The sequence below is a fragment of the Misgurnus anguillicaudatus genome, chromosome 1 (assembly GCF_027580225.2).
Source record: "Misgurnus anguillicaudatus chromosome 1, ASM2758022v2, whole genome shotgun sequence".
Lineage (NCBI taxonomy): Eukaryota > Metazoa > Chordata > Actinopteri > Cypriniformes > Cobitidae > Misgurnus > Misgurnus anguillicaudatus.
In genome coordinates, this window is record NC_073337.2 from 10,709,577 (window position 1) to 10,927,500 (window position 217,924).

The window sequence follows — 217,924 nt, forward strand, 5'->3', positions numbered from 1 at the left end:
AGTGTGAAGGTGCCGGTCCCAATATTTTGATCTTTGAGGTAAAGCATTTGGATTTATTTTGGTTTATTTTAGGATTTTTCTTGTTTGCAGTTTTTTCGTGCAAGATCTGACAACACTAGTCAGCAAACCCTTGTGCCTCTGTCATTTTCTGCACCCCGCATACAGAAGACTTTTTCCCCTTCTAAGAATTTATTTTTCAGAAGCAGAGACCTGTCATGTCTATGATGCACGTTTAAATACTTTATTAACTACTAGATGTTCAGTTCAGTAATGTACAAACTATGCAGAGTTTCTGTAAATGCGGTTGTCAGTAGGGCTGGGCGATTTTATCGATGCAGCGATATAAATCGGTATGTATTTTTGAGAATGTATAGATTTTTAAGCTGCGATTCTCAATACACAAGTCCCATTCAAATCCCCCGTGTTTAACCCCGTTCGCGTTTTAGGAAGAGTGAATTGGTCAGCCAGCAAGCCGTTAGCAGAGCTGCCAGTCTTTATGCATTTTGCGTAGCAGATACACATCTAGACATCTAACTACACTGCTACGATCTGTAACTTCGAAATACGCGAAAAGCCATTGATGGCTTTGAGTTTAACTGTTTGTGCATTTGCGCACTAGGCAACTCGTCTATCGGTGTAACTGCATTGGGCAGCAACCTGTTTGTAAAAGAAGACTTCAACCAATAATAGCGCTAGTTTTAACTCTTCAAAGCAGAGAGCTGTCAAAACGAATAACGAGAATGCTGTGACTTGTTTTACAAGGGAGGACATCTAAACACCGTTTTAAAGGTAAATGGGAAGGGTAAGCCTGCCAACCAGGGGCATCTAGACCCCTTTTACTGTTGCACGTGCCCCAGTGTAGATTTACCAAGTGTCCTATGTTGTAGTAAAAATAACAGTAGAGACAGGAGAAGATTGAAAGTGTTTTCACCAAATTTATAGCAAAGAGGCACTTGGACTTTATTCCTCTCTCTCTGAGAACACAAGCACGTTCCTCTCTGTGAGCAGTGAGGTGGGCGCTGAGGAACGGCTTAAGTTTCTCAAACCTTGCAGAAGAAGATGCCTCACGGAGCAAAGAAAAATATCCACACCCACATATTAAAAAAAAAGGGAATACATAACACATTCATACTCAATCTGGAGAGCCTCTGAAGCCCACCTCTCCATAATGGTGGCAGAGGCAGACAGATCAGTGAATGCTGGCCTGGAGACTCATACAAATACTGCAAACAACCCTCATCATACAGAACAGAGGAGAGGCAACAGCTCTGGTTAGGGTGGACCACTTTAACAGCTTTATTCTCCCAAACACAGTTCAGAGAGGCGACTGCGTCCAGCCAAGTTATAGAAACCGCACGGCCAGTCGCCGTGATTAAATCTCTCCTGCAGGCGGGACGGGATGCCTGCTTACACAAACAGACAGGAGAGTGTGAAAAAGTTTGAATTCGATTAACATTAACGAGCCTGTCTGTGGTACCGAGGGCCACACCAGCGATCGGCGCACTGCGCTCTCGGTCTGTGTGTCAATGTGCAGCCGCAGTTTAGAGAGACTGTGGTCAGGCTGCGGCGTGCCGGGGGAATTCCAGGGCCCAGTGTTGTCACTGCCGCTCTCCCTTCATCTCCGGCTTCGCTGTAAACATGGCAGCGCGTCTAAGCCGTGGGTTGAGTTTTGTCTGTAAGCGCCGCATGAGTCTGATGTGGGTTATTAGTAAGTCATCCTGCTGTGCCACCCTGAAGCTCCTCTAAAAATAAGCTCAGTTTTAACTCATCTCTTAAACTCGTCTCTGCATCTTAGTCACCACACGAGGTTACACGGCACACATTCTGACTCTCGTGTGACTCATGTGTGTTCCTGTTTTCTGTTGTAGGTTCCCGTGTGTAAATGTGCTTTCACTGACTCTTTGTGTGGTCTGGGGTGATCACTTTCCAAACTTCACAACACTACTATATTATATCTTGACGGGAAGAACTTGCATATATGCAGGATATGTAATATTAGATTAAGGGAACGTTCCAGGTTAAATATTACAATTACAAAATACAGCTTATAACTGGCAATTATTAATGAGGACAAATAACTTAAAAATACATGTTGTAAGTCAAAACTAATACTTCGTACATTATAACAACTTTTGGTTTATTTTCTTATTCTGTAATGAGTTTTGGCATTAGTGCTGCGGCTACATTTTAGCGTTTAATGAACAAAGTGCACAGCTTGATTAGATGGATGGCAGTGTACCTGGATGACATTGTTGTAGTGATATAATACATGGGAGTAACACCTAACTGTATGTCCACACTGTCAAAAAATGCTCTGGCTGCCATACCAACGACGCTATAGATAAAGATGAGTGGACGCTTTGACGATTGAATGCATTCTCTGGAATCTTCTCATATGGCAAGCCGCAGAGGACTTCTATTGGTTTCTGCCTTCCGATTGGTTGCCACTGAAGCACATCATAGCTCATTTTACCATACAGTTGAGCTGATCTCTCCTCGACGTTCACATCTTCCAAGACGCACCACGCCACTGCTCGCCGATGGCTCTCGCCGGAGAGAGCATCAAAAAACGCTCTGGCTGTTCCCTGCCAATGATGCTATAGAAAAAGTGTAGTTGACGCTCTGATGCTCGAATGCATTCTCTGGAATCCCTTGAAGCGGAGGTTTCTGCCTTCCGATTGGTTGCCGCCAAACGCTTTCGCCTTCCAATTGGTTGCCGCTGAACCGCGTTGTAGCTCATTACCATGAATGAATTATTTTTTTAAACAACTGAAAAAATTACAAATGTTAGTGCTGGTCAAAACTGCTCAAGGATGCAAAATCAGCCAAGACCCCAGAGGGTTAAAGAGAGGAGGTGTTACGGTAAGTTTTCTCTTGTTCTGTTGTTTATTCTGTTTCTAGAGGTTAATGGCCAAGGATCCACCTGTTATTAAGGACAATGTATTTAAGAGCCTTTGTGAGGGGTTCCTGCATCTGAGCTTGGCTGGACAGCTATCCACCTTTTCAATTTAAGTTTAATTCTGTTAATTATGTGTTTGTTTGTTTATTTATTGTTGTCTATTTTGGCTTCTTTCTGAACCCCTTAGTTAATAAATATTTTATATAATTTGATATTTTGGATTCAGTATCCTTGATATTTTGTTGCTTCCCAGAGTGTAATGCAAGGTGTCAAGCGCGAGTGATTTCAATGTTAAGTCAATGAAAAGACGCGTTGACGAGGTCTCGTGGCGCGAATGAGGCGTTTAGCACGGCGCGGTAGACATGATTCCGCCTCGTTCGCATGAATTGAGCGTTGCCGCGGCAAACAAGCGAGTTGAAAAATTTGAACTTTGCCGGATAAAAACGCGCTGCGTTAACCAATCAGGAGCTTGCTCTAGTAGTGACGTGATTACAGGAAGCAAGCAGATTCTCAGAAGCCCCTCCAATGACACAAATTTCCACGTGAATGTCTCGATGACTAGAATTTCACGTGCAAATGAAGTGAGTGAACTCAAAATGTTCAAGCCGCAAACTAAAGGCAGCAGTAAGGCAACCCACGGTAACACTGGTAATTCAACTCAAGGCTCGGAAAATCACTAACTTAACTTATATGGAGGAAAAAGGATTTAAATGCTTATGCATTCTCTCACACATTTGGTTGGGTTATTGTGGTTTATGTAATTCAGGCATTCGTGTTTGAACCCGCGCTCGCGTTAAACTTCACTTTCTATTTGCGATCGAAATTTCCTCCAAAATCGTCCTGTCAGTAATTTCTATCCACACGTAAAAATACAATCTCCTGCAGCAGGCTTTAAAGTGATATAGATTGCATGTAGAGTGAAGAGAATTGCAAAAAAGTATATGCCACTCCATGCAGAACTCTCTCTTAACTCTTTCGCCGCCATTGACGAGATATCTCGTCAATTAAGAGAAAACGCTTCCCCGCCAATGACGAGATTTTCCGTCTTTCCGCAATACCGCTATTATCCAACAGGTGGTGCACTTCCGCAACTTATACAACCCTGAAGTAGCGCCTCACGTGAAAGAGAAAGAACTCCGCAAAAATGGAATTATCTCAGCTTTTTGCTCAAAATTGGGTGTTTTTGAAGAAACCTACCCATATTTGAGAGGTGATTACAAGAGAACTAATGAAGGTAAGATGAAACTTTTTTTTTTTTTTTGAAAGCGGAGGGCCTGTTCTTTTATCTGATATATTGTTTGTTTATATATTTAAAGAAGAACATTTTCTGGAAGGCATTAAACTTTTGTGAAAATCATGAAAAATGCTGGCACTGGCTGGCAACTTTTCTTTTAAAATGCTGGCGGGGAAAGAGTTAAAGGAACACGCCCATGTATACTTGGAACTATATTCTCAGAAGGCGAAGCACTGCTACTTGGGCGGAGTGATTTCCCCCAGCACCCGAGAAGCCCCTGGTGAGGAGCAGAGAGTTCGGTCAGAGTTGTGCAAATCACTCCGCCCATGTAGCAGTGCTTCATCTTCTGAGAATATAGTTCCCAGTATGTATACTGTTAAAAGATCGCTGTGTCTTATATCACCTTGTTATTTGTACACGGTGTGACTATACAAATCACAACACATAAATAGGAAAATGTTTGTGTTTTTTGTCACTTATTGAGAGCCATTCACTTCCAGACTTTGTGCTAAGCTAAGCTAGCGGGAGCTGCATCAGACAGAGTTACAGCACGCACAGAGATGAGAAAGGTATGTATGGACTTATCTAACTCTGGGGGATATGGTAAATAAGCTAAATTCCCAAAATCTGGGCGTGTTCCTTTAAAGCGACAGTAGCCCCTAGTTTTCTGATCGAAAAAATTATCTGTAACTGGAAAAACATTGTATGATCCAAACTGTGAGTTTTGTGACCCATTGAACCACAAATGGTGAGTATATCCAGTGTGGAGATGAGCAGGAACAGTTGGCTTGCATAGAAATAAAAAAACAACACCATCAAAAAACAACAACAAGAATAGCAGAGGACACATTGTAGTCAGTGGCCATATAGGCTTTGTATTGGCAAAATTTGGCTCGTGGTGAAAACTAATTGAGGAACCCTGTGCTATGCCCTCAACGTCGAGGGGCATTTTCTTATCTGTGCCTTCAGTTAATATTTTAGAATCTTTATAGAAGTTTATAAAAATTTAAGTTCAGTTAGAAGCAAATATTTGAATTGATGATGTGTTATTTGTGTTTTGATAGATGTTATGCCTGAATATTCTACAATAAAAGTAATGTCTTTTTTATTCGGGCTAGTTGCATTTATTTCGGGCTACCAAAAACTGAAGCGTGCCTGCATGAAGGGCTACCAGGGATTTTGAAATTTACAAGCCCTGGTTGAACTCATTAACTCTGGTGTTGCTAGCATCACACCTTAACCAGTTGAGCTACAAGAACACTATAGTTGTGTGCTAGCTCTGTGCTTTGTAGTTGATCTTAAGTGTAAAGGACTATAGACAGCAGATCCACAGAACTGTTGAGACGGCCACAAGTTTGACTGTTTTTGGCATGGTTCCTTCAATTCTGATTTTGAGGGAGGTCTCTCTCTCTCTCTCGCTTTCTCTCACTCTCACACAGACGCCCTGTCTTGTTCAAGCAAGTTCAATGCCTGCCAATTATTCTTATTTGCTTTAATTCTAAACGCATAGTAATTGCCAATTACTACTGGGTGCCAACCAAAAGACCCCAGGTGGGTGACCATCACAGAGGATTTTCTCAAGACCCTCGACTCGGTTTTTATTTCTGGCAAAGTTACCAGCAGAACAAATGAACAAGTGTCTCAATGTCTGCGCTCTCTCTCCTCCTGCTTGTTGTGTCATATATCTTACTGGTGATTAATTGGGGCAATAGTTAAGGGAGGCAGACAAAAGCGGTGCCAAATCCTGGCCATTGGGGAACAAGAGCAAGGCGCCTTCATAGATTATAAGTAGGAATGCTTTATAACAGACCTGCCACACACAGACACAGTCATTCACAGTCACTGTGAGCTACCGAGTCTCCCAAAACTGGAAGAAAAATGAAGGACGAGGACATATTTCATATTATAACTGTACTTTTGAACAGAATTTATATTTATGAATTTGAAGTTAAGTTAACAGTATACTGATTCCCTTGGCAGTGAAAAGCTAATGATGTATAATAACAGTGAAGTTCAGTTCCCAGAAGCGTTTTACATAAATTTGGTTAAAATAATTAACTTGTACTATAAGAAGGGGCCTTAAGTAGTCACAATGTCTGAAAGCGTCACCATTATAATTTTAGAGGGCCGATGACGGCACACAACAGAATTCGTCAAGGTTCATAACCTAAACGTGGAATTTGCGAACTTCCTTCGTCTATTTAAGTAGACTGTCTCTAAAAACAGCAGTGAGCTAACTAGTCCTTAACAAATATAGGTCTGACTTTAAGAGAGCCCCGAGTCAAAGTGATTCCCTTCATGCTATATTTATAAAGTCATACAGGCTGGCCAAGCCATAAGTCTTATTTCCTGACAGTGAGGCGTGTTATGACCTCTGTCATTTTGGTCTGCGGTACCGAGTTTGTGGCCAGCGTTCCCCACTTCAGCCCCATCATTCATCATTTACAACAGGGTGACACGCTGAAGGACACTTCACCCGGCTCTCTGTGTGCGACAGGGCATTCGAGACAGATACTCACTAAATGTTATCTTGATAATATCCCAAATGTTTATCCTAGTGTCGATTTCCAAACTGTGCTTCCTTTTTTCCAAAATACTTCAATATGAACTCCAAAGATTTCTCATCCAAGAGCAAATGATCTGGGCAATGCGATGCACATTTATTTAACAGCTGTATGCTCTTACTGTGTACTCTTACATCTAACTCATTTGTGTCCAAGGAATTTTAGCAGCAACTTCTGGAACAATGCTGACATTTAAATATAACCGAGAAATCCATCAGGTCTCTTGAGCTATGAAAGAGCAGCCACTGAGCATTAGCCTTTTCCACTTATCATTACACTTTTCCTAGAAGAGCTATTTGGCGTACAGATTTTTATTAGTAAAACCCAAATTTCTTTTGTCACCTCTTACCATAAGTAAACTTTTTTTGGAAGACAACTCGAGCAGAAAAAAGAGAGAGAGTCACTTTGTAGCTCTTTGCTTAAATTGAAACTATGGAAATAAATGTGATTATCGTTTAAAAACAATTACTCAGACCACATTTTGTTTTGTAGAGAAATTATTTATTTCATCACTGCAGCTTCTTGATGTGATTCGGATCTCTGCCTCTACTATCAGAAAGCGTTTTTAAGCGAATCTGAGAATAATTCTGCATCCTCGACTCCTGATACCTTCATTAATCAAACTGCTTTTTCCCCTTCAGTTACACATTGAAATATCTTGGCAGTTCCACTCTGATCTCAGCCACTTTTCTCAAGTATTTGGCATGATGCTTTTCTTTCCTTAGCGTGATTACATTTGAACACACGCGTCTGTAGAAGAGCACTGCAGCCGAGTCTATACAAACACAATAAGACCGAACACATGATTATTCCAGTCAATTCTTGTAATGACATGGATTGGCTTTCCGAATAAAAAATATGAAACATGGAACTTTACTTTCATAAAGAAACTAAGAAATTTCAATTGGACCTGACAGTTCTTAAAACCAATATAAAATTATAAGCCTTTGCAAAAAAAAAAAAAACTTTTATTGCCATCTCTGTTTAGAATATAATCATCATTTTATATTTAACCCCTTAAATATAATCTAGCTACATTTTAACAAAAACGATTAGTAAAGTAAAATAAAATATAAATCTTTTGTTTAAATGTAGCTTAAATAAATGAATTGCAACCACTTACCTTAAAAAAATTGATTAAATTCAATGAATAATTTTTTTCAGTGTGGCTTAAAATAACTTGTTTTAAAACTGCGGTGCTCACAACCACGCGCACAGGAGTGTAACGTGGGCGCGTAACCTCGGTAGAAACGATCCAACGAAGTCCAAAATCTCTACCGGTTGACAACGGTTAATCATGTCTACCGGTTTATCGCCCACCCCTAAATAGGATATAGCATTATTAATAAATAATTTCTGTGGTTCTGTTATTTCTATTTTCATGTAAAGTTGCTTTGAAACAATGTAACATAACAAAAAAGCGACATATAAATATATTTTTTTAATTGACAGAAGTCACTTTCATTGGGAGAGAAAAAAATATCAGTGATACACCGAAATGAAAATTCTGGGGAATGATACAGAAAATTCTGGATGACTTTTATAATGACTATTAAGACTTTTTAGTCTAATTTAATTTAATGAACCTGAGTTGAACTACAAACCAATAAAAATGTAAACTTTTTTTGAAAGTAACACCAAAATTGGATGAAAATAAAACAAAACTAAATATTTTTCATTTAGTTCTACCCAACAGCTTTTTATCTAAATAATTTAAAGTATTAGAAAACTATTATATGAAAAACAGTAGTAAAGTAATGCAGCAACTCATCGGCCTTGTTAATACTAAGTTTAGTTATGATACACAATCATTTTAATGAAAACAACAGGCAAAACACAGCATGACAGTGAGCCTCGTTCTGCTCTTGTCAACGGGCTTGAAAAGAGCTTTAGTGATGTCATCACCGGCCGCATAACAGTCCAGCACGAGTTACTGAAACTGACAGTTACTGACAGACCCGATCAACATTAACAACACTTGTTGATAGCCTGTTGCGTTTCAGAAGACTTGAACTTGGCCAAAAAAAGTGTGAATCAATCCATGTGATTTCTGATGCTAGAAACACATTAAAGACTGATCACAGGTAGTGGAGCATCACACAACTTGTGTGTCATTTTAAGCATTTCAACACAGCTGGCACAATTGCGCTTTGCTGTGAAGTACTGTGAGGCTGTTAACACTTGGTATTAATATGTGTTTTCGTCTATTGGATCGCACGCTCGCAAAATGAAACTAATAAAAGATGCAGAGATCAGCCGCTGTGGTTTTATTAATGAAAGCCTAAAGATAGCGCTGTACACTGTGTGTTTGCACTAGAAGTCAGAAAAGATGTAAAACATTGTGCTCTATACATCATCTTAGATAAATGGAGGGAGAGTAGGCGGTCTCTTGTGGTTGTTCGAACACTTTCGACCACATGCGCATTTACATCACATAAACAATCAGGTCGAAAGCGTTTTCGACTACTTCTGAATTTGGTCGAAAGTTTTACTCAAAACGTTTTAAACCTCGTTTACACCTGTCTTTAGCGTCGTCCACTTGTGATCCGATCAACAAAAAGCATCTTAATACCAGGTGTAAACACCCCCTGTGATAACAGCTGCAGCAAGACTGAAATCTAAACAGCGGAGCAACATTTATTTTCGGTCGTTTTTTTCTTTCTGCCAAAAACCGTTAAAAGTCTTTTTCTGCCGAAAATTTTAGACTGCCAAAATTTCCCTCTAAGAGTTAGATTTACTAAATGGGGCAAATTAGCGTGAGGGCGCAATTCCAAAAAAGTGTTGATGGGAGTGGTAATATCTGTGGGTTACTTACTAAGAAACAAATTTAATAACACAGGCGCAAAAGCTGATTTCCATAATGACCAACAAAATCTACCAAGAGCAGCGCAAATTAGTTTAGGGTCGCAAATAAGCAGAGCTGATCTTGAGTTCAGCACCACGGACATCGCAGCAGAAAATTCGGAGTGTGTATTCCCATCTAATGAAGCCATAGTACACTGAAAAGAACTGGAGGAAATAAAGATTTATAAGAAGTTTTAAAACATCTGGTATTGTGTGACGAATTCTAGTGACTACTATTGCCTCTGGCATTCCAAATCAACTGTTACATGTTAAAACAATCCTCTGCATTGTATCACGCGTTCTCTGCTCTCTGTGATGCCTATTTTTTAGCAATAATTGCAGCCATTTCAAGCACAAAGTAATTTAAGACATGCTTTTTTAGCGTTAAATAATGGCGCATATTGGTGATTCTCACAAAATTAGACTTATGAGGTGTCATGAAACATTTTGATTAAAAAGTACAAGCAAAGTATCAAAGAGTATCAAAATAAGAAGCATACAGTTACAAACATCTCTTTATGTACTATTTTGCACATGATTTCAAATGACATCATAAAAACCAATTTTGTTGTTTTGTCCACATTTAAGGGGAACATTTTCATTACCGCAACATGTCCATGACTGGATTTTGGTTCTTTGACATGGAAATATTGTCATTTAAAAAATCAAAAAAATAAAAAGGTTCAGTGCATGTTATTTACAGTAAAGAAACATGTGATATTTGGTGATCATTGGTAAATGTAGAGACAAAAATAAGGAATATAAATGTGTCCAAGAAATTTTTCTCATCCTCCGCAACAATTTCAATCATTGTTTAAGCCCTCAAGGAACTAACATTTTCAAAAAAACATTTTTTGGAAGGGACATAATTGACTGTGACACTCAAGATGGCTACCAGGTAACCAGTTCTTATTTTTTCTCTCCAAATAAAAGTTAAAATTTTGTTTGTCATAGTACCAAGACAACTTTTTAGTTCTTATTACCGAAACATGAGTTTGTAAATGTAATATCATGTTGCGGTAAAGATAATTTTTGATAATGATAATCTAAAAAATGTAAATAATTCTATAGGACATATTTTTTAAATCCTCTAAAAGTAATGGTTATAGTAAGTTCAGACTTTAATCTTATATGTGCAAAAAAATTAGCTTCAAGGGCTTTTTAAAATAATCTTATGGACACCTCATAAATCTGGATTTTGTGAGAATCACCCAAATACCAGTCATAACACATGCGCGAACATTAGTAAATCATGTTGCATTAGTCATCTAAATAATCTTCTCCCAAAAATTTTGCATCTGAAAGGGAAACTTCTAGAAATGCATATGAAATAAGGTCAGTCGTAAAAATAACTAGACCACACCTTTCAATGCTAATCATCCAATGCGTGTCTTTAGTAAATCCTGACAGTTGTTATGTAACGCCAAAATGATGGTTTGCGCTGGCACAAGCTGTTAGTAAATCTGGCCTTTAAAGTCAAAGACAAGGTGTAAAAAATGAAAATGAAAGAAAAAGCATGTCATATAACTAAACTAAAAAACAATATTTCTGTTTACTGGTTTCTATATAATCTTAAGTCAATCCTGAGACTGAATATACACAACTTATATTTGACTAGCTTTATGTGTCCATCCACCCACTAACAGGTCATAATTCATTTTCACATTCACTAAGGTAGTTACACACAGCAGCTTAACACAACATAAATCTTTTCAGTAAGTGCACACTTGATAATTTTATAATTTCAAGCATGTGCGCGGGTGGACTGAACATTGACATGGAAGAGGAAACCACAAGAGTGGTGACCACAAACGATTCATTATTGTTGAAATATTTAAACAAATTTTCATCCCTAATAATGCATTTGTATTAAGCTTTTGCAGTCTCAGAATCAGGATTCTGTAGCAGATTCAAGTTAAGCTTTCTGTTGTGTAGTATCAGCACGGTCATTCTTCTTCTTTAACAATTGACATGTGAAACCTCTGTGCCGAAGTCGGTGATTATAGCTTTACAAAGCCTAAAATCCCACACTCCTATAGCCAATGTTGTGGTTTACCATGTACAACATCTCTGTTAAAGTAAATTAAAGGAACATCTCACCCAAAATGACGGTCATCATTATGCACTAACAATCTAGTGCTCCTTCAGAATCTCATTCAAACTGGTGCTCAGTTTGAGGTGCACTAATTATACAGTAAATGCTTGCTTTTGTGTGTCTGTGTTTTAAACTGTACCCATAAAGCACTCGAGTTTACCACTACCATTACCAAAGTCATGTGAACACTAATCAAACTTATGCCTCACATTTTGACAACGACAGCCAAAAATGATACTCATAAAGCAAGAAACATGACCAAGAATTCATAGCAGCGACTAAAGACAGATTTAAACAACATGAAAGAAGCACTGAAGCCACAGCGTTTAATTAACGAATATCCCCGGGCTGCACCGTCTGTGTCCGTCTGCGCAGACACACACTCTGACAGCTTGGCACACACCGAAAGCACAAAATATTTACAAGGGGAAATAGCTGCGACATGCAGAGTCGAGCTGCTGTGCTGTGTGGTCCTCATCCATTATGAGGCTCCGCCAACACAACTGATCCACAGTCAGTGGGAGAGCGTTTCCCAGCGGCGCTGGAGCCAATCACAGCCCCTCGTTCTGATCAAAGAGGGCTGTCATACATCTCCAGCTTGGATCACAACCATGTACGAGACTCATCTTACTGTATATGAGGCCGAGCCACAGGTGTGAAGTCATGCACTTTAGCTCATAAACAGCAGAGGAAAGAAACCGGGGAAAAAAAACGAAAGAAAATATACCACTTATTACCAAGGTCTCCAAACTAAGTCGAAAAACAAATATTTAAAACTTATTTCAATGATCTCTCAACTGCGTGAATTCTGTTTTGTTTTTTCACCACTGCATGTTTATTTTATTTTGTGGTGAAGTCAATGTGTACGCTGGATTTAAGTGTAAAATGACACAAAATTGAATTAAAGGAATCATTAGATGATTAACATAACATTAACAACTTTAACTTTTAGGATTTTCATCACATCTGGAGCGAGATGAAAAAATCTGGTAGCAATTTATTGAAATAAAAAATGAAACGTTGTAGGATACGCTGCAGTGACAGATGAGTTTCTTCTCTGCAGGTGTTTGTTATTTTTGTCCTATTTCTCAGATCGTTCCCTCATTTCACCCGATCGTCTCAGTTTCCATGATGACAAATACGTCCTACCGGAAAAACACGCATCTGGAAAACTACGACCCCTTCGACCCTTGAAGTTTTTATCTGCATGCCGAATTATTAGTTTTGATTGAGCATGACTTAAAACAACCCGCTACTCAAAGGCTTCATGCACCATGACTGAACAAAACTTTCCAAAGGAATTATGCAAGTCAGCCAAGGCAATGACAGGCGTCTCAAAGTGCTGCCCTCTCATGGACGCCGTCTGCAAACGCACGCTTCGTATTTTCTGCATTAGCACATACACGGCGTCATTAAACACAGACTGTCTTCGTTACAGACTCCCTTCTGCTTACTCCTAAACACTTCAGTGACCCGCTTCTCATTTTCGTATTCCTTCATATTTTCCTTTTGCCCGAACCAAAGAGCCGCCCAGAACTTCTTCAAATGCTACATGGGAAAGGAATGTATCGACCCATTTTCTGTGCAGTCTTTCGCTGCAGCGTTTTTCACCATTCTCATCCTCCGTGATGTGATCCATCTTTCCATGACATGTTTCAAACAGAGCAGGAATGCATATATATGGTGAAAACTTCTTACAGGTCCTCTAGATGGTCTGAAACTAAGTCACTGATTGCACATGCCCTGTACCGTAGGTTATGAATGACTCGAAACAGTCTGATGTTTATTTAGCCCCTGCTTTCTGCAGGATCTGTTAAGCTGCAGGTTCTTCATGGTAAATGTCTTGAAGCGGTCAAATGTAAGAGCTGTAGTGTAGTGTATGTGTGACACCGGCTCTCCCTGCTGCAGTGTGATTAGAGAAGGAAACTCGCGGCAGGTAAGAGCTCTGAGTGATTATGTTGCTCTAACTTGTACAAATATTTAGGGCCTGATTATTTTGGGTCTGCCATATTTTTTTCACCCGGCCAGTCGTAAGACTGCATAAACACAGGAGACCTGACATCTGAACAAGCTGTCTGTCTGACCATGACAGGACACCCAGAACTCAGACGACACTTTTAGAGCGTTAGACCTGACCACACACACACATTCACTTACTCACTTACCTGCACTTTCTTTTGTGCAGGTCTGGCATTTTGGCAAAGCAACTACTGTATGAAAAATTATTTTAAAAAATCTTTCACATTATAAAGAAAATATATTTCAAATGTTGTCTTTAGTTTCTGAGTGTCATTTGGAGCAGCTAATTTAAAAAACAAAACAAATGGCCACTGCAATATATAAGTTTTTCACTAGTAGTGGAGAGCGGGGTAAGTTACATATTTCACACTGTCTAACATTTACTGAGCAGCATACATCACAATGGTATAAATCTCATACCAAATGAAAACAGGAAGTCTTGGTCACATGGGTGATTTTTGGAAAATTAGACTTATGAGGTGTCATGAAACATTTTGATAAAAAAGTAAATGCAAAGTAAGAGTATCAAAATAAGAAACACACAGTTACAAACATCTCTACACGTACTATTTTGCACATGATTTCAAATGGCATCATACAAACCAATTTTGTTGTTTTTTCCACATTTAAGGTGAAATTTTTCATTACCGCAACGTGTCCATGACTGGATTTGGGTTCTTTTACATGGAAATATTTATAATTAAAAAATAAAAAGCTTGAGTGCATGTTATACTATAAACATTTACAGTAAAGAAACACGTGGTATTTGGTGATCATTGGTAAATGTAGAGACAATAATAAGGAATATAAATGTGTCCAAGAAAATTTTTCTCATCCTCCGCAACAATTTTCAATCATTGTTTAAGCCCTCAATGAACTAAAAAAAAATTTTTATTGTTGGAAGGGACATAATTGACTGTGACACTCAAGATGGCTACCAGGTAAGCAGCTCTTATTTTTTCTCTCAAGTAAAAGTTGAACTTTTGTTTGTCATATACCTAGTTTTAGACACGCACTCGCGAACTTCCCTTAACACTTCCCCTCGGGGGAATCCCTGTCGCCATTTTAAAGTGCATTCCACTTCGTCAAGTGGACGAGGGAAGTTTGTATGGACAGACCCTCGCCTCCTCGATTTTGACGGAGAGAGCGAGTCTGCTTCATATGTACACTTCATGCAGCTATATATCCCACAATGCAACACGATTGTGGCGTCCCTTCAGTAACTCACGCTTTGCACAGTTAAAATGAAGGGGGGGGCGGTCTCCACTTTCCATGTGATCAAGGGCTTAGGGTGATCCATTTGAACCTACTTCAAGTGTTCCAGCAGTAGTGGGCACTCGTACAATGTAAGCAATGACGTACATCCGAGTGAACGAGACTGAGGGAAGATAGTTTGTTTGTAAATGCATATATTTAAAGCAACACTATGTAGATTTTTACCTTTAAATAATGTCCCTAAAAATTATTTCAGTGATAGAACAACTTTTAACTGGACAAATTGTACTGTTGCTGCAACCTGAGCAACCTCCTAGCTGCTACAAGCACACTCTGAAAGTGGCGGTGGAGGGTAGGAAACACAGCCCCGCCCCTCCCCCTGCCTGCAGAAGAGTGTCTGATACCAGGCACTGTTGCACTTTTCAACCACATTGGGGAGCTGTAAGTCATTTTTACATGGAAACTACATAGTGTTGCTTTAATGTAAGATCATGTTGCGGTAATGATCATTTTTGATAATGATAATCTAAAAAATGTAAATAATTCTTTAGGAAATATATTTTAAGTCCTCTAAAAATAATGGTTATAGTAAGTTCAGACCTTAATCTTATATGTGCAAAAAAAACAATTGGCTTCAAGGGCTTTTTAAAAAAATCTGATGCTGGACACCTTCTAAGTCTGGATTTCGTAAGAATCATATGTTGTATTCATTACATTTTCATATCTTATCTCATTACGAAGCTGTAGACTGTTGAATAGAGAATGTTCACTTGTGACAAACAATTTGCCCCCTAAGTTCTCACACTAAATAATCTAAAAGAAGAACACAACTTAATTGTGATCATTGATTTAAATTTTTTAAAATAAACTAGTACTAGAAATATTAACTCTAGGGCTTTTCACACTGCGCTTTATCCTGGGTTATCTTTGTTCTAAACCCTACTTTTAACCCTAGGTTAAGGATCGTTTCACACTTATAATTTAGAAGCGGGGTTATCCCTGAAATTAACCCAGGGTTGTGAAACCCTGCTAGCCCTGTTTTGTGGGGTTAACCCCGCATTGCAGTGCCAAACACATGCAGTGTGAAACGAAGCATGGTTAGAATGTTATGACCCCATAAACACAGCTGAAGCAGCTTATCAAGGTGTTCAGGATTGTTTGATAATTACAAAAGCTGGGTTGGAGAAACCTGACCTAGGGTTTAGGAATGCACAGTGTGAAACGTCAGATTATGAATACCCAGGGTTATCTCTACGAGTACGAACAGTGTGAAACAAATAGCCCATGATTCCGTTAACCCAGGGTTTAGAATAACTAGGGGTTAACTATTTCCAGTGTGAAAAGTGTGTCACGACTTGCCCCAAACTGACATGTGTGCTTATGTTGGCTAAATCTAAGGATTAGCTCAACATAGCACATCAGCTAAAGTATCAAAAGACACATTATTGTCTCCTCTATTTTGTGCAAAATAATAATTTGTAACATTTATACCTAACAAAGTTGTATTGCATTAAATGTAAAGTGCAAATTTGTTACTTTTTATGCAAACAAAAAAAGAAAATTGTGCTAACATCAGATTAGAGCGATCTTGATCACATGTGAACACGAAGTTGACTATAGAAGAAGTCGTCAAACAAAGTGGCTATTTGATTTTTAATGCCTCTAGTGTTGGGAGTGATAACCAGTGTGACAACTTACACATGTGACAACTTAATATCCTTAATTTGTGAATGTCCTGTAAATGACCAGTGCGAATAAGTGCTGCCCTGAGGGTCTGATAAAGAAATCATTTGTATTAAAAATAATTTGTACTGCATGTGTGTCCGTGCTTGAGTGTGGTTTGGAAGACACAAAAAGCTGAACATCTCGCGTCTCTGTACATTTTAGTGGCCAAAACTTTGCTGATCCCCTCTTTCCTAGACCATGACCATAAACATCTCCCTTTTTGCACAAACAGAAAAAGAAGACGCAAAAGCGAAACTTTTTAAAATGTGTCCTGCTCTTGAAATGGCCACTGTGGTAGATAATAAAGAGACAATCCGCCCTCTTTGGACATTAATACTCTGGACTAAACGCCTGCTCTTTGATAATGTGAAAATTTGATAATGTATGATTCCTGGTTTTGTTGTTCTGTTGCTGCTCTTTGCATGTTCAAATTAAAATAAGTGTTTGTGTTGTTTTTACCGGGTCACAGACAATCGTCAATTGTATTTTTACTCAATGACAATTTAATATTAAAATCTTATCAGTTAACGGTTAATGTTCAGTCAATAAGAAGCGGTTGTCTTCTTATATTAAATGAATACAGCATGAATGATAGAACAATAACACAAAATAATAATAATAATAATACATCTCAAGGAATTCAAACTAAATTCTCTCACTTATTCGCCTCTGAATGGAAGTCATTACTCAGTACATAAGTAAAGAAACACAGCGTGTGCACACAAGTCTATAATAAAGATGATTATAGACAAACATATACACAGTTGGAAATACTGAGCATGTCAGGAAATAGAAGTTGGCTTTATTTTGACCCAGCACTCTGTGTGGGTTTGTATGAAACAGTCCGATGTGTGACCCAATACCGTGTTTTGCAATACCGGCGCAAGGGTGATGTCATGGTCTGTGCCCGGGGCTGTCAACTCGCCCGCTAGGTTACTCAGCAGTGAGACACTTCCTGTAATCGGTGCACCAGGATCATGTTGGAATAAAAGGATGCTGATCAATTGAGCAATGGTCGTTTTTCCAACCTGACTGGCCCACACACCCAATGTGAATCACAAATGACCCCCACTACCTGGTTCTCGCCAGCTCTCTGCTCTCACCACATGGCCCGACACAATGACGTCTCTGTTGGAAAAGGTAATTATTTGGAAAATGACTGGCAACACACCTTAGTTTCTCCTGACAGCTCCATTAAATCGTGCACGGCTACGCTGGTCGAAGGCTAGCGATCATCTAAGAGATTTGTGTACCTTCGGTGCCTGGAGAAGTTCTCTTACGTTAAAGACTAACGGGCGGACAGGCACCGTTATCTTCACCCAATCGCGTGGCATCGCCTGCAAAGACTCACTAACCGGAAGCAAAGCGAGTTAGTGGGTGGCTTCAGCCCTCAACCCTGTTGCTAATTCATTACATAACTGCAAAATGAAGAGAAAGGCTGAAGGAAATTAAGATTTATTTCAGTGGTGAAACTGACTGTGTGTTTTGGACCGCACTGCTATTTTCTAAACACGCCGGGTGTGTGTTGGTCAGAGGGGAGGTGAACAGCAGGCCTTTGTGGCCCGGCCCGGAGCTAAGTGTGTTTGGGCTTGTGGTTTTTGGGAGCCCTGTGGCTGAGATTGGACATTCTACTTTTAGTGGAAACTGTTTAACAATGAACCCATAAATAGTACATATTCACATTAAAAAATGTGCATGCTGTAGCTCAACTTCGATTTCGTATTGATTTCAATTAATTACACAACTGCCCTGTATATAAGTAGAAAAACAAATGATTTTTTTTAAATACTTTGCAGTGTTTCCTCTGAGTTTAGTGTAAGTTTACTGTGCGGTTGTATAAAGGCGGGCGTACACGGTGCGATTTTTGCTGTCGTAGGAGCTCGCATGCGATTTTTTTTTCTCGGGACCAAATCGTTCATGCTCGTATGGTCGCGGCTCGCACCGTGTGAGAGGAATTACGAGCCGAGCCGAGCATGTTACGAGCACCTTACGACCTCCCGATAATTTTTAAACATGTCAAAAAAGTTCGGGAGCTGTCGGTATAAATTCGTAGTGTTGGTGCGGGTGAACGAGACGATCTGGCAAAGCACTTGAAGTTGACCAATCAGAATGTACAAAACACAGAAGAAGAAAGACAAATTGTGGCACTGCTACCTCAAATCTGGACGACAACTCTATATGGCGCAACCCAGTGGCTATATGTTTCGCGCACACACACACTCCGGTGACCGGACATCATGACAAATATGACAGGTCCTTTCAATGACCTCTTGATCAGCTTCTTTGCCTGAAAAACCTGTCATACGTGTTTTTGTGATGTCCGGTCACAGCTTTGTATGTGTGCGGAAACAGGAGAGAGTGTGAAGCTATAAAACGAGGGCTACTTTTTGATATTAAAACTTTTTTGTTTTACTTTGTAATACTGTTGATTTTTCTTTACTTGTAAATATGTTTTATCATTATTTACAATCTAAACATAAAATAAGCCAACTAAAATATGTAATAAATAAATATAAAAATTATTAGACTCCGTGCAGAGACCACTGGTTTAAATAGTACAGGATGGACAAAGAATGTCGCAATTTTGTGTAATCCAAGCTGTGCCAAGTCGCTGTAGTACAATTTCATAAATGAATGGATATTAAAAGGGCTGTCGCGACAGAGAATAAAAAGCAACGGAATGTCCATGTTTAATAGGCTATAAGATATGCATTTATTGTTTTACACTTTTTACTCGTATAATAAATGCAAAATAAATTGTCAATGAAGAGACTATATTAAACATGATTATCATACGCGGAGACGACGTTTTCCAGATTATTAGCTTCTGCTTTAACAAGTGAGCTTAAACGTTTTTGTTCGGTGTTTTTTACTCATATATATATATATATATATATTTTTTTTTTTACATATTTTCGAACAAAGGAACACATGATATAGCCCAATGTACGTTGTTATGGTAGCCTAAGCTTGTTCTGAAATGATGAGAATATTTAAATGACTAAAAATGTAGGCTATCTCTGAAACTTTATTTAAATAATGATTCATTTGTTTTCATACTATATTTGTATTGCTATGTATTAATTTACATAGGCCTACTGAGAAAATGCCATATATTAATATGCAATGCCTTCTGTATGGCATTTATTTTGTACATTTACAGGAGCACAAATGCTGCGTGCTCACTTTTACTTCAAGACCCCGCATTGACCGAGGGTCCGCGTACATTTGCACTAGACAATGAAAACAAGCCTAGACAATGTGCTTAATATTAAATTAAATGATTTTCGTTTTACAAATTAATATTTGGCTGTAGATGTATTGTCTAAATAATTTAATCATAAAGGGAAAGACGTGTTACGTTATCTTACCTTGCGTTTTACCTCATTGCTCCTCATTCTGCATTTACAAATAAATAAATATGCCCACTGAATTTGTTTTTAAACGTCATATTTATAAAAAAGCAACAATATATGTAACATTAATAATACCAATATAGATATTTACTTGGCACTACAATCATGATATATTAAGAAGATAAAACCGCATATGCGCTAGCAAGAAAAACCACTGCCAGAGAAATTCCTTCACCGCCACAGCACAAACCTATATTGCAATTTCGGAATGCATAAACAGAAATACAAAAAACAGAAATTCCAGGCTGTTTTCTGCACGAAAGCCAATATCTTTGCCGTATTCTTCTTGTTTTATTTTTTGTACATTCTGCCACTCACAGGTGCGAAAATGCTTACGTCAGAATTCCTCAAGTCCTACAGTAAAATCTTGTCGTGTGTGACTGCGTACGAATTATTTTCGCATAAACTCACTCGTGTCGTGTGCGAGAGCTCACGACGTTCCGACCGTCAGAATTCGCAACGTGTACGCCCAGCTTAACATACATAAAAAGCCTGAAAAAAACACGCATTTGACCACTATACCATTAACACCTGTCTGGCTGCCTTCTTCCTTCCAGCAGACGTTAACATTTGCACCACCTTGTAATGACGTCGCACTGTTTTCAGAATTGATTTTTTTTTGTTTTTAGGGGACATCTCTGACATTTTAGTTTTGATGGTTGTTTATCACCTCAAGCTTAACCTTAACATGCTGAATGCCTCTTTCTAATCTCTTTCTTTCTGAAGGTCACAGTCATGTCCTGTGAGAGGAGTTTATTTTAAACCAGATCGCTCCTCAATTATTGTGTATTATTAAAGAAAAACACTTGTTTTAATAATCCTATATTGAAATGCGGTAACCTCTGCATGCTCTTCTTGTTTGACTGACATTACTAAGCACTCCTGTTTCTACCCTTCCTTCCATCCGGCCCCATTCCGGTACACAACAGTTTTTACAATTCAGTTAATATGAGGGCAGCAAGATATATTGAATTCACAGAAATATCGTAAATGTTTGTATTGTAATTGTATGCAATAACTGAATGAATTTAACTTTGATTAAACATAGCATTTTGAAGTATTAAAGGTTGATGCAGATAGCTAGAGACTGGTGAGAGTAGGGATGTCAAAATATGCAATTTCCCATATTCGATGATCATTTAAATTAACGATCAATCTATCGAATAATCGTTAACAGTAATAGTGCAATAAGCCATTACAGCAGTGACATATAGCCAATGACATAAAAGTGTGCGTAAAAATGCCAGCTTCCTCACGTGAATTAAAAGTTTTTATTTTGTCTAAATAACATGCTAGTGGGATTGTAAAATGAGTCAATGTAGTTGGTGTTTTGATAAAAATCATCAATTGAATCTCATAATGAAATATAATGACTAATAGACACAGTAAACTCCACCTCATAACGGGCACATCCGTCGGATGAAAGTCCGTGCGTCCATGACAAAATAATATTTTTCTAGTTGTTCACCTAGCTTTCTGAGTCGTTGATACATCGCTTGTTGTAATTATATCCAAGAAGCACACAAAGGGCACTTTTCCCGTCGCCACCTCAGATTAGACCTGCGGCGTACTTTCAGCAAAGATGCTTTTATTATGAAGATTTCAACCTTCCATTAGAAAATCCGTTTAGCGTGTAGCGCCTCAGCCAGTAATGATGATGATCAATGATATATGTTGTGGGCGTTCAGAGTGTAACCACAGTCAGTTACAGTTTACATTTAACAGTTTATTGCCAGAATGTAAGTTTTACATTTTAATCTGTTTATTAAAAACGGCTTCTGGTCTCCTTCCCTATGTAAAGCAGCGTTAGCAGCGTTGCTATGCTAATCTTGCAGGCTTCCCTGAAGAGGGTCTTTGCTTTCAGTATCCTAACTGTGTTTAGATTTTCGGCATCGGAACCTCTCAGATCCACTGCGGATGCCATTTCGTTGCGTTAGCAGCCAGCCTCGTCTCGAATGAGGTTATAAAGCCCAAGTGAGCGTTTGGCATCAAGCATCGTTGTGATCATGGCTAGTTTAACTTCTTCACGCTTGTTTAATTTTTTCAACAGCTGTGTATGTGCTTTGCGCAAGCGCCGGACACACGTGCTTGCTTTGTCGTCAATCGTTAATTTTTATCGATTTAATTCTTATCGACAATTAATCGAAGATCGATTAATTGTTAACATCCCTAGGTGAGAGTGATGCTTTCTTTTCCAATGTTTGTAATATAAATCTGAGTTTTTAAATAATACAATAACTAACACATATAGCATTATTTAGAAAGTTATATTCCACTTTCTTCCATATTGTACAGTCCTAATGAATATTAATAAAAAAAAATGCATAATGTAAGTGTAATAGCAGCTTCTTATAAAGAGCTGCAGTCTTAAAGTCAACTTCATTTTTAGTTAAATCGGTAACACTTTCCAATAAGGTTCATTAGTTAACATTAGTTAATGTATTAACTAACATGAACAAACCATGAGCAATACATTTGTTACAGTGTTTATTAATCTTTGTTAATGTTAGTTAATAGAAATAAAGCTTTTAATTGTTTGTTCATGTTAGTAAGCAGTGCATTAACTAATGTTAACAAGATTTTTAATCAAGTATTAAATAATAATTGTTGAAATTAACATTAACAAAGATTTTATAAATGCTGTATAAGTGCAGTTCATAATTAGTCCATGTTACCTAATGTAGTAACTAATGAACCTTATTGTTGTAACGTCCATACAGCCACGCCGCCAGAGGGAGCCCTCGCCGGAGTACTGACGTGGCGCCGCTCTCTGCTTCTCTGACTGTTTCCTGTTTGTCCCTATTTAAGTTTCAAGCTAGCCTAAGGCTAGCGCGAAGTATTGCCAGTTTACCTGCGTACCGAGCGTTATTCTGATTGTGATTTCTGACTGCCTATCGTTGTGACCATTTGTCTGCCTATCTGTTTATCTGCCTTTTGGATTTGCCCCTTTGCCTAGTTTGCCTGGATCGGACTGTCTATCTGTGTTTTGATCTGCCTGCCTGTATACCTGACTACTCTTCTGCCTCACGTTTTGATTTGTTTGCTTGATTGGTTTGTTTTAAATAAACACCGCAAAATGGATCCCAGTATTCCTGAGCATTCCTTACAGAATACTTCGCCTACCATCGATCCAGCGGAAGTAACCAATCTAATGGCTGCTTACAAACAACAAAGCACGCTCCTGCAGGGCTACCAGGAACAGCTTACACGGCTTCAAGCCGTCAACGAACACCTCACAGGCTATATCCAAGCATTGCCATCCACCTCTGTGAAACGAATGAGCGTTTCTGAACCTGATAAGTTTGATGGTACAGCGGAACACGTGAGAGGCTTCCTTCGTCAGCTGGATATTTATTTTCAAGATCATGTGAGTGATAAATTATCTGATAATGCGATGTGTTCTAAAGTTTTCTCTTTGTTGACTGGCAAAGCGGTCGAGTGGGCCTCCGCTGTTTGGGACACCGATCCTCGGATCCGCACATCTTACTCCTATTTTGTACAGCAAATTAAAGAAGTGTTTGAATACCCAGCGGGGGGAAGAAGTGCTTCATCGCAGATCATTAATATGTCCCAGAACCATCGTCCTGTCGCAGAGTATGCCATTGAATTTCGCACGCTTGCAGCACAAAGCGGTTGGAATGATAAATCGCTAAAGGATATTTTTCAGAACAGTCTGGACATTGATCTTCAAGCAGAACTGGCATGTAAAGGTGAGAACCTCTCATTCTCTGAATTTGTGACTTTGTCTGTACACATTGATAACCTGATGAGAAATGTGCCTGCTAGAACGAAACTGAAAACTTCCACTAGGCCTGTATATGCCACCAGTAAAGTGTTCCATACCGCTGTAAATAATGACGACATTGTAGAACCAATGCAGATGGGGTTCGCTCCTTTGACCATGGCAGAACGACAACGACGTCGTGAGCACAATTTATGTTTCTATTGTGGGAAACCTGGACATCGCATCGATAACTGCCCATCCAAGAAACCACGCAACACCAACACGGTAAACCAGTTCTTTAACCTCCCTTCTTGTTATGATATGTGTTCTCAACCAGTAACAATCATCCACGATAATATAACCATGTCATTCACAGCATTAATTGACTCAGGCTCTGCACTAAACTTCATTAATGAAGATGTTGTCAATAAATTTCTCATTCCTGTCATCCCATGCCAACCTCCATTAAGCATTTCTGCCGTCAACAATGTACCCATCGACAAAGGTATTACTCACCAGACTGTTCCCCTCACTCTTCAAGTTGGCCTTCTTCATCTTGAAACGATTACATTGTATGTGATCTCTTCACCCCGCTATGACATCATATTGGGACACCCCTGGCTAGTCGCACACGATCCAAAGATAAACTGGAGAACAGGAGAGATTCTACAATGGTCATCTCGTTGTATGAAAACCTGCATTAACCATATGAAGCACAAACCCTGTCTGTCTACCAATGTTGAAAGCCCTACTAGTAAGAATGTTATGATTCCTGATGTCTACTCTGAATATGCAGAAGTGTTTAGCAAAGTCAAGGCAACCGAATTACCACCACATAGACCTTGGGATTGTGCTATTGAACTTCTACCTAATGCTATGCCTCCCAAATGTAAAGTTTATCCCCTGTCTCAACCTGAAACCCGAGCCATGGAGGATTACATCACTGAAGCACTACAAAATGGCTTTATTCGGATCTCCACATCTCCTGCTGCAGCTGGCTTCTTTTTCGTAGAGAAGAAGGATGGTGGCCTAAGACCTTGCATCGACTATAGAGGTTTGAACAATATCACTGTTAAATTTCCCTACCCTTTACCTCTTGTACCTTCTGCCCTAGAACAACTGAGGGAAGCAAAAATCTATACCAAGCTGGACTTACGTAGTGCCTACAATCTGGTTCGTATCCGTGAAGGTGATGAATGGAAGACTGCATTCCACACCACTAGAGGGCACTATGAATACCTCGTGATGCCGTATGGTCTATCTAACTCTCCCGCCGTCTTCCAGTCATTCATCAATGAAGTGTTCCGGGACCTCCTGAACCAGTATGTTATTGCTTACATTGACGATATCTTGATTTATTCCAATAATATGGAGGACCATGTCTGCCATGTTAAAGAAGTCCTGTCTCGTCTCCTCCAGAACAAGTTATACGTCAAAGCAGAAAAATGTGAGTTTCATGTCATGAAAACTAACTTCCTGGGCTATAATATTAGTTCCCAGGGTGTTGAGATGGACACCACCAAAGTCAAGGCAGTCAACGAATGGCCTCCACCCCGCACTGTTAAGGATTTGCAGCGTTTCCTAGGATTTGCAAACTTCTACCGACGATTCATCTGCAACTACAGTACTGTAGCAGCTCCCCTGACATCTCTACTGAAAGGTAAACCCAAAAAACTCCTGTGGAACTCACAAGCTGAGCAAGCTTTTCAGAGACTTAAAACCTGTTTCACCACCGCCCCGATCCTGAAACATCCTGACCCTGAAAAACAGTTCATCGTAGAGGTCGACGCATCAGATACTGGAGTAGGAGCTGTTCTGTCACAACGTCACGGTCCAGAAAATAAGGTATACCCATGTGCTTACTATTCCAGAAAACTCACCCAGGCAGAGAGAAACTACGATATAGGCAACAAGGAACTTCTTTCGATAAAGGCAGCCCTGGAGGAATGGAGGCATTGGCTTGAGGGTGCGAAGCATCATATTGTCATTCTGACAGATCATAAAAACCTCGAGTACGTGAAGGGAGCTCAGAGATTGAATGCACGTCAGGCAAGATGGTCACTTTTCTTCACCCGTTTCAATTTTTCAATCACCTACAGACCCGGACACAAGAATGGTAAAGCTGATGCTCTGTCCAGATACCACGAACCCACTCCTGTTGACCGTTCACCTGTCCCTATCATACCACCTTCTCTTATCATTGCTCCTATAGCGTGGGATATCATGCAGGAAATCACCCACGAACAATTGAATGACCCTGTTCCGCCTGAATGCCCACCTGAGAGAACTTACGTTCCCCAAACACTGCGGCCCCGAATTATGCAATGGGTACACACCTCACTCAGCTCAGGACACCCAGGTATTACCCGCACCACAGCTTTAGTTCAGACATCCTTCTGGTGGCCCACCCTGAAACATGATGTAGCCCAATTTGTGAAATCCTGTAGAGTGTGTGCTCAATCCAAAACTCCCAAAGATTTACCCTCCGGTCTTCTGAAACCATTACCCATACCTCAACGCCCCTGGTCCCATCTCAGCATTGACTTCATCACTGATCTACCACGTTCTAATAATTATACAGCCATCTTAGTCATTATTGATAGATTTTCTAAATCCTGCCGCCTTATACCCCTCAAAGGCTTACCCACTGCCATGGAAACCGCCGAAGCTATGTTTCACCATGTGTTCAGGAACTATGGAATACCCGAAGACATCGTCTCTGACCGTGGGACCCAGTTCACCTCACAGGTTTGGAAAGCATTTTGTAATAATCTGGACATAAATGTAAGCTTAACATCTGGTTATCATCCCCAGTCTAATGGCCAAGTTGAAAGGTTAAATCAAGAGATTGGACGCTACCTGAGGTCCTATTGTACCCGAGAACAACACCGCTGGTCAGAATTCCTTCCCTGGGCCGAGTATGCACAGAATTCATTGAGACACTCCTCCACCAATCTCACCCCCTTCCAGTGCGTACTCGGCTATCAACCCCCCATGTTCCCTTGGTCAGGAGAGCCTTCGGATGTTCCAGCCGTTGACGACTGGATGAGGAGGAGTGGAGAAGTTTGGGAAAGCGCTCATGTTAGACTCCAGAGGGCGATCCGCAACCAAGAATTCCATGCCAACCGTCACAGACGTCCTCATCCCCCGTACCAGCCTGGTCAGAGGGTCTGGCTCTCCACCCGGGATTTGAAACTCCAGCTCCCGTCTAAGAAACTAAGTCCGAGGTACGTAGGACCTTTCCGAATAATAAGACAAATCAATGATGTTACATATCAGTTAGAGCTGCCTGTTAATTATCGTATTTCTCCCTCTTTTCATGTTTCCCTGCTGAAACCTTACCATGCTGAGTACGACCCCAACGCCGAACCTCCTGAGCCACCTCCCCCTCTCGACGTTGCCGGGGAACCGGCATACGCCGTGAGGGAGTTGTTAGACTCGAGGCGGCGCGGGGGTCGTCTCCAGTATCTGGTCGATTGGGAGGGCTATGGCCCTGAGGAAAGGTCCTGGGTAGCCTCGGACGACATTCTGGATCCCAACCTCATCGAGGAGTTCCACCGAGCCAGACCTGACCGTCCTGCACCACGCCCTAGAGGAAGGCCCCGTAGAGCGCCAGGAGGCGCTCCTAGAGGGGGGGATTCTGTAACGTCCATACAGCCACGCCGCCAGAGGGAGCCCTCGCCGGAGTACTGACGTGGCGCTGCTCTCTGCTTCTCTGACTGTTTCCTGTTTGTCCCTATTTAAGTTTCAAGCTAGCCTAAGTCTAGAGCGAAGTATTGCCAGTTTACCTGCGTACCGAGCGTTATTCTGATTGTGATTTCTGACTGCCTATCGTTGTGACCATTTGTCTGCCTATCTGTTTATCTGCCTTTTGGATTTGCCCCTTTGCCTAGTTTGCCTGGATCGGACTGTCTATCTGTGTTTTGATCTGCCTGCCTGTATACCTGACTACTCTTCTGCCTCACGTTTTGATTTGTTTGCTTGATTGGTTTGTTTTAAATAAACACCGCAAAATGGATCCCAGTATTCCTGAGCATTCCTTACAATTGTAAAGTGTTACCATTAAATCAATTCAAGTTATTGTAACCAGTCACAATAAAGAAGTGCACTAAACTCAGTCAAAAATCTGTGTGAGATTTAATATTCTTTCTCAACAGAAGGCAATGAAATCAACATCTGAAGATGCCAGGAAATTATTAACACAACACAATAAAACCAGCCACATACAAACCACCCACCAACTCGAATGAACCATTAATGTCATTTCATTAAAACTCTTCAAAGGTTGTCTTTGTTTAACTACACACTTTATATAAATATAAGCGTAACTGTAACTTTCCAGAACACTTCTGAAAAATATATTTCTAATCAAGAAAAAATCCTAAAGTCCTAAATCATTCTGACTTCCACCCATGCTGCAAATCTCCCTCAATATCCAAAGATTTGTTTTATCTATGTTCCAACGTGACTCTCCACACAAAAACAAGACACCAATAGGGCTGCCATCATCCTGTCACAAGAAACAAGTAAAAAGACAAATACAAGGTTGACAGGATCATGACAGATACGTCCGTTTCTTATCATGTATTGCAAACAATGACAAGCGTTGCCTTATCAGAGTATAAAGTATACTTTTTTCCATGTCTGCACATGAACAGAAAAGATGAAGAAAAGAAGCGCACTTTATGAGGGCAACACGATGCTCTTGACATCTATTGACCAGCGTGTATAGCTCGTATTTATCCTCTGACATGAAGGTTCATGAAGCGTGCACACAGGAGCATTGCAATGGCAGTCAAAACACTTGTGATTACTGAACTAAGTTTTCTTTCTTGTTTAAGTGAACATAAACAGCTGAATGTTTATCAGTATATTAAAACAGGAGCCTGATGCTTTCTGTGTCAGAAATGTTCATTACACACCAACACTCTTAAATCATAGATTGTTGACAGAAAATTTCATAACTAATATATTTACATTTAATACAGTTGTCTGAAAAGTACAACAAAATGAGTATAGACGGTTTCATCGGACGCACGTGATACAGGTCTGGATCCGAACTTTACTTCCGGTTTCGTTTTTAATGGTCTGACTAGTTGCTAAACTGATCTCTTGAACAAATGCCTCGTCGAAAATAACAAATGTTTTGGTTTCCTAGGTCAGTGGTTTTCAAACTGGGGGCCACGAGATGGTGCCAGGGGGGCCCCAGTTTTATGACATTTTATAAAATACATTCATTTATCATGAATTCTGTGTAATTAAACCTAAAAAATAATAAGCCAACTAACCAACAGCCCTACTAGGTATAATTTTATATGTTTTGTTTAATTAAAATATTACATTTAAAACTGCTTTTGTCATAAATTTTCTTTCGGGGGGCCGCAAAAAAATGCACTGTACACAAGGGGGGCCTGCTCGCTGAAAAAGTTTGGGAACCACTGTCCTAGGTAATCTATGTGTTGTTGTTTTTGCTTGTTATATAAATAAACTACGTTTAAAGAACTTTGTTGTTATTTATCCTTAGCGGAGTTTACCGGAAGTTCATGCGGACCGCGACAGCCGCTTGTTTATGTTGGTACTGCTGAAACGGTATAGTATAAATAAAAAAACAACATTTGAAAAACAACTTTCATTAAATTGTTGTTAATGTTTTCAGTTGATAAGATATACTTTATAAAATATTGAAATTTAATTTAACCATTAAAACCAGAATTCAGAAAAGTAAAAAGCGGAAAACTGAATTGGAGAATAAATCAAACGGAACTTGGGAAAAAATTAAACAGATTTTTAAAGGACGCTACATATGTGATGCTCTGACAGTCCGTGTACACGACAAAATTTTACTGTATTTTACCCTCTGATATACTCGCACTTGCATATAATTTCACTCAATGATAAACAGACTGAAATGGGTGTGTTTGGCTGACTGAAGAACAGAGGACATAACTTTAAAATGATCGTAATTCTGTTAATTCTGTCAGCTTCTCACATTTTCCTTTGATTTATTTTTTCTGGCATTCAGCCCAGGTTTTGTTCTTTGCTGAGAACAGTAGGAAAAATTATTTTTTAAACCATAAATCCTTCAGACTTTCAGTGCGTCACACCCTGCATGTGACGTTTCTGTACTGGCATGTTATTCAGCAGATTCCTTCAGTTGTCCACAACAGTGACTATAACATTGCTACTGAAGTATGTCGTAAGAATGAAACTCATTTCTACACAACTCAGTGTTTATAATATATAGACCAGGGGGTTACACTTTATTTTATGGCTTCACTGTTACAGTGTAATTATATATTTAAGTACTAAGTAATAATCATCAACAACATACTTACTATAGGGTTTGGTTTAGGATTAGTTGCATGTAATTATGCATAATCACATGTTATTACTATAATAATTACATGTAACATGTGTAACAAAGACACCGTAAAATAAAGTGTTACCGACCAGGGGTCTCCAACCTTTTTGTGAGCAAGGGCTACCACAATGGATTAAACATTTTGGAAGGCTACTTGTTTTATGTTATTTTTTATAAAAAATATTGTTTTACTTGTTGATTTTATTGTATTTTACTTGTTGATGTTTTATCATTGTTAAAAATGTTAACATGCATAAAAGAAGCTAAACTAATATAAAAAAAATTAATTATCAAATATTGGAGACTACTTATATGGATGGACTGTTCACAGTGTCTACAAAACAGGTCACTATAAACGTTTCCTGACAACGGACCAATGGGCTGTTAGTATGAGGCAAACTTCAGTACAATGAAAATAATTTAACACAGTAAATTGCTTATTAATACTGTACAGTATGCATTGGTATAAAAAATTTACTTTCAGTGTTTTATATAACGATCCCACAATTCTCAATTTAATATTGAACCATTTGGTGCGACCCCCCGCGTTTCCATGCACGCATGTTAATTGCGGGTTTTTTGTTCATGCTTCCAAATCTTTTTTGTCCCTCATCCGTAAACGTAATTTGTATGCCACCGCGCAGCTTGTCCATGCAGACACCATACGTCATTGGCGCGTTCACGTGCGCTCACCTCCCGTCTGTAAACAAAGGGAGAATGGCAAACTTTTCTGCTGAATTGACAACCTCACAAGAGCCACAAAATGAAAGACATGTTTTATAACAACAACAGCAAAAACTGCCTAGATCAAATAGCAAAAACCCAAATGAACATTGGTAACTGCTTTACCACGAGATGCAAACAGCTGCAGGAGGCAAAGGGTCTGAAAGGGTCGTTGCACTGTTTATTTTGGTAAGGTAGGTACACAATATGTTTGTATTGAGATGGATTCAGATATTCTACTTTGATGAAACATTCAAACAAGACGGTTTGAATAAGCCGTCCAGAAATCAGAAAAATTATGAGAAGACTTTGTCGATATCATTTATATACATAGCAAAATTCATAGCCAAAGAAAAAATGTATTTCAGACAGACAAGTAAGAGTCTAAATTTGCTTTCATAACGTGTCTAAACATCAGAAAAGGCACAGACATCAAATCAAGAAGCGTCACAATGAGCTTTGCTTCAGATGCAAACAGCTGTGTTGATTCACACACCATCACCGCAGTCCTATATTTCATCTTTATAATGAACCAGGAGAACAAATCAAGCATGTTAATGGAACTACGCTAACTGCCGGAAGAGGCAATAACAGTCTGGTCGTGGGCCAAATGGTTTTTCATTGGACTATTTTTTTTCTTGCAGTTTTTTTCTGGGTGTCATTCTCTACACGGATGCCAGTGAACTCTGCAAAACCACAGGTGATTACTTCAGCAGAGACTGATGGAGGATTAATGGCCCGTACATCTAATGTTATGAGTTATACGGCTGTCTGAAGTGACCACACGTTCACACTAGATTATACTGATTGTGAGATGAAATATCCGACTGTGTTGAAAGAGTGTGGATAGATCAAGACAGCTGCACCGTAATGCTGCACTTTGATTTGCGTAATAACACATAAAACTGCAACAGTCCAATCCTATTTAGTTTTGTAATTCAAACTATTTTATAGCAATTTGGGAAACAAGGTTTTCAAAGGCCCTGCGGTGGCTACAATAAGGAAAACGGTTAATTCAATTTACACTAGTCGTGAAAGGGGCCCAGATTGTAAAGAAAACCCAAGACATCTGCAGAAGAACAGGGGGCGCTTACAGGTTCAAGCGAGTCGGCTTTGAAGACGGCAAATGTTCCAGCTTTACAAGATACTTTCCATCCAATTTAGGGGCCCTTCAAGAATTCACACTCTCATATTTGGCCTCCTGGGAGAATAGAGGCAAACAAACGAATGAGGAAAGTCCTGCCTGTGTATTTCTTTAAATAGAAAACTCAACCTGAATGGCTTGCCTGTTAAAGTTATCAAGAGCTTTTCTGGAACACACATGCGAATGAATGGGGAAATGGGGGCAGTGACCTCCCTCTCAGCTGGGGTAAAATTTAAAAATAGCACTGGATGGGGGGGTTCAGGAAGCACCCCAGCGCTGTGTGACCGGGAAACTATAAATCCACACAAAAGATACAGCACACATCTCACTGCCCAACATCCCCAAAATATTTGATTTTACATAGATTACAGGTTTTGGATAAATCAGTACTGTAATTATAAGATTCTAACTCACCACTTAGTCATAATTATATACTTGTAAAAGTATCTATTGTACCAAACTACCTTTCAATGAGGACAGAAACTTAACACTAGATACTCTCCAGCGCACCACATTATACAGGGTGTTGAACTTTCCATTATTATTCTGCATCTTTTTGATTTATTGCTCTCAGCTCCATGACCCCCGATGTCTGCCAGCAGAGCTGCCGCTAATAATTTATGAAATCACTGAAAGGAACAGATCGCGACTGCACAAACTATGGCAAATACTTTAACGTGCTATTCACCTGAGGAGCCCGAGGCCTCTTCACCTCTCAACAACTCATCGACTTTCTTTTCAAACCTGCACATTACTTTTATCTCCTCTAGATGCTGAAACGGAGCTGAGTTCTTTAAAAGATACTGACAGACGGGTTTCACTCGCTTGCTAAGAATCAATGAGAAACAGATGGTCAAAGTCATAAAACTAGTATTCAAGGATCTTTCTCTTTTAAAAAATGCTGAATAGTAGCGATATCATAAATATTAAGAGAATACAGATGACAAGAAAACTGATTTGCAGGCCTGCATTTCCCCTCAGATTGCTAATAATAACTACACACATGGCCCCAGCAATCCACTTACAGCCCACTTTAAAATCTGCAAACTTTAATTTTGAATGAAATGTGAAATTGATCTACTGTTGAGAAGCTCACTGTGCTTGAATGGTGCTCTAGACGAACAGAAAAGACTTTCTGTCATTATCATCATCAGTGTATTTTAATATTATGTAAATCTATTGTTATAAAAATTACTCAATATAACTACACACTAGCATACAAACAGTTATTAGTGTATGTGATGATGTTAATGAAGTAACTACTTACTCAATAGTGTATGTATAGTTTTTTGTAATGATGCCATAGATTTAACAGTAGCGTAAGGAAATGTTGACTCACAGCCGGTTCATGCACCAGAAGAAAACTAATTACCTAACCGGTCAAAAGTTCAGACTCACTTACTCATTCTTTATTATTATATTCCACATCAAAACTTTGGAATATCGTAAATCAAACTTTGGAATTATGTAACAAAATCCAAAATAAATTAAAACTATATTATATTTAATCATCATCAGTGTAGTTAGCCTTTGTCTAGAAATGTACTCTTGGCATTATATCGAGCAGCTTCTTGAGTTCCTCTATTCTCTTATTGGCTGCTTTTTTTTATTATTCAAAGACATCCATTTAAAAAAATGTTTTGATAAAATATTAATGAAAAATAATAATTACGGTTTATATTTTTTGTCTGCAAAACTAATCTAAAAAAATTAGAGATAGTTCACATAAAAAATTAAAATTTTGTCAATTTTCTCATCCTCATGTTGTTATAAACCTTTACGAATTTCTTTTTTCTGATAAACACAAAAGAAGATATTTTGATAAATGATGGTAAGCACACAGCTGATTGTAACCATTGACTTTTATAGTAGGAAAAACACATACAATGGAATTCAATGGGTACTGCCAAATGTGTGCTTACTATCATTTATTAAAATATCTTCATCATCATTTATCACAAAACTTTCTTAAGAGGTTGAAAAAGAAAAATATTCTACTCAAGTAAAAGTACTGTTACTTTAATAATAATATTTTACCTAAGTACAAGTGACTAAAAATCTACTTCTAAGTAAAAAGAAAGTAATTTTAACTTTACTCAGAGTAAATTAACAGTTTCTTTTTTACAGCGGGGGTGATTCTAGTGTAGTTCAAAAAGGACAAGGGCATATAAATCTCAAACTAGTTGTTTTTTTAATTGAAGGAACACCTTTACAATTATAAAGTGCAATGACAAAAAGTAAAAAAAAAAACTTAAAAACATTGATGGGATTGTTTGATTTTACAGGTGAGTTATGCATTTGTTTTATGCAAAAAATAGGAGAGAAATCACAAATGCAGTTTCAGAATTCAGATGTTGTGTGCACACATAGAACAACCCCAGCGTTTTCTGCAGTGATGTATCAAAGCACAAATGCAACATCTGCAGATCTACTCTAAAATATAACACTTTTCATTCATTTTATATGACACTTAAATCACAGATAAAGTTGTGCATTTACAAAGAAAAGTCTTTTACAGGATTTACAAGAAAAGGTAAAAAATTAGCCATAGAGATTCCCTATGCTTAGGTCAGCAGCTTATCTTGCCCATATCTTAGGTTAGCAGCTAGTAAATACACTCAAAAAAAAAATATTCAAGCCCTTCTTAGAATTGACACATTAAAATTGTGTTCAATTAATTTAAAATACCTAATTAAGAGCAATAAGTATATATATTTAATTAGTCTAACACAAAATGAATATGTACTATAATTTATTAATTTCTTTTTAATTGCGTTAACACAATTAGTTTGAGTTTGGGTTCTGGAAAAATAATTTCCCAGCATGCTTTGCATGCAACTGCTTTTGGAGAGTCATTTTTTAATTAAGTGTTATTTTATGCATTTTTAGGTAAAGAGAAAGACTTAATAGTGTTTAATGTCCATTTATCTTATTGATTTAGAAGCGTTTGTGTTATATTTTTTAAAATTGTTTGGTTACCATCGTGCAGAAGAGTAGCGCTTGTGGTTAGGTTGTGGATGTGACATTTCCCTCAATGAGCACTAACTGTGTTAATGCCTGTTTGGAGATCAGTCTCTTCTCACATGCTCATCCAAAGTATCATATGTTATTAATATTTGCATGCTAACATGTGCTTATGCTAATAAGTATGATATAAAAACGTTTTATATAAAATAACAGAATTGAGTTATTCAGACTACACTACATTGAGTTATTCAAACTACGCTAAATCGAGTTATTCAGACAACACTAAATTGAGTTGAGGCAACTAATTGAGTATTGCCAATTACTTTAAATTGAGTTGGACTAACTCAAAATATTTTTATTGTGTAAAGCAGTTTTTTATGAGTTATGGGTACACATTCATATTGGATGGAAATCCTGGCCAAAATTTTATTGAGTTAATCCAATGAATCTTTTTTTTTTGTTGAGTGAATACAATCACTATAGTTAAGATTCAAGATTACTTTATTGGTACTGAAGGAAATTTGTCCTGGTCAAAAGGCTATATATATACAGGGGTTAAATTGGGATTTGTTATGTGGGGGGCTCTGCGGGGAGGGTACTTTAAGGAGTAACATGTTGAATACTGATGACAGCAAAGCCACTGGTGTGTTTCAATGACATTCTGGACCTCTGATAGGATTTGATAAGTTTCAACTTTAAATCTGTGCCAGAGATTGACCACAAATATTTTTATAAAGAGTGTCTGAATTTTAAATTATGCAAATCTATGAGTTTGACACCCTATATCCATTTGTTGCACATGTTAATGTCATTATGCACAATTGATCAAACTTTAAATGAAGTAAAAGGAATCAACCTCCTTGAATAATTCTAGGCATAAGATAGGCTACCCAAAAAGATTAAATTAACAAGAAAAGGTACAACACACAGTACTGTATCATCAACATGTCTAATAAATTAGCAATAGAGATTCCCTATGCTGGTCAGCAGCTAAAACAATCATAAGGTTTGATTTGTGTAATCAAAATACATAAATGTATTAAACTATACAATGAGTTATATGAAGTGTTATCCAGTTAACATACTGTAATTAGATGAGTGACATACATATTTTAGTCCTTAACACGTTTCTAGTCTTCTATTAAGTTTCCTCGACGTGGGCACCATTATTACCTCTCTCTCTCTCTCTCTCTCTCTCTCTCTCTCTCTCTCTCTCTCTCTCTCTCTCTCTCTCTCGTCTCTACAATGTCAAATGATCTTGTGTGAAAGCGCGTTCTTGAAGTTCCTGAGTTTTTTCGCTCGAGTTGCATAACTTGCGCGAAGACGCGTTTAAAAGGAAAAGCGCGTGTTTCCGTGGCAATTGCGCTGCCTAATTCACGTCATTTGCATCGCCCCGTGCTCTTTAGTTGTGTTCGACTTCATAGACCTCGAAAGATAATGTGCATGGTGTCAAAAACTGAAAAAAGACGCGTCGTGCAAATGAGCGGTAAAAACCCTGGTCAGCAATTCCGTCATATGATTGAATGAAAACACTAACTTTGCATCAATGCACATGCACAATTTAAACCCTGAGTATCATTAACTTACCTAAACATACTTGCGCTGGTTTGATGTCGAGTTTTTATGAGATGCAAGGTCAGTCACCTTGGGCAAACACAACTAACACTGCATGATAAAGCAATTGCCTTTCTCGCACTTGTGGTCAAAGTGGTTGCTTAAATATGGCCAGTGGTTTCTGTCATAAGAATAAAATTTAGGGTCCGCAATCTCCGCATCAGTGGCGTCTGTCTTGTCTGTGAGTTTAGCGCATTTCCCCCATCAATCAATCATCTGTGGCGCGCCTTTTTCACCTTGCATTGTTTTTTCTTTATTATTTTACTCAGTAACGGATATGATTTAAGTTATGAAGTACATTACTTTAAACAAAACATACTTAAGAAAAATGACAGATTTTTAAAACTACTTCAAAAAGTAGAAGTACACAAAAAAATTACTCAATTACAGTAGATGTAATTTGTTACTTTTCACCTCTGACTTTCATAATATTTGTTTTTCCTACTATAGAAGTCAATGGTAACAATCGAATGTGTGTTTACCATCATTTATTAAAATATTATCTTATGTGTTTTATCAAAAAAAGAAATTTATACAGGTTTAGAACAACATGAGGATAAGAAAATTATGACAGAATTTTGCATTTTTGGTTGAACAATCCCTTTAAGTAAACGCCTTCGGATCGAAACATTTAAATTGACCTAAATTCTTTTCCTTAAAGATCTACCCTCTTCATGGTCTGTAATCGGAGTGTGCATAATTTCATCTGAATGAACTGTATGGTGAGATTATCTTTTGAGATTATCTGTGTCTGTCATCATTCGGCATGTCTTCCACATGCTCAGTCTGAGGGAAGGCAACATACTGCCAACATCCAGAAAACTCTTAAACAGCTGCAACAGTTCTTGAGGTGCTAAAATTGGTAATAGGACAGCGGTCATCACCATAAACTGAATGCAATTTTTTTATTGTATTTGCCTTTATCTTGATCTTTCCAAAAACCTGTTGCTCCCAGACAGTCTTTGTTTGTCAAGTCCTCTAAATCAGTGGTTCCCAACCTTTTCAGCCCTAAGTACCCCCACAGCCCTATCAGTAAGGCTCAAGTACCCCTTCATCGAAACTAAACCAAAGTTGTGTTTTAAAGACAAATAATTAGTAATTTTAATTAATTAATTCATTTTAAATACTAAAGTAAAAAGCACTGACTGATGAAGCATGTTTATTTCAACAAACCACTACCATTGCAATCAGTGTTTGCATTTTATCAGCTCATTTGCATTTTAAAAGACACACCCAAAAACAGCACATTTTTGCTCAGGCCTACAAAATGGCAATTTTGACATGCTATAATTAATTATCTGTAGGGTGTTTTGAGATAAAACTTCACATATGGACTCTGGGAACGCCAGAGATTTATTTTACAAATTAAAAAAATTCATCATATGACCCCTTTAAGGGCCAGATTTACTAACAGCTTACGCAAACCATCATTTTGACGTTAAATAACGACTGAACTTACTAAAGACACGCAACAGATATTTAGCACTGAAAAGGTGTTATTTTTGCGACCTTATTGCATATGCATTTGTGGAAGTTTTCCTACGTTAACATTAATGCGAGGAGAGTATTACATTTTGCCAGAGGAACATAAAATAAATATATAGTTTGCCAAGCCATGCTATGTTTAATTTGCTGGAGAAAAGAGGAGGAGAAGTCACGAGGAGAAGTAAAATCAGGTATTTCAAAACTTATTTTACCCTTCATCTTTCATCCTCCGGTTCATAGTATACTTTTACTTAGCTGGAATTTCACACTCCGCAGTCCGCATTTTCATTGCGATGTCCTGCCGAGGTCTCTTATTTGCGACCCTGTCCCTGTACTAATTTGCGCTGCTCTTAGTAGATTGCAGTGGTCATTAGAGAAATGTGCTTATGTCATTATTGTGCCTGTGTATTTTATTTGCGCCTTTGTAGTAAATCACACGCAAATTTTCAACTCCGGCGATTATTTGGAATTGAGCTCTCACGTCCTTTTTAGTAAATGCCCTAAATTTACTAAAATCTCAATTTAAGTTACTGATAATTAAAGTGTGCAAATAAGTTAAATTATTCTGTTCAAATGTAAATAGAAACAAAATGTGTTAAGGCATTCTCTATAAATACAAAAAACAATGCAAAAGTTTTTTTTGCATAATTTGAAAATGCAACGGCAGCGGAAATGAATATTATAACATTATTTAAACATTAATTATAGTTAATAAACTTTGTGTCTTTAGAAACTATTCAGGTTCATTAAAAATAGTCAGATCGTTCTTGAGTTGGACATCGTTATTGCGTTTTGGATCATGCAGCGCATTTACTCTTGACGGCTAATTATATTAATGATAAGATTAAAATTACAAAGTTGTTCTTTTTACAATGCTTTCCTCACAAAAATCAATCTTAGGTCAATGACTGGACAAACGAAAGACATTTTTATTAAAAGTAAATGAGATCAAAGCAAAATGTAAATCTTTTCGCGTACCCCCTGGAAACTCTTCACGTACCCCCTGGGGTACGCGTACCCCCGGTTGGGAATCACTGCTCTAAATGGCATGCGTGCCCATTCCTTTGGAATTTTCCTGCTGTTTCTACATCCAGGTGGGCCATGCAAAGGCATGAGGTTTATAAGTTCAGGCCATTGTTTGGAATTTTACTTCCTGGTATGTCTTTTAGCAAATAAACAGACGTTGGCCACAGAGCAGCACATGATGGTTAAGTGAGCAGCAGAAAGTTAAAAATGGAAAATGAGCGGTGATGGAGGAAATATTTAGCAGGTTTTTCCCCTGTTGCTCATCTTATGGTATGTTAGCGTGTAAATTGTTAGGTGTTACTCTGTTTACGTCTTTAAATGTAACAGTGCAGCATTCCGCTACTCAAGTGTTTACAACATCATCTCCCTTGTTTATTGTCCAAGATCTTCATGTTCCACATATTGCAGTGGTTTGTCCCTTTAGCTTTGAAGCACTTTCTGTCTTGTAAACAGAGACATGGTAATTGCCTGTGGTGGGACGGTGGGATAGTCATGTAATCCTCAACCTCTCAAGGTGCATGTCGCTGTTGACTTTGATTCACATTGTAATGGCCTGGCACAGTCCACATGAAATGTAGACAGGTAGCTAAGAGCTACCTTAAAAGACTGTAAATAGCCGTTTACTATAACATGACATCAGGCTAAACAAACTAGCACTGGTAAACGTAAATAGCTGCATAACACTACATTAACATTAGCGCTACTACAGAAAAAGTGCAACCATGTTTTTGGATGAATGCAATCTGTATTATCATACATTTCATATGAGCGTGGTCAATGTATCAATACTTATTTACAGACACCATTACTCCATCGCATTTTGTTTTAAAGAAGCACAAAGGACTGCCTGGCCAGGGGTGTGATATACACTCACCCAAAGGATTATTAGGACCACCATACTAATACTGTGACCCCCTTTCACTTTCAGAACTGCCTTAATTCTACGTAGCATTGATTCAACAAAGTGCTGAAAGCATTCTTTAGAAATGTTGGCCCATATTGATAGGATAGCATCTTGCAGTTGATGGAGATTTGTGGGATGCACATCCAGGGCACGAAGCTCCCGTTCCACCACATCCCAAAGATGCTCTATTGGGTTGAGATCTGGTGATTGTGGGGTCCATTTTAGTACAGGAAACTCATTGTCATGTTCAAAAAACCAATTTGAAATTATTTGAGCTTTGTGACATGGTGCATTATCCTGCTGGAAGTAGCCATCAGGGGATGAGTACATGGTGGTCATAAAGGAATGGACATGCTCAGAAACAATGCTCAGGTAGGCCGTGGCATTTAAACGATGCCCAATTGGCACTAAGGGGTCTAAAGTGTGCCAAGAAAACATCCCCCACACCATTACACCACCACCACCAGCCTGGACAGTGGTAACAAGCCATGATGGATTCATGTTCTCATTCTGTTTACGCCAAATTCTGACTCTATCTGAATGTCTCAACAGACTCATCAAACCAGGCAACATTTTTACAGTCTTCAACTGTCCAATTTTGGTGAGCTCATGCAAATTGTAGCCTCTTTTTTTCATTTAGATGAGTGGTAGCCGGTGGGGTCTTCTGCTGTTGTGCGTGTTGTGGCTTCACAAATGCTTTGCTGCATACCTCGGTTGTAACGAGTGGTTAATTCAGTCAAAGTTGCTCTTCTATCAGCTTGAATCAGTCGGCTCATTCTCCTCTGACCTCTAGTATCAATAAGGCATTTTCGGCCACAGGACTGCCGCATACTGGATGATTTTCCCATTTCACACCATTCTTTGTAAACCATAGAAATGGTTGTGTGTGAAAATCACAGCAACGGAGCAGATTGTGAAATACTCAGACCAGCCCATCTTCCACCAACAACCATGCCACGCTCAAAATTGCTTAAATCACCTTTCTTTCCAACATTCAGTTTGGAGATTGTTTTGACCAGGACCACACCCCTAAATGCATTGAAGCAACTGCCATGTGATTGGTTGATTAGATAATTGCATTGATGAGAAATTGAACAGGTGTTCCTAATAATCCTTTAGGTGAGTGTGTATATATATATATATATACATACATACATACATACATACATACATACATACATACATACATACAGTACTGTGCAAAAGTCTTAGGCCACCACCACCAGACTTGTTGTTAGAAGTCCATCCATATTTAATTTTGAATCTATTTTATTAAGATACAGAAATTACAAGAAATATGTAAAAATAAATTCAGGACTAAATGTCTTCTCTGCTGAAAATAAAACTGCATCAAACCAGTATGGGCCATCATGGGAATTATGCTGGTCTATGCTGGCTTGATTCTGGTTTAGCTGGTGGTCACCAGCATACCAGCACCAAAACACAACATATGCTGGTCTTGCTGGTATGCAGTTTGTTTCCAGCAGGGTTGTTTAGGCATCGTCTGTGTTTAATGTGACCTCTCTTGGCACTAAACACATCTTGAGAGTTTTTGAGCGGAATGAAGTAAAAAGACTAATTTCTTTAAAATTAGAAATCAATGCTCCTGACATACTGTCTATATAATAAAGGCAAAAATGGCCCATGAAACAGTAACTATACTGTTGTATCCCTTCTCATGTCTGCAAACCCTCTATGCAGTTTTTAATTTTGCAGTTTCTTCATCAATTGCATGAGTCAAGAGCAGACTTCTGTGTTACTTACTTTTGTGTTACTGTTTATGAAGTTTGTCTTTTACACAAAACTGTAAGAAAGCCAGTTAAGACATTTACATGCAGCAGAAAATCAGGGTAACGGACAACAATCTACCTGTGGCGATCACATTTTGCTTTGACCATTTATGGCCTTTGCCTAAAAAAAGAAAACTATTTATAGCATTTACATGACATCACATTATTATGCATAATCAGAGTAAAACTGTGCATGTAAAATCACTCGGTGGTCAAGGACAATTATATTGTAATCATTTCCTTAGCAACAAGACAAGTCTCTTTAGACTAGAAACTACCAGAATACATACAGTACAGTGTGACATATAGAAACATGATGTCATCAACATAAGTGCTACACAAACGCAAACACTTAAAAAGTTTGTAATTTAAATGCCATCCTTATATTTACACATGAACACCCGCTGACATAATGCTTTGCTATAACACACTGTTGAAATCTAAGAAAACCGCTTCCTTAGTTTTTATAATCTATGCAATTATGCCTGCATGCGCTACAGAATTCACGTCCCTGCAAACAAACCCGTTTTTGTCTGTGCTTAACTCGAACCACACGCTCGGCCTCTGTCCATTATCAGCGAGCACATCTCTGCCGCCACGGGCCAGGAACTGCAATGAGGTCATGAGCGCTGTGATGTGGCCCGGCTTTCAATCAGGTCCTCGCCTGAGCCAAGCATTCTCACGGGCGCTGTTGATTCTGCTCTGGGTGTGTCTGAGCCGCTTTGAAGCATTATGTAAAAACTGTACAAACAGAAATGTGCTTGAGGAAGATGGCATCTGTGTTTATGCTTCCAGCGCCTCCGTGAGGCCCTTCAATCCCTCAATCCAGCTCAGCCCATGTCCGTCTGTGTGAAGGGTAAGTCAGGCCTTTGATATGATCCATGTTACAATACTCACCCTGAGCTTATCTGTAATTCTTACCAGGCCTGCCTGACTGTGTTCAGAACCAGCTGATATGTAATGTCAATAAAGGGATAACACCCAGAATATAAACATCCCCGCCCACCCCTTATGACCCCTGAGCTCTAAAGGTAAGGCTGTGGTGTTTGGCATAAGCGAAGGAAATCGAATCCTTCCATTTATTAGTTTCCAAAGGCCCTGTTGTTGTAAGGATTAAGGATGAAAAAAGGGAACCGAATTAATGCCACAGCAAGACATACAAGCACCAAGCGTTATTTCCCTGCATAAAAGGCTCTCCACATATTCTGCTGTTGGCGTTTTCCTCAGCCCACCCTTTCCTCTTTACTTCCATTTAAACAACAGTGTTGGGTTACACCAGTGAATCTCACACTGGGGGACGCAAGATGATGGTGCCAGGGGAACCCCAGGATTTTTAATTTTATAAAATATATTAATTTATCATAAATTCTTTGTAAAAAATATAGCTACCAACCAACATTATACATTGCATCATTAAATATGTTTTGTTTTGTTTATTTTGAGATTGAGAAAGTTTAAGAACTACTTTAAAGAGCCCCTATGGTGTGATTCATGATTTTACATTTCATTTGGTGTGTAAGTGTGTATTAGTACATGTTAACAATATGCAAAAGGTACAAACCCAAAGTAAACGATGACGCAATTTATCGTCTCCCATGTAAATCTCTTTTTTTTGGATTACAACAAACACACGGATTGTAGGCAACAGTTTACTTTCTGGGATTGGTGACGTAGACAAGAATACATTATCATAATTACTCCTGCTTCGGACTCAGTCTGTAAGTTAACTCCTGTTAGCATTGCATTGTGCCTGAATCTTTCAAACATGGTAAGGTAAGTCACATTTCCGGCTAACGTCAGAAGTGTTCAGGCCAATCACAACATACAGATTAGCTGGCCAATCAGAGACACAGCACTTTTCAAATCGATGAGTTTTGTACAAAATCAGTGTGTTTCAGGAAGACAGGGATACCTGGAGCTACAAATATATACGGTATGTGGAAAATAATGTGGTTTTTGAACTATAAACCAGTGTTGTTTTCATCAACAATGACGATAATGAAATGATTTCATTAACGCACCTGTTTTATGATTATAATGCGACAATGACTAGCTAAAAATGGCTCTAAGGCAGTGGTCTCAAACTCCCGGCCCGCGGGCCATTTGCGGCCCGCTCTCCCCCTCTCTGTGGCCCGCGTCACCCTTCAACAATATAACGTAATCTGGCCCGCAGAAAGATTTTTATTTAAATTCGTTTTTTTTTTAAACGTTTAAGGGTCCGGTCACATGTCACGTCTAACAACGCGAGTTAAAACGAGTCGAGGCGTTTCTTAAAGTATGTTTACTTTTCAAAGTGCTTGCTTGGGAGCGGAGGTTGCGCAGCGTGGGGTCGCGTCACCCGTTGCTACGCAGCCACGAGCGCGCGCTCCGTGATGGCGAGGGTAACGGAATGCGTGATCGGATTTTAATTCCTCTCGCGTCAATCATATCATTGTCACAATGCGATCAGTTCATCTGATCGCGACTTTGTAGTGTTTGTCCAGAGAAGATTTGTTACTTCCGGGTGGATACTCTGTTACTCAGAGAAGAGCTGCTGTGGGGTTATTACCGTTGTTCACATCAAGTCACAGCTTCTAATGGAGACACCGCAGTGGGAGATGTAGTGCAACAGTTTAATATTAAACTACGGATGAGAAAATGACCTATCAAAGTGACCAGGTTAGGAAAAGAGGAAAGATGAGGAGAAATTACAGAGATACAAGTATGTACACTTCTTATAAAATATATATGAAGTATAATACATTATTATCTTGCTTGCTTATACATAGAGCAGTATTATTTATTTTTACTGTCTAACTAGCTTATGTAACATTGACTACCCATCCAAATGTTTTAGGATCACTTTCACTTATTAATATTTTTCTAAATATAATAGCAAATTCATTAAAACGGTGGAATAACAAAAAGGAACATAATAAAGTCAATACTATGACTGAAAACAGTCAAAAATAAATAAAAACAGAAACACTTACTGTTGGTACATTTTTTATAATAGTTTATAAATGTATAGGAATTAAATTTGTTAGTTTTAATAGGCCTAATAAGGTTAAAAAAATATTTACTTACTTTTATAAAATAAATGTATATTAAAAAATAAAAAACACTGTTTATATATTTTCAAGTATTATTATACATTAAAAAACATTTTAAAGAAATATTGTACTTTTTTGAACGTTAAAATAGCTCTGCGGCCCTCTGATGAAATGTCAGTCTCAGAAATGGCCCCAAGCCAGTTTGAGTTTGAGACCCCTGCTCTAAGGTGACTAAAACATCACAAGATGCTTTCGAGTTTTCGTGGACGAGACGAGACGGAGCGAAAATGATTATAAGTCTGACGTTCACAATGCATGTCATTTCTGCCTATTTTGCGTGAAATCTGTCTGTTTTTAGCTAAAAAGTATCAGCAATGCTGCCACTTCCCATTCTTGTTTTGGGTAAGGCCACCACCCGGCTGCCACCATGCGCACCAGATTTCACACAACAACAACACACTTGTGACTGTAGCGAGTATAAAGGACCGTGGCCGTGATGCCAATAAACGGAAACTACGAGATGATTTATGGACATACTTTCAGTATAATCCATCAGAAAGAAAAACGGAATGCATATTGGGAGACGACGAAAAATGTGGCCACAAACTAGGTGGGAAAAATGCCATCAACCTCAAGCGGCACCTGAAGGCTCATCAAGCTAATATTTTTTTAAAGGTAACTAACAAGTCACACTGTTAACATATCATATACATTCAATTTTACTACACAATCGGCTTGTGACACATTTCATGGTAAGCTTAAGGTTTTACATGTATCTACTTTAACCTAAATTCATTTGATTTTACTAGTGATGCACTGATGTATCGGCCGCCAATATTTATCGGCCGATTTTTGAAGCATTTGAAACCATCGGCATATCGGCAATAGCACGAGAAAGGCCGATACCGATTGTTTATTAATTAACTGCATAAAGAAATTCATTATATGTAAAAAAATTAGTTAATGTTGTTAATAAAAGAAATGCTGAATAGCAAAAACCACCTTTGAAGGTTGTCATGCTGTCGTCTTATATTTTTTTAGCTTCATTTGTGCCTCTCTTATAATGTTGGTCAGTTGAATGTTAATTAGATCCAATCCATGTTCAGTAAGAATAATTCGATGCAGAAATAAACTAGCTAATAGACTAACTGTATAGTAATTGTATACAAGTGTTTAATATCGGTATCGGCATCGGTCAGAAGTTGTCTGTTTAAATTGGTATCGGCCCAAAAAATCCTATCGGTGCATCCCTAGATTTTAATAAAATTGACTTTGAAAGGGGCCATGTCACAATACTTTTTTAAGATGTCAAATAAATCTTTGGTGTCCCCAGAGCACATATGTGATGTTTAAGCTTAAAATACCATATAAATAATTTATCATAGCATGTTAAAATTGTCACTTTGTAGGTGTGTGCAAAAAGTACCGTTTTTGGTGTGTCCTTTAAAATGCAAATGAGCGAATGAAGTGCAAACACTGATCACAATGATGGTGGTTTGTTGAAATTGAAACTTAATTGTGCTGTGAATTATTTTCTCTGTCACTCCCTCTCTGCACTAAATGGCAGTGCTGTGGTTGAATAGTGCAGATTAAGGGGCGGTATTATTATAATAAAAGCTCCTTATGACATCATAAGGATAGCCAAATTTCAATTACCTATTTTTTCACATGCTTTCAGAGAATGGTTTACCAAAACTAAGTTACTGGGTTGATCTTTTTCACATTTTCTAGGTTGATAGAAGCACTGGGGACCCAATCATAGCACTTAAACATGGAAAAAGTCAGATTTTCATGCCATGGCCCATTTAAACTTGACTAAAACCTTTTTGTGTTTTCGTCGACTAAAACTTGACTAAAATCATCAAGTTTTTATGTGACTAAAATGTGACTAAAACTAAAAAGCATTTTCGTCCAAAAGACTAAGACTAAAACTAAAGGGGCTGCCAAAAACAACACTGCTATAAACCACGCAAAAACATTGTATTATACCAAATACACAAAATAACATTGTTTTTTGCAATGAAAAAGGTGCACTTTAACTGCACGGTCTACTACAAATGTAAAAAAAAAAAAAAGTTTAATGTAGTAAAGCTTTTGAGCAAAAATGAGCCACCTGACATGGTATTCTGTCTGCATTTGTGTTCAAAATACATGTGATTGTCAACTACCAAACCTGCTCTACATTGATCAATTTATCAGCTGATTTTGTGAGACAAAATTGATGGCTGTCTGTGGAATTTATTTTACTATATATATTGTATGTAATATATTGTAAAAATAAAACAACATGCCAAAACTGAGAATTTTATGATTGACTGGTGTCAAATTCTGTGATGTTTTGCAGGTGCAGATTCCATTCGAGTTTGCAGAAGCAACATGATATGCCACACCTTCACTTCCAAAGTTATCCCTCTATATTTACATTTTCTTCCCAAGTTATCCCTCTGGTTTTACCTTTACTTTTTTATGTGTCTTCTTAGCCTGTGGGCTTTGGCAGGTCTCACTCCCTTCACTTCCTCCTGTCTGAATGAGCAACCGTCTGTCCTCCATCAGCTTCCCCTCCCTCTGTAGCAGCCCTCCATCCTTCATTCCGGTGTAAAGATGAAAGGCTCCAGCATTTTTCCCTTAAGTCTGCACGCTGCTTGTGTGGTCCATCCAGAGGGAACGACGTAATGCTGTCACCTCCAGCTCTGGATGCGTGTGTGTGTTTGTATGTGTAGACTCATTCTCACTGATGGCTGATGGTCATTTTCCACCTGAGAACTTCAGTGATGTTTATTGTTCTGTTGAATTGGTAGCATATTTCAGAAGAGATTGCGTTGAGTGAAGATTTCTCTCACTGTCTTTAATTTTTCACCATTCCTCTTATGGTACGCAATGTATAAATCATACAAACTCCTCAAAAAAAGACAGACAAGAATTAACAGAGACTTCATAGCTGCCCATACTTTACACAATTTCTCAATGGTTATGTTTAAACTTATGGATGCACCGAATGTTCAGCAACCAAAATATTTTGTCAGAAAATAGTAGGGCTGCAACTAACATATATTTTCATAATCGATTATTCGAGGCGATTATATTTTCGGTTAATCAAGTAATCTGATAAAATAAGATGATGAAATAAGATCGTGCAACTGACAACGAATGTCATAATCGGTTTTTATTGATTAGTTGTTGCAGCTCTAGAACGTAGCAAAACACATTTTGGATGTTCGGCCGAATAAATTTAACCGAACAATGAGGTCTTTAATGTAGGGATGCACCGGTTGACCGGCCAGAGATCGGAACCGGACGTTTTTTGTATTTTTTCGGCCGATTTTTCCGGAAGTGCACCCGCATGCAAAGACTACATTTGTATCATTCGCAAATATGTCTTTTCAGGGTCCGAAATTAACACCCGCCAAGCGCCAAATGCGGGTAGATTTTCCGTTTGGCGACTAAATTCAAAAGGCTACCCGCCACACTGGCGGGTGATTTTCATACCAAAATATTATGCAATATAATGTGTTTGCCAGTAACTGATCTGGGAACGAGGTGAGCTAGCCACAGAACGTCTCTACGCTCCAAGTCTCGCACTAGAGACGGTCTGTTTCTAGCTAGTACTGCAGGTAACTTGCGGTCTGCAGCTATCTGCTGCATATTAGCTATCAAAATGCATCCCCGCCCTGCCCGTTGGGCTATCTTGACTTATAAGGAGGAAAACATATATTTAAATGCTTATGCATTCTTTCACAGATTTGGATTGGTAATAATGGTGTATGAAATTCAGGCATTGTGAATTTAAATTACGTTTGAGCGCGCGCTCGAGTTTTACTTTCACTTTCGCGATCGCGCGAAAAGACGCAGTACAGGAAGCAATCCGTCATGATTTGTCATGAATTTGTTTGGCAAATCCTCAAACTTCGTCCTGTCAGTCATTACTATCCTCACGTAAAAAAATTAAATCTCTCGCAGCAAGCTTTAAAGTGATATAGATTGTACGGGCAGTGAAGAGAGTGACTCTGTGCAGAATCTCTCTTAAAGCGACAGTAGCCCCTGTTTTTCTGATCGAAAAAATGATCCAATCTGTAACTGGATGATCCAAGCTGTGAGTTTTGTGACCCACTAAACCACTTTTAAATGGTGAGTATATCTGGTGTGGGGATGAGCAGGAAAAGTTGGTTTACATAGAAATCCAGTCTTTTTGTTTGTTTAAAAAACAACAGCATCAAAACAACAACAAATTTGTGTTTTGATAGATGTTTTGTCTTAATATTCTACATTAAAAGTACTGTATTTTTTTATTCGGGCTACTTGCATTCATTTTGGGCTACCAAAAACTGAAGAGTGCCTGCCCAAGGGCTACCAGGGATTTTGAAATTTTGCGAGCCCTGCCATGAATGCAGCAAATTAAATTAATGTACATGTGACAAAAAAGGCTGTTTATTATTCTGGCCGGTAAAAAATGTGTTTGGCTGGTGGATTTTTTCATCTACCAGTCCCCGTGGCAGGTGAGCCAAAAAGTTAATTTCGGACCCTGTGTCTTTTGTCTAAAAGCATGTCTCTCTCTCTCAGCATATCCACTGCTCAACATAAAGGGCTGCATAAGCGTCATTGAAAGTTTCTTAAAGGGACACAAGGCAAGTCTGAGTATAATTTCTCTACTAGCTCCCCCTAGTGTCTGGGAGTAAATGCTTTCTATATCTGAGACTATACGAGACTGAAGGACACCGGGTCGGATACAGCGAACTTGCAAGTGGGGTATTCTTCCTACAGACGGTAGGGGCGGGCGAGAGAGTCTTCATTCGTCATGTAATGAGTCATTTAACCATATACCGACTTACGAAGATGATTTATTAACATAAAAATGCTGCCTTGTGTCTCTTTAAGGCAGAGTAATGAAAAGGTTATTTGCATTTTGCGCAGGAATAGAAGATCGGATTAATATCTTAATATCTGGTCGAATGTAACTCGAACAGTTTTAACAAGTCAGATAGCTATCTGATCAGGGAAGTGACCAGGTGTAAAAGGCCCTATAATGACTGCTGGAATGTTAAAAATGTTTATTGTTAAGTAATGTGAAATAAATAAAGTAAAATGGACATTCTGAAAATGTAACTTGGGCAATGGTGAGAAAATTGGCAAAATAATGAAAAACAAAACATGTTTGGTATTTGGCTGTGTGTGTTTTATTTTATTCGGCTGCGGACAAGAATTTAAACTATTTAAACTTTTACAAAGAGGCTTTCAACCAACAATAAAATAAGGAGAAAATGAAGAGTACCTTTAGGCTTATTATTTTGTTTGCCAATATTTTTATATCTGTATTATCTCAGTAGCTTAAAGGCTGTTTTGTTTAAAAAAAAAAAGCTTACATGGTATTTATGTTTGTAATATATATGTGTGTTAATTTTTGGTATTTGTTGCACTAAATTAATTTACAAAAGAATTGTGTTTAAACAGAATAAATATTACTGCACTATAACACTATTATGTAACATTAAATAAGAAGAAATTTGTTATATATTAAAGTAATGAGAATTTAAGAAGATCAGTGATTGGTCAAAAACGTCTTCTATTTGATAAAAAATGCCCATGTTTTTATATTATTGCTTTTCTGTATAAATATGACCCAGGAATTTGTTTCAATCAATCAGTATGACTTAATACGAACAATAAATCTTATTAAAAACCGCTCACTTTCATTGCTTTCCTGTGCACTCGTTTTCTGATCTGGGAACAGTTGACTAAACCGCTTGTGTCACGTGACAACAGAACCACGTCAGATTTACCGCCAAACGTGAACTCAAGTTTTAAAATAAAATGTAAATTACAACGTCAATATGGGCAAAAACAATTGTACGAACACTTTATCTTGGTCTCTTAAGTTGTTACATTACTGACTAAATCAAAACATCGGAGTAAAAATATCAGGTAATTAGGCAAAGGTTTTTATTCGTGTCACAATTCCACTAAAATGGCTTAAACAAGCAATGCATTGACGTTTCATTTGATCGATTACTGGTATGACTACCTATGAATCAATTTGATGATATTTTGTGGTGTGTTCTCCACATTACATACCTTTTAAAAGCGAACTGGTAAGAGGCAGAAATCATGCCGCACGGTGGTACTGATCCCTCAAACGATAACCGGACATGCGCATGCGCGTACCTCACTCGCGTGTCAATATGGGACACACCAATGAAAACGCACATATTTAAACCCTCTTAGTTTTAAAATTCGTATGTGCACCTATAAAGTATTGATAAATATAACATGAAAAACATTGAATGTATTACATATTAATAATATTTAATAATATATATTAAATTATATAATGAAATTAATTTTAAATCATGTTTAGATTTGTATTTAATTAAGAGCAAGTTCTGTGTAGCAGATGTTTTTATTTACAGTATTTTGTTCTACACCAATGGTTTAATAAACAAAACATATAATTATTCACATGTGCAATTTGGATTTATAATAAATTAAACAAACAGCACCTTCATAGAAATAAAACATTGTATCTGTAACATAATCGATAAAGTACCAATGACAGTTTCCAGTCAGACAGCTCTAAATTCTCTCTCTCAGGTTTCTCTGTTAGGTCAGATGACATAGTTCATTATTCTTCCACAAATCTGTGCATTTCCTTTCCTTCTGTTTAATTTTTTTTTAATTTAGAGAAAGGGGGAGAAAGAAAGGCCTTGCTAGCAGTAATGATGTGTAGCCTTGACTGTAAAGGAAAACTTTTGGAAAAAAGACGTCATGCACCGGAGGAGAGTCTGAGATGAATGCTCACTTTGAGCTGTGTTTTTTTCTCCTCTTTGATGGAGTCAGTGATTCAGGAGAGGAGAAGATGAGCTTCATTAGTACGGTGTATGAGCTGGGTGGAGTGATGTTTCTTTTACGTGATGATGATGTCACTGTTATACGATTGCTGGCACGGTGACTCCACTTCCAATGGCACTCAGCATAGCAGCATAGCATGTCAGCCTTTTCTAACTTAAGAAAAAGTAAATATGTAAATCTATGTTTTCATTTATGAAATGATCCGTTGGTTAATGAGACAGTAGTAGATTGTGGCTTAAGGGTGGTATGTGGGTGTTCGTGAACCTACACTGGCTGCTGGCCGATGCCTCAGGCTGGGTGCGCTTCTCTGAGGAGGCAAAATTTGGGTGAGAATGATTGACAGTATGAAAACAAACCAAAATCTTACAAAGTATGAAAGTATGTGTAAAGCAGCATATAAATCAATCATTTTACCAAAGTGTGGGGGATAAAGTTTCTGATTATTACATTAAAATGCACATATGCACGCTAAGCAAATACAAAATGAAATCTATTATTAATATGTATTATAGTGATATTTTCAGTCATGAACGACGGTGTTGAAATAATCCTTCTTTTGACACGCTCGTAAGTCCCTCATTTGTGTGGGCTGCAAAAAGCAAATTCTTAATGGATGAGCTTACTGAACAAATAAACCTCTGAATGTCTGAATGAAGATCTGCCGAGCGCCCTGTTGGCTTGAATTTGTGTCTTCTAATACATCCAGCGACACGAGACATCCAGTCTGCATGACACTTCATTTCTGGAGATCATAACCCTACAGATCTCTACAGAAACATACAGTCATGCAAACCACCACCCCATAAAGTTTAAGGACACCTTATAAAGTCCTGATCTTTGTGGTATCATCAACACTGCACCGTATGAACAACATTATAATCTTATATATCATAGGAGCAACCCAGGGGAACAATGAGCTCATTGATAGAAACCTCAACACAACAGGGTCCCATTAAAGCGAGAGTGTTAAATTGCTGGTTATCAAATGACTGGCAATTAGTCAGAATTACTGGTTTAATTGGTTACCAGTCCTTCACCAAATTGCTCCCAGGTATCTTATATTCCATTCTTTAATGGTGTATATAAAAGAGTCTCTCTCTCCCTCTCATGTTTTTAGAATATGGAGGTGCTGAGTGCGCACCCATCCCAGTAACTATGAATCTTAAAGTGTATTTAAGTCCTTTAATCACAGGTCTTTAAAAAAAAATCACCTTTCATTTTATGGATAAACATTCTGTGTAAAATGCCATTATGTGGTTTACACAAAAGACTGTATGGAATATTATTGATAGATTAAAACTAATTAATATGTGGAAAACAAAAATGTGCCAAAATGTTTCTGGTTGGTTTACATTATAGAGAACACAAGGATGGCAGGTCAAATGTAAAATACATCTCATTTATTTCTGACTTTTTGTTTTAGCCAGTAGAAAAGTTTAAATTACTGGTAACTTTCAAATTTAGCAGAAGTGGCGGCAGGTGGCTTATCTTCCAAGGGGCGGGAATTCAAAATATGTGTCCGGTGCGTCATGTGAACCTATGTGCATGATGTCAAAATACATGCCTGCTGCACACATGCTGAAAGGCTTTATGATAAAAGAGACGCTCAATCTCACATAATAAAGAAATCCAGATAATTTACTCACCCCCATGTCATCCAAAATGTTGATGTCTTACTTTGTTCAGTCGAGAAGAAATTGTGTTTTTTGAAGAAAACATTCCAGGATTTTTTTTATTTTAATGGACTATAATGGACCTCAACAGTTCACGGTTCAATGCAGTTTAAAATTGCAGTTTCAACGCAGCTTCTAAATGATCCCAAACGAGGCATAAGGACCTTATCTAGCAAAACGATTGTCATTTTCAAAAAAAATAAAAAATGTGCACTTTTAAACCACAACTTCTTGTCTTACACCAGCCGCGTGACACGCCAGCGCGACCCCACGCACCGCATAGACACGTCGAAAAATCACGCATAACGTATGCAAAACTACCGCCCCAGTGTTTACAAGTGTGGAGAAAGAGGACTGTTCCGACATTGTTGTATGTGGAATGATACCAATTAATATACTTGTGTCAGTTTATTGTTTAAAAAAGTTTCACATATGTGACACGTGACCTTTCAATGTGCCTATGCAAATGCGCATAGTCGCGCTGGCGTATCACACGGCTGGTGCAAGACGAGAAGTTGTAGTTTAAAAGTGCATATTTTTATTTTTCTTGTCAAAAATGACGATCTTTTCGCTAGATAAGACTGTTACACTGCAAAAAATTATTTTCAGGAAAAAAAATTGTAAGTTCTTAGTATTTTTGTTTTCAGTAAAAATATCTAAAAATTCTTAAATTAAGATGCTTTTTCTAGATGAGCAAAACGACCCAATAAAATAAGTCTAGTTTATAGAGCAAAAATATCAAATTTAAGTGATTTTGTGCATAAAACAGGAAAAAAAAATCTGCCAATGGGGTAAGCAAATTTTTCTTGAATTTTTCTTGAATTTAGTGTTTAAGAAAAATGTTCAAGATTTTTTGCTTGCTCCATTAGCAGATTTTTTTTTTTTGCTAGTGTATAACTCGTTTGGGATCGTTTAGAGTCCTTTAAAGCTGCGTTGAAACAGTGAACTGTTGGGGTCCAATAAAGTCTATTAAAATAAAAAAAATCCTGAAATGTTTTCCTTAAAAAACATTATTTCTTCTGCACTAAACAAATAAAGACATAAACAACTTGATATGGATGATATGGGGGTGAGTAAATCATCGGGATTTTATCTTTATGAAGTGGAGTAAACTTTTAAGCGAGTATCTGGCAAAAGCGAGAGTCTCTTTAATCATAACCCCCCCCGAAGCATCCGCAGCAGGCAGGCACCTTGACACGACACATGATGAACATAAAATGAAGCGCCGAACACATATTTTGACAGGACGAACCACACACATGACCAGCTAAATACATGTTTTGATGAGCCTTGCCTTGAGGTCTTAAAAAAAGAAGTCACTGGTCGCCAATGTTTAACAAGGTCGGCAAATACCAAAACTTGAGTGTGAGTGTGACATGAGTGTGAGAGAAGATCACAAACATTTAGATTTTTAGCAGAACCCATCAATTTATTTTCTTCTTATTTTCTGCGCCTTTGGTCACAGTTTTTACATGCCAATCCTATGAAAAACTTTCATGAAATAATACAGATATCAGGAAGTTGACCATATGTGCCATTATTCCCGGACGCGTCCTGGCAAGGATTTCGGGTTCGTCTTCCGGAAGTCGTATTTGTCGACCGCATACATCATAGAGGATTATTATTATTTTTACAGAAAAGCAACCGTTACATATTAAGGTAAGAATGAAACTATGATTGTATGTCTTATGTTTTTAACTGAATGGCGTATGTGGTAAACAAATACGACTTCCGGGAAACGCACCAAAATCCTGGACAGGACGCGTCCGGGAAGAATGGTACCTATGGTCACCCTAGATATCAGTTGCAGTGACGCACTGTCATCAAAGTTCTGTCAAAGTTCGGTTCTGTCCATCACAACATCCAAAGCAACATGACACACAGATCTGACATGTGAGTGATTTGCCATTTGAATCTCGCAGTTTGATGTTTCGCCCTTTGAGAAACGATCAAAATGTTCAAACTACTCAAAGTCCCAAAACCAAAAAATGACAGAATTTGACAGAACACTTAAAATACTTCATTCTTAAAACATCATTTCGATTTCATAAATCAGTCATCTGAATTTTAAATATGTGTTTCGTTTCTAATGGTTCATTATTGATATCATGTTTTCCAGCTGCGCTCAAAATGTCCTTAAAAGAATTCAGATGAGTTGTTACCTTCTTTCATTTTCCTCTCAACACTGAGAGTTCGGTTCATCTGTGGCCGCCGCCTGTCATTGATTTGGAGCTGATCAACATGAACAAAGCATCTGTCCAGAAACTCGGATCAGTTCAGATGAATCCCAGATGTGGCCGTTTGGGTAGTTCAATTACCTACAGTTAATAATCTGGCACCAACTTCAGGTTCCTCTTAGATTTCACCTTTCTCAGCAAAGTGCCAATCCCTCAGGTACAGCTCAGCCCGCTCTCAGGGCCTAAAAACAAACAGCTTTTAACTCAGAAACGCAGTCATCTTATAAACGCTTCCTCACCTAAAGTTTCTTCTTTTACGTCTTCACCGGTCTCAGCGGGACCTCTGCGGTCTCCGAAACAAAAAAGCACACAGACATCTCGTTTCAGAGAGCCCGACTTCCTGAGCCTACAGGAAACTCTCGCTGGCTCGGTACCGCTCTGAAACAAGGACCCTCCACTGCGCTGCCTCACAAACAATCCAGCGCTCATTCTATACGTCTGAGGTTTCAGTCTGGACAGAGACACCTGAGGGGTAACACCAGCAGACAGGTCAGGTTTACATGAATTAAACATAACTCATTACATGACATCATCATCATTATACTGTGAAAGCAACTCCTTGTCACAACTTCACACATTGTTCATAGTTTTGAATTTTGTAAAACACAACGCTGGTAGACATAAAGTTTGATAGACAAGTTTTTCACACATTTGTAACTCTAAACACATTTATTTGCTTCTCATAAAGGAGAACTGTGACGCAGCTCTGTTGCACTCCTCTCTGCTCAAATTCATTTTTCAGAGGGAAACCATGTTTCCCCCTTAAGTAAATTATACATGTACTGTGTGCTTACGGTGGTTAACCAAAGACTTCAAATTGTTTTCTCAAATCACAGAGTGTCCAAGTGAAATGAATGAGCCGCTCCACACATACATCTGGCTGCTCTTTTCAATTACTACACGGTTTGATTCCACCTCGCGTTACATGCAGAAAAAAAACGCCGTGGCTGCATTTTATTCAATAACGTGTTCATCTGCTTATTAAGGTTTAAATTGACTGTAATAGCTCATAGTTAGCGGTCAGCGTGTTTGAAAGGATGACTCGATGAATCCTGACAGCCCGTATGAGTGTTCAAATAAAGCAGATAATCAGCAGCATTAAATGTCAACGTAAAGGGCGCTGTTCCTTTGTATCACATCAGTGTGTTTGAAAAGAGCAGATCCAGTCAACAGACTCACACCTACTGTGTTTATTATTCATCTCATTAATGAAGTGAAGACATCGGAGCGGCTCGAGAAATGCAACGTGTGTTTAAATCATTTCAAAGTCATGAAAACTCTATAGGGTCCTGGGTCTATAGTGAACTTCATCAGCAGCACATCTCTGGATGATTTGAATTATTTTTCTCAAAACAATTCGGGTTTGGGACTTGTTTAACCCTTGTGCATTGTTCCAATTCACTACCCTTTCGTATGGCCGCTAAATTAAACGGCTGTAAAAATGCATCAGATTAATATATTTTTTCACATTCCTTTGCACAAATCTGTTAATCATCCTCAGCACTGATCAAAACTACCAAATGTTTACAAAAATTTCATGATTTTAACTCTTTGGTTGCCAAGTTCATAAGTGATGTCACTGATATGAGGGGAAAAAACACACAAAATGACTGATTTTCAATATAAAAAGTGATTGTGGACTGGATTTTTTTCACCTTTTTCACAGTTTTGGGCATGCCAAAGATTAGTAAAAACATTGGCTTTGATGCATTTTTTGTTTTTGTGCAGCATCAGATTTTATTTATGGTTTGTGGCCATTTGTGACCAGTCACGGAAAATACAGACGTCTTATACAGACGTTATACTGAAAGTGCAGTTTCTAAGCTTTCCAACGACGTGTAACACATGGCAATCTGATAAGATTTGTAGAAGTTGTGGTCATTTGAATGTAACACATTCAAGAAACAGAAAGCCGAGAAAATAAAGAAAGAAAAGTTAACACTTTTCCCTGCCGGGAGAGACAATAGGGCTCATTTACATCTCATTTAGCTAAGCCATACCCCCTGTAAAGCCGTTTTGATATACAGATGTTCTAGCATGATATGAAGTATTTTGTGACAGAAGTCCGGGTGACAACATGCAAAAATAAACATGACTTTTTACCTTTGTGTTGATTACAAGTCGAATCCAGTCTGTTTCAGATGTGTGAATCATCCAATGACCATTTTTGTCCACAAATGCGTACAATCCGTGAAATATAGATATATAGTCTATTGTTTTCGCATGAACATCTGGTAATTATGGAGAGATTTTCAGGTCAGATTGTAAACTAAAAGTCTATAACTAAAAGTCTTAAACGAAAACTAAAAGTCTAAATTTGAAACTAAAAGTCGAAGTGAAAATTTAGACTTTTAGTTTCCGTTTAAGACTTTAAGTTTTAGACTTTTAGTTTACCATCTGACCCGAAAATCCCTCCATAGGTAATACGCTCTGGCAAAAGTTTGTATTTAAAAGTAGGAAGGTAGTATAATAGATAATCCAAACAGCGCCATCGAAAACGTGACGTCCTTTAGGGATGTAACCAATCGCTCGCCCGTTCCTCCATCAGCCAATGACTTCATGGAAAAAATTGATAGACAAAACATGTAGCCATTTATATAACGAATTCAATGATCTCTGTGTGACTTTTTTGAGTATGTTTGACTTCATGCTGCGCTGCAAGAACTGAGAGAAAGATGACGTCAAAGTACAGCGAGAGCTGTATTTCGATGTTATCCAACTGCGGCGCCGCATAAAGACGAGCAAGGCTGACATACGACGCGGCTAACTGTTATCTATTGCGCCCCAGCTTTTTTTTTTGTGCGCCCGAGCTTCGTTTACTGTCTGGGGAGACGCACGCTGTAAGTTTGAAAAAAAAAACTCGCAAACATATCTGAGGGACAGGTCAGCCGCGTCACTACAGTCACGTGACTTTACGCGGTTCACAACAGAACCGAAAGAGAAAACAATGCTAAATAAAGTCGTAATTCTTGCTATTTTTGGACCGAAATGTATTTGTGATGCTTCAACACATTCACTGATGTCACATGGACTACTTTGATGATGTTTTTATTACCTTTCTGGACATGGAAACCGTACATAGATTTTCAATGGATGGACAGAAAGCTCTCAGACTAAATCTAATGTTAAAACATCTTAAACTGTGTTCCGAAGATGAACGGAGGTCTTCCGAGTTTAGAACCACAAAAAGGTAAGTCATTAATGACATTATTTTCATTTTTGGGTGAACTATCCTTATTTAGTAGTCACGCTGTTCCCTTTGGGGGCGGGGGCAAAAACAAAAGCCGGTTATCCAGTATTTAAATACACACAGACAATGACGCCCCCTGCTGCACGCTAGAATCTCCAGAAAAACAAGCCGATTTCAACCGCAAAATGTGCTTCTTCGTGATCTTAACTAACAGATTCAGAAAAAAACGAAAATCACAAATTTCGAAAAAAAAAAATTCTCATATCTCGAAAGTTGTGCTGCCGACTTGTGTCACTGGTTTCCATGACGGGTCACATTTTTGCCCCATTGACTTCCATTATAACAACATTTTTTGATTGCAAAGCCATGACACCATAACATCATGCATTCTTGATTGTTGGTGTTTGTTTTTTGCAAAGATGTAAAATTTGTCATTTTAACTGTTGATCACCATGTGGCACCATTAACCCTTTAGTAGGCCTGTGCAAAAAACAGAGCTTAATTTCTGGTTTGTACATCGAAGAGTTCAAATCATGAAATTTTTGCAAACATTTTTGTAAACATTTGGTAGTTTTGATCAGCACCGAGGTTGGTTTTATGCAAAAAAAATGTGGATACATTTTTACAGCAGTTTAATAAACAACACGAAAGGATAGTAAATTTGCCCATGGTATATTGTTGAGGTTTTAAAAAATTTCAAAGCATTTTCTTAAAATATGTGTAAATATAAGATAAGTCACCAAAAATTATTCCATTTGCTGAAACACAGAAAAAGTTGTAGCCAAATTAAGACCAAAAAAACAAAAGGCCCCAACAACACATAAGGGTTAAATCAACAACCATGATACTCGTTGAGCAGATTTCTGTGGCGCTGTTGTCAGATCAGGTTCATAAACACTTTGTTTCTCAATGTTTCATTAGCACACAAGCTGTGTGTGACCTTTCAGCGTCTCTTATTTAATAAAGTCATCAAAGCTACTCACTTTATTTAGAAATAAACAGCAAAAGTTCACATGCTCTCTCTATCTCTCTCTCTTAAAGGAAATTTAGACATGGAGTGTGTGATAATATCATATAGTCATTTTGTCTATAAACATTTAAATATGGTTATTGAATTAAATTCAAACAGTAAATAGCACCACACATGCTTCATTTGTCTATAATGGATACCAAACATTTTACCTAACAGATTCACACCGCTAATGTGATTTTACTGAAACCATCCGTGGGGTCCTAGTTGAACTGTTTTTGCATGAAATTTCTTGTTATCGGCACGTGAAGCATTGAGACATGCAGAGATTTTGAGAGCAGTTAGTAAAAGCTAGCTTGACCCCTTCCATTAAAAACAGAAGTCGTCAAGTTAACTTTCATTCACGTGTAATTGAGTTTTAAAATGACGCAGACAGGAACAATCAAATGCACGCCAGACGTGGAGCTGAAACAAAGACACTACTGAGTTTATTCTGACGGGGGGTTACAGTATTTCCCATCTCGGCCCTAATGTGGACCCCGAGTCCTGTCAGACTCACTGGCCATGTCATCCAACGCTAGAACCCAAATAATTCTGTAATGGTCTCAGAAAGAGTCGCTCACAGTGCTCTGTTATGACAGAGGTATGTTTCAAATTAACCAGCAGCAGCCACAGATTAAACTTATCGCTGTGTTTTCTTTCCTCTTGACCTGCAGGAACGCCGAGGTTTGCTTGCGGGTCTTGTAGCTTGTAAGTCCTCTTACACAGTGTTTGTTAACTGCAAAAGCAGATTGTGTTCCATGTTAATGTTAAACAGAAATATTTCAGGGTTCAAGAACAGTACCAACACTGATGCGAGTCAACCATGTATTTGACATATTGCTGTATTGTACTGTATTTTGTGAAACTTGCTTTGAGTAGCTGTGAGATGTAAATCAAAGTAAAGTTTTACAGTAGTTTTACACTGATATTCTGTATTTTCATTTGAACAACAATGCAAAACAGGCATCAGATCTTGGTGTGTTTAAGGTGTGTGAGCATCTGCAAGATTACATCTTACTATTAATAAATGGGTGGGAATCTTTAATTACATTTAGTTAATTACATTCAACATTTAAGATAAACAAGCTCTGAATGAAACATGAAAAGCCATATAATCCACAACAGAGTAGGCTATATTATTTTTTTCAGTTTGATTAAAATCTTTTAAGAAATAATTTTTTTTAATTTTGTTTAGATCCTAAAAAAATCTTTAAAACAATGCAAAATAATGTTAGGCCACAAGTTATGTAAAAACTCAAATATGCTGCCACAAATATGATTTTAAATGTGATGCAGCATGTCGTAGTTTGTACATCTTTGTCTAAACCAGTGGTCTCCAACATGGTGCACAGAGTCTGTGAGTTGTCCGCCAAAGCACATTCTATAAATAGCCTCAATTTTAATATTTATTTATTACATATTTTTATATTAGCTTGGCTTCTTTTATGTATATTAACATTTTAAACAATGATAAAGCATATTAACAAGTAAAATAAAATAAAATCAACAAGTAAAACCAAAAAGTTTTGAGTAAACTATATTAAAAATGTAGCCCTCCAGATTGTTTTATCCATAGCGGTAGCCCTTGCTTACAAAAGGGTTGGAGACCCCTGGTCCAAACCAAGCAAATTCCCCAGCATACGTACGTTTATCTGTCAATGGATATTTCTGTTTGTCCCGCGCCTGCACGATTCAGAAGCAATTCTGAATTTTTGAGAATCGATTAGATGTTCTCCCACCCATAATAAATATTCAGGCCTAAAACAAAAAAATATTTGTATGCCTTTTTACATGTTTGTCTTTGGTTCGTAATGTTGTTGTTTGACCAAAAACATGAAAAATCTAAATCACTTTAAACAGAGATATTCTCACTTTTTAAGAACTACAACTAACAGCTCATTGGGACTACAACAAGCTTCTATATATTGTGACATCACAGTTTCTCATTTAAATAATTCCCAATTAGGGGTGGGCGATAAACCGGTAGACATAATTAACCGGTAGAAATTTGTCAACCGGTAGAGATTTTGGACTATCGTTTCTATCAAGGTTACGTTTGTACACGTATTTAAGCACTGCAGTTTTAAAACTATTTATTTTAAGCCATTGAAACACAGACAACAGATCTGTATGTGTGCGTTCTTTCTGTGTGTCAGGAGCGGACAAGTCGCGCAACCGCTGCTCTTTCTGTCTGTGAGGAAAGCGCAAGTCGCGTGACCGCTGCTCATTAAGCTCGTGAGCATTTTCCCGCTTTACTTGCCTTAAATACACATATGCGTCAAAATTTCTGTCTTTGCAAGCATCCTCATACACTGTAAAAAAATTCTGTAGAAATTATAGCATTACTGGCAGCTAGCTGCCAGTTATTTACTGTAGATTTTACATTTATGTTATTTACTGGCAACATTTTATTCAAAGTTAAAAGAACATGAAACATTTTCAGTCTTTATCTTCTACAGTATGTTACTGGCAACCAGCTGCATAATTACAGCAACGCCTACGTTTACTTCAAGGTTTTGCATATAAATTCTTATCTAATCATGAGAAACTGTCCGTTTCTCAATGTCAAGGAAGGATCCTCAGAAGCCAGATTTTCGAGGATGCTACGTCCAGTCCCTCCAGAAAAACGTGATTGTGCGATAGCATGATTTATTGCATAATCAGCCAAAGTCCGCATATTTATGCGGGGCCGCATTTTTTCCAAATACGACGCACTTTCGCCGCATTAAATACAGATTTCCGCGCACAAAATATGTGGGGCTTGCATGATTTTATAATCCCCGCATTTTCGTAGCAAAAAGTCACATATATATTAGCAGAAAGTTGAAAAATGTTGCATGTACTTCACACAAGCGAAGCCGTGTCCTCTGTTGCCATGGGAACGTTATGAAGCGCAGCATACCTTTCATTGACGCAATGACTTGCACTTGCTAGCCTGTTCCATTCACGTGTTCTCCGAATGCTTAAGAGGAGCCTCGCCTAGCCACTGAAGGAAGTGACTTGTAAGGACTAGTCCTGCCAAGGAAGTATACTTGACATTGGGAAACGGCCACTGTATATCATTTGAAAGCTCCAAGAGTGTAGATTTAACTCAATAGGGTGGAGTGACGCTTAAGGGGCTGAATTAAAATGCATTTTCTTGATGAGAAAAAAACATTTTAGACAAAAAATATGAAATCTAAGTAAATTTGTTCTTAAAACAAGCAAATAAATCTGCCAATGGGGTAAATCATTCTTGAAATAGGATAACTTTTTTCCTTAAACACTTAATTCAAGAAAAATTTTCTTTCCCCACTGGCAGATATTTTTGCTAGTTTTAAGCACAAATTCATTTAAATTAATATTTTTGTCTAAAAACTAGACTTATTTTCTTGCTCCTCAAGAAAATACGTCTTGATTTAAGATTTTTTGTTGTACTGAAACCAAGCGCTAAATACTAAGTAAGAAAGTCAATTTTGCAGTGTAGGAAGAAAGCTGCTGCAATAATGTAAAATATGTGAAAAATGAAAAAATTAACACACAAGCATGAAAAACAAAAATTTGTAAAAGTACATATGACCCTTTGACTAAACAGATAATGCAATAGATGCTTATAGATGTATTCTTGCTTCTTTTAGTTGACAGTATGGCATCAAATTCTACAATAAAAAGATCTACTCTCTTTTTATTGTCTTTTTTGCCATTTACAAAGTATGTCTGCTTTTCTTCCTGCACCTCTGAGACTTTTAATGTAAATGTCATCATTCTGGATGTTATGAAATGATGGCAAGTTGACAAATGCACAAACTGACCTACTTTAAAACTAACAGCTGCTAAAAGTGAATTGTGACATATTGTAGATTTTCTTCTGTTATTGAGTTACAGCGCATCAGGATCAGTCTTCTGCACGCTTCATTTCTAACGGATGTGTTTATTTGGGCAGTTCGGGGTTTGAGAGGCGGGGCAAACTGACCCAGGTCAGATGATTGACATTAAATAATAACACTGCTGCTGAATGGAGAGCCAGTTAGAAAAGCCAAGGAGTTTTTAGTGTGATGTTGAAAAATGCTCCTGGGTGAAAAATCACTTTTTTCCTATTGTGGTTACACAGGCAAGAAGTGTAAAGGAAAATACTTTTTTTGACATGCGTCTTTTCCAACAGCTTTCACCACGTAGACCATCTACATGCATGTAGAGTTATTTGATCAAATGTAATACAAGTCACTTTTGACTGAACCAATGGAGATTTCAGACTGTACTCATTCTGACAGACAGACAGCACTGAATAAAAATATTTAAAAAGCTATATGTGAAGGTTTATAACACTTATACCATCAGTCATGAGTAACCTAGTACCCCTGAGAACCAAACGTATCTAAACACCAACTGAGAGAAAGTGTGAGGAGAGAAACAGTGACATGCTGAAATGACCAGCATCAAAGACTGAGCTGGAAAACTCATTATGAGAGAGAGAGAGAGAGAGAGAGAGAGAGAGAGAGAGAGAGAGAGAGAGAGAGAGAGAGACGTGCACTGGCCCGAGTCACATCACTGTCACTGATTCAGTACATTATGAGCTTTTACAGACCTATGATCTTCAGCTCTGTTACTGCATTCACCCGTCACCTGATCCTGAGGTCACAACATGACAAAGTTACTGAAGACATTTACAGACACACAAAGGCCTGATGAAGATCTTTATGTCTTCACTCATTCATTATTACATACACATAAATGCTCAATATTTAACATTGCTTGAGTTAAAGGGGACATTTCACAAGACTTTTGAAGATGTAAAATAAATCTTTGGTGTTCGCAGAGTACGTATGGGTGATTTTAACGAAATCCAGACTTAGAAGGTGTCCAGATTTTTTAAAAAGCAATTGCAAACAATTTTTTGGGGGGGCACATGTAAGATTAAGGTCTGAACTTACTATAACCACTATTTTTAGAGGATTTAAAAAATATTTAGATTATCATTATTAAAAATTATCATTACCGCAACATGATATTACATTAAATATATGCATTTACAAGCTCATGTTTCGGTAATGAGAACTAAAAAAGTTGTGCAAGTACTATAACAAACAAAATTTCAACTTTTATCTGAAGAGAAAAAAAAGAACTGTTTACCTGGTAGCCATCTTGAGTGTCACAGTCAATTTTGTCACTTCCAACAATTTTTTTTTTTGAAAATGTTAGTTCATTGAGGGCTTAAACAATGATTGAAAATTGTTGCGGAGGATGAGAAAATTGGTCTTGGACACATTTATATTCCTTATTATTGTCTCTACATTTACCAATGATCACCAAATACCACATGTTTCTTTACTGTAAATGTTTATAGTATTACAAGCTTTTTATTTTTTAGATTTTTTAATTATAAATATTTCTATGTCAAAGAACCAAAATCCAGTCATGGACACATTCCGGTAATGAATTTTCCCCTTAAATGTGGAAAACACAACAAAATTGGTTTGTATGATGCCATTTGAAATCATGTGCAAAATAGTACATCAAGAGATGTTTAACTGTATGCTTCTTATTTTGATACTCTCTTTGCATTTACTTTTTTTATCAAAATGTTTCATGACACCTCATAAGTCTAATTTCGTGAGAATCACCCGTATGTGAAGTTTTATCTCAAAATACCCAACACATAATTTACATTATAGGATGTTAAAATCAGCACTTTGGGAGTGTGAGCAAAAATGTGCCATTTTTGGGTGTGTCCTTTAAAATGCAAATTAGCGATATCTGCACTAAATGGCAGTGCTGTGGGTGTATAGTGCAGATTAAGGGGCAGTATATCTCTTTCTGACATCACAAGGGGAGCCAAATGGTTTACTATTACAAAACCCAATTACAGCACTTAAACATTAAAAAAGTCAGATTTTCATGATATGTCCCCTTTAAAGGGACACCATGTAATTTTTCAACCTTCATAATGCATTTTCAAGACCCTTGTGATAGTACATCGACTTTAAATAGGTTGAATGACATGTCTACCATAGCCTGACGGGGTCTGTATCACTTTTACTCGTATTTTAAAACTTAGGGTTTCTGGTAGTAACCAGAGCACAAAAAAACTACAAAATTCGACTGCTTTACGGCATACGTCACTTCCTCCACACAATTTGTTTTTAACGTGAATTTTGCTGGAGGCTACTTAATGAGTGTAGAGAGCAACTTCTATTATGTGACTCTGTGGCACCGTGTTAGAGTCAAGGACCTATGACATGGGCGACCCGGGTTCGATTCCCCTTTAAGGCAATTTTTTTATATAAACTCACAATCTTGATTCATACATAAATGCGATCTTCTTTATAAATGACGGCGATTATCTTGCATATAGTTCTTCAGATGCTGTGTTCACGTATTTACCTTTCTTTTACTGTGTCTATGGAATTTACATTACAATCCAGGATGCTATAGCAGTCAAACTTGCTCAAAATCACACAGTGTAAAACCAAACCCTATTCATTCACCAATCAGATCCGAGCGTTTCTCTCTTCTCTCTTCCTCATTTGCTGCGTTCCACTGTCACTCGCGTGACGTATTACAAAGCGGCGTGAAAAATACATGTCCAGCCAACCCGGTCTCACCCCATGGCGTCAATGTTTGACGGCACTTGACCATGCGTCGGTGTGTTGGCGCGGAGGGTGTACCTTTCGCGTCATTTTTTGACGAACTGGGGACTTCAATACTATTAAGTCCGTTGCATTCTCTTTCCTATTTTCTTACCATTTTCTACCATTTTCGCGTCGGTTTAGGGTTAGATTTACATAATGACATCCCTACCCAAACCTTTCCCTAACCCCAATGCCAGGCGACAACTGTTTAATTTCGCGTACCTAATAGTATTGAAGTCCCCAGCTCGTCAAAAAATGACGCGAAAGGCACACCCCCCGCGCCAACACACCGACGCACGGCCAAGTGCCGTCAAACACCGACGCCATGGGTGTGAGACCGTGTTAGTCCAGCACCCCCTAGTGGCCAAAAAGTTCCATGGTGTGCCTTTAAATGCAAATAGCTAATGTAATACTGATTGCCATAATGGTGGTTTGTTGAAATTGAAACTCTTTTTCCCGTATTTTTAGTCTTTCTATAAAAAAATCCCACTGGCCGTATTTGATGTTTGCTACATTAACCTCCAGTAAAGCAGGCTGCAGTATATATGTAACATATCACTCAAACGACATGACAGAAAAGCTTCCCGAAGAGGGGTGGAGGATGACAACGAGCTGCGTGTAAAGCTACAGCCAGCACACGCATTAGCGCGCACGTCCACCTGCATACACAATTTGCACATTTGGATGTGCGGGCTGATGCTTGTGGCGGGGTGTGCATTATTTGTATAACTTTGCGTGTAGGGAAACATTGCTGTTTGTGCTTTACTACTTAACTCAGAAGGTGTTAAGGAATGCAACATCTGCGATCTATGTGTATAACAAGGCACTTGCAGATGCAAGAGAACCATACAAACAAAGATACAAGGTGTACACTGCAAAAAATTACTTTCTTAGTTAGTATTTTTGCCTTGATTTCGGTATAAATATCTAAAAATGTTTAAATCGAGATGCATTTTCTTGATGAGCAAAATGACCTAAGAAAATAAGTCTAGTTTTTAGACAAAAAATATACAATTTAAGTGAATTTGTCTTTCAAGAGAAAAAAATCTGCCAATGCCGTAATAATTTTTTTTCTTGAATTAAGTGTTTAAAGGTGCATTGTGTAATTTTTAGAAGGATCTCTTGACAGAAATGCAAAATAAAATATATAAAACTATATTATCAGTGGTGTATAAAGACCTTTCATAATGAACAGTTATGTGTTTATTACCTTAGAATGAGACGTTTTATCTACATACACGGGGGTCCCCTTACATGGAAGCCGCCATTTTGTGCACCAATGTTCATACAGGAGCCCTTAATTGACAAACTTTTTTTACTAAGTTGTCTCCAAAGATGACATGTTTGTCCGGTGGCGGCTACCGTAGCTTTACTATATGTTTCAAAAGCGATAGATGAGCAGTGGACTTAGCTGTTGGTTGCAGTTCGCAACCTCACCACTAGATGCCACTACAATTTACACACTGCACCTTTAAGAAAAAAGTACACTTATTATAAGATGTTTTTCTTACCCCATTAGCAGATTTTTTTTGCCAGTTTAAAGCACAAATTCACTTAAATTTGATATTTTTTGTTAGGGTTTGGGGAATTTCCCTTATTTTCAAATCCCAATGTTGATTCTTAGTATTTTTTGTCTTGTTTTCAGTAAAAATATCTAGCAATTCTTAAATCAAGATGCTTTTTCTTGATGAGCAAAACGACCCAAGAAAAAAAGTCTAGTTTTTAGACCAAAAATATTAAATTTAAGTGTTTTGTGCATAAAACAAGCAAAAAAAATCTGGAAATGGGGCAAGCGAAAAAGTCTTGAACATTTTTCTTAAACACTAAATTCAAGAAAAATTTAAGAAAAATTTGCCTGCCCCATTGGCGGATTTTTTTGCTTGTTTTGTGCACAAAATCACTTAAATTTGATGTTTTTGGTCTAAAAACTAGACTTATTTTCTTGGGTCGTTTTGCTCAGCAAGAAAAAGAATTTTTAGATATTTTTACTGAAAACAAGACAAAAATACTTAGATAATTTTTTCTTAAAAATCATTTTTTGCAGTGTATGTTTCAATTATTTCTCTCCTTCTCTCTCTCTCTCTCTCTCTCTCTCTCTCTCTCTCTTTCTCTCTCTCTCTCTCTCTCTCTCTCTCTCTCTCACTCTCTGCACTAAATGGCAGTGCCATGGTTGGATAGGGCAGATTAAGGGGCAGTATTATTAAAATAAGATCCCCTTCTGACATCACAAGGGGAGCTAATTTTCAATTACCTATTTTTTACATCCTTGCAGAGAAAACTAAGTTACTGTATTGTCCTTTTAACGTATAGGGTGATAGAAGTGCCGAGACCCAATTATGGAAAAAAATTACATTTTCATTATATGTCCCCTTTAAATGAAAAACTGTCCTATAATGTCCTTGTTTAGGATGAACTTTGTGTTACATTGTTTCATCCAATCCGATCCATATGTGCAGAGACATGGAGTCTAAATTGTAATGAAATAAACTAAATAGTTGGAGAGCCACCATGTGGTTCCTTTTGTTTCAGCCTGATATTTGTTATTAAAGCTGAATTTGATGTGTGTGTGTGTGTGTGTGTGTGTGTGTGTGTGTGTGTGTGTGTGTTCAGGGTAACAAATAAAACCAGGCTGCCATAACACTCAAATCCAGCCCTTGACTTCAGATGAGTCTGACACTTCTGGACTAAACCGCAGCGCTCGGTCTGATCTCCATCTGTGGAAGATTCCTGGCATCTGCCAGATAGTCTTCTCAAACCGGTTTGGGATAGTTTGGTCTGGTGAAGCGTCAAGCATGGTCCATAAAACTGCTGTCTGACCCCTCACCCCCTGACACAACACTATTATTACTCATAGTCTCTCTCTCTTCCTCTCTCTCTTCTCTCTCTGTATGTCCATCTGTTTCTTTCTTTCTTTCTTTGGCTGAAGCAATAGCTCAGTATATTTACATTCAGCCCATCTAGTGGGTTTCTCACACACACACACCCTGAAACATCCACTGAAACACACAAAATGAAACTGATACGCACAGATTTTTGCCATCTGCCCCAGACAGGAGAGACTCATGATCAACAGCAAAACATTCTTCTAAGCACCTGTGATACACCAGCTGCAAGAAAACACAAACCTCTCTCTCTCTCATGTGTATGGTCATATGATGGACTGCTGAAGGACACATGGGGTTATTTGTTCTTTATGTTTCTTTAGCATTTAAACAAATGGGTTTGACGTCTAGCAGCTAAAGATGGTGTTATGGATCTACTGGCCCTCGGTATGTGTTTGCGCGGACCCTCGCTTCATGTTCATGGGGGAAATACCCATTTGAAGCTCATTAATCAAAGGTTGGGTTATTTTTAGTCGGCTATGAGCTCAGTGTAAGGCTTTTCCTCTGCACATGCTGAGTGATTCCTGCTGCACAGTCTCTCATCATTACACATCTGAACACATTGAGGCTAGCTGGTCCACATGTTAAACAAGTTCAGGTCAAGGAAGGACTGGAATTTAAGAATAGCCTGAATTCACATCTTTTGACGGAAAACTGTTTCATTTTCCAGCTGTATTTTGTACAGGTCAGTGGTCACTCTGGTACTAACTCATTCACCCCTCATTCATCACAGTAAACTCTTATTACTACTCAAAACTCAGTGTTGATGTGGATACACATGAGATGTTACAGTGGAGTATTTAAACAAGCAACACAACATAAAGGAAAAGTTACTCACTCGTGTTTGTTGTTTTCATTTCATCTGCTATGTTCTGCAGAAGAAAAGAAGAGAAAATATCTGTAAAAGGGTGACGTGTTCACTACAAGCATCAGCTTTACATGTTTACTTCTAAAACAACCTTTAGATTGTTAAATCGTGTGTTGAAATCTGTGTATTGGTTTTGTTAAAAGAAGCTGTGCTGAGCGTCTGTATCAGATGAGTTTGTGTTCCAAAGTGTTTCCATTGGCGTTTTGAAGGGGAAAAGCCCCTGACCTCATGAAGCATGTCATTCCCCAGAAAATTACAGCAATTACTTTTCCATAACAGCGCTGGAACACTGTATACATTGAGAGCAACACTTTCCATGTGAAATACTTTCTCACTCATGCATGGGTTTATGTGTTATGAGTGTAAAGTAGAAATAAATCTGTGAAAAGTTGACTGTAAACAGCGAGTCGTTCTGGATGTGATCTGGATCTTCGGTTCGGTCGACGCGCTGCAGCGGCGCTGTTAAACTGATGTGATTTTAAACTCGTGTCATATTTCTTTAGGCAGGATGAATTCTGCTTAGTGTTTGCTGTGAAGAAATGCAATCGAGCGTTGCTACTTCTCATTATTACACATGATGTTTTAATGAGCTCATATTAATTGAGAAAGTTCATGTGACTACTGTGTATTTAAAAACTCATTAGACACAGCGCAGGACTGTTTAAATGAACATGTGATGTTAAAAAATGTTATGTAAAAAACCCAACATACACACTTTGATTTACACATTTTGCAAATTAACATTTGTGCCTCAGGTATACATCTTTACAGTATAGGGGCTCTATCGTACACCCGGCGCAATGCGCGACGCAAGTGTCTTTTGCTAGTTTCCACCCTGCGCAATTATAATTTTCACGTTTAGCGCCGCGTTGTTTAAATAGCAAATGCATTTGCGCCCCCCTTTGCGCCCATGGGTGTGTTCAGGCCCATTGTTGGCGCGTTGCTATTTTGAGGCAACTACAATAGACTACACAATTGACCAACAAAAACCTGGTCTAAAGTCTAAAGTCAATGGCGCAATATGTTTTTTGTTATTTAAAGAGCGCATTAGTAATATGCGCCTATAAACGGGACGACAACCCGTGTTTGCTTATCACATACATGAATGCGCAGCAGCATAAAAACAAATATAAAAGATTAAAGGATTGAATGTAAAAGTTTGTAAATTCTTTATCTCCTGTTTGTTATAACAAAGTATTTTTTAGAGTACAAACCTTTTCTTACATACTTGTAAAATTATTTTTTCATGATATTGGATAGCCATACATTTAAAGCAATTAAAAGCCTGCTTTTTTACTTCCATGACTAAAAGAAAATGGGTTTTAAAGGTTTTAATAAAAAATAACAATTTCAATACCAGTGAAAAACCACACAATTATTTAACATTAATCTTAAACTGAGGATCTTCTTCCTCCGCTTAGTTTTTCAGTTTACAAAGTCCGTCATCTAAATATGGATTAGACATAGCGCCAGTGCAACTGGCTTTTAAAGGGGATGAGAGCTGAGACTCTCATTGGTTTATTGCACGTTACGGCCAAAATATTCCCATTACTCATTAAAAAAATAGGACCAACCCTTTTCAACCATGCGCTCGGCGCACAAACTATTTTTCCCGTCGTTAAATTAGCAAAAGTGGATTCAGACACGCCCATTTAGACGTTGCGCTGAGCGCTTCAGACAATGCGCTTAGATCGTTAAAATAGGGCCCTATGTGTTCTCTGGGTTTGAACCTATGACCTTTTGTGCTGCTAATGCAATCAGGGAGCTATACAATTGTTATACAATTGTGCATGAATAATTTCTTTCTTTCATTTAAACATGGATGTGTGGGGCAGAAAGTGACAGGTCTGCAGTAGTGGTGTGAAGTGTTTTAGCATTAAACTGTGATTGTTATGGATTTGGTGTTCTGTCGAAGTCTGTTTCCCTTTATTTTTTAGATAGATTAAAAGTTTACATAGCTTGGCTACTGATATGTGTGCATGTATGTATTGTTCTTTATTGGTAAATCAATTATTTTTACAGTATGAATCGCTAAAGTACATATAAAAGCAATACTATCATTTATTCTATATAATGCTAGTGCTGCAATACGATTAATCACAACTAATCGTTTGCAGAATAAAAGTTCTTGCTTACATCATATATGTGTGTGTACTGTGTAATAAATATGTACAAATAAATACACACACATGCATGTATAATTTTAAGAAAAATATATATTTATAGATTAAGTATTAATTAATAAATATAAATTATATATAAATATAAACATGTATTAACACATGTAAATATTTCTTAAACGTATATGCATGTGTGTGTGTTTAAATATACAGAATTATTATACACAGTACACACACACATATATATGATGTAAACAAAAACTTTTATTCTGCAAAACGATTCTTTGTGACTAATCGTTATTCAGCCCTATATAATACCATTTATTAAATATTTCCTAATTTTCCTGTTTTTTTATTATTTCATACTTATATTTATAGCCTATGTGTTTTTTCAAAAATTATTATAAAACTATTATGTTTAAATACAAATTAATATGCATAGGCCTGTTTATTTATATATTAATAACACTTTACATTATGTGTGTGTGCTATATTTATATATTTATTAAGTATGTTAACATTATTTATTTTAGAACAAATTTTTATTATTATTTATTATTAAAAGATTTCCAGATGATTTCATCACTCCAGTCTGTCCGTTTAAGAGCTTATTGTAACCAACATAAACATCTACGTTTATGTTCAAATGGTGTCTTCCACAACGGTATTTTATAAAAATGAAGGCCATCTTTTTTGCCATTCCTATTTTGACACTTAACAGCACAACAAGACATTTTCTAGTGAATATCAGGATCACAGTAAAGTGAAGTTAACAAGAGCAGTACTCCATTTAACTCACATGACAAGGCATCCGGTCCCACCGCCACTGAACACGATAACACTAATCCAGTTTGTTTAGATAACGGAAAATGTATTATAACTTAAAACTTGGTTATATAATAATGGATTTTACAAAATATATACCTTGTTTTGAGGCCAAAGCCTAAGAATAAAGCAGTGTATGACTGTAGGCACTTTACTTCAGCATCTCAGAAAGCTGTGTTCACACACACAAAACAAACAAACACACACTGTTTAAGACAGGACACTGACAGACGTAGAACCTGATGCTAGTGGTGCAGAAAGGCTTCATTTCACTTTTTTAAACCTGCTTAAGGACCGTAAGGTCTGTTTATCCACATTATAGACACATCACCTCTCATTTACGGGGTTAATTGAGATCAACATTCCCAAGTGTCAGTTTGCTCTTACGCTGTTTGATTTCAGACCTGTTGGAGAATGCTGTAGGGTCTGAAGATGAGATGTGTGTTGAAACAAACAGAAGCCTCCATTCAGAGAGTTAAAGCTTAAACGGGCTTAGTCCTGAAAAACAGGGAAGCAGTTTGTCAAACTCTGGGTTCCCTTCGATGACAGTACCTGTGTGAGTCCACCCGTCACCCTCTCAGGTTCCACTGAAAACTCCCACCATGCCACAGAAGAACGGCCTTCATCACGGTTTGGCTCAGACCGTCTGCAGCTGAAAGAAATGGAGGTAGAAAAACAACCGTCTGGTCATTTTTTCACACATTTATTTCAGCAGACCATTTTGGAGAAAAAGGCTGTAGACATTTTATCACAGCGAATTAAAATAAACACATTTATGATGGGACCTCTTTTTTAAATAACAACACAGTGAAGAAATTTAATTGATGCTGAAGTCAATGAAATGACATTAATTATTAAAAATAGAAATATTAAAAATAACAAGAAATGACATTACTCCAAGACAGTTATTGATATTGGTGTGTCTCAAGACAAAACTGGTTTTAAATGGGATTGCAACGATACTAAACATTTATAAATAAAATACACAACTTTAAGAGACAGAAAACACTTTTCACATTTTTTGTTTGATGATCTGGTTACTAATTTGTAAAACATCAGCTATTCTGACCAAAGAAACCAAAGAAATATTTAGATTATACTCTTACCTGTTATTTTGTGTTGTTTTTTTCATTCAAGCCTATTTATAGAAACCCTGAAATGCTGGCAAAGCTTTTTAACCTCTGGAACATTAAAATAAGCTTCAGTTTTGCTCTCTCTTCCTCCCGTCGCTGGAAATCAAAGACCCGATATATTTCAGCTTCACTTCGGCCAAAGTTCTGGAAGAAGCTGACGTTCCTCAAGTTCATCCTGTGGTCGCCCCTGGCAACACATCTCAGAATTCCCCTGCTGTCAACCTGAAAGGAACGGCCTTCATTCTCCTGCTTTTCTTCCTCCTAATGGATCAAAAATCCATTTGTGGAAGGCTGCTGGACCTTTAGAGGAAAAGGGGTCAATTTGAACTCAATGAACACACAAAACCGTGCGTTTGGGGTTTGCTCAGCACCCAGAGCTCCGCTCCTCTGATAATGGCCACTTTATTCGAGTGAGCGAATTGGATTTTGGCATGAAAGGTTTTTCCTCGTAGCAGTCTCCCAGAAGCCGGATGAAACGGGAATTTGGAGGACTTGAGAACATCGTACACAAGCGTAGGTGGGAACATCGTCCGACTCCTCTGTCGTGAGATGTTCGTCTGTGTGCGGCTGTTTTCCTGGGAGCCCGCTGGCGCCGTGCAGCACGACTCGAACCTCTGGCCAACAGCCGAACGTTAAGCCTGTGAAACAGATACTGACGGGCAGGAGGTTCAAAGTCATTTCTTACTTTCCCTCATTGTTGCTCTGTTTCTCTCTCTGCCAAGACAAGTGTGTGAGTCTGAATAGAGGCCTTGTGTGTGGGTGTTGTTCCCCCTGTTAGCGATCTGAAGTTGTTTTACTCGTTCTATCGTGCCACAATTCGTCTTATTAAACTCTAATGGCAACTGGACGCAGGCGAAAACCAGGACATCTCACCGCTGCCAACTATGCTCATGAGTAAATAAACAATAAACCTGCAAACACTGAAATCAAGTGAAACTTCATTAAATAAAAGAATCAAACCTTTACTGTACCTGGAGGAATAAATGCACAGAATTAATATCCCAAAATGCAATGTTAAAAACAATCAGTAATTTTGGTCTGAATATCACATGCATACAGAATTTGCATACTGCTGTTATTAAGAAAATCATCTATAATACTGAAGAATGAAATGCTCGATTAAAGGACAAGTTCGGTATTTTACACTTAAAGTCCTGTTTTCAGATTGTTTGTGATAAAATAGAACGGATTTGACTGAAATTTGGACATATGATGCTGTCCCGAGAATTTTCTGGTGTTTATTGTATCACCTCCCACCTCTACAATGGCTGTATAGGTGCACAAGAACAATCCTTCCTAAAATGCATTAAACTTTCGTTTACAAAGACATGAAACTCACCGAGTAGTCAGGGGTGTTCACTGATATGCTCACACAAAAATCGCTGCAAAATACGCATTCCAACAGGTTTTATTTTTGTCCAACTCCATTGACTTGTATTAGATGTGCTGTGAGGTACGGTATTACTCTGCGCCGGGAACTTTGTTTGTATTCTTGCAATTGGCAAAGGCGGATTATTGCCACCAACTGGGCTGGAGTGTCTATTATTCAAGCTCTCAGCGGAAGAATGTACGGGTGTGAGGCGTTTTGAAAAATAGGTCCACAAGTTTACAACGAATGCTAAAACACCTGTTGGAGAGATCTTTTGCAGCGATTTTTGTGTGAGCATATCAGTGAACACCCCTGACCACTCGGTAAGCCTCACGTCCCCGCAAACAAAAGTTCAATGCACTCTAAAAAGGATTGTTCCAGTGCACCTATACAGCCATTGTAGAGGTGTGAGGTGATAAAACAAACACCCAAAAATTCTCGGGGCAGCCGCATATGTCCAAATTTCAGTCAAAGCCGTTCTATTTCATCATAAACAATCTGAAAACAGGGCTTTAAGTTTAAAATACCGAACTTGTCCTTTAATTGTTTTCCTGATTTTCTCTCTGTTGAAATGTGTGTGTGAGGGCAGGCTCACTGTGTCTCAATAACATTATACTTGAAGTGTTTGCTTGGATCAACTGTTGAAGCACACAAGCGCACTGGGAGGTTTTTTAACTGCACATCCTGTGAAACGCTCTTTCTGTCTCCTGAATGTGGGAACTTAAAGTTCAATCAATCACATGAGCGCCCGCGGGCCTCAGGTAATGTGTGAGAAAACCACCATATTGCTATGTACACGTGTGCTTTCTCTCCTTTCAAGATCGTTTACCGGTATAATCATAAAAAATCATACTAACCCACAGGTTCCCCCAAAGTACTCATATGACTTTTTTTGAGGACATGAAATAAGATTTAAGTGTGAAATAGACAGAAATGCATAAAGTATAGCTGCAAGAAAAAGTATGTGAACCCCAGTGATTTGGCATAAAATGTGATTTGATCCTCATCTAGGTCATAACAATAGACAAACACAATGTGCATAAACTGACAACACACAAATAATTTGAGTTTCTTGTGTTGTTTTTGAAAACACTCACTAAACATTCACAGTGCTGGAGGAAAATGTAAGTCAGGGTTCCCACACCTTAGTTCAAGGATCTTTCAAGGTCCAATATCCTCAAATTCATACTAAATGTGGGGACACATTTCAAGTGAGAGCAAGGTTACATCGTGTTACCTTTTATGATACATTGTTTAAGTTCCCTTTCGAGGGAACTCGCGCTGCATCACTGCGGTGACACTTTGGGGACGTAAGTGTGTCTGAATGTGTATATCAAATTCAACCAATGGTGAGGTTTAATGACAAAGACAGGGTGATGTGGAAGCCAGGATGTATATCGCTATCTGAAATATTGACAAAGACGGCGTTACAGGGACGCAGTAAGTATGGCAAGGGAGACGCAGCGTCTCATTCCCTTCTCAGGAAGCAACAGTTACATACGTAACCCGAGACGTTTTCATGTGTGAAACACAACTATGCAAAAAAGCATTTTGGTATGAATCAACATTCGCATAAGCATTTAAAGTGAACAGTTTAGCACGTGTGCTTAAAAAGTCCAGAATTTTTATGATATTATTCTACACTACAAAGGAAATAACCTTATTACATAAAATAGATTCAAGCACTTTCAATGACCTCTATCTATGTATGTATATTTCCAAAAATCTCACAGGGCCTTGAATTTTTTACCCAAATTCACAAACTTTCAAGGATTTCAAGAACCCGTGGGAACCCTGGTAAATGAACCCATAGACTAATTACTTTAATGAAAGCTAATTTGTGTCAGTGGACTGGAGTCCAATTAATAAAATGAGTTTAAAGGTGTGATTTAGTGCAACTTTGACTGATATAAAGACACTCAAACATTTTAACATTGCTGTCCTTAAGAAGTATCAGCTCTTATGCACCATGCCTCACAAAAGATATCCGATCAAGAGTTGTTGCACTCCATAAGGCTGAAAAGGGATACAAAACCATCTCAAAAGGTTACGACATCCATCAGTCGACAGTTAGACAAATTGTCTATAAATGCAGACAGTTTAATACTGTAGCTACCCGTCCTAGAAGTGGGCGCACAGTCAAGATGACTCCTAACAGTACGTTCACAACCGCCGCAAGTGAGAGCGTCAAAAAACGCTTTGGCTGCCCTGCCAACGATGGTATAGAAAAGTAGTGGACGCTCTGATGCGCGAATGCATTCTCTGGACTACTCTCAAGTAGAGGTTTCCGCCTTCCAATTGGTTGCCGCCGAACCGCGTCATAACTCATTACCATAAAGTTGAGCTGATTTCAACTCTCCTAGATGCTCACACTGTCCATGACGCACCGCTGCTCGCCGGAGCTTGCCAGCGGCTCTCATTGAAAATGAATGACTTCCGGACACTTTGGTCCTGTTCCAAATGGCACACTCCGGACTTGTAGTTCTCCTCAGAGTCCACACTTTGATGACTTCATGTAGTGCAAACTTCGCAAGGACTTATGGGTTGGTAAAGTGCACAAAGCCTGCTGCAGTGCGCGCTTCGCCAAAGGCCGCATCAAGGGGGCACTGATGAGCACACTTCGAAATGTAAAAATGACAGATGGGACACGGACTGGTAGACTACACGAGAATGCACAATTTAAGGCCACGAGACCAAAGTCCACATGAAGTGCGTCATTTGGGACAGGGCCATAGACGCTCTCGCCAGTGGCGGTGTGAACGCAAAGTATAGGTACATTCACATTATAAGCGACTTTGTCGCTGTGTGTCGCTCGTCTCTTTCAAAAGAGGCATTTCTAAATCTGGTTGTCATAAACAAATGAGTACCGTCCACTCCAGTAACTGACAAGAGACGGATAATGTGAACTCCACTGCTTCATTCTCATTGGTAGTCGCACCTGAAAGTCGCTCATAATTTGCATAAAGTTAAACATTTCTCAACTTTGTCGCGCGACTGGACACACCCCATCCAGTCACCAATGGTCACTGTCGCTCATGTTGCCAGAAGTTGCCAAGCTTCAATTGAAATAAATGAGATCTCGTCGCTTTGCTACTGCTAGTCTGAATGCAGCTTAAGGCACAATGCAGAATACTCAAAGAAGTAAAGAAGAACCCACGAGTATCAGTTAAAGGCTTGAAGACATCATTGGAACTGGCACACATCTATGTTCATGAGTCTACCATACGTAAGTCTTTAAACAGGCACAGTGTCTATGGCAGAACATCACGGAGGAAGCAGCTGTTCTCCCGAAAATCATTGCTGTGAGCCTGACGATTGCAAAAGAGCACACTGGCAAACACCAGCGGTATTGGGAAAATATTTTATGGACTGATGAAACAAAAGTTGAATTGTTCGGGAAGAATACTAAGGGCACAGCTTAACAACATCAAAACATCATCCCAACAGTAAAGTATAGTGGAAAACATCATGATTTGGGCATGTTTGCTCCCTTAGGGCCAGGACCACTTGCCATCATCGAGGGGAAAATGGATTCCCAAGTTTAACAAAATATTCTGGATAATGTCAGGGTGGCTGTCCACCAGCTGAAGCTTAAGATAAACAAAATGCACCATTTGTAGTGGCCCAGTCAAAGCCCAGACCTTAACCTCATAGAAATTACCTCAAGAGAGCGGTTCACACCAGATATCCTACAAATGTGTCTGAATTGAAGTGGTTTTGTAAGCGGGAATGGGAAAAAAATTCCTTCTGAATGATGTGCGGGCCTGATTCAGAACTATTGAAAGCGTTTGCTTGAAGTAATGGCTGTCAAAGGAGGTTCAACAAGCTATTAAATCCAAGGGTTCACTTACATTTTCCTCCAGCACTGTGAATGTTTAATGAGTGTTTTCAAAAAAAGACACAAGAAACTACAATTATTTGTGTTTGTGTTGTCGGCTTATTCACATTGTGTTTGTCTATTGTTGTAACCTAGATAAGGATCAGATCACATTTTATGGCAAATCACGAAAACCAGTTAATTCCTAGGGGTTCACATACGTTGCCACTGTAAATACTATGTGTAGTATGCAGTATGCTCACTCATATCTTTATAAAAACCCACATGTATGTTTTCTGCAAACGTTCCTCAGTCAACATTGCAGATGTGGTGTCTGCTCAGACTCATGATGTGACTGGACAACATCACTTTCCTCCTCAAACACACACAGGCTTCTGAGACGCAGCCTACCTGCCGGTAAACCCTTTAAACCGAGAGCTTTTATGCGCTGTGGAATATGTGGCTTGAGGTTTGGGTGTTCGCCCCCTGCCCGTGCCGGTTCCTGGAAAGTGGCATCCCAGGGGGAAATCAACACACAGCTTCACTCCAACCCCAAGAACAGTAAACCTGCCACCCAAAAAGCCCACAAATTTACCCCACATGAAATCACCCCGACAGGGCGACGCTCAAACCGTCGTCCAGAGTCACAGCTGAGAGAGGTGCTTGTACCTGCTGCTGCAGGTCACAGGTGTGTGATCCACTGTGACACCTGTGAACACAAACACACACACAAGTGTCACTAAACAAAACCTGAAACAAAAACCGTCATGACGTCAACTTGCCCTCATAAATGTTTTATTTTACCTTCATTACTTCACATTGGGGACCGATAAAGAGATTTGGTCCTGAATAAGCTCCATGTGGCCACCTAGCAATAAACCTAATATTTCACCACGTCCAAAAGATTTGATTAAAGACCAAAAAAACTTCTCAACACATTAAAAAACACTTAAGACCTTAGCAACTGCATAGCAACCACCCACAGCACCCTTACGTTATGGCTACTCAAGCATTACTTCCAATTTATGTAAATGTTACTCGTTTTTGCTTATAACTTCCCTGAATATAGTGCATGTTTGACAGCGTTATAGGGTCAAACTATCTTTCCTGATATTTTATTTCTTAATATTGTTTCTCATCAGACAGATGTTAAAGGTTCAACTCTGCACAATCTGCGTCCTTAAAAATTTATCAGTCTGCGTTTACTAATTGTTGTCACGTGACCTCGTGGGGTTACACGTATGACAGAGAGTCGCCAAATTACAATCTCTGATATTAATTAATTATTATTTAAATTATATGAAGACAGTGTTTAACTTTTTGTCCGTCCCATCAGTTGAAAGAAAAGGATTAAAGAAAATAACATTTTATCTGACGTTGTTATCAAGAGGATTTCGATTAGTGGTCAAAAAGTGCCACCTCGTGGCATAGAGTGAGAAACGCAGCTTCCAGTTAACACGTTTTCGGAAACATCTGATTGAACATTAGAACCGTCATTTTGAAGTTATGTGTAAAGGGCTAAACTGTTTATAACAAACATCAACTAATAATATTAAAAACTAAAAGCGACCCATTAATAAATAAAAAAGGGCCGTAAAATCTTCTATCTGACGTCATTTCTTAATGTAAAACCTCTTGATGATGCGAAGAGCTACGAAACTACTATAAATCTTCATTATTGCTTATAGATTATTCAGATTAAAACAGTATTAAAACCATTTTTACAGCAACATGTCATATTTCACCACGTCCAAAAGATTTGATTAAAGACCAAAACGTTTTCCTAACGTTATTTTTTTAAGGTTTGTTTTTTGCGTTTGGTTAGCCAGGAAAGTTTTCTTTACAAAAATAGAACGTTATTTTATGTCAGTTTAACGTTCCCCTTACGTTATGATAACGTTATTCTAACGTCCGGAGAACATAATTTTTAGGTTAGTTTAACGTTTCCCTACGTATTTTTTAGGTTAGTGTAACATTTTTCTAACGTTACGGTAACGCAAGAATAACATTATTTTTAGGTTAGTTTAACGTTTCCCTACGTATTTTTTAGGTTAGTTTAACATTTTTCTAACATTACGGTAATGTAAGAATAACGTTATTTTTAGGTTAGTTTAACGCTTCCCTACGTTATTTTTAGGTTAGTTTAACGTTTTTCTAATGTTATTCTAACGTTACAAAATTGTAAAGTTATGGTAATGTAAACTAACCTAAAAAATAACATTCTACTTCGGTAAAGACAACTTTCCTGGCTAACCAAAAACAAACCTTAAAACAATAACGGGAACCAAAAACTAACGTTAGGGTAACGTTCGGTGTTTGCTGGGAACTGCTAAAATATATCGATAAAAATTAAGTTTTTGATTTTCAAGTTTTGATTTTGATTCAATAAATTAACAAAATATGTAGATGTACAAAAAATAAAATGCCCAATTAAAATATAAATAACATGCTGCTGGACTGATGTGTTTGCACCACTGTGTTGACATGTGAAGTGTAGCCTATTGCAACACTTAAGATGATGTTCAATAAATGCATGCTTTTAAAGTCACAAACCGGGTTTTAAAAAAAACCACGACAGCGATTATGATTTTGCCCATAATCGAGCAGCCCTAATCTGCTGAACACATAGTCATAAAGATGAAGCACGTTTTCAAGACACTAAGATTTTCATCATTTACACAAATCAAATTTTTCCAAAATTTTCAACTCAAAATTCTCATTACTGTAACACATCAGGCCCATTCAGTTTTGAACATCTCAGCGTGATTGTTTTTGGATGTGACACTATCTCAAGGTTCCATGAAGACTTCAAGTACCTTCTGACTCCATCTTTACCGTCCACACTACATCACTTATAGAACTCTATAGAGGGATTGCATTGATTTTAAATGTTGAAAAGCAAAGTCAAAACCAAGTTGTTTTTTTTCACTTTGTTTATTCGCCAGTAACATGACAAGACAAATATGCACTTTAAAAGAAAGTGTTTGGTCTCTTGGTGGTGAAGCGGGGCTTGTGCTGGCGACGCAGGACCCTGTGAGGGAGAGGGAACTTGATCTTGGAGTCCTAAAAAGACAAATATTACAACATTAAAATACTTACTTTACACAACTCATCAAATTAAACAGAAGACCATAAAATTGCCTAGAATATATATATTCATAAATAGATGTGTTTGTAAACCAATTTACATTAAAGCAGACGTGTTCTTGATCTTTGTGACAAACTTATTGTATTAATAAGAAACTCGTGTGTGAATGTGTATCTGAATCTCAGGGCACCAACATGTGATGATCAATGAAGATGTTTTGAACATGTACACTCACATGGAACTGTTTGATGGCTGGTCTGCGACATTTGTTGGCTGCGATCACCTGCACCTTCATGATCTGGATGGAGTGAGCGCGGGCACGATGCCGGGCACCCATGTCACGATCTGTAGGAAACACAAAAAGCATGAGTAAAAGCATGGAGACGCACAAGGATTCAGGGTAAAACCGAAGTGTGACATGTAGCACCTTGAATTCACTTTCAATGGCACATAAAACAGCCGGTGAAAGGCGACAAGGTTCAATTTTACTTTGCGCACACATAGCAAGGTCATAACTTGAGGAAATGACCTTTGGGTTTGTGTGCAGGTGTATCAGCATCATCGTGAAAGATGTTTAGGCATAAACTCACGATAGCACTGAGTGACGGCTCCAGATGTGGTCAGGTCTCTGTACTCGCGGTACATGTTATGGGTTCCACTACGGGAGTCATAACGCAGCCAGATGCCGAAGTTTTTCACCTTGAGAGGGGTTTTCTCATGAACCTGTGCATGAAACACAAGGCAACATTCAATAAAGTAGAGAACAAGGCATGTCGTCACCAAATCTGAGAGAAACTACACACAGTAAAAGGGTAACAAAGCATAAAAAATTCTTTATAGCAGTATAAAATTCAATGATCCTCATGTTTACTGAAAACACATCGTGTTCATGAACCAGGCCACAGTAGACGGTCTCTCCTGAAGCTTTCTTCATCTTCCTCAGCTGGGAGACGAAGTACCAGAAGCGAGACTTGGCCACCACATGATTAGGTGCAAAAATCCTCATGCGGTACAGAGGAGGTGCAGGATTTTTAGCAGAGGGCAACAGACGCCCAACAACTTTATATTCCCGAAGCTGCAAAAGAATAATAAAAACATTAAGAAAACATTCAACACAAATTACTTTCCCTTGATAAAACAAACTCACTAGTTAACCTAGAAAAGTTTGACTAGTTGGTTGAGATGTTTTTGATTTAAGACTAAACTTAGGCACTGACATTATTTTTTGATAATTATCTTGTAATACTTTTGTCGTCTGTTGATAACTGTTCTCTTCTGCAGCTGTCTTACCAGGTCACTCTTCCCCATCACAAGACATTTAAACCCATTAAATAAAGTTAAGCATTTGACTAGCATTAACTAAAGCACTAACATGCAAAATAAATGTAAACAAAATATTAAAGAGCGTTATTTTTTGGTTTTGCTGCATTTGAGCGCTACTTTATTATTTCTTTAACACGTTAAATTATTAGATACATCATGGATTTATCCCGGGCCTGCGGACGCATGCGCTATCATACAAACTGTTTGTTTAAAACATCATATAGATAAGCAGCTCAGTAAAATAGTAAGTCATAAGAAGACGTGCTAAATAAAACGTGTATAAAAGCGATGAGAACGAGATCCTTGTGTGTGTATGTGTTCACTGATGAGCACATGGACTCGATATTTCAGCCGCCATGTTCCTCACTCCGCTACACTGAACAATTAAAACCAAATCTACCGCTCTGAGACGCAAAAACAAGATATAAACTCAATGGTATAAATAGCTGGGCGTCTACCGCGTGTATTTGGGTTATAACGGCAAGGTTTAAGCGCATAAGTGGTGATTTTTAAAGGGTTTTACGTACGGTGCCAGACGCCTTCATGGTGTCTCTCGCTGACGGCCACTGTGAAAGAGGAAGCAACAGGGCGGAGAATCCTGACGTCAATCCTCTTCCGAGGGGAGGGCCTTAGAGGGGCCATTTTCATTGGTGCTTCAGAGCGATCAATCATGTTGCGATTATAAGCGCCGCGCTGAGACAAAAGTACAAAAAAGCTGCATTTAAATATTTGTAATAAATTGTTGTTTTGTTTGAAAATAAAATCTCAATGTACATTTATTTTATAGTTATTCTAAAATAATTTTAGGTTATACTTAACCTCCCAAAAATATTCCAAACTCTCCTCTAACATAAATGTTTGTTTACTGTTAAAGTTATAAGTAGGATCCTCTGGCATTGGTATGAATGTAATCCTATAATTAATATTATATGTTTTATGTATTTTTATATATACATTTTTTTTACATGTTTGTCATCAGTGGAGATCGCGGGTTGTGACGCAAGAAGCCGATGATTCGCGGTTTCCATGACAACCACAGAGGCTTCTACGTGCACAACAGAAAAAAACATGGATGATTGTAGTGTAGAAGAGGTAAATACGATCATGTTTTTAATATATAAACATCGCTAGAATTAAAAATGCATTATTTAAACGCTTATTTGTTTACTTTCGTCTTAGTTTTTTATGTAAAGCTAGTTGGCTAACAGCTGCTAACTGCTAGCCTGAACATAAATTAACAGTTCTATTTTAGATGTAGTGCCCTTACACACAGTAACGTACGTTAAGTAAGTTACTGTGACGGTTACTATTTGATTTTACTTTGCTAATATAGTGATGTACCAGAATGTAATTTAATAGCGAAGATATAAACAGATCAGTCTCTCCATCAGCAGTGAGATTTATGTTTATCTTTTCTGGTTTCTTCCAGACAGCCTTTGTGGTGGATGAAGTGAGCAGTATTGTTAAAGAGGTGTGTTCATTCATTTTAATTCATATATTTATCTATAATGACATTAGCTAAAGCATTTGGTAATAATTCTCATATTGTTTTTCTAGTCTATTGAAGGAGCCATTGGGGGAAACATCTATCAGCAGAACCGTGTGAGTATGTGGACCTCAAATGTAGTGGAGCAGTGCCTGAGCCAACTCAGTAAACTTGGCAAACCTTTCAAATATATTGGTAAGTATCTTTCTTATTTTGCTTACTGTTATACTGTCAAATAATAAGACATGGGGAGTTTATTCTGTACATCTGTCTGTCAGTGACCTGTATTATAATACAAAAGAACGGAGCGGGATTGCAGTCTGCATCCTCGTGTTTCTGGGATAACACTACGGATGGTAAGGAAAAACCACACCAATTATATTCATGTTTAAACACAATCTGTACGTATCTGAAAGCTGGTACATCCCGGCCAGCTGCAGGCTAGATTTGATTTAAACACACTTAATGCACAAGCTTGAGACATCACTGAGACAGAGTATGTCTGAAAGTCATTGGATGATCTTTTAATAAAATAAAAGCACTTTTTAGGTACAGTATCATTCATGTCTATAGCACAGACAAGTTAGTAATGCTAAAGGTTAAATAAATTCAGTTTATTTGATCAAACGAGTAATGTGTTTGTGTTTAATCTACAGGGAGCTGCACCGTCCGATGGGAAAATAAATCCATTTACTGCATTGTCAGTGTGTTTGGACTTGCCATTTAAGCTGAACTACACTGCCAGACAAGTCGACTCGTAACAAACACTGCTTCATGTCCTTACATTTCTATAAAATCAAACTGCCATTTGTCGTGTCAGACGTCTTACTGTACTACATTTTCAGTATTTTTTCAGTATATGCTCTGTGTAACCCCCTTCACATACAATACAATAAAAACACAAATTCCTGTAAAGACCCAGTCTCAAAATGTATTTAGTTTTTATACAACATTCTTTTAAACATGACAACAGTGCAGTTAAAGGAAAGCTCCTCTCCTTAATGTTTGTTTTTAAAAAGATTTGGAGTGAGCTTATTAGGTCAACACGGCTTGAAAATGATGTCACGTACAAAAAAGGCACAAACAAACTTCTGGACTCATGATGAGTAATAACAGGAATGACACTTGACAAATAACATGCTGTCAACTAAAACAAATGACTGATGCAGGGATGTTTCATATCTAGCAGCTCATTTCAAGACGGATATGACATTGTGCAAAGAATAAATCAAACATTGTTCATCTTCAAACATGAAACAAGTGTACAATACCAATATAAAGTACCATACTACAGTTTACAAGCACCTGTGTAACACACAAACACACACAGGTGCTGTACAGACCTCCAAACATCATGTTAAGAGAATGAAGTGAACAGTGATTAAAAACTGAAAATCAATTTGACATTGAACTGTGAAGGGTCAAAATCAATCTGCTTTCCTAACTACACAAGACCCTGGAAGTTCTTATATTGCACCTGTACATCCTCTCATTCACAACACAAAGTGTCCAGCGACACACATTCACAGGCACATCAGATTAAAAAAATAATAATATTATGGAGAAAAGTGAGGGAAAAAAACAAAATAATGGAATGTAAATTGTGATATGAAGATGTAATACTTTCATTCAAAAAGTCTTATTTAAACGTCTAGGTCAGATTCAACCCCCAAAACAGAAACTATATTATACATAAAGAAAATGTTTTGGTTGTGTTAAGATAATTTACATTCTGATATTCTCTGTAATACGAAGAAGAAATAATTATTTACTTTGTATATATTTTGTACCAAATTTAATGGATTTTATAAAAACAGAAGACATTTATTAAGGGGAAATTGAAAATAATTGGCACAAAAATGAACACTATTTTCTTTATGGAAAACAGCTGATTTTGTACGGTAAAAACGTGACCTGCAAAACATTCGCGCATACGCTGGTTTAACAAAGTCCCCATAGATATTCAGTATTTACATCAGCTGTATAATACAAATCTGCACACTGTACATAGGCACCAATGTATAACCAATCACAAAACTTAAGGACAAATGATTGAATCGCTCATCATCTACAAAAGATCTCGTCGGCGCTGCTTTAACTGGAGTGACATCCAAAAAAACACATGACTTTTATCTTTAAAAATATATAGGCATATATATTTACACATACAGTAGTATATAATGACACTGATATTATTTTAACGAGTCTATATACATGCCAAAAGAAAACTGATGTTAAATATACATGACAGAAGCTGACCAATCAAAAGTCCAGTTCCACTCTCCTCCAATCAGGTGTCAGATCAGTCACTATCGCTCTCATCCCGGTATTTGGCAGCCGCTTTGATGGCACGGCCATTTTGAAGAGGCATTTCTTCATAATCGCTCCTTAAAAAAAATATCACCAGAAAAGATCATTTTCAATCATTTTAAGAACTAGTAACAGATAACAGATTTAAAGCAATGACATAACCTACCCATAAATGACCTCATCATCAGAGTCATTAAGCATTGAGAAAGCAGGATTGTCTTTCAGTTGGGAATCTGGGATAGAAGAGTCAGAATGTTGTTGTATGATATAACAATTTTTATACAGATGCTAGGACACATTTCTCAATACTTAGGTCACTTTTGCAAAACTCTTCACACAGTTCTCCTAACCAACTTTTAGCTTGGCAAAGCAGTTTCACATTCAAAATGCACTACAACTACCAAAACACTTTATTCAGGTCTCAAACTTAACTCATTCTTTCAGAACACTAGCAAAGGTTGACAGCCAAAAAACACACTTTGTCACCCACAAAACAATGACCTAAACAACATAGAGCATTATACAATGTTTTCTTGTGTAAAACAAGGACACATCTCTGTTTATAATTCACTGCAATATGTTGCGTAATTCCAATTGTCCGATAGTTTTTATAGCGTTTAATTTTAAGTTATAATGTTTAATGTTATTGTTTTGAACATAAGTTTAACAGTTTTGAAAACAGTATGTAAGCATGTGCAAATTGGCCTGTACGTACAAAGAGTTTTGGCAGTTGTTGTGTCTGAGTGAGAAAAGAATTCATGAAATTTAAGAGATGTAGTTATTGAATGCATTTTGTGCCAAAACAATGATCATTGATCCTCAGTTTATACCACATAGACTTTTGTTGTGCTCGCTGTGTGAAGTTTTGCAAAAAGACCTAACTATTGAGAAATGTGTCCTAGTGTCTGTAAAAAACTGTAATGATGAGGATAAAACTGTTTGTCTTTGCAGATAAACTCACCATACAGAGCGTTTTTGGAGGGTGAATAGACAAACGCTAACGTGTAGAGATAAAAGTTGAGAAGGCCGTAGAAGGACAGGAATTCAGCTGGTAGAAAAAATAGTTAAGGAAAAGCACTGATAGAGCGGGTAAAACTGAAAATCTACATGAGACTCAATGTACATAGCAAATTTACACCTTCATAATTAATTTACATTAAAGTTCCCATAAAAATCTAAATGGACAAGTATTATATTTTTTATGTAATAATATAAATAAACTTATTTGGGTTGCTTGGGTCATTTTTTATTGTACCCTCATCAACTTTAATCAAAATCTGAAAATGCACTTCTGGCCCCTTGTGGTGAACTTTCTCTTGGGCAGGGCATCTAGTAACCCCGCCTAGGGTGACCAGATGAGTCCCGAAATCTAAGCTGCTGTCCCGAATCCCGAATTCTGCTCTAATTGTCCCGAAAATTATACTGAAGCAAAATCTTAATCCCGAATCCTGCTCTAATTTCCCCGAAAATTATACTGATGCAAAATCTTGAGTAGTTATTGTCTGATAAAACATGAGCAAGGAGTTTGAGTCATCCTGCAGCCAGCCCCCGCCGGCTTCTCATTGGCTGCAGCCTCTTTGTTTTTTATATAGGCTGTAGGCGCGCATTAAGATAAAGCACGGGACGGGAGTGCTGGCCGCAGTTAAAACCTCTGCTGGCGTCGAGCCTCCACAACCTCGGTAGGCTATAGCTCAAGTGTGAATTTAAAGTTGTATTGTTTCTATTAATTTATCTAATTTGTCTATATGCACAAAGACACTATGAGCTTTTTGTCCTCTTTTTGTTTTATAGAGTAGATTAAGAGAGTGAAAGTTGCAGCAGCCGAGAGGTCAGTTGAAAGAGCAGGTAGTGACAGTCAGTCACGTGAAGGAGTCAGATTGGTCGAGGGCGAGGCACTGTGTTAAAAAAAACTACATCTATAAGTATTATATAAATGTATATGCATATGTACTTATATTAATAAAAATATGATTGGTTCAGTAACTTCAGTTTGAAATTCATTGTCTTTTATAAGTACATTAAATAAAGAAAACTATTGGATGATATAACTATTATTGTATGAAGTATAATACTTCTATAGCCTACTTATTATATACATTTATTTATATGCATATTTACTTATTAATATGATTGGTCCAGTTTCAAATTCATTATCTTTTATTATTAAATAAAAGAAATAAATTAAACTATTATTGGATGATCCGCAAACAGACCAGCCCCCCCCCCCCTCCCCGTGACGTCTGCCCAACCGTGACCCGAATTTCAGTCAATCTCATCTGGTCACCCTAACCCCAACCCTTCCAACTGTCAGTGAATAAAACACCTACTTTTCTATAGCCAATCAATTCACAGTGGACAACTTAAGCCACACCCGCTATTTTTTCCACAGTCCACATTTCAAAAATAATCTCGTAGTGATTGCACTCAGAAAAAGCATTACTGAATCAAATATATTTTGCCATTCAAATTTCCATAACCTTTTAAGGCCTTGTAATTAAACTGGGGAAATAATTCCCTAATATTTCCAGTTTATGACAGTGACAGCTCTGGCAGCTCTTTTTATTTAAACCAGGAATGCATAAAATGTATGTAGTAACTCTTCATTTCAGTTACAGGTATTAACTCTTTCCCCACCAGCGTATCTTTTTTAAAGTTGCCAGCCAGCAACAGCTTTTTTAAGATTTTCACAAAAGTTTAATGCCTTCCAAAAAATGTTCTTCTTTAAATATCTAACAATATATAAAAAAACGGTTTCATCCTATCTTCTTTTGTTCTCTTTTTGTCACCTCTCAAATATGGGTAGGTTTCTTCAAAAACACAACATTTTGAGATAATTGCATTTTTGTGAAGGATTTTGATAGAGATCAGATTCAGAGCGATGATCATAAAATATACACAAGTTCTTACTGTTTGCCAAGGGGTTGCTTCTGGGTTTTATAAGCTGGGTAAGAGCATCAACTGGTGGATTATAGCGTAAATACGGATTGCCGGAAAAACCCGTCATTGGCAGGAAAACGTTTTCTTTTAATTGACGCGTTAACTCGTCAATGGCGGGAAAGAGTTAAAAAACAGTTTTCAGGTATTTACAAATGTAAAATAATGATAATTTTTGCAGGCGTGTGGGAGTCTCTTTAAGTTGAATAAAAGGATATAATTCTGGTAGTGAGTGGAGAGTTCAGCAACAAAGTTGTCCTGCAAGGCCCTGGAGCCGAATCTCAAGTACAATATAACCATACTGAAGAGAAGAAGAAGAGCAGATTTATCACTATTGTGTACAGAGACTCAGAGTTCATAGAAAGAAATAAACAGTACAAGACTTCATACAAGCTCTGTTTCAAAAGCTAGACAGTAAAGGGCTCATTATAGTCGTGCGTAGGTCCTATGGCGTAGGTTACGTGAGGTTTTCATTTATACTTTTGCGTCGCCGTGTGCGTAGACATGCAAACACACATGCAGACCGCTGGTAGGCAGTATCCACGCGTGTTACCACAGTAGCAGTGCGACCGTCAATGAAGAAGCAGCTTGGCAAGTTTACCCACAAATGAAGAACAGTTAAATCACTCCTCAACTTGGTCCATCCTTGTTCTCACCGTCGCAAAGGGAAATACCTATGACACAGTTTTTTTAACTGACGGAAGAGGTTCTAGTGGACCAAACACAGCGCTTGCGGTCCGCGTAGAACTGACGCGCTGTTAAAAATTTGTCGAGGTGCACGGATAACCTACGTCATAAACCTTATGCACAACTATAAATTGCACTTAAGGCATCATAGATGAACGTCACATATGATGGCTGTTCATAAAGCGAGGATATATATGTTTACCTAATCATCAACACAACTAAAGTCAGTGCTGTCAGAAACTTCAGACGCAAATCTAAGAAAAATAAACAAAGAAAAGAATCATGAAAACTGCATATTAATGTTAAAATGATTCCTCATAGTGTAGCTTTACCTGTGTATGGCATATTCTTCAGTTCTGAGCACGCTCGAACCACCAGAAACACCAGATACAACACATACAAACCAACCAACAGCAAGAAGAAGATCTTCATGCCCTGCATGGACAACAAACCAGTGAATGAATGACTGATTACACTTCATCTGAGATCACTGTGGAGAAAAACTCACCTGGAAGTTCTGGATGTCCACTTTGTACTGATATGTTGGATCCTGCAACTCATTCACCCTGCAGATGTTTGAGAAAAATTTGATCTCATCTGACCGAACACCATTAAAAACTGCTTTAAAAAAGTCAAAAGTTTCATGTGGACGTCTTACGTTTGCCAGATTCCCAGCGTGACGGCCGACAGCCAGAGCAACCCGACCATCACCAACTTGGGCACGTAGAACGTCCAGAACTTCCTCTCTCCCTGAACGTGAAACACACATCAACTGTACTGTACAGCAATTTAAAAACCCATTAAAGTGAAACAGCTGACCTCTTCTCACCTGCACCCTGATGCCATGATACACACACAGCCAGAAGAGAAGCAGAGCGCACAGGAACGTCGCCTGGAAGAAAGCGTCCAGCGTTCCGGGAAACCAGCTGTTCATCAGAAAAGACAGCGGGAAGAAGGGATCTACGCGGAGCAAACGCAGACGTGAGTGAAGGTGAGGACGTTTTGGTGGAGATGAGGAGGTTCAGTTGACAGACTCACCGTTATACAAGAGGAGAAGAGGGAGAAGAATAGACATCCACTTCTGTTCGATGCCCCAATCCCTCATGGAAAACTTCCTCAAAGAGTGAGCGAACATACACTACACAAACACACAAAAACACATCTACTGCACAGTGTCTTCCAACGGTTCACTTCATTACTACTAAAGCTAGATTTAATACACATGTTAAAAGGTTCAGGCCTGTAACTTACAGTCACTATGAAGGTCATCACAACAAACACAAACCGGAACCAGATTTCCACCTGAGAGAACGTGGCGTTGTACATCTTTAACTGTTTATGGGCCGAAGAAAGAGAAACACACTGAAGGTCATTCATGCGTCACTACAGATAAACTTAACTTTATTATGATCAATGTTCAGTCCAATAACTGACTAGTTGATAGAAGATAGACACTCATGAGTTTTTGTGAATTATTAAAAAGAAATGAATTATTTAACGCTGTATTTAGTTTTTACTTATGACAGGTGCCTGATGAACATCACCGGTAAATACAGGCCTTCCTCGAGACTGGTCAACTAGTCAAAAAGTAGTTTTGTACATCTCTACTCACCACAAATGTGACATTTTTTATATCGTCCTTCAGATCATCCAGACCTCTGAAGCTGATGTTAATATGGTACTGTGTGTAGTTCAGATAACCCAGATGTAGCACAATGATCTCATCACAGATCTGCTGATTCTGTCTCACATACACACACAGACAGACGTATGAAGATCCAAAGGAGAAACTAAACAACACCACAGAAAGATGACAGCAGAAATGAACTCACGGCAGTACAGTGAAGACTTCGGTTTTTATTGTGTACGTTATCACTAATGCGCATCACGCTTGCATCCTGCATTACGCCCTGCAACTCCACATTCATCCCGAAATTCTTCCAGAAATCTCCAACTGCAGACAAGTTTACACAAGCAGTGAGTTTCACAGACCATATAATAATTGTTACTAGTATACTGTAATGACAGCTTGTAAAGGCACTAAACTTTTGATCTTTTGATATGGACTGAGGAGGATGATGAAGTGATTTGTGAGTCTTACCATTGTTCTGAACCTCAATGACTGAGGTGAGCCAGAGCTGTTGGTTGTAGTTGGAGAGCGGCTGAGATTTGATCTGAAATGGGCCCGTCTGAAGAAAACAACAAATATCAGAGGTTAAAGAGCAGTGAGGTTTTACTGTTACTATTAATTTGTCACACTGTAGGACTGATAAAAACTAATAACTAATCGTGTGCAGTTTGTAAAGGACACAAGATTTTTGATCTTGAAGGGGCTTTTACTGATCTTGAAGTGTTCTGTCTAAGGAAGTTTGTCAATAAGGTAAAAAAACTAATTCTTAGAGATGAAAATAATGTTATGGTTTAAATCCCTAAGCCTAATCCTTCTGTTTTATTTTCACTTTTTTATTAAATTTTTTTTTTGATCACATGCATAAGCTTCAGCTTCCTTACTAATTTATTGTAGAACTTAAAAAAAAAAAAAAAATGAGTCAGATAAAAATTGGAACGTTTAACTTAAATGGAGCTAGAAATGTCCGTAAAAGGATGATGTTGTATGAGTTTATAAGTCAGAAGTCTGCTGACGTAATGTTTCTACAGGAAACACACAGTGACAAAATAAATGAAGTAGACTGGAAAAGAGAACTTTTTCTTAGTCACAAATCCTCTATTAGTGGAGGCGTTGCAATTTTATTTTCCAAAAATCTGACTCCAGTTTCTTGAGTCCGCTACGCGTCGGGTGGTTTCGCCTCTACGTCGTGCACTAAAACCCTTTAATGCATGGCTAGCCGTGGATTATCCCTTACATAATGCACACCCACAGTGTAACTCAACTTTGCATCGTGTCACATTACCAACTTGGGTGTGCATTATTTTTTTAAATAATTTAACGGCCCGTCATCAATTATTCCTTACGTATTACATTACCCATCTGCATCATAAAGTGCGTTAATGTGAACTCTTTCATATTGCGTTTACACCAGCCGCGGTAGAGTCGGCAAAAATGCGCTATTCGTGAAATTCTAGTCATTCGAGACATTGACGTGGAAATTCGCGTCATGGGAGGGGCTTCTGCTGAGACTTCACTCGCTTCCTGTAATCACGTCACTACTACAGCAAGGTCCTGATTGGTTAACGCGGCGTGGAAATCAGCGAAGTTAAAATTTTTCAATTCACGCATTTCCCACGGCAACGCTCAATTTGCGTGTTCTGCGCCATTCGCGCCGCAGGATCCCTAATCGTGTCTTTGCACTGACTTAACATGTAAATCACCTGCGCTTGCCGCCTCTACCGCGGCTGGTGTAAACGCACGGTCAGAACGTTTCATTATTTTGAACTGGAGTGATGAATGTCAAATTGAATTTGTGTTTTTACATCCAAATTTAGAAACTTAAAGGACAAGTTCGGTATTTTACACTTAAAGCCCTGTTTTCAGATTGTTTATGATGAAATAGAACGGTTTTGACTGAAATTTCGACATTTGCGGCTGCCCCGAGAATTTTTGGGTGTTTGTGTTTCAGCTCCTACCTTTACAATGCGTTTAATGGTGCACTGGAACAATCCTTTCTAAAATGCATTAAACTTTCGTTTACAAAGACGTGAAACTTATCGAGTGGTCAGGGGTGTTCAATGATAACCGGCTTTCTCACGATTTTGTCCATTTGCGCATGTCTCCGTGTGTGAAAGATAAATGTCAGACGCGGAAGTAAGCGCAAAGTAACGCATAAAAGTCTCTGCTCGACTAAAGCAGTTGGCAGGGAAACTGCGAAAATAAAAACTGATGTTATATTTGAAGATAAATTCGTTTTTAACATTTTTGCCAAAACATGTTTATTATTATGTTATCGTGTTATTATTTTGCTTTATGGTGCTACTTAGCTGTATTTTTTAAGTTATGAAGGTTTAAATTAAAACAAACCAACTGCAGTTGAATTGATATTAATTGGAATGCACAAGTTATCTCGTTTTGCAACAAAACTTCATTTACAGGTTCTGGAGACACGAAAAGAGATAAAACAATATAGCTTAAGACAGATATATTGTCAGCTTTTTTATTGACTATTATGTACTATATGCGATGAATCACATGCAAATTATTGTGCATTAAAACACATATTTCTATTAAGGACTGAAGTTAAATGTGTGTATTCGGGCATTGATGTGGATCTGACCTTTGACCCATTAACAGTGATGATCAAACCGTTGTAGTAATTCTCACTTATGATCTTTGGCCCTGTAAAAAAGAAAAAATGTGCAAGTTAAAACTGAAAACAAACTATGCAAAGAAAAACAAGTTTCAATAAAAGCTAGAATTTAAATAGTTAAATTTGTTTTAATCTCATTGTTATCCTTTACTCTGTTCTGCTGAAGTCTCAGGTGTAAAGTTACTGAAACACACAATCGGCTGAACTTAAGTCTGCTCTTACAATCTTTCATTATTCCTCTAGGGTGCACTTCCAAAGTTAGTAGGTTTTTTTCTATACGTGTGCATTTGTCGAATACACTATCAAAAAACCTTACAGTGAATTTAAAGGGACAATAAGTAGAATTAACCCCCATCTAGTGGTAAAATTGTATTTTTGCATTCAAACGAATAGTGCTCTCTAGCGCCTCGCTTTTCCAAATGCGTGTTGCAACTACGGTAGCCGTCATGTACTCACTGATCTCCTTGTGCGTTTCAGCTAGTTCACATGTTCTGAATAAAATCGCGTTGGTAGGCTATTGCTTTTTGTCCCTCTCTGCTATTATAGTTTATCAATACGGCGGAACGACATGGAAGCCTCCTTAGATTTACCCGTTCAATGTAAGTAAAGAGGAGAAATTCTAAGCTTACAAAAAAGTCAGATCACTGGCAGAGGTCATTTGACACCAACGAGGACATATTTATAAATAAAGACATTGATTTTGATTAATAAAACAATTAAAACCCTACTTACTGTCCCTTTAAGCTCTGCTTCTCAACACATGGGTGATTATATAACTGCTGGTACATTTGGTGTCCAGGTACAAGTTATTTTTTCAGCTATTTTCAAATGTTTATATTTCAAATTATTTTAATAGTTTGCTTCTCATTGTCATGGATCACAAAATGCTACATGTCATAAAACTATAGTGATAGACCGATATATCAGCCGGCTGAATGTTTTAATAAGGCATGTTTGTTAAAACTAGTTATATTTCCTAATTAAACTAAGCTCTAGTCCTAATTTAAGAAAATTCCTGTCCGGGAAACCGCCTAAGTAAAGTGCTAGAAATCAATATCCTTTGCTGATAGTTCCTCATCATTGTGGAGAGTGCAGTTCATGGTACCATAGCACCCTCACCTGTTTTTACTATTTGTTAAATATAGCTTTTTTTAAGTTAAATAAATGTTACCTTTTTAAAATCGAGACATTTGACAATGTAACATTTGGCATCATCATTGTGTCATTTTTATGATGTAAATTGAGTGAGCAAAAGCAGTATCGGCGACAAATATCGGCTCAAGAAAATTGGCAGCCTGTATCGGTCATCGGCTAAGGTTGATGAAAAAAAATCAGTATCGGCACTGAAAAATCCATATCGGTCGATCCCTATAAAACTATATAATTTTCTGTAAAAAATTCAATAAATGATTTCCTAACATTGTCTGAATTAGTCAGTGTCAATTCTGTTACCGGTCGTCAAACTCTGTTAACAATGTAGAGTAACAGTGTTGACAGTCATGTATCAGAACTGACAGACAAAAACAGAGAATCTCTCTCTCTCTCTCTTACACACACACACACACACACACACACACACACACACACACAGTCTCTCTCTCTCTCTCTCTCTCTCTCTCAAACTGTTGGGATCAGACTGAACTGATCAGAGGTTTTGTTAAAAAATCTAGTTTAGCTGTTGGTTTCTGACGCTAGCGTTCAACAAAAGGATCTTCAGACAGAAACAGTTCTTATCAATCACATTTCTACATTTCTTTTATCATGGCTATGCAGCCAATGTTTGTAAAGACCCAGTTGAGTTTGAAAATCTCTTTCTGGACTTTGAAGTCGCCAGGAAAACGGAAATAGCGATTGTCTTATTTTCCCTGTGTTGATGTATATCCGAGTGAAACGGCTTCTGAAATGAATAAAAGGAAGGGCTGGACTTTTAAGTTTTTGTCGTACAATTGAGAGTTGATTGGATCGTTTGAAGTTGGGTCTTGTTGCTAATTGCCGCAATCTTTTCCCGGACCCTGAACAGGAAAGATTGTTTTATGGAGTGGATTTGTGTTTTGATTAACAATTATGAAGGCCCGTAAATTTTGAATTTTTAAAGTTACAATATGCTGTCACAATACGATTAACTCTTTACATTTAAAGGAAAACAACACCGTTTGTCAACATTTTACCATGTTCCTACCTCAACTTAGACAAATAAATACATACCTTTCTTTTTTTCAATGCGTTCACTTAATCTTTGTACAGCTGAATGTGTTAGCATTTAGCCTAGCCCCATTCATTCCTTAGGATCCAACCAGGGATGAATTTAGAAGCCACCAAACACTTCCATGTTTTCCATATTTAAAGACTGTTACATGAGTAGTTACACGAGTAAGTATGGTGCCACAAAATAAAACGTGGGGATTTTTAAGCAGATAAAAAATGAGAACTATCTCGTATGGAGGAAGAGCACTTACTTTGCAGCGCTTCGGCCTTGGCGCGCAGTAACATCATCACTCCTGACTACTCCCCTCTCGCGCAAACAACCGTCAATATTACTGCGCCTGAGGTCGAAGTGCTGCAAACTAAGTGCTCTTCCGCCATAGAGGTAAGAACATAGTAAAATATTAAAAAACTGTGGGGTTTTCCTTTAAAAAGTTAAATGTGATTCCTCATGACCTCACAGGTCTTTACACTGATTGACTGAATGATTCACTGTCATACAAAAAATGGTTAAGGACCATGAGCAGGTGAATGCTGGGATACGTAGCTGCGGTTCCTGAATGAACTCAGTGTCTGAGGAGAAACCAGAGATCTTACCCGTCACACCAATGAGAGCAGAGACGGCAAAACAGAAGAAGAAAAACACAAAAACCAGAACAAAGTGCCTCTTAGAGAGCGTGTAGAGACGCATGGGAGCCAACCTACAATATAAAGAGATCAGACATCAGATCAGACACCGTTATATTACATTACTGTGTTTGGCTTTATGAGAAAACACTTAACAACTAGGTTAATACTTAACAAGCGGTGTTATTTAATTTTTTTTAGTAAATTAGACAAACTATGATCACATTCTGAGGCGTCAGCTGATATTTAAATTGCATCACGAGGAACAAACACCTTTCAATAAACATAGAGTGACCTATAACAAACACTTCAACATGAGTCTGAAAACACACACCCACACGCATCGGAAATGTATTGTGCAAAGCCCACAACACACACATTGTTCACAAATGATAACTATACACATGCTGCCTAAAACTGCATTTACAGTAAATCAAAAAATAAACATTCACTGTAAATACAGTGCTAAATAATCGCACGTGCGCGCGCGTCAGGTAAACATCTGGTCAAAGGCCATAAAACGCGCGTTCATAACGCAGATTTTAAACGCTTCGTTTACGTCCGCGTACACGTGAGCTCGCACTTGACTTCCACACACTTACTTGTCCATCGCGTTTATTTTATTCCATCGGCGAAGCGATTAATTTAGTTATTTTCGTTTCTTTGGCGGTGCACATCCGCACACATCAACCCGGACCTGTCGCTGACGTCACCTCGGCTGTCCAGCCCACTCCGGCTCACGTGATCTCCCCTGCAGTGCGCATGCGGCGTCGGCTCTTTATTAATTTATAATATGAAATCAAAGCGTTAGCGTTTCTTAATAAAAAGAAGCGACGCGTTTTTGGTACTTCAGAGAACTGCATCATGAAACGTATGCGCTTTTATACATGCAGCAATGAAGAGATGCTGCCCTTTCGTGTACGTGACATTTCACGCAAATATAATGCGTTTTATTGTAATAACAATATATTGACGATGGCTTTTATGATCACCGACACGTGTATCAATAAATGCACCTGTGAATTTGAACACCGTAATGCACCATATGTGTAATAAAATACACAGTTCGAACAACTGGTACAAAACATCATGTTCAGCAAACTCAAAAGATTAAAACACCCTAATTTACACCATAAATGTATGTTTGTAGTGTGTTCATGTCCTGTGTCTATTAACGAATGACATATTCCTTTACCTGTAGAATCGGTCGTTTTTGTATGGTGTTAGATCTTCCTTCAGTTCATTACAGGCCTCTTGTATTCTCTTACAGAAATGTTTCATCTCGTTGAGTAATGGGTTCTCAAAGCTATCCGCCCGCTCCATGTCTGCTGGTGAAAATGGCGTGTGATGCTCTCTATTGAGTGGAAATGCAGATGAAGCTCTTTAATTGTGCGGGTTAGAGGAGAGCTGCTGATGCCAAGCATAGGAGGAGATGCGCAGATCACGTGATCGGCCTTCAGCACCACGGACAGGTCTCAGTGATACTGTACACCCTGCCTTTCAAATATTACGGTCTCTTTATCAACTCAAAACATAACAAAAATGTCATGAACAACCAAAGAATGGGGACGTCAACAACTTCAAATGGCATCGAGAGTCCACGTGGGCCTCGTTATATACATGGGTCATTCTACAGAAAAGGTGGAATTCGGGTGATGGAAATAAACTTCTTTCAACATACCCAAAACTTCTTTAATAGCATTAATTAACTTGTCAAATCTATGAATCCGCAAAACGGGGAGCTTAATCTATTTTTAACTTTTTAATTCATTTTAATAAAGAATCCATGAGTCATTTATTTGTCATTGGTGTTACCTGTGATTTAACATTAATGTTGATACTAAATATTTTTTCTCATTACAGCTTGTGTATTTAGTTAAAGGTTGAGCAGAGGAATGATAACAGCAAAAAATATATATTGATTATTAATATTTGTTTAATTAAATTCTTCATCTTTACCCAGCATTATATCCCATCAACAATGTCTTACATCCCATATCAACAACAAAATATTACTAGAAAGTACAAGAAAATACATTCATAACACCAAAACTTGGTTTAACACCATTGACACAATGTAACACCAATTAGAATATAAGAATAGATAATGAATATGATAAAACTTACAAACTTATATAACATTTTCCATCTTGTTTTGTTTTTATGCTTTTATGTTGGTCAGTTAAAGGAATAGTGCTTAGGAAGTACTCATTAGAGAAGAAACACTAATGACGATAACACCAATGATGGTAACACCAATGACAATTTACAGAAAAAAATTACTATTTTAACAAAATGGCTGCCATTAGCCATGTGCTATTTCATCAGAGATGTAACAATCACATACTTATTCAGTATAATCTATTTTTATGTAAAGATCTCAACACTCCCAGCTATAAAAAGAGTAACACTAATGCCATCCAAAACATCTTATCTCAAAATTCTTAGATATATCATGATATTTTAGACAAATAAGGTAAGACATCTCAAAAACCTTTTGCCTTCCTCCACTGCACTTCTTTCACTGACCTCTTGACCCATGAAAAACTTCAAAGAGCTGACGCATTGTTTCAAAATAAAAGTGCTTTGGGTAGGGTAACACCAATCACATAAATTTGGGGACAAATATTTATTTGATATTATTCATATTAATAGTGTATTTTTACCATTTCAGTGTTATAGAAAATTCATACAGGGTTAAAGGTAAATGTAAATTAGATTTGTTCGATAAAAAAACATGGTTTTAAATAATAAGTACACAGTTCAACTTCCATGTATGACCGAAGAGACAGGGCAATTTTCAGGACCAGACATTGAAAAAAAGTTAAAAAAAAAGAAAATTAAATAAATAAACTCTCATAATTTTAAGGACAGCCTATATTTATTAAATATATATCATTATGGGATTATTGGGTCAAATTAAATGATAAAGGGGTCTGCAAAAGCAAGGGACAAGCATTTCAACCTTTTTCGTAGTGTTTGTTTTGTTTGTCCTCTCTGCAGCATGGTATGCAAACGGCTCAATAATGTAGACTCAACTGAGAAAGGTATTTCAACCTGTACACTTTATTGGGCTACACACAGACAAAGGACACAATTCAGCTTTTGAGGAACAACAAAACTGTTCATTACAGTACAATGCAAACCCTAGTGCATAGGCTTTAAGTTAGTTAGGCCTAACCCCCGAACCCCAGAGTCTGTTTAAAAAATAACAATCCAGAAAAATGGGGGAAATAGCAAAGCATATGGTTCCCCTAAATACACAGTATAGATCAAATAAACAGATAAAGACAATTGCAAAAGAAAATAAATGAAAGATCTGAAGAAGTCACACAAAAGTTTTCTGCTAAGCAGTCAACTTTAAAATATCTAATGACATCATGGGTATTTTCTATATTTAAGACAGTATGGAAACAAATCTTTGCCAACTTAAGCAAACATGAACTGTAAAATAGAAGTGTTGCAATTATAACAAACTGTTACGTGCGTCTTTCAATTCCAAAGCCAATCCATGCTCACTGCGTCCAAACAAACACAAACTCCATAATAATATAACCCAGCATGCCTTTGTACCGTTCAATAAAACAACTTGTTTTTCTCCATTTCCATCATATCTGTTTGACCTATGCCTAATAAACACATTTTAAATTTCATTTCTTTTAAAATAATTGTACAACAAAGTCCAATACAGACCACCGATCAAATTCGTACATTGTAAAACACACATCACCTTAATATATTAAATGGGGTCAATTTCTGTGTTTTTTTAAACATTTGAAAAGTCATCAATATAAAACTGAGCAATGCAACGGAGAAAATAACATTTCTCCCCTTGGAAGGTCATAAAGGTGATGATTTCCTCTCGAGTTTTTGAAGAAAAACACAAACTTTAGTTGAAACTCAGCAGTGTACAAAAGACACATGACAAATCCCACCCGAAGCCACTTTACTACACACCACATCATAACCACAACCACCAACACACACCTTCACACCTGCTTTAACACCGAAACCCACTGCTGCTGCCCCCTCCCATCCACCAACAATTCATATCGAGTATCATCCACATTATATATACAACACCAAGCTGAAAAATCGCTTTCATGTTAACACAACGTTCACACTTACAGAAAATGAATTCATCGTTTTCATACTCATGTGAAATCGTGAACTGCCGTATTGACAAATTCAACGGTGAAGAAAACAGTCTTGACGATATTGCACAATAAACAAACAAGACATAAATAAATAAATAATCTTTTTGTAACAATAAATCAACCTTCTTTTTCTCAGTTCACCATCAGGATAAGTTCTAGAGAGAATCCGGATGAAGGACCAAAACAATGAACCACATTACCCCCCCTCCACCTTTGTGTTTGGACCATTCTTTAAAAATGACACAAAAAACGCACATGCACACACATAGTGTATCTTATGGTTCCCATCACAAATACAGTCTTGCCCTTTCAAAAAACACTGAACCAAAATAAAGGGAAATATAATCCAGGGTCCTACAGGCCCTCATTTAGAATGCAGATGGATTCATTCACCGTGTGCTGTACTTCACACTTCTTATTTTTTGGTATCAGTTAGATCAGATTAAACAAATCCTCAAGTATATTCTATAGTCATGAACAATCATAATCGTGTGTTTTTTCCATCTCGCTTCTTTTCCTCACAAACCTAATGCTGAAATCTACTGAAGACTGCATCTAACACTGTGATATTCTTTGCACTGATAACAAAACGTGTCAGATAAACACATTATATCAAAAAATAAAAGGTATGAAATGACATTGTTGAAACACAGTAGAAAAATATTTCCTGTTGCTCATTTGCACGTTTAGGTGGACTAAATGTGGCCTGAGAGCCATTACACAAAATCACTTCACAGAAGCGTCGGCAGGGGGCAGTCACTTCATTTCAGGAGAAAAGAAAGAGAATAAAAAAGAGCTCTAATTTGTACATCATCTTATTTCATAAAATGAAAGAGATGCATCAGGATTAACAGAACAAAAATCAATGAGGCATGAAAGACAGTAGAAATAAAACATGTGAATGAAAGAATACTGAAAACTTATTTGAAAGGAATTATTCCCTAGAAACATGAGAGAACCTAGAATGCTAATGAACATAGCATCACTGGGTTAACTTTTGAGCTTGTTCTGTTTGCCTAAGCAAGTCCATACCGACTGATACAGACTGGGTTTTCAGTCTTACTATTTTTTAATAAAATATTTATGACTGCAAGCCAAAAAGCATCCAATCAGATGCTAGCAATTGTACTCCAAGGGGAAAAGTCCCTGGAAGTAAGTTAAGATATGATCTCCTCAAAGTCTGACAGACATTAGTATCTTACGCAAAAAAATTCATTAGTATTGACAGTATGTTTTACAGCAATTGATTTCAGTGCCCAGTAGTACCTCTAACACTTGGAAAATGTGGCATTGCTTCCCAGATGTAGTTTTTCAAGTATTAGTACTGCATCTTAAACTGGGAAAAACACAAAAAAGAAGAAAAACTAAGATAGCGAAGAAACAAATAATATAATTTGGCTAAAATGTTCATGCCCAGCCAATCACTTTAGGCGCTGAGTGACATTAGCAAGTGCTACAGCAAAAGCCTGCACCGCTGAGAAAGGGTACTGAAAGTCCAGGATGTATGCATTCCCATCAATTCTTCCAAACTGCATCACCTACACAGAACAAAAATGGTTAGAATTTTTTGAAGCCGCACCTAAACCTATAAACAAGTCAGTAGACATATCACGTACCTGTCTGCCCTCAAGCTCAATTTGAAAGTTCTTTGCCGATTCCTGTGTAACTCTTCCTCCAAAGTCCAGCTGGTAGACCTGTGTAGCTTCATTCCAAAGAGGCTGTTTGTTGGCCATGATGTAGACAAATCCCTGGCTGCCAAGACCACGGTCCTCTTTCTCATTAGACTTTCGGCATTTGATTTCATCCAGCTCGCAGCCTCCTGCCCTCAAGTTCCTTTTTGCTTTCCAGTTCTTTTTCCCGCTCTGGCTCTGGTTCATCAGCTCGTCTCCACTGATGAAGAGCTCTGGTTCACTCTCTGAGCTGTCCTGGAATTCATTTGTAGTGGCCTTGCTTAGCTTTTTGGCTTTTAGCTGCTCTTTCTGGCCTTTAGGTTTCTTTTTGTCTCGTCCACCCAACCTTGGACTGGAGATGAGGGAGTTGAAGTCACCAAGTGCACGACCCTCTTTTTTGGATTTATTGCCCCCCTCTGTGACGGCTGGAACATTTGCCTCATCTGTCCTAGTGTTGTCAACACGTTTTCGGTTCTTCTTGCCAAATCGGTCTGTTCTTTGGGGCACTGGACTTTCATTTAGTGAGAGCACCTCCTGAAAGCTCTCCCCGGCTTCAGCTATGGCCTCTGAGGGACTGACTGCATTTTGGAGGTCTGGTGGGGGTGAAGGCAGAGGAGGTGGCTGAGGTGGAGGAGAGAGAACAGGCTTATCTAACATGTGGGAGGCCTTTGGCGGAAGAGATGGTGCAGGACCTGGGGGGCTTGGCATGGGTGGACAGGGATTGTAAGTACCCCATGGATGAAGAGGAATCGGAGTCACAGGCAGACTGGAACAGGAAGATGTTCCAGGGTACAATGGCGGGAGGGGGCAGCAAGCAAGGTTGGGCAAATTGGGTGGATAACCAGGTGGCAAGACCATTGCTTGCTCTTGCTGGGAAAACTGAAGTGGAGCAACCACCTCTTTGGGTGAGGGGGGGCGCAGTGAACCTTGTATTGGCTGAAGGTGGGGACCACTGTAGGCTGTACTTGGTGGATAGGGCAAGGCAATCTGATAAGCTCCTGGTGTTTGGAAAGTTGCGGCATTAGGACTTGTTGGAGATTTAGGTGAGAGCACAAAAGGGAGACGGGAAACATCTAGATGCTGTGCAGGGCTAAGAATAAGTGGGGGAGGTTTGTGGGATACGGGAGGTCCAGACGTGGGCAATGATGGAGTACGCTCCTGAGGAACCCAGATTTCCTCAGTAGGAGATGATTCCCATTGATACGGTGGTGGTCGTTTAACTGGCAGACTAACTACCTCGGTATTAAGAGACACCTGCCTCAGAGACTGATTTAAAGCCTCATCCTCTGTAAAGGCAGAATTGATATAGTCAGTCCTTTCTCTGCTTCCACCTCCACTAGCAACACCACTACTGCCATCCATACTGAGCAAATTATAGGAGGATTGGGAAGGCAGAGGTGAAGCACTGTTAGAGTGCACAATAACAGTGCTGTGAGATGCACCACCCCCAGTTGGTGGAAAATCTTGCCTAATGATTGTACCACCAGCTATTCCATTACTTCCACTGCTGGGGGCCCCCCCACTTGCACCACTGTTACTACTGCATTGGCTGCATGTATAAAGAGCTGTTGCCCCTCTTTGCTGGTAGGAAGCAGACAAAGTACTGGCTTTGACCTTACTGGGGAGCGTCCTCTGGGGATCCAGCATCTGAGAAACCTTCAGTGCAGCCTCCCGACTGTTCCGCCTCAAGGTTGCATGAATCAGGCTGCTGTCAAGTCTCTGAGCAGGGCTCCGCCCCGCTCCAACCTGATTAGCTGTGTCAGGGTAAGGGGGTGGGTCACCGCTTGGTATAGAGTACCTTGGCACAGTGAGACGGTTTAGTGTGGCTGAGGCGTAGGGCAGCTGCACCTTCTTCCCATCTGCAACAGAGGAAGATGATGCAACCCTGAGGGTGGCAGAGCTACCGGGACCCTGCAATGTGTAAACATTCTGGTTGCAAACAAGTCGTGTACGGGGACGGCACACCTCCTCTACATTTCCGCTGCTGTCAAATGTGGTAATTCGCTCATAGCCCAAAGGGGTTGGGTACTGAGGGGCCTGTGCACCAGGTGGATACAGGGTCAGATCCCCTTTTTTAAGACAAACTTCCCCTGAGGATGGTGTGCTAGAGCTGCCCCCAGCTGCTCCGGATGTAGAATTTGAAGAGGAAGCAGATGGGACGGCAGCCGCAACTGTGCCAGGATAGGGAGGAGGAGGGTTCATCTTGCTAATCTCAAGAGGAGAAGCAAAAACAACTGCATCACCCTCAGCCAGTTGTGGGGCAGAACGAGTAGTTTTAACCTTAAGCAGAAGCTCATGCTCCCCTCGCTCTGTAGTGTGCTCTCCTGTAGTGGGGGGAACTGGCATTGAACTTTGCGGGAGCTGAATGACTGGGCAAGATGATTGACCTGAGGACAAAGCTGGAACAGGGATTTGGATCTGATGCTGCTGTTGCAACTGCTGCTGCATTTGCTGGTGCTGCAGCTGCAGTTGCATTTGTAGATGCTGCTGTTGGATTTGATGCTGAAGTTGCTGCTGCATTTGCTGGTGTTGCTGCATCTGTTGGATTTGCTGCTGCATGTGTTGCTGCTGCAAAATCTGCTGCTGTTGAAACTGATATTGTTGAAGCTGTTGCTGAAGGTGTTGATGCTGCTGCTGTTGTTGATAGTGTTGTTGCATCTGTATCTGCTGTTGTTGTTGATGATGATGATGCTGTTGCTGTGATTGCTGTTGGGATGTTGAATGCTGTTGGGATGTTGAATGTTGAGGAACTACAAGCCGTCCAACTTCCATACCTCCAAAAATTACATGGCCAGGACTAGAATACCTGGCAGGAACGCTGTACTGCGCTGTGAGCACAGTGTCCTGCTGTCCTTGGTCAGCCACCCCAGGTGGTGCCACAGTTGACGTTGGATTGGACAACACATCCAGTTGCACGTTTTGATTGGCTAGAAGGGACTGGACCAGGCCAATGCTTTGGGTTGGGGACATGGCTTGGGCAGGGCTGTGTATGGGAGCAATGGGTATGTTGACAGTGCAGGGTGGATTATCATCAGTGATTCCTGATGCTCCTGTGACAGGCAGGTCATCCTCATCCTCACTGAAGACATTAGGACTGAACATTGGTAGGTTTATGTATTCCACAGAGATCTTCCTCACCTCAGGGAGGTAAATAGTCATCTGTCTGGGCTGGAGATGAAGCAAACTCGTCTTGTAGATAACTAAAGAGGATACAGAATACAATTATTATATACATTATGTTTATGTGTGTGTCTGTGTTTCCTGTTTATTAGGGTTGGGTACCTTTTTTCAGCACTTAACGGAAAAATATTTATTTCAGTGAAAAAATAACGATGCATTACATTGCCCTGTTTGTTGTGTCTGAACAAGTTGCAGGGGTCATATCACGGGGTCTCTCTCTCTCTTTCTCTACAATTTACATAGCTTATTCTCGCACGATGCCTAGATGCATTATCAGGTACCAAAATTTGGTAGTACCGACGTAATTCGGTCAGTGCTCTTCAAAGACTTTGGTACACAACCCTACTGTTTATATACAAGCATTTATTATGTGGTTTTTATTACTGAAAACCAAATATTACCTGCGCCGAGATTTGTTGGCAAAAATGCTGCTAGTCCAACAATTTTGAACTTTGTTCCCCATATGTTGGATGTAACTTGAGCCAGATAATTGTGCTAAAATGCAAGGAGACAAAAATTCTTATGAGAAATGTTTGGCTAATAACTGTAATTGACTAACAGAAAGTGATCTACACTGAGATCTCTTCACAAATGTTCCAGCAGTAATGTAGTCTAGCTGTAAGAATGCAGTGAGCAGTACCTGTGTTATGTCATCTAGGGGGAACTCTCGCCGAGTCAAACTCGGGGAGCCAATAGAAGGTTTCCGAATGGGCAACCGTGGCGATCTGGAGATTTCCTGTGTGGTGCGGGAGAGCTTAGGGGATTTACGGGGATCTATATTTATCCTGTTGGTAAAGGGACACACTAAGTCTCTACAGAGAAGGTAGCAAATGAAGAAAAAAGTTTATGGTGAGTTTGTAATTACATGCAGGCTAAAATTGCAGCAGAATTCACATTGTTTTGTGGGTTTTGAATCCCCAAAAATCTAACTTTTTCTTAAGACATGTTTCACGCTAGAAAGATGAGCTAGAATTTAAGGAAAGCATTTTACAATGCACATTTTATTATTAAGCCAGCTAATATGTTGCACAGGTTTAAATGAAATTAAGCACATCAAGCAAACCTATATGAAAGTAAAGCAGTTGAGAATATGATCATACAAATCTAAAAAGAAAGATGCTCAAGTGTGGCCAGTACCTGGGAAGTTTGGGAGACTTGCTACCTCTGGAGATCTTTGGTGATTTCTTCCCCACCCAATCATCATTGAGCTCAATATCACTTGAATCTGAGCAATTGCAGCTGTCAATCATGGAGGGTATGAAGCTGTTTCCATAGACTTCATCTGTAATAAAGAAACCATTTGAGAATAAGGAATTTAAAAATGAAAACATGCCATTTTGGTACAGTCGACCAACACAGACACAGCTACAGTGTCCCGAACCCACCTGTTTTTCCATCAGTCTTTGGGTCCATGATGACAAATTCAGGGCGGAGCTTACTGATCCTTCGGCCTTTCAGTATAGGGACTAGCCCCCCCAAATACTCCAAGTACAAGGTGAAGCATGGGCCACCAACCTCTGGGTTGTCCTCAGTGCGCTTCATAGTGCAGTGGAGACGCTCGTTCCCCGATGTTGGGTAACTAACAAAGTCTCGCATGTTATTGGGATCTGGGATGGGGGGCTATGGGAGTAGGGGCAGAAACACAATAAAATACTTCAGAAACAAGGCTTTATATGAAGAACTGGAACAAATCTGGAAATGATCTAAAATGTTCTACCTTAATGGTTGGGGCAAAGGCAAAAGACACATATGTGCTTAGGCGAGAGGGCATGTTGAGCTTGGCCACATCCTTCTCATCATGTACTCCGCTGGCAATGACCTGCTGGGACAGCAGCTGTAGACTGGCAACCCTGTGTTCCACCCGAACCACATACAGCGCTGGGCCACAAGCAAGAAACAGGCGAGAATCTCGATGGCCCCAGCACAATGTACTGATCTGTCTCTGAATACAGATGATAAACACATGCACACACTTATGTGTACTGTACATCCCTTATATATATACACATCTCTATAAATGTTTAAAATGTACATAATGAATAACACGGTAAGCTGCGTGACTGTGCGCTCACCTGAGCAGGTGTTTCCAGCGAGTATATGTGTTCACCACGGACATTGTAAAACTTAACAATGGCATTTCGGGTTACTTGGGCACCGGCAGGGTCAGAGGTCATCCCAAGCCTCTCCATCCCAGCCACAGCTAAGAGATCACCCTGAGAGCACCACTGCACGACCACATCTGGCGAACACACAGAATGTATCGCAATTTATAAAAGCCTAAGGTATGAATAGGCCCACCAGGAGGGAAAATAAAAATATTCAAGTTAACTCATGTGCACCTTTAAGCCCTGTTTGTATTGTTGTAGGAGAGAGGTCATCGTAGTTACTCATCAGATTGATGTCTCCAGAGGTGAAGCAGACAGTCAGCACTGGCTTCAGACTGCACACTAACACAAGACACAAAACACAAGTTATATCAACTGCACAGGGGTTTTAGGGTCTTTTTTAAAGTTATTATTTGGGCCATTTTTGCCTTTATTTGATAGACAGTCAATTAAGGAGACAACAGGAAACTAGAGGGTGGAGAAAGGGGTATGGGATCGGCAAAGGATCTTGTGCCCGGATTCGAACTCGGGTCACCGGAAGTGCGCCTGCACAATATATCGGAGCACTGTCCACTACACCATCGGCTCCGACATGTTGTAGGGTCTTTATTATTATCCAAAATAGCGGCGAAGAGCTTTATTACCCTGCAGTGGTGTGCAGTCATCCGAGTCTGTGTCACTCTCACTGCTGTCCTCAACCAGGAAACTGGGGTAGTTCCAGGCCATGCTGACGATACCCTCCGCCTCATGGAGCAGTATATGAGCCAACATCCGCCCATGACAGTCCATGACTATCACCTGCCCATCTGCTGTGCCAAACAACACCTGAGGAACAAACAGAAACCTAAAGCAATGACATCTGACCAGTGCACACTTCTATAGAGCAATGAACAGTCACAGGTGTGTTACCTGCTGATCGTCCGGGGTCCATATTCCACAGGTGATTTGACTCTCCAAATTGATTTCGGAGGACCAATGGCGCTGACCACTCACCGAGCCCACCAACACAAAACCATCACGATATGAGATCAGAGCTTGCGTCCCATCATGAGACCACGTAAAGTCACTGACCTACACAAGTAAGACAAATAAAACTCTGCAGGTCAATCCTAGATGAGAAGATTTCATTAACAGAAGCTAATTGAGTCCACTTGAGCTTACCTGAGCTCCACGATCATTCACCAACTCTACAGACCAGCGGCCTTCATACTGGATCCAAACAAAGATCCCTCCATCTGTGTCACATGTGGCGAGCTTCTGAAAGGGTTCATTCCACCTGACTAACACCACCTGCAAGAGCAACAACACACAAATCTTGTTTTTTCCCCACTGACATGACAAATTCCAATGAGCATCTTCATTTTTACTGACACAAAAGTGTAAGGTTTTGGAAAAAATTTTACACTTTCCATACGTTTCTTCCACAGAAAGAAATTTATTTTTTTTGATTATAATTTTTTTTTAAACCTAATTCAATGTGATGTTACATATAGTAGGTGGTCACTCATGAGCTCTATTGTAACCAGTGGCGGCCAGTGACTTCTTTTTCGAGGGTGCACGATGCAATCATGTGATCATGTGTGTGGCTTTCGATGCGTGTGCAGCAGACATGTATTTTGACATGACGCATGATGCATATAGGTTCACATGACACACCGAAAACATATTTTGAATTCCCACCCTCGGATGAGAAGTCATCTGCCACCAATGATTGTAAGTTGCATTTCCATTATCCTTCAAATACCAGGATTCTGGATTCTTTACCTTAGCAAAGTCTCTGACATCTTATGCTGCATTTACACCAGCCGCAGTAGAAGCATCAAGCGCGAGTTATTTCAATGTTTAGTCAATGTGAAGATGCGTTGACACGCGTCTGGAGGTCTCGCGGCGCAAATGAGGAAAAATGCACCGCGTTAACCAATCAGGAGCTTGCTCTAGAAGTGACATGATTACAGGATGCGAACGGAGTCGTAGAATCCCTCCCATGACGCGAATTTCCACGTGAATGTCTCAATGACTAGAATTTTACGCGCAAATGAAGGGAGTAAACTCAAAACGTTCAAGCGGAGAATCCAGGTAGGTTGCAGTTCTGGAGACTAAAGGATTCCTGATGGTTTCACAACTAATTCTTTATCTTATTTCACTTAAAAAAATCTTTTGCAGTTAATATTTTTTCATCCTAGTTTTTGAGACCCCAATCAGCATTTCTTGTCTAAAGCCCGGGATACACTGCAGGATTGGTGCGACATGGATCATTTAAACTTGGGTACAACAAGCATGTAGACTGTACGATGATGACACCTATTGAATCGGAGGCTGTGACGGCAGTGCCACACGTTAGTGCAACTTCATTAGCATGCGCTAGTGGTAAACAAATACTGGTACGCAGGATGTACAGCCGTCTTTGAACCTCCCTCACTGTACGAAACAAGAACACCGATTAAGAGCCACAATCACAGAAATCATCCAATTGTGGTAATCTTTCATCTGGGAGAGCCAGAAATGGTGCAGTCAGTGTATCCCAGGCTTAATGGTCACACCTCAATTTTGCAATTTCTATAATGAATTCTCATTGTGAGTTAAACCTTTTTTGGCCCATTTTACTTGTAAAACAAAACATGCGTAATGATTCTACACACCTGAATATAAGGTGTGTTTTACTTCCAGCCATCATTAACAATAATATATCACTTTTATATGATTATATACAAAATGAATGATAGTTATTAAAATGGATGTGGTTTGGAATTGCTCAAATGTGTTTGATAAAAATATTGACACACAAATTCTCATGACGGAGATAAAAATTATCTTTTAGTTGCATAATATCGGTTAATGCAAACGCTGTCATTTCACAATAGTTTAATAGTTTTAGGTTTTTAGAGATGAAAAACATTTTTATAATTGACTTAGAAATCAATGTTTTGCACAAATTTGCAATGGAAACCTGGCTAGAGAAATATATATGCCTGTACTGCCTGTGTGTAAATCAGACAAAAGATGCAGGTGACCTCAGATAACACATGAATCTATATTAAGGCAAGGGATCAGACCTGTTCTGTTCAGACAGTTAAGCATCAGTCAGTGACGCAGCAGATCAAACATCATAACAAGAAGATCAGACTGATCATGTCACCAAATGCTAAGATTACAGCCAGTGCTACAGACTTAATAATCACGTTTCTTATAAATATACTCACAGTAGTCTTAAATGTGAGAGTGCATTAAACATGTTATTGTCAAGCTAACTATATATGCAAACTCATAGAGCACTGTGTTAATAAATGAAGCATAACGGCATTAATTTTACCACATGAAAATAACAAAAAAATGATAGTGATTAAAAAAATGTTGGGTAATTGTGCATCGTCAGCAAAATCACTTCAAATATCATCGATTAAACATGAAGTTATACAGCAAAACCTGAAATGGCTTCACTCACCCAAAAATAAACCAAGTGATTCACCAGGATTTCTCAGTGTATAACTATTGCCTCAAGCATAAAGACTTAAGAGTCCAGTGAAAGTGTGAATGCAGGACAGACTCTCTTAATGTCAGATATGACCTCAGGATCTGGTTATGTAAGAGGGAATTAACAATGACACAAAACACTGACATCCCATGTACACAAATACACATGAACAGATATCTTCAGAAGATATTATGACTGCTGTCTGCTGGTGTGGGGACATGCTGCTAGTCACCATCACAAGCCAAAACCTTAGACCATCTAAAAAGTCTCTCTATGAAAGTGAAATAGAGGACTGACCATACTCTGAGGCCATGAGACGGGAATGTTAATACATCTATACACAAAAACACAATCATAAAAAGTTCACAAAACATTTGCTGATGATTGTCAATAGTGATAAACCAATATGTATTTTTAATGGTTTATACTGATATTGAGAAATTGAGCAATCTGGCTAATATGAGGCCAATATAAAGGCTGAGGGTCCATGTACATTGCGTGCGACTCAATTTTCGTCATCAGAAGAGTGCCCGCGTACTGCACACCGCCGGATTTTTAATCTCCACGTACATTGTAAGTGTAGGTCGCGTATGTGCCTACTGAAGAATGTATTTTGTAGCCCAGGAGATGCATAGCAATTAGTCGCAATGCGCATGCGTCGAACATTTGCGTACATGTACGTGTCAAATAAACTATACTTTGCAAGGCTGCGCAATTGACCGTGCAGGTACGTTCACATTAGGGCAGCACGATATTGAGAAAATACGCGCTGTGTGATTGATTCTACTGCTGGCTGATGCGGTAACGCTATTTCTTGCAGTATATCATTTCCCTAAAAGAGATGCTATTTTTATTAGCTATTTTTTTCATCATTTAGAAATGTAATTATTATACTGAAAATTTCTGAAATGAACAGGTAATACATATTTTTCTTTCGTAATTAAATCTAATTCAGGCTGAAAAAAAACTATTTCAGACGTACCGTTCTTTTTAGGCACAAGTTCGTCGCTGTAGTTTTCCTCGCACGTCTCTACTTCTGCCATATTTATTTTCCGCTCTCTGCTTTGAGCCACTAGGTTCACCTCTGAGCCCGCGGTCTGGCCAATAGTATAAAGGTATAATGTGGCATTCACACCAGATGCGGAAGAGGCGGCAAGTTCTGTACGAATTGAGCGTTGCTGCAGGAAACGCGCTAGTTAAAAAAATCTAAACTTTGCCTTCGCCTTAACCAATCAGGAGCTTGCTCTAGTAGTGACGTGATAACAGGGAGCGAGTGGAGTCACAGAAGCCCCTCCCATGACATGAATTTCCACGTGAATGTCTGGAATGACTAGAATTTCATGCGTGAATGACACAAGTAAATTCAAAATGTTCACGCATCCAATTACGCGCAAATAGCGCGTTTTTGCTGCCACTACTGCAGCTGGTGTGAACGCCACATAAGACCTACTTGGCAGGTATTTAGTAAGGCCCCTTCTGATTGGTCTAATTTGGAAAATCTAAGCACGCAACACACAAATGATAGACGCGTAAAATAAATGTAAGTTATCGCAATTCTCAACGATTTGGATACCGCATACAGCGTTATCACAATATCGATAATTTTCCCGATGTATCGTGCAGCCTTAGTTCACGTAAGTTGTAAAAAACACACTATACTCCGAGCTTTACACAAATGTTATTAAAGTAAATGAATGCCAAACATTTTGTGCATAATACTTATGAATAGAACACAACATATTAGGAATAACTAAGATTAATCAGCCAATAACAATTAGAATGAAAAAAATGCAATTATCTGCCAATATATCAGATATTGCTCAATATCATTTTAAATTATCGTCAGGCATAACAACACGATGCATGCTTTATATTGGATGCCAACAAAAGAAGTTAACATTTCTCCCAAACATCTATTTGCTGTGTGGTCACAGTCTCCTGAAAGAGACAGATCACATATGAAACAGCCAATCAGAACAGAAGCAGCAGTCTTAAACATCAGATGAAGAGACGCTTTAAAGATTCAACAAGGTTTAAAATCCCAACAGGGAACAGATTACAGCAGGGTTATTTTTATCATCCAGTATTTTTGCTCTCTTCATGTGTGATGGACACGATGTATGATGTAAAAGCTCTCAAGAGAGAAATAATAAACCATGCAAACATGGAGATGCTGCGAAGACAGATCAGAGTGTTCAACACTCAAAGACAGGCTAAAAACCTTTACCTAAAGGCACTTACACTATCGTTTTGGTTTGTCCAGGCATTGTACAGAAAACTTTCTTTTGTGTCTCACAGACAAAACACCACCACGTGTCTGAGAGTCAATGAGGACAAAAGTGCCGTAACAGTAAGAAAAGATGAGCAGACGGATGAAAGTGTGGTTCACATGCAGATGAGAGATGGTTACAGTTAATGAAAGTTTGTGAGCTCATACTTCATAACCTGACATCTCTCATTAACCAGCGTCATGAGAACACTGACAGGACAGGAAATTATGCTGCTGCCCGTGATGGATTTTCCACCCCACTGCACTTCTGTCCTACCCGACCCACAATACCACACCTCCACACATAAACCGCCATGTGAAATAACATCATACATCATATGTGATGATTACAATTCACTCAATAGTCAATACCACTGAGATGTACTTGGTTGTTTATTATGCATTAACAATACAGGACACAACAAATTAAATCATTCAGAAGGGTTCCCACACCTTTTACCAATGAATTTCTATGATTTAAAGGGGACATTTCACAAAACTTTTTTAAGGTGTAAAATAAATCTTTGGTGTCCCCAGAGTACGTATGTAAAATACCCCACAGATAATTTATTATAACATGATAATATTGCCACTTTGTAGGTGTGAGCAAAATGTGCCGTTTTTGGGTGTGACATTGGTTATTCTTGTCTTTGGTAGCTCCTGAAGGCTTCATGTATGAAAACAGCACTATGTCAGCATACAGAACCGAAAGCGATCTACTATGTTTAAGAGGAATGCAGAAGTAAGTTGCGCATATACCTCATTGTTTGAGACTCAATGTGTCAGGTCTTTGCTCACCTCACTATTGTGTCCCCTCAGGTTGAAGTTGATGCGTTGCGGGGTGGTTCTGTCTCTCCTGCAGTGACAGGAGGTGAATGTCACCCCTACGACACCCCTGCTGTTTCCTGTGGCCAGCCAGCCCTCCTCGTAGTACCGCCTTCTGCATACAGGCTTCTCCTTCTCGCTCCTGGGCACGCGCCCCTTCCAGGACAGGCACAGGATGTTGGAATCGCTGCACAGGACGGGGCCATGTTCCACCGCCGCAAACATACCTGCCTAGAGTGCGGCGAACGGATGCGCAGAAATCCACGCGGTCACCCGGCTCACCAGTGGGTCCCTGGGGTCCAGCCGCCGGTTCACAACCGCTTTAAGCGCAAGCGCATCCGCAGAACTGCATAAAACTACAAACAAGGCACATACATAAACGCGACAGTGCCTTTCCGAGGAATATTCGGCACAGGCGGTCCGTTCGGAGTCTGTGAGAATTTACCTGTCCACAGTGGCGAAAATATCCAGTCAGGGGAAACGTTCTCCGCCTTTACGTTCAAAACGTAGCCTCATGACATCATCGCGTCTCAGTTCATTGTGACGCCAGACTGAACGCTCCTCTCCGCGTGCTCATGGCAGCAAGAGCGCGCGGACGGGATTCTCCTGCGCGTCAGCTGCTTGAGCGCGCGAGTGACGGCTCGGCGTGTGACGTCATCGCATCAGATGAGCCGTCGGCCAATCAGCGTCGGGGATTCCTTAAAGAAGGACAGAGACGGATAATAAACACGATCCGTGATTTTTAATGTACTTACAACAATGTCTGCACGTCAGAAATATCAGTAACTGAAGTTTTTAATTTCCTTTTTCAGCAGACTGTTGATATATATATATTTATATACTTACAGAAATACATATACATGATATATATAGCTGGTACATTACGATAAAAGAAAACATACAGTTCACCACGCAATCCAGTTACGGTATCAGACATGCAAATAAATAAACGTGTCACGTTTTAATGTTAAAAAAAATATTATAAACATCAACAAATAAAGTTACAGGCTCCATGGTTTGAGGTGATAAAAATGAAGTGCAGATCTTTTGTGTATCTTAGACCCACCCCATACAAACAGACACTGATCACAGTTAGTTAACTGCAATGGCAGATGCAAGAATTAAATGTGACATAATAATCTCCCCACATACAAAAATATCCTGTTTTAAACCAATTTCATCTTTGATGCTTTGCTCTTCGTCTCTGGCTTTTGTTAGCTCCGCAGCTACATTCATTTCAGACGCTCCCTCTTTGTTTTTCCGCTCAGAAATACAACAACAGCACGTGCTAGATTAACGGAACCGGACTGCAGGTGATAATAAAAACCAACCAAACCCGTCTTGTGGTTTACCTGCGTGTGTGGATGTCAGATGAAGGTGTTTTCTGCGTCGCTGCTCTGTCTCTCAATCTGATGCTGTCTGGGCCCCTGCACTGGGTCACGTGACCACCACATGATCCCATATGAAGGCTGCCTTTAATTTTTATTCCATCTTCAAAAGATTTACAGGGCATGTGTGTATTTTAAAAAAATTTAATCTGATTATTTGTTGTTAATTAGTTTAAACAAAAATATTAAAACAATAGTGCAAACGCAAATGCATTATTAATGATATTGATAATGAATACAAGATTAAACAGGCAAAACACTATGAAATACTATTTTATAAGACTAAAAATAGATGAGCTGTCAAACACAATACATTTATTAATAAAACGTGTCTTAGAAAACAATGATTCATATCCAACACTGAACAGTTTTTATATTTTTATTAATACATTAAAAGAAAAACCATGGAACCAGCTTTATTTATTTGACTTGTCCCTTAATGTTTTATTTACATGAGCTTGAATGTTTATTTAAATTAACATACAGTACACATTTAACATACAAAGACCAACAATAAATCAAAGACGTAAATGAAACTTATAAACGTATTAAATACAAAATAAAAGTTATTTTTTGCATAATATATGTGTGTGTACTGTGTGTAATTATTGTGTATATTTAACCATACACACATACATATATTTATGTCAGATTTTTGTTATTTATATATAATTTTTTTTTATTTATATATAATATAGAATATATAAAAATATAAATAAATATATATATACATGTAAATGTTTCTTAAATACATACATTATATATACATAATAATTACACACAGCACACACTTATATATTATGCCAAAAATCACTTTTATTTTGTATGCAATTAATCGTGATTAATTTTCCCCAGCCCTAATGTTTTTATTAAACAGAAATAAAATAAAGCGCAATGGATTTATGATCAAAGAATACACTTAAAATGTGACATACAAAGGCTTGTCTACTACAGGGGCGTAGCAAGAATTTCATTTTTGGGGGGCAAAAATATATATCCTAATATATATGATGTAGATGGCACATTGTCACCCAATATTACTGAACTCTCATGCAAAGATGACAGCGTAAATTACACACAACAACGCGTGACATGAGCTAATCCAATCAAGTTTAAAAATAGCTGCATTTTACCGCAGAGCATTTTGATTGGTTAATCTATCAATCAGACTAAGAAATCAACATTTTCTTATTTTATTTTAAGCAATTGAAAATCTGAGGAGGCCGGACATGTAAATGAGGGGGCCAAGGCCCCCCAGGCCCCCTCGTGGCTAAGCCCCTGGTTTATTATATGATTTGGAGGACATTTTGATTGATTTTAAAGTATCTTCACTATGTTATGTTAACTTATATATTTAACAAACGCTGTGTCTCAGTCAGCTCCCTCACATTGGGATACTGTTCACTTATTTTCCTGTAACGTAAATGCTTAAGCGATGTGTGATAATCTTCCTGACTTAATTTTTCAACACATATTAAAGTATATTATGAAAAACAGTTTCATTATCTAAACATATACGTGAATAAATTTGGATGAATATAATATTTTAATATTAAAGGGGAGATACCATTAAAATCAGATTTTCCATGTTTAAGTGCTATAATTCAGTCCGCACCGCAGTGCTTCTATAAACCTAAAAAAGTTTTTAAAAAAATCCAGTAACTTAGTTTTGGTAAACCATTCTTTGCAAGCATGTGAAAATGTGTCATTGAAATTCAGTACAGATTAAGGGGTGGTATTATTATAATAAGATCCCCTTCTGACATCAAGGGATCTTATTATAATAATACCACCCCTTAATCTGCACTATTCAACAACGGCACTGCCATTTAATTCATAGAGAAAGAGATAGAGAGATGGAGAGATAGAAAAATTGACAGCACAACTGAGTTTCAATTTCAACAAACAACAATCATGACAATCAGTGTTTACATTTCATTTGCATTTAAAAGGATACACCCAAATAGGCACGTTTTTGCCCACACCTGTAAATTTAGTGCCGATTTAAGATGTTTTAATAAATTCTCTAGGGTTCTATCAAAAAGTCCTCTCGTGTGTACTCATTTGTTCCCCGCTCCTCCAGCAGAAGCGCTGTTTCTCTCCCGTGTGATGACGACACTTCCGCTTGCTCAGACATGGCAGCCTGCATGGCGAGAGCTGGAGCGATTCGTGTCCTGTCAAACATCATTCGCGGACGATTTTTATCGGTAGTGCAACATCTTTTATTTATCTGATTTTCCTCTTTTACTCTGTAAACATGTGTGTTTCTAACTCAACGTGTTAGCTTACTCTGCTGACTGACTGTGTTCATGTATTGCAGGTCGCTTCTGCTCAGCATCACACAATTTGTCCACGGTCAGTTTTACATATACATAAAAGAGACACATTTCAATGTCTACACACGCACTGTGGGGTGTATAAGTATGAACCCACTGCTGAAAATGCTTCAATTTTGCAAGATTGTATTGTTTTGTACACGTGAGACGGGTCAATGTCACAGATTTGCTTTAGAAATGTTTCTGCTATATTTGGTCATAACGTTATTTCCAGGTTTACATGGGCACCCATATTTTTGAAGTGCTCTTGGACGTTTATGTGTATGCCTAAATTGTTTAATTGTAAAGATGTCATGATGTTTCTGCAGATGGTCTGTCAGTGTGTGTCCTACATCTTTCATACACACAGGTCCTATCTCAACAACATCTCATTCTCCGGCTGTGAGTTTCTCTTTTAAATCCTGTATGGGTCAAATGTTCCTTAAGTCGAGATGTGGGTTTTACCGAGAGTTGTTATATTTGAAGGATTAAAGTCACGGTTCTCTGGTTCTTAAATGCAGGTCACCATCACAGACGAGTCAGACACTCTCTATCAGAAGCTGTCAGTGTTGGTCAAAGGTCATGATAAGTCAGTGTTGGACAGCTATGAGTTTTTTGCCACTTTGGCAGCACAGGAGCTCGGTCTCACACTGGATAAAGTGTAAGTCTAATGTGACTCTTTAAGAATACAGCTTTAATACAATCAAAAAGTCTAAATGCTTATTTGGGGATAAATAATTATGGCATATTTTTATTCATTCTCTGAATGCGTTATTTGCTTTTCTGCTTAACAGATTTGAACCGCCTAAGCATATCGATAAATTAACACTGCTGAAGTCTGTTCACATCTTTAAGAAACACAGAGTGCAGTATGAGATGAGGACACATTACAGGTGTGTCGAGGTGAGATGTCTGTTTTATTACATATGTTTGATCATATTAAACTGAATTCTGACATATTGTGAATATCCAGGCTTCGTGATTGCTGAATTTTATAGCTTATTAAATATTTTACAGTTGAGCATAACTAGAAAACGATGTCCATGATTTTTAAGGATCATTAAAGGACCTTCAAATGGTTAACATAATGATAATTTGTAAGAAAGAAAACACTGATGACAACATTAACATCTTTGTTCAGATTTCTAGAGTAACCGGATCAACTGCGCAGGTTTATTTGGAGTATATTCAGCGTAATTTACCCGAGGGAGTTGCCATGGAGGTCACCAAGGTAACAGTATGTTAAAGAGACACTCCACTTCTTTTGAAAATAGCTCCCCTAGAGTTAAACATTTGATTCTTACATTTTTTAAATCCATTCAGCTTATCTCCGGGTCTGGCGCTTGCACTTTTAGCATAGCTTAGCACAGTCCATTGGATCCGATTAGACCATTAGCATTGCGCTAAAAATAACCAAAGAGTTTCAATAATATAACCATATCTGCTTAGAGAATCGGAACTTTTAATTTTCTGTCGGTCTTAGTACACGATTTAACTACAGAAGAGTCAAGCTTTAAATAGGAATCAAATCAAAACTATTTGGTCATTTCTTTAGCGCAATGCCAATGGTCCAATCAGACTCAATGGACCGCGCCACGCCACGCCGAAAGTGCCAGCGCCAGACCCGGAGACCAGCCGAATGGCAAAACGGCAAGAATCAAATGTTTAACGCCAGGGGAGCCGGAAAACTCGCATATTTTCAAAAAAAGTGGAATGTCCCTTTAATTAAGACACAGTAATACTGTACACATACAGACTACTGAGTAAAATCAACCTAATGTGCGATTCATAGATCGAAGTGTAGTGTGTTTAAGTTGTCCTCTGAATGCATGTTTGTTTATCTCTTTACAGACCGCTGTTGAGAAGATTCCCGAACATATCCAAAAACCGCTGTGGGATGATAACAAACTGGAGCCATCAAGTCCATGAGGAGACTTCTACCCTGATATAACCTGCAGCAGATATATGAGCTTCTGTCCACGTACAAGCTGTGATTTAAAACCTGCTTCTGAGATCAAACAAACCAATACAGACACAAACCGAACCTGACCTTAGATCAGTGCTGTGTTCATGAAAAAAAAAAACCCAGAAGACAAAGTTTGATAATAAATCAATGTTCCAAATAAATTGTTTGTAATACTAATGTAACTTGTACATACAGATTGAAGTTGTTTTTTTATGTAATAGGCATGGATTCATGTCATTATATGTAATAAAATAAATATGCAAATGACATAAGCCAGATTTTTATCTATTGCTTATTATAGCGATTGGTATTATTTGCGTTTATTTGTTACATCTTAAACTATGAATTTTAATTAAAAACATGATTCAATGTAGGTCTGTTGAGTGTTGGTAGCCTTAACTTTCTGAACTTTGAATACAAAGAATTTGATTAATTCATACTTTTCATAAAAAGTTGAAGAAAAATTGGTGTTGAGGATTTAGAAGACTGATGATAAATTATAATAAGCTCAATGTGTTACACTTTTGTGCTATAGAAACAGAGAGATACAGTATTGGTAGGAAATGAACTTTATTGGAGCACTAATGGGGTTGTGATCAATTATATGAAATAAATCAGTTACAAAAAAAAACAAGAATACCTGTGTCCCCCGAGTCTTTCCTTTAATACACATAAACAGCTGCTGTTTTACTTACGTGCTGTCTTCACCTCGAGGAATCTGCTCCTGCGGTTCACTTTGAGTCTGCGCAGTCCTGCAGCATCAGTAAAATGACTCATTCCTCTAAACTCAACTCACTGCTCACTCTCTCACAAACACACATCATAAAAATGTAACTGCAAAGCATCCATTTACAATCCTGGAAGACTACGAAGGTTACATCTTGGTAACTACGATATGAGCTTTTGAATCAAATATGAATTCAACAGTTACAGTATGAGAACATCTCTCACTACAGGGTTCCCACACCTTAGTTATCTCCAAATTCAAGAACCTTTCCAGGTCCAATACCCTCAAAGACTAAATGGGGGGGACACATTTCAAGTGAGAGCAAGGTTACATCGTGTTACCTTTTAAGATACATTGTTACAGTTCCCTATCGAGGGAACTAGCGCTGTGTCACTGGGTTGACACTTTGGGGACGCCTCTAGGGATAAGTGCGTCTGAATGTGTATATCAAATTCAACCAATGGTGAGGCTTAACGACAAAGACAGGGTGACGCAGGAGCCAGGAAGTATATCGCTATCTGAAATATTGCCAAAGACGGCGTTACAGGGACGCAGTATTGTGGCAAGGGAGACGCAGCGTCTCGTTCCCTTCTCAGGGAACAACAGTTACATACGTAACCCGAGACGTTTTCATGTGTCAAACACAACTATGCAAAAAAGCATTTTGGTATGAATCAACATTTGCATACAGAAGATATAAACATTTAAAGCGAACAGTTAGCACGTGTGTTTAAAAAGTCTAGAATTTTTATGATATTATCCTACACTACACAGAGAATAATATGGATTTTTTCCCCCAGAAAACTTCTTGCATAAAATTAGATTCAAGCACTTTCAATGACCTGTATCTTTGTATGTATATTTTCAAAAAATTCCCCAACTTGCCATGACCCCCCCCAGTTTCACAAACTTTCAAGGATTTCAAGAACCTGTGGGAACCCTGCCACTAATGTGGGAGAAATAAAATCGTCTTGTTTTCTTTTGTTATTCAGTATCTATAGTTTACCTATACAGAAATAAACTTTCATAAATAATCCCACTATAAAAAATAGACTCACACTTTGCTTCAAATCTGCTAAATTCACTGCAGTTTTTTGTTCCTTAGATGTCACACTGGCAGAAACCTCTGGAGAAGCTCTAGATATCGCTGAAGGTGCTTCAGGAAATTAAACATTTATTTCAATAAGCACCTCTTAAATGTCTCATTCATGTATAAATACTAGACAAACCACTGACAGCCTGTAATGATCTAACTGAGGAAGGTACATAACTTTGTAATAAGCTCTGCAGCAGGTTTCTTTAGTGTGACAGCAAATAACTCCTCTGTATGTCTCAATGATCTTTCACGTTTAAACTGAGACTGACCGAAAGGTATCTCCTCTCAATCCAGAGAGTGAATGGGATTTTAATAAAGACAGAGAAACTCACCTTGGTTAGGAGAGGATGAGGTGCATCACATCAGCGAGGCGAGCAGGTGAGGAGACACAGACCGGAACGTCCTGCCTCCTGCATGTCCAGCTGCCCTCCAAAAGGGTGTCTAACCCCTTCAGGAGACAACAAGAGTCAGTCCAGAGCACAGCAGAGGAGAGGAACTGCAGAAGTGACCCATCAGAGGAACACACAGAATCTCAAGTGTCTAACTGATGTTTGGTTGTCCTACGTATCTCAACACAGGTGACAGACACATTATCAGTCAAACGTTTGGACGCACCCACACATTCTTTATTTTGACTACTTTTCACTAGACAGATAGTCACCCAGCATTAAAAAGAACATCCTGAGATGAAAGTAAACTCTTGTGAAGGAGATCTTTTCTCAGGGGTTTGTTGACTGCTAATATACCCTTATCTATTGAACAAACAGTAAAATACAGTGAGGAGAATAAGTACTTGAACAGCCGGCCATTTTGCAATTCATTACATAATCTAAAAAAAATCCAGAAATCCCAATGTATGATTTTTTTAACCATTTATTTGTATTTGAACACCTGAGAAAACAAGTGTTAATATTTGGTCCCTTTGTTTGCAATTACAGATGTCAAATGTTTCCTGTAGTTTTTCACCAGGTTTGCACACACTGCAGGAGGGATTTTGGCCCACTCCTCCACACAGATCTTCTCTAGATCAGTCAGGTTTCTGGCCTGTCACTAAGAAACACAGAATTTGAGCTCCCTTCAAAGATTCTCTATTGGAGTCTGGAGACTGGCTAGGCCACGCCAGAACCTTAATATGCTTCTTACAGAGCCATTGTCATGGTCATTGTCATGTTGGAAGACCCAGCCCAGGTGTTCAAATACTTATTTGCAGCTGTTTCATACAAATAAATAGTTTAAAAAAATCACATATTGTGATTTCTGGATTTTTTTTAGATTATGTCTCTCACAGTGGACACGCACCCACGATGACAACCCCAGACCCCCCCACGATCTCCAAGTGGGAGAACCCGCAATTCAGCAGGGTGTTCAACCACTCATTTTCCTCACTGTAAGTGAGCTTATACTGCTTTTGTTGCCATGAAAAACAAAATGGGTCACATGTGTCCAAATGTTTTACATGTAGTGTATTTCTTGAGAATCTGACATACATAAGGTTGTTTTTGTATAGATGCCAGTGTGAGCTGCAGTATTTACATAACACCAGAAAAAGTTCTGACTTATTACTATATATAATACTATAATAAATCAAACTCGACTAGATCATTGTGTCTTAATCAAATGTTTCATTCTAATTACTAAAAGAACATTATTTGATAATAGATTTATTTCACACTGGTGGGTTTAAAACAAGCCCACTAATATAACATAAATTATTTATTCATTCAAGGAATTGCACCCTTTGTCTACATAAATGAATTTCATGCACTTTTTAAGTGAACAGAAGACAGGTCTGACTATATTCAGTACATCCTTGGACTTGGTTTTTTGTCTGTTATAACTTTTCACTTTTATTAAATGTGTTAAAACTTTACAATATCTAAACATTTTGGTCACTATAGGATATTTGCAACATTGCCATGACCTTTCTCTTGTCAATTATCATTAACTATATTAAATATATTTCTGTGCTCATGTAAAGAGTAAAAATACATACTTTTATTACACTTTACTGTCCATTTTTCTTCAGGTATGTGAAGTTCATTACATTAAATACAGGTATAAAATGGACATTCATTGTTTTTAGTTTAAATATACAATAAAAGATGAGGTCATTTTATCTTAACTTTATTTTGTTTGTTCAAAACTAAGTCAAAAGTTGTTATTTTCTCAATTTACATCCACAAATTCACATGACTTTATCAGTTACAACACACGAATGTGCCAGAACACTTCAAAAACACAAAGTATTTTTATATTGATTATTTTTACTATTTTAAATCAAATATTTTGAAACTGACTTTAAAATAGAAAGCAAAGAAAAACTTATTTCAAGAGGTATAAACTGTAGTGCTACTCTACTGTCATTAAATAAGTGTGGTTGTAACAGAATGTCATTTAACAGTGTGGACTGATGAACACAAACAGGAATACTTTTCCAAGAGAAATACTTTTACTTTAAAGTAGACTTACTGTATAGTAGCTGCACATTGATGATATTAAATCATGAATAATACATGAGCACTACACATGAAAACACATATCAGGTAATTCAATGATCTGTTTGTTATATATGTCAGTGTACTGACATGATCTTAACATGTCTGAGAGGTCCAAGGAGTACAGATATATCAATGGACATACTGTGTATATACTGAGGAATGACGGTGGACGTACAGTCACTTGTTTAGTCTCTCAACTTCTCATTAACTAAAAAGCACTTAACTTTCTTTAAAAAAAAAGGAAATTAGGAATAGCACCACGCAGACTGGATGACACTTAAAAGTAAAATTCTCATGAAATACACTTAAAATTTAACATGTTTCTTTTTTCTTCATAAGAGTGAGAGTGCTTTTAAATGGATCACATTCAAGGAACCGAAAAGGGTAGTGTGTTTTTACAATAAAAGAACCTGCGAGTTCTGCCTGGAAAGAAAATATTCGATGGGCGTTAACGCTACAGGGCTCGAGATTTTAACTACGTCTGAGCTGTTAAAACCTCCGGCCACCAGGGGGCCCCGGCCAGCGCTGGCCCCTGCCTGGAGGCGGGCGGGGCAGAGGAGGGGCCGATCCGTTGTGGTAGCTGCATGAAAGGATAAAATCACACATTTGGATTGGGCTGCTGTGCTCAATGAAGGGGCCGAAATCGTTACTCCTAATTTTGCATTGTAGATTCAAAAACAATTTCGTTAAAACAGGGTGTCATGCACTAATCATGGTAGCCCAATTAAGTGTATTTAATCAAGACACCAACAATGCGAGAGACATGTCCATCTGTAAAGGAACAATTAAGAAAAGAAGTAAGTGGATGAGTGTGTTCTTACCCTCTGGGATGAAAAAATCGAGGAGGGCCGGGTGGCATCATGCTACGCCCTCTCGGGTGTGGGGGCCGCCCTCTAAATCCCGGGTGTCCTGGTGGTGGAGGCGGCGGTGGGCAATGCCTGAAATGACCAAATACCAGACATTTTTATTTCATTCAAAAAGTAACACTGTGCAGTGTATGTATATCAGGTGCTACATTAAAGGCGGAGTCTACGATGTTTGAAAGCCAATGTTGATATTTGAAATCACCTAAACAAACACGCCCCTACCCCAATAGAATCTGGACCTTCTGTTGATAGACCCGCCCCACACATACGCAAACCGGCAAGGATGTCGGTTAGTAGACACACTCCTTACTGCTAATTGGCTATAAGTGTGTTTTGGTAGTCGGCCCGTCTCCTTTTCCAAAGCGTTTTTCAAACATTGTGGACTCCGCCTTTAAATAACTTTATTACAATTTTTAAGGTGTACCACCCACTCCCAGAGTGCTTTTTTAATGTACATGCCTGTGCATTGGAGGTGGGGGTCCTCTCATGTGCATGGATGGGGGCGGCAAAGGAGGCGGCGGCCCCAAATTCATTCTCATAGGACCGCCTCTTCGACCCCGCATGTCCGGATACGGCCACGTTCTACCCATGCCCCGCCTACAAATAGAGATGCAAGGTGGAATTTGTAGTATTTCATAAGAAACTGGAACCAAGGTAAACAAGTAACAAAAATGACCAAAAAAACACTTTAACAAAACCTCATGGGTCCAAATCCATTTGTAAAGCCATCACGCCCTCTGCCTCTGACATGACCCGGCGGTCTGAACCCTTTCATCATCATTCCCCGACCGCCACGCCCTCCCATTCGCCCACCTCTGCCACGAACCTTTAATCCACGTGCCCTGTAAGAAGTACATAAACAAATCTAAACCTTGAAGCCATGATAAGGGGCGACTCTGTGAACACACTGTAATCACTGAGCTGTGATCATGTTATTTACCTGGTTTTGCTTTCAGGTACAGGATCCTCCTGTGCAGATGTATCGGTAGTCTCCATCACTTCTGTCGTCTCCTTCACTTGCTCGGGTTCAGCAGTCATTTTTAAAACCTTTTACAGACATACAAACAAATTTAAATAATTGCAAACAGATTCTGAAAACCATTTTCTTTGGCTTAAAGGGACACTCCAGCTCCCCTAGAATTGAACATCTGATTTTTACAGTTTTGGAATCCATTCAGCTGATCTCCGGATCTGGCGGTACCACTTTTAGCGTAGCTTAGCATAATCCATTGAATCCGATTAGACCATTAGCATCATGGTAAAAAATAACCAAAGAGTTTTGATATTTGCGCAATATTACGCAGTACCTGAAAATAATCCCCTGCTATTGAAAGTAACCAAGGGGACTATTTTCGGGCACTGCATATAATATCATTGCTCCTGCTGCAGCCATGTTACAGCAGCAAAGTCCTTGATTATAACGCCAGAATGGGAGTATAGTTCCTAGCCACATTGGCCCTAGAAAATCGCTACTTTAAATTTTCCGTCGGTCTTAGTACACAATGTAACTACAGAAGAGTCAAATTTTAAATAGGATCGAAAAAACAATATCGAAACTCTATGGTCATTTTTGAGCACAATGCTAATGGTCTAATCAGATTCAATGGATTATGCTAAGCTATGCTTAAAAGTGGTACCGCCAGACCCGAAGATCGGCTGAATGGATTCCAAAACGGTAAAAATGGCCTGAGGCAGTGATTAAGCGTATTTAAAGCAAAGGTATTTGATGAACGTGCTGAGAGTGTTCAGTTAATCTCATTATTTAATTCTTGACGGAGGTGACATTTATCGCCTTCTCAATTGTAATCATAATGTATTGAATTATTTTAAGTTTTATCGATTCAAAAAGATGACTTCATCTTATTTATGCAAGAATAATTTCTTTTTCATTATTTTATTTAGAGGGAAGTATGACCTGGACCTAATATCCACTGGTTTAAAAAATGTACCTGTTTAGTGTATATAAATGCATAACATGCGTCTTCACAGCAGAGCTACGCAGACGACAACCCTGAACACCTGAAATCCCCGAAACTCTTTTCTGACCCCATTGACCGTGTTCTTAAAACTTCAACTCTGACCCAAATGCAGATACAGGGATAGAAAAACTTGTAACGCAAGTGTAAAACATCTGACGATTTCTCCCTCCCGCTGTGGAAAGCACACAGACCGACTCCGTGCTGTTAAACCCACACGACAGGCTTAACGTGCCAGCATCTCCATCATCGAACGCCCTGCTGGTCATAAGCAGCTGATCGTAGCCACTGGGATTCCAGAACATACAGCTGGGCCGTATATAAATAGTGTGACTGTGAATGCAGACATGGCCAACTGTAAAACGAGGAGTCCAGAGAAATGAAATTCTGAGAGAGACATGCAAGCATGCAACGACCCAGAGAGGACTTTAACCCCACCCTGTATGGATGAAGGGTGTTTTGGATTGACATCTCAAGGGGAAAAATGCTGAAACATGAGAACAGACCATATTGTTCAAGTCTTTGACAACACGAAATGTCTGGATGAGTGCAATGTTTACTACTGTGTTGATGCATTTCCTTTTAAAACAGGAAGTTAGGTCAGGAAATCATATTGGGTCATGATGTGTTACCTGTTAGAACAGGTGCTACTAAGCATTTTAATAGACAAAGCTTTATTTTGACATTCTAGATATGTGTATTCAAGTCTTTATAGGGTTAAAGTTTATTATGAGGCCACTAGCAAATAGATGACCTCTATATATTATATACACAATATATTGTTCCAGCTTTTTCTTGTGTTGATTAAGTTACTCGGGTTTAAGATATGAAAGTATCAATATAAACTATAAGCAAAAAGTATATTTAAAAATTAATAAAGAGATATGTGTCCACAAGTAGAAAATTACACTTGTTTGTGAGATTCATAAGTTCTTCTTATTCATTTAAAAATGTAAAGTATTTCATAGAAGAGCCCACAATAATAACCACAGCTGATTGAAATAACAGCCTGAAAATCACTCTGGATCAACTGATGAAGCAAATAAGCTCTGAACTTTTAGATAAACGCACATAGTTACCGCTAAAAGGTTTATGTGTGGAGACGCTGAGGTAAATTAACGACATTTAACGGTTCACTCACAGATTTAATACACAAACACTCGAGCTCTGTGTCGTGTGCGCTGAGTCTTACCTTCAGAAATCGAGAGCTCTTCTAAACAACGAGCCCTAAAATAATTTTGCGTTATTCGCTTTATTCTGTCAAACAATCATCTGTCTATAAAATCATTAAGATTTAAAGGGCTTTGAAATGGCGGCTCGCGCTACACCGACAGATCAAGCGCTGATTCTCTTTGTCAAGGGCCGAGCGTCATTGTACATCGAGACCCCGCCCATTCCAAACATGGACGCGATATGATAGGTCAGCGCTCTATTGCGTCAGTACTCGGCGTATGACATGGAATATCGCGATAGCGATTCTAAAGTATATGGCTCAGGCAGCTCTCGCGATAGTTTGATGTTCTTCGCCGATCGCTCTGCACAACGCCGCAGTAGAACACCTGTTTGATTTGAACCTTGTGACTTTTTAGTTTTAATATAAATGTAATCGAGATCATGCTGTGATTTTAATAAATGTATTTGTTTTATTTATAAAATAAACATAAAGAAACAATCTAAACGAATTGAAGACGAATAGAATTGTTTCTGAAAGAAATTAATTCCCTATTTATTTTCTACTTCTGACAATTAATTAAGTATTACTGGTGATGATAGTTTTTTCTATAAAGAAAAGTGTCAATCTTAAATTGCAACCTGTGTGATGGTTGTGTTTTGTGTTTGAGAGATACTAAATTTCAAATTTTTCAGCTTCAATATTTCCATTACACCAATAAAAAGACCATAGTACGTTAACACGGACATTACATTTATTCAATTATTTCATCATAAAAAAATTACTTCAAAAAATGTATAAGATTAGACACACCACTCTTGTGCCAAGAAATATTTACATCAGAAAAACACAAGTGGTGGGGAAAAATAGAAAATCTGTACAACAGCAGTCAAAAAATCACGATCCTTTCTACTCCAAGAGAATTGTGTCCGTAAAAGATGATGAAGAACTGAAACACAGATCTTCCCGTGACCATGAAAGACTTCAAACACATGTGAATGTCCTCATTGTTGCTCGAGTATGCTGGAGAGTTCTTTGATATACTGGATGGTGTATTTGAGGGTTTGGATCTTGGTGAGCGGTTGACCTCTCCTGCTGTACACCGGAGGCAGGTAATCCCGCAGCTGATGCAGAGCCTCCGCCAGACTGCGCATGCGCATCTTCTCTCGCTCGCTCGCCTTCACTCTCCTCTTGATGCTCATCTTGACTTTGGGCTTCTGTTGCTCAGAGAAACGGTTGTGTTTGCGTCCGGACAGCTGGTATGCCGGGCATCCTCCGGGACTGGAGCGCATCTCCGGTGATGAGCACATTGATTCAAAGGAGGATTCCGGTGAGGAGGACGCGCTGTCTCCAAACGTCCTCTCCTCTCTGTTCCAGCCCCAATGCGTCAGAATATTTGCCGTAGCAACATCGATGTCATCGACCTGTGCCATATCCTCTCTGTGGTCTTGTCTCGGAGAAAATGCCCCAGTGTGGGGTAAAACTGCTTTTATACCCCAGATCTTTACGAGCGCAAAGTTCAAAGAGACGAAAGTGGCAAAACGCGGAGGATGAGCGCGCGTTTGTCACCCGGGTGTGAATAAGGCGATGTTGGCGGTTAATGTGTAAGAGAAAAGAAAATAATTAGATTCCCTTTTGTGGGAAATGACTCTAAGTCGACACGACAACAATTAACAGACTGATGTGATCAGACGCGCAAAAGTACACCAAAAAGACCAAATCACACATTCAAACACGACCAATGTATAATAGCTTACAATGCAATGCAATAAACAACTATAAGTGAAAGAAAAGAGAGCTTTTAAATAAACTGAACAATGTTTTATTATCTGTGATCTTACCAAGTGGATTTCTGATATTGTGCATGGTAATAATGACTGGATATGAAATGGTCAACATACCTACAGGTCTCCAAAAATCAAAAAAGTGTGAACACCTGTTATATGAGCAGGCCCAACACAGAAAAACCCAAATCTAACATTTTAACATTCCTAAACAAACACAAGGATAGTTTAACATAAAAAATAATAAAAGTGATGTTATAAACAGGATTATGTTATGAGAGTGGCTTCAAATGAAGAAAATGGTTTTAAATGATGTGAAGTGATATTTAACATGTATATGAGCTGAAGAATCATCAGGATGCAGCTGTCAGATCTTTCATGTCTGGAGGTGTGACACCTGTCACTCATGATCAAGGCTTTAGAGGAAGTGCAGGCGTTTATGTCCTTATTAGGAGGACACCGTTACTTTTATCTTGTCAAATTAACATGTTAAGAGGGCATTTCATTCTTTACTGCAACCATCTATACATTTTAAAGTTTTTTAATTGCTGTGAATTTATTTTGATAAAATCATACTGGGATTGTTTGATTATTGCTTCTAGCATGGAGTCACAAGTGTCAGAAAGCATGTTGAAAATCTGGAAAAAAAACGTATTTTCTTCCTGGCCCTGTAATGCTACTGTCCTTACAGATAATAAGTGACAAAAAATATACAACTTCCTAACAACTACATCTTATAAACATTTGAGAAATTTAATATATTTAAGGCTACATTTCTTTATTAATTGTTAGTATTTTTAATTGCAATGACAATGTATGTCTTTTAGAGTTATATTTATCTGTACAGATGTTTCTGTAATTTGTTTGGGATAGATTGCAATTGCACACGAGATTGCTTACAAAAATGGCTAAAAATAATACATTTATTAGCAAATTTTATTTTCCAACATGGTCTCATATGAAATGATTCACTTTCTACTTCTTAATTCCACTCAAATGCATCACTTTGCAAATCTCATTTTCAGTCTTTCAGCCAGAGGTAAAGGGCTGTCCACAGAAACATCCGAATCGTCGCTGTCTGTCTTCACATGATGCAGCCGGATAAGTTGAGTTGATTTAATGTTAGTGTGTTTTTCTGGAGTTTTAGCACTCAGCTGGTCATTATTCGGTGAATTCTTTACCATAAGTGGAAGGGCCGGTCCAGTTTTTTCAGGTTTCAGCGATTTGGATGTGACCTTGACTTTGTGTTTCTGTGGTCGATTCTCTGTGTCACTGTCATCACTAAATGGATCCTGCCTAACACACACACTTGGTAGTTTTCTCTCAGATGGGACTCTGGATGATGCTGGATTGATCCGAGGAGGCATCAGTGCAGAGCTCAGAGGTGCCGATGTAGCTTGTGCATGTTTAGCTGTGTTGGGCTTGAGATGCTTTAGGCTTGTAGATGCTTTGGCATTCATCCCAGCAATATTCGGTTGTGTTTTTGGAACTTTTGAATGTGCTTTGGGACCTGAGATGTCACATAGTTTAGACTCAGAACTTTCCGACTTTTTCGGTTTTTGAATATTCAGCATGGCATCTATCGATGCGTCAGACTTTATAACATTTTTCACAATGACCCGCTCCTTAAGGGAACGCTCATTTACGTCGATATCAGCGTGTAAACTAGAGATCGGAGCCACAGGAAGTTCAGATCTGTCATCAGTCCGAGACTGCTGGGATGGAGATTTCACGAACGACGAAGCATCCCAGTCTATACTGCTGAGCTGCAGCTGGCCAATCAGAGCAGACACAGAAGGAGAATTCTGGGCCGGTGAGAGATGGGCCACAGAGGTCGGGGAAGCTGGAATCAGCTGTGGTTTGCACTGTGATGGGTTTGTAGTGACATCACTGCTGGGTTTCTCTATAGATTTACTGGAGTCCGAGGCCAAAGACATCTGAGCGAAGAGATCAGACATGACATCGTGGGAATCGCTCGGCTTTTCTTTCTTTGCTTTTGGTTTCTTTTCTGAAAAGCACAAACACAAATATCAACATCATTCGAAGAAGAATCGACATATGACAGATTTCAAGGTAGTCTTTAAAGGGACACTCCACTTATTTTGAAAATATTCTCATTTTCCAGCTCCCCTAGAGTTAAACATTTGATTTTTACCATTTAGAAATCTATTCAGCTGATCTCCGGGTCTGGCGCTAGCACTTTTAGCATAGCTTAGCACAATCCATTAAATTTGATTAGACCATTAGCATCGTGCTAAAAAACAATCAAAGAGTTTAGATATTTATCCTTTTTAAAGCTTGACTCTTCTGTAGTTACATCGTGTACTAAGACCGACAGAAAATTAAAAGTTGTGATTTTCTAGGCAGATACGCTAGGAACTATACTCTCAATTCTGGCGTAATAATCAAGGACTTTGCTGCTGTGGAATGGCTGCGGCAGGCGTAGTGATGTTGCGCACTGCCCGAAAATAATCCCCTTCGTATCTTTCAATGGCAGGGGACTATTTTCAGGCAGTGCGTAATATCACTACGCCTGATTATTACGCCAGAATGAGAGTATAGTCCTAACCATATCTGCCTTGGAAATTGCAACTTTTAATTTTCTGTCGGTCTTCGTACACAATGTACCTACAGAAGAGTCAAGTTTTAAATAATCGAATATGTCGAAACTCTTTGGTTCTTCTTTAGCGTGATGCTAATGGTCTAATAAGATTCAATGGATTATGCTAAGCTATGCTAAAAGTGCTAGCGCCAGACCCGGAGATCAGCTGAATTGATTCCAAAATGGTAAAAATCAAATGTTTAACTCTAGAGGAGCTGGAAAATTAGCACATTTTTCAAAAAGTGGAATGTCCCTTTAAAAAGTGTGTGTTGTTGCCATAATAGACTTTCTGTGGTAATCGATATGATTGCAGAAATGCTGTTGCTTTTGTTTCTGTCTCTTGCTGATGGGAACATTGAAACATAATGAACCTATATACTGGAAGATTTCTCAGTGCTCATAAGAGCTCAACTGACTTCTGTGTGACACCTCAAGTAATGAAAGCGTCTGCGTGTTGGTGAGCTGTGAGTTTGTGACAGCACAGGTGTGAGACGCTTCTGAGGTTAAACTCCAGAGTGTGAGGGGCATCACTGCGCTCTTTGATCCCTGTCCTTAAGACAGAAAAAACATCACGCTACACTCACCTGCTTGCTTTCCTAGACAGAGAAAAAGCGAGAGAGCGAGAGAGAGAGAGAGAGAGAGAGAGTGTAATGAAAGAGGAAGAAGGGCAGACGACTCATTTGGCCTTCACACAGAGTGTGATGGCCACTGATGTTAAGATCTACAGCATCAATGTTGATCACCACAGAAAGTCACTGTGACTCATCCCACACACAAAGATGAGAGATAGAGAGAGAAGAGATATGAGATGCTGTGAGGAATTATGGGATAGGATGACCGTACTCTTTGTTTTGTTCTCCTGAGCTTCAGCTCGCTCTCTGTAGAAGTCCTGGATGATCTGAGGATATGCCCGATTGAAGAGAGATTCTTCCTCTATGGTTCTCACTTCTGTCTGCTCATCACAACCCTCAGCAAACACGTAATGATCTGACACACAAGAAACACAACTTTAAAACATGATCTGTTTGATAATAAATCAGATTAAATAATAGATCGGATTGAAAAATTTGATTGTTGGCTTGCTTACTGGGAGAAATGAGCTTATCGTAAGACTTTCATTATTATGGTTCAATTACAACCTTAAAGATATTGCTACTACACTTTAGTGTTATTATTATATTATATAATAATATAATAACTGTAATTTTGATAACACATGTGCGTTCGATGAAATCATCTATAGAGTACTAAATGAGGAAATACATTTAAATAACTTACTATAATACTACCGTTTCATGGGAAACTTCTATATACTGTAAACAAAATTGAATTAAATTAAAAACATTTTCTAGAGCTTATATTAAAATTATTTTAGGACTTAAGTCCAATCCCAGAAACCCCAGTTCAGATATATTTTTTAAAGTTTCCATTCATTATAAACCTTTTTACTAATTTCCTTCTGTCACAAATGATCTGACATTATTGTGTTTAAAACAATCGTCAATATAACACTTTAATCTGCCCCTTCTTCAAATACTCAAGTCACATAAAAGTCATTTATAGACATTTTACAGAGTTGAGTGTGGATTGGTTGTGTGGAGTGGGGTGTGATGTCTAGAGGAAGCACTTTTAGCACCTAATGGTGATACATTTGTTCCGTCACCTGTGACCCCCGACCCCTCCTGATCTGACCTCACAACAAGACACTAACAAGCTCTGAGCACATGAAGTCACACTTCACGTCAGCTATTAAAAACACGCCACAACGTTCATGTTACAGAATAAAAGTCCTTCAGTTTGTAGTAAATAACGCACCATGGGCAGGTACAAATTTTACATTCGTTTGAATCTGATTAGATTGAATGGTTTGATTCAAATTAAAGGGATACTTCACCAAAAATGAAAATTCTGTCATAATTTTCTCATCTTCATGTTGATCTAAACCTGTATGAATTTCTTTTCTCTGACAAACACAAAAGAAGAAATTTTGATAAATGACGGTAAGCACAAGGGTTGTGTCGATAGCGATACTATTGTGTGTCGACGATCGTCAGACATATGGCCGATTGTGGGCTTTCTTGCCAATAGTTGGTCATAGTTCATCATTGGTTTACATTAACATGCGGATTGCGTGCTTTTCCTCACATGAGGGGGGTGTGGGCTTCACTTTGCGCGAGAGAGCTTTTAACGCGTGCGGATTCCTTTTCGCTCGGACGTGGACTCTCGCTCGCTCGGACGCTCGCTCGGACGTGGACTCTCGCTCGCTCGGACGTGGACTCTCGCTCGCTCGGACGTGGACTCTCGCTCGCTCGGACGTGGACTCTCGCTCGCTCGGACGTGGACTCTCGCTCGCTCGGACGTGGACTCTCGCTCGCTCGGACGTGGACTCTCGCTCGCTCGGACGTGGACTCTCGCTCGCTCGGACGTGGACTCTCGCTCGCTCGGACGTGGACTCTCGCTCGCTCGGACGTGGACTCTCGCTCGCTCGGACGTGGACTCTCGCTCGCTCGGACGTGGACTCTCGCTCGCTCGGACGTGGACTCTCGCTCGCTCGGACGTGGACTCTCGCTCGCTCGGACGTGGACTCTCGCTCGCTCGGACGTGGACTCTCGCTCGCTCGGACGTGGACTCTCGCTCGCTCGGACGTGGACTCTCGCTCGCTCGGACGTGGACTCTCGCTCGCTCGGACGTGGACTCTCGCTCGCTCGGACGTGGACTCTCGCTCGCTCGGACGTGGACTCTCGCTCGCTCGGACGTGGACTCTCGCTCGCTCGGACGTGGACCACACAGCATGGACTCCTTCTAACACCTGAACTTGTAATGCGCATGACTCGGGACTCTTTCTCGGCTCGCACATGAGCTTGTAATACGCACGACACTGACTTTCCTTGCACTAGAGAGATTGTTAGGTGCGCAGGGGTTTAAAACCAGCGAGTTTGTTGCTCCCTGGCACGTAGGAAATTTCAGAGCCCCTGGGCTTTAATGACGGGCTTGGATTAATGGCATCAGTTTTAAAAAAGTTGCAGTCATGACAGTGTTGCCCTTAGAGTAAATCAGCTTTTGATCACCTATCAAGTGGCTTGTCATAAATGAGTAAACAAAGAACAAATAAATAAATAAGTAAACTATTGCCCCCCCAATATTATAGTGTATCAGTGATCTCACAGGCTGACGATAAGACAATCTCACAATGGGGCATATCGCCCAACACTAGTAACAGGGTTTCCACACCTTAGTTAACTTCAAATTCAAGGACTAAATGTGGGGACAAATTTCAAGTAAGAGCAAGGTAACATCGTGTTACCTTTTAAGATACATTGTTACAGTTCCCTTTCAGGGGAACTCGCGCTGCGTCACTGCGGTGACACTTTGGGGATGCCTCCAGGTGTAAGTGCGTCTGAATGTGTATATCAAATTCAACCAATGGTAATGCTTAACGACAAAGACAGGGTGACGTGGGAGTCAGGAAGTATATCGCTATTTGAAATATTGCCAAAGGCGGCGTTAAAGGGATGCAGTAAGTATGGCAAGGGAGACACAGCGCCTCAACAACAGTTACATACGTAACCCGAGACGTTTTCATGTGTGAAACACAACTATGCAAAAAAGCATTTTGGTATGAATCAACATTCGCATACAGAAGATATAAGCATTTAAAGCGAACAGTTTAGCACGTGTGCTTAAAAAGTCTAGAGTTTTATGATATTATCCTACACTACACAGGATAATATGGATTTTTTCCCAAAAAACATCTTGCATAAAATAGATTTAAGCACTTTCAATGACCTGTATCTATGTATTTATATATTTAAAAAAACTTTCTAGGGCCTTGAATTTCCCACCCAGATTCACAAACTTTCAAGGACTTCAAGGACCCGTGGGAACCCTGTAGGAAGCAGACAGCTGATTGTAACCATTAACTTTCATAGTTAAAAAATACAACGGAATTCAATGGGTACCGTCAATTGTGTGCTTACCATTATTTATCACAATATCTTTTGTGTTCATCAGAGAAAAGAAATCCATACAGATCTAAAACCACACGAGGATGAGAAAATTATGACAGAATTTTCATTTTTGGGTGAAAATGTGAGAATGAAGTCTTTACTGATCTCACCTGGTTTCTTCCAGATCACTTCAAAGCAACTGACTCCGTTCCTAACTCGTGCTTTATATATTCTGTACAAAGAAGACATTTAAGAAATAAAATCTGGCATAAAAACGCAGATGCTTGAAATGACAAAGTCAAACACACACCTTACAGGCTGAATGTGAGCAGGTGTGTCTCTGCCATGTTTCCTGTTCATGAGCTCTGTGTAGGTCAAGAGCACCAGAACCTTCTCACTGCTGTAGTGTTTGGGCCAGTCCATCTTCTCCAGAGCAAAGTTCTGTTGAGTTCATCACATTGACACAAAACAAACCTCAACATCATTATTTGTGTGGTGTATGAGTGTGTGTTTGTGTATCTGCGAGTGTGTGTGTGTAATGCTTGAAAAAACATCACAGTAACAATACTCTAAGGCTGCATCCGAAACCGCCTACTTCCATACTATATGGTAAGGAAAAAGCAGTAGTATGTCTGATTTCATAAGCTGTGTCCCAATTCAAAGGCTGCGACCTTCTAAGGATGTATTTTAAGACCGATTGTGTCACAGCAGAGCGACTTGAGGCTAGGAAGGCCGTCCCAATAAAAAGGACGCTTAGAATGAAGCCTCAAAATGCGTCCTTATTTCACCGCGCTGTTAAGGATAGAACGAATGGATCCTTAACAGCCGAGGCTATCCCAAGATTCATTGCGCACCTGCAACGGCTGGATATTCTAAAATAAACAATTAAAACCTTTATTAAATAAAAGTGTGTATTTAACAAAAAAAAAAAATATTGTCACTGTTTTAGTATTATAAGTTATGTTTTGTGTTAATATTATTCTGTTTATGTTGCGTATATTTCTATACGCTGTGTACCAATTGCAGGCGCACAATGAATCTTAAGGATCCATTTTGAGGTTTCATTCTAAAGGGGGTTGCACACCGGACGCGCAGCTCAGTGCCACGAGTCCTGTCTAGGACAACTCTGAGGTATTGTAAACCGGAAGTGCACATTAAATTTCGCGAGCTTCGTCAGATAGCATCTGCTTCAAAATGCAAAATATATGTTAGCAGCCAATGTTAATTGTTAATGATTTGGGACAAATATGATGTTATTTAATGTTAAACTATGTGAGTGGTGCGACAGGCATTTGAGCAACTTCCTGAGTCGTAGCTGGGCGGGGCGGACTGTTGTCGCCGGTGTGGGTATACTCATAGAAAACAATGCGTTTGATTTTTTTAAAACGACGTGGCGCAGCGCTGAGCTGTGCGTCCGGTGTGCGACCCCCTTAAGCGTCCTTTGAAGTGGGACGGCTTTACCAGCCTCAAGTCGCTTTGCTGTGACGCAATCGGTCTTAAAATACGTCCTTAGAAGGTCGCACCCTTTGAATTGGGACACAGCTATAGTGTTCCAAAAACAGTAGGCGAAAAGTACCCGGATGACCTACTACTTCCGGCAAGATCCCAAAGTGTTCATTCGATGGAGCCCCTGGGAAAGGAGTTATCCTTCGAAGACAACGACGGAGGGCATTGTTATATGCAAAAATGTCCAAAAGCGGTAACACGGCTCTATTCAAATGCAGATACATATATTAAACAGCTGTCCCTTGTGTTTAAAGAGTAACTAAACCCTAAACCAACTTTTTTTAGTTAAAGATCTGTAAGAATGGGGCTTAATTAGTGCCGTTCATTGATTTTAGTAACTTTTTTGACATTTGGATATAAAGTGTTTCAATACTACAATATATGGTGTAAAAAGTTGAATTTTTCGATTGGATGTTGGGTCCAAAAAATACCTCGTGACGTAAGCAGGTTCAAGCTCACCACGCCCTTGTTAAGATCTCACCACACACTTGGTGCGAGCTTAGTTCGTCCCCTCTATCTCCGTTGGGATCTGCCCACTTTTCTTGCATTTTTCAAATATTGCCAGTGGGTGGAGTCAGGCTCTGACCAGGGGTTTAGTTACTCTTGAAACTGCACTAGTTGTATGTCACGTAATGTATCATCTTGGCGGATGCAGTCCGTCCAAATTCATTCATACTATATAGTACCTACTGTTTTAACAGTCGATTCATCTAATTCAGACCTACTGTCACAGTATGCGATTTTGTAGACTTTTTTTTAGCTCCACACTTGGGAAGCGGCACTATGTTCTGATTGGTCATTGGTGTACCTGCATCAGCAGCAGGTTGGGTTTTCTCCTCCGGAAGGGTGGAGTGGGTTTATCCTTCGTCACCAAGAACTCATTGATGATCTGTAAGGTAAGCAGAATGACACACATCTGAACTATGTCACTACACCACCAACTCCAGCCCATGAAAGACGCAAGAACTCACCTCTGTGAATGGAAACCGATCGCATGCCAGCGTCTTCCTGCGAGAGCACCATAACAGAGAGAGAAGCATTAATTTCAAGCTACTGTGTGTGAGTTATGCAAGATGATTTGGGAATGAAACCCACTTTCTGATGTTAGTCTCGATGGAGGACGCCTGCCGAGTGTGTTCAGTGCGATGCCATTCACACGGACACAGAGAGTCATAGTCCTGAGGTGAGCAGAAACGCTCACTCTTACAAAACCCACAACCACTGCGCTCATGAGACTTAGCAGAGCCTGGAGAGAGAGAAAGAGAGAGATTTGGTTTACGGAGTCATATAGTCACATCATTCAGATTGAATGAATCAAAAAATACCAACCAGGATGACGACACACCAGACAGTGAGTGACCTTCTTTACCACGACCTCTGACCTTTCGGCACAATCTGAACCCCATTCACTAAACCTGCAGCAGAGCATCCATCATTATCACTCACACAAATAAATACATCTGAAGTACGGTACAAGAAACCAAAATTCATACTTTTGAAGAAGAGATCGTCCTTTCAGATTGTGTATCAGTTTTAGTGTTTGTTCTTTACCAACACCTGCAACACCCTAATGAGTGACACAACCCAGTTTTAATAATTCAGTCCGCCAGGATAATAGAGAGAGATGGGCCTTTTATTTGAAAACTTCTAAGGATGCACCTTAGGGATGTAATCACAGCCAAGGAAAATAGCCAAACCCACGAGTGTCTCTCTGTTCAACTTAAGTTCTGATTGAACCCGAGACATCTGATAACAGTCCACCTGAGGATCCTGCAGAGATAAAAAAAAAGATTTTATGTGCTCTCAAAAATGCATTTTTCTCAAATGAATGTAGTAAAGCCATGAGCCTTAACCTTTGTGTTCATGTTAAAGTTTCTGTAAACCGTCTGAGCGCCATAAAGAAAAGCATCTCCGTCATTAGTGATGCATCCGTCCACGATGCCCTGCGAGTCCAGGAAGGCACACATGGCCTCTGCTTCACCTGCTGCCGTTACCCACGGCACACCCAGACAATCTAACATCTCCGCGCACTGAAGAACCAAGGCAAAGATACAGAAGACAAACAGAAACTACAGAAATCCAAAGAGAAATGATGGAAAATCAGGACAGGAAATGTTCCCACCTCTCTCAGAACAGCCTTGAATCGGCCTCTGCCGGTGTTTTTGACAGCTGCAGGTTTCGAGGATTGCAGATTGCCGTATCTTATCTCTGTGCGTTTGCTCATGGTCTCCGCTTTGATTTTTGGAGCTTCTCCCTCCATCACAAACACCAGCTTTACACCCATCAGAGTGAGAGAGGACACACGGAAAAACAGATTCCTGTACGCACACATTAAAACATCCACTCAATCATACAGTAAAGACAATTTAACCGACTAAATTCATGTTTCTGGTCATACAGTGAAGGATTCACCACTAATTCATCTTCTTCAAAGTTTGTCTATTTATCTTCATCTGTTCTAAAGTCTTTACCTCAGATGTGGTTTAGTGACTTTTCCCATCATGCCCTGCACGTGCTGGGCTTCACAGACCCACAGGCTGAGATCCACGGCCAGTGTCTTTCCTGACAGACTGTATAGAGGAACGCTCTGCCGGACCGGATCCAGAATAGACCAGAGCTCGGAGACACCCATGACCTAAGACCTGACCAAAACACAAAACTGACCAACAAAGAAGAACTGGGGTTCACTGAATGATGTTTTGATATATACACACAAGTGTATTTGAAAATTTGACAATGAGAAGAGGTTTGTGTGAATTTCTTATTCAGATGCGATTAACTGCAACCCATAGTAAAAAATTGTATTTAGCAGAGCCTGCAGGCTACTTAAAATGACGTATATATTACCATCACAAGGAAGGACAACAGCTACATTAAATGTAAAGGTACATTTATTGTTCTCTTTAATGCATTAATATAACACGTTATTCGGTATGTTTAAATTGTTTTTTTTACATTGTTTTACTCTACAACAGACTCATAAGGAAATGTAATTAACGTTATTTACAAAAAGGTTTAAAAATAGAAAGTAATGTCAGGTCTAAACTAACAGATCTACATATGAAATGCTTGTGTTGAAAATATTACTTACTTGTGTGTTTTAATGTATTCTGAAGGTTAAAATCGCGATGTATTTGATGTGCTAATGTTTTGTTTGAATGTTTAAACTCGCGCCTGATGGATGTCTGAAGGATCTACCGTCACATCAGCGCCTCCAGTGGCCTGGAGAACAACAAAGACTACATTATAACAACCCGCCACTGTCCGAAAACTGTGAATGCGGAAAAGTGCAACGCTCAGTACAGCCGCAGGAAGTCCCACCTTCCAGTAAAAATTTATATATCGTATTATCGTGACTTTGGCGAGCGACTTTTGATCTTTTCAATTCAACTAGATAGGACTGAAATAGCTGCCCGGAAGCGGTGTAAGCCGAGTGCGATGACTTTCCTTGAAGATTCTTCTTCTGCACACCGCCACCTCCTGTGCTGGAGTGCAAAGACCATAGAATGTAAAAAAAAAAGGTAAAAGACAAAAGACGCTTTAAAATAAACAATCTTTTAAAATCCGGTTAAATGTGCTTAACTCTAATAAATCGTCTGTAAAGCGAAATAATACAAATAAGCTATTCCCTGATCCGCTGAACAGAAATCAACAGAAAAATTCAGATAATCATTAATTATTTTATACAGGAAATGACGCATTCTTAAGAGACCCGTATGAACGTGACGTGTCAGAATCCCGGAATTATTTAGAGCTGCGTCGTTTGAGCTCATTCAGCACAAACATCATAAACACATAAATGTAAGTAATTGACGTTTCCTTTTAAAATATAAATGCGTTGATGATATGTTTATATTGTTATAGGTTTATTTATTTTCTGCATTACGTGCTCTGTTCCTTGTATCAAGTCTGTCTGGAATTACTATAACCATGTACCTTTTTACAATTTCATGTTAGAAATTTTAGTCTTTACAGTAACTTTACCATATGTAAAATATAAAATAGTACATGGTATTATCACAAAGACAACCAACAATACCACACATTTATAAACTAAGTGGGTCATGCCTTTTGTTTTGTTTTTAGCGTGATGGTGACAGACGTGCAGCTGGCGATATTTGCCAACATGTTGGGGGTATCGCTCTTTCTTCTGGTGGTTTTATATCATTATGTTGCTGTCAACAACCCAAAGAAACTGGAGTGATGCTATGTGTGGAGTGAACAGAGGTACACACACACACACACGATTTCCCTACTGAAGAATCCGGCTAAGACCAGCATGGGCTGGTGGCTGGTTTGGGCTGGTCCTCCCAGCCTGGCAAAGCTGGTGGGTCGGCTGGTCTTCCAGCCTGACCAGCTAAGTCCAGCTAGACCAGCTTAAAAAGTGACCAAAACACAGCCAGACTAGCTTGCTACACCAGCAATACCAGCTCACCAGCTTATGCTGGTCTTATGTGGATTTTTTAGTAAGGTGATACACTAATAACTGATGTATGCGTTTCTTTGACTTTCAGGTTGTGTACAGGGACCAGACGAACATCAAACACTGAGAATGGGGAAGATCCAGCCTGTAAATTTACATTTTGTATGCAAATTATGATAATAAACAAGTCAAATTGTAATGTATTTTGTGCATGTGTGTGTGTTCTTAATAACAAAGTCAGCGTCGTTTTCATAAATATTAATAATATTTATTGCTTTTAAATACACAGATTTAACAATAGTATTTTTTTTTATCACATATGTGAAGATTTGAAAACCACCATGACTTCACAAGAATCTATAAAGAAAGACACATTATACTCATCAGTATTAGGATTTCATGATGAATTTACTCAATTAGAGTTTTGGCTCTTTTATAAGCAGTACCACAATCCTTTAAAAAATATATCATAAAAGCATTCACATAAAACTTTGGATAAAAACTAAAGTCTGACAAATTTCACTGCAAAACACGAATGAGACAATAATGGACAGAAGTGCCTTTTAGTTTAAGTGAGGTCTACAGATCTCTGATCTTTACTCTTCAGCAGAACTTTGTTGGCCAGACGCAGAGAAGAACCGTCTTTCCCAGACACACCTAAAAAAACCAAACACATGATTTTATTCTTTATAAATGTTTCTGGCTTTATTGTGAAGAACGGAACAGTGCATGTTGGTTATTATCTTTCACCACATTATAATTGTGGGTGTGATTCTGACCTGGCCAGTGTTTTTTGATGCCGGGTTTGATTAGTTTCCACACTTTCAGTGCGGGTGTCTCCAGACCACCCGGGAGAGGTGGGACTGCGCTCCGTACTGGAATTCGACTGGGCCGTGGCTTTAGCTCACATCTATTACAGGAAAGAGATGATACAGTACACCACTGACATCTGATATATCAGGAATAGCGATGATGAATTTTACCTGCTGTATTCTATAGAAGTCCTCATGAGGTCCAATGACTCCTGATGATGTTCCTAATAAGAGAATCATCTATGAATCCATCGTTCTGTTCACGAACACTTCTAATAAATGTGTGTGCACCTACGACAGGTGAGCTCTACCTGTGCTGTGATTGGTTTTCTTTGCTGGAACGTTTGAGATTGGGTGGGCCCTGATCTGCCAGTCCTGATGTCCCGCCCACCCCGCAGAGGAAAGTCTTTACTGTGATTGAGAGGGCGGGTCTCGTGGAAGCTGTTGCCTAGGTAACAACACAGAGAGAATGATCAGATCTGATCATAAAACATTGATGGACTGCTGATGAAGTCAGAGAGGTAATGTAAATCTGGTAACCATGGAAAATGATGGTAACAGTGAAAAGATCCGGTAACTATAGTAACACACAGAGCCTATGATAGCTTTGTCATGTTTGTATTAACTTCATTAAAGGGGACATATCATGAAAATCTAGTTTTTCCATGTTTAAGTGCTATAATTGGGTCCCCAGTGCTTCTATCAACCTAGAAAATGTGATAAAGATCAACCCAATAACTTAGTTTTGGTAAACCATTCTCTGCAAGCATGTGAAAAAATAGCTCATTGAAATTTGGCTCCCCTTATGATGTCAAAAGGGGATACTGCCTCTTAATCTGCACTATCCAACCACAGCACTGCCATTTAGTGCTGAGATCAGCTCATTTGCATGTTAAAGGACACACCCAAAAATGCACATTTTTGCTCACACCTCCAAAGTGGCAATTTTTACATGCTAGAATAAATTATCTATATGATATTTTGAGCTAAAACTTCACATTCGTACTCTGGCGACACCAAAGATTCATTTGACATCTTAAAAAAGTCTTGTGAAATGTCCCCTTTAATATAAAACACGCAATTCGAACAGGACTGTAAAATGTTTGTGTGATTTATAAACTAGTGCTAATGCACAATAAAGTACATCAATATTATTAATAATCATCTTTATCTTGCTTTCTGATGTGACATATGAACATCAACAAGATAAATATATTTGAGAAGTACAACTGCAAAAAACAAGATAATTATTTTAAGATATTTTAGCAAATGCCAAAAAAATTTTTTTTTCAAAATTTGAAGCATAAATGAAACTAGATTTTGTTTGATTTATGCTTCTTGGAAAAACAAGACTTATTATTTTACACTATTTTGCTTATCAGTTCAATTAATCGTTTTAATGCCATTTAGTTATTTTCACAGGCAGGAAAAACAGAAATGTCACACAGAGAAAGATCAAGAGTACAGAAACTGTATAGAAGGGTCAAAGGTCATAGAGACAGTTTGAGTTGAAACAGTTGAGAATGTTTAATAGAGAAAAGATCAAACAGATGAGAGAAGCTCACAGAGCATTTTCATACAGGATACATATAATACAGATTTATATGATGATCATAAAACATCAGCGACAAATCTGAAGAACATTCATTCAGTCTACTATTACAATATAACCAAAGAACAACATATCACGTATACAAAGACAGAGATGAACAACATCACAACAGAGACAAAACAAACACAAACAAAAACTGACCATCGGAAATCATCAACACACAAACCTTACAGATGAACACCAGCACAACCATGCTTTTCTCTCTTATTGACATACACTGAATTTAAACTACTTATGTTTTATAAGAGTTTTAAATAGTTTAAATGCTAATGGCTATATGTGTTCTGTGAAGCTTCTTCAGCTGTCATGTGCTTTTTATCTGAACTTCTGACATGTGCTGAAGGAATTATGGGATATCAGCAGGACTATGTGGATGAAACATCTCTCTCTCTCTCTCTCTCTCTCTCTCTCTCTCTCTCTCTCTCTCTCTCTCTCTCTCTCTCTCTCTTTCTCTCTCTCTCTCTCTCTCTCTCTCCCCACACGCACGCCCGCACACACACACACACACACACACACGCTACAGTCTTTGCTAATGTTACCCATACATTCATTGTCTCACTCTGTAAATACATTTACTTATAAACAATAAAAGTGCAATGTGTCCTTAAACAAACATATTATATCATTTGGTGTTTATGTCAGGGACTCTCTTGTGTTAGTGTCAGTAAATCTAACTGCTATCTGATTTCTTTCGCTTTCTCATAGGACGAATCTTATAAACCTAATCGACATGTCCAGTTCATATTTCACCTCAAAATCAAAAGACATATGATACTTTCAATAAAGAAAATTAGCTCTATTTTAAAGGAAAATGACACAGTTTTCCAACACTTTACTATATTCCTACCTCAACCCAGACAAACTAATACATACCCAACTTCTTTCAATGCGTGCACTTAATCTTCGCACAGCGTGTCGTGAATGTGTCAGCATTCAGCCCAGCCCCATCCATTCCCCAGGATCCAAACAGGAATGAACCTAAAAGCCACCAAACACTTCCATGCTTTCCCCATTTAAAGACTGTTACATGAGTAGTTACACGAGTAAGTATGGTGGCACAAAATAAAACATGAGAACTATATTGTATGGCGGAAGAAAACCCAGTTTGAGGAACTTCGACCTCAGGCGCAGTAATCTTAAAGGAATAGTCCATTTTCTTAAAAAACAAATCCAGACAATTTACTCACCACCATGCCATCCAAAATGACGATGTCCCTCCCTGTTCAGTCGAGAAGAAACCATGTCTTTTGAGGAAAACACTCCAGGACCTTTCCCATTTTAATGGACTTTAATGGATCCCAACACGTAACAGTTTTAATGCTTTTTAAATTGCAGTTTCAAATGACTCTAAACGATCTCAAACGAGGCTTAAGGGTCTTATCTAGCGCAACGACTGTCATTTTTGACAAGAAAAACAAAAAATATGCACCCCTAAACCACAACTTCTTGTATTTCTCTTCTTGTCGCGCCAGCGCAACCTCACGCAATACATCATCACGTCAAGAGGTCACGTATGATGTATCGAAACTACGCCCCAGTGTTTACAAGTGTCGAGAAAGAGGACCATTCAGACGTTGTTGTATGTTGAATGATACTAATTAATGTCTTTGTGTCAGTTTATTGTTTAAAATGGTCCGCAAATGTGCTTTCATATATGTAACATGTGACCTTTCGATGTCATTACGCAATTACGTGAGGTCACGCTGGCTCGTCACACAGCCGGAGGAAGACAACAAGTTGTGGTTTAAAGGTGCATATTTTTATTGTCAAAAATGACAAACGTTTCGCTAGATAAGACCTTTATGCCTGGTTTGGGATCGTTTAGAATCCTTTGAAACTGTAATTTTGAACTGCATTAAAACTGTTAAGTGTTGGGGTCCATTAAAGTCCATTAAAATGCCCTTCTCTGGATTTTTTTTAAAGAAAATGGACTAATCCTTTAACAGAAGTTTGAGCGAGAGGGTGATAGTCAGGAGTGATGTTGTTACTGCGCCCGAGGTCAAAGTGCCGCAAACCAAATGCTCTTCCACCACACAACACAGCTCTCACTTTTCATCTGCTTAAAAATTGCCACGTTTTATCCTGTGCCACCATACTCACTCGTGTAACAGTCTTGTATGGAAAACATGTAAGTGTATGGTGGCTTTAAAATTAATCCCTGCCTGGATCCTAAGGAATGAATGGGGCTACGCCAAATGCCAACACATTCACAACGCGCTGCGCAAAGGTAAAGTGCACGCACCGAAAAAAGATAGGTATGTATTAATTTGTCTAAGTTGGTAAGAACATAGTAAAATATTAAAAAACTGTGTTGTTTCCCTTTAATACCAGTGCATGTATATGTCAGTGGAATTAATAATACAAAACATTTAATGGGTCTTCATTTTCTTTATTGTAAGTATAATAGTAACTTTGATTTGGAGTTTAAAAAAAAACTTGGAGATGTTTTTATGTTAATCATAATTGTGCACTTTAAACTCATATTGTAATGTAAGGCCTCAGTCATAAAGATTTAATCCTAATAAATAATATCTCTTAATTTGTAATCTATTAAATAATCTTCACAGGTGCTACATGAAAAAAGATTCAACCGCTTAGGGTGTAAAATCTAACATAAAATAAAACATCTTCACAGCTCTCAAAGACAGGCAGAAACACAGAATGTGGGACCCTTTACTCAGGCGAGGTGCTGCTGTCATTGAGTTAAGCCTGCAGAGGGGGACAGAGGGCTGAGTTTGGAGAGCAGACTGGAGCCGGACGGCAGAATCTGAGCCAGACTGGGCGGCTGTAAAGAGTACACACCTGACACACTAATGGAGCACGGACCCGGGACTCTGACCACACCTCCTGAGGAAGAGGAGGACGGAGAGGAGGAAGAGGATGAAGGTGAGAGAGGGAGGCGAGTAGGAGGCGGCTGGCAGAGGGAAAGCCGCTGGTTCTGGTGATGTGGACGTTTCTTTTCTTGAGTTTTACACTCTATAGCAGAGCACAAACACAACACATCTGATAACCTAACAATCAATTTTAATATAACATCTTCACTGTTAGTCATTTACCGAGTTTTTGTAGGCTTACCTTTGACGGGCCCTAAGGTCCTGTGAGGGGTCCTCTGCGTGCTGGGCCCGCTGCAGCCGAACGTGAAGCTCGGTGAGCTTTTGAGCTGCGGAGACGTCTGTCTGTTTCCCACTGCGTTACAGCGCGAGCGGTTCAGGGAGTTTTCTGAAGCCGAGCTGCTCAAACTTCACAGACAAAGAGAGAAATGATTTCCGCTCTCATTCTGAACACAAATCAGGAAGAGACGGCGGGTTGACGTACGCTGGTTTAGGTGGACTGGCGGTCTTGGTGTTGCTGTTTTTGCGGTTGCAGGCGGCGAGGCCCTTGCTGTTCCTCACGTGTTTAAGGATGGATGCCCGCAGGTTCATCAGACTGCTGTGCTCAGACAAAACCAACCGCGGCCACGGGTTACACTGCGCCATATCCAGCGCTGCTATCGCGACAGCTCGCCCGACCTGCATCGTACATACAAGACGAGCGAATGAGCGTGTCAATCGTTTCATACAGGAAGTGTTGTTGTGGACACATGTGAAGACATACCTGTTCGTACACCTCAGGTGTGTATTTCGGAGGAAAGGTTGGTGGCGGAGGGGGCGTGGCTCGCCCGTTGTCGTGACAGGCGGGTGGGATGGTGTTGACCGAGCGGCCCGTGTTATAATTGCACTCCAGCGTGTAACTAAACATGAGAAACACACACATAAGGATTTAAATATAGCACACTGTGCTTGTTTACTGCGGTATAACAGCGTGTCAGGAGAGTACCTGTGCACCAGGCCGATGGTTTTGTGAATGGCCACCCGTCCACTGCCCTCTTTTGATTGGCCGTCACGTTTGTCTCGTGTGTACATGTTCTTCTCTGAGAAATTACAGCCCATGAAGTCAAAATGAGCACAGTTGAGCGAGATGAGCTTTGGATACAACATGTTCTCCACCTGTGGTGAAAAAAAAAAACATATACGGTAAACAAATTCAATTTATATTTAGTGTGAAATGGTGACCTGCGTTATCATCACACACACCTGCTGATTCTCATCCGACAGGTTGTTGCCGTACATGAAGCATCCTCTTTTGGAGGCGTGCCCGTGCAGGTCTATGTAATAGGCCACTCCGCTGTCCTGGGGCGGGACCTGTTCAGAAGGGGCAGGGTTTAACAATGGAGGTGCTTCACCTCTGTTCATCGTTGATTCGTTCTCATCGCAGGACCCCGCCTCCCTTTTGACTCCGCCCTTCTCCCAGCTCTCCTCCAACTGCATGGGGATCTCTGACAGGTCCAGCGTCGGCCCCTCTCCTCGATCCGCCTCATTTCGGAAGTTGAGACTGTGTTCTAGTTCAGTGGGCGTGGTCAGAGGAGGGGTGGTGTTCGATTGGTCGGAAGTTTTGAGGGCGGGGGGTGTGCAGTTGCCTAGGCGATTGTGTACGTGGTGGTAGAGCAGGAGAGCTTTGGCACCATAAATGGAGGGGTGCAGATCTGGGCTGGGATTTACATACTGTCTGTTTAGATTCACGCCTCGTGAGTCCGTCCTATAAAGACACAAATCATAAAAACATGCAGGTGAAAACTGTGTCTGATATTAAAATTAAACAAAAATACAGCTGAAATGTTTTAATAAAAGCTTTCATTTTTTAAGGAAATTGTTCTCATTAGGCAAAAAAATACAAACAAGCACTGATGATGATGACTCAAATATTTAGTGTGACTTTTGACCTGTAGTGACCCCTGATGACCCCGTCAGGGTTCAGCATGGGAATGAGTTTGAAGACGAACATCCTGCGAAGCGTCTGTGCACGTGGGTCATCCTGACTCGTGATGAAGTTCAGGAATCCATTGAAAACAAAACTGGATGGCGTCTCGCCCGGATGAACCCTACTGCTCAGAACAAACACCTGCACACGGACAAATAACAGATCAGACCTCTAATGTGCTTTTAAAAAATCTGCCGGCACCGTCTGATTATTATTATTATCTTTTAATATAGAATCACATGGATCAGTGCAGTTTCTCCTCTTAAATCATCTCGAATTGTGAATGTAACCGTTGGTAAGTCTGATAAAGCTGCTGATTGGTTAAATTTCAGAAAGCGTCTGTTACCCGTTTGCCGGTAAACCGATGAGGTCGTGGGGTGCTGAGGTCCGGGAACAGTCTGTCCAACCGCGGTTCTCTCTCCTCCATCAGGCCGTGACAGGACGACACTGTGATGAGATCGACTCTGTTTCCATCCAGAGAATAACACAAGATCTCTCTGTGGTAGTAAATACTGTCTACTGGACTGCAGAGAGAGAGAGAGAGAAAGAGAGACTATGAGGTCTGTGTGATCTGCAAAGTCTAAGTGTGTGTATTTGTGTTTGTGTGTTTGTTTGTTTGTTTGTGTTTGTGTTTGTGTGTGCACGTGTAAGATCCTGCAGGGTCCAAGTGTGGCTGTGTTTTTGTGTGTGTGTGTGTGTGTGCAGGGCCGGGGTGGGACTCATTTTCAGCCCTGGAGTTTGATGCCTTAGACCGGCCCACTTAGTTCATGACAGACTATATTAAAGTGTAATTGAATTCTCAGTAGTATATAAGTGTGTAATAGTGCACTGTTCTCTGAAGCCTTGCAATTCATTGTATTTTTCAAATATATCATTTTACAATTTAATGCAAATACAGTAGCATAAACAATTATGATTTTTTTTGCCATGCAGCCCCATAAGGTATTTTCATTTTATTCCATTAAACTTATTCAAAAACTACTGAAAGGGAACAAATGTGTTTGTGTTTTCTTCTATTTTCTATTTTCTTTAAAAAATTGTGGGTCTTGAGATTACCTGTTGGTTGAAAAAGCTTGGAAACCACTGATATACAATACACAAGCAAGATTTATAAAGTATGCAGGGAAAGCATCTTTTTTTTAGTATACTTGGATCATGTATATTGTCAAATAACGTATGGTAGGCCTAACTTGTGTCAGAAATTATATATATGGATTTTGCAACATTTTGTTTTACTTGAAAAAACATCATATTCATCTGAAACTTACTTATATCCAATAAACTGAGATGGTTTTGCATAAAAAGAATTTTGTTTCTTGCAATAGAGAATGAATGAATAGGCGAATGATTATTAATAGATGATTCATTGTTACACCAATGACTTAAAAAAATGCGATTTGTAGATAATTTTCCTTTTAGAGGCCATTCGTATGAAGTCGCGCTCAAGTTTATTTTAAATCTAGACGCGCGGCAAGCACACTCAAAAAAAAAAACCTGCGTCTGAAACGAAACTCGTGTTCACATGCGTGCGCTTTAGACGAGGTGCGTCCTGCGTTTTCCATGCAGATGTTAATGAACCCTAATGCAAGAATTCTTCCAATAAGTGGTCGGGACTCGGGACACAATAAACTTTGCAACTTTCACCCGCAAATTACGCGAGTGGGACTGCTGTGAGTTCTGGCAGCATAGGGACAGCAGCAACCTTCAACCCGTGGCATGACACCACCGGCCCTTGTGGCCAAAAAAACAGACCGCCCCACCGGGAATTCTCCCGGTCCTCCCTATGGCCAATCCGGGCATGTGTGTGTTTGTGGGTGCTTATGTGTACCTGTAGGGTCCCAGTGTGGCTGTGTGTGTGTGTGTGTGTGTGTGCGTGTGTGTCTGCGAGCATGTACCTGTAGGGTCCCAGTGTGTAGGTGTGTATGTGTGGGTGCTTGTGTATACCTGTAGGGTATACCACCTGTATGTGGGTGTGTGTTTGTGTGTATGTTAGTTTGTTGCGTGCATGTTTGTGCAGACGCATTGGGTGCTTATGTGTACCTGCAGGGTCTCTATGTGTGTATTAATGTATGTGTGTGTGTGTGTGTGTGTGTGTGTGTGTGTGTGTGTGTGTGTGTGTGAGTTTGTGGGTGCTTGTGTGTACCTGTAGGGTCACGCTGTGTGGTTGTGTGTGTGTGTGTGTGTGTGTGTGTGTGTGTGTGTGTGTGTGTACCTGTAGGGTCGTAGTGTGTGTGTGTGTTTGCGTGTATGTGTTTGTGGGTGCTTGTGTTTACCTGCAGGATCCCTGTGTGTGTGTGCTTGTGTGTATCTGCAGGGTCCCAGTGTGGCTGTGTGTGTGCGCGCGCATGTGTTTGTGTGTGCGCGCGTGTGGTTGTGTGTGTGTGTGTATGATCTTGCAGGGTCCCAGTGTGGCTGTGTGTGTTTGTGTGTATGTTTGTGAGTTTGTTTGTGCGTGCGTGTGTGTACCTGCAGGGTCCCAGTGTAGCTGTTTGTGTGTGTGTGTGTGTGTGTGTGTGTGTGTGTGTGTGGGTTTGTGGGTGCTTACGTGTACCTGCAGGGTCCCAGTGTAGCTGTTTGTGTGTGTGTGTGTGTGTGTGTGTGTGTGTGTGTGTGTGTGTGTGTGTGTGTGTGTGTGTGTGTGTACCTGCAGTGTGTGTACGTTTGTGTATGTACTATCCTTTTAGGGTCCCAGTGTGGATGGATGGATGTTTGTGTTTGTGTGTTTGTGGGTGCTTATGTGTACCTGCAGGGTCCCAGTGTGTGTGTGCTGCTCAGAAACTTCTGGTCTAGCTGAAGCATCATATCCTGACACTCTGTGTATGAGAACGGGTAACAGAAGGCGAAATATGTGTTGACCCCTCGAACGTCCAGTAGACGATGAACAAAAGACAAGATGAACTGACTGTCTGACATCTAAAAACAAACACACACAGACAGTTATATTTAATCAGAAGTTATTTATAGTTTTTTTTAGACAAACCAAAAATAGCTGGATATTGTTTATATCAGAAGACAAGATAAAGTAACTCATGCATTAGATTTAAAATGGAGAAAAGACCATTTTTTGTGGTGTGTTGCTATACCTCAAACGTGGGTTTTTCCCGAATCCTCTCCCAGCGTGGTTTAACAGGCACTGAGCGGACGAGCGGTGTCATCCCCTGAGTGTACAGTTTACTCTGCTTATTCATATTCATCACATTAATCTTCAGCAGTTTCCCCGGCAACAAACCTCGCACACTGAAATAAAACCATGACCTGCACACACACACAGAAACTTTAACAGATGTACAACAATCACATCATACCGTGGAGATATTAAAATAATCTGCTAATAGTTTGTACCGATTGCCATTTTCAAACTCTGTGTCTGCACAGTCCGGTTTGGTCCAGACGTTGAACTCATAGTCAGGTTGTGTCTGCACTGAAGCATTGGTCTGTCTGCTGCCATCCGTCTCTGAATGATCCACTCTCTCCACACGGGCAAGATTTCCAGAATCAAAGCTGGAACTGAATACCACATTCCCAAAGCGGAACTCCATGACCGGAATCAGGCTGAGAGTTTATTCAGTGCTGGACATCTTCATCACATACACAACATCACAGCTTCTGTTAAAAACTGAAAACTGATACAGGACACACACAGAAATGGGTCAGAAAGAAATTCAAGTCAGGATGACATCATCATCATCATCATCATCATCATCATCTTACACAAAACATTCCAGTACCATTGTTTTACAAATAAAAACAATAGCACTCTATTTTAATAATTATTATCATGATATTGACATGAAAGTAATATAACAGCTCTTTGAAGTTCCTCATAGTATTATTTTGTTACCAAAGTATATAGTCATACACCATGATATTACCATCTGATATCATCACTGACTGTACCATTGATTGTACATCTGTACGTGACATTCCTAAGTTCAAACATGTATAGCAAACCTCGCTCATTTTTTACTTCTCGACAAATCATAAATATGCACTAAAGACTGAATTTCAGCGTTCAACCTCTTGCAGCTGCTAGTAAGGTTAGCATTCGCTAGCTTGATTTCAGCCATTTAATATCAAATTCAGCAATGATTTAAAAAAAAAACGCATCGGGTGCGAACGGCATGAGGAAAAGACGCGAATATAAACAGGGACACATCTGTCATCGCGGCGTTTTAAAGAAATACCTGTTTTTATTTCTTCTCTTCTGCGATCACTAGGCGACTCTTTAAACCCAAAACAAACCCCTCATCAGCTGCCAGACCAACAGCAACAGTACACAGTATGCTGATTGGCTTGCAGAGGACTCGCTCTCCCTTCTGATTGGGTTAGCCATAACGTTAAAGCACAGGGATTGGCTGGTTTGATTCCAAGGACATGGTAAACCGGAAATTTGTTTAAAACATTATAAAAGCTGAACAAAACAAAACACACCAGTGTTCGCACTGACTTTACATTCACAATTTAATAGCAAAATATGGAACTATTTGTTGGTGATCAGAAAATGCAATGCGTCGTACCAATGCATAATCTTTCTGTTAATTTTGGAATAAAATTACCTTTACATTTTATGTATTGTTTTTACATTTCGACGTTTTCATTCTGACATATATTTGAGTTATTGAGTGTTGTCATTGAAAAGTATGGAGGATGCGGGCATCGATCCCGCTACCTCTCGCATGCTAAGCGAGCGCTCTACCATCTGAGCTAATCCCCCACGATGCTAAGTGGTATTAGCATTAGCATTAGCATTATTACTGTGCTGTTTACATAAATAACTGCGTTAAAGGCACATTTACGAAATGATGTTTAAATAACACGACAGATTCAGAGTATTACCCTGATTACGACAATTTTAGATAATCAAATAAAAGCTACGATAAAAGCAAAATAAATAAATAAAAGCAAAATCAAAATTGGCCGTTTTCAAACGGAAGGCTGCATCCTCCTGTAGGCTGCATATATAATACTGTTTGTAAATACTGTCTGATTTCAGAATATTAACAATTATAAAGTTGACTATTATAGTTAGTTGATTGTAAATTGTTATAATATGCTCACGACTTGTGGATGTGTAATGCTCAACTGAAATAAATCTGGCTTGATGACGTATGCAGCCTGCATATGCGACCTCCGGAGGCTGCAGCCTTTATTATATTTTGCTTTTATGACGCAGACCCTACAAAAGAAAATGAATGCTTTGTTATCGATTTAATTTTTTTCTATGTAAATTTTACATTTAAAAATGTAAATTCTACAACTCCATACCTGTCTTCCTGAAAGAAATGGAAAATAATTTGAATCTAATTTCAGTATCAACTAATAAAAAAGCTAAATAGACTGTTAGGATTTGCTCTACCTTTGATCTCTTCATCTGATCATGTTCAGGTGTTCCTTTTTTAATTTATTATATGTATTTGTTTTCCTGTGTTATCTCTTCTTGTTTTTGTAGTTGTGGCTATGATATGTGTTTACTATTCTGTATGTAACGTTACGTATGTCTGTACCATAGACTGTACGTTCTTTGCAATAATAAAAAAAAAACACTGTGCAGCCTTCCGTTTGAGAAACGGCCATAGTGTGCATGATATTGCAGTAGTGACAAAGGCCGTTTCTCAATCGGAAGGCTGCATCCTCGGAGGTCGCATATGCAGGTTGAATACGTCATCAAGCCTGGTGTATTTTTAAAGTCATAAGCATATTACAACAATTTACGATTAACTGAGAATAACAGTCAACTTTATAATTCTTAATATTCTCCTGACATCCTACAAATGCAACCTCCGGTGGCTGCAGCCTTCGGATTGCAAAACGACCAGTATCCACCTGTTTATAAATCTCGTTACGGCAAAGTACCACTAGAGAGCGGTGTTGCAATGCTTTTGGTGCAAGCTCTCAGCTGACGCCTTCGGTCGTGTGTTGTGTAACGTTAGTAGTAATAAAGAAGCAGGACATTCACTGCGCCGTCCTCTCTGTTCAATATAATAAAAACACGCAATATAACAATATTACCGAATACATTTAAATTAATACAAAGTTCTGTTGAAGAGATTTCCACAGAAAAAAATTTCCTCCTTCGAGCCGGATTCGAACCAGCGACCTAAGGATGACAGTGTTCATACCTCTACAGTCCTCCGCTCTACCAACTGAGCTATCGAAGGGGCTGAAATTCCTAGTGGAAAAATTCAACTCTGAATGTTAGTTTTACAAAACAAACAACAAAACACGCATCAAAATAATTAACTATATAATGTGATGCATCATAAAGCGCTATATTTATAAATTTAATACAAAACAGAACGTTTTTCTGACAGACTGTTACAAGAAACCAGTTTATTGTAACTGTACGAGTTTTGACACTAGTGTCTTTATAGTAACTCAAGATGATCTCTCACCTAAATAAAATAAACCACAGACGGACCAAACATGACTGAAACAGAATTGGCATATTTATTTATAAATCATTTATAAAGTAACAAATCAGTTCATCAGACAGAACACACGATACATTGTATTTTAATATGACGTGGTCTCCATAGCAACCCTGTTATTCTGAGTCCAGCATTGATTCAGATCTGAATCTCTGACAAACCCAGATGATTGTAAACACAGAGATGTCCTAAAACAGAGGACATGGGTTTGATTTAAACTCAAGAGTTGATCTATACGAGACAAATAAAATCAAGTCGATCACATACAGGGATTTGATTACTATTCAGTGTTGTGTAAACAGCAGCAGTAGTAGTCATTAATAATCTGTCTTCTCTGACCATCACAAGAGTTTAACCATCTGTTTATATTAATACTTCACATACATACACACATACACACGTGTGTTAAATAACATGCCTCTTCTCATAGCTCTCTGGTTTGACGACTGTGTAAAATCAAGACATGAAAACAGCTATCTGCATAAAAGACAAAACTGTCTGGACAACAGATATAAAACTTCATGCAAAATGACAAAAGAATAAAAGTGTGAATGTGAACGGGGGATGAAGAAGATCTGTGTGCATCACACCCGGGACAGAAGCTCCTGCGCTCGACTCTTCATTGCAGACGTGGCGTCCTGTAGGTAAATCCAGGTGATGTTTGTGAAAGTCCTCAGGTGATCATGCAAGCAGTGAAGCGTCACCTCACCACTACAGAAACATGAAAACCACATTACAAAACAACAAAGACATCAAAAGAAAAACATATTTTATCCGAACAGATCATTTGTTATTACTGAGCTATAAATATATTGTTGTGACCGCATTGCTGCAATTGTGTGGAGTACTGACTTGCACGAATCCTGTAAGCTCTGCCACGTGTATTGAAATGCCGCTGACAGATACTGCAGTGACGGGAGGATGAACTGCTCGTGAATATACAGCAAAAACTCCTTCACATACTCGATAAAGTGAAACACACTGTCGGGAGTGTTTGTGTTGATCTGAGGGAAAAATGCACAGTAACACAACGCAATTATATAGCTGCAATTTGACACAATGATCAGAAATGTTATTCCCTCATCAGTGTGTGTTGTGGTTTGTACCCATTCAATCAGCAGAGGCACATTTTCACGCAACCACTTTAGAAGTTCAGAGCTCTTTTGTGCAACGAAGACGACAGCAACCTTGATCTTTTCCTGTCCGTCCTCCAGCAGCGGCCCTACGGTCTCCACCGCACGAGAGTAATAATATGGTGTGTTTTCACCCAACCAGCTGCCAACACACACACACAGTTAGTTACACATCACACAACTCCAAGTGTTTTCGATGTTCATTAGTTTCTTACCCGACACCCTGTTGGCTGTAGTGAGATACTTTGCTCCAAGCCTGCTTCGATACGCCTGTGACCCCTGACCTTTCCAGGTACAGTGCTGTGGTGGAATCCGCAAACGACCCCTGCGTTCTGACATCATGCACAATAAAGCCCACCACAAACACCATCATCATCAACAACACACGCCACCACGGGAAACCCTGACCACGCATCTTTGACTGCAGAGACTGTAGAGACAGAGAGAGAGACCATGAGCGAGAGACTAAGCCCTTGAATAAAATCCACCGATGTCCATAGATGCGTCTGAAACTAAATAGCTACGTTTACATGCAACCAAAGACGGATCAATCGAATTGAAAAGCCTTCATGTAATAATATGTTTGAGGTCGAGTAGCTTCAAATTTCGATTGTATTGAAGGGGTGGTGTAGTCCGAACTGTGATCCAATCATCAGGAGAAAAGTTTGTGAATTGTAGTATTTTCTTAATCGGATGCAAAAAACCTTGTGCACATCGCAAAAGAATTGTGCTTAAGTTTACATCTTATAGGGCTGTGACAATACATAGCGTTCCCCATTAAAAAGACCTGCCTAAAATCATTTCTGAATCGTAAGGCTCCGATTCTGTGTTTCACAGCTTGTGCGTGTACTACGGCTCTGTGATCAGTAGGAAGTCCTTGTCAATCTAAAATCATTATGAGTTTGAGTCGTTTATAATGTGAATTTAAAAAAGCAACACTCGTCAAACATAATCATTCAAAAAAAAATTATCATCATGAAAATACCTGAAACAATCTGAAAAACAGCAATATAAATATTCCTGTAGACATTTCTTGAATAGTGGCTGCGTCCGAAAACTCTAAATTGCTGCCTTCTTCTGAGGCAGCTTTCCAAGGCAGCAAGGCATCAAGGCATGTCCGAATTCAATGTTTGGTTTACTTCCTGTCTCCTGAGATACCTATGCGTGGACGTACATTAAGAATGTGATTGGTCGAGCCCGGTCGAGTTCGAAAAAATAAAATGGCGGCCAAGGACGCGACTGGACCACCAATTTAGTGTAAATAAAGGTAGATTTTCAATTTTTACACTTTTTAATTGCATTTCTAGCGAGAAATTAGTATTGCAGTTTTCAAATATGTGATTAGTTATCACAAAGGCGCTCTCTGTTTAAATTTCAAACACGCTGCCTTTGAAGTGTGTCCGAAAGTCTTTCTCTGAGCTGCCTTCATGCCTCCGAAGTCATTTCCTCATGAGGCAGCGAGGCAACGAGTCACTGCCTTAATGCTACTTCTTCTGTGGCACAAATGGCGTTTCTACATAAGATCGCCCTCTGGCTTTTGGATGTGGCAGCATTTCACCGTAATTCATTCAAATTCATTCATTCATTCAGAAAACGCGCATTTGCACGATTAATCGTTACAGTCCTAACATCTTATATATTTATGCATCACATGATTCCCATCACAGAAACATGCAATAGCAAGGCTTTCATGTCTTTCATAACATGCCTATTAAAAAGTGTTTAATTTGATTGTGTGTGAAAATTTCCTTATTTATACATATAAATACAATCCACTTTTTGAAAACAGGCTCGTTTTGAAATACATTCAGCCGATCTCCGGGTCTGGGGGTACCACTTTTAGCATAGCTTAGCATAATCCATTGAATCTGATTAGACCATTAGCATCACGCTAAAAAATGACCAAAGAGTTTGGATATTTTTCCTATTTAAAACTTGACTCTTCTGTAGTTACATTGTGTCCTAAGACCGACAGAAAACCAAAAGTTGCGATTTTCTAAGCCGATATGGCCAGGAACTATACTCTCATTCTGGTGCAAAAATCAAGGACTTTGATGCCGTAACATCTCTGAAGCAGGCGCAATGATATTACGCAACGCCCGAAAATAGTCTTCTTGGTTACTTTCAATAGCAGGGGACTATTTTCGGACACTGCGTAATATCACTGCGTCTGCTGCAGCCAGAACAACTTTCTCAAACTCAAATTTGACTTTTATCACATTTATCAAGAGAAAAAGCGTAAACTCAATGAGAGATGCTGTGCACTGCGTTGCCAAGTCCTCTGCTTTTTGGCGGGGTTCAGATTTGGCCAACTTTTAAACTGTGTCCGCGAGTTTAATTTTTTTGAGGATTAAAGACGAAATTATTTGTTAGTTATTGGTATTTGGGCTGCTTTTGGGCTATTTCTGAGACTACGTTTACACGTGGGTGGCTATTTTCATAAACGGACATTTCAACCTCTTCAGTTTCAAAAATAACTTTGTGCACACATGTCAGTTTCAGATAAGTGTTCATTGACAGGTACTAGGGTTGCCGCGGTGACAGAATTTTCCCACCGGTTAATCGGCGCGTCACAAACCCGGTAATCCCGGTTTCACCGTGTGGGAGGGGCTTATAAATGCGCATTCAGACGTGCACATTTTACTTTCACTTTTGAATTACGCAACTGTTTAAATGCAGTGCTTGCGTACGCTGCGTTAAATCGCGTATGAATTTGCGTGCAATGCGAGCGCAACAGCTGGTTTAATTAAGTGCTTGAGTCAATGTGTGCAGGTAATTCTCACAGAACCCGCCAGTCCCAAGCAGAGCAACCGGCTACTTCGCCATATAGCGCTGCTTGAATGATGGCTTTATTATTTTTCTTGATGAAAAACACAAGAACAAAACGATCTCGGTTATATTAAACATCATATATGTATATTATAACAACAACGAGTAAGCACGCGGCTTCTGTCATCATCTAGTCAGTCAGCTTGCCTCGCACACTCTGACAGGAATAAATGAAATCTGACACGCTGCTCTGTGACGTGACGCGCGTTCAGCTCCGCTGTCAGCATACACACTCAGTTGTAAGCGTTTGCTCTCTCTAACGAAACTAAATGATTTAATTACACGAAAATATCAAAACGACGGTGAAAGACGGTGGGCAAGTGATCTAACCGGTGAGAGGCTGAAGCACCGGTTATCACCGTTTCACCGACCATCGCAGCAAGCCTAACAGGTACCCGTGTATATATGGTGTAACGAGAAGCTCAAGCCCATGTAAGCCAATCGGAATCCCGAAAACAGCAAAGAAACACTTCCTGTTCCTCTTTTGAACAAGGTCGCACTTTTGGCGTAGGTGCACGCTCTGGTGCATACTGTGACGTTGGCTGCCTAAACATCAGTTTGTTTCGGTTTACATGCAACCGTGCAACCAAAGATTTTTAAAATCTCCACTCTGGTCGGAGTTTTTAGAAATAATTGGTTTCAGAGGCGAGTTCTCCGTTTGCGTGCAAACGAAGGGCGCAAACGAATAGAAATGTCTCAGTTTTTCAAAATAACCATGTACGTATAAAAAGGGCCTGAATGTCCATTGGGCTGGTTTCGATTCACAAATCTGGCAACCCTGGCTGTGCGATTGTGCAGACAGGTGGTTGGGATTATATAGAACGTACATGTAAACGAACATTTTATGTGAATGTAAACATAGCCAATGAGGATTCTATTGCAAGTAAATAAATACTTCTGAAAATGAGCGAGCGAGGCTAAAGCATCATACCTGACAGAGCGAGTTACAGTCCTGGATCTCCTGCGTCTTTGCGCTCGTCTGCAGCTCCTCATTCGTCACACTGAAGGACTGAATTGTGTCCTGAAGGTTTTTCCTCAACTGAACATAAAACAAAAAAATACCAATGAGCTGAGGAAGAGGAGCAAAGGCACGATCAGTGTATTTGTGTAACTCACCTTTGGTGAAAGTGTTTTCCAAGATCTCAACAGATGATCCAATAACAGACTGAAGAGAGAAGAGAAAGAGTTCACATGTGTTTAACAACAGGCATCAAACAGGAAAGGTTTTTTAGGTGAAAATGTTCAAGTTTAAAGGTCACCTGGATTGGGGCAGGTGTTTGGTGTATAACTGCCTCCAAACACTCAAACTCTGGCTGTCTACAGACAGACACTCAGAGAGACTGTTGAGAAGCTGTAGTTCATAAAATAAAGGCAAATATTAAAACACCACCTCTCATTATTATCACACTGTTATTGACTCAGTGTTTGCGTCTGACCTCTGTCTTCATGGCATCGGGGCAGTTCGGCGTAGCTCGCGACAGGAACGAAGGGAAAAATGTGTGAAGGGTCAATTCGGGTTTGGCTCCGAATGCCAGCACTTTAAGTCGCGGGTAGAGTCGACACAGCTGCTCCTGAAGACTGCAGATATGATCAGAGAAACTAAAGTCACATGAGCGGTCAACACATTACAGGGTAACTTGACACACGCTGACTAATACCTTGGTGTCAGGGCATTTTTGGGCATGTAAGCGAAGTCCAGCAGAGGGAAGAACTCTTTGGGTCCCATGATACCGAATCCTTTGGTCAAATTGGCATGAAGACTGAAACATAATGTTTAAATAATCTGAGATTAAACTTGAACATAATTAAACGTTGGAATATGAATCTATGCAAACACAGACACACTTACGTGAGGAGTCGTTCCAGATATGCAATGGCGTATGCGGAGAGCGATTTGATCCCGAGGACAGGAAGCATGATGCCCAACCAAACTGCAAATCAAAAACAAATAAATACAAATTAATTAAGCTTACAATTTCAAGATAAATGCATGCCCAGATTTCTGTCCAGCGGGACTTCAGTCCACAGAGAGGATGAAACTAGACTGACTGTCATTCAGTAAAACACTGATACAGATTTCTCAACTCTTTGCCCTTTTCCCTCATTTCATTTCATTCTCCCGCTCTGACCTTTGATACCCTGACTGAGGTCGTAGAATCCCGCCTGCCCCAGAGCCCACAAGATGGTCAGACATTTGACCGGCCGGTGCTGATTTGAGCGCAGGAGCTCCAGATGCTGTGGAGAGGTCAAACACACACACACACACACGTCACAATCTATTGTGTAGGATTTCAAATTTTACAGAAAATAAAAAAAATGGCAAAAGGAAGAGAAGTCTTACACTCACATCTGCAAGGTTCAGTGCGGCTATTTTGGGTTTGTCCTGCATGACGGCTTGAATACACATCCTGTAGCCATGCAGAGATTCACCTATAACAGCAAAAAAAAACACAGAGCTCACACACACAGCTACACCCATTGAAGAGATCAAATCATAAAAAAAAGTTTCTTGCTTTTTTAGAAAAAGTTCACAATACTGGACAACCAGTTGGAGTAGAGAAAGGTCGTGTCTCACCTGGCTGTCTGTCCAGCTCTCTGAGCATTGTGTAAACGCAGTGATCAAAAAACTCTCCCAGTGAATCTGAACATTTACTCATCAGGTTTTTTATAACAGCCTTTAACTCCTTACTAGCAAGGCAGTATGGGTAATCTACACACAAACACAAAAAAAAGTTATTTTAAAAGGCATTCCATGCGAAACACAATGTTCCTGCAGATACACACACAAACAAACAAACACACACCATATGTGTAGCTGCTGAGTGTCGGGTCTGTGTCTGGTGCTGGCAGTTTGTAGTTCAGGTATCCAGCGAGATCTTTCACCCAGACTGACGGATTCTCAGGAAAGAGATTTTGACTTTTCTCCAACTGCTGCTTTAACTCCTTAATGTCCAACTGAAAGAAACACAGACAACGACAGAAATGCATTAATATAACTGACATCAAACCTTCCTGTCTGTTTCTTAAAAAGCTGTTAGGAGGCGTGCACACTAAAGCTTCTACGCCGGCGTATGTTTTCAATTGTTTCCAATGGAAGCGAGACGTTTTTAGAAAAAGCCAGCAGCTAGCATTTTTTTCCACTCTGAAAGCTGGCGCTCAGCATTTTTTCCGCCCTCAGCCCTGAGTGCCGAAAGTTGAAAAATATTTAACTTTGGGTGAAAAGCTCAGCTCGTCAATGTCAGTTCTTACACGGCCGTCCAATCACAGTGGAGGAGGGACAAATATTACAACAACCAACCGGCACATCATGCAGTGACTGATAAACAAAGCAGAAGTATCACAGCAACCAAAGCGCTCAGCTTAAAGCCTTGTTTATAGTCGCGCTTTGGTCCGCAACGCGAGCCTCCACTAATCGCACGCGCGTGTCAACAAACGAACGAGGCGTTTATAGTTGACGCACTTGCTGTTGCACTATTCTTTGAACTACCAGGGGGCGACGCGAGCAATCAAGTCAAAAACAAACACAAAGAAGAGGATAGAAGAAGTCGTCCGCTAGAGCAACCCTGGTGCTTCTAACATCAGAACTTGATATATAAATATGAGAACATGAATAAAACAACTCTCTCTTAAATATGTCTTTATTAAACATTATAATTTCATTACCGTTTTTACTAAACAAGCAGTACAGACATCTTAAGGTTTGTATTTTATTCCTCATCCAGTGGTAAATTTACTACAAATGTAAGACAAAAATTCTCAATCAAATGTAACGTATCTCTTTGATCAATCCATTTGATTTCGGTTTTAAATGGTAAGGTTTATATTCCAGATAAATATCAGATAAATACTATATGCATTGTTGTTCATGGATTGATCAAAGAGATACGTCATCATAGGCTTGACTGTTCGGCCAGAATCGCCTCGAGGTCTGTCATTTTTGGATACGGAGCCGCGCGTCAAGTTACAAAAATTGCACACCTCCACGTGAAATGGGGTCTCGCGCACCCAACGCGCACGACCGCCCACTATAAACATAGCTTAAGAAAGCTAAAATAAAGCTGGCATTTGGCATCCGCCTGGCGTCTCCAGACACGTTTAACAGCTTTGGTGTGCACACCCTCTAATAAGACATCACAAGATTTTGACTATCCGCTAGTTAAGTCATGACATAAGGAATACTGTTTCCAGGTACAAACCGCCACTTATTTCAATAGAGGACAGCCATTTATTAGCAGCATTATAATTTATACACATTTAAGCGAAAATTTTAATAAACGTACGATTTACACTGCATTCTCCAGGCTCAAGAAATCACAGAAATAAATAATTCGTAAAAAATCCATATCTATTAATCCAAAATAAGCTTGGATTTTGTTATAAAGATAAAAATTAGAATTGGGTGTTTTTGCATTATATAAGTGTATATTAGCAAGATTTTATCTTTATTCAGGGTTCCCACACCTTAGTTAACTTTAAATTCAATGACCTTTAAAAGGACTTTCCAGGTCCAATACCCTCAAAATCGAGGACTAAATGTGGGGACACATTTCAAGTGAGAGAACAGTTATATCGTGTTAGCTTTTAAGATACATTGTTACGGTTCCCTTTTGAGGGAACTTGCACTGCGTCAATGCGGTGACACTTTGGGGACGCCTCCAGGGGTAAGTGCGTCTGAATGTGTATATCAAATTCAACCAATGGTGAGGCTTAACGACAAAGGGTGATGTGGGAGCCAGGAATTATATTGCAATCTGAAATATTGCCAAAGGGAGAAATGTTGCAAGGGAGACGCAGCACCTCGTTCCCTTCTCAGGGAACAACAGTTACATACGTAACCCGAAACGTTTTCATTTGCCAAACACAACTATTGTGTATGAATCAACATTCGCATACAGAAGATATAAGCATTTAAAGCGAACAGTTTAGCACGTGTGCTTAAAAAGTCTAGAATTTTTATTATATTTTCGTACACTACACAGGGAATAATATGGATTTTATTCCAGAAAACTTCTCGCATAAAATAGATTCAAGCACTTTCAATGACCTTTCAAAAACTTCCCAGGGCCCTGAATTTTCAAGGTTTTTAAGGACCCGTGGGAACCCTGTTTATTTCCCTAAGGCATTTGTGATCGGTTACTTAGCAAGCATATAGTGCTAGATAGAGTCACATGCTAAATTCTTAGAGTAAAATTTTTTGACCTTCTCTAGTTTGACTAACGTTCAGTTTCAAGTGAACATTTCCTTAAAAACATTTTACACAAAACTGCCCAACAGATCACCTTCAGGTGTCCCTGAGATGATTTGTTTAAGATTTTCCTTTAACTAAAGCCCAGGTCTGCGTGCGTACTCACAGCTTTAACGGCCTCCTCCAGTGTTCTGTAGCGGGTCGGGCTCGAGCTTCCATTGGCAGGAGGTTTTTTGGTCGGTTTCCCCGTGTTGGGTTTCTGCTGAGGTTTAGGGGGCGGAGGTACCTGCTCCTTATTCTGTTTGCTCACCACCTTTTCAAAACTGTCGAATATAGTCTCAGACATCACACCTGTGAACATTAACAGAGTCAGTGAGACTCCAGAGAAACAACAGCTGAATGACACACAAGACCAGAAGATTGAAGAGACAGAAGTGTGTGAGGGACAGAGAGAGGGTGAGTTTGTCTTTCACAACTAAATGAAATAACCCATGATAGTCTTGGTGACCAGAAGCACAGATTTTGCAACTCCACACCACCCTTCAGACCAATGAGCCAGAGAAGAAACACAGTAAGACTATAGTACAATACTACAGATTGAATGATTCAGACCAAAAATCAGAGACACGTGCTGTCTGCATGCATTCAGTGTGTATTTCAAATAATTTCTGATGTTTCTCCTAATATTATTAATATACAGATAGATCAGTTTAAGTCCAGTTCAGACTAGATCATAAATATGTACAGCTCAGTGAGTTGATATAATGATGCATTTCTTAAAACTAACTGAAAGACCAGCTCAAGTCCAGATCAGATGTCAGTTCATTACAAAAAGTAATGATAAAGTAAATGGTATCACACAATAATACCATGGTACTGTGCCAAGATATTAGCATGGCACCATGTTTATAATAATATCTATTGCAGCCATTGAAAAGATATTTTATTACCATAGACAACATTTAAAAATGTAGTATCATGATGAGATCAGACATTCATCCAAAACTTTGTTTGTGTATGTGTGTGTATTTCTCACGGGTTGTGTCAATGTATGACAGGTTGGCCTCTCTCAGCGCTTTCCTGTTGGATTTCTTCTCCTGTTGTTGAGTTTTACCTCCGGAACTATTGCTGCTGCTGTTATTTGTCTTTTTTCCTTTCTTCACCACCTCCCATTTACCCATAGCCGAGGCCATAATCGCGTTCTAACAAAAAGAAATAATGGTAAACAATCGACAGCTACGATCTGAACGCTTTTAATGCCACGTCTTTTCAGCGTGAACGCAGCTGCTTCCTTTTTCGTGCGCGTCCTCTCTGCGCGCTTCCGGTCAGTCAAATAGTGAGTGTATTTTATTCACATCGCATAAGGCTCAAGCCTCAAAGTGCGCTAAATACTTGTCTATTGTTCATCTAATTTCATAAAAATATACAGCAAAATAGAACACGAAACATTCTTTCTATACATAGTTACATTTCAGTGTGGAATTGTTAAAAACATTAATTAAGAGGCGTGTTATGCAGACAAACCTGCTAGACGCTCGGAGGGCAAACATAGCTGACCAATCAGACACATCACTGAGTATCACGTGACCCATCGTTGTTTCACAAGGGAAATAACATGTGATGGCATTCTCTTTCGATTGGAAGTTCTTTGTTAACGCTCGTTTATGCGTATGTGTTCTTTTAAAACTGCGTTTGATCTTAATTAAATGTAAAATAATTTTTAAGTTTTCGCAATGTATCAACGAGATTTATTATTTTGGATTTATTATAAATGTACTATTATATTATTATCGATATATATAATTTTTATTACATATTGTTATTATTATTAATTATATATGTATTAAATTATTCTTATTATTATTTAAAGATTCATTGTGTAAATTTTAGAAGGATCTCTTGACAGAAACACAATAAAATTTACATAACTATAGCCTATTATTTACATCTGTATTGTTTTTATTATTTTAAAATGAGCCGTTTTTATCTACATACACCGCGGGTCCCCTTACATGAAATTCGCCGTCATGTTTCTACAGTAGCCCTAAACAGACAAACTGAGCGCGTTTCGTCCCTACTTTGGCTGCGTTCGAAAACTCTAAATTGCTGCCTTCTGAGGCAGCATTCCAAGGCAGGAAGGCATCAAGGTAATTGCGAATCCAATGTTAGGTTTTCTTCCTGACTCCTGAGATACATTCATCATTTTGTCCCACAATTCTATGCGTGTGTGCGCATGGGTAATGCAATTGCCCTGCTAAAAAAAACAAATAGACCCCATCACAGAAATTCTATTGGTTTTATTCACTGATCTATATAAATGACTGGATTGCGCATAGAACGCTTGACGTAACTGCGTGAGGTGAAGCCAGCGCAGAGTTCGAGCCGCCATCTTGGTATACCCAACCGGCAGAGAGCGTCATTGACTTCCATTCAAAATCATGATCAAAATTTACCCCCTTTACAGCGTATCAGTTACACAAGGTTAATTTTTAGGACATGTGTACGTTAATTATTTGCTATTTCTGGTGTTATTTGCAATGTTTATGTTTTAATCGGGCAGGATAATGGATTTACAAAAAACCGTTAAGGTGAGTGTGTCTGCTGCGTTCTGTTAATGACACGGGTATAAATAAAGTTTTTTGACATTCAGCTACACGGTGACGGTCAGCGTTATTTCTCTAAATAAGTTTAGGTAACTTGTAAGTTTAGATAACATAATTACAAAACTAGCAAATTATTGCATGCACATACGGTACAAAGCATGATTATTTATTTAGATTTCAGAATGAGCATGTTTATTGTCATTAATACTAAATATGCTGCGGTCTGTCTGCTGATCTGATACTGTAATGAAGATGAATGTATAATAACTGTTTAAAACGCAAAATGTACAACTTTCAGTAAATAACTATGTACATGCTTAGGACGTTTGTGTTGTAATAATGTACAGGGTAACTTCACATATAAAAACGAAGACGAGTAAAGTGATGTTTTATCATTAAAATCTGACAACGTCCATTGATTTAATAGAACGTTTTGGGTATACCAACATGGCGGCGCGGTGGCTTCACAAGTGTGACGTCATGCGCAATCCAGTCATTTATATAGATCAGTGGTTTTATTGGGAATTTTATTGGTTCTAATGGAATATGGCCCAAAAACCACTACAGTGTATTGGTCTTTGTTGGTCTCTAATGGCATGTATTGGTGCTATTGGTTCTATGTATTGGTTCTAATGGAATATGGCCTAAAACACACTACAGTGTAGTGGTTTTAATGGTAAAAGCTAATGGTTTCTATTGGTATTTTAATGGGTCAAGCCTTGTAGAGTTCCAAAAAATAAAATGGCGGCCAAGGAAGTGCCTGGAACACAAATTTAGTGTAATAAATGTATATTTTCAATTTTTAAACCTTTTAATTGCATTTCTAGCAAGAAATTAGTATTGTAGTTTTCAAATATGTGATTAGTTATTACAAAGGCGCTCTCTGTTTATATTTCAAACACGCTGCCTGTTAAGTGTGTCTAAAAGCGTTTCTCTGAGCTGCCTTCATGCCTCCAAAGTCATTAAGTTTGTTTGACTTGATGCAGCCCCACAAGAACCGACAGCCAGATGTAGTACCGCGAAAACGATTACAGAAATCATACAAAGTCTAATTTCGCTTCGCTCTCGCAGTACTTTGACGTAATCCGGCTATCGGTTCTTGCGACGCCTATTGCCTCATCAGGCAGCGAGGCAACAAGTCAGCTGCCTAAGTTTTTGGACGCAGACGTTGTCTCAGACGTAGGGTGGCCATTCGCGGTCGAGCGACGCGAACGAACCCGAAAACATGTTCGGGACGTGTCCGGCAGAACTGGCACGAATGGCCACCCTACTCAGACGACATCATTCAGTTTGTCCTGTGGCGGCTACTATACACATTTTATAACTCAGGGTGGAGCTGTTGGTTGCAATCTCACCACTAGATGTCGCTAAAATTTACACACACTACCTTTAAATGCTTTTCAATTTTTAATTTCTTTCTGTTTTTAATTTTATTATATTGTATAATGTCATTGCTCAATAAATCAGTACCAGTTTTCAATATTTTATTTAATTTTCCCTTGACCTTTAACTTGATTTATACTATTACATTTTAAAATGTGTAAAATGATGTGTGAGGGCATATCACAATGTAGCGATATTGGTTTAGTAGCCTTATTTTTGAAACAGAATTTATGATAAATGAATGCATTTCATAAAATGTAATACAACTGGGGTCCCCTGGCACCATCTCATGCAACCAGTTTGAAAACCACTGTATGACTGAAGATATTTTAACATATACTCTCATATTTGATTATATGAAGAGTTTCGTTGCAGAACGAGATAACTCCGTTTTTTGAAATTTTTCAGAAATCTCGTTTTTTGGTTGTATATTCTAATTAATATCAATTCAACTGCAGTTAGTTTGTTTTGATTTAAACCTTCATAACTTAAAAAATACAGCTAAGTAGCACCATAAAACAAAATAATAACATAACATAATAATAAACATGTTTTGGCAAAAATGTTAAAAACAGAGTTATTTCGTTTTGCAACGAAACTCTTCATATATTGTAATAATATTTTTCTGAATACATACACATTGAAAAACAATAGTACAGCTGATAGTGTAAATGAGCCAGTAAAACACACAACTTCATTCCCCACACACATATTTATTTTACGTAGTGAAACTCCATTTGGATGCATGATTGTGTGGTTGCCGTGACAACAGATGAGGGATGAACGTGTAAATGACACAGGTGCTGCAAAACCAACCTGTGTACCACTTCATTCTGTGCAACAAAACCAAACCATAAAAACATGAAATGTTTAATTATAATATAGCAGCGGGAAAAGGCACAGTCTCTTTTTTTGTGATATTTCTAACATCTTTTACTCAATGTTAGTTGTTTTCATCTCTTTCATAAATAAATAAAAACATACAGCACACCAGCATTTTTGCAAATGATTTACCACATTGTAAAAAAAAAGAATTGTTTTGGTTCAACTTACTTTTTTTAAGTTAACTGGTTACCTTAAAATTCTGAGTTAGTTAACTCTAATTAGTGTAAAAAGTGTTGTGTCAACTAATATTTGTAAGTTGAATTTACTTTTAAGGCAACCAGGTAACGTACTCTTTTAGGTTGAACCAACGTATTTTGCATTGTAATGATAGAGAAACACATCTATGTGCACACATGGTGACTTTTAAAATAAACTTTTTAAAATTGACCCCATTTTACTTCATACTTGTTGTTGGTCTCATTATGCTTAAAGGCGGAGTCCACGATGTTTGAAAAATGCTTTGAAAAAGGAGACGGGCCGACTACCAAAACACACTTATAGCCAATCAGCAGTAAGGAGCGTGTCTACTAACCGACATCCTTGCCGGGTTGCGTATGTGTGGGGCGGGTCTATCAACCGAAGATCCAGATTCTATTGGGGTAGGGGCGTGTTTGTTTAGGTGATTTCAAATATCAACATTGGCTTTCAAACATCGTGGACTCCGCCTTTAATACCAGTGCATTTTCCAAAAACCTTTCTGTAATCTTTCATCAAAATACTCAAAAGGGAAAAATGATTAGAACTTTTAGTAATTGTGAATTGATTGGATGGTGGCGAGTGGGTGTGTCATATCAGAATAGTCAAAGCTGAATGTGACATTGCAATGCATTGTGGGAGATTTATACCATCAACGCTGAGATCTAAAGAGACTAAAGGTCTCAACAGTAAAACTTCTTTATCAAATCAACTGCTGTTTGCATAATAACCATGCAAAGCTTACATGCATATTATATTACTGTGTTAACTGGTGGAGTGATTTTTATGACAAACCATCAAAACAATGTTAAATAAGGTGACATAGAATGGTTGAATGAAGTATTTATCCTTGTTCTGTGATGTGACATGTAGACAAAAAATTTTTTGTTTGGGTCTGTAATGCCTTAGAACAGTGTTTCCCAACCCTGGTCCTCGGGCACCCCCTCCCAGAAAGTTTTAGATGTCTCCTTATTTAAAACACCTGATTCGACTCATCAACCTCCTTCCAAAATGGTAAAGACGTGTCCCTAACAAGCTGATGAGTTAAATCAGGTGTGCTTAATAAGGAGACATCTAAAACTTTCTGGGAGGGGGTGCCCGAGGACCAGGGTTGGGAAACACTGCCTTAGAAGCTTCCTAAAAACCTCTCTCAGATAGCTCTTTTAGGGTGGGGGATTTCAAACGAGTGGTTTTGCACATATTTGGCTCCCCCTACTGGCTTAACTTGCAATCTCATTACTGATTGGCTGACTTTGCTGCCACTCAAAAAATGTAGCCAATTATTTTAAAGTGGAAGGGCAGTTAGATGCCTGTGATGTCATAAGCATCAGTTCTTCAGATTGGGCTGTTTTCTGGCTGACATTTCAAAAAGTGGAATTTCTATAAGACTGAGATGTTTAGCATGTTGAGCACTTTTTGTATGTTTGTGAATGTGGGTAGACTACCATTATTCAACAAAGACAAGGTAAAAATGTTTTTTCATTCTCTGTCCCCTTTAAATAGTTACTTGACGGTTTGTTAACATTAACAATGCTAACCCCAAAAGAACAAAGAGGTGTAAGAGATAAAACAGATACTACATTTTGGTGAAAGATTACAGTAATCAAACAGTTTTCTTTGGAACAGCATGTACTAATAAAATATTTACAATAAGACCAGGAACCTGTATTAAATAAATACTTGGAAAACTTTTTTCAGGAGAGTTTTGCATCAAGCTTTCAGCCAAGTTATCTGATCTGAGCCCAAATTATGTCGCCAGTCAGTAAACTTGGGAGTGTTTGCTACATAAACACTACAACAAAAGTGTGTGTGTGTGTGTTTATACAATAATTTTAAGCGATTTAATCCTGCTGCTAGATGACCTTTGTCCTGTAAAGTTTAAATTAAATACAAGCACCTGTCATCTTCAATGTGTTTGGATTTTTTTATGCAGGACAGCTGCTGTCCACAATGTTTTTTCATCATTGTGGTTCAGTGCAATTTATTCTGGACCCTTCACTCAATTCTACAGCTAATAAAACATCAGCCTCAGCAAACGACTGCAGTGTCACTCCAAAAAAACTCAAGCCCCGGGTATGCATAAACGCACCCACAATCAGTCTGTTAGCATGTTACGCCACACCCCTAGTGTCTGCTGGTTGAAGATGAAGAACAGAGGAAGATAAAGATGAAGATGGTGTGGTCGAGGGGGGACGAGTGAAAAGGAGAGAGTGAAAGACAGAGTCAGGTGAGTTAATCAATATTCATCTTGGTCATGTGGCGGTTCGTCAATATTATCGTCTTCTGGGGGCGCAAAACCATCCTAAAAAACAAACAAACAAACAATATATAAACTTAATTAACACAACTTGATTGTATTGAAGGGACAGTAAGTAGGATTTACCCCCATCTAGTGGTGAAATTTGCATTCAAACGAAAAGTGCTCTCTAGCGCCTCGCTTTTCCAAATGTGTGTTGCAACTACGATATCCGTTATGTAATCACTGATCTCCTTGTCCGTTTCACCTAGTTCACGTGTTCTGAATAAAAACACGTTGTGGAAACGCGTTGGTAGGCTAGTGCTTTTTGTCCCTTTCTGCTATTATAGTTTAACAGTATGGGGGAACGACATGGAAGCCTCCTTGGACTTACCCGTTCAATGTAAGTAAAGAGACGAACTTCTAAGCTTACAAAGAAAAGTCAGATCACTGGCAGAAACAAGGACATATTTATGAATAAAGACATTGATTTTGATTAATAAATTACTTAAAACCCTACTTACTGTCCATTTAGGGGGTTGAAAAGTACCAAGGAGGATTAGGGGCCAAGCTAAAATAAAAAAATAAAAACATTTCGAGATTCAAGTCATTATTATGCGAGAATTAAAGGAACAGTATGTAGGATTGTGACCAAAACTGATATTGCAATCAGAAAACTTGTGGCTAAAACTGGTACTGCAATCACACAACTGGTGGCCAATACACAACATAAACATCAGTTGAGGGCTGCAACTCCACTTTTTAAATGACAATATCCTGGCCAGACCGCTGTTGTGAGTGATACAAGTAATTGAAATGAATATGATTTCTTAATGTCCAGTGACATATCAGGGCCAGTTTATGATTAATTGATATACATTTCTTATATACTGTTCCTTTAACTAATAGTTTTTTTGAGTAAAAAGTCAAAATAAGGAAAATTACGTGAATAAAGTCGTAATATTTTGAGAATAAACTCAATATAATGAGAATAAAGTCTTAATATTTTGAGAATTAAGTCGATATAATGAAAATAAAGTCGTAATATTTTGAGAATAAAGTCAATATAATGAGAATAAAGTCATAATATTTTTTAATAAAGTCAACACTATGAGAATTTTTAATAATTTTTAATAATGTCATATTTTTACATTAACATGTTTTGAGTAATTTAAAGAAGCAGATCTGCACATACCAAATAACATACCTGCTTTATTAATAAAAAAGAATGAAAATGCTGAATGTGTCTTAATGCATCTACACAGTGATACCACCAAATTCAGCAAACATTTTTATTAATAAAACATTCTGTGTTTAGGCAAATGCTAAAGGGCACATATTACGACTTTACTCTCGTCATGTATTGGGACTTTACTCGCGACATGTATTGCGATTTTACTCTCGTCATGTATCGGGACTTTACTGTCGCCATGTATTGCGACTTTGCTCTCGACATGTATTTCGACTTTACAGTTATACTGCTTATGTTATGTTATATTACCTTCAAAATTTTACGGCTTTATTCTCGTTATATTGACTTCATTCTCGTTACATTACGACTTTTTTTTTTGTAATTCAATTACATTATGACTTTAATCTCGTCATTCTATTCACTTGGACCTTTCTCTCCAAAAACCACCAGCCAAATCTCGCATTATATTGACTTAAAAAAATCAAACCATCTCGAGATTAATTTTAGTTTGGCCCTAATCCTCCTTCAAAGCAAAGTGTTTCAATGACAATATGACTATTAGAATTTAAAAAAAATCTATTAATTATACACATGGTGTATGTGTGTGTTCACCTCTGTGGTGTAGAGGACATCAATGATTTTGGTGAGTACGGGGTAAGTCTCGCTCTCATGTTCCTGGCAGATCAGCTCGATGTCTCTAAGTTTGCTGAAGTAGAAATCTCGTTCTTTCTCCAAACCATCCACCGTCAACTTCAGGTCCATCAGCTACACACAAAAAGACAGAATAAATAATCTGTAAACCCTCTGTTTAGAGTCTGGCATAAGTGAGCTAAACCTGACCAAACGCTAAAAAAGTGTGTGTTTTAAGAGTTTGGCTTTGTCTACAGACAAACTGTAATCCGATTAATAAGCTTAGAAGTCTTTGACACAGTCAATCATCAGATCCTACTTGCCCTATCATAGCTTGGGATCACGGGGTCCTCCCTCCAATAGTTCAAATCTTATTTTTTTGAGAGATCATTCAAGGTGTCATGGAAGGTGCATGGTCCAAAGCTCACCAGATGGTGACTGGGGTCCCTCAGGGATCAGTGCTTGGTCCACTCCCTTTTTCCATCTACACAACATTCTTAGGACCTATCATACAGGCACATGGCTTCTCCTACCACTGCTATGCTGATGACACACAAATCTTCTGCTCATTTCACCCTGATGATCTTACCATAGCAGAGCACGTATTACAGCCTGCTTGTTAGCCATCTTGGCTTGAATGAAAAAACACCACCTCCAGCTGAACCTCGCTATGACGGAGTTGCTTGTTTTTCAGGCACAACCCACGCTACAGCATGACCTATCCATTCAACTTGGCAACACAACCATTTCTCCTTCCAAAACGGCAAGAAACCTCAGTCTAGTCTTTGATGACGAACTGTCCTTCTCTTATAACGGTGCAAAGACAGTGCGATCATGCCGTTTTGCGCTATACAATATTAGTAAGATACGACCATATCTTACAGAGCATGTTGCTCAACTTCTGATTCAGGCCCTTGTAATCTCCAGGCTGGACTACTGCAATGCTCTTCTTGCGGTCCTTCCTGTATGATCTATTAAACTACTCTAATTAGTTCAGAACGCAGCAGAAAAAGCTCATGTAACGCCGCTCTTCATCTTTCTTCACTGGCTACCGACTGAAGCACCGATCAGGTGCCTTGTGTTACCTTCAGAAAGGGGCACTAAATCACGTTCCCGTTTATTTTCCTTCACTTCTCCCTGGTGGTGGAATGACCTTCCTATTGCAATCAGTTCAGCTACACCTCTTGCAACATTCAAAAAACAATAAAAAAATCCATCTCTTCCAAAAAAGTCGCTTTGGATAAAAGCGTTTGCTATATGCCTAAAAGTAAATGTAAGTCAAGTAAATAAGCGAGTGTGTGTGTGTTTGTGTACCTGCTGGTTGAGTTCCACGATCTCTGCATCACTGCCTCCATTACGTGACAACGGTGAGATTCGTCTCATGCCGGTTGAGGGGGTGGAGTTGATGGTACGCTGGGTGGCGGGCATGCTTTTGTGTCCTGTCGGTGACGTCCGCTGTGGCCCTATAGCAAACCGAACTCATCAGACATTGAATCACAACACACAGTCTTATGTACCTACCAATGCTATTTCTATGTCATGTAAGCAGGCCAAGGCTTTAAACACCCAAAAGCCTCAAGCAGAGCAAACTCACATTAACATTACACAGAGAGACTGAAAACAAAGTCTCAGTTCTGAAAGGTTTTGATAGAGAAAACTCAACCACACCAGCAGTCGAGTGAAAGCACACGAAGACACACACACAAACACACACACACACACACACACACACACACACACACACACACACACACACACACACACACACACACAAACACACACACGCAGAGAGCGTCTATCTGTTACCTGTTCCGCAGGGGCTCTTGGGTTTGTGGAAAGTGACTTCACCTGGATTGGGAGGAGGTGTGACGTCTTGACCCAGACGTGCTAATTGAGGGTCGTACTCCTTCCCATCGTAGTTTGCATGGAAGAATTTCTTAAACCACTGAACAAACTCCAAGTTGTCCTGAAACCTTCCCTTGACCAGCCTCTCCACAGGAATGATCTACATCACACACAGAAATCAAATCCAATCTCCCGATTTACTTAAAGAGTGAAAGATTTGCAGAATTGCAGTCCATTTCTATCTTACCTTGTCAACCTTCATTCGTTTGAACGAAGCCTGCAGGACTTTAAAGTTGCAGATGTATTCATGCTCCAGTTTTGCTTGAAACTTGACCTTCTTCAGCAGAATACAGCCAGGAAACAACATATCCATAAACTGACAATACGCCACACCTGAAAGACAACAACCAATGAACAATTTGTTTAAACAGGACAGGAGAGGACACCCACAAATTAAATCTCTGTCATCATTCACTCGCCTTCACGTCTTTTGAAACCCAAACAAAATTCTTGCCTTGGTAAATGCTGACAAAAATTTTAGATAACGCTTTAGATTACAGCCCGGAAAGCACTGTGTAATTACAGCGAATTTACAGTGCATGTTTCTGTAATTATACTATACTTACGAAGTATGTACGTGTAATTATAAGGGAACAATTTATAATATTTGGGTAACAAGCAGGAAAAATACAAATAATATATGCAGTAAGTATTTTATAACTAAGGGCTAACTATTTTAATAATACATGGTATGTATGACTTATATGCTAAAAACGTGGGAAATAAAAAAATATTTATACAGTAAGTAATTCATAACTTCGGACTAACGATTCAAATATTAGGCCTACGTGATATGGCATAGGCTACATGCAAAACAATCTTATGTTTGAGAGTAATTTACTGAGAACACACACATTCACTGAATTGGCTCAATCACACTCCTCTCCACATATAGCTGGTGTGTGGTGATCACATGGATTCTGCAAACTGTGGGTCTTCATTCAATCATAGTCATACACCACATATATTTTTGGAATAATATAGGTAGGGTATTTAAATATATTTAGGCATAGGCTAAGTATTCACGTAGTTACCGGGTAAGTACAGCATCTGCAGGCTGTAAATTAAAGTGGCACTTGTTACCCCCTTGTTTCACGTAGTTACAGAATAAATACAACATCTGTGGGCTGTAAATTAAAGTGGCACTTGGTAGCCCCTTGTTTCACATAGTTACAGAATAAATACAACATCTGTGGGCTGTAAATTAAAGTGGCACTTGTTACCCCCTTGTTTCACATAGTTAAGGGCGGAGTCCACGATGTTTGAAAGCCAATGTTGATATTGGAAATCACCCAAACAAACACGCCCCTACCCCAATAGAATCTGGACCTTCTGTTGATAGACCCGCCCCACACATACGCAACCGGCATTTGATTTGATTTGATTGGCTATAAGTGTGTTTTGGTAGTCGGCCCGTCTCCTTTTCCAACGCGTTTTTCAAACATCGTGGAGTCCGCCTTTAAAGAGTAAATACAACATCTGCGGGCTGTAAATTAAAGTGGCACTTGTTACCCCTTTGTTTCCAGAATATTATGAATTGTTCCCTTAAAATTACACGTATGTACTTTATAAGTACACTATAATTACAGAAATGTATGCTGTAAATTCGCTGTGCTTGCCCAGTGCTTTCCGGGCTGTAATCTAAAGCGTTACCACATTTTATTTTATTTATTCTCAAAATCTGAGCTCTTGGTCTGATTCGATCTTGCCGCTGTGTCTCGTACCTGTACCGAGCTGCTCTATCTTGGTGTAGGTGAGCTGGAGAGAGTCGTTGACCCAGGAGAGGATTTCATGTCTGCTCAGGTTCTCAATGGTTGATGTTGAGGTAACGTTCACCGCCATCAGCTAACTGCAAACAGACAAACAGTCTCACATCTCACACAACAACACACTTTACAACAGGGATCCAACCAGAAACCATACTCACACAAAAAAACTATACTGTGTGTTTGGATTTTGATGTGCACACGGCTCAGTTTAAGCTCATTACTGATGACTAAGAAGAGCTAAGATCACACACACACGTGAGCGCACACACACGCACAGACGCAAACACACACACAGCTTAAAGTGACATGTGTGAGCTGTACTGGGCGTGCACATTGCCAACGACTTTGTCACTGTGTGTCACCCGTCTATTTCCATGAGGTCATTAGAAGAAATTCCTAATTCTGGTTGTCCTAGTAACAACTATAAACGATTGAGGTACCGTTCTCTCCAATGGCGGCTCGTAACTGCTCATCCGAGGGGCGCTAATTCAAAATGTGGTTACCTTTTCGAAAATATGTGTTCTGTGTGTCAAGAGATCCTGCGTGCATCACGTGTTTTGTCAAAATAAGTGCCTGCTGCACACGCGTGAAACCCGTTTATGATAAAAGAGACGCTCACGTTCACAAAATACACGCTAGGCACTCCCTTAACAGTAGACTTTGATTACGCATGAAATTATGCGAGTATCCGGCAAACGCAAGCGTCTCTTTTATCATAAACCCCTTGGACGCGCCTGCAGCAGGCACTTATTTTGACAAGACACGTGATGCACACACGATCTTTCGACGCGCCGAACACATATTTTGAAAAAGGAACCACACACATGATGGGCTACATACTTGTATGTTGTGACGAACTTCGCATCGAGCGCCCTCGAAAAAAGAAGTCACCGGCCACCAGTGGTTCTCTCTGTAAATGACGAAAGATCGAAAGTCCACCGCTTAACTCTCATTGGTTGTCGCTCCTAAAAGTCGTTCATCATTTACTTCCTGTCGCCAATGGTTGTTGACGCATTTGTTGCCAGAAATTGTCAAGCTTCCATTGAAATTTATGAGTTTGTGTCGCTGGTGGTCCGCACGCCGCTAAAGGTGACGTTAATCAGATCTCTATGTAATCACAAACTGTCTATGACAGGAAATGACATCAGCACACATCCAAAGAATAACCTGTCAGGAACAGACAAACTTTTACTGTAAAACTACTTTAGTAAACCAAGGTGACATATTAGCACATTGAGTGTTTTTATAAACGAGTATATGTGTGAAATTTGGATACTAGTGATTGAATTATATGTTTTTCTTTTTTATGGTAGATGCCAATGCCAATACTGTGGCAATGTGGCCGATATGAGACTGATATATACAAACAAAAATAGTTATAATTATATTAGAGATGCACCGATATGACATTTTTCCACGATAGATGATTATTTAGACTGATATCTGCCAATACCGATAGTTTGATAGTTATATTAACTTGCATTAACTAAATTCTGAAGATGTTACTCAATTGTATAATGACCATTAATACTGAACATTAAACTAGTGATGTTTCTTTACATTTTCTATACACGGAGTTCAAATTCATTGCATTTTCCTGTTTTCTTTTGATTGACAGGATATATCGGCCATTTAAACTATTGACCGAAAGCTGATAGTGTAAAAAAATTGCTTTATTGACTGATACCCATTGTTGGCCGATAAAGCGGTGCATCTCTAAATTATTACTTTATTTTGTTAATTATATCCTTTTAAAGTACTTGAAACATTTACAAGATGTATGAATAACTTATCGGACAATTGAAAAGATTTCTTTGACTGATGCAGAGAATTTACAAAATCTAAATATCCATTGATATATCGCTCTTTCACTACATCTGATGTGTGTTCTGTTCTTTCACAGTAATGATGCACTGCACCTTTAATGCTGGTCACTGTCTATAAGAGCAAATCTGAATGTTTCCACATCACAACATCAAAATACATGCAAACATCAACACACACTCAAAGCATAAGAGTGATCCGGGTACATAACACAAACTTGTGTGTGTGTGGGGTGTGTAAACATTACAGGAATGCAACAGCACATTCTGCTGCCATTTTTAAATGGGTGACCTACTAAAATCCTGCCATTAGTATTTGTACTACACACACACGCGCGCGCTTACCGTCAGTAGGTGGACGTCACTGTAGTATAGTACTAATTCACCTGTGGTTTACTGCTGTGTCCTACAAATTAAACACACAGAGAAACACACAGTGAGAAGAAAGAGAGAGAGAAACTATTTGTGGAAATCACTCTCTTGATTAAAGTGTGTATATATCACTGAAGGTGTGTTTACACAAACACTAATCTCAGATTTGCTAAAGGGCTTTTGTGCATTGTGTATAATAATTATGTATATATAAATACACACACATGTAAATATTTAAGAAAAAATATGTGTATATATTAAGCATTCCTATTTATATATATATAATATAAATATAAAAATGTATATACACATGTAAATATTTCTTAAATATATACATGCATGTGTGTTTATTAATATATACATACTTAATATTATACACAGTAACCACACATACATGATGTAAACAAAAACATTTATTTTGCAAACGATTAGTTGCGATTAGTTGATATGCAGCCATAAAATATGAAATATTCTGAACATCTCAGTGGCTGGTGAATGCAGGGAATGTCTCAGTCTGTTATATGGGAATATATATCATTCCTTTCTCTGTATGGGAACAGGAAAACAAAACAAAAGTGTGTGTTGGGGGATTTACTCTTCAATCCTGTAAAACTCTCAATACAACAAATTCAGTTTAAAAACTGTTTGTCGATTTCTTTGTATCAATCAAATCAATATGTATAAATATGAATTCATCTACAAAAGCATTGTATTATGTGTTGTCATTCAGTAAATACATTACATTATTCATACATTTATCTTTATCCCTAACATGTATTCCCTGAAACCTAGTTTTTAAAAATATATTAAGTGTCATTTATGAAGATAAATGCAGATGTATTGTCTGTTTAAATATCTATAAAACTAGACAACATTCAGAGCATCTATACGTTTTTGTGCACTATAACACACAACAACATTATGTCAAATTCTGTTAAGAAATCGCGTCACTGCGTCACATGAAGCAGCAAGATCTGGCAGATACTGCGCATGCGCAAAGTTTATGTCGTCGAAGTTATTGACAATCTTCTTTACAGCTGTTTTTTTAGTTTTTTAATGGTAACCGGAGGAAGCGGTCCGGTCACCGGTAGATAAAAAAGGACTGGAAGAAGAACTGGATAGACTCTTTGATGTTTTTTTATCATTTTGATCGATAAAAAACACATATAACGTCACATTTTAATAAAATTGTTAAAATTGTTACATTACATATTTAACAAAACTGTAGAATTTACTGTTTTTATTAATATTACCAATGTAATTCGTTCAATTTATAAATTTAAAAATAACAAACTTATTCTCGAGTCATTATATCCTAATCTTGCACTATGTAGTAAGTTTGCTATATTTATAATCAATCATTTCAAACGTTCATTCTTTAACGGTTGACGATTGGCTCTTTTTACTGGAAGGCGGGACTTCCTTTGCTAGAGCGGCCATATTGGGCGTTGCGATCTCCCCATTCATAGCAATAGCAGTGACGCATCTTGGTAATATTAAATGTCTTTGATTATATGGACATGATGAGTAAAAATGTTTCACTTACACTCCCGCATGTGAATAAAAGTACTCGGCTGGTACCATGGTACAGTGATGGTATCATGGTTACATTTACATTACATTCATTTATTACAAAGCTGTGGTGATGATTGACTCTTAATATTTTTCATTTTTCTTTAATTTATACTCGATTTTTTACACGATTAACTTTAACATTTACCATGGCATTCAAATATTACTTCACGGTAAGTGGTGAACAGAATACCATGGTATTAACATAGTACACGTGTAAAAAACCGTGTAATACGGTTTGTCTCAGTGTCATGGTGATGTTCTAAATGTTTTACATGTGAAAGGGTTTTGACACACGTAAGTGCGCGTTCCGTTACAGGTCAATGACAAACACAGCAACGCATCTTTAATAAAACTATATATTTAAACCTTAACAGAAGACCCTAGTCAGTTCTCGCGTTTTATCCACGCACACGCAGCAAAATATGATGGTTTACTCACGGTTGTGATAAGTCTATCCGCGCCGATGTTTGCTTTGCTTTGTGAAGTGCTGCGCAATCTCTTCTCGTGGTATGAACGTATGAAGCGTCTCTAGAAACGCAGCGCACATGACGCGCGCCCACCGACCGACCGATGACGTCAGGGTGCGTATACTGCGTAACAAGCGCTGCACGCCTACACAATAAAAGAACCGTGTGGAAATAAAACTATATAACTCGTGCGTAATAAAATAATAATTTAATAGTTATATAATAGTTTATTATAATAATATGTATGTTTAGAAGCTCTACATTTGGTCTGAGAAATGTCATTTCAAACAAAAATAATTTTAAAATTAAGGATAAAACTGCATATATATATATATACACACACACACACACACACACACACACACACACACACACACACACACATATATATATACATGTGTATATATATATACACATGTATATATAAACATTTATGCCAGAACTACATTTATATTCAACTGAATAATTTTGAATGTTACTGTATGTCTACGTGAAAGTAAAATTTAGAAGAGATTGTTTTCGGTCTATAAAATGCTCACTAATCCATACAATAACCTTTTAGTACCTAAATATTTTTTTTCAACAATTTAAGTATTATGTCTATTTGTATTATGCATGTACACATGTAAACCACTGACAATAATAAATGTAAGCGACAGTTTCTTTGCTGATTTTTCCCCCTTTATTTTTGCACTTATTCACATTATGAGGAAAAACTTTTCAAAACTAACCACACAAGATCACAAAACCGTTCACAAAGTGCTTTTTCTGAAAACAAAATAAGAAACACAAAATCATATAGACTAAGTGATGTCGTGTAAATTCTTCATTTAAAAAATAGCACCAAAACACTAATAGCTCATGCCTGGATTGAACACAGATAACAAATCCTAACAGCCAATGAGCACACATGATATTTCATTAAAGGTGCAGTGTGTAATTTTTAGAAGGATCTCTTGACAGAAATGCAAAATAATATACAACACTAAATTATCAGGGGTGTATAAAGACCTTTCATAATGAACCGTTATGTGTTTATTGCCTTAGAATAAGACAGTTTATCTACACACACAGAGGGTCCCCTTACATGGAAGCCGCCATTTTGTGCAGCCATGTTTCTACAGAAGCCCTTAATGGACAAACTTTTTTTACTAAGTTGTCTCCCATGATGACATGTTTGTCCGGCTACAGTAGCTTCTCTATGCGTTTCAAAAGCGAGAAGTGAGCAGTGGACTGAGCCGTTGGTTGCAATTCACAACCTCACCACTAGAGGCCGATAACATTAACACACTGCACCTTTAACATGTAAAACCTCCAGCATCATGTAAACCAGTGCAGATCAATAAACTCTGTTTACCATGATAATCTGTGTAAAGGGAATAGAAACAGTGTTGAGAAATCATCTGATTATTAGATATCTGTGTCATTACTGTTACTGGTTTAGGAAAAGCTTCAGATGGAATGTGTGAGCTGGAATTTAAACACTGTGAGACTGAGTTTTAATAAACCACAGTACTAACTAATACATAAACTTTCTGACAACAAGTTTAAAACCAGTCACTGACACTCCAGATATTCAAGTACTACACACTGTCAAGACAATTTTAACAAAGAACAACTTATACTCTATAAATATATCCTATATAATTATGCAAAATATAGATATTGCACAGGTAAACACTATAACACTGACATCAGATGTGTGTTCACGCATGTGCAAACATGACGTGACTCACAGAGGATGAGATCATGTGTGTTTTCTGTCACACGTGTGCGTGAGGCTGGTTACACAATAGAAAATATACACAACACACATTTAGTTTGCATGCACTGATAGTCAATCAGTGTGTAGATAATGTGTCTCTCCTCTGATTCACAAGCTATACAATAGATTTTACTAGATTTATTTTGGGAGCTTATCAAATAGATTTTTTCTCTAATGGTAATATCTCTTTTGGCAACATCATGAACCGTCAACACTGATACTGAAAAAAAACAAAAAAAAACAGCTGAAAGAATCTAACAAACATCTATATGTCCTTTATCCACACTGCAGTCAAATATTTGGACACACAATCGTGATTCTGTAATATTTTATACATTATAGTAAATAATAGTGAATTCATCATAACAGTGAAAGTTTAATTATTATGCAATGACTAAAAAATGTAAACAAAACAATATGATACATTTAGCCTTGTTGCTTATCTGTGTGTCCAGACATGCTTGTGAAGTGAAGTCTAGTTGTAATTTGTCACAGTCAAGTTTGGCACTTTAGGTGTGACTCTGACTATTTCTAATCATTAACAGTGCTGTGACTCAATCCAAATCTTTATTTATTAACAAACAAAAATAAAGGTTCGATCAGACATCTAGAAGATGAAGTGAAGACCTGTACAGAGTTACCAGATACCACTTGAGCGGCCACCAGGGGGAGCCAAGATTCGAGCAGAGAGTCTCTTAGGAACGTGATCGTCCGCTTGAGCACCTGTGAAAAATAATCCCAATCCCAAAAACCTTTAGTGGCCCAGACCATAGTTATGTATAATTAAGGCTAGATGTCTGGCCCGCGCTGCTGGACAATTGTGTGGAACGTCCGCATTTGGCGGCCATCTTACCACAGGCAGCTCGCTCACTCGTAGCATTGTGTTTTAATGATGCATGTACTTTTAAATGCCCATAACTTGCTTAATTTTCTACCAATTTTCAAACGGTTTGGTTTGTTATAAACATCAAAGCTGTACCTCACTGCATACTTAAACAAAAAAAAAATATTTTCATAAACATGTTAAAGCATCCAGAATTATAGCCATGCTAATAACGTTTGTAAGAAACCAAACCATTTGAAAATCGGTAGAAAATTGAGCAAGTTATGGTCAATTAAAAGTACCTCACCATTAAAACTCAATGCTACGAGTGAGGGAGCTGCCTGTGGTAAGATGGCCGCCAGGTGATGACGTTAGAGACTCCGCCGTAACACATCTAGCCTTTATTATACATATCTATGGCACAGACACCCAGTATATAATGTAATGCAAAATGTACAGGTTTAAGATCTTGAGAGCAGGTTTCACAGTTTATTTGAATAATGTTTATATTTATTATACACACCTGAAAGGCTAAAGCTGGACTCGTGTAGATCTCGCATGCCTCCGTGTCGAGTGGTTGCTCGCATGGGAACGTCGCCTTCCTGCGGGGCGGAGTCTTTCCTACCACAGTTCACTACTGTGGCAACATCTCCCGAGTATGGAGCTCTATCCACCCCTCGCAGGGTACGAGTCTTAAACAAGAGACGTGTAAAAGTATGATTTAATGTCAATTTTAACTTCAAAATAATTCATCAACTTTAACAGACTGTCACCTTTTCTCTTTGAATAATTCTCTTGTACAGGAAATCCGGGAACCCTCGGAGAGGACAGAACTTTCCAGAACCTTCAGCACACATGAACGCTCCGTTCTCACACACCAGTCGACCGTGACTGATGGTCACCAGGGGAACACCATGACAGCGCTGATTCTCATACAGGTTGAAGTCTCCGCCCTGCACCTGAGTGCTGGCCGAGATGATCCTGCCGTGAAGATGGAGGTGTTTGTGTGTCAAACAAATAAAATTAACATAAAACAGATTTTAAAATCTGCCAAATTCATTAATTAATGTGTTTGTGAGTCACCGGGTGGCATCGGGGTCCCACACCACCACATCAGCGTCAGCTCCCGGGGCGATCCGGCCCTTGCGTGGATACAGATTATACGTTTTAGCAGCATTAGAGCTCGTCACAGCCACGAAACGATTCTCATCCATCTTCCCACTGACCTGAAGGACATAAGACATCAGCCAATAAGATGTTGATGTGTCAGTGTTCATGATACTCATGACTAGTTAAGGGTCATACCACTCCTCGCTCCCATATTACACTCATGCGGTCCTCTACACCGGCCGCCCCGTGTGGGATCTTGGTGAAGTCTTCTTTCCCCAGGGCCTTCTGCTTTCTGTTAAACATGCGATGATCTGACGCCACCACGTTTATGATGTCACTGAATACATAGGAAAGTTCCTGAGGTGGGTGGTGCTATTAAAAAAACAGTTGACGACTTGTGACTTGTTTGCGATTGATGCATACTTGCCCAGCAGGCCCATGAGGTAGTCAGGGGTATTGGGGTCGAGCCGTAGAGGCGGAGCTATGACGTGAGCAGCCGCATGTGCCCAGTCCTTATGGTAATAATGGAGTCCGCTTAACACTGAGTGAGCCACTGTAGTTTCAGCATGAACCACCTTACCTGGACACAAACACACATACAGTACTGTGCAAAAGTCTTAGGCCACCCATCAGACTTGTTGTTTTAGAAGTTTTAATGTTCATCCATATTTATTTTTCAATCTATTTTATTAAGATACAAACAGAAAATACAGAAAATATGTACAAAAAAATAAAAAATCATTTTTTCAGGACTAAATGTCTAATTTAGGCATCGTCTGTGTTTAGTGTGACCTCTCTTAACACATCTTGAGCGCTTTTGAGCAGAATGAAGTAAAAAGACTAATTTCTTTAAAATTAGAAATTAGGAGTTAATTTTATTTAGGTTTAAGAGATCCTGTAGTTGCTTGCTATTGCTCAAGTGGAAGGGGAGTTTACCCTAAATACTTGATACATCAGTTTACAGTTGTATACAGTTTTTAATACTATATACACATTTCCTGTATTTTCTGGATGTATTTTATTAAAGAGACTAAGAAACAATTATATATGATCACAATACAAAAACAACTAATTTAATTGTGGCATGGTGGCCTAAGACTTTTGCACAGTACTATGTACTGCAAAATATAATATTCTTTTATATGGACTGCAAACAGAAGATAAAAATTGCTTGTAATTTTTTCCCATTTATATGCAAATTAAACATGACTAACATTATACATAAAAATTGAAATGTGACTCATGCTGGCAAAATGAGTCGAAATGCGCAGCGGCAAATTTTGAGCTAAAGGCAAAGGAAAGTATAAATGTCAATTCTGGTCGAAATTTAGGTTTTCATAAAAATAAGTACATCAAGCCCTCATCTAGCGACCCAAATACTCTAAATAGTCATTAAACATCTAAAATGATCTTTATTTTTTTTACGTTTTCTGAGAAGTGTACCGTCCTAAATGCTTAATCTACCACAAAGATGCATCCATCCACATTTTTGGGTTCTGTTTTAAAATAAGCAGGAATTAGAAAATAAATTGCTTGATGTTAAAAGAGTTATTAATAGAGATAAGAGATGAAAACAATCTTCCTTGCGCTGACTGACAGATCTGACGCATGCACACAGACCAGACCCTGATATATACACATATACACAGAATTACGTTTTTATAAATAACTGTTTTGACAAGAATTCACGTAGATATAATCTGTTATGTCTTAAGTAATTGTTTAGTTAACTGTTTGGAAAAATATCTGTAACATTATATAAGATCCTTGCATTACAGTAGATCTTAAAGTTGTGTCTGTCTGAATGTCAATCAAACGATAAAAGAAAGAAAAAAGTTATAAACATATATTTTCCGATAGATATTGTTTTTGACTTTGTGTGTGCTAAATCTATTAGTATACCAGTGATTTTAAGGTATGGATGCTGTCATGTTGCCTTTGAACCTTTAAAAACCCCTTAAAGGTTTAGTCCATTTTCTTAAACAAAAATCCAGATAATTTACTTACCACCATGTCATCCAAAATGTTGATGTCTTTCTTTGTTCATTCGAGAAGAAGTTATGTTTTTTGAGGAAAACATTGCAGGATTTTTCTCATTTTAATGGACTTTAATGGACACACCAACACGTAACAGTTTTAATGCAGTTTAAAATTGCAGCTTCAAAGGACTCTAAACGATCCCAAACGAGGCATAAGGGTCTTATCTAGTGAAACGATTGTCATTTTTGGCAATTAAAATAAAAAATATGCACTTTTAAACCACAACTTCTTGTCTATCTCCGGTCCTGTGATGTGCGACCTCACGCAATATGTCATCACGTCAAGACGTCACGAATGACGTATGTGAAACTATGTTTACAAGTGTGGAGAAAGAGGACCGTTCCGACGTTGTTGTATGTGGAATGATACTAATTAATGTCTTTGTGTCAGTTTATTGTTTAAAATGGTCTGCAAATGTGCGTTTCATATATGTAACACGTCACTTTCCACATCATTACGCAATTACGTGAGGTCGTGCTGGCGCGTCACAGCCGGAGGAAGAAGAGAAGTTGTGGTTTAAAAGTGCATATTTTTTATTTTTCTTGTCAAAAATGACAATCTTTTCGCTAGATAAGACCCTTATGCCTCGTTTGGGATCGTTTAGAGTCCATTGAAACTGCAATTTTAAACTACATTAAAACTGTTAAGTGTTGGTATTAAAGTCCATTAAAATGAGAAACATCCTGGAATGTTTTCCTCAAAAATCATAATTTCTTCTCGACTGAACAAAGAAAGAAATCAACATTTTAGATGACATGGTGGTAAGTAAATTATCTGGATTTTTTTGTTAAGAAAATTGACTAATCCTTAGAGAATGTCAAAATATAAATAACAAATTTTAGACAATTTGCTCATTCTGACTCATTTTGGCGGCATAGGTTACAAATGATACAAGTTCTTTGAAACTGACCTTGCATCCGGGCTGTGGCGATGACATCAGCGGCACTTATACTGGACACATTTACCAAGAGCACTGGACAGTGAGCCTACAGAGAGAACAACACTATATAAGACACACACTAACACACACACACACACACACACACACACACACACACACACACACACACACACACACACACACACACACACACACACACACACACACACACACACACACACACACACACACACACACACACACACACACACACTCCTTACACATACTCACCCTGTTGCCGATAGTTATGGCTCTGTGTGCAGCTTCAGCTTCCAGCTATTGAAACAGACATAAAAACGCATCAGTTCATCTTTACTGAAAACACATAAAGTACTCTCTCTCTATTTCTCTCTCTCTTTTACCTCCTCCGGTCGACTGATCTCCATACCCTCTGGTCCACTGATACCCAGATCTAAAGCCTCTTTTGCCCCCTAAACACACATTATTCAACAATGATTTGACTACATTCAGCTAAATATGTGATAGCAGATGTTTTGTCTTCTGGTTCTCTGACCTCCAGCACCAGTTCTCCGTTCTCAGCATGGACTCGAGCGACAGCTCCGATGTCTTTACAGGTGCGCATTGCCTGATAGAGCTCACAGTCCTTCAACATCATCATATCTTTATAAGCCATGAACATCTGGAAGGAGTTGACTCCTTTCTCTCCTACCAGCACCTCCATCTCTCTGCGCACCTGACCAGCAAACAAAAAAGATGATCGATCGATTGCACAGAGAATAGATTTTTACTATACTGTGTATTATTCTATGGTGACAATTTGTCAAATGTAGGTGGTCATCCCTGTTAGAAATACATGCAGTACCTTTGGTCCCCACCAGGTGACGCCCATGTGCAGGGCATAATCACAGCAGACTTTAGCATCGGCCCGAGTGCGACACTTCTCAAAGGCCTCCAGTAGTGATGCTTCTCTCTCTGGAAGAACCTGAGCCATCACCATAGTAGTTCCTCCCAACAGCGCCGCCTACAGGAGGACACAGGACGTGAAGATGTTTGATACTTTGAGAAGTTCAGTATCAATTTGTGCCTTCTTACGACAAATAAAACTATGTTTACTATAATTTAATCATAATTCATTTTACATATCAATTCATAATCATTAAAAAATATGTGTTAGAAACAGAGGAAAGCAGGTTGTGATCTTAAAAAACGCAATGCTTTTGGGCAAATCACACATGCCACCTTCTGTCTAATGCTGGTGAAATATTATGCAGTCCATTCTGTATTAAACACGCGACATTAAATATGCGACATTCAGAGTTTATCTTTTATTTTGTAGCAGTGCTCATTTTTCACTCATTTAAGTCAGTGAAGCAGCAGTCAAAATGTATACACACTCTTTGGCGCCCCCTGCAGTTGGTGGTGCCCTAGGCGACCGCCTAGTTCGCCTATGCCTAGAGACGGCCCTGATTATAAAGCCATTCATCAAACCTTTAAATAGTTGCCCGTACCATCATTCACCACTAGAAAAAAATCACTTGCAAAAGTAACATCACATCTCTGCTCATGATGTATTGATAGTACGAGCATCACTAAAGGCAACAAACAGCACTAAAAAGTGAGCCCTGTGTTCAGGCATGCACAGGTCACATGATCAGACCTGATGATGTCACTGTGATTTCTTTTGCACTCAGGAAGTGTTCAACTCACAAGCTCACAGTGATGACAACCATTACCATGGTAACAAGGTTTCTATAGAAACTGAATGAGCAGAGAGTGAGTCTAATAAAGTGAGACAGAAGAGTAGTGAACGAGTATATGTGTGTGTGTGTGTGTGTGTGTGTAATCTTATCTATTTCTTTCTAATAAATTATTTGATGACAACACATTCAGATTAGTATTTGGGATAGATCACAGAATTTACATGAACCGAACCCCAGAACGTACTTTCAAATGTTCAAGAATGTTGCAAACAGCTGTTGTGGGTGTGTATGAGAGAGATTGTGTACTGTATGTGTGTGTGTAGTGTGTCTGATCTCCATTCATCCATAACAGCTGATGTCTCTGTATGTCACGTGAGCAGTGGATGGACTGGAAGGCAGCGTAAGTTTAAACGTGTCTGTGTGTAATAATGTGCCGTGAGGTCTCACTCTGGTGCCGCTGTAGAAGTCGTCTTGCGTGCTGGCGTTCATAAACGTCTGCTCCAGGTGAACGCTGGTGTCGATCCCGCCCGGAATCACCAGTTTACCTGAAGCGTCAATCACTTTAGCCCCGCCCGGAATCATCAGCTCACGGCCCACCTGCTGGATGATGCCATTCTCGATGAAGACGTCCGCCTCTTGTGTGATGTCATCGTTAACGACACGCCCCCCTTTAATGAGAATTCTCATCGAACTCGAACCGGCAGCCATTATACTGCACAGAGAGAGAGATACAGGTGTTGTGTAGATATGGTACAGTAATAACACAAAAACACAGAGTGACACACAGGGTGTAACTGATACAACATTATTTCATGCCAACACACAGCAGGGGCTATGACATCAGTAGTAATCCATGACTACACTTTATGTTTGTGTGATGTTAGATAACGAGTGGAAAATATGCTTCTGTTTGTGTATGTGATTGTATAATCAGTGATCGGTGATCTCACACACACTCTTTCTGTGCTTTAATATCTAAGTGTGTTTCATGTTCAGCATCTTTCATCATCTGACCTCAATGAAGTCTGATTACATGAAACAAATTAGCATAGAGTTTACTGAAAGATTACTCAGAGACCTACATCAGATCATCAGATCACAGAAAGACCGCAGCATCCCTCTGTTAGTTTGGGTTTCATTTCTTCAGTGCTTTACTGTGATGAATGTTGACAGGTGCACCTTTAATATGTTGGCCATGCATCCTGCATTTGTACACCTGCATGAGCTTCTAGGCTTAGTTTTGCAGAAATTAGTGTAAAATCCACAGTGACCAACACCAAAGCTTGCTGCTGTTCTCATTATAGGGGACATATCATGAAAATCAGGACCTTTTCCATGTTTAAGTGCTATAATTGGGTTTCCACTGCTTCTATCAACATAGAAAATGTGAAACAGAACAACCCAGTAACTTTTGGTAAACCATTCTCTGCAAGAATGTGAAAAAGTAGGTCATTGAAATTTGGCTCCCCTTGTGATGTCAGAAGGGCACAACACCGCCCCTTAATCTGCACTATCCAACCACGGCACTGCCATTTAGTGCAGATATCAGCTCATTTGCATTTAAAAGGACACACCCAAGAACGGCAGATTGTAAGTGGCAATTTTAACACGCTTTAATAAATTATCTATATGGTATTTTGAGCTAAAACTTTACATACATACTCTGGGGACACCAAAGATTTATTTTACATCTTAAAAAAATCTTGTGAAATGTCCCCTTTAAACACCATAGATGGAAAAACATCCTCATTGTGTATTGTAGCCTACACATGTCTTCTACATATCGTTTCTCACATGCATGATGTTGTGTTTGATGTACATCTGAAGATCAGAGCTGAATTGTGACAATAAGACACTGCTGATAATGGGGTTGATTTTCATCTGACACACAGACTCAATTCCAGTATGATGAGAGATTCAAAGCATAAACAAACACACTTCATGAAATCCTTCATGCGAGTCTCAGAAACACACAGACGATGATGATGTTTGGTGATGATGGCGCGCGTGTTTGTGTAAGTCTATAACAATGTCCTCCCGTACTCTCACTCATTATATTGCTATATCGTATATTCACTATCATACATTAATTTTATGTTTATCTTGTTACAGATTACGTCAATGCAGGTTTAAGATAATTGTTTTAAAATAAAAATAACGAGCGGGAAATTAAACAAAAAAACAAACAAACAGATACATTATGAGTGAAATGTTGATAATAAACACAAACCGTTTTTGAAGCGCGATGATGATTTTTCTCTCGTTCTGCACGCTCAACGATGACAGCTGCCAAGCCGCAAGCGCTCCCGTGCTCACGAGACTGACGGCGAAATTAAAGGACAGACCAGTGAGCCAATGAGAGGCCGTACACAGCAAACACTGGCCAATCACATGAAGCCAGAGGAGGGATTTTATTGCATGGCTGTTCTTATTCAGATTTGCCATGAAAATGGATTATCGATCGTCGATAAATAATAAAATGAACTACAGAAACAATTCTAATGAAAATTATATTGTTCTATTTTAAACCCATAAAAAGTAAAAAAAAAATCCAAATTAAATAATCAAAGCTAAATTTAAATAGCATCATTCATAACAATAGTGGTATTTTTGTAAACGTTATAATTTCCCACTTATTCTGTAGTAAAATGTAATACTACTGTAGTGTAATATAGTAAAATAAAAAACTGTAGTTGGGCACTCAGGATTTCTTCATGTGAATTTTTTATTCATTAGAATCAATAATTTGCATAACTATCTGTTTAGAAAATGAAATACACAGTCAATAATCATGTGAGCTTCAGCACAGGCTATCTTGAGTGCTTGTATCACATTTTTAAGCTATAGCAAACACATTTCAAGGCATGTACATCTAGTGTACACTTACACGAGTGGAAAAGATTCAACCAAGTGCCAAAGTGTAAAAACCACAATATACATCATAAAAATATACACAAACCATTAATTGTAATTGGCCATTAATTACATCATGAATACAATAAATGCCAACAAACATTTTATGAAGACATTTGAATTACTTCAGTTTTGTTTAGGCTTTTTTTTAAATGCACTGCTTAGATGTAAAGATTGGCACTAATGTGAAAAAGATATGACAAATAGACACTTCTCATTTTGACAAAATCAATGAATATCAACAGATGCACAGCTCAGGTGATTTTTAATATCAATGTTGTCCTCTGCTGGACATTCATAAAAGTGTTGACTGAAAACTGACTGGCTTTGGTCATTATAATACTGATACACGTGTGTTTAATTCATGGGTTTCATGTTGTTTATGGCAACAAGAGACAAACTGAGTTTAAATTGTGTTTTGGATAAAAATGTTTAGGAAATTTCAGCAAAAAATATGTTACGGTTTTTTGTAAACTGTACTATGGTAATACAATGGAATTTTTGACACAACCACAATGGCAATACCATAGTACACTTTGAAGTAACTTAAAGTAACAAACAGGCAAACCATGGCAGCTAAAAATATTCAGACGTTCTGAAATAAATTTGAGCCGGTTCTGATCTTTCAACACAAACACTTTTACTCTGCATGTGAGTCTCAGCTCTCAGTCGTCCTGATATAGATGAATAATGTGTGTGTCTGTGTGTGTTTGTGCAATCCTGGCACTCTTCAGATGAAGTCTAAAAATGCCCTGTAGCCAAAGCGCCAGTGTGTCAGGTAACCTAACACCACAGCTGAACACACACACACACACACACACACACACACACACACACACACACACACACACGCACGCACGCACGCACACACAGGCGGTGAGGATGGGTTGGCAGTGTTAAACAATGCCTGGCTTTGTAGAGTCTCGGCAGAAACATACACACACAGTAAAAGTGTAATTGGATCACTCCTGTCTGATCTCTGCGTGTCTACTGATGGTCCTCGTGATCTTCTGGAGTCGAGCCCTTTTGGTGCTCTGAAAGCTGGACGTGACCTTCTGGACATCTGCTGGTACAGGGTCACCACAGGGCGTTGTTTCAGGTCTAAATGTGACCTCTTTACGTTCACACACTTGATTTCCGACCCAAACGCTTTCACCAGTGCTCACACATCTGAAAAGAGAAAGCAGAGAAAACTAGACTAGGGTCATATTTCACCCAAACCTGGACACGACAAAGACTGAAAGCATTGAAGTTTGGTAAAATATTCTAGATGGTTGCTAGACAGAGAAATACAGACAGACAGATTTAGTCTGGATGTGCCACCAAAACCATGTAAAAAAAACTATAATGGTCCTAAAAGCGTGTTACCGTAACACATGACCTGGATATGTTCCTGACAGATTTAATAAGATTCAACCATAAACACAATATGAAACCTTCAGAAAGAAAAAAAAACGGAGAAAGAGCGAGCGTTGAGCACATGAAACAAGAGAGGATGTGAGGTCTGACTGCGAGTCTCCAGTGAGAGTTTGAGTTTCAAACGGTCAGTGAATCCCTGAGTGCACAGATCAGTTTACAGCAATAAAACCTCCAGAATAACACAAAATAAACTCACAGATCCAACCCAGAAATACTATCTCATTCATCTAATGGAAACTCCAAAGAACAGACATTTCTCCCGAAATGATCATCATCATGTGCCAAAAGAGAAATTCTGGACCCGCTGCTGTTTGTGTCCAAGATCAGCGCCTACAGAGTCGAAATCTGATCCTGGATCAGCCACCTTCCATTAAGACACATTAAACTGATCCTGAAAGTCATGAAGATCTTTTCTTTGAGTTCCATTAAAAACAAAGACGCTTTCCATAGATAAATTTAACAGGACACGAGCGCAGAGATAGTTGCTCTTTAATAGCTCACAAGACTTCATGAGAAGGGTTCGTTCATCAAATTTGTCTCACATACACACAACTGTTGTTTAATCTCCCTGCTTCAGCATGCGATATGTCATCATTTCACATCATTCTTAGAAGATACAAAACATCTTTTTGACTGTAAATAATCTACTGATCTTTCCTGATGGGTGGGTGAAACCATTGAAACACCACGGCACTAATGATTTTAGCTTTAAAATGTGTAATATAGTAACATTAAAAAGCATCAGAATTAACACAATACTGTGTTCTACCTTGCACAATGTGTGATTTCAACATAAGAATTTATAATTGTAAATTTTATCTCATTTTCTGCTGAAATTCTCATTACCGCAATGTGTCCGGCTGTGTTTGAACATGCGTTATGTTGTAATTTAATCAAATTAACACAAAAATATTAAGAAAAAAAATAAATGAATGTTTTGCTAGACTACTTTAGATGACTTCATTATTTACTGAATATTCATGTATAATAATAATGAAGAAAAATTAGGAAAATGATGTGTCCATGCCTGATGTTCTCATCCTCCGCAACACTTTTTGAGAACAGTTTAAGCACACATACAGAATTTTAATAAAGTTTGATTTTGAGTGACCAAGCACATGGACCAGTTACTTCAAGATGGCTACCAGGTAAGATCATTTTTTTACAGTTAATTTGAAATATTGTCTTGTCAGAATGCTTACACGACATTTTGATTATCATTACCGCAACAGATGCTTATTAAATGTTAATTTAATTAATAGAAGCATAATACTTTGATTTTAAATGCATGTGCAGAATCTCCAAATTATGTTCTTTCAGGTTTGTCATGTCATTTTGAAAATATGTCAGTGTTGATGTTTTCTGACTGTTGCGGTAATGAGATTTTTTAGGACTAATTTTTTTAATTATGTTACAAAAAGTGTTAAATGATAAGTAAAAGTTTTTAAATTAATGTTCCCATTTACTCCAGACTTTGTTTTTCAATGTCTGGTGGGAAAAAAAGTACATTTAAGCAATTTTTACATTTTCATGCTTGACATTTTTAAAACCAAGTTTTCGTGAGAATCACCCGGTTAGACCTTAAAACACCAAACCACAGTCCAAACACCCAAAACTAGACCAATATATGAATCAGGATGTTTTTATCTCACACACTCAGATCTTCATACTGGTTTAAGCTCCTATCTATAAAAATTTTGACTGAAACATGAGACACAGCGGACCCTCCAGAAACAACATCTGGACCAGAACATAGACACACACACACACACAGGCAGGATTGTGTCTGTTTTTTTTTGCGAGCGTCTCTGGTTTCTGCAGTATAAACCGTTCTGCTCTTTTACTGCTAGTGCAACTTTAGAGCAAAGACAGAGATTGAATTTCTCGCTGGCGCCATTCTGTGGGATAACCCAAAAACACACACACTTACACATACACGCACACACCCACACAATAAGACACAAACTTGAGCACTACAGTATAGACAGGCAGATGAAAATCCAGAATAAGTGAAATGATGTTAACTGTGGGTATTAACCTATATTAGGATGTCATTGGTTTGTGTGTAAGTGTGTGTGACACATACCAGGCTCACTTATTCTGATCTCTGATTCTTAAACATCTTCTCTTCACCGCCGGCTCTGGGTCGTCCCTCGCGCTCGCCTCCGAGGTTTGTTGAGATGTGTGTGAGTTCTTCTCCCAGCTGTGTGTTTGTGCGTGTAAGTGCGTTTGTGTGCTTGTGTGTGCATTCTTCTCACGTAGTTTCGGAGGGACGGATCGAGCGTATGTGTGCTCAACGTCTTGACACTCATCCTCGGCCACCATCATTTCTTTTGATTGGTCACTTTTGCAGTCCGTTTGCTCTGCTGACCAGGTATTGGTCGAGTCATGTCCCCCACCACCCAAAAAACTGTTCTCCTTGACACCCTCGCCATCGGACAGGGGTGACGGAATGTGGGCGGAGCCTGGTGTCACAGCAGAGGCGGGGCCAGGTCTGTGTGTATTGTCCAATGAAACAGAGGCGACCTGAATGGCGGTCGAACGGGCCAACGAATACAGGGACGCCGGAGTGACGGTTTTATCGTCCGACGACGCAGGGGGCGTCGGCGTGAGCACAGACGTCGCGTTGGCGGCGTGATGTTTAAGTGCTTTCCGTAGAACGTGCGAGATGTGCGTGGTGTGCGTCTGGGTTTCGGAAGCGTGCGGGTCAGGTGTGGTCGTCCTGTCCTCAGCTTCCTCTTTCACCGGGTGTCTGTAAAGACACTGAATCACCTGCCGCTCTGAAGACCCTAAAGATTTAGAGGGACTGAGAGGGGAAAGAGTTTGTTCTGTTTTTATTCTGTGTTGTTGATCCTGATCTCCGCTGATCTCTTCGGAGCTGGAGCGACTCGAATCGGGTGTGGGATCACCCGGGTCTTTCTCTTTTTGCTCCCGGAGGCTTCGTATGACTCCCGTGTGACCCGGAAGTCGAGATATAGGGATGGGAATGGGAATCGGCACTGGGATGGGCACCATGACGGGGTACGGCACCAGCATCATGGGTTGTGGCCACGGTGGGGGCAGTTGAGGAGGGTAAGCGGGGTGGAAGGGCACATATGGAGGGGGGTAGTGATGAAGAAGAGGAGGTGGGTGGAGTGGGGCAAAGGTAGGTGGATGTGGAGGTCGCGTCTGGATGGGGCTGGCAGGGTGTGGTGGGTTACGCGGTAGGTGAGGGGTTGGGCTTCGCAGACCAGGGGCGTGCTGGGGTGGGCGAACGAAAGGGAGGGTGATCTGAGGTGGCCGTGGTTGGTCCAAATTGACATGAGACGGGCCAGCGGATGAGGGCGATGCGGACGTCTGAATCTGCAGAGGACACGAACGGTCCCGCGACGTTGTGATGGCCGTTCTCAGTGAGGAAGATGATGATGAAGAAGATGATGTTGCGTTAAGCACGGACACCGAAGTTGGCGTAGGGGTTTTAGGAGACAGTGTTTTAGCCGAAGAGCTGTCCCATGACTCCGGGGTCAGAAGTGTCTGGTTCTCTACAGCAGTGGCTTTCTGATGACTCTCCTCATCTTTGTAAGCAGAAGCAGAACCGTTGAGAGCAGCACGCGCTTCCCTATAAAACACATCCATCTTGTACTGATTCAGACATTTGGTGCTACAGAACTGCAGTCGTTCCTCACCAGAACCAAAGTCCAGATACTCTTTAGTGTGACGGATGTGTTTACACCAATCACAGACCTGCAGACAGTAAACACATGCTGTAATGTGACTATATTAACTATATTGATGTGTTCTGTACATCTTAGATCGTAGCTGAAGTATCTATTACAGATGCACCGATCGACCAGAGACCAGAAGTGGCCATTTTTACGCATTATCGTCTGGACTGGAAATACAGAAAATTGCAATCGGTGCATCTCTAGTATATCTATAGTTGTATATTTGTGCTGCAATGTATGTGTGTATTTGTTTACACGTGTGTTGTTGTTCATCTTCAGCAGAAGTCTTGAGGGCGTGTCCAGTGTTTGGCCGGGAGGCGGGGACTGGTCGCCATGACGATCTTCATCTCGAGCCTTCAGGGAACACAAATACACAAATATACATGTCAACTTTTAAGTGTTGTGTCGTTTCAGATCATCACATCATTTTAGATCATGAGCATCACAGTCACATTTTGCAAATTTGTGTAGTTCTAGTAGATCACACACTCCTGATCTCGGTTCTCATAGTGTGTGTGTGTTTGTAACAGGATTCCTCAATGAGAAAAAGTATGCATAGTGAAATGAAACCTCTCTCTTCCTCTCAGACAGGCTAAAACTCGTCCGCGGTTCTCGTCTGATAAACTATCCTCTGTGTTTCAAACGCACTCTTTCTCTCTGTTGTGGGAATGTGTGGCTCACTCAACATAAACAGAGCAGCCTGAAAACCGATCCATCCATCAGCCTCCATCTGTGTGTGTATGAAGTGAACTTAGATGTGTCAACGATGAAGTTCAGTAAACACACAACTGAAGTCTGCCTGATGTTTGGAGAACATCACTTTATTCAACACAATTCACCAAGTTTTTTTGACCAATGTCAATGCAGTGAGTGGAGTCCAGAAGATTGACCACGTTTACATTAATGCATTTGGCAGACGCTTTTATCCAAAGCGACTTACAAGGTATACATCAGGGTTCCCCAAATCTTACCCTGGAGGGCCGGAGCACTACAGAGTTTAGGTCCAACCCTAGTCAAACTTACCCACCTGTGATTTTCTAGTGATCTTGAAGACCTTGGCTGTTTCTCAATATGTGTTCATCAGCGATCTTGCGTCCTTGTGTTCTCGCTCTACGTCATCATTAACCGGCAAAGTTCAATTCCAATTCTCAAAAACGCAAGTACAGAGGACGCATAAAAGTACCAGGATGTGTTCTTGATATCGAGGATGCATTGAGTGCAGACTTGCGCGCTGAAATCTGGGCAGCCCAGGTGACCAACAGGAAGATCGCACACATCTCAATTCTCACGAGTGCGTTCTGTGTTCTCGCGACCAAGGTCGACTGGCAAGACCAATCTTCACGAGAACACAAGTCTGTTCTTTGGGTTCTTGGAATTGAGAAACAGCCCTTGATTACCTTGCTCAGGTGTGTTTGATCAGGGTTGGAGCTAAACTCTGCAGTGCTCCGGCCCTCCAGGGTAAGATTTGGGGAAACCCTAGTATAGATTTTATCAGTGCATGTGCTCCCTAGGTTTGAACCCACAACCTTTTGCATAGCTAACGCAATGCTATACCAATGAGCTATATAGGAACATCCATGATTCAAAATCTTATTTACACTTTGGTGAATGTTCACTACATTGAAATGTTTATTTCCTGGTCTATAAAGTAATTAATTTTCATCCTCACATGCAGCTGGATAACACAGACCATCAGAGCTGCTGTCATGAAAGCAAAATACTTTAAGGGGACATATCATGAAAATCTGACTTTTTAAATGTTTAAGTGCTATAATTTGGTCCCCAGTGCTTCTATCAACCTAGAAAATGTAAAAAGAACAATCCAGTAACTTAGTTTTGGTAAACCATTCTCTGCAAAGCATGTTAAAAATAGGTAATTGAAATGTAGCTCCCCTTGTGATGTCAGAAGAGGATAATACTGCCCCTTAATCTGCACTATCTAACCAGAGCACTGCCATTTAGTGCAGAGATCAGCTCATTTGCATTTAAAAGGACACACCTAAAACAGCACGTTTTTGCTCACACCTACAAAGTGGCAATTTTAACATGCTATAGTAAATTATCTTTATGATATTTTGAGCTAAAACTTCCCATACGTACTCTGGGGACACCAAAGATTTATTTAACATCTTAAAATAGTCTTGTGAAATGTCCCCTTTAATTAATGAAACATGTCAAATACAATGTGGTTTTACCTTATTGCGTTTGAAGTACGCCCGGCGACAGGCGGCGAAACACTTTTCACTGCAGAAACTCTTGAGGTCCGAACCCATGAGGAGAGAGTAACGCTTCATACCTTCCTTCTGACACCATACACACACAATCTGAACATTCTGCACATCTTCCACTACAACAACAAAAAGATTATAAACACGAAGGGAACGGACTAATTTTGTAATTCTGGTCATAAGAAGGCTAACATGTGTGTGTGTGTCTGTTACACACCAGCAGAAGGTTTGATTAATGGTACAACAACATTCATGCTGTGTTGCTCTCTGGTCCGTGGAGATGCAGAGGATGATGATGACGAAGATGAGATGGGCGTGGCAGCCAATTCCATCTCACCGTTCTTCGTGGGCTCTGAGGAAGACGATGGCACGTTCCTCTCTGCAGCGTTCGGCTTTGGCACTGAATTCTCTGGAGAAACATCATTTAGTTCACTGACACATATTTAGGGCATGTGTATGTGTGTGTGCGTGTGTGTGATGTCACCTTTAAGTACAGATATATGGTTGCGTTTTGCTCGGTGACGGCTGTCAGGTGCATTCGAGTCTGGTAGGTCTACATGGTCATACCCGTACCAGCCCAGTAGTTCATTCATGGTGTTCTCGGCAAAGTTCTAGAAGAAACCAAAACAAACACCTGTGAATGTTAAATGTGCTGAATATATATCCGGCCCTCTGCTTTGATTGGTCAACAGTGCTGATGTATTGAATTATTGATTACCATTGTAGCCAGATGAATTTATTTCATCACTATTATTATGATGAACTATTTTGAAACTGTGTTGAGAAACATTGTACAAACATGACATCTGTTATAATCTGTGTCTCGGTTTCAAATGTGAGTGTTTGGTATCATTCTGTAAACGGATATGAAAAACTATCAAGTGAGCCAGCAGCTCGAGCAAAAAAGCTAAAGAGCTCTCTCGCGTGTCTCTCGTGCAAGACGAGGGCCGTTATGTGATCCCCGTTTAGCTGAAATCACAGGACATCCAACACCAGAAGCTCAGTCACAGATTCCCAGAATCAGTTCCCCTCCTTTCTCTCTCTCTCTTTCTCTCTCACGCTGCCACCATCACCCTAAAGACTAAATCACATCAGCAACCGCACGAGCTTCTCTTTCACTCCAGTCATCATCAGATTGATTGCGCTGTTTTCTCATTAGCAGCAGAGTCGGCGTTTAGCTTCCTCTCTCTCCCATCCAACAATGTTGTTTTTGTTTCTTCTTGGCAGTTCAGACAAACATCTGTTCAGCGAGAGTGACAGGTCCGTCCCAAACCGCAGCGAGCACGGCAGCCAAAGGCAACAAACCCGCCGCGACCCCTTCTTCGGCCCCGGGCCGCTTGCATCAGGCCCGGCTACGATTTCACGTGTTTGGATTAAAATTAGTTAAGTTGTAACTCTACACCCCCCAATGGATATCATTTGCTGAGATCCAACGTCGCTCCCACAAAAAGAGCCGTTTCCTCCCTGGCCGAGACGGAAAAGTCAGAGGAACCCTGTGAGCTCCTCTCCGCTCGAGAGAGAGGGAATCTATAAACGGAATATTCAATGTCAACATGGGCAGGCATTTATAAACATATCACGTATCCATATCAAATATCAAACGGGACTTGTGAAATAGGCCTTAAGCTGTCAGCTTGTGTAAAAGCCAGCAATTTAATAAGGTCAATATGTCTGTTCTCAACCTGTGGAGATGTAGGGCATCAAAACATGAGACGGGATTTATATCACACATGAGCACATCTGGAGCTCAACAGGGCTCAACATACAAATGTTTATGATAGATATCAGTAAATAAATCTGCTTTAAATCATTCATCTTAAACTTTCTGTCAGCTAGTTGCTGATATTGGTGTTCAATAAAAAGTAAAAGTGTTCATTTTATCTGCCAAATGATTTTATGTGGTGTAGCTTTAACTTAAACAGATTTATAGGAAGGAGAATGTTGAAAAACAAATAAATAAATAAAATCATATGAAGAACATATAACACTTTTAAAGAGTCTAAACAGGATCTTTAAGCATCATTCTGTCTAACTGTTTTGGCATCACATTCAATAGTTCAAGCATCAATCATTAGTCAACCAGCCAAGACGAGGTCATGTGGGTAGTTAGGGTCACCTGTTAAGTTTTACTAATCTATACTGGTCCATCAGCACCAAGCCAACACAAACCACCCAAATGCGTTTCAAACAGGAGTCTGCAGCTGCTGTCTGTCTGGTTTTCAAACACAGCCCGAATCTAAAAGTCTGGTGTCTCTCTCACCTTCATGTCTTCATTGACGTCTCTCTTGACAGGATGCGCAGGTTTTCTGCTCCGCTTGTTTTCCGGCGCTCGGCTCTTCTCCATCTCTGGCATGATCCGCGCGCGTGCTGTCAGACGCGCCTGTCAAGACTATCTGTCGCGCATCCCGAACGAACGAACGGCGCTGCGCGCTGAAACAATGAGCGCGCGTAGCAGTAGAGCGGAGGAGATCCAGGGGAGGAGCTGAAACTCAACACCTTCTCCTCCCACAGGCTGCTGAACCGGGGGTCCATTTCTGTAGGAATGCGAGTACCGAGGACTTTTATCCGGGCGATTTGTGCGCATGTATTGATGTGCAAAAACGAGAATTTTAAGTGCAGAATAAACTCACTTGAGATTAAGAGTAGCCTAATTAGAGAGTAGGGTTCTACCTCCTGGCTGCTTAAGGTTAAAAGAGGGTCACATGTATTTATTTAGTTACTGCTTCATATATCAACATTAAAGTGACTAACTGCGATTTATATAGGCCTGTATTTCTGTTTCTATTGTATGCAAATTTCATCCATTCTCTGGACGCACGCACGCACGCTCGCTCGCGCACACACACACACACACACACACACACACTCTGTTCTGTGTTTCAAAGAATAAACGAGCTGCGCGCTCGTGTAAGCGGAGAACCCAGATTCAGGGCCGCGGGTCAGATTTCGTGCCCTGCGGGTGTCATCTGATCCCCGCTGGCAAAAACACAGCGACCCACTCGCGTCCTGAAAAATCCCCCCCCCCCCCTCTCTCTCTCTCTCTCTCTCTCTCTCTCTCTCTCTCTCTCATCACCTCTGGTCCCACTAAACACAGGACGTCGAATAGACGTGCAGATCGTGTCTATATTGGGTCCGTCGGTCCATGACCAATTCTGGACATCTATTCGACGTCCAAACTAGGTCCACTATTTGGACGTCCAACCATGACCCTACTTGGACGTCATATTTACGGGCAACATTTGACGTTTAAACTGGGTAATTTTTTGGACGTCATTTGGACGTCATATTTACGGGCAACATTTGACGTTTAAACTGGGTAATTTTTTGGACGTCATTTGGACGTCATATTTACGGGCAACATTTGACGTTTCAACTGGGTAATTCTTTAGAGGTCATTTGGACGTCTATGACAGGCCTATGTCTGTATTACATGATTAGGCCTATAAAAAAAAATTTATTTACAAATATCAGCATTATTGTACCAACATGATTAATACTTACGAATAGTCTATATTATTTTATACAGTACTGTGTTTTCTGCTTTCTTTATTTATATACAAATTCATCTAAATGTACAATTAAAAATCTGTAATTAAATGCGTAGTTCGTTATATTACAATATATGATCATACTAACAATTTAACATGAAAATATTCTCACCTGTTCTCATAATGTTGCGTTCGTGTTATGAATGCAATAAGTGTGCCTTATATACAAAATTAACTTATGGCCTTGTGGTTGAGTGGTTAGCGAGATTGGCTTGTAATCCAGAGATCGGTGGTTCGAAGCCCGTGGCCGGCAGGAGATGACTGAAGCGTTCGGTGTTGCAATGGATGGGTGAAGTGCAGAGACAATCATTTCTTTTCGCTTTTTTCGTGTCTTTTTTCCTTACACGAAGGTCCTACGGATGTAAACATTTAGACGTGCAGAAGACGTCGCAAAAAAGACGTCGCCTGGCGTTACAAAACAACCCCTTTTATGTACCGAATTCGGACGTCCAAAAATTCCATGAAAAAGACGTCATTCTGACGTCACTTTGCGCAGTGGGGTGCAACCCCTTTAGATCTCGCACCTGTGATCAGCGTTTCTGTAGATCTTAAAAACTTTTATACGTATGAAATAAATCAGCGGTATTTATTTACTTATAAGTGGGCTACTGTTGATTAAAAAATAAAATGATTAGTTATTTTTTACAGGTGCGCCCACTGTAAAATATAAAGTGTTTCTATTGGCCACTAGAGGGAGATAAAGCTTCATTTGTCTGACTCCTACTAGTGGTAGGCCTGCTTTGGAAGCGTCAACTCGCTATTCGTTATTTCTTTGCATTATAGCTTTTATATAAATTATATATATGTATAAAAAATATAAATAATGTCTGTCTATATAGAGCATTCTCTGGGATCAGTGTGTGATTGTGGGTACTATACTCGGCCGCTAGTAGTCACTAAAATCAAAGTTAGAGAGTGCAGAAATTAAGATAAATAAACTTTATAAACTCGTCTTTCTGCTTTAAAAGGCCACCAGACTTCATAAAAGTACAGAAAAATTAAAGGGATTGTTAATATTATTCACATATGATCATTCTGTCTGTAATTATTTATAATTGCTCTTGAAACCACATCTCCACGCACGTTTAAATGTTCACATATAGGGCAAACGAATAAAGAATAAACTTTAAGGCGCTTGGGCGGGGTCTGTGACGTCATTCCTAGCGCAAGTATAAAACCTGGAGCATCAGCCGGCGTCTCTCTTAATATAAATGAACCTGCCTGTCTCGCCATCATCACCATCATCATCATTACTCTTCATCACCTTTAGTTTCATCAGGATCATGGCTCAGATCACCTACACTCAGCTCGCAGTCATTCTCTGCGCTTTCTGCTTCATCACTCAGGTTAATATGTTTTTCGATTGTTAACCTTAAAACATTACGTTATAAGATGATAATTAAAACAGTTCAGAAAGTATATTATAGGCTACTGTTCATTGTAGATCTGTATATTTCAAGTACAATGTTAAAGCGCATGCAGGTTCATTAAGTGTGTAAAATTAAATCCGTAATCTTTTTTGATGAATCATGGTGATAAACATCGATGGTGGTTTTTACGAATAATACAAGCTAAGTTGAACATTTTAGAAACCCCGTTGACCTTATTATTTTACGTGCGCTTTTACAACGACAATACGCACGCAAAAACAAAAACAGTGACGGAAAATATTAACTGATGAAATTGTAGATTAAAAAAAATCACAATTAAACATCAATTAAAAACTCTCATTAATATTCACAGAGCGCTTGTGTCTGTGCACGTGACTTTCCATTTTAAAAAAGTGATATTTTGTTAACATCTCGGCCACCGTGCTGGTGCTTTGTAGAATTAATCATTTAAAGTGGAGCCTATTGATGTCTGTCCTGAGGCTTGAGTTTCTTTGGTCAAAGAAAGGCGACACGGGGAACCCTTGTGTCCTTTCCCCTGCGTAAGAAAGCGAAACAGTCTCAGACGCTTTTGTCTGGACCGTGGGAGACATAAATATTATATACATTATATTGGAAAACCCTCGTTTTCAAAAAGAGACATCCACTGTCTGAGTTAATCTGGCATTAAGATATACAACATAAAGCTGCAGAATTTTTAAACCATGTGTCATTTTAAAAGCGACAATTAAGCGCACAAAACTGTATGCACAAAACATAAGAGTATATTATAGGACCATGAAAGGGTAAGAAAGAAATGTTTTAACACAATGACTAAAAATGCTTTTTGAGAAAAATGTATCGCATCACTGCAAAAAAAAAAAAAATTGCAGCACCTTTGTTATAAGTGAGACTTATTGTGCATTCAAGGTTTACAATATTATCCATGTGTCCTGCAGTGCCATACTTTATCTAAAAAGTATAGCCTGTAGTTTTAAAATTAAGTGAGACTATGTGAAATGTTGTTTCGGCACACAAACACAGTAGCCTAAACTGCAAACATGCGCTAGTGGCCGAAGTTTTGGCGCACGTACATGTGTCGAGAGACTGATGGAGCTGTAATCATTAAATGTTAAATGGAAATGTTAGTCATTTAAAACAAGGAACCCAACTGAGACACGACAATAAAAATCTCACGGGGGAATCTAAAGTGATTTTTGATTTGCATAACAGCGTCTTTCAATGCGTGTCCTTCTTTACATTCGTTTGCATAGACTCATGTGATAATTTACCATTTTTCCTTCCCCCCAGGTTTTGTCTCAAAGCACCGACAACCCGAATAACTCCACAGTGCCGGGGAATCAAACCGCTAATGCAAATATTACCGTGACGTCAGGCGCGTCCGGTAGCCCGACGAACGCCACATCTCCAACCGGCACCGGTGTTCAGTTTCAGGCCAACACGCTCTCCGTGCTCATCTCCGTAGCCATGACAACCGGTCTCCTGCAACACTGGTGCTGAGCCCGGCTGATGTTATCCTTGCATCTTTTATCTGTTCTTCAGTCTACCCATGGACATATCCTCCAAAATATTATCTAGAATTATACCTCCCTTCTGCGCCTGGAGATCAATAGAGTTCTTCCTCCCAACACTGTGGAAGCGTTCCTCCATTTTTTTGGAGTGGGATAGACAATGAAAAACAGGCCATGTTATTATTTACCTAACAAACATCCTGATATTGGCCATTTATGTATACTGCTGAGCCTGTAGAGCGATATGAAGACACAACAGCACACATCTAACACAGGGTTATGAGGAAAATTTTCATGGCTGGATGATGCAAGACACACAAATGTTCTGATCCAAACTAAAGCTCACAGTTTTTAAATGGGGTCTGTCTTAAATTCACTAATGTCCCTTTGTGCAGGTGGAGTTTAATTTCTTTGCCTCTCTTCAGTAAAAAGTAAAATGTGAGTCATTCACTGGCATTAGACGGACACTTTATAATATTGTTTTTTTTCTTGCATAGTTTATATTTTGTACAATTTGAAATGATTTAATGTTTGTAATCTGTAAAACAAGAGAAATAATAAACAATGTTGAATTAAACACAACCTGCTTACGGTAATCAGTTTGTGGAGATCGATAGGAGATTAAAGGACATGTCTGTGTAAAGCTTTAGTGACAGCATCTGTACTCTTATTCTCTGTTATCACTAAAAACATTTAGATTATTAATGAACATCACATTGTGAGTCTGTGCTGATCAACATCAGGTAACAGTTGCTGTTTATGGACCTTCCCATGACACATTCATTGCTTTGTAAGTTTTGTGCTTATAAACTGCCAATCCTGTTTCCAGAAAAGTCTTCGTTCAGGCACAAACTCCGCAGTAAAGCAGCACGTTGCACTGTAAAAAAAGCTAACTTACTGTAGATTTAAATTTATGTTATTACTGGCAACATTTTGTTCAAAGTGAAATGAACATTAAACATTTACAAGTCTTTGTCTTTACAGAATAAAACTAGAAAAACAGCATCAAGCAAAACATTCTGGGAAACAGAATCTGAAGCAAAAAAACAGAAAAAGTTTGATGATGATTTCTGGTTTCCAGAATGCTTTGCATGAGGCTGTTATTGTATAGTTTTATTCTGTAAAGATAAAGACTTGTTATTTAAAATTAATTCAACTTTGAACAAACTCTTGCCAGTAAATAACATAAATTTAAATCTACGGTAATTTACCGGCAACCCAGCTGCAATACCATTGTAATTTCTACGGATTTTTTTTTACAGTGTGCACATCCTCAGACCACAAACATTAGTTTTTCCTCTTCCTCTAATTTAAAGAGGTATTTTACTTCTATGATGGCACATGTTTTTTTTTAAGATGTTAATGAGAAAAATGGTAATCTGATTGAGTTTATGTTAACAGAAACCCACTGTAAAAAATACTTTGCTGCCTTAACATTTTTTGTTGAATCAACTTGAATTTACAAGTCATTTCAACTTACTATTATTTATCTTGACTAGAGATGAGTTGTTATAACTTAAGGTGAATTTTCTCAACTATATTTTATAAGTTGTGACAACTCATCTCTGTTGACATGACTTGTAAATCTAAGTTGATTTAACAAAAAATTTAAGGCAGCAAAGTATTTTTTACAGTGTAGGTTTCACCCCTAAATTCACAGTAACTCCAAGAATGTGCAGTAAATAAGTTTTGCTTTTGAACGATAATATCAAACTCAACAGATGTGCTCTCTCTCTCTTTCTCTCTTACCTGTTGTTCATGAAGAAATAAAAGCAGGTGAGTTTTTGGTGAAGTTGTTTAATCATAGATTATACTGATGAATTATTGAGAGAGAGGTTGTGGCTACAGTTACATTAAACCCAACACTGTATGAAGAGAGAGAGAGAGAGAGGAAGAGAAAAAGAAAGAGAGAGATCATAAGTTAACATGCTGTTTTATGTGGTGTTATGTAAATGTAGAGAAGAGATGAACTGATAAAACTACAGGTGGTTCTTTGTGATTCGACTGAGATCTTCTGACTGCTATTAAACTGTGTGACTATTGTGTGTGACAGATCATGCAAGATGTGTGTGTGTGTGTGTGTGTGTGTGTGTGTGTGTGAGAGAGAGAGAGAGAGAGAGAGAGAGAGAGAGAGAGAGAGAGAGAGAGAGAGAGAGAGAGGCGGCCTTTGTATGAAGCTGAAAGTGGGTTTGTGTGTCTGGTATCTGCTTTTAAATAACACCAGATGAGAGATGAGTTTCTGTCTTATAAAACAGAAATAATTACTGTAACCTGTGTATGTGACCTGAGACGCATTACAGTGTCACTGGTGAATCTTCACATGAGTTAAATTTCACCCCAAAATCAAAAGAATGAAATAAGATATATTCTCTAAAGAAAATAGGTCAACTTTATATCCATTGAGTTTTATTTGCATTATGACTAACTCGCATCACTACAGTACCAAAGAATGTTATATAAAAATGTTATTGGTCATAAAACAGGGTTGAAATTTTATTTACATAAGATGTGGTCAAGAGTTGTGTAACTTGATGAAATGAATTTGTTTTGTGGTGTAAGTGAATATTACTTCTTGATTAACTCTGGTTGTAATAGAAACAAAACTGCACAATAATACCCATAGCACATAGTTCTTGTGTAAAAAATGATTTACTGTATGTAGATAGACTGTAAACTTACAGCATTGTGATTCTCTTTGGGGCTTTGTGTTAGTTTGGGTCAGTGGATCTGTTTATCTCATTCAGATTAGACGTGAAGGACGGTCAGAACTTAATCTACAAACAAACAAACACTCAAGAGCTCTGTTCTTATCAGATTTACCTGCAAACAAAAGAGTCTTAACACACTTAATACTGATGGATTCAGAGAAAGAGCCTTTTGTTTCTTTTCAGTGATACAATGACAATCCAACACACACACACACACACACACACACACACACACACACACACACACACACGCATCTGTCATTATAACAGATCAAATGTATCTTCCTGTAGATTGATGGTGGACTTCCTGTTACTTTCCTGTGATGATGTCACAGAAGTAAAGCAGATGGTTGACCTCTCATTTCATTCTCAGGAAACACTGTGTGGGTATGAACATTTTTACTTTATTGATATATCATATTTTTATAGTAGGCGTGTTTATTATCATGTTATACGTTATTTTAGGAATGTTTCTTATGTACCAGCTTTGTTCTTCTGAGAAATGTTACTTCTTATCAACAATAATTGTGTAGTTATTGTGAGTTGTTCAGTTCTCAGAGAGCTCAGGTGATGTGTTGGTTAGGGAAACACATTTTTCCTCCTCTCATTCATTGAATCTGTTCCCATATGGAAAGCTTTAGTCAGAGGTCAATGTCTATGTCATTTACATTCAAACATTTGCAGACACTTTTCATCTAAATTCACAACAATAAGGAAGCAACAAAGTAAGTGATTCATCCTTAAAGCTTTACACACCATAAAGCTGCATGTAAGGTTAACAATATTTGCTGTAGTTATGCAGCAGGTAACTTACTGTTCGAAGTTAAAGGATTATTAAACATTTTACAAGTTTTTCTCTTTACAGAATAAAACTATAAAATAACAGCCGCATGCAAAGCATTCCGGGAACCAGAAATCCCCATCAACCTTTTTCTGTTTTTTTTCCTTTAGATTTTCTGGTTCCCAGAATGCTTTGCATGAGGCTGGTATTTTATAGTTTAATTCTGTAAAAATAAAGACTTGTTTAATGTTCATTTAACTTTGAACAAATTGTTGCCAGTAAATAACATAAATTTAAATCTACAGTAAGTTACCGGCAAACAGCTGCCACTAATACTGTAATTTCTACAGAACAGGTTTATAGTGTAATAGTTGCATTAGCTAACATGAACTAATAATTAACAATATAGTTTATCAACATGTATTAATCTTTAGTTTATAAAACAATTGTTCATGTTAGTTCATATAATGTTAACAGTTCCAACTTTGGATTTTAAAAATGTATTAGTAAATGCCGAAATGAACATGAAGAAATAAATGCTGTAGAAGTTTTGTTCATTGTAAGTTAGAGGTGTAAAGTATTTTAAAGTATTACTTTAATTAAATACATTTGTCAAATATCTGTATTTTAGCAGAATTTTATTATTTTACTTTATACATTGACATACACTGTAAAAAAATTTGCTGTAATTATGCAGCTGGTTGCCAGTAACTACTGTAGAAAATAAAGACTGAAAATGTTTCATGTTCATTTAACTTTGAACAAACTGTTGCCAGTAAATAACATAAATGTGAAATCTACAGTAAGTTACTGGCAGCTAGTTGCCAGTAATACCCAGTAATACTGTAATATCTAAAGATTTTTTTTACAGTAAAGCATGATATAATTTTTATCATCACATTTCATATCAAATTATATTTAATACTTACTTTCATTAAAAATCTATTACTTAATTACTTTAAATCAAAGTTTAAAGTACAAGTTTATAATAAAACATACACAGTAAAAAAATTCCGTAGAAATTTGCAGCTGTGTTGCCGGCAACCTACCGCAGATCCCAATTTATGTCACCACTGGCAACATTTTGTTCAAAGCTAAATGAACATCAAACATTCACAAGTCTTTGTCTTTACAGAGCAAAACTAGAAAAACAGCATCAAGCAAAACATTCTGCGAAACAAAATCTGAAGCAAAAAACAGAAAAAGGTTGATGATGATTTCTGGTTCCCAGAATGCTTTGAATGAGGCCGTTATTGTATAGTTTTATTCTGTAAAGACGAAGACCTGTCAATATTCAAAATCCATTCAACTTTGAACAAACCCTTGCCAGCAAATAACACAAATCCAAATCCACGGTAATTTACCGGCAACCCAGCTGCAATACCATTGTAATTTCTACAGATTTTTTTTTACAGTGCAATAATACATTTTTATGTACTTAATGAAAAGTAAAAGACAACACAAAATCCATAGAAATTACAATGTTATTGCAGCTGGGTTGCCGGTAATTTACCGTATATTTAAATTTATGTTATTTACTGGCAAGAGTTTGTTCGAAGTTAAATAAATTTTAAATATTAACAAGTCTTTATCTTTACAGAATAAAACTATACAATAACAGCCTCATGCAAAGCATTCTGGAACCAGAAATCATCATCAACCTTTTTCTGTTTTTTGCTTCAGATTTTGTTTCCCAGAATGTTTTGCTTGATGCTGTTTTTTAGTTTTACTCTGTAAAGACAAAGACTTGTAAATGTTAAATGTTCATTTAACTTTGAACGAAATGTTGGCAGTAAATAACATAAATATAAATCTACGGTAAGTTACCGGCAACCCAGCTGCAATTTCTACTGATTTTTTACAGTGAAGTTGTTTTTATGAAATTGGAAAGTCCAATATTGTGCATCGGAATGTAAAGAAGTAAAAGTTTGCCAAAGACAAACACTCTGATAAAGATTGCAAAGTAGGCAGTAAAAATACTTTACTTCTTTACACCTTTGTTAGTTTATGTTAATACATTAACTATAATGTTAACAAATACAATCTTATTGTGGAACAGTAGCATATGCAGCGTACAAAAACAAGTGTTTCAAGCCGTTGCTGTATTATTGTGTTATGATCTGGTTGTGAAGACATCATCAGTTATAACAATCTGTCCTCGGGGCTTCCTCTTGTGCTTCTGAAATGACTGATATAGACTAATGCTTAGACACAGATCTGAATCAGATGACATTCAGCCATTCACAAATCATCATGTTTTGAAATCTGCAGTGTGAAGAAATGAAATGTAAAATGAGAGAATAAGTTTGACACATGAATGATTCATTAAACAGTATTGTCTGCACGACTCATCTAAACGTTGGACAAAAATCACATTGTGCATCTTTTGTCTATGATTTAGTTTTTGCTCATTGGCTTTCAGAGCTGCATATTTATTTTCTTTGAAAGATAAACATTAAAGAACAGAGCTGGTACTCCCATGATGCCGAGCGCTGGTCAAGAGTTTAAGGGTAGATGATGTCACTCAATATACAGCTTTATATAAATTTAATATTTTATCCAGTTTGATCAGACCCAGATCAGATTCTCAATAGAGACCTACTAGTCACAGGTCACATGACTTCAGACCCGTCTGATCACCTTATTATGTATTGTTTATTAATATTTAATGTGATATTACACAGGTATGTTTAAAGAACATTAACTTTACAGTAAATGTCAAATGTAAATGCATACACAGAGAGTTTGATGATTCACAGTAGCGTCAGTGTGGATAAATCCAGTGAAGCCTCTCGTTGTGTTTAATCCCTCTGTGTTTTGTCTGTAAGCTTTACTGTGGCCTGCTCGGCATTTACCCACGTGCCCCGGCGGCCGGATGGTTACCACAGCGATAGGAAGCTGATGCATTGATGGCTGACAGCAGCAGACGCTGACGGACCGATCTGTCTTTCTATATCAGCATTTTCACATTACACAAACACACGCACACAGTTTGATAGTGGAGCATTATGCCAGTGTGTGTTTGTGTGTGCTGGCCGGGTGCTTATGAATGAAATGAGCTCCTATTATGATCAAAATAGCAATAATAAACAAAACTGAAAGGGACCTCACTCTTCATCACTCCTCACAAATATTTCTTTTTACGGTGACGAGTCATTGTCTTATTCCATTAAAACCTCTCATGATGATTTTGTTGGTAAAAATTATTAGCAATTTACAGTTTATACATATAATTCAAATCAAATGTAAACACCGAATTAATGTTCACTCTCACTAAATGTGCTTGTTTCAGAGAAACTGTCTCAGATATAATACAGTCATGTGACACACCATAAAAGAGCGACCACATTTCACTGTCAGTGGACACAGAACACCTGATTTCCCAAGACAGCCAATCAACAAAGACTGAATCCCCACTGACCAATCAGCGAGGACGTGATCACCCGACTTGAACAAAGCTGCCAGTAATTAACACAGACATTTCACTTATAAACAAACAATTTTATACAGCTGAAGGGAAAACAAGTCAAATGTCCATACAGGTATGTTTATGCATTTACAGGATAGAAAATGAGAGAATTTATGAGGGAGGATTGTTCAAGTATTTGCTTCTGTAAAATGTCTTCATGATGTTGTGAGGCAGCTTAAGTAAACTTGTGTAAATACACACATATTCACGTGTAAAATGAGACAAAAGAACAGGATCCTAATCCAGCCCGTCTTGTTTGTAAATCTTTAAAGAATGAGATTTCCATAATAATCAAAGGTTATAGTCCAGCTTTATATAGTCCAAAGGTTATAGTGCAGTTTCCTCACAGGACTGTGGTCCCTCTGGTGCAGCTGCCTCACAGGACACTGGTCCCTCTGGTGCAGCTGCCTCACAGGACTGTGGTCCCTCTGGTGCAGCTGCCTCACAGGACTGTAGTCCCTCTGGTGCAGCTGCCTCACAGGACTTTGGTCCCTCTGGTGGAGCTTTAAAGAGCTTAAGTCAAATCCCTGTCGTCAGCTCAGAGAAGCTCCAGTGACCATCTTTGATTCAGTTTGTTTGGTTGGAATGCATTGAGAATAATCTGAGTTTTGTCAAAAAGTTGACCTCCTGTAGAGACAGAAACAATAAAGTGTATAAGTATGATAAAATATCTAATTTATTTGCTAAATGTCTGTTTAATATGAATGTAAACATGTTAATTCCACTAGATGGCGCTAGACAAGCATATACTTCAGCACAATTGTGTAATTGTCTCTTACTGCCAAACAAGTAACCACCAACATTTCTGACTTCACCATAAATCATGACTTTATGAGACAAACATATTCAAAATAATAACTTGCAGAAGTCTAGAGTCACTTCTTTCCATACCGTCATTTAATACAGCTGACTGAGGAATGTTCTGGGATTAAAATAACTTTTTGACCTGCCTTAATTGTGTCTAAAAAACAAGGTAAACGGTGTTTACAGTGGTATTTATCCCTGAATATCCCTTCATAAATGTCACCCATTCTGTAAAAACCAAAATCAAATTCTGAGATTTTAACTATTCATTTCAGACTAATTTCCATCTTTGACATGATCTTAGTCAGTCAGTATTAAAGATATCAAGATCATATTTTTACAGAATGATCTTTACATGATGTAGAATAAGTTTATGTAGAAATCAGTAAATAAAAACATGACCTTAGCTGTGTCTTCACAGGCAGGGTCACAAATGTTTAGGACTCTCTTACCTTTGACCTCCAGAACAAGGTTTGGGTCTGCATTGTTCCGGATGAGACCGTCAGACGTGATGCTCCACAACTGATAAGGTTTATCTGGTTCTGAAGACAGAACCGCCCTGCTGCCCGCCATCAGGACACCAGAACTGACGTCCACAAAGCAGTTGGGCAAACCCTTGCACAAAGTGTCAATAAATAATGAATAAATAATTGAAAATAACTCAGATAGAGCCACCAGAGGATGCCATTTAACAGCAGACCGGATATGAAAGGGGACATATCATAAAAATCTGACTTTTTCTATGTTTAAGTGCTATAATTGGGTCCCCAGTGCTTCTACTTTACAAAATGTGAAAAAGATGAAATTTGGGTCCCCTTGTGATGTCAGAAGGGGATAATACCGCCCCTTAATCTGCACTATCCAACTACGGCACTCTCGCTCACACCCTCAAAGTGACAATTTTAACATGTTATAATAAATTATCTATATGGTATTTTGAGCTAAAACTACACATACTTTGGGGACACCAACGATTTATTTGACATCTAGAAAAAGTCTTGTGAAATGTCCCCATTTAAACGAAAGAGATAAAGAGGAACAGTGGGGATATCAAATTAAATAGA

At 38.8% G+C, this 217,924-nt stretch overlaps 15 protein-coding genes, 1 long non-coding RNA gene and 3 other non-coding genes across 36 annotated transcripts in view; 3 read left to right on the forward strand and 16 right to left on the reverse strand.

The window, feature by feature from the left end:
• Positions 1-51,198: 51,198 nt before the first annotated feature.
• LOC129431689 (uncharacterized) lies at positions 51,199-75,305 on the reverse strand. Its single transcript, XR_012368579.1, has 5 exons — positions 74,143-75,305; positions 73,589-73,688; positions 70,062-70,095; positions 55,457-55,996; positions 51,199-51,928 (listed from the first exon to the last, which is right to left on the reverse strand). It is a non-coding gene; the product is annotated as an uncharacterized lncRNA (long non-coding RNA).
• A 6,965-nt stretch (positions 75,306-82,270) lies between these two features.
• On the reverse strand, positions 82,271-84,317 carry rpl18a (ribosomal protein L18a). Its single transcript, XM_073865798.1, has 5 exons — positions 84,294-84,317; positions 83,339-83,518; positions 83,034-83,166; positions 82,679-82,788; positions 82,271-82,418 (listed from the first exon to the last, which is right to left on the reverse strand). Exons 1-5 carry the CDS (start codon positions 84,309-84,311, stop codon positions 82,326-82,328), a joined length of 534 nt encoding a protein of 177 aa, XP_073721899.1. The 5' UTR covers positions 84,312-84,317; the 3' UTR covers positions 82,271-82,325.
• Positions 82,860-82,991, reverse strand: LOC129432855 (small nucleolar RNA SNORA68). Its single transcript, XR_008640314.1, has one exon. It is a non-coding gene; the product is annotated as a small nucleolar RNA SNORA68 (small nucleolar RNA).
• A 428-nt stretch (positions 84,318-84,745) lies between the features above and the next one.
• Positions 84,746-86,167, forward strand: dynlt1b (dynein light chain Tctex-type 1b). The gene is made up of 5 exons (XM_055190529.2): positions 84,746-84,858; positions 85,196-85,237; positions 85,324-85,447; positions 85,531-85,608; positions 85,909-86,167. The coding sequence occupies exons 1-5, from the start codon at positions 84,793-84,795 to the stop codon at positions 85,977-85,979; spliced, it is 381 nt and encodes a 126-aa protein (XP_055046504.2). The 5' UTR covers positions 84,746-84,792; the 3' UTR covers positions 85,980-86,167.
• On the reverse strand, positions 86,158-99,732 carry tmem181 (transmembrane protein 181). 2 transcript variants are annotated; one of them, XM_055190525.2, is made up of 17 exons: positions 99,470-99,732; positions 98,245-98,348; positions 95,413-95,474; positions 93,285-93,372; positions 93,016-93,137; positions 92,796-92,924; positions 92,435-92,515; positions 92,222-92,321; positions 92,013-92,143; positions 91,842-91,933; positions 91,692-91,749; positions 91,516-91,618; positions 91,386-91,437; positions 90,715-90,797; positions 88,524-88,613; positions 87,729-87,795; positions 86,158-87,639 (listed from the first exon to the last, which is right to left on the reverse strand). In XM_055190525.2, the coding sequence occupies exons 1-17, from the start codon at positions 99,595-99,597 to the stop codon at positions 87,555-87,557; spliced, it is 1,575 nt and encodes a 524-aa protein (XP_055046500.1). In that variant the 5' UTR covers positions 99,598-99,732; the 3' UTR covers positions 86,158-87,554. The 2 variants fall into 2 exon arrangements, with proteins under 2 accessions (XP_055046500.1, XP_055046501.1); XM_055190526.2 differs by lacking the exon at positions 99,470-99,732 and adding an exon at positions 98,877-99,035.
• A 1,588-nt stretch (positions 99,733-101,320) lies between these two features.
• On the reverse strand, positions 101,321-117,451 carry tulp4a (TUB like protein 4a). Of its 2 annotated transcripts, XM_055189638.2 has the most exons (15): positions 117,305-117,451; positions 116,398-116,650; positions 115,926-116,308; positions 110,548-110,676; positions 110,296-110,457; positions 110,031-110,211; positions 109,621-109,728; positions 109,354-109,520; positions 108,999-109,223; positions 108,667-108,901; positions 108,419-108,563; positions 107,922-108,093; positions 107,683-107,776; positions 104,048-107,301; positions 101,321-103,969 (listed from the first exon to the last, which is right to left on the reverse strand). In XM_055189638.2, the coding sequence occupies exons 3-15, from the start codon at positions 116,175-116,177 to the stop codon at positions 103,853-103,855; spliced, it is 5,241 nt and encodes a 1,746-aa protein (XP_055045613.2). In that variant the 5' UTR covers positions 116,178-116,308; positions 116,398-116,650; positions 117,305-117,451; the 3' UTR covers positions 101,321-103,852. The 2 variants fall into 2 exon arrangements, with proteins under 2 accessions (XP_055045613.2, XP_055045614.2); XM_055189639.2 differs by having other exon boundaries at positions 107,922-108,066; positions 115,926-116,650.
• A 1,950-nt stretch (positions 117,452-119,401) lies between these two features.
• On the forward strand, positions 119,402-121,861 carry mrps10 (mitochondrial ribosomal protein S10). The gene is made up of 7 exons (XM_055189640.2): positions 119,402-119,547; positions 119,661-119,695; positions 119,985-120,057; positions 120,177-120,316; positions 120,450-120,558; positions 120,797-120,886; positions 121,507-121,861. Exons 1-7 carry the CDS (start codon positions 119,476-119,478, stop codon positions 121,582-121,584), a joined length of 597 nt encoding a protein of 198 aa, XP_055045615.1. The 5' UTR covers positions 119,402-119,475; the 3' UTR covers positions 121,585-121,861.
• A 313-nt stretch (positions 121,862-122,174) lies between these two features.
• Positions 122,175-130,182, reverse strand: LOC129431676 (uncharacterized). Of its 4 annotated transcripts, none has more exons than XR_008639896.2 (7): positions 129,977-130,182; positions 127,749-127,855; positions 127,507-127,650; positions 127,268-127,405; positions 126,764-126,880; positions 123,777-123,892; positions 122,175-122,373 (listed from the first exon to the last, which is right to left on the reverse strand). XR_008639896.2 is itself a non-coding variant. In XM_055189642.2 (6 exons), the coding sequence occupies exons 2-6, from the start codon at positions 127,844-127,846 to the stop codon at positions 123,886-123,888; spliced, it is 504 nt and encodes a 167-aa protein (XP_055045617.2). In that variant the 5' UTR covers positions 127,847-127,855; positions 129,977-130,182; the 3' UTR covers positions 122,175-123,885. The 4 variants fall into 4 exon arrangements, 2 of the variants coding, with proteins under 2 accessions (XP_055045617.2, XP_055045616.2); XR_008639897.2 differs by having other exon boundaries at positions 122,175-122,425; XM_055189642.2 differs by having other exon boundaries at positions 122,175-123,892.
• Positions 130,183-130,701: 519 nt separating this feature from the next.
• On the reverse strand, positions 130,702-132,480 carry msgn1 (mesogenin 1). The gene has a single exon (XM_055190411.2). The coding sequence runs from the start codon at positions 131,386-131,388 to the stop codon at positions 130,960-130,962; it is 429 nt and encodes a 142-aa protein (XP_055046386.1). The 5' UTR covers positions 131,389-132,480; the 3' UTR covers positions 130,702-130,959.
• Positions 132,481-132,631: 151 nt separating this feature from the next.
• Positions 132,632-143,279, reverse strand: LOC129432176 (flap endonuclease GEN homolog 1). 2 transcript variants are annotated; one of them, XM_073866139.1, is made up of 15 exons: positions 143,116-143,279; positions 142,886-143,016; positions 142,266-142,453; positions 141,917-142,112; positions 141,648-141,824; positions 141,454-141,564; positions 141,288-141,361; positions 141,124-141,209; positions 140,890-141,040; positions 140,766-140,802; positions 140,603-140,683; positions 138,599-138,729; positions 138,459-138,520; positions 135,185-135,328; positions 132,632-133,747 (listed from the first exon to the last, which is right to left on the reverse strand). In XM_073866139.1, the coding sequence occupies exons 3-15, from the start codon at positions 142,424-142,426 to the stop codon at positions 132,741-132,743; spliced, it is 2,418 nt and encodes an 805-aa protein (XP_073722240.1). In that variant the 5' UTR covers positions 142,427-142,453; positions 142,886-143,016; positions 143,116-143,279; the 3' UTR covers positions 132,632-132,740. The 2 variants fall into 2 exon arrangements, with proteins under 2 accessions (XP_073722240.1, XP_055046384.2); XM_055190409.2 differs by having other exon boundaries at positions 142,266-142,436; positions 142,886-143,279.
• Positions 143,280-143,438: 159 nt separating this feature from the next.
• ost4 (oligosaccharyltransferase complex subunit 4 (non-catalytic)) lies at positions 143,439-144,420 on the forward strand. 2 transcript variants are annotated; one of them, XR_008640004.2, is made up of 3 exons: positions 143,439-143,595; positions 143,881-144,021; positions 144,309-144,420. XR_008640004.2 is itself a non-coding variant. In XM_055190412.1 (2 exons), exon 1 carries the CDS (start codon positions 143,885-143,887, stop codon positions 143,996-143,998), a length of 114 nt encoding a protein of 37 aa, XP_055046387.1. In that variant the 5' UTR covers positions 143,881-143,884; the 3' UTR covers positions 143,999-144,021; positions 144,309-144,420. The 2 variants fall into 2 exon arrangements, 1 of the variants encoding a protein (XP_055046387.1); XM_055190412.1 differs by lacking the exon at positions 143,439-143,595.
• Positions 144,421-144,777: 357 nt separating this feature from the next.
• Positions 144,778-156,018, reverse strand: agbl5 (AGBL carboxypeptidase 5). 4 transcript variants are annotated; one of them, XM_073866137.1, is made up of 16 exons: positions 155,995-156,018; positions 154,781-155,061; positions 154,522-154,693; positions 154,182-154,351; positions 151,785-151,962; positions 151,401-151,579; positions 150,715-151,216; positions 150,458-150,627; positions 150,236-150,371; positions 149,957-150,150; positions 149,717-149,880; positions 149,444-149,644; positions 145,341-145,477; positions 145,201-145,253; positions 144,997-145,127; positions 144,778-144,874 (listed from the first exon to the last, which is right to left on the reverse strand). In XM_073866137.1, the coding sequence occupies exons 2-16, from the start codon at positions 154,975-154,977 to the stop codon at positions 144,786-144,788; spliced, it is 2,673 nt and encodes an 890-aa protein (XP_073722238.1). In that variant the 5' UTR covers positions 154,978-155,061; positions 155,995-156,018; the 3' UTR covers positions 144,778-144,785. The 4 variants fall into 4 exon arrangements, with proteins under 4 accessions (XP_073722238.1, XP_055046380.2, XP_055046382.2 ...); XM_055190405.2 differs by lacking the exon at positions 155,995-156,018 and adding an exon at positions 155,623-155,870; XM_055190407.2 differs by lacking the exon at positions 155,995-156,018 and adding an exon at positions 155,623-155,865 and having other exon boundaries at positions 149,444-149,617.
• A 61-nt stretch (positions 156,019-156,079) lies between these two features.
• Positions 156,080-156,152, reverse strand: trnaa-agc (transfer RNA alanine (anticodon AGC)). The gene has a single exon. It is a non-coding gene; the product is annotated as a tRNA-Ala (tRNA).
• A 1,355-nt stretch (positions 156,153-157,507) lies between these two features.
• Positions 157,508-157,596, reverse strand: trnay-gua (transfer RNA tyrosine (anticodon GUA)). Its single transcript is given in 2 exon segments — positions 157,508-157,543; positions 157,560-157,596. It is a non-coding gene; the product is annotated as a tRNA-Tyr (tRNA).
• Positions 157,597-157,866: 270 nt separating this feature from the next.
• tmem214 (transmembrane protein 214) lies at positions 157,867-168,461 on the reverse strand. 2 transcript variants are annotated; one of them, XM_055190117.2, is made up of 16 exons: positions 168,050-168,461; positions 167,180-167,364; positions 164,633-164,783; positions 164,404-164,538; positions 164,170-164,258; positions 163,958-164,063; positions 163,678-163,759; positions 163,487-163,588; positions 163,265-163,406; positions 163,088-163,179; positions 162,945-162,993; positions 162,760-162,867; positions 159,215-159,429; positions 158,973-159,141; positions 158,719-158,870; positions 157,867-158,577 (listed from the first exon to the last, which is right to left on the reverse strand). In XM_055190117.2, the coding sequence occupies exons 1-16, from the start codon at positions 168,204-168,206 to the stop codon at positions 158,451-158,453; spliced, it is 2,061 nt and encodes a 686-aa protein (XP_055046092.2). In that variant the 5' UTR covers positions 168,207-168,461; the 3' UTR covers positions 157,867-158,450. The 2 variants fall into 2 exon arrangements, with proteins under 2 accessions (XP_055046092.2, XP_055046094.2); XM_055190119.2 differs by having other exon boundaries at positions 164,176-164,258; positions 168,050-168,460.
• Positions 168,462-173,556: 5,095 nt separating this feature from the next.
• Positions 173,557-184,161, reverse strand: mapre3b (microtubule-associated protein, RP/EB family, member 3b). 4 transcript variants are annotated; one of them, XM_055190123.2, is made up of 9 exons: positions 184,020-184,161; positions 181,980-182,040; positions 179,767-179,891; positions 178,230-178,375; positions 177,944-178,142; positions 177,452-177,600; positions 176,120-176,272; positions 174,840-174,886; positions 173,557-174,381 (listed from the first exon to the last, which is right to left on the reverse strand). In XM_055190123.2, the coding sequence occupies exons 3-8, from the start codon at positions 179,882-179,884 to the stop codon at positions 174,875-174,877; spliced, it is 777 nt and encodes a 258-aa protein (XP_055046098.1). In that variant the 5' UTR covers positions 179,885-179,891; positions 181,980-182,040; positions 184,020-184,161; the 3' UTR covers positions 173,557-174,381; positions 174,840-174,874. The 4 variants fall into 4 exon arrangements, with proteins under 4 accessions (XP_055046098.1, XP_055046096.1, XP_055046097.1 ...); XM_055190122.2 differs by lacking the exon at positions 174,840-174,886 and having other exon boundaries at positions 173,558-174,381; positions 177,986-178,142; positions 184,020-184,159; XM_055190120.2 differs by lacking the exon at positions 174,840-174,886 and having other exon boundaries at positions 173,558-174,381; positions 184,020-184,159.
• A 546-nt stretch (positions 184,162-184,707) lies between these two features.
• On the reverse strand, positions 184,708-194,847 carry dpysl5b (dihydropyrimidinase like 5b). The gene is made up of 13 exons (XM_055191285.2): positions 194,618-194,847; positions 192,835-193,099; positions 191,550-191,708; positions 191,241-191,420; positions 191,089-191,157; positions 190,958-191,002; positions 190,697-190,772; positions 188,170-188,326; positions 187,942-188,083; positions 187,720-187,862; positions 187,410-187,617; positions 187,160-187,328; positions 184,708-186,536 (listed from the first exon to the last, which is right to left on the reverse strand). The coding sequence occupies exons 1-13, from the start codon at positions 194,830-194,832 to the stop codon at positions 186,451-186,453; spliced, it is 1,914 nt and encodes a 637-aa protein (XP_055047260.2). The 5' UTR covers positions 194,833-194,847; the 3' UTR covers positions 184,708-186,450.
• A 247-nt stretch (positions 194,848-195,094) lies between these two features.
• On the reverse strand, positions 195,095-205,259 carry sobpb (sine oculis binding protein homolog (Drosophila) b). Of its 2 annotated transcripts, none has more exons than XM_055191221.2 (7): positions 204,912-205,259; positions 203,136-203,285; positions 202,869-203,060; positions 202,619-202,770; positions 200,679-200,777; positions 198,806-200,442; positions 195,095-196,470 (listed from the first exon to the last, which is right to left on the reverse strand). In XM_055191221.2, the coding sequence occupies exons 2-6, from the start codon at positions 203,242-203,244 to the stop codon at positions 198,811-198,813; spliced, it is 2,184 nt and encodes a 727-aa protein (XP_055047196.2). In that variant the 5' UTR covers positions 203,245-203,285; positions 204,912-205,259; the 3' UTR covers positions 195,095-196,470; positions 198,806-198,810. The 2 variants fall into 2 exon arrangements, with proteins under 2 accessions (XP_055047196.2, XP_055047194.2); XM_055191219.2 differs by having other exon boundaries at positions 203,136-203,262; positions 204,912-205,256.
• A 10,814-nt stretch (positions 205,260-216,073) lies between these two features.
• Positions 216,074-217,924, reverse strand: part of crybg1b (crystallin beta-gamma domain containing 1b) — a 25,964-nt gene continuing 24,113 nt past the window's right edge. For all 3 annotated transcript variants that reach the window (XM_073866188.1, XM_073866186.1, XM_055189586.2), the window contains 2 exons: positions 217,313-217,475; positions 216,074-216,683 (listed from right to left, as the gene is read on the reverse strand). In XM_073866188.1, coding sequence (XP_073722289.1) covers positions 216,595-216,683; positions 217,313-217,475 — 252 coding nt within the window. In that variant the 3' untranslated portion in view covers positions 216,074-216,594. The remainder of the gene's footprint in view (positions 216,684-217,312; positions 217,476-217,924) is intronic.

What these genes read in the sequence shown, in the direction of transcription:
- rpl18a (XM_073865798.1), bottom strand. An exon ending in AGACCGTCTACTGTGGCCTG is followed by an intron (nt 83,167 to 83,338) that starts GTTCATGAACAC and finishes TTTCATGCACAG; the next exon opens with GTTCATGAGAAAACCCCTCT. An exon ending in CAGCCATCAAACAGTTCCAT is followed by an intron (nt 82,419 to 82,678) that starts GTGAGTGTACAT and finishes TTGTCTTTTTAG; the next exon opens with GACTCCAAGATCAAGTTCCC.
- dynlt1b (XM_055190529.2), top strand. Translation starts at nt 84,793, where the DNA reads ATGACAACCACAGAGGCTTCTACGTGCACAACAGAAAAAAACATGGAT. An exon ending in ATGATTGTAGTGTAGAAGAG is followed by an intron (nt 84,859 to 85,195) that starts GTAAATACGATC and finishes GGTTTCTTCCAG; the next exon opens with ACAGCCTTTGTGGTGGATGA. An exon ending in CTGGGATAACACTACGGATG is followed by an intron (nt 85,609 to 85,908) that starts GTAAGGAAAAAC and finishes TTTAATCTACAG; the next exon opens with GGAGCTGCACCGTCCGATGG.
- tmem181 (XM_055190525.2), bottom strand. Translation starts at nt 99,597, where the DNA reads ATGGAGCGGGCGGATAGCTTTGAGAACCCATTACTCAACGAGATGAAA. An exon ending in TGCTCTCATTGGTGTGACGG is followed by an intron (nt 95,475 to 98,244) that starts GTAAGATCTCTG and finishes TCTTTTTTACAG; the next exon opens with GGCCAAAGATCATAAGTGAG. An exon ending in CTCCAAAAACGCTCTGTATG is followed by an intron (nt 87,796 to 88,523) that starts GTGAGTTTATCT and finishes CTTCTATCCCAG; the next exon opens with ATTCCCAACTGAAAGACAAT.
- tulp4a (XM_055189638.2), bottom strand. Translation starts at nt 116,177, where the DNA reads ATGTTTGCGGCGGTGGAACATGGCCCCGTCCTGTGCAGCGATTCCAAC. An exon ending in TGAATGATCGTGGAGCTCAG is followed by an intron (nt 110,458 to 110,547) that starts GTAAGCTCAAGT and finishes TTACTTGTGTAG; the next exon opens with GTCAGTGACTTTACGTGGTC. An exon ending in AAGTCTCCCAAACTTCCCAG is followed by an intron (nt 108,094 to 108,418) that starts GTACTGGCCACA and finishes CCTTCTCTGTAG; the next exon opens with AGACTTAGTGTGTCCCTTTA.
- mrps10 (XM_055189640.2), top strand. Translation starts at nt 119,476, where the DNA reads ATGGCAGCCTGCATGGCGAGAGCTGGAGCGATTCGTGTCCTGTCAAAC. An exon ending in CATCACACAATTTGTCCACG is followed by an intron (nt 119,696 to 119,984) that starts GTCAGTTTTACA and finishes ATGTTTCTGCAG; the next exon opens with ATGGTCTGTCAGTGTGTGTC. An exon ending in CAACATCTCATTCTCCGGCT is followed by an intron (nt 120,058 to 120,176) that starts GTGAGTTTCTCT and finishes TCTTAAATGCAG; the next exon opens with GTCACCATCACAGACGAGTC.
- LOC129431676 (XM_055189641.2), bottom strand. Translation starts at nt 127,846, where the DNA reads ATGACTGCTGAACCCGAGCAAGTGAAGGAGACGACAGAAGTGATGGAG. An exon ending in AATGGATTTGGACCCATGAG is followed by an intron (nt 127,406 to 127,506) that starts GTTTTGTTAAAG and finishes CTCTATTTGTAG; the next exon opens with GCGGGGCATGGGTAGAACGT. An exon ending in CGATTTTTTCATCCCAGAGG is followed by an intron (nt 126,523 to 126,763) that starts GTAAGAACACAC and finishes CCTTTCATGCAG; the next exon opens with CTACCACAACGGATCGGCCC.
- msgn1 (XM_055190411.2), bottom strand. Translation starts at nt 131,388, where the DNA reads ATGGCACAGGTCGATGACATCGATGTTGCTACGGCAAATATTCTGACG.
- LOC129432176 (XM_073866139.1), bottom strand. Translation starts at nt 142,426, where the DNA reads ATGGGTGTCTCCGAGCTCTGGTCTATTCTGGATCCGGTCCGGCAGAGC. An exon ending in GCTGTGATTACATCCCTAAG is followed by an intron (nt 141,362 to 141,453) that starts GTGCATCCTTAG and finishes GTCACTCATTAG; the next exon opens with GGTGTTGCAGGTGTTGGTAA. An exon ending in TCTGGTGTGTCGTCATCCTG is followed by an intron (nt 141,041 to 141,123) that starts GTTGGTATTTTT and finishes CTCTCTCTCCAG; the next exon opens with GCTCTGCTAAGTCTCATGAG.
- ost4 (XM_055190412.1), top strand. Translation starts at nt 143,885, where the DNA reads ATGGTGACAGACGTGCAGCTGGCGATATTTGCCAACATGTTGGGGGTA.
- agbl5 (XM_073866137.1), bottom strand. Translation starts at nt 154,977, where the DNA reads ATGGAGTTCCGCTTTGGGAATGTGGTATTCAGTTCCAGCTTTGATTCT. An exon ending in GTCATCAGGGGTCACTACAG is followed by an intron (nt 151,217 to 151,400) that starts GTCAAAAGTCAC and finishes GTGTCTTTATAG; the next exon opens with GACGGACTCACGAGGCGTGA. An exon ending in ACCATCGGCCTGGTGCACAG is followed by an intron (nt 150,372 to 150,457) that starts GTACTCTCCTGA and finishes TCTCATGTTTAG; the next exon opens with TTACACGCTGGAGTGCAATT.
- tmem214 (XM_055190117.2), bottom strand. Translation starts at nt 168,206, where the DNA reads ATGGCCTCGGCTATGGGTAAATGGGAGGTGGTGAAGAAAGGAAAAAAG. An exon ending in GGAAAACACTTTCACCAAAG is followed by an intron (nt 162,868 to 162,944) that starts GTGAGTTACACA and finishes TTTTATGTTCAG; the next exon opens with TTGAGGAAAAACCTTCAGGA. An exon ending in TACAGCCAACAGGGTGTCGG is followed by an intron (nt 159,142 to 159,214) that starts GTAAGAAACTAA and finishes GTGTGTTGGCAG; the next exon opens with CTGGTTGGGTGAAAACACAC.
- mapre3b (XM_055190121.2), bottom strand. Translation starts at nt 179,884, where the DNA reads ATGGCGGTGAACGTTACCTCAACATCAACCATTGAGAACCTGAGCAGA. An exon ending in GATAGAGCAGCTCGGTACAG is followed by an intron (nt 178,376 to 179,766) that starts GTACGAGACACA and finishes GTTGTCTTTCAG; the next exon opens with GTGTGGCGTATTGTCAGTTT. An exon ending in AACGAATGAAGGTTGACAAG is followed by an intron (nt 178,143 to 178,229) that starts GTAAGATAGAAA and finishes TGTGTGATGTAG; the next exon opens with ATCATTCCTGTGGAGAGGCT.
- dpysl5b (XM_055191285.2), bottom strand. Translation starts at nt 194,832, where the DNA reads ATGGCAAATCTGAATAAGAACAGCCATGCAATAAAATCCCTCCTCTGG. An exon ending in ATCATCGCGCTTCAAAAACG is followed by an intron (nt 193,100 to 194,617) that starts GTTTGTGTTTAT and finishes CTCTCTGTGCAG; the next exon opens with TATAATGGCTGCCGGTTCGA. An exon ending in ACTTCTACAGCGGCACCAGA is followed by an intron (nt 191,709 to 192,834) that starts GTGAGACCTCAC and finishes GTCCTCCTGTAG; the next exon opens with GCGGCGCTGTTGGGAGGAAC.
- sobpb (XM_055191219.2), bottom strand. Translation starts at nt 205,004, where the DNA reads ATGCCAGAGATGGAGAAGAGCCGAGCGCCGGAAAACAAGCGGAGCAGA. An exon ending in ATTAATCAAACCTTCTGCTG is followed by an intron (nt 202,771 to 202,868) that starts GTGTGTAACAGA and finishes TTGTTGTTGTAG; the next exon opens with TGGAAGATGTGCAGAATGTT. An exon ending in CGTACTTCAAACGCAATAAG is followed by an intron (nt 200,778 to 202,618) that starts GTAAAACCACAT and finishes TGTTCCCTGAAG; the next exon opens with GCTCGAGATGAAGATCGTCA.